General features: G+C 44.5%; 3 protein-coding genes across 3 annotated transcripts; 2 read left to right on the forward strand and 1 right to left on the reverse strand.

The window, feature by feature from the left end:
* Positions 1–71,592: 71,592 nt before the first annotated feature.
* On the forward strand, positions 71,593–152,398 carry LOC311312856 (zinc finger CCHC domain-containing protein 2-like; the record flags this gene model as incomplete). Its single annotated transcript, XM_084442863.1, has 14 exons — positions 71,593–72,339; positions 100,736–100,862; positions 101,652–101,722; positions 104,556–104,627; positions 105,890–105,990; positions 134,788–134,891; positions 138,248–138,310; positions 140,645–140,705; positions 140,939–141,080; positions 143,849–143,901; positions 144,379–144,458; positions 148,581–148,670; positions 151,768–152,329; positions 152,380–152,398. 14 exons carry the CDS (start codon positions 71,593–71,595, stop codon positions 152,396–152,398), a joined length of 2,292 nt encoding a protein of 763 aa, XP_084298989.1.
* Positions 152,393–153,620, forward strand: LOC311313227 (zinc finger CCHC domain-containing protein 2-like). The gene is made up of 2 exons (XM_084443322.1): positions 152,393–153,156; positions 153,445–153,620. The coding sequence occupies exons 1-2, from the start codon at positions 152,403–152,405 to the stop codon at positions 153,504–153,506; spliced, it is 816 nt and encodes a 271-aa protein (XP_084299448.1). The 5' UTR covers positions 152,393–152,402; the 3' UTR covers positions 153,507–153,620.
* Positions 153,621–161,994: 8,374 nt separating this feature from the next.
* Positions 161,995–196,104, reverse strand: LOC311313226 (ribosomal protein S6 kinase alpha-3; the record flags this gene model as incomplete). Its single annotated transcript, XM_084443321.1, has 19 exons — positions 195,994–196,104; positions 195,207–195,287; positions 194,709–194,788; positions 194,276–194,382; positions 193,848–193,885; positions 193,573–193,715; positions 192,863–192,933; positions 171,616–171,704; positions 171,440–171,504; positions 171,194–171,296; positions 170,825–170,937; positions 170,564–170,689; positions 169,852–169,941; positions 164,834–164,992; positions 164,556–164,717; positions 164,224–164,300; positions 163,986–164,103; positions 163,760–163,900; positions 161,995–162,117 (listed from the first exon to the last, which is right to left on the reverse strand). Exons 1-19 carry the CDS (start codon positions 196,022–196,024, stop codon positions 161,995–161,997), a joined length of 1,917 nt encoding a protein of 638 aa, XP_084299447.1. The 5' UTR covers positions 196,025–196,104.
* Between the last annotated feature and the right edge of the window lie 92,254 nt (positions 196,105–288,358).

Genomic DNA, 288,358 nt, shown 5'->3' on the forward strand with positions numbered 1-288,358 from the left:
ACACTCTTTACCACTCTACCATCCAGTTTGTCACACATGACACATACAATACACAACACTGCACTCCTTACTGTTTGGACAACTAATCTTCCCATCAAACCTGTCATAACATTCCCTAGTTTATTCTCATTTGCACCCTTCTCCAACTATCACCTCTCTACCTATGTCACATGTTACACTAAATGCCTCTCTCACACAGACTCCCACAAAAGCCAGTTCATTTATAATGGCTCTACACAATATCCAGTATTAAAGCACACTTTAAAGATGTACACACACATCAATTCTTTATGAACGCTGATAGCATTTGTGTAACAGAAACATGGCTAGCATCTACCATAGCCACATTTGAGCTATGCATGTGACTGTCTTTGTCGCCTGACTAGGTACATCAGGATAAATTCATGCAACATCATCATCATACAACCACAATCACAGTTAATTCAGCTGATGATGTCAAGTGAGTGTCAGGTCCTTTTAAGCATCTTAGTACATTTCTTCTATTTTGGGACATATTTCTAGGACCTATTTCTCTGCATGTCTACATCCCACATGGTCATTCTCCCGGCCTTCCATCTGCCTGGGAGACCCACCTTAACAATCAAGTATTACTGCAGGGATAGCTTGACAATTCAGTAATCTGTGAAGAACAATCACAATTCTTGTTTCTCTCTTAACCTCACAGTTTTCAGAAGAATGCCCCTCTCCTACCCATACATTTGGTGTAAGTAGGCTATGTAATTTAAGGTCTACATTTCCATCCAATTGACCTGAATGACTACTGTCAAACTAAAGTGGAGTCCATATGCATTCAATTGTAGTGATCTTGATTATTTCAGTTAAACAAGCACATTCTTCATATAAGAAGAGACGACAAATTGGTTTAATTCTAGCAATGAAAATACAATGAAAGTGCAATGGTGGTCCCTTTGCACAACAATGCTTATATAAACATCAAAATGTAATCTGACAGTGTTATGCCCAATTAGTAAGTTGAAGAGCATGTCATCAGCTACCCATACAAGCATTATGAACCCCATTTAGCCACGGGGGGCGCTACAGCAATCAATTAAGAATTTTGGTTGGTTATAGCGCCACCCTTTGGCCTAACTGCTTCATATTTCTTCAGTTACCTCAAGATATGCTCTGGTACTACTATATCTGTTTTCGGAAATACCATCCAAGCGGTTAGGCCTAAACAGGAAATGAGCTCTATAGCGCCCCCATACAGTTTATTCTGGCCAGTAACGGAGGCTTTGCCTTGGGCTGACATTGTTGATATGAACAAAAGGTTTTGTGGTGTTCCATGCATTCTTTCAGAAGTTATATGCCTTTTTGTGAAAAGCCACACCCTCTGCAATATTCAATTGCTCACAGTGGCTATTTTCATCAAGTTTTCTTAATTATGCCGAGATGGAACTTTAGATATTCATTGCTAGATTATATATACTGTGCTTCATGTAGATTGACAAAACTTCCTATGAGGAGATAGATTTTAAGTGTTTTTCAAAATTGCAAGATTGTTGCAAATTAACATAATCCGAAGTTATGGCTCCTTGAGGCAAATTTGTTTACCCTGATGAGACATATATGCCTCCAAAGCGTCCTGACTCTAGCTCCAACAAGGCATGACATATGACCATTCAAAGTTTGCATTGTATCCCCTTTTATGTATTTTGGCTTGTAATAGCGCCACCCTGTGGCCAATCAGGTTCTTCTTTCTCCAGTGACCATTAGATATACCCTGGTACCACTGTACCATGGTTCGGAAAGCTCTGCATGGCGGTTAGGCCTAAACTGAAAATGAGCTCTCTAGCGCCCCCATTTGGTTTGATTGGGCCAATAATGCAGTGGCCGCCTCAGGTTATATCTGCACAGATGTCTTATAAGTGGCGTGGTGTTCTGCACAACCCTTAAGAAAGTATACCACTTTATGTGAAAAGCCACGCCCTATGCCATTTTCATTGGCTCATAGTTGCTGTTAAATTTAACTTTTTAAACTTTTGCTGAGATGGAATTTTAGATAATGGTCCCTAGATTGTGTGTATCAAGTATCATGCAGATTGGTCAAAGTCTCTAGGAGGAGATAGATTTTTAGCGTTTTTCAAAAAATTCAAAATGGCGGAAAATCTATATAACCGGAAGTTATGGGTCCTTGAGGCAAATTTGTTCATCATGAGGAGAGACATATGTGTGCAAAGTGTCATGTCTGTAGGTCAAACGGGGCCTGAGATATGCCTGTTCAAAGTTCGCAACTTCAGTCGGCTGCTATAGCGCCCCCTTTTGGCCAATCAATGTGAGACTTGCTGGACGGCTTCGGGCCATAAGCCTCTACCATCTTGCAAATTTTCGTAAAAAGTTACCAATCGGCTATAGGGCCTGCCATAGTCTCCCATGGCGGAAAAAGAATAATAATAACACTACCAATAACAATAGGGTCTTCGCCCCTTCGGGGCTTGGCCCCTAAATATAGCTGCAAGCAGCAATAACGGGGCCAAGCGCAACTAACGCATCAAAGCCAATGAGGAACACACGCCATAGCTACATTGGAGCTATGCATGTGAGCATCTATGTCGCCTGACCAGGTGAATCAGGTCAAATTCATGCAACAGTATCATCATTACCATGATCATCATCATCATCATCATTATACAACTGCATTCACATTCAATTCATCTGACAGCGTCAAGTGAGAGTCAGGTCCTTTTTAGAATCTCATTACATTCATTCTATTTTGGTACATATGTTTTAGAACCTATTTCTCTGCATGTCTACATGCCACATGATCATTCTCCCGGCCTTCCATCTACCTGGAAGGCGGACCTTTACCATCAAGTCTCAGTGCGGGGATTTCTTGATAATTCAGCTACCTATGAAGAACACTCACAACTTTTGTTTATCTCTACACCTCACAGTTTCCAGAAGAATGCCCCCCCTACACTTGGTGTAAGTAGGCTATGTAGTCTGTGGGCTACTGCGCTCTCCCAGGATGAAGTGTTTAGACTAAAGGCTACAACCCTCTCCCTGGTTGAAGTGTGTAAGCTATAGAATGCAAAAGGTACACTTTCCAAACGTGACACTCTTTACCACTCTACCATACAGTTTGTCACACATGACACATACAATACACACCACTGCACTCGTTACTGTTTGGACAACTAACCTTCCCATCAAACCTGTCATAACATTCCCTAGTTTATTCTCATTTGCACCCTTCTCCAACTATCACCTCTCTGCCTATGTCACATGTTATACTAAATGCCTCTCTCACACAGACTCCCACAAAAGTCAGTTCATTTATAATGGCTCTACACAATATCCAGAGTCTTAAAGCACACTTTAAAGATGTACACACACATCCATTCTGTATGAACGCTGATAGCATTTGTGTGACAGAAACATGGCTAGCATCTGCCATAGCCACATTTGAGCTATGCATGTGACTGTCTTTGTCACCTGACTAGGTACATCAGGTTAAATTCATGCAACAGCATCATCATACAACCACAATCACAGTTAATTCATCTGATGATGTCAAGTGAGTGTCAGGTCCTTTTAAGCATCTCAACACATTTCTTCTATTTTGGGACATATTTTTAGGACCTATTTCTCTGCATGTCGACATCCCACCTGGTCATTGTCCAGGCCTTCCATCTGCCTGGGAGACCCACCTTTACCATCAAGTATCACTGCAGGGATAGCTTGACATTTCAGCAATCTGTGAACAACACTCACAATTCTTGTTTCTCTACCTCTACCTCACAGTTTTCAGAAGAATGCCCCTCTCCTACCCATACATTTGGTGTAAGTAGGCTATGTAATTTAAGGTCTACATTTCCATCCAATTGACCTGAATGACTACTGTCAAACTAAAGTGGAGTCCATATGCATTCAATTGTAGTGATCTTGATTATTTCAGTTAAACAAGCACATTCTTCATATAAGAAGAGACGACACATTGGTTTAATTCTAGCAATGAAAATACAATGAAAGTGCAATGGGGGTCCCTTTGCACAACAATGCTTATATAAACATCAAAATGTAATCTGACAGTGTTGTGCCCAATTAGTTAGTTGTAGAGCATGCCATCAGCTACCCATACAAGCATTATGAACCCCATTTAGCCACGGGGGGCGCTACAGCAATCAATTGCGTTTAAGCCACTTTTAAGAATTTTGGCTCGTTAAAGCGCCACCCTTTGGCCTAACTGCTTCATATTTCTTCAGTTACCTCAAGATATGCTCTGGTACTACTATATCTGATTTCGGAAATACCATCCAAGCGGTTAGGCCTGAACAGGAAATGAGCTCTCTAGCGCCCCCATTCAGTTTATTCTGGCCAGTCATGGAGGCTGTGCCTCGGGCTGACATTGTTGATATGAACACAACGTTTTGTGGTGTTCCATGCATTCCTTCAGAAGTTATATGCCTTTTTGTGAAAAGCCACACCCTCTGCAATATTGAATTGCTCACAGTGGCTATTTTCATCAAGTTTTCTAAATTATGGCGAGATGGAACTTTAGATATTCATTGCGAGATTCTATATACTGTGCTTCATGTAGATTGACAAAACTTCCTAGGAGGAGATAGATTTCAAGTGTTTTTCAAAAAATACAAAATTGTTGCAAATTAACATAATCTGAAGTTATGGCTCCTTGAGGCAAATTTGTTCAACCTGATGAGACATATATGCCTCCAAAGCTTCCAAGAATCTAGCTCCAACGGGGCATGAGATATGACCGTTCAAAGTTTGCATTTTAGCCCCTTTTATGTATTTTGGCTTATTATAGCACCACCATGAGGCCAATCAGGCTCTTCTTTCTCCAGTCACCATTAGACATACCGTGGTACCACTGTACTGTTTTTCGGAAAACTCTGCATGGCGGTTAGGCCTAAAATGAAAATGAGCTCTCTAGCGCCCCCATTTGGTTTTATTGGGCCAATAATGCAGTGGCCGCCTCAGGTTATATCTGCAGAGATGTCTACAAAGTGGCATGGTGTTCTGCACAACCCTTAAGAAATGATACCCCTTTATGTGAAAAGCCACGCCCTCTGCACATTTCATTGGCTCATAGTTGCTGTTATATTTAACTTTTTCAACTTTTGCCGAGATGGAATTTTAGATATTGTTCCCTAGATTGTGTCTACCGGATGTCATGCAGATTGGTCAAAGTCTCTAGGAGAAGATAGATTTTAAGCGTTTTTCTAAAAATTCAAAATGGCGGAAAATCTATATAACCGGAAGTTATAAGTCCTTGAGGCAAATTTGTTCATCATGAGGAGAGACATATGTGTGCAAAGTGTCATGTCTGTAGGTCAAACGGGGCCTGAGATATGCCTGTTCAAAGTTCGCAACTTCAGTCGGCTGCTATAGCGCCCCCTTTTGGCCAATCGATGTGAGACTTGCTCCATGGCTTCGGGCTATAAGCCTCTACCATCGTGCAAAGTTTCGTAAAAAGTTACCAATCGGCTATAGGGCTTCCCATAGACTTCCATTGCAGAATAATAATAGGAAAACTACCAATAACAATAGGGTCTTTGCCCCTTCGGGGCTTGGCCCCTAAATATAGCTGCAAGCAGCAATAACGGGGCCAAGCACAATGAACGCATCAAAGCCAACGAGCAAAACACGCCATAGCTACATTGGAGCTATGCATGTGAGCATCTTTGTCACCTGACCAGGTGAATCAGGTCAAATTCATGCAACAGTATCATCATCACCATGATCATCATCACCATCATTATACAACTGCATTCACATTCAATTCATCTGAAGGCGTCAAGTGAGAGTCAGGTCCTTTTTAGAATCTCATTATATTCATTCTATTTTGGTACATATGTTTTAGAACCTATTTCTCTGCATGTCTACATGCCACATGATCATTCTCCAGGCCTTCCATCTGCCTGGAAGGCCCACCTTTACCATCAAGTCTCAGTGCGGGGATTTCTTGATAATTCAGCTACCTATGAAGAACACTCACAACTTTTGTTTCTCTCTACACCTCACAGTTTCCAGAAGAATGCCCCCCCCTACACTTGGTGTAAGTAGGCTATGTAGTCTGTGGGCTACTGTCCTCTCCCAGGATGAAGTGTTTAGATTAAAGGCTAAAACCCTCTCCCTGGTTGAAGTGTGCAAGCTATATACTGCAAAAGGTACACTATCCAAACTTGATACTATTTACCACTCTACCATCCAGTTTGTCACCCATGCCACATACAATACACACCACTGCACTCGTTACTCTTTGGACAACTAACCTTCCCATCAAACCTGTCATAACATTCCCTAGTTTAATCTCATTTGCACCCTTCTCCAACTATCACCTCTCTACCTATGTCACATTTTACACTAAATGCCTCTCACACACTGACTCCTACAAAAGCCAGTTCATTTACAATGGCTCTACACAATATCCAGTCTTAAAGCAGACTTTAAAGATGTACACACACATCAATTCTTTATGAACGCTGATTGCATTTGTCTAACAGAAACATGGCTAACATCTGCCATAGCCACATTTGAGCTATGCATGTGACTATTTCTCTGCATGTCAACATCCCACCTGGTCATTGTCCAGGCCTTCCATCTGCCTGGGAGACCCACCTTAACCATCAAGTATCACTGCAAGGATAGCTTGACAATTCAGCAATCTGTGAACAACACTCACAATTCTAGTTTCTCTCTTAACCTCACAGTTTTCAGAAGAATGCCCCTCTCCTACCCATACATTAGGTGTAAGTAGGCTATGTAATTTAAGGTCTACATTTCCATCCAATTGACCTGAATGACTACTGTCAAACTAAAGTGGAGTCCATATGCATTCAATTGTAGTGATCTTGATTACGTCAGTTAAACAAGCACATTCTTCATATAAGAAGAGATGACACATTGGTTTAATTCTAGCAATGAAAATACAATGAAAGTGCAATGGGGGTCCTTTTGCACAACAATGCTTATATAAACCTCAAAATGTCACCTGACAGTGTTGTGCCCAATTAGTAAATTGTAGAGCATGCCATCAGCTACCCATACAGGCATTATGAACCCCATTTAGCCACGGGGGGCGCTACAGCAATCAATTGCGTTTAAACCACTTTTAAGAATTTTGGCTCGTTATAGCGCCACCCTTTGGCCTAACTGCTTCATATTTCTTCAGTTACCTCAAGATATGCTCTGGTACTACTATATCTGTTTTCGGAAATAACATCCAAGCGGTTAGGCCTGAACAGGAAATTAGCTCTCTAGCGCCCCCATTCAGTTTAATCTTGCCAGTAATGGAGGCTTTGCCTCGGGCTGACATTGTTGATATGAACACAACGTTTTGTGGTGTTCCATGCATTCCTTCAGAAGTTATCTGCCTTTTTGTGAAAAGCCACACCCTCTGCAATATTCAATTGCTCACAGTGGCTATTTTCATCAAGTTTTTGAAATTATGCCGAGATGAAACTTTAGATATTCATTGCTAGATTCTATATACTGTGCTTCATGTAGATTGACAAAACTTCCTAGTAGGAGATAGATTTCAAGTGTTTTTAAAAAAATGCAAAATTGTTGCAAATTAACATAATCCGAAGTTATGGCTCCTTGAGGCAAATTTGTTTACCCCGATGAGACATATATGCCTCCACAGCGTCCTGACTCTAGCTCCAACGGGGCATGACATATGACCATTCAAAGTTTGCATTTTATCCTCTTTTATGTATTTTGGCTTGTAATAGCGCCACCCTGTGGTCAATCAGGCTCTTCTTTCTCCAGTGACCATTAGACATACCCTGGTACCACTGTACCGTGGTTCGGAAAGCTCTGTATGGCGGTTAGGCCTAAACTGAAAATGAGCTCTCTAGCGCCCCCATTTAATTTGATTCGGCCAATAATGCAGTGGCCGCCTCAGGTTATATCTCCAAAGATGTCTACCAAGTGGCGTGGTGTTCTGCACAACCCTTAAGAAAGTATACCACTTTATGTGAAAAGCCACGCCCCATGCCATTTTCATTGGCTCATAGTTGCTGTTAACTTTAACTTTTTCAACTTTTGCCGAGATGGAATTTTAGATATCGTTCCCTAGATTGTGTGTAACGGATTTCATGCAGATTGGTCAAAGTCTCTAGGAGGAGATAGATTTTAAGCATTTTTCAAAAAATTCAAAATGGCGGAAAATCTATATAACCGGAAGTTATGGGTCCTTGAGGCAAATTTGTTCATCATGAGGAGAGACATATGTGTGCAAAGTGTCATGTCTGTAGGTCAAACGGGGCCTGAGATATGCCTGTTCAAAGTTCGCAACTTCAGTCGGCTGCTATAGCGCCCCCTTTTGGCCAATCAATGTGAGACTTGCTCCACTGCTACGGGGCCTAAGCCTCTATGACTCTGCCTATTTTTCGTAAAAAGCGACCAGTCGGTTATAGGGCCTTGCATAGACTCCCATGGCGGAATAATAATAATAATAATAATAATAACACTAACAATAACAATAGGGTCTTCGCCCCTTAGGGGCTTGGCCCCTAAATATAGCTGCAAGCAGCAATAACGGGGCCAAGCACAATGAACGCATCAAAGCCAACGAGCAAAACACGCCATAGCTACATTGGAGCTATGCATGTGAGCATCTATGTCGCCTGACCAGGCGAATCAGGTCAAATTCATGCAACAGTATCATCATCACCATGATCATCATCATCATCATCATCATCATCATTATACAACTGCATTCACATTCAATTCATCTGACAGCGTCAAGTGAGAGTCAGGTCATTTTTAGAATCTCATTACATTCATTCTATTTTGGTACATATGTTTTAGAACCTATTTCTCTGCATGTCTACATGCCACATGATCGTTCTCCAGGCCTTCCAGCTGCCTGGAAGGCCCACCTTTACCATCAAGTCTCAGTGCGGGGATTTCTTGATAATTCAGCTACCTATGAAGAACACTCACAACTTTTGTTTCTCTCTACACCTCACAGTTTCCAGAAGAATGGCCCCCCTACACTTGGTGTAAGTAGGCTATGTAGTCTGTGGGCTACTGTCCTCTCCCAGGATGAAGTCTTTAGATTGAAGGCTAAAACCCTCTCCCTGGTTGAAGTGTGTAAGCTATATACTGCAAAAGGTACACTATCCAAACTTCATACTCTTTACCACTCTACCATCCAGTTTGTCACCCATGCCACATACAATACACACCACTGCACTCGTTACTCTTTGGACAACTAACCTTCCCATCAAACCTGTCATAACATTCCCTAGTTTAATCTCATTTGGACCCTTCTCCAACTATCACCTCTCTACCTATGTCACATGTTACACTAAATGCCTCTCACACACTGACTCCTACAAAAGCCAGTTCATTTACAATGGCTCTACACAATATCCAGTCTTAAAGCAGACTTTAAAGATGTACACACACATCAATTCTTTATGAACGCTGATTGCATTTGTGTAACAGAAACATGGCTAACATCTGCCATAGCCACATTTGAGCTATGCATGTGACTATTTCTCTGCATGTCAACATCCCACCTGGTCATTGTCCAGGCCTTACATCTGCCTGGGAGTCCCACCTTTACCATCAAGTATCACTGCAAGGATAGCTTGACAATTCAGCAATCTGTGAACAACACTCACACTTCTTGTTTCTCTCTTAACCTCACAGTTTTCAGAAGAATGCCCCTCTCCTACCCATACATTTGGTGTAAGTAGGCTATGTAATTTAAGGTCTACATTTCCATCCAATTGACCTGAATGACTACTGTCAAACTAACGTGGAGTCCATATGCATTCAATTGTAGTGATCTTGATTATTTCAGTTAAACAAGCACATTCTTCATATAAGAAGAGACGACACATTGGTTTAATTCTAGCAATGAAAATACAATGAAAGTGCAATGGGGGTCCCTTTGCACAACAATGCTTATATAAACATCAAAATGTAATCTGACAGTGTTGTGCCCAATTAGTAATTTGTAGAGCATGCCATCAGCTACCGATACAAGCATTATGAACCCCATTTAGCCACGGGGGGCGCTACAGCAATCAATTGCGTTTTAGCCACTTTTAAGAATTTTGGCTCGTTATAGCGTTACCCTTTGGCCTAACTGCTTCATATTTCTTCAGTTACCTCAATATATGCTCTGGTACTACTATATCTGTTTTCGGAAATACCATCCAAGCGGTTAGGCCTCAACAGGAAATGAGCTCTCTAGCGCCCCCATTCAGTTTATTCTGGCCAGTAATCGAGGCTTTGCCTTGGGCTGACATTGTTGATATGATCACAACGTTTTGTGATGTTCCATGCATTCCTTCAGAAGTTATATTCCTTTTTGTGAAAAGCCACACCCTCTGCAATATTCAATTGCTCACAGTGGCTACTTTCATCAAGTTTTCTAAATTATGCCAAGATGGAACTTTAGATATTCATTGCTAGATTCTATAAACTGTGCTTTATGTAGATTGACAAAACTTCCTAGGAAGAGATAGATTTCAAGTGTTTTTCCAAAAATGATTATTTGTTGCAAATTAACATAATCTGAAGTCATGGCTCTTTGAGGCAAATTTGTTCAACCTGATGAGACATATATGCCTCCAAAGCTTCCAAGAATCTAGCTCCAACGGGGCATGAGATATGACCGTTCAAAGTTTGCATTTTAGCCCCTTTTATGTATTTTGGCTTGTTATAGCACCACCATGTGGCCAATCAGGCTCTTCTTTCTCCAGTCACCATTAGACATACCGTGGTACCACTGTACTGTTTTTCGGAAAACTCTGCATGGCGGTTAGGCCTAAAATGAAAATGAGCTCTCTAGCGCCCCCATTTGGTTTTATTGGGCCAATAATGCAGTGGCCGCCTCAGGTTATATCTGCAGAGATGTCTACAAAGTGGCATGGTGTTCTGCACAACCCTTAAGAAATGATACCCCTTTATGTGAAAAGCCACGCCCTCTGCAAATTTCATTGGCTCATAGTTGCTGTTATATTTAACTTTTTCAACTTTTGCCGAGATGGAATTTTAGATATTGTTCCATAGATTGTGTGTACTGGATGTCATGCAGATTGGTCAAAGTCTCTAGGAGGAGATAGATTTTAAGCGTTTTTCAAAAAATTCAAAATGGCGGAAAATCTATATAACCGGAAGTTATGGGTCCTTGAGGCAAATTTGTTCATCATGAGGAGAGACATATGTGTGAGAAGTGTCATGTCTGTAGGTCAAACGGGGCCTGAGATATGCCTCTTCAAAGTTCGCAACTTCAGTCGGCTGCTATAGCGCCCCCTTTTGGCCAATCAATGTGAGACTTGCTCCATGGCTTCAGGCCATAAGCCTCTACCATCTTGCAAAGTTTCGTAAAAAGTTACCAATCGGCTATAGGGCCTGGCATAGGCTCCCATGGCGGAAAAAGAATAATAATAATAATAATAACACTAACAGTTACAATAGGGTCTTCGCCCCTACGGGGCTTGGCCCCTAAATATAGCTGCAAGCAGCAATAACGGGGCCAAGCGCAACTAACGCATCAAAGCCAACGAGGAAAACACGCCATAGCTACATTGGAGCTATGCATGTGAGCATCTATGTCGCCTGACCAGGTGAATCAGGTTAAATTCATGCAACAGCATCATCATCACCATAATCATCATCATACAACTGCAATCACATTCAATTCATCTGAAGGCGTCAAACGAGTGTCAGGTCCTTTTAAGCATCGCATTACATTAACTCTATTTTGGGACATATCTTTTAGGACCTATTTCTCTACATGTCTACAGGCCACATGGTCATTCTCCAGGCCTTCCATCTGCCTGGAAGACCCACCTTTTCCATCAAGTCTCAGTGTGTGGATTGCTTGATAATTCAGCTATCTGTGAACAACACTCACAACTCTTGTTTCTCTCTAAACCTCACAGTTCTTAGAAGAATGCCCCCCCTGCACTTGGTGTAAGTAGGCTATGTAGTCTGTGGGCTACTGTGCTCTCCCAGGATGAAGTGTTTAGATTAAAGGCTAAAACCTTCTCCCTGGTTGAAGTGTGTAAGCTATATACTGCAAAAGGTACACTTTCCAAACTTGATACTCTTTACCACTCTACCATCCAGTTTGTCACACATGACACATACAGTACACACCTCTGCACTCGTTACTCTTTGGACAACTAACCTTCATACCCGTCATAACATTCCCTAGTTTAATCTCATTTGCACCCTTCTCCAACTATCACTTCTCTACCTATGTCACATGTGACACTAAATGCCTCTCACACACTGACTCCAACAAAAGTCAGTTCATTTACAATGCCTCTACACAATATCCAGAGTCTTAAAGCATACTTTAAAGATGTACACACACATCAATTCTTTATGAACGCTGATTGCATTTGTGTAACAGAAACATGGCTTACATCTGCCATGGCCACATTTGAGCTATGCATGTGACTGTCTGTGTTGCCTGACTAGGTACATCAGGTTAAATTCATGCAACATCATCATCATACAACCACAATCATATTTCATTCATCTGATGATGTCAAGTGATTGTCAGGTCCTTTTAAGCATCTTAATACATTTCTTCTATTTTGGGACATATATCTACGACCTATTTCTCTGCATGTCTACATCCCACATGGTCATTCTCCCGGCCTTCCATCTGCCTGGGAGACCCACCTTAACAATCAAGTATTACTGCAGGGATAGCTTGACAATTCAGTAATCTGTGAACAACACTCACAATTCTTGTTTCTCTCTTAACCTCACAGTTTTCATAAGAATGCCTCTCTCCCCCCCTTACATTTGGTGTAAGTAGGCTATGTAATCTAAGGTCTACTGCGATGTCCCTGGATGAAGCATGTATGCTATAGACCATTCCCTTTCCCTAGATGAAATGTGAATGGTATAGACTACTCCACTCTCCCTAGGCTAAAAGTTACTACCCTCTCCCTGGATGAAATGGGAAGAATGGAACTACCCTACAGCATCTAGAAGATTCAAAAACAATCAATAATCTACCCTCTCCCTGGGTATAATTCTGTAGTCTAATTGGCTACTCTCCCTTTTCCTGTGAAGTATGTTATATATAATATAGCTGATAATAGTGTTTCTGGGAGATTGGAATTGTGTCAATTACCTAAGATTTGCTCTTAACATGTTGCAGTAAACCTAGCCTACAAGGCTACTAATGACATGTCTGTAATGTTTAAGAAGTCTCACAGTTAAAGTAAGGTAATGTCCATCCAATTGACCTGAATGACTACTGTCAAACTAAAGTGGAGTCCATATGCATTCAATTGTAGTGATCTTGATTATATCAGTTAAACAAGCACATTCTTCATATAAGAAGAGACAACACATTGGTTTAATTCTAGCAATGACAATACAATGAAAGTGCAATGGGGGTCCCTTTGCACAACAATGCTTATATAAACATCAAAATGTAATCTGACAGTGTTGTGCCCAATTAGTAAATTGTAGAGCATGCCATCAGCTACCCATACAAGCATTATGAACCCCATTTAGCCACGGGGGGCGCTACAGCAATCAATTGCGTTTAAGCCACTTTTAAGAATTTTGGCTTGTTATAGCGCCACCCTTTGGCCTAACTGCTTCATATTTCTTCAGTTACCTCAAGATATGCTCTGGTACTACTATATCTGTTTTCGGAAATACCATCCAAGCGGTTAGGCCTGAACAGGAAATGAGCTCTCTAGCGCCCCCATTCAGTTTGATCTGGCCAGTAATGGAGGCTTTGCCTCAGGCTGACATTGTTGATATGAACACAAAGTTTTGTGGTGTTCCATCTATTCCATCAGAAGTAATATGCCTTTTTGTGAAAAGCCACACCCTCTGCAATATTCAATTGCTCATAGTGGCTCTTTTCATCAAGTTTTCTAAATTATGCCGAGATGGAACTTTAGATATTAATTGCTAGATTCTACCTACTGTGCTTCATGTACATTGACAAAACTTTCTAGGAGGAGATAGATTTTAAGTGTTTTTCTACAATTGCAAAATTGTTGCAAATTAACATAATCTGAAGTTATGGCTCTTTGAGGCAAATTTGTTCAACCTGATGAGACATATATGCCTCCAAAGCGTCATGACTCTAGCTCCAACGGGGCATGAGATATGACCTTTCAAAGTTAGCATTTTAGCCCCTTTTATGTATTTTGGCTTGTTATAGCGCCACCCTGTGGCCAATCAGGCTCTTCTTTCTCGAGTGACCATTAGACATACCCTGGTACCACTGGACCGTGGTTCGGAAAGCTCTGCATGGCGGTTAGGCCTAAACTGAAAATGAGCTCTCTAGCGCCCCCATTTGGTTTGATTCGGCCAATAATGCAGTGGCCGCCTCAGGTTATATCTGCACAGATGTCTACCAAGTGGCGTGGTGTTCTGCACAACCCTTAAGAAAGTATACCCCTTTATGTGAAAAGCCACGCCCCATGCCATTTTCATTGGCTCATAGTTGCTGTTAAATGTAACTTTTTCTACTTTTGCCGAGATGGAATTATAGATATCGGTCCTTAGATTGTGTGTACCCAGTATCATGCAGATTGGTCAAAGTCTCTAGGAGGAGATAGATTTTAAGCGTTTTTCAAATAATTCAAAATGGCGGAAAATCTATATAACCGGAAGTTATGGGTCCTTGAGGCAAATTTGTTCATCGTGAGGAGAGACATATGTGTGCAAAGTGTCATGTCTGTAGGTCAAACGGGGCCTGAGATATGCCTGTTCAAAGTTCGGAACTTCAGTCGGCTGCTATAGCGCCCCCTTTTGGCCAATCAATGTGAGACTTGCTCCATGGCTTCGGGCCATAAGCCTCTACCATCGTGCCAAGTTTTCGTAAAAAGTTACCAATCGGCTATAGGGCCTGGCATAGGCTCCCATGGCGGAAAAAGAATAATAATAAATATAGCTGCAAGCAGCAATAACGGGGCCAAGCACAACTAACGCATCAAAGCCAATGAGCAAAACACACCATAGCTACATTGGAGCTATGCATGTGAGCATCAATGTCGCCTGACCAGATGAATCAGGTCTAATTCATGCAACAGTATCATCATCACCATGATCATCATCACCATGATCATCATCATCATCATACAACTGCAATCACATTCTATTCATCTGAAGGCGTCAAACGAATGTCAGGTCCTTTTAAGCATCGCATTACATTAATTATATTTTGGGACATATCTTTTAGGACCTATTTCTCTACATGTCTACAGGCCACATGATCATTCTCCAGGCCTTCCATCGGCCTGAAAGACCCACCTTTTCCATCAAGTCTCAGTGTGTAGTTTGTTTGATAATTCAGCTATCTGTGAACAACACTCAAAACTCTTGTTTCTCTCTAAACCTCACAGTTCTCAGAAGAATGCCCCCCTACACTTGGTGTAAGAAGGCTATGTAGTCTGTGGGCTACTGTGCTCTCCCAGGATTAAGTGTTTAGATTAAAGGCTAAAACCCTCTCCCTGGTTTAAGTGGGTAAGCTATATACTGCAAAAGGTACACTTTCCAAACTTGACACTCTTTACCACTCTACCATCCAGTTTGTCACACATGACACATACAGTACACACCTCTGCACTCGTTACTCTTTGGACAACTAACCTTCATACCCGTCATAACATTCCCTAGTTTAATCTCATTTGCACCCTTCTCCAACTATCACTTCTCTACCTATGTCACATGTGACACTAAATGCCTCTCACACACTGACTCCCACAAAGGTCAGTTCATTTACAATGCCTCTACACAATATCCAGAGTCTTAAAGCACACTTATAGATGTACACACACATCAATTCTTTATGAACGCTGATTGCATTTGTGTAACAGAAACATGGATTACATCTGCCATAGCCACATTTGAGCTATGCATGTGACTGTCTGTGTTGCCTGACTAGGTACATCAGGTTAAATTCATGCAACATCATCATCATACAACCACAATCATATTTCATTCATCTGATGATGTCAAGTGAGTGTCAGGTCCTTTTAAGCATCTTAATACATTTCTTCTATTTTGGGACATATATCTAGGACCTATTTCTCTGCATGTCTACATCCCACATGGTCATTCTCCCGGCCTTCCATCTGCCTGGGAGACCCACCTTAACAATCAAGTATTACTGCAGGGATAGCTTGACAATTCAGTAATCTGTGAACAACACACAATTCTTGTTTCTCTCTTAACCTCACAGTTTTCATAAGAATGCCTCTCTCCCCCCCTTACATTTGGTGTAAGTAGGCTATGTAATCTAAGGTCTACTGCGATGTCCCTGGATGAAGCATGTATGCTATAGACCATTCCCTTTCCCTAGATGAAATGTGAATGGTATAGACTACTCCACTCTCCCTAGGCTAATAGTTACTACCCTCTCCCTGGATGAAATGGGAAGAATGGAACTACCCTACAGCATCTAGAAGATTCAAAAACAATCAATAATCTACCCTCTCCCTGGGTATAATTCTGTAGTCTAATTGGCTACTCTCCCTTTTCCTGTGAAGTATGTTATATATAATATAGCTGATAATAGTGTTTCTGGGAGATTGGAATTGTGTCAATTACCTAAGATTTGCTCTTAACATGTTGCAGTAAACCTAGCCTACAAGGCTACTAATGACATGTCTGTAATGTTTAAGAAGTCTCACAGTTAAAGTAAGGTAATGTCCATCCAATTGACCTGAATGACTACTGTCAAACTAAAGTGGAGTCCATATGCATTCAATTGTAGTGATCTTGATTATTTCAGTTAAACAAGCACATTCTTCATATAAGAAGAGACGACACATTGGTTTAATTCTAGCAATGAAAATACAATGAAAGTGCAATGGGGGTCCCTTTGCACAACAATGCTTATATAAACATCAAAATGTAATCTGACAGTGTTGTGCCCAATTAGTAAGTTGTAGAGCAGGGGTGTCAAACTCAAATACACAGTGGGCCAAAATTTAAAACTTGAACAAAGTCGCGGGCCAACATTGAACAAATAAAAATTTTAATATGGACCCAAACAAGTTTTGCTTTAACATTGAATATGCACTTATCACTTTCGCTTTTGGTGTGCATCAATGGTGTGCACTAACATATGTGAATACGCCCTCAGACACAAGTGTTGGTGCTCCATCTGCTCAGTAGAGAAGCTTGTAAAACCCTGACTGTCCTACAGCCAGCCAGGCAGACAGACAGACAGCCGGCATGCAGACAGACAGCCAGGCAGACAGGCAGGCAGACAGGCCGGCAAGAAGGCAGACAGGATTGAATGAACAGGAACAGAGCAAACACAGCGGCCGGCTAGGTCAACACAGGTGTCTCTATCACAGTGAGACGTTACATAACGTAAAGCTTCTGTTTTCTGCCTTTCTTTTCGCCATTTTTAAGAAGGGGTAACACGGTTACAGTTGTAGTATGAGATTGCTATGACTACTGTCACAGAAAAGAGGGCGTTTCTGGGTCCTGTCTTGATTGACGCGCCAAAACAACAGCAGAGCATTATGGGATTTGTAGTATTAGCGGTGAATGCGCTGTATAATACTGGCGGGCCAGCTCTAGTAGTCATTTGGTATTGCCTCGCGGGCCAAATATAATTACACTGCGGGCCAAATGTGGCCCGTGGGCCAGAGTTTGACACCCCTGTTGTAGAGCATGCCATCAGCTACCCATACAAGCATTATGAACCCCATTTAGCCACGGGGGGCGCTACAGCAATCAATTGCGTTTAAGCCACTTTTAAGGATTTTGCCTTGTTATAGCGCCACCCTTTGGCCTAACTGCTTCATATTTCTTCAGTTACCTCAAGATATGCTCTGGTACTACTATATCTGTTTTCGGAAATACCATCCAAGCAGTTAGGCCTGAACAGGAAATGAGCTCTCTAGCGCCCCCATTCAGTTAAATCTGGCCAGTAATGGAGGCTTTGCCTCGGCCTGACATTGTTGATATGAACACAACGTTTTGTGGTGTTTCACCCTGTGGCCAATCAGGCTCTTCTTTCTCCAGTGACCATTAGACATACCCTGGTAACACTGTACCGTGGTTCGGAAAGCTCTGCATGGCGGTTAGGCCTAAACTGAAAATGAGCTCTCTAGCGCCCCCATTTGGTTTGATTGGGCCAATAATGCAGTGGCCGCCTCAGGTTATATCTGCACAGATGTCTACCAAGTGGCGTGGTGTTCTGCACAACCCTTAAGAAAGTATACCACTTTATGTGAAAAGCCACGCCCCATGCCATTTTCATTGGCTCATAGTTGCTGTTAAATTTAACTTTTTAAACTCTTGCCGAGATGGAATTTTAGATATCGTTCCCTAGATTGTGTGTAACGGATTTCATGCAGATTGGTTAAAGTCTCTAGGAGGAGATAGATTTTAAGCATTTTTCAAAAAATTCAAAATGGCGGAAAATCTATATAACCGGAAGTTATGGGTCCTTGAGGCAAATTTGTTCATCATGAGGAGAGACATATGTGTGCAAAGTGTCATGTCTGTAGGTTAAATGGGGCCTGAGATATGCCTGTTCAAAGTTCGCAACTTCAGTCGGCTGCTATAGCGCCCCCTTTTGGCCAATCAATGTGAGACTTGCTCCATGGCTTTGGGCCATAAGCCTCTACCATCTTGCAAAGTTTCGTAAAAAGTTACCAATCGGCTATAGGGCCTGGCATAGGCTCCCATGGCGGAAAAAGAATAATAATAACACTACCAATAACAATAGGGTCTTCGCCCCTTCGGGGCTTGGCCCCTAAATATAGCTGCAAGCAGCAATAACGGGGCCAAGCACAATGGACGCAAGAAAGACAACAAGGGAAACGTGGCATTGGAACCATGCATATGAGTGTCTGTGTCACCTGACCAGGTAAATCAGGTTAAATTCATGCAACAAAAATATGATCATGCAAGTGCAATGACATTCAATTCATCTGACGGCATCAAGTGAGTGTTAGGTCCTTTTTTGCATCTCATTATATTCATTGTAATTTGGGAGCTATCTACATTTTAGGACCTTTTTCTCTGCATGTCTACATGCCACGTGATCATTCTCCAGGCCTTCCATTTGCATGTGAGTATCTATATATGTCGCCTGACCAGATGAATCAGTGCAATCACATTGAATTCATGGCATCAAGTGAGTGTGAGGTTTATTTTTTGCATGTCATTACATTGATTGTATTTTGGTACATATGTTTTAGAACCTATTTCTCTGCATGTCTACATGCCACATGTTCGTTCTCCAGGCCTTCCATCTGCCTGGAAGGCCCACCTTTACCATCAAGTCTCAGTGCGGGGATTTCTTGATAATTCAGCTACCTATGAAGAACACTCACAACTTTTGTTTCTCTCTACACCTCACAGTTTCCAGAAGAATGGCCCCCCTACACTTGGTGTAAGTAGGCTATGTAGTCTGTGGGCTACTGTCCTCTCCCAGGATGAAGTGTTTAGATTGAAGGCTAAAACCCTCTCCCTGGTTGAAGTGTGTAAGCTATATACTGCAAAAGGTACACTATCCAAACTTGATACTCTTTACCACTCTACCATCCAGTTTGTCACCCATGCCACATACAATACACACCACTGCACTCGTTACTCTTTGGACAACTAACCTTCCCATCAAACCTGTCATAACATTCCCTAGTTTAATCTCATTTGGACCCTTCTCCAACTATCACCTCTCTACCTATGTCACATGTTACACTAAATGCCTCTCACACACTGACTCCTACAAAAGCCAGTTCATTTACAATGGCTCTACACAATATCCAGTCTTAAAGCAGACTTTAAAGATGTACACACACATCAATTCTTTATGAACGCTGATTGCATTTGTGTAACAGAAACATGGCTAACATCTGCCATAGCCACATTTGAGCTATGCATGTGACTATTTCTCTGCATGTCAACCTCCCACCTGGTCATTGTCCAGGCCTTACATCTGCCTGGGAGTCCCACCTTTACCATCAAGTATCACTGCAAGGATAGCTTGACAATTCAGCAATCTGTGAACAACACTCACAATTCTTGTTTCTCTCTTAACCTCACAGTTTTCAGAAGAATGCCCCTCTCCTACCCATACATTTGGTGTAAGTAGGCTATGTAATTTAAGGTCTACATTTCCATCCAATTGACCTGAATGACTACTGTCAAACTAAAGTGGAGTCCATATGCATTCAATTGTAGTGATCTTGATTATTTCAGTTAAACAAGCACATTCTTCATATAAGAAGAGACGACACATTGGTTTAATTCTAGCAATGAAAATACAATGAAAGTGCAATGGGGGTCCCTTTGCACAACAATGCTTATATAAACATCAAAATGTAATCTGACAGTGTTGTGCCCAATTAGTAAGTTGTAGAGCATGCCATCAGCTACGCATACAAGCATTATGAACCCCATTTAGCCACGGGGGGCGCTACAGCAATCAATTGCATTTAAGCCACTTTTAAGAATTTCGGCTCGTTTTAGCGCCACTCTTTGGCCTAACTGCTTCATATTTCTTCAGTTCACTCAAGATATGCTCTGGTACTACTATATCTGTTTTGAAAAATACCATCCAAGTGGTTAGGCCTAAACAGGAAATGAGCTCTCTAGCGCCCCCATACAGTTTATTCTGGCCAGTAACGGAGGCTTTGCCTCGGGCAGACATTGTTGATATGAACACAAGGTTTTGTGGTGTTCCATGCATTCCTTCAGAAGTTGTATGCCTTTTTGTGAAAAGCCACACCCTCTGCAATATTCAATTGCTCACAGTGGCTATTTTCATCAAGTTTTCTTAATTATGCCGAGATGGAACTTTAGATATTCATTGCTAGATTATATATACTGTGCTTCATGTAGATTGACAAAACCTCCTATGAGGAGATAGATTTTAAGTGTTTTTCAAAATATGCAAGATTGTTGCAAATTAACATAATCTGAAGTTATGGCTCCTTGAGGCAAATTTGTTCAACCTGATGAGACATATATGCCTCAAAAGCGTCATGACTCTAGCTCCAACGGGGCATGAGATATGACCTTTCAAAGTTAGCATTTTAGCCCCTTTTATGTATTTTGTCTTGTTATAGCGCCACCCTGTGGCCAATCAGGCTCTTCTTTCTCCAGTGACCATGAGACATACCCTGGTACCACTGTACCGTGGTTCGGAAAGCTCTGCATGGCGGTTGGCCTAAACTAAAAATGAGCTCTCTAGCGCCCCCATTTGGTTTAATTGGGCCAATAATGCAGTGGCCGCCTCAGGTTATATCTGCACAGATGTCTACCAAGTGGCGTGGTGTTCTGCACAACCCTTAAGAAAGTATACCACTTTATGTGAAAAGCCACACCCTATGACATATTCATTGGCTCATAGTTGCTGCTAAATGTAACTTTTTAAACTTTTGCCAGGATGGAATTTTAGATATCGTTCCCTAGATTGTGTGTAAAGGATTTCATGCAGATTGGTCAAAGTCTCTAGGAGGAGATAGATTTTAAGCGTTTTTCAAAAAATTCAAGATGGCGGAAAATCTATATAACCGGAAGTTATGGGTCCTTGAGGCAAATTTGTTCATCATGAGGAGAGACATATGTGTGCAAAGTGTCATGTCTGTAGGTCAAACGGGGCCTGAGATATGCCTGTTCAAAGTTCGCCACTTCAGTCGGCTGCTATAGCGCCCCCTTTTGGCCAATCAATTTGAGACTTGCTCCATGGCTTCGGGCCATAAGCCTCTACCATCTTGCAAAGTGTCGTAAAAAGTTACCAATCGGCTATAGGGCCTGCCATAGACTCCCATGGCAGATGAATAATAATAATAATAATAAATATAGCTGCAAGCAGCAATAACGGGGCCAAGCACAACGAACGCATCAAAGCCAATGAGCAAAACACGCCATAGCTACATTGGAGCTATGCATGTGAGCATCAATGTCGCCTGACCAGATGAATCAGGTCTAATTCATGCAACAGTATCATCATCACCATGATCATCATCACCATGATCATCATCATCATCATACAACTGCAATCACATTCAATTCATCTGAAGGCGTCAAACGAATGTCAGTTCCTTTTAAGCATCGCATTACATTAATTCTATTTTGGGACATATCTTTTAGGACCTATTTCTCTACATGTCTACAGGCCACATGGTCATTCTCCAGGCCTTCCATCTGCCTGAAAGACCCACCTTTTCCATCAAGTCTCAGTGTGTAGTTTGTTTGATAATTCAGCTATCTGTGAACAACACTCACAACTCTTGTTTCTCTCTAAACCTCACAGTTCTCAGAAGAATGCCCCCCCTACACTTGGTGTAAGAAGGCTATGTAGTCTGTGGGCTACTGTGCTCTCCCAGGATTAAGTGTTTAGATTAAAGGCTAAAACCCTCTCCCTGGTTTAGGTGGGTAAGCTATATACTGCAAAAGGTACACTTTCAAAACTTGACACTCTTTACCACTCTACCATCCAGTTTGTCACACATGACACATACAGTACACACCTCTGCACTCGTTACTCTTTGGACAACTAACCTTCATACCCGTCATAACATTCCCTAGTTTAATCTCATTTGCACCCTTCTCCAACTATCACTTCTCTACCTATGTCACATGTGACACTAAATGCCTCTCACACACTGACTCCCACAAAAGTCAGTTCATTTACAATGCCTCTACACAATATCCAGAGTCTTAAAGCACACTTTAAAGATGTACACACACATCAATTCTTTATGAACGCTGAAAGCATTTGTGTAACAGAAACATGGCTGGCATCTGCCATAGCCACATTTGAGCTATGCATGTGACTGTCTTTGTCACCTGACAAGGTACATCAGGTTAAATTCATGCAACAGCATCATCATACAACCACATTTACAGTTAATTCATCTGATGATGTCAAGTGAGTGTCAAATGCCTTTTAAGCATCTCAACACATTTCTTCTATTTTGGGACATATCTTTTATGACCTATTTCTCTACATGTCTACAGGCCACATGGTCATTCTCCAGGCCTTCCATCTGCAGTGAGACCCACCTTTACCATCAAGTATCACTGCAAGGATAGCTTGACAATTCAGCAATCTGTGAACAACACTCACAATTCTTGTTTCACTCTTCTTGTTTCTCTTAACCTCACAGTTTTCAGAAGAATGCCCCTCTCCTACCCATACATTTGGTGTAAGTAGGCTATGTAATTTAAGGTCTACATTTCCATCCAATTGACCTGAATGACTACTGTCAAACTAAAGTGGAGTCCATATGCATTCAATTGTAGTGATCTTGATTATTTCAGTTAAACAAGCACATTCTTCATATGAGAAGAGACGACACATTGGTTTAATTCTAGCAATGAAAATACAATGAAAGTGCAATGGGGGTCCCTTTGCACAACAATGCTTATATAAACCTCAAAATGTAATCTGACAGTGTTGTGCCCAATTAGTAAATTGTAGAGCATGCCATCAGCTACCCATACAAGCATTATGAACCCCATTTAGCCACGGGGGGCGCTACAGCAATCAATTGCGTTTAAGCCACTTTTAAGAATTTTGGCTGGTTATAGCGCCACACTTTGGCCTAACTGCTTCATATTTCTTCAGTTACCTCAAGATATGCTCTGGTACTACTATATCTGTTTTCGGAAATACCATCCAAGCGGTTAGGCCTGAACAGGAAATGAGCTCTCTAGCGCCCCCATTCAGTTTAATCTGGCCAGTAATGGAGGCTTTGCCTCGGGCTGACATTGTTGATATGAACACAAGGTTTTGTGATGTTCCATGCATTTCTTCAGAAGTTATAGGCCTTTTTGTGAAAAGCCACACCCTCTGCAATATTCAATTGCTCACAGTGGCTATTTTCATCAAGTTTTCTAAATTATGCCGAGATGGAACTTTAGATATTCATTGCTAGATTCTATCTACTGTGCTTCATGTAGATTGACAAAACTTCCTAGGAGAAGATAGATTTCAAGTGTTTTTCAAAAAATGCAAAATTGTTGCAAATTAACATAATCTGAAGTTATGGCTCCTTGAGGCAAATTTGTTCAACCTGATGAGACATATATGCCTCCAAAGCTTCATGACTCTAGCTCCAACGGGGCATGACATATGACCATTCAAAGTTTGCATTTTATCCCCTTTTATGTATTTTGTCTTGTTATAGCGCCACCCTGTGGCCAATCAGGCTCTTCTTTCTCCAGTGACCATGAGACATACCCTGGTACCACTGTACCGTGGTTCGGAAAGCTCTGCATGGCGGTTAGGCCTAAACTAAAAATGAGCTCTCTAGCGCCCCCATTTGGTTTAATTGGGCCAATAATGCAGTGGCCGCCTCAGGTTATATCTGCACAGATGTCTACCAAGTGGCGTGGTGTTCTGCACAACCCTTAAGAAAGTATACCACTTTATGTGAAAAGCCACGCCCTATGCCATTTTCATTGGCTCATAGTTGCTGCTAAATGTAACTTTTTAAACTTTTGCCAAGATGGAATTTTAGATATCGTTCCCTAGATTGTGTGTAAAGGATTTCATGCAGATTGGTCAAAGTCTCTAGGAGGAGATAGATTTTAAGCGTTTTTCAAAAAATTCAAGATGGCGGAAAATCTATATAACCGGAAGTTATGGGTCCTTGAGGCAAATTTGTTCATCATGAGGAGAGACATATGTGTGCAAAGTGTCATGTCTGTAGGTCAAACGGGGCCTGAGATATGCCTGTTCAAAGTTCGCAACTTCAGTCGGCTGCTATAGCGCCCCCTTTTGGCCAATCAATTTGAGACTTGCTCCATGGCTTCGGGCCATAAGCCTCTACCATCTTGCAAAGTGTCGTAAAAAGTTACCAATCGGCTATAGGGCCTGGCATAGGCTCCCATGGCGGAAAAAGAATAATAATAAATATAGCTGCAAGCAGCAATAACGGGGCCAAGCGCAACTAACGCATCAAAGCCAATGAGCAAAACACACCATAGCTACATTGGAGCTATGCATGTGAGCATTTATGTCGCCTGACCAGGTGAATCAGGTCAAATTCATGCAACAGTATCATCATCACCATGATCATCATCATCATCATTATACAACTGCATTCACATTCAATTCATCTGACAGCGTCAAGTGAGAGTCGGGTCCTTTTTAGAATCTCATTACATTTATTCTATTTTGGTACATATGTTTTAGGACCTATTTCTCTGCATGTCTACATGCCACATGATCATTCTCCAGGCCTTCCATCTGCCTGGAAGGCCCACCTTTACTATCAAGTCTCAGTGCGGGGATTTCTTGATAATTCAGCTATTTATGAAGAACACTCACAACTTTTGTTTCTCTCTACACCTCACAGTTTCCAGAAGAATGCCCCCCCTACACTTGGTGTAAGTAGTCTATGTAGTCTGTGGGCTACTGCGCTCTCCCAGGATGAAGTGTTTAGACAAAAGGCTACAACCCTCTCCCTGGTTGAAGTGTGTAAGCTATAGAATGCAAAAGGTACACTTTCCAAACGTGACACTCTTTACCACTCTACCATCCAGTTTGTCACACATGACACATACAATACACACCACTGCACTCGTTACTGTTTGGACAACTAACCTTCCCATCAAACCTGTCATAACATTCCCTAGTTTATTCTCATTTGCACCCTTCTCCAACTATCACCTCTCTACCTATGTCACATGTTACACTAAATGCCTCTCTCACACAGACTCCCACAAAAGCCAGTTCATTTATAATGGCTCTACACAATATCCAGAGTCTTAAAGCACACTTTAAAGATGTACACACCTGCAATTCTTTATGAACGCTGATAGCATTTGTGTGACAGAAACATGGCTAGCATCTGCCATAGCCACATTTGAGCTATGCATGTGACTGTCTTTGTCACCTGACTAGGTACATTAGGTTAAATTCATGCAACAGCATCATCATACAACCACAATCACAGTTAATTCATCTGATGATGTCAAGTGAGTGTCAGGTCCTTTTAAGCATCTCAACACATTTCTTCTATTTTGGGACATATTTTTAGGACCTATTTCTCTGCATGTCGACATCCCACATGGCCATTCTCCAGGCCTTCCATCTGCCTGGGAGACCCACCTTTACCATCAGGTCTCACTGCAGGGATAGCTTGACATTTCAGCAATCTGTGAACAACACTCACAATTCTTGTTTCAGAAGAATGCCCCTCTCCTACCGATACATTTGGTGTAAGTAGGCTATGTAATTTAATGTCTACATTTCCATCCAATTGACCTGAATGACAACTGTCAAACTAAAGTGGAGTCCATATGCATTCAATTGTAGTGATCTTGATTATTTCAGTTAAACAAGCACATTCTTCATATAAGAAGAGACGACACATTGGTTTAATTCTAGCAATGAAAATACAATGAAAGTGCAATGGGGGTCCCTTTGCACAACAATGCTTATATAAACATCAAAATGTAATCTGACAGTGTTGTGCCCAATTAGTAAATTGTAGAGCATACCATCAGCTACCCATAGAAGCATTATGAACCCCATTTAGCCACGGGGGGCGCTACAGCAATCAATTGTGTTTAAGCCACTTTAAATAATTTTGGCTCGTTATAGCGCCACCCTTTGGCCTAACTGCTTCATATTTCTTCAGTTACCTCAAGATATGCTCTGGTACTACTATATCTGTTTTCGGAAATACCATCCAAGCGGTTAGGCCTAAACAGGAAATGAGCTCTCTAGCGCCCCCATTCAGTTTAATCTGGCCAGTAATGTGGGCTTTGCCTCGGGCTGACATTGTTGATAAGAACACAAAGTTTTGTGGTTTTCCATGCATTCCTTCAGACGTTATATGCCTTTTTGTGAAAAGCCACACCCTCTGCAATATTCAATTGCTCACAGTGGCTATTTTCATCAAGTTGTCTAAATTATGCCGAGATGGAACTTTAGATATTCATTGCTAGATTCTATATACTGTGCTTCATGTAGATTGACAAAACTTCCTAGGAGGAGATAGATTTGAAGTGTTTTTCAAAAAATGCAAAATTGTTGCAAATTAACATAATCTGAAGTTATGGCTCCTTGAGGCAAATTTGTTCAAGCTGATGAGACATATATGCCTCCAAAGCTTCATGACTCTAGCTCCAACGGGGCATGACATATGACCATTCAAAGTTTGCAATTTAGCCCCTTTTATGTATTTTGTCTTGTAGTAGCGCCACCCTGTGGCCAATCAGGCTCTTCTTTCTCCAGTGACCATTAGACATACCCTGGTAACACTGTACCGTGGTTCGGAAAGCTCTGCATGGCGGTTAGGCCTAAACTGAAAATGAGCTCTTTAGCGCCCCCATTTGGTTTGATTGGGCCAATAATGCAGTGTCCGCCTCAGGTTATATCTGCACAGATGTCTACCAAGTGGCGTGGTGTTCTGCACAACCCTTAAGAAAGTATACCACTTTATGTGAAAAGCCACGCCCCATGCCATTTTCATTGGCTCATAGTTGCTGTTAAATTTAACTTTTTAAACTTTTGCCGAGATGGAATTTTAGATATCGTTCCCTAGATTGTGTGTAACGGATTTCATGCAGATTGGTCAAAGTCTCTAGGAGAAGATAGATTTTAAGCATTTTTCAAAAAATTCAAAATGGCGGAAAATCTATATAACCGGAAGTTATGGGTCCTTGAGGCAAATTTGTTCATCATGAGGAGAGACATATGTGTGCAAAGTGTCATGTCTGTAGGTTAAATGGGGCCTGAGATATGCCTGTTCAAAGTTCGCAACTTCAGTCGGCTGCTATAGCGCCCCCTTTTGGCCAATCAATGTGAGACTTGCTCCATGGCTTTGGGCCATAAGCCTCTACCATCTTGCAAAGTTTCGTAAAAAGTTACCAATCGGCTATAGGGCCTGGCATAGGCTCCCATGGCGGGAAAAGAATAATAATAACACTACCAATAACAATAGGGTCTTCGCCCCTTCGGGGCTTGGCCCCTAATAATAATAACACTACCAATTACAATAGGGTCTTCGCCCCTACGGGGCTTGGCCCCTAATAACACTACCAATAACAATAGGGTCTTCGCCCCTTCGGGGCTTGGCCCCTAAATATAGCTGCAAGCAGCAATAACGGGGCCAAGCACAACGAACGCATCAAAGCCAATGAGCAAAACACACCATAGCTACATTGGAGCTATGCATGTGAGCATCAATGTCGCCTGACCAGATGAATCAGGTCTAATTCATGCAACAGTATCATCATCACCATGATCATCATCACCATGATCATCATCATCATCATACAACTGCAATCACATTCAATTCATCTGAAGGCGTCAAACGAATGTCAGGTCCTTTTAAGCATCGCATTACATTAATTCTATTTTGGGACATATCTTTTAGGACCTATTTCTCTACATGTCTACAGGCCACATGGTCATTCTCCAGGCCTTCCATCTGCCTGAAAGACCCACCTTTTCCATCAAGTCTCAGTGTGTAGTTTGTTTGATAATTCAGCTATCTGTGAACAACACTCACAACTCTTGTTTCTCTCTAAACCTCACAGTTCTTAGAAGAATGCCCCCCCTACACTTGGTGTAAGAAGGCTATGTAGTCCGTGGGCTACTGTGCTCTCCCAGGATTAAGTGTTTAGATTAAAGGCTAAAACCCTCTCCCTGGTTTAAGTGGGTAAGCTATATACTGCAAAAGGTACACTTTCCAAACTTGACACTCTTTACCACTCTACCATCCAGTTTGTCACACATGACACATACAGTACACACCTCTGCACTCGTTACTCTTTGGACAACTAACCTTCATACCCGTCATAACATTCCCTAGTTTAATCTCATTTGCACCCTTCTCCAACTATCACTTCTCTACCTATGTCACATGTGACACTAAATGCCTCTCACACACTGACTCCCACAAAAGTCAGTTCATTTACAATGCCTCTACACAATATCCAGAGTCTTAAAGCACACTTTAAAGATGTACACACACATCAATTCTTTATGAACGCTGAAAGCATTTGTGTAACAGAAACATGGCTAGCATCTGCCATAGCCACATTTGAGCTATGCATGTGACTGTCTTTGTCACCTGACAAGGTACATCAGGTTAAATTCATGCAACAGCATCATCATAAAACCACATTTACAGTTAATTCATCTGATGATGTCAAGTGAGTGTCAGGTCCTTTTAAGCATCTCAACACATTTCTTCTATTTTGGGACATATCTTTTATGACCTATTTCTCTACATGTCTACAGGCCACATGGTCATTATCCAGGCCTTCCATCTGCCTGGGAGACCCACCTTTACCATCAAGTATCACTGCAAGGATAGCTTGACAATTCAGCAATCTGTGAACAACACTCACAATTCTTGTTTCACTCTTAACCTCAGAGTTTTCAGAAGAATGCGCCTCTCCTACCCATACATTTGGTGTAAGTAGGCTATGTAATTTAAGGTCTACATTTCCATCCAATTGACCTGAATGACTACTGTCAAACTAAAGTGGAGTCCATATGCATTCAATTGTAGTGATCTTGATTATTTCAGTTAAACAAGCACATTCTTCATATAAGAAGAGACGACACATTGGTTTAATTCTAGCAATGAAAATACAATGAAAGTGCAATGGGGGTCCCTTTGCACAACAATGCTTATATAAACCTCAAAATGTAATCTGACAGTGTTGTGCCCAATTAGTAAATTGTAGAGCATGCCATCAGCTACCCATACAAGCATTATGAACCCCATTTAGCCACGGGGGGCGCTACAGCAATCAATTGCGTTTAAGCCACTTTTAAGAATTTTGCCTCGTTATAGCGCCACCCTTTGGCCTAACTGCTTCATATTTCTTCAGTTACCTCAAGATATGCTCTGGTACTACTATATCTGTTTTCGGAAATACCATCCAAGCGGTTAGGCCTGAACAGGAAATGAGCTCTCTAGCGCCCCCATTCAGTTTAATCTGGCCAGTAATGGAGGCTTTGCCTTTGGCTGACATTGTTGATATGAACACAACGTTTTGTGGTGTTCCATGCATTCCTTCAGAAGTTATATGCCTTTTTGTGAAAAGCCACACCCTCTGCAATATTCAATTGCTCACAGTGGCTATTTTCATTATATTTTCTAAATTATGCCGAGATGGAACTTTAGATATTTATTGCTAGATTCTATATACTGTGCTTCATGTAGATTGACAAAACTTCCTAGGAGGAGATAGATTTCAAGTGTTTTTCGTAAAATGCAAAATTGTTGCAAATTAACATAATCCGAAGTTATGGCTCCTTGAGGCAAATTTGTTTACCCTGATGAGACATATATGCCTCCTTAGCGTCCTGACTCTAGCTCCAACGGGGCATGACATATGACCATTCAAAGTTTGCATTTTATCCCCTTTTATGTATTTTGGCTTGTAATAGCGCCACCCTGTGGCCAATCAGGCTCTTCTTTCTCCAGTGACCATTAGACATACCCTGGTACCACTGTACCGTGGTTCGGAAAGCTCTGCATGGCGGTTAGGCATAAACTGAAAATGAGCTCTCTAGCGCCCCCATTTGGTTTGATTGGGCCAATAATGCAGTGGCCGCCTCAGGTTATATCTGCACAGATGTGTACTATGTGGCGTGGTTTTCTGCACAACCCTTAAGAAAGTAGACCCCTTTATGTGAAAAGTCACGCCCCATGCCATTTTCATTGGCTCATAGTTGCTGTTAAATTTAACTTTTTCAACTTTTGCCGAGATGGAATTAAAGATATCGGTCCTTAGATTGTGTGTACCCAGTATCATGCAGATTGGTTAAAGTCTCTAGGAGGAGATAGATTTTAAGCGTTTTTCAAAAAATTCAAAATGGCGGGAAATCTATATAACCGGAAGTTATGGGTCCTTGAGGCAAATTTGTTCGTCATGAGGAGAGACATATGTGTGCAAAGTGTCATGTCTGTAGGTCAAACGGGGCCTGAGATATGCCTGTTCAAAGTTCGCAACTTCAGTCGGCTGATATAGCGCCCCCTTTTGGCCAATCGATGTGCGACTTGCTCCATGGCTTCAGGCCCTAAGCCTCTACCATCGTGCAAAGTTTTTGTAAAAAGTTACCAATCGGCTATAGGGCCTGCCATAGACTTCCATGGCAGAAAAAAGAATAAATATAGCTGCAAGCAGCAATAACGGGGCCAAGCACAATGAATGCATCAAAGCCAACGGGCAAAACACGCCATAGCTACATTGGAGCTATGCATGTGAGCATCTATGTCGCCTGACCAGGTGAATCAGGTCAAATTCATGCAACAGTATCATCATCACCATGATCATCATCATCGTTATACAACTGCATTCACATTCAATTCATCTGACAGCATCAAGTGAGAGTCAGGTCCTTTTTAGAATCTCATTACATTTATTTTATTTTGGTACATATGTTTTAGGGCCTATTTCTCCACATGTCTACATGCCACATGATCATTCTCCAGGCCTTCCATCTGCCTGGAAGGCCCACCTTTACCATCAAGTCTCAGTGCGGGGATTTCTTGATAATTCAGCTATTTATGAAGAACACTCACAACTTTTGTTTCTCTCTACACCTCAAAGTTTCCAGAAGAGTGCCCCCCCTACACTTGGTGTAAGTAGGCTATGTAGTCTGTGGGCTACTGCGCTCTCCCAGGATGAAGTGTTTAGACTAAAGGCTACAACCCTCTCCCTGGTTGAAGTGTGTAAGCTATATACTGCAAAAGGTACACTTTCCAAACGTGACACTCTTTACCACTCTACCATCCAGTTTGTCACACACGACACATACAATACACACCACTGCACTCGTTACTGTTTGGACAACTAACCTTCCCATCAAACCTGTCATAACATTCCCTAGTTTATTCTCATTTGCACACTTCTCCAACTATCACCTCTCTACCTATGTCACATGTTACACTAAATGCCTCTCTCACACAGACTCCCACAAAAGCCAGTTCATTTATAATGGCTCTACACAATATCCATTGTCTTAAAGCACACTTTAAAGATGTACACACACATCAATTCTTTATGAACGCTGATTGCATTTGTGTAACAGAAACATGGCTAACATCTGCCAACGCCACATTTGAGCTAGGCTTGGAGCATCTATGTCGCCTGACCAGGTGAATCAGGTCAAATTCATGCAACAGTATCATCATCACCATGATCATCATCATCATTATACAACTTTGTCACATGTTACACTAAATGCCTCTCTCACACAGACTCCCATAAAAGCCAGTTCATTTATAATGGCTCTACACAATATCCAGAGTCTTAAAGCACACTTTAAAGATGTACACACACATCAATTCTTTATGAACGCTGATAGCATTTGTGTAACAGAAACATGGCTGGCATCTGCCATAGCCACATTTGAGCTATGCATGTGACTGTCGTTGTCACCTGACAAGGTGCATCAGGTTAAATTCATGCAACAGCATCATCATACAACCACAATCACAGTTAATTCATCTGATGATGTCAAGTGAGTGTCAGGTCCTTTTAAGCATCTCAACACATTTCTTCTATTTTGGGACATATTTTTAGGACCTATTTCTCTGCATGTCGACATCCCACCTGGTCATTGTCCAGGCCTTCCATCTGCCTGGGAGACCCACCTTTACCATCAAGTATCACTGCAGGGATAGCTTGACAATTCAGCAATCTGTGAACAACACTCACAATTCTTGTTTCTCTCTTAACCTCACAGTTTTCAAAAGAATGCCCCTCTCCTACCCATACATTTGGTGTAAGTAGGCTATGTAATTTAAGGTCTACATTTCCATCCAATTGACCTGAATAACTACTGTCAAACTAAAGTGGAGTCCATATGCATTCAATTGTAGTGATCTTGATCATTTCAGTTAAACAAGCACATTCTTCATATAAGAAGAGAGGACACATTGGTTTAATTCTAGCAATGAAAATACAATGAAAGTGCAATTGGGGTCCCTTTGCACAACAATGCTTATAAAAAAATCAAAATGTAATCTGACAGTGTTGCGCCCCATTAGTAAGTTGTAGAGCATGCCATCAGCTACGTATACAAGCATTATGAACCCCATTTAGCCACGGGGGGCGCTACAGCAATCAATTGCGTTTAAGCCACTTTTAAGAATTTTGACTCGTTATAGCGCCACCCTTTGGCCTAACTGCTTCATATTTCTTCAGTTACCTCAAGATATACTCTGGTACTACGATATCTGTTTTCAGAAATACCATCCAAGCGGTTAGGCCTGAACAGGAAATGAGCTCTCTAGCGCCCCCATACAGTTTATTCTGGCCAGTAACAGAGGCTTTGCCTCGGGCTGACATTGTTGATATGACCACAAGGTTTTGTGGTGTTCCATGCATTGCTTCAGAAGTTATATGCCTTTTAGTGAAAAGCCACACCCTCTGCAATATTCAATTGCTCACAGTGGCTATTTTCATCAAGTTTTCTTAATTATGCCGAGATGGAACTTTAGATATTCATTGCTAGATTATATATACTGTGCTTCATGTAGATTGACAAAACTTCCTATTAGGAGATAGATTTTAAGTGTTTTTCAAAAAATGCAAGATTGTTGCAAATTAACATAATCTGAAGTTATGGCTCCTTGAGGCAAATTTGTTCAAGCTGATGAGACATAAATCCCTCCAATGCTTCATGACTCTAGCTCCAACGGGGCATGACACATGACCATTCAAAGTTTGCATTTTATCCCCTTTTATGTATTTTGTCTTGTTATAGCGCCACCCTGTGGCCAATCAGGCTCTTCTTTCTCCAGTGACCATTAGACATACCCTGGTACCACTGTACCGTGGTTCGGAAAGCTCTGCATGGCGGTTAGGCCTAAACTGAAAATTAGCTCTCTAGCGCCCCCATTTAGTTTGATTGGGCCAATAATCCAGTGGCCGCCTCAGGTTATATCTCCACAGATGTCTACTAAGTGGCGTGGTGTTCTGCACAACCCTTAAGAAAGTATACCACTTTATGTGAAAAGCCACGCCCCATGCCATTTTCATTGGCTCATAGTTGCTGTTAAATTTAACTTTTTCAACTTTTGCCGAGATGGAATTAAAGATATCGGTCCTTAGATTGTGTTTACCCAGTATCATGCAGATTGGTTAAAGTCTCTAGGAGGAGATAGATTTTAAGCGTTTTTCAAATAATTCAAAATGGCGGGTAATCTATATAACCGGAAGTTATGGGTCCTTGAGGCAAATTTGTTCGTCATGAGGAGAAACATATGTGTGCAAAGTGTCATGTCTGTAGGTCAAACGGGGCCTGAGATATGCCTGTTCAAAGTTCGCAACTTCAGTCGGCTGCTATAGCGCCCCCTTTTGGCCAATCGATGTGCGACTTGCTCCATGGCTTCAGGCCCTAAGCCTCTACCATCGTGCAAAGTATCGTGAAAAGTTACCAATCGGCTATAGGGCCTGCCATAGACTTCCATGGCAGAAAAAAGAATAAATATAGCTGCAAGCAGCAATGAACGGGGCCAAGCCATTAAGCATCAAAGCCAACAAGCGAAACAAACCATAGCCACATTGAGCTACCATTGAGCTACCACTAGCCATTGATATCTATGAAAATACGATAAAAGCGCAATGGGGGTGTTGTTGTACAAAAAAGCTTATATTGACATCAAAATTTAATCTGACAATTTCGCATCCAATGAGGGAGTTGTAGAGCAGGACATGGTCTACCCATACAAGCAGGATGAACTCCATCTGACAACAGGGGGCGCTACAGCAATATATTGCGTTTTAGCAACTGTTAATAATTTTGGCTTGTAATAGCGCCACCCTGTGGCCGATTTGCTTCATCTTTCTCCAGTGGCCATTAGGAGTGCTCTGCTGCCACTGGACCTGGTTTCGGAAAAATCAGCATAGTGGTCATGCCTTAACCGGAAATGAGCTCTCTAGCGCCCCCCTTTGAATTGATCGGGCCAATAATGCAAAGCAAACCTCTGGATGTATATAGGGACATGTCTATACGTTTTTGTGTTATTCTTTACAAGCCTTCAATAATGATAACCCTTTATTTGAAAAGCCACACCCTCTGCAATGTTCATTGGCTCATAGTTTCTGTTTTATTCAACTTTTCCAAAATGTGCCGAGATGGCACTTTAGATATTGGTCCCTAGATTCTTTGTACCGAGTGCCATCTGAATCGGTGAAACTTTCTAGGAGGAGATAGATTTTAAGCGCTTTTCAAAAAATGCTACATAGCCAAAAATCTACATAACCGGAAGTAATGCAACCCCGGGGTGCATTTGTTCATTGTGAGGAGAGGAATATGTGTGCAAAGTGTCACCACTGTAGGTCAAACGGGGCATGAGATATGCCTGTTCAAAGTTTTCAAATTCGATCGATTGCTATGGCACCCCCCTTTGGCCGATCCATGTATATTCCGGTCCAGGGCATCTTGGCATGACCCTCTACTACTATGCAAATTTTCGTAAAAAGCGACCAGTCGGTTTAGGTTTTAAAGTCATTTCAAATTATTAGCTTTTCAAATACAAGCTTTAATATAGCTGCAAGCAGCAATAACGGGGCCAAGCACAACTAACGCATCAAAGCCAATGAGCAAAACACACCATAGCTACATTGGAGCTATGCATGTGAGGATCAATGTCGCCTGACCAGATGAATCAGGTCTAATTCATGCAACAGTATCATCATCACCATGATCATCATCACCATGATCATCATCATCATCATACAACTGCAATCACATTCAATTCATCTGAAGGCGTCAAACGAATGTCAGGTCCTTTTAAGCATCGCATTACATTAATTATATTTTGGGACATATCTTGTAGGACCTATTTCTCTACATGTCTACAGGCCACATGGTCATTCTCCAGGCCTTCCATCTGCCTGAAAGACCCACCTTTTCCATCAAGTCTCAGTGTGTAGTTTGTTTGATAATTCAGCTATCTGTGAAGAACACTCACAACTTTTGTTTCTCTCTACACCTCACAGTTTCCAGAAGAATTCCCCCCCTACACTTTGTGTAAGTAGGCTATGTAGTCTGTGGGCTACTGCGCTCTCCAAGGATGAAGTGTTTAGGCTAAAGGCTACAACCCTCTCCCTGGTTGAAGTGTGTAAGCTATAGAGTGCAAAAGGTACACTTTCCAAACGTGACACTCTTTACCACTCTACCATCCAGTTTGTCACACATGACACATACAATACACAACACTGCACTCCTATCTGTTTGGACAACTAACCTTCCCATCAAACCTTTCATAACATTCCCTAGTTTATTCTCATTTACACCCTTCTCCAACTATCACCTCTCTAACTATGTCACATGTTACACTAAATGCCTCTCTCACACAGACTCCCACAAAAGCCAGTTCATTTATAATGGCTCTAAACAATATCCAGAGTCTTAAAGCACACTTTAAAGATGTACACACATCAATTCTTTACGAACGCTGATAGCATTTGTGTAACAGAAACATGGCTAACATCTGCCATAGCCACATTTGAGCTATGCATGTGACTGTCTTTGTCGCCTGACTAGGTACATCAGGTTAAATTCATGCAACAGCATCATCATACAACCACACTCACAGTTAATTCATCTGATGATGTGAAGTGAGTGTCAGGTCCTTTTAAGCATCTCAACACATTTATTCTATTTGGGGACATATTTTTAGGACCTATTTCTCTGCATGTCTACATCCCACCTGGTCATTCTCCAGGCCTTCCATCTGCCTGGAAGACCCACCTTTACCATCAAGTATCACTGCAGGGATAGCTTGACAATTCAGCAATCTGTGATCAACACTCACAATTCTTGTTTCTCTCTTAACCACAGTTTTCAGAAGAATGCCCCTCTCCTACCCATACATTTGGTGTAAGTAGGCTATGTAATTTAAGGTCTACATTTCCATCCAATTGACCTGAATGACTACTGTCAAACTAAAGTGGAGTCCATATGCATTCAATTGTAGTGATCTTGATTATTTCAGTTAAACAAGCACATTCTTCATATAAGAAGAGACGACACATTGGTTTAATTCTAGCAATGAAAATACAATGAAAGTGCAATGGGGGTCCCTTTGCACAACAATGCTTATATAAACCTCAAAATGTAATTTGACAGTGTTGTGCCCAATTAGTAAGTTGTAGAGCATGCCATCAGCTACGCATACAAGCATTATGAACCCCATTTAGCCACGGGGGGCGCTACAGCAATCAATTGCGTTTAAGCCACTTTTAAGAATTTCGGCTCGTTATAGCGCCACCCTTTGGCCTAACTGCTTCATATTTCTTCAGTTACCTCAAGATATGGTCTGGTACTACTATATCTGTTTTCGGAAATACCATCCAAGCGGTTAGGCCTGAACAGGAAATTTGCTCTCTAGCGCCCCCATTCAGTTTAATCTGCCCAGTATTGGAGGCTTTGCCTCTGGCTGACATTGTTGATATGAACACAACATTTTGTGTTGTTCCATGCATTCCTTCAGAAGTGATATGCCTTTTTGTGAAAAGCCACACCCTCTGCAATATTCAATTGCTCACAGTGGCTATTTTCATTATGTTTTCTAAATTATGCCGAGATGGAACTTTAGATATTCATTGTTAGATTCTATATACTGTGCTTCATGTAGATTGACAAAACTTCCTAGGAGGAGATAGATTTCAAGTGTTTTTCAAAAAATGCAAAATTGTTGCAAATTAACATAATCCGAAGTTATAACTCCTTGAGGCAAATTTGTTTACCCTGATGAGACATATATGCCTCCAAAGCGTCCTGACTCTAGCTCCAACGGGGCATGACATATGACCATTCAAAGTTTGCATTTTATCCCCTTTTATGTATTTTGGCTTGTAATAGCGCCACCCTGTGGCCAATCAGGCTCTTCTTTCTCGAGTGACCATTAGACATACCCTGGTACCATCGTACCGTGGTTCGGAAAGCTCTGCATGGCGGTTAGGCCTAAACTGAAAATGAGCTCTCTAGCGCCCCCATTTGGTTTGATTCGGCCAATAATGCAGTGGCCGCCTCAGGTTATATCTGCACAGATGTGTACCAAGTGGCGTGGTGTTCTGCACAACCCTTAAGAAAGTATACCCCTTTATGTGAAAAGCCACGCCCCATGCCATTTTCATTGGCTCATAGTTGCTGTTAAATTTAACTTTTTCAACTTTTGCCGAGATGGAATTATAGATATCGGTCCTTAGACTGTGTGTACCCAGTATCATGCAGATTGGTCAAAGTCTCTAGGAGGAGATAGATTTTAAGCGTTTTTCAAAAAATTCAAAATGGCGGAAAATCTATATAACCGGAAGTTATGGGTCCTTGAGGCAAATTTGTTCATCATGAGGAGAGACATATGTGTGAGAAGTGTCATGTCTGTAGGTCAAACGGGGCCTGAGATATGCCTGTTCAAAGTTCGCAACTTCAGTCGGCTGCTATAGCGCCCCCTTTTGGCCAATCCATGTGAGACTTGCTTCACTGCTGCGGGGCCTAAGCCTCTATGACTCTGCCGAGTTTCGTAAAAAGCGACCAGTCGGTTATAGGGCCTGCCATAGACTTCCATGGCAGATAAATAATAATAATAATAATAATAATAATAATAATAATACCATCAATTACAATAGGGGCTTCGCCCCCTTCGGGGCTTGGCCCCTAAATATAGCTGCAAGCAGCAATAACGGGGCCAAGCGCAACGAACGCATCAAAGCCAACGAGGAAAATACGCCATAGCTACATTGGAGCTATGCATGTGAGCATCTATGTCGCCTGACCAGGTGAATCAGGTCAAATTCATGCAACAGTATCATCATCACCATGATCATCATTATCATCATCATCATTATACAACTGCATTCACATTCAATTCATCTGACAGCATCAAGTGAGAGTCAGGTCCTTTTTATAATCTCATTACATTTATTCTATTTTGGTACATATGTTTTAGGACCTATGTCTCTGCATGTCTACATGCCACATGATCATTCTCCAGGCCTTCCATCTGCCTGGAAGGCCCACCTTTACCATCAAGTCTCAGTGCGGGGATTTCTTGATAATTCAGCTACCTATGAAGAACACTCACAACTTTTGTTTCTCTCTACACCTCACAGTTCCCAGAAGAATGCCCCCCCTACACTTGGTGTAAGTAGGCTATGTAGTCTGTGGGCTACTGTCCTCTCCCAGGATGAAGTGTTTAGATTAAAGGCTAAAACCCTCTCCCTGGTTGAAGTGTGTAAGCTATATACTGCAAAAAGTAGACTTTCCAAACTTGATACTCTTTACCACTCTACCATCCAGTTTGTCACCCATGCCACATACAATACACATACTGCACTCGTTACTCTTTGGACAACTAACCTTCCCATCAAACCTGTCATAACATTCCCTAGTTTAATCTCATTTGCACCCTTCTCCAACTATCACCTCTCTACCTATGTCACATTTTACACTAAATGCCTCTCACACACTGACTCCTACAAAAGCCAGTTAATTTACAATGGCTCTATACAATATCCAGTCTTAAAGCAGACTTCAAAGATGTACACACACATCAATTCTTTATGAACGCTGATTGCATTTGTGTAACAGAAACATGGCTAACATCTGCCATAGCCACATTTGAGCTATGCATGTGACTATTTCTCTGCATGTCAACATCCCACCTGGTCATTGTCCAGGCCTTCCATCTGCCTGGGAGACCCACCTTTACCATCAAGTATCACTGCAAGGATAGCTTGACAATTCAGCAATCTGTGAACAACACTCACAATTCTTGTTTCTCTCTTAACCTCACAGTTTTCAGAAGAATGCTCCTCTCCTACCCATACATTTGGTTTAAGTAGGCTATGTAATTTAAGGTCTACATTTCCATCCAATTGACCTGAATGACAACTGTCAAACTAACGTGGAGTCCATATACATTCAATTGTAGTGATCTTGATTATTTCAGTTAAACAAGCACATTCTTCATATAAGAAGAGACGGCACATTGGTTTAATTCTAGCAATGAAAATACAATGAAAGTGCAATGGGGGTCCCTTTGCACAACAATGCTTATATAAACATCAAAATGTAATCTGACAGTGTTGTGCCCAATTAGTAAGTTGTAGAGCATGCCATCCGCTACCCATACAAGCATTATGAACCCCATTTAGCCACGGGGGGCGCTACAGCAATCAATTGCGTTTAAGCAACTTTTAAGAATTTTGACTCGTTATAGCGCCACCCTTTGGCCTAACTGCTTCATATTTCTTCAGTTACCTCAAGATATACTCTGGTACTACGACATCTGTTTTCAGAAATACCATCCAAGTGGTTAGGCCTGAACAGGAAATGAGCTCTCTAGCGCCCCCATACAGTTTATTCTGGCCAGTAACGGAGGCTTTGCCTCGGGCTGACATTGTTGATATGATCACAAGGTTTTGTGGTGTTCCATGCATTCCTTCAGAAGTTATATGCCTTTTAGTGAAAAGCCACACCCTCTGCAATATTCAATTGCTCACAGTGGCTTTTTTCATCAAGTTTTCTAAATTATGCCGAGATGGAACTTTAGATATTCATTGCTAGATTCTATATACTGTGCTTCATGTAGATTGACAAAACTTCCTAGGAGGAGATAGATTTTAAGTGTTTTTCAAAAAATGCAAAATTGTTGCAAATTTACATAATTTGAAGTTATGGCTCCTTGAGGTAAATTTGTTCAAACTGATGAGACATATATGCCTGCAAAGCCTCATGACTCTAGCTCCAACGGGGCATGAGATATGACCTTTCAAAGTTTGCATTTTAGCCCCTTTTATGTATTTTGGCTTGTTATAGCGCCACCCTGTGGCCAATCAGGCTCTTCTTTCTCGAGTGACCATTAGACATACCCTGGTACCACTGTACCGTGGTTCGGAAAGCTCTGCATGGCGGTTAGGCCTAAACTGAAAATGAGCTCTCTAGCGCCCCCATTTGGTTTGATTGGGCCAATAATGCAGTGGCCGCCTCAGGTTATATTTGCACAGATGTCTACTAAGTGGCGTGGTGTTCTGCACAACCCTTAAGAAAGTATACCACTTTATGTGAAAAGCCACGCCCCATGCCATTTTCATTGGCTCATAGTTGCTGTTAAGTTTAACTTTTTAAACTTTTGCCGAGATGGAATTTTAGATATCGTTCCCTAGATTGTGTGTACCTGATTTCATGCAGATTGGTCAAAGTCTCTAGGAGGAGATAGATTTTAAGCATTTTTCAAAGAATTCAAAATGGCGGAAAATCTATATAACCGGAAGTTATGGGTCCTTGAGGCAAATTTGTTCATCATGAGGAGAGACATATGTGTGCAAAGTGTCATGTCTGTAGGTCAAACGGGGCCTGAGATATGCCTGTTCAAAGTTCGCAACTTCAGTCGGCTGCTATAGCGCCCCCTTTTGGCCAATCAATGTGAGACTTGCTCCACTGCTGCGGGGCCTAAGCCTCTATGACTCTGCCTATTTTTCGTAAAAAGCGACCAGTCGGTTATAGGGCCTTGCATAGACTCCCATGGCGGAATAATAATAATAATAATAATAATAACACTAACAATAACAATAGGGTCTTCGCCCCTTAGGGGCTTGGCCCCTAAATATAGCTGCAAGCAGCAATAACGGGGCCAAGCACAATGAACGCATCAAAGCCAACGGGCAAAACACGCCATAGCTACATTGGAGCTATGCATGTGAGCATCTATGTCGCCTGACCAGGTGAATCAGGTCAAATTCATGCAACAGTATCATCATCACCATGATCATCATCATCATCATCATTATACAACTGCATTCACATTCAATTCATCTGACAGCGTCAAGTGAGAGTCAGGTCCTTTTTAGAATCTCATTACATTCATTATATTTTGGTACATATGTTTTAGGAACTATTTCTCTGCATGTCTACATGCCACATGATCATTCTCCAGGCCTTCCATCTGCCTGGAAGGCCCACCTTCACCATCAAGTCTCAATGCGGGGACTTCTTGATAATTCAGCTATCTATGAAGAACACTCACAACTTTTGTTTCTCTCTACACCTCACAGTTTCCAGAAGAATGGCCCCCCTACACTTGGTGTAAGTAGGCTATGTAGTCTGTGGGCTACTGTGCTCTCCAAGGATGAAGTGTTTAGATTAAAGGCTACAACCCTCTCCCTGGTTGAAGTGTGTAAGCTATAGAGTGCAAAAGGTACACTTTCCAAACGTGACACTCTTTACCACTCTACCATCCAGTTTGTCACACATGACACATACAATACACAACACTGCACTCCTATCTGTTTGGACAACTAACCTTCCCATCAAACCTGTCATAACGTTCCCTAGTTTATTCTCATTTGCACCCTTCTCCCACTATCACCTCTCTAACTATGTCACGTTACACTAAATGCCTCTCTCACACAGACTCCCACAAAAGCCAGTTCATTTATAATGGCTCTACACAATATCCAGAGTCTTAAAGCACACTTTAAAGATGTACACACATCAATTCTTTATGAACGCTGATAGCATTTGTGTAACAGAAACATGGCTAACATCTGCCATAGCCACATTTGAGCTATGCATGTGACTGTCTTTGTCGCCTGACTAGGTACATCAGGTTAAATTCATGCAACAGCATCATCATACAACCACACTCACAGTTAATTCATCTGATGATGTCAAGTGAGTGTCAGGTCCTTTTAAGCATCTCAACACATTTATTCTATTTTGGGACATATTTTTAGGACCTATTTCTCTACATGTCTACAACCCACCTGGTCATTCTCCAGGCCTTCCATCTGCCTGGAAGACCCACCTTTACCATCAAGTATCACTGCAGGGATAGCTTGACAATTCAGCAATCTGTGAACAACACTCACAATTCTTGTTTCTCTCTTAACCACAGTTTTCAGAAGAATGCCCCTCTCCTACCCATACATTTGGTGTAAGTAGGCTATGTAATTTAAGGTCTACATTTCCATCCAATTGACCTGAATGACTACTGTCAAACTAAAGTGGAGTCCATATGCATTCAATTGTAGTGATCTTGATTATTTCAGTTAAACAAGCACATTCTTCATATAAGAAGAGACGACACATTGGTTTAATTCTAGCAATGGAAATACAATGAAAGTGCAATGGGGGTCCCTTTGCACAACAATGCTTATATAAACCTCAAAATGTAATCTGACAGTGTTGTGCCCAATTAGTAAGTTGTAGAGCATGCCATCAGCTACGCATACAAGCATTATGAACCCCATTTAGCCACGGGGGGCGCTACAGCAATCAATTGCATTTAAGCCACTTTTAAGAATTTCGGCTCGTTATAGCGCCACCCTTTGGCCTAACTGCTTCATATTTCTTCAGTTACCTCAAGATATGGTCTGGTACTACTATATCTGTTTTCGGAAATACCATCCAAGCGGTTAGGCCTGAACAGGAAATTTGCTCTCTAGCGCCCCCATTCAGTTTAATCTGCCCAGTAATGGAGGCTTTGCCTCTGGCTGACATTGTTGATATGAACACAACGTTTTGTGGTGTTCCATGCATTCCTTCAGAAGTTAAATGCCTTTTTGTGAAAAGCCACACCCTCTGCAATATTCAATTGCTCACAGTGGCTATTTTCATTATGTTTTCTAAATTATGCCGAGATGGAACTTTAGATATTCATTGCTAGATTCTATATACTGTGCTTCATGTAGATTAACAAAACTTCCTAGGAGGAGATAGATTTCAAGTGTTTTTCAAAAAATGCAAAATTGTTGCAAATTAACATAATCCGAAGTTATGGCTCCTTGAGGCAAATTTGTTTACCCTGATGAGACATATATGCCTCCAAAGCGTCCTGACTCTAGCTCCAACAAGGCATGACATATGACCATTCAAAGTTTGCATTTTATCCCCTTTTATATATTTTGGCTTGTAATAGCGCCACCCTGTGGCCAATCAGGCTCTTCTTTCTCCAGTGACCATTAGACATACCCTGGTACCACTGTACCATGGTTCGGAAAGCTCTGCATGGCGGTTAGGCCTTAACTGAAAATGAGCTCTCTAGCGCCCCCATTTGGTTTGATTGGGCCAATAATGCAGTGGCCGCCTCAGGTTATATCTGCACAGATGTCTTATAAGTGGCGTGGTGTTCTGCACAACCCTTAAGAAAGTATACCACTTTATGTGAAAAGCCACGCCCTATGCCATTTTCATTGGCTCATAGTTGCTGTTAAATTTAACTTTTTAAACTTTTGCTGAGATGGAATTTTAGATAATGGTCCCTAGATTGTGTGTATCAGGTATCATGCAGATTGGTCAAAGTCTCTAGGAGGAGATAGATTTTTAGCGTTTTTCAAAAAATTCAAAATGGCGGAAAATCTATATAACCGGAAGTTATGGGTCCTTGAGGCACATTTGTTCATCATGAGGAGAGACATATGTGTGCAAAGTGTCATGTCTGTAGGTCAAACGGGGCCTGAGATATACCTGTTCAAAGTTCGCTACTTCAGTCGGCTGCTATAGCGCCCCCTTTTGGCCAATCAATGTGAGACTTGCTGGACGGCTTCGGGCCATAAGCCTCTACCATCTTGCAAATTTTCTTAAAAAGTTACCAATCGGCTATAGGGCCTGCCATAGTCTCCCATGGCGGAAAAAAGAATAATAAATATAGCTGCAAGCAGCAATAACGGGGCCAAGCACAATGAACGCATCAAAGCCAACGAGCAAAACACGCCATAGCTACATTGGAGCTATGCATGTGAGCATCTATGTCGCCTGACCAGGTGAATCAGGTCAAATTCATGCAACAGTATCATCATCACCATGATCATCATCATCATCATTATACAACTGCATTCACATTCAATTCATCTGAAGGCGTCAAGTGAGAGTCAGGTCCTTTTTAGAATCTCATTACATTCATTCTATTTTGGTACATATGTTTTAGAACCTATTTCTCTGCATGTCTACATGCCACATGATCATTCTCCAGGCCTTCCATCTGCCTGGAAGGCCCACCTCTACCATCAAGTCTCAGTGCGGGGATTTCTTGATAATTCAGCTACCTATGAAGAACACTCACAACTTTTGTTTCTCTCTACACCTCACAGTTTCCAGAAGAATGCCCCCCCTACACTTGGTGTAAGTAGGCTATGTAGTCTGTGGGCTACTTTCCTCTCCCAGGATGAAGTGTTTAGATTAAAGGCTAAAACCCTCTCCCTGGTTGAAGTGTGTAAGCTATATACTGCAAAAGGTACACTATCCAAACTTGATACTCTTTACCACTCTACCATCCAGTTTGTCACCCATGCCACATACAATACACACCACTGCACTCGTTACTCTTTGGACAACTAACCTTCCCATCAAACCTGTCATAACATTCCCTAGTTTAATCTCATTTGCACACTTCTCCAACTATCACCTCTCTACCTATGTCACATTTTACACTAAATGCCTCTCACACACTGACTCCTACAAAAGCCAGTTCATTTACAATGGCTCTACACAATATCCAGTCTTAAAGCAGACTTTAAAGATGTACACACACATCAATTCTTTATGAACGCTGATAGCATTTGTGTAACAGAAACATCGCTAGCATCTGCCATAGCCACATTTGAGCTATGCATGTGACTGTCTTTGTCGCCTGACTAGGTACATCAGGTTAAATTCATGCAACAGCATCATCATACAACCACTATCACAGTTTATTCATCTGATGATGTCAAGTGAGTGTCAGGTCCTTTTAAGCATCTCAACACATTTCTTCTTTTTTGGGACATATTTCTAGGACCTATTTCTCTGCATGTCTACATCCCACATGGTCATTCTCCCGGCCTTCCATCTGCCTGGGAGACCCACCTTAACAATCAAGTATTACTGCAGGGATAGCTTGACAATTCAGTAATCTGTGAACAACAATCACAATTCTTGTTTCTCTCTTAACCTCACAGTTTTCAGAAGAATGCCCCTCTCCTACCCATACATTTGGTGTAAGTAGGCTATGTAATCTAAGGTCTACTGCGATGTCCCTGGATGAAGCATGTATGCTATAGACCATTTCCTTTCCCTAGATGAAATGTGTATGGTATAGACTACTCCACTCTCCCTAGGCTAATAGTTACTACCCTCTCCCGGGATGAAATGGGAAGAATGGAACTACCCTACAGCATCTAGAAGATTCAAAAACAATCAATAATCTACCCTCTCCCTGGGTATAATTCTGTAGTCTAATTGGCTACTCTCCCTTTTCCTGTGAAGTATGTTATATATAAAATAGCTGATAATAGTGTTTCTGGGAGATTGGAATTGTGTCAATTACCTAAGATTTGCACTTAATGTGTTGCAGTAAACCTAGCCTACAAGGCTACTAATGACATGTCTGTAATGTTTAAGAAGTCTCACAGTTAAAGTAAGGTAATGTCCATCCAATTGACCTGAATGACTACTGTCAAACTAAAGTGGAGTCCATATGCATTCAATTGTAGTGATCTTGATTATTTCAGTTAAACAAGCACATTCTTCATATAAGAAGAGACGACACATTGGTTTAATTCTAGCAATGAAAATACAATGAAAGTGCAATGGGGGTCCCTTTGCACAACAATGCTTATATAAACATCAAAATGTAATCTGACAGTGTTGTGCCCAATTAGTAAGTTGTAGAGCATGCCATCAGCTACCCATACAAGCATTATGAACCCCATTTAGCCACGGGGGGCGCTACAGCAATCAATTGCGTTTAAGCCACTTTTAAGATTTTTGCCTCGTTGTACCGCCACCCTTTGGCCTAACTGCTTCATATTTCTTCAGTTACCTCAAGATATGCTCTGGTACTACTATATCTGTTTTCGGAAATACCATCCAAGCGGTTAGGCCTGAACAGGAAATGAGCTCTCTAGCGCCCCCATTCAGTTAAATCTGGCCAGTAATGGAGGCTTTGCCTCGGGCTGACATTGTCGGTATGAACACAAAGTTTTGTGGTGTTCCATGCATTCCTTCAGAAGTTATAGGCCTTTTTGTGAAAAGACACAGCCTCTGCAATATTCAATTGCTCATAGTGGCTCTTTTCATCAAGTTTTCTAAATTATGCCGAGATGGAACTTTAGATATTCATTGCTACATTCTATCTACTGTGCTTCATGTAGATTGACAAAACTTCCTAGGAGGAGATAGATTTCAAGTGTTTTTCAAAAAATGCAAAATTGTTGCAAATTAACATAATCCGAAGTTATGGCTCCTTGAGGCAAATTTGTTCACCCTGATGAGACATATATGCCTCCAAAGCTGCATGACTCTAGCTCCAACGGGGCATGACATATGACCATTCAAAGTTTGCATTTTAGCCCCTTTTATGTATTTTGTCTTGTTATAGCGCCACCCTGTGGCCAATCAGGCTCTTCTTTCTCCAGTGACCATTAGACATACCCTGGTAACACTGTACCGTGGTTCGGAAAGCTCTGCATGGCGGTTAGGCCTAAACTGAAAATGAGCTCTTTAGCGCCCCCATTTGGTTTGATTGGGCCAATAATGCAGTGGCCGCCTCAGGTTATATCTGCACAGATGTCTACCAAGTGGCGTGGTGTTCTGCACAACCCTTAAGAAAGTATACCACTTTATGTGAAAAGCCACGCCCCATGCCATTTTCATTGGCTCATAGTTGCTGTTAAATTTAACTTTTTAAACTTTTGCCGAGATGGAATTTTAGATATCGTTCCCTAGATTGTGTGTAACGGATTTCATGCAGATTGGTCAAAGTCTCTAGGAGAAGATAGATTTTAAGCATTTTTCAAAAAATTCAAAATGGCGGAAAATCTATATAACCGGAAGTTATGGGTCCTTGAGGCAAATTTGTTCATCATGAGGAGAGACATATGTGTGCAAAGTGTCATGTCTGTAGGTTAAATGGGGCCTGAGATATGCCTGTTCAAAGTTCGCAACTTCAGTCGGCTGCTATAGCGCCCCCTTTTGGCCAATCAATGTGAGACTTGCTCCATGGCTTTGGGCCATAAGCCTCTACCATCTTGCAAAGTTTCGTAAAAAGTTACCAATCGGCTATAGGGCCTGGCATAGGCTCCCATGGCGGAAAAAGAATAATAATAACACTACCAATAACAATAGGGTCTTCGCCCCTTCGGGGCTTGGCCCCTAATAACACTACCAATAACAATAGGGTCTTCGCCCCTCCGGGGCTTGGCCCCTAATAAAACTACCAATTACAATAGGGTCTTCGCCCCTTCGGGGCTTGGCCCCTAATAAAACTACCAATTACAATAGGGTCTTCGCCCCTTCGGGGCTTGGCCCCTAAATATAGCTGCAAGCAGCAATAACGGGGCCAAGCACAATGAACGCATCAAAGCCAACGAGGAAAACACGCCATAGCTACATTGGAGCTATGCATGTGAGCATCTATGTCGCCTGACCAGGAGAATCAGGTCAAATTCATGCAACAGTATCATCATCACCATGATCACCATGATCATCATCATCATCATCATCATTATACAACTGCATTCACATTTAATTCATCTGACAGCGTCAAGTGAGAGTCAGGTCATTTTTAGAATCTCATTACATTCATTCTATTTTGGTACATATGTTTTAGAACCTATTTCTCTGCATGTCTACATGCCACATGATCGTTCTCCAGGCCTTCCATCTGCCTGGAAGGCCCACCTCTACCATCAAGTCTCAGTGCGGGGATTTCTTGATAATTCAGCTACCTATGAAGAACACTCACAACTTTTGTTTCTCTACACCTCACAGTTTCCAGAAGAATGCCCCCCCTACACTTGGTGTAAGTAGGCTATGTAGTCTGTGGGCTACTGTCCTCTCCCAGGATAAAGTGTTTAGATTAAAGGCTAAAACCCTCTCCCTGGTTGAAGTGTGAAGCTATATACTGCAAAAGGTACACTATCCAAACTTGATACTCTTTACCACTCTACCATCCAGTTTGTCACCCATGCCACATACAATACACACCACTGCACTCGTTACTCTTTGGACAACTAACCTTCCCATCAAACCTGTCATAACATTCCCTAGTTTAATCTCATTTGCACCCTTCTCCAACTATTACCTCTCTACCTATGTCACATTTTACACTAAATGCCTTGCCTTTGACTCCTACAAAAGCCAGTTCATTTACAATGGCTCTACACAATATCCAGTCTTAAAGCAGACTTTAAAGATGTACACACACATCAATTCTTTATGAACTCTGATTGCATTTGTGTAACAGAAACATGGCTAACATCTGCCATAGCCACATTTGAGCTATGCATGTGACTATTTCTCTGCATGTCAACATCCCACCTGGTCATTGTCCAGGCCTTACATCTGCCTGGGAGACCCACCTTTACCATCAAGTATCACTGCAAGGATAGCTTGACAATTCAGCAATCTGTGAACAACACTCACAATTCTTGTTTCTCTCTTAACCTCACAGTTTTCAGAAGAATGCGCCTCTCCTACCCATACATTTGGTGTAAGTAGGCTATGTAATTTAAGGTCTACATTTCCATCCAATTGACCTGAATGACTACTGTCAAACTAACGTGGAGTCCATATGCATTCAATTGTAGTGATCTTGATTATTTAAGTTAAACAAGCACATGCTTCATATAAGAAGAGACGACACATTGGTTTAATTCTAGCAATGAAAATACAATGAAAGTGCAATGGGGGTCCCTTTGCACAACAATGCTTATATAAACATCAAAATGTAATCTGACAGTGTTGTGCCCAATTAGTAAGTTGTAGAGCATGCCATCAGCTACCCATACAAGCATTATGAACCCCATTTAGCCACGGGGGGCGCTACAGCAATCAATTGCGTTTAAGCCACTTTTAAGAATTTTGGCTGGTTATAGCGCAACACTTTGGCCTAACTGCTTCATATTTCCTCAGTTACCTCAAGATATGCTCTGGTACTACTTTATCTGTTTTCCGAAATACCATCCAAGCGGTTAGGCCTGAACAGGAAATGAGCTCTCTAGCGCCCCCATTCAGTTTAATCTGGCCAGTAATGGAGGCTTTGCCTCGGGCTGACATTGTTGATATGAACACAACGTGTTGTGGTGTTCCATGCATTCCTTCAGAAGTTATATGCCTTTTTGTGAAAAGCCACACCCTCTGCGATATTCAATTGCTCACAGTGGCTATTTTCATCAAGTTTTTGAAATTATGCCGAGATGGAACTTTAGATATTCATTGCTAGATTCTATATATACTGTGCTTCATGTAGATTGACAAAACTTCCTAGGAGGAGATAGATTTCAAGTGTTTTTCAAAAAATGCAAAATTGTTGCAAATTAACATAATCTGAAGTTATGGCTCCTTGAGGCAAATTTGTTCAACCTGATGAGACATATATGCCTCCAAAGCTTCATGACTCTAGCTCCAACGGGGCATGACATATGACCATTCAAAGTTTGCATTTTATCCCCTTTTATGTATTTTGTCTTGTTATAGCGCCACCCTGTGGCCAATCAGGCTCTTCTTTCTCCAGTGACCATGAGACATACCCTGGTACCACTGTACCGTGGTTCGGAAAGCTCTGCATGGCGGTTAGGCCTAAACTGAAAATGAGCTCTCTAGCGCCCCCATTTGGTTTGATTCGGCCAATAATGCAGTGGCCGCCTCAGGTTATATCTGCACAGATGTCTACCAAGTGGCGTGGTGTTCTGCACAACCCTTAAGAAAGTATACCACTTTATGTGAAAAGCCACGCCCTATGCCATTTTCATTGGCTCATAGTTGCTGTTATATTTAACATTTTCAACTTTTGCCGAGATGGAATTTTTGATATTGTTCCCTAGATTGTGTGTACTGGATGTCATGCAGATTGGTCAAAGTCTCTAGGAGGAGATAGATTTTAAGCGTTTTTCAAAAAATTCAAAATGGCGGAAAATCTATATAACCGGAAGTTATGGGTCCTTGAGGCAAATTTGTTCATCATGAGGAGAGACATATGTGTGAGAAGTGTCATGTCTGTAGGTCAAACGGGGCCTGAGATATGCCTGTTCAAAGTTCGCAACTTCAGTCGGCTGCTATAGCGCCCCCTTTTGGCCAATCAATGTGAGACTTGCTCCATGGCTTCAGGCCATAAGCCTCTACCATCTTGCAAAGTTTCGTAAAAAGTTACCAATCGGCTATAGGGCCTGGCATAGGCTCCCATGGCGGAAAAAGAATAATAACACTACCAATAACACTACCAATAACAATAGGGTCTTCGCCCCTTCGGGGCTTGGCCCCTAATAATACCATCAATAACAATAGGGGCTTCGCACTTTGTGCTTGGCCCCTAACAATAACAATAGGGCTTCGCACCTTCGGTGCTTGGCCCCTAATAACACTAACAATTACAATAGGGTCTTCGCCCCTTCGGGGCTTGGCCCCTAATAATAATAACACTACCAATTACAATAGGGTCTTCGCCCCTACGGGGCTTGGCCCCTAATAATAATAATAATAATAATATAGGCAAATACAATAGGGTTCCGGCAGCTACGCTGCCTGGCCCCTAATTAGCCTACATCCTCAAATCCGATTCATGCAATTGAAATAAACATTCATGTTCTAGCCTACAGTCACAATTCAAAGGTAACTTTTTGTGGCTGTGCAATTACATATAGGCCTAGCGCATGGAATCATGACAGCCTATCACACATTTAATCATACGGATGCGAAATAAGACAATAAATGGCATATATAAGCTATACAACGGCCAATCACCGTGACAAACACCTATAATAGGCCTAATATTATATTATAATATAATGACCGGAATTTCTCCAGTTTGTCCGGAAAAGTCTAATCTTCCCGGACACATTGACCGGTACCGATTTTCTCTAATGGAAACCCTGGTTGTAATGTGTAAATGTATTAGCTTACGTTGGAATGTGTGAATGGATTAGCCAACATTAGCCTACGTTAGAATGTGTGAATGGATTAGCCCAGTGTTTCCTAAAGTGTGGGGCACGGAGGTACTGCAGGTGTGGCACGAAAAAAAAAAAGAAGAAAAAAAGTTAATTTGGAAACCAGGCCAGGTCCAGCCTGGCTTATGTGCATGGCTGGCTTGTTTCTGTTCAGGACTGGTAGGACGGAAGCTAGTCATGCCACTGAAATAGCTGTGAATTGAAGTGAGATGAAATAATGTCTGATAAATTAAGATAGGTCTTGTCGCTTTGACACATCAGTTCCAATGCTTCCAATGCTAATCCAGCACAATAAGAGCGGGATAGCCAGTTAGCTCATGGGCTCACAACAACTAGCAGCAGCTTCCATAACATTAATGGTAGCAGTCTGTGGCTAAAGCAGTTACACTGATGATTCCTGTAACGTTAGCTATTTTGCTGCAGTTGGTTCAACTGATAAAAAGATTGGAGTGAAAGGATGAACATGTGGAGGTTTGGGGTATAGTCCCATAAAGTCATCCCCACCGGGGCCTTGAACCCCCGTCTCCCGGGTGGGAGTCCTATGCTTTCACTGCTTTCATCATCCATTACTTGTGCAGTGGAGATCGGCAGGTTGATTTTGGTGTCCTTCTTTATTTTGTGCTGGGACTACTGCCTCTTGTGGTGCCAACAGAGAAATGCAGGTCAACATTGACCAGAGGGAGGGAGGGAGGGAGGGAGTGATAACCGGACAAACGCTATTCTAGGTGCGCTGGCTTACAGCCATGCACAAAAAAACACTACCTCTTGTCTAGGTGCGCTGGCTTACAGCCATGCACAAAAAAAAAACTGCCTCTTGTCTAGGTGCGCTGGCTTACAGTCATGCACAAAAAACACTGCCTCTTGTGGTAGGTGCGCTGGCTTACAGCCACACACAAAAAAACACTGCCTCTTGTGGTAGCAACATAGAACTGCAGGTCAACAAACCGACGGAGGCACGGACAAAGGGACAACCCGACATTTGCTTTCTCTGGTGCGTCGCCACGCACAAAAACGCTTGTTGTGTCTTCATAAAGAGCACATTCAGAAAGCAAGCACATACAAGTCACTGATAGGAATGTAGGGCAGGCTATGGAATAGGAACATAAAAAGGAAGAGGAAAAGTGATGCAACCTGTAGGCTAGTACAAATAGTAGTAGCCTAATTTTGATTATATTATTAGGGCCCGAGCACTGGCGGTGCGAGGCCCTATTGTATTTCGAAGGATTATTATTATTCTCCTACCTTCTTCTTCTCCCCAAACAAATGCCTTTTTGGCGGTCTAAACATCGATGAAAACGGATGAAACTTTGCAGATACGTCAGGCCCGGTGAAAAATTTGATAATTCATGGGTGACAGAAATGGGCGTGGCAAAACGGCTCAAGAGCGCCCCCTGGAAAGTTTAAAATGGCGAGCCCCACCTTTCAGTTTGATGTAGGCGAACGAAATTCGGAGGGCATATGTATTTCATCGAGACGCACTAAAATGTCTCTTGGAGCTATACCCAACATGCAACAGGACGGCTGCCATTTTGCTTTTAATGTGCCATTTTGTCCTTGTTTTGACCATTTCCATGCCTCGTACTTCGACGAACTCCTCCTACAGATTTCATCCGATCAACTTCATATCGGGTCAGCTTCATCTTAAGACCTTTGTGATCAAAAGTTATCAAAAAAATTGAGTTTTCACCAAACACCCTTGCCGTGGCGCCCCGCCAAAGTTTGACATTTCGCCATAAAACACGAAGTCCTCATAACTCCTCCATACATTATCCAATTTGTCCGATATATCTCACGCTTCATGACGGTTCTGTCCTGAACACATCTATGTGTCAGTATTGCGTCATACTTATAGCGCCACCTATTGGTGAAACAGTACGTCCTCATAACTCCTACATACATTATCCGATTTGCACCAAATTGCTGATGCTTCATGAAGGTCGAATTCTGAACACATCTATGCTTCGGTATTGAGTCACACTTACAGCGCCACCTACTGGTGAAACAGGAAGTACTCATAACTCCTACATATGTTATCCGATTTACACCAAATTGCTCATGCTTGATGAAGGTCGTGTCCTAAACACATCTGTAGGTCAGTATTAAGTCATACTTATAGCGCCGCCTACAGGTCAAGCAGAAAGTCATCATAACTCCTACATACATTATCCGATTTACTCAACATGTCTCACGCTTTATCAAGGTACCGTCCTGAACACATCTATGCTTCGGTATTGAGTCACGCCTAGAGCGCCACCTACTGGTGACAGGAAGTTTCTCTCAGCACAGGACACCGAAATAGCACACCCTTTAACGGCGCCGCACCCCGACACGCATGGGGTGCGAGGGCCCGCTTACTGCTGCTCGCAGCACTAGTTGAAATTATAATTATTTGGGTTTGAGGCCTAATTATTTCACAGTGGCCAAATTTGTCCATTTTTGAATAAATTATACAACTAAAATTGGATCTTTGTATCTTGTTATTTAAAGGAAATGCCATGTTTGTACAATAGCCTATAATTAATTCTACCAATCTAGGTGGGGCCTGTAAATATTTGCAATTACCCAAATGGGGCCTGATTCAAAAAGTTTGGGAACCACTGGATTAGCCTGTGTTGGAATGTGTGAATGTATAAGCCCATGTTGGAATGTGTGAATGTATTAGCCTATGTTGTGAATGTGTCTGTAATGTTTTGTGCTGCTTTCTTGGCCAGGTCTCTCTTGTAAAAATAGATTTTTAATCTCAATGAGACTTAAAGGAGTAGTAAAGGGAAATATCATTTGTAGCCCTGTTTTAAGGTTACTTATGATCATATACAATGGTTCAGATCAAAACGTTGACAAAACTAGCATTTTTGAGAAAGTTGATAATTGCTCTGCCACCGTTTAGGTCATACAATGGATGTGGGTGGGCACCTTGAAAAATCATTCAAAAACATGTTAAACTCTCGATTTCAAAGACAAGAAGCTCACCATGGGGGTAATTGGTGTCTGTTGGTGTTCTGACATCAAATTCGCCGCAAAGTATGAATCCTGTCGCGTTTTATTGATAATTTTAAGAAATCCATTGACTTGTTTTGAAGCGACCGTTGTAGATTTAACCAATAAACCAGGAGAGGCCGTTTGTTATAGTGATTTTATAACAGCTAGGGGGCGTTGTTAGGCACGACGTGAAGCGGAGTGCCTAAAACCCCCCTAGCTGTTATAAAATCACTATAACACACGGCCTCGAGTGGTTTATTGCTTTTATACAACGGTTACTACAGCTATTAGTGTAAAACAGACACACAGCAATGTAAAATATTAACATTTATTCAAAACGAAGCATCATTCCCTCCCTTGCCAAGCAACAACAACAACTACAATGCATTGGATCAAATGGGAGGCACATTAATACTGAAAATGGAATGATATGCGGTCCCAGGTGTGTGTTACAAAGTATTTTAACACAGCTTCCAGCCAATCAGAATGAAGAACCAGAACTAACCGTTGTATAGCCTAAGTGTAGATCAATCCGCAGAGGGGATTCAGGAAGCGGAACTACTTACGGTAGCTATTGTTATTGTTTATGTTGCCAGGCTACCTAGTTTGCGGACGTTTACACACGTATGTGCTGCGACTAAATAGTTCTATGCTAAATATTTAAAAAAGCCTTTCCAGATGAACTAGAATCTTACTTTATGGCGAATTATTTGTCAGAACGCCAACTAACACCTCGGTGAGTTTCTTGTCTTTGAAATTCAGAGTTCAACATGTTTTTTGAATAATTTTTCAAGGTGCCCACCCACATCCATTGTATGACCAAAACTGTGGTAGAGCAATTATCAGACTTTCTCAAAAGTGCTAGTTTTGTCAACTTTTTGATCTGAACCATTGTATATGATCATAAGTAACCTTAAAACAGGGCTAAACATGCATTTTCCCTTTACTACTCCTTTAACCTGGCTAAATAAAGGTTAAATAAGTCAGCCATCAGCCCAGTCCAACACAGCTTGCAACACATAGCACACAACATGGTGTTCAGTCAACCCAGTCCAACACAGCTTGCAACACATAGCACACAACATGGCGTTCAGTCAACCCAGCCCAACGCAGCTTGCAACACATACCACACAACATGGTTTTCAGTCAACCCAGCCCAACACAGCCTGCAATGCATACCACACAACATGGTGTTCATTCAACACAGCCCAACACAGCCTCCAACACATACCACATAACATGGTGTTCAGTCAACACAGCCTGCAACACATACAGTACCACATCCACATAACATGGTGTTCAGTCAACCCAGCCCAACAGTCTCCAACACATACCACATAACATGGTGTTCAGACAACCCAGCCCCACACAGCCTCCAACACAAACTGCACAAAGAAAATATACAGAGCAAGACAGGGAATACATAGTACTGTTAAAACTGTAGGCATAGAGACACGTTAGAAAAAGGGTAAAATTTTAAAATTAACAGCTCAAAAGTTAGAGTGCGGTGCCATACGTTTCAAAGGGGAGCGCAGTTGCCGAACAAATCGTCATACAGCGTAAACTGTAAGTCACACAGATTAGATACTTACATTGTATGAATCAGCACAGTTGTGTGAACATTTCGACAAAGTATGAAGAAGTAGTTAAGCGGCAAAAAACTGGGAAGAACTATAATAAAGAAAGAAATAGTGGGAATATCACAAGTTGGGCTAGCTTTTGCAAGCTAGCCCACCTAATAATAATAATAAAATCTGTAATCCTGCAAGAAGCTTGGGAAGCATTTACCACAGGACTAGTAAAATGACACAGCAGTGTACCAAAGCTAATGTTGTGTTCTAAGGGAGGCCACACAAAAGACTAACTTCTTTTAAAAACGATAGTCATATTTTGGTCCATGATTCAATAAAGGTTATTTTTTAATTCACAGAGTGCCTCAGATTCTCTTCAGACCACCAACCCACACCATGAACAGTTACTGTTGTTTTTTATTCTTAACATATTTTTGTATTACTTTTTTGTACCAATGTTTATTTGTGTTTATTCCAATGTTCTACTGTATATAGTGTTTTTACAAGCTAATAAGCTGTACTACTGTAACACTTACTGCTTAGAAAAATAGCTTTAAACATAATTTTCTTTGGTGACAGCCTAAGACTTTTGCACAGTACTGTAAATATAGAAATTAAGGAAAGAAGCACATAAATACGTATTTTTTCATTTTCATGTTTATTCATGTTTTACCTGGATTTAAAATGTCCTTACATTCCTTCCGCCCTCAGGATCACCTCCAGAGAGAGGGGGATCGAGTTGTATTTTCAGCTGTATTTTACAGTAAGATTTTCAGTAAATTATTGATGAGTATAGCAAGTATTGCAATATGTATTGTATCGTATTGTATCACAATGTATCATGATGCATATCGTATCTTGAGGCCCTTGCCAAAACCCAGCCCTAATTACCTGGGACTCACAAAACATATTTTACTTGGTTAGGGAGGATGAGAATCCATCCATGTTTATTAGTAACAGTATACTGGGATCAAACCGTGGTCTCCTGAACGTCAACACGTGTGTCAGAACAAGAGAGGTCTCGGACAGGACTCCAAACCACCTCTGCTACATTTATAGCCTGACGTAAATAGTTGGGATATTTAACACTAGCAGCGCCAAGCATTTGAAACTTACCAGCATAGCTAGGGGGTGGGTCAAATGCCCCCGCAGTCTTTAGAATGGGAGGCTGTTATTGACACACAATGGCCGCTAGATGGCGCTCGTGTGTGTGTTTGTGACACCAAATGAATGAATTCCATGTTTACTCAGGCCCGGTCGGATTTAGCCAAGCCGCTGGGGTAGGCTTGTGTTGCAGTTTTACCACATTAGTTATTATTTTGGGAATTTGAGCAGAAGGGCATTTTTCTTAACATGTATTATGATATATAGATATATATTATACTAAATAAATATATAATATTTGGGAGGGTTTTTATCGCATTGGGGGGATTTGGAGCACTCGTTGGGGCTGCAGCACCAATCTGGTAATCCGGCTTGTTTACATCCGGACGTGACGTATGTAGCAACATTCTGTGGAGGGCAGTAATAGTTGCATCGACACTGGCCGTAAGAAGAAGTGATTGAATACATTTTCCGCATGTTTGTTGTATTCTATTTGACATGTTCCTTTGCCTCATTTAGCACCAGCTGCAACAATCTCCTCCAAATCCGTTCTCTCCGTTAGCAGGGCTAACGTTGCACTCAGTAGCTTGTGCTTATAAGATAGGTTTGGTAAAAAGCTTGTGCAGTGGAGGGGTTCTTTTGGGGGAATTATTGGATTATGCCAGCTAACGTTAGTTCCCAAACTTGTTTGATAACTATTCGATGCAGTCTGCCAGGCTAGTGCCTGTCGCCGTCATGAATGAGACGGCCTAGTTTATATACGGCCCCAGCTTTTGTTTGCTTTTAACTTCAAATTAACGTTTTTGTGTTTTGGGGCCAACTCTTAAAATAATATAATACGGCATGCATAGCTAGCGAGAGATATTGCCCCCCGCATCATTTTTGCAACTTTGCAACTGCTTGCTTGCTAGCTAGCTTAGCTAGCCTAACGTTGGGTGTATGAAACTGGATTGTGAACAATTGCACAACCCTCATCCCACGATGGAGGCTATCAACTGGGCTTGGGACTTTGCCTCTCATCGCTAACTGGAAACTGTCCCGGTTGAGCTAATGGTAGGTAACGTTAGCTAGCTCAAACAGTTTTTTATTAGGCTATTATTAGCCTATCCAACCAATGTTATGTAGTTGTAGTATACTGTTGTATGGGTGGGGGTTGCAGAGGGCTACAAACAAGAGTGTGAGGCAGCTCTGTAGGTCATTGAAGGCTATATAATATTATGATATGGTTGATAATAGTGAAGAACATTTGCAAGTTGTGTGTCATAAAATGTAAAAAAAGTACACATCAGCTTATCACAGAGTTGGCTGTAATATAAGGTTGCCCCCTGTCCTTTGACATTCGCTACCCGCAGACAGACGGCATATTTGCATGTCAATGTATGCTCAAACTAATTTGAATTTCGTGGGGGTTGGGGGGGTTAGTTAGGGTGAGGAAAACGATGCGCGGTCTCTTTAGCCCTGAGACCATCAGGCAGGCAGCTCAGGAAGGCTATATATTAGTATGATATTATGTCTAATAATACATTTGTTGAAAGTAACGAGAATTACATGCCCAAAAAACAGAGATAGGACACGAACATTACAGTTGATAATAGTGAAGGACAAGTTGTGTCATAACATTTGGAATCTCTATCTTATTTTCGTTGTAGATGGAATCAAACCAAAAAATGCGAATTTTGAACCGGCTCTCCCCTACCTACACCGAGACCAATTAAATTGGGTGATAAGTGATACGATGATAGGCCTATAAAAACATACATGTTCAAATAAAATGCCAGATCAGATGCCACATAAACTAAAGTAAATATCATCTTATTGCCACCCCTGAAAAATGCCTTGCCAACCCAGTTGCCACCCTAACTGTAGGCAATTAATCTTTATTTTTTATTTTTATGTTGATTGTAAATGTTGGTGATATTTCTCCGTAGTTCATGTAAACGTTTTACTCACCAGTTTACAATTAACTTTGCCCTAAATAGAGAAAAAAATGGTTGCACCCGTGACCCGCCCACCTGACTGACCTGCAGAAACCACAACAATACTAAGCTTACGTGGTGACTGGAGCGATCCTCACTACCACAGCATATTTCCAGAGTGAGTCAGGTAAGCAAGCTATAATTTGTTTGTTGTTGCTTTATGTTTAAAATGTTCAAATGTTCTGTCAAGTTTGACAATGTGAAATATGTGATAGAGCTCAACCACATGACTATTGTTATTGTATGACATGAGTTATTCTAAACTCTTTGGCGTACATACTGAAGCGGGGGGGAATCTAGCTTCACATCAACGTTTGCTAGCTAGCACTAGTGAAATGAGACAACTGTTTCCCTCAGCGTGCGCTGTTGTCAAATGGTAGCCTGTAATGAAATGAGACCATCATGGTTTTCCTCAGCTAGGCCTATTTGCATGTCAATGTAAACCCGTGGGGGTTGGGGAGGGCTACAAGGTATGGCTTTTGGTTAGCCTACAGCCCTACCAAGAAATGTTAGTTCTGCTTCATTACCACAGCAATTTTCTATAGGGAGGCTTTAGCGGCTCTCAACCTCAAGTACAAACCCTTCTCTACATGGCCGCTCAGAAGATCTACAAGTCCAACTGGGCAGCCAGGGTCCGTGCCACAGTGGTGTGGATGAAGACGTCCCACAAGGCCAAAGTGGTCTTGAAGGAGAAGCAGCAATTGCTCAGTGAGATCACATCTCAGTACATTCTTTTGATTATAGATGCATGATTGAAAAATGAATGATATTAAAGTGTAATGCTAATTTATCGTTTTTTGAATCATGCTTTTTATTATTTTGTCATTAAAGATAACAGCAACATACAATATGTTATTCACTCAGTTAGGCTATACGAAAATTAATGCTAGTAAATTGATAGATTTTGGGTGACTAATTTTGTTTGTGTGTGATTTGTTTGTGTTTTCCTGTCAGTTGGACCCACAGCTCAGGAAGTAGGTGGAGAAGGACAGAGTCAACAGCATGGACACAGGGGACTTCAGGAAGGCAGAGGAGTTTGTGGAGCCGATGCGTGTGCTGCACACATCCACACTCTGTGTCTCCAGTGAAAGAAACCCAACCTGTGGCCAGATCATTCCAATCCTCTAAAAGTTGCAGGCCCATTACACTGTGCGCCAGGGGGACTCTGCCCAGCTAGCAGATCATGAGTGGGCAGCCAGCGGCCCGCTGACGACCAACTCGGCGGCCCTACGTCCTCCGTCAGTGCGTTGGTGGCTTGCTGCTCACACTGCACCACCCTCCCCACACACTGCATGCTAATGCACTCTATACGTTGCTATGCTAATGCATGTAATATTGCTAATAATGCATTCAATAAATGAGAACAGATGTGTGAACTTTTTTTAAATTTTATTTAAAGTAGCACATCAATATAACACAGATTAATGCAATACTCGTAAGAGGAGACAGGTACAGTAAAGAAAATGTTCAAAAGCAGCATAATGAACATACAGTACATAACATATATCAGCATACATATAGTACACTATGAACAGCATATGACATTATGGAGATGGACACTAGACATATGGTAGGCTATATAAATACTCTAGACAGATGGCATGTACAGTAACAATCAATAGTTTGGACACCTTCTCATCCAGTTGAATGCAAAGGTGTCCAATCTTTTGACTGGTACTGTAACTGTACACAACTGTGCACACAACTCAGGTGTACAGTAGTCTGATGGCTGTACAACAAAAGCAGAATAACCTGGGGGGTTGTGTGTAGTCAAGACGTCATGGCCGATCTAAAACACAGAATTCAAAATAAATTTGACTTTGTAAATGGCTGAAAGAATTGGTCTTTGATAAGTATATATAATTAAAAAAATGTGAACAGGTCAGAAAAAACAAACACCAACCATAAGAACTGGCGTCGCATGCTGTGGTTTGTGGACGATGTGGCGTGGAGTCCCATGTTCGGGCCCCAAGGTAGGTGGTCTAAAATAAGATAAAAAATAATATTAAGATAAAGTAGGTGGTCTAAAATAATATTTAAAATAATATTAAGATAAAGTCTAGACCAAGTGCCCGGCTATAGAGTACCTGGTCTGCACGTATTCATGGGTTTCAAATGTAGTCCTAGACCTGCCGGACCAACACAGGTGTTTCAAATTAATGAATTAGTTCTACTGCATAAGATAAATTGAAACACCTGTGTTGGTCCCCAATATGGCAGGTCTAGGACTACATTTGAAACCCATGAATATGCTGGTCTGTGCTAATCTTCACTGTTCTGTGCTAGTATAACAGTAACATCCTGGTTCTACTCTGGTCTCCATACCTGTTCTCTGTACTGGTCCTCATGTCTCCTCTCGCCCTTCGCCTGCATCATCACCTCAAGTTTTTCCCAGTTTCTGGCACCTTCCAGTTTGGATGTGCCAGAGCCCATAGGCCACCTGGGCTGGAGGGAGAGACAGGACAATTAACCAAGTGAAAGAGACAGAAATACTGCACACAGAAGAGACATTGATATGACTGTCCAGCCTGTGATAGACATCTGAAGTTTTGCAGAATCTAATAAGATGGCTAATTTTAGCAATAATAGCTTAGCTAGCTAGTAGTGCCAACTGCCTACCTAGCACAGCCTACTCATTGACCAAATGAACATGGGAACTTTCACAGACGTTGCCAGAGCATTTGGGACAGTTAGCTATTCTGTTCTCTCTCAAAATGATTAAAGATTGGCTTATAGCCAATCAGACGACGATTACATTGACAAAACTGTAGCTAGCTAACGTTAGCCGAGATGAATTTGCGTCAGGCAGCCTAATGGTGGCCAACGAACAAAGGCCCTCCACAACGCCTCACAAAAGTTCAAGAAACGGTCACAACTGAAATGTTTCAAAGTTGCCAACTCAACGTTACAATTACCACAAAAAGCAGAACGTATAACACTCATGGCGACAGAGTAATTTTAGCACTAGCCTAAGCACTAGCCTAGGTATGCTGCTAACGTTGGAGATGAAGTAAACATGGAGATGTTACAACGCCTGTTGCTCATAGCACTAGTGCTTATTCATGTATATTGTCCTCTTATTTCGGTTATTTCAGTTATAATATTTCAGTTATTCAGTCCCTCATCACCTTTGCGCTAGCTCGCTAGCTGGCTCGCACTCCACTGGAGAGTAAACAAACAGTGCGCCCCACAATGCACAGCGCATCTGACTACGGGTCTTTTTTTAGGTCAAACATGTTGCGTCCGTCCGAGAACGGGCGGTTTCACACAACTGGAGCTTCCTAGAAATCGGTTGTGACCGCTCCGAAAACACCTCTTCAGGAGGGTCTCGGAGCGGCTGTTTTAGTGCACACTTGTCTGCGATTGTTGTGTTCACACAGGCCCATACAGAGCGCTCTCGGGCCCAAAGCTCGTTTGGTGCGCACAAACTGTGTTCGGAATCGCTCCCTATTCACTATATTGAATAGGGCGTCAGCCATTTTGGGCTGAACGAGGGAGCGATTCCGAACACAGCTTATGTGTGAAACCACCCTAAGTTACTCCCTTTACGCACAAATATAATGAGCGGATATTTATTCTTGATAAGTTCATGAGGTAACTTACAGTAGGATTGATCATTTTGTGTGCATAAACAGTGGCTAAGCATAAAACATAAACACACAGAGCTAGCTAACATACAGTGCTAACATAAACAGTGCTAGCTAACATAAGCAGTCGGCAACATTACAGTAACGTCAACATTACGGGTAAGAATGGGCTAATGTTAGCGAAGCTAGCCAAACTTACATCATCGACGAGATCCAAATTGTTGTCACGTCTCCAAATCCCCCAAGCTCCTCTTCTGTTGAGCTGGACTCAAAGACAGCCTCTAAAACCTCAGCACATCTCCTGTTTTTGTGTTTGTTTGCTCATTTTATCTTCTCCGGTAGCCTAAATTCATTCAGGTAACGTTAGCCCACCCGGATTCAAAACATCCTCCCTAGTTGTTTGCAAACCACATGGCCCAGTTTTATCCAATGGGGGGCTCTGTTGATAGAAAGTGGTGAATAATGTGGATGGTCATTGGTTTATTATGTCTGAGACTGATAGACAGCTGAATCCATGGGGAAAGCTCCAACCAATGGATTCAGAGAAGGCGGCGTAGGATGCCTTCAGGAACCAATCATAAACGCTGTAAATCTCAAGACACGAAACAGACGTCTTATACACAAAACAACGGTGTAAAATTATGTATATGATTTCTGTGCGTGTTGATATGGCGGAAAAATCTATAAAAACGTACGACGCCACCGCGGGCGCAGACTCCAGAGGGATAAAGCACAGTTCTTTTTACTCACACCAATGCTCCTATATAATTATAATTATATTATACTCCCAGTTATATTATATATTTGCTTTGTCCAGATTGCCAGTTGAACAAAAACGATCCAAGTGCCAAGTGCAACATTGTAACATATTATTCCCTGAACCAATGCAAACGATCTAGAGGGTTGAATAGCCTGCACCCCTAGTAATTTTGCATTCATTCAATAGCCTACATAAGCATTCACATCCATAAACATAAGGCTGTGTTTTCAAGACATTCACAGCATTTCAAAATTCAACATTTGCATCATAGACTATTGAGTGCTATTCGTTTGAAGACATTTGACCTGTGTTGAGCTGATAGCATACGTTTTGAGATTAAACATAGTTTTATCTAAATGAGCCATTGTGTGAGTTTAACCTTTTGCATTCATTGTTGAAATCACATATAGTCTACCACAAAAATATTATTGCTGTGCACATTCTTATATCCATATGTAAGGATGGATTATTCATTCAACCTTGATTCCTATAAAAAAAAAAAACATATTGATGAACCTAGGCGACATCTGCTGGGAGAAAGTAGCATTGCAGCCTTCAGGTCAGGTAAAAAAAGATGGCTGACCGGCTTTTAGCCAGAATACACTAAAAAAATGACCAAACTACCTTTTCCTGGTGGGATTTCGAAGTTTCAAAAACACTGACACGTAAAACGCACATATCTAGGAAAAGTCATGAAAGCAGGGCGCTGTAACTTGAACGGTTGCAGAGAATTATTTTTTAATGTAGTTGCATGGGTCACCTTGACCCACCCTCAGCTATTCTAGTGTTAATCTCCATTTTTCATGGACACTCCGTGCAGTGTGTGAGATTTACAACAATTACAACCAAGATAGAAAATCCTGGTTCAGTCCTCTCGATTGTCAATATACACAGCCTCTCAGGAACACCAGAGATGCTTCTAAACCAGAAATTTGTCATGTGGAACAGAAGACAGACGTTTAAGGAGTTTCCCATCGTCGGGTCATGTCACACCAGACCTCAACATGTCACGTTGTCCAGAGTCATTCCTACTAAAACTACAGCTAAAACTCCCTGCAGATCAACAGACCCCGCTCACATACAGTACATCAGCTTGTGTCAGTTAGATTTCTACTGTAACACTGTCCTGTCTCCCAGGCCCAGCCTTCACACACACTGGACTGGCCTGATACTCACACAGCTAGTGAGTCGGACTTGATCCGCAAACCTTCTGCATGAGAACCCAGACATCTACAACTAGACCAGAGATATTCCCCTGGGCTCCAAGGGCTTCTGAAGTGGCAGGCATAGCTGTCTGCTGTCGCCCAGGCCACTCTGCTGTACACACATGCGTCAGAGCAGCTCTGGTCCTCCCTAAATAAGCTACATAAAAGTGACATTTATAAGCAGCATGAGTGGGGATGGGCACACCCCACGGCTTTTTAAAACACGACCCAACAACCCCTCTGTTTCTGCCCAGCCTTGTAAAGATGTTGTCGGTGGTGTCGGCGTGCGGTCTGTGTTTTTTGTGGAGTTTCTCTTTTAAGCGGCCGCGTGGTGGAGGTCCGACCACAGCCCGGAGACAAGCAGGGAATACAACAATGAGCAATTCTGAAATAAACATGACAGCAGCCTGGAGACAGAAAGACACACACACACACGTACACATACATACGCACACACACACACACATATGTACACAGGGCTGAAAATGAACACCTGCCACCGGCCAAATGCAGGTAAAATTTCCAATTGGCTATCTGAAAAAAAATATATACTTGGCCGGTAGATTTTTTTCATCTACAGTCTCCTTGGCAGGTGACTCACCGTGAGCCAAAAAGTTAATTTTCACCCCTGTATGTACACATACACACGTACACACACACACACACACCCATATGTACACTGTTGAATATGGTTGATTTTCAGAGAAATGCCTTTTAATATGATCCTGTTAGCTATTTCCTAATTATGATGATTGACCGCTGAGTATGGCTGTCGGCTTGAGTTTTCGGTAAGCAACGGTGTCCCTCTTCCATAGACTTATGAGATAACGACATTCCATGGCTGGTACACTCTGGGCCAAACACCATTGTTGTGGTTAGAGATAAAGGCCTGGGCGCCGAGGCAGCGTAGGTTAACGTGACAAAACAAGGCCACAGAAGAGACCAGAGAGACAGTCTTATCGGAGAAGAGACGAGGGAGGGGGGACACTCAAACCACATAAGAACGTTGCAACGAGACCAATGCTTTGATTTGGGTTCAGACAGCATACAGAGAGGTCAACTGTACATTAGGCATGCCATCGTCTTTTGTATGTCAAACTTTCTGGAATAAACCGCTTTTGCTGAGGCTCAAATCCCGTGTTGGAGAGATTCATTTGGAATACACCTGAAAAGGAGACACTGGACTGCGTGGTATTGTGTGAGATTGGGGGCCGTCTTTTATTGAAATTAAAACACAACGCAGAGCTGAAATAAGGACAATAATAAAAGACAACAAGATTCATCAACACACACACACACACACACACACACATATATGTACACACACACACATACATATGCATACACACACACACACACACACACATGTACACAAACACACACATATGTACAGATATGAGCTGTCACCGTTCTCCCTGCTGCAGCTGTGTGTAATCTGGGATTCAAAACAGCAACCTTCCACTTGCCCGTGGTTAACCACCCCTCAGAGGTGCTGAAGTGAGTGTGTGTGTGTGTGTGGGTGAGTGAGTGAGGTGAGTGTGCACCTGAGAGAGGAGGAGAGTGGAAGGAGGTGGAGGACAGCGGGGACAGACAGCCTCGTAACCCCCCTTCCTTCACCACTCCAGCAGTCTAGTGAATAGGTAGTAAAATGTTACAGCCAGACAGTAACTAGCTACGGAGCCTAGAGAGGTTCCGACACGACCCACACCATGGGAACCAGGCTCACTCATAAATCCACCACCTGACAGCACGGTTACGCTGCCACTAAACATGCAAACCTGTCTGTAAACATGCTAATCATCACTATAAATCACAGCACAGAGATGGAGTTGAGCAAACAGCATGTCAATGATATCTGGACTGGGCATGAATTAATAAGAGGCTATGCTGACACTCTGCAGCTTTCCAACAGCTGTCTTCTTCAACGGGTCGTTGTGATGCTTGTAAGTATTTTCCAGTTCTATGCATTACACCAGCTCATGAATGTTTATAATTACCACTCGCAATGTGGCCATCTCACTGGCTGAGACAGGTTTGCCCTGACTACCCAGGGAGCACCTGTAAATCACAAGAGGAATTCTGCTTTAATGGTGGTTCTGGGTAGAAAGGGTGGTGGTGGGGTAGAGAGGGTGGTGTGTGTGTGTGTGTGTGCGTGTGTTTGTGTGTGTTCCTCATTTGCCATCTACCAGGCTGCCTTAAGGCTGTCTGCTTTTCGACCTGTCCTGTCTCTAGCTCCTAACCTTCAACTCTTAGCTGTAACCCTGCCTGCCTCTCTCTAACTCTCTATCTCTCTAACTCTCTCTCTAACTCTTCAACTCTCTGTCTCTCTCTCGGATGGTTACAGACCATATGTGCAGATTGTCTCAGATTCCTCCTCACTAAGGAAGCCTCTGGTGCCCTCAGCTACAGGAACAACTTCCATCACAATCAATCACAGCCTCTTGTTAGCCCTCCTGGAGGGTTCAGGTTCAGAGTGCTGTTTCTGGGAAGCATCTCCCTTTGTGGGAAACCAGACATACCTGGGCTGCTTGAAAGCAATTTTCCTGCTGTAATTTCACAGTTTTACATGACTCATACATAACCCCCCCCCCCAGGTCCCCAGTACCGACCAGACATCAGAGAACATGCTCCGGTCCACCTGCTAGGTGAGCTCTGACCTGCTGCCATATGCTGCAGTGTAAACCATGGTGGGGATAAAGAGATTCATTCAATGGTGTGCACACACATACACACACAGTGTAGATACACCGTTTTTATTTTTTATTTTACATCAACACGCACTCAACTCTGTGGAGCCATGGTTAGTTTTAATAGCCTACAGTTAGAACCTCAGCCAGTGACTGCAGCTCAGTTCCCTGGTAGCTTCTGAGTAGCATTCTTCAAATACTGAGTATATAATCATTCCAACGCTGGACGCATGCGTAAGGAGACGCCAGGCCTACTCTGTTATCCCGGGCAGTGCGCAGTGTCCAGCCTTAACCACACAGACATAATCAAACGTATATATTTAGTGCGTCTCTCTGCCGCTACAGACAGACGGGCATGATTGGCATTGGTTTGATTCTGCCAACTGGACACACCAAAACGCAGTCATAGTTAGATTAGGCCTACTTTATGGTTGTATGTTAAACCATGAAAATGTCAAAAACATCACAAGGACACAAGATTTATTTTACAAAACTCTACTTCGTAAATAGCCTATTTATTTACGTAGGCCTATCTGTACAACTGATAGGCTGGATTTAGTGAGCGCCTTCTTCTATTTTGGAGCTAAATATGGTAGCCAAGTTCAAACCCGTTTTCTTCTCCCACAGAGATGTGCTCCAGGGTGCATCACCTGTTCAGTCGGTACCGACAGCCACACACCTCTCTATCGCCGAGTCACAGCTGCGGTGCGTACGGATAGAACATGCCGTGTGTAGCCTACCTACCTGACCTAGACTGTTAGACTTTTACAGTAAACGAATGTCACAATAAAGTAATTAAAGTAGGCCTAACACGTTGTTTGGTTTTACAAATTCTTCACCACAAGATTTATTAGCCTACCGTGTTCAACAGTCCGTCGGTGGCGTCTGTGAAAAGAAACGTAGGCTACCCTTCTCAATTCCAGATGGTCAGTAAAGATGCTCGCTGTCCGGTGATGTCTCTGAGATGCGAACGTTCCCGGTACCGACGCCAGGGGGAGACGGAGCCACGCGCTGGGAAAGAGCGGCACGCGCAGGTCTTTATACCCCAGAGGCTGTGACGCGGCTCGCGCTCCAGTTTCTCTGTCATGCGATTGAACGAATGAGACTGTGTTTTAATCCCAGCTATGTATGACAAAGCAACAGAGCATAAGGACAACAGACATACACGTATATGAAAGCACAAGGGCGAAAAACAGACAAGCAGACAAACTGACCCGATAGACGGACAAGCTGGTGGAATAACCAATGATGAGGGGTCCATGGTGAATATCTGTAGGCCTACTGTGTAGGCTATTTCCAGTTTAATTCACAGTGCAGTTCCAGGAACACGCTCCCATTGGCAGTTCATATTATTCAATTTGTGTACTTTGCGTCGTGGTTTCAATAGGGTATTTGTAGGTCTATTTTCCTGCCCTGCACAATTTCGACCAGGATGTCTTGCCTTCTAATCAACCAATCGTTAGTGCATGAGAGCTTGTTATGAGAAGAAAATCGGAGGGGCATGTTAGAACCCAAACATTAAGGTTGACAGTTGGGCCCAAAAACGTCTGGCGGCTTGTTAACGGTTTAATGGAGGGTGTTTCTGACCACAGTGTTGCTCTTTATGGTGTCAGAGTCACAATGTTCACAACATACATTTCATGACCAGAAAATGTAGGCTACAGTGGGCTTGAGATATTAGTTAGACCGCGTCTGAGTTAGTCTGGCTGACCCTGATACAATACTGCCCCCTGTTGGAACGGGCAGTAAGTAGCCTACACACATAAGGCACCCTATGCAGTGGTCATTTCTCAACACAAGAGGGCAATGCAGTGCTGTCCGCTCCACAGGAAGTCTTGTCAAAGGCCATCCATCCATGTTCTTGAAGTAGGGCTTATCTGAATGGATGGAGACGCCTGGTGGGATAAACGAGGAAGAGTGGGAGAACCGGGGCAGTGTGGGATGAGAGGAGAGACAGTCAGAGGTGAGGAGGGTAGTTTCAGGGGTAAGAAAGAGAAGGTGGTTATACAGTAGACATGCTATAACGTGCGATTTATTTATAGGTTACCAAGGCTGGAACTAGCTGAACTTTCTCATATGATATCTCACAATATTGTTTTTAATCCCCCCAAAGTGATGTAGTAGCAGGAAGTAGGCTATAGTGTTGCACGATATACCGGTACCAACGGTCTACCGCGGTGCCAAAACGTCACGGTGCCAACTATACTATAAGCTCTATACACCGTGGAATACGGTGCTACCGTTGAACACGGCAGGGGGACAATGTTACCTCTGTTCCCAAATTCACTGGTTTCTGGTAATGAGAAGACTGGCTCGCGACACCGTTGTGCAGCTCCCAATTTGTTGGCTCTCGCACACATCTCCCAAGTCACTGGCTCGCGACACCGTTGTGACAGCTCCCAATGTGTTGGCTCGCGCACACATGCAACTCCGCAGTCACAATATTGACGTTATCTGTATGCCTGGGCGCAAGCCAGTCTTGTTCTCAGTAGACTATCGTAATGTCAGAAGCGTTCTCTAGCTCCGAGTCCGTACTATCAAATGTAACATTATTTAAGAAACAACTCGAAAAGTTTAATATGGAACTATTTTGGTTTTAAACCATATAAACAAGGAAAAGCGATAGATGCTGGCCGTCCGTTGTGCAGGTGATGCAGAAATGCCGTACAGGCAAAAGGAGGCAACACATCAAACTTAATAAAGCATCTACAATCTCGTCATCCAGACCTTGCACTGGAATACAGACGAGCTAATGAGGTTAGTATGACTTCATTTGTTATAACTAGCAGTGTTCTTGCCATTAGCTAATATTACAAAAAATTAATGAATAAACCTCTTGGCTAAAGCGTGTGCTGCTGTTGCTAGCTAGCCAGCCAATGCTAGCCAGCTGGCTAGCTAATGAAGTAACATTAGCCTACCTGCTGTCATGTCGTCATGCACAGCTGTTGAATGAAATTTGTCATCCTCTCATTCCAACTCCAAACTCCTTAAAATAATGTGAGCTAGATTATGTAGGCTGAGACGAATCCAATGATAATCCAATGATATCCACCTCTTGACATGTGGTAATTTGATCTGGTTTTGACTTAAACAAAAGTGAAAGCTAGATAAAGCATGTTGATGTCACTGCCATCAACCAAAACCCAGTGGCTCTCCGCTGACCATTACTGGTGGTTGGTGATACTACACTTGTGTGTATACATGGCTGATTCTGTTGTTGTTAGATATGCATTTTTAATATTTAATATTAATAATATGCATAATATATTTTTACTTACCTCTAGAGTTACAATGTAATGCGTTAAATGCATGTTATTCATGCACACTCATATAAAGTGATTACACTGTACTGTAATGTACTGTACATTGCACGTTCATAAAAATCTAAGAAAAATGTAAATGCTGCGGTATCGTGATACTACTTGGTATCGTGATACTTTAGCTGGTATAGTATCACAGGTCAAATATTGGTATCGTGACAACACTAGTAGGCTACGCTAGATGGCCTGACATCTGTCCCTATGTGTAAGTTCACATAAAATAGGGAATTTGACAGATCTTAGAAAAAATACAGTATAAAAACAAGCATCAGGCATGTCATAACCTACACAAATACAGAAATATACTACACTCTTAAAGCTGCCTTATGTGGGGGTTAAAGACACTTGTATGGGGGGATATTGCGACAGAAACCTGGCAACCCTTCAGGACACACCAGAGTACCGTCTAGTGAGCAAGAAAACTACAGCCTGTCGCCGCTTGTCACTGAATATTACAAAACATTGTCGCTATACGCTTGATTTCCTTCGGCTTACAATACGTTTAGACGATCAAAAAATGTACATTAATCCATAATTGACGCCTGGAAGCCTTTCCTGCTGAGCTGATAATGCTGAAAATGAAGTTGCCGATTAGAACGGCGGAGGAAGGAGGAGACGAGACTGCCGAAGACGAGCTGGAACAGCCCGATCTCCATATCAGTTCGGTCTCTGGTAGACTCGCAGGATCCGAGCCACTACAGGCTGCACATCCGTCTCAGCTGGATAAAGAGACCGTGTTCGAGTGGTTCGGCCTGCACCTGGATCCTGCCAAGCGGGTCGAGTTCATGTGCGGGCTGCTGCATATGTGTCAGCCGCTGGAGCTCCGCTTTCTGGGCTCCTGTCTGGAGGACCTGGCGCGGAAAGACTACCACGTCCTCCGGGACTCCGAGAACCGGGCGAACACCCCCAACGACTTGGGGATCCTGTCCGACGTTATCGACCCTGTAATTCGCTCCAAACTGCTCGTCTGCCTGTCCCTCCTCGGCTCCGACAGCAGGGAGTGTGCGGGGATACTCTTTCGGATACTGAGCCATGTGGATCCCGCCTCGTTCTACAAGAACTGCGGCTACTCCTCCGTCTCTCCGTTCGGCGGAGACCCGCAGCAGCATCGCCCGGTCCACCTGTCGTGCGTCGCGGACGGGAGACCCGAGCAGACCGGACCGCTAGACCAGCTGGCGCTGATGTTCACCATGGCCTCGCTACACCCAGCCTTCCCCTTCCACCAGAGAGAGACCATACGGCTCCAGCTGGACAAGATTGAACTCGCCATGGAGGAAGACAGGCAGCAAAATCAGCATAGAACAGCCGCCGACCAGGTAATGATGCTAGATAGCGTTAATCTAGCTGATGATGAGTGTAACAAGAGATCTGCTGGTGAACTTGCGTGGTGGCCCTACCGTTTCTACCTGCTAGCCTACCTACCAACCTACCTGGCGCAGCGGCCCAGTGCTAACGTTAGCTAGCTAGGCTAACAGCTAACATTAGCCTGACGAGCTAGCCTAGCTAGCTAGCCCGCTCTAGTGCGCCGTAGCCCAACGTTAATTAACGTCACCGTTACTCGCTACTAACGTCAGAACCGCGACGCTAGACAGCTCGGTGCACGCCGGGCGTCGGTACCGTGTAGCGTTACACTGACTGTCACCGTGAGGGAATTCCGTTATGTAACCGGGATCGCCGCGCAGACTGTCAGTGTTGTCGATCTCCGGGCCCCGTCCTGAGTGAGTGACTGTGTAGGTAACGCTGGGTTACAGATGGCTACTGACTCTGAACCTCCGCCAGTCACCGGTCTGTCACCTCTCTCCTGCCCCAGAATTGAAGCCAGCTCTCCGGTCAGAATTAGAGAGGTTGGGCGTCGCCCCCTGGATGAACTGGTTTAGACATGGTTCATGGTGGGATATAAATCCACGATCTGTCGCAGAACCAAGGGCAGAAAGCCCATGTTACAAATGACTGAGGTCAGAATGATAATATATTGAAAATGAGGTTAGCCTATCCATGTTGACTCATTGCCGCCTTACTTACTTGGCAATTAGTTGTTATTATTACACACAAGGCTACAAGACTTGTCAGGAGTAGAAATAACAAGTTTAGTCCACATACATTAATGAATATGACAGATTGGTAAATCATAATTTTCTGGTAAATAATCCAACAGTATCATGAAGGAGAAAGATGGTCATAACCTGTAGTTAGGCTATCCTGCCTTTCAGATTTAACTTTGTTGCTTTACAATCTTGGATGAGTTCCAGTTGCTAAATATTATCTGGAGTAGTATGATAGGCCTACAACATGTTCCACTCTCCAAAGATCAGCCTGGCTATGTAGCTACTAGCTAGCCACCCAGCCACTGCTATCTGCTGCAGAAGTAGGGCAAGCCAGGGAAGCCACCATGTGGAGAGAGGGGGGGGGGGGGTAGAGGAATATTTACACAACTGGGAAAGATATTCCGTTCACTGACTTTGCGGACCACAATATCTCCATCTCTCTTCTGCGTTGGCTGTCTGGCCTGTCATTTTCTGCTTCACTTTAGAGCGTGGCTCCATTGTTTTCAATGGAGAGGGGGAGTCGTCGTTCAAGCTGTCACACAGTAAAAAATATACATCGGAGAGCTTAGCTTTTTTGATTTTATGAATCCCAAGAGTCGTGTGAACGTTTTGGACTCACTCCTCAAATGAAAAGTTGTCAGTTCTCGTGTCTCACACTAAAAGGCATCACTCCTCAAATTAAAAGTTGTCAGTTCTCATGTCTAACCCTAAACGGCATCACTCCTCAAACAAAAATGTATCAGTTCTCGTGACTCACACTAAACGCCATCGTTACTCAGACGATACGGCCTCAGACCAAATGGCATCATTCAAAAAAGCCTCCCACGATACGCCTCAGACTAGGCTTGGGCGGTTTTCCGGTATTACGGTTTACCGCGGTGCTATAAAATCTGAACGGTCTCGTCAGCAAAACCGTCTAAAGAATTATGCAGCAATTTCTGAATAAAATATATTATTATTTTTGTTGGTGGTGGTGGTCGTGGTGTTATTATCATCATTTAATCGTGTTAACAACACTAGAACAGTTTAGAACGCACGCACCCTCCGCAGCGGTCAGTCAGACAGTCAGAATTGTAGCCTACCATAGCAGGTAGGCCCTACACAGTATAATACACAACAATGATGACAATAATAATAATGTTAAGATAAATGTAGCCCAGACCAGAACAGCAGGATGTCTTTTTCGGAGGCTCTCCGTTTATTGCCCAACAAACCATAAAGCCTCTGTCAACGAAGCCCCTCTCGCATATGGCCTAGGCTAGCCTACAACAAATGCGCAAAGGTACTTAATCCTATAGGCTATTATTATATTGCGATTGCGATCACTTCTGAATATTCTGAAACGGGCTACAACTGCTATTTGACAAAGTAGGCTATCCTACCTTTTTTGAAACGCTTCAGAACAAGACCACAATGCAACCGCTACAACAACATTACAATCAATCAATCAATCAAAGCTTTATTTGTATAGCGCATTTCATACCCAGAGGCAACACAATGCGCTTTACAGAGAACAAGGGAGGTGGGCATACGACCCACTCTCTACATATTCCAGAGGGAAGCAAAAAAACTAATCACCCGGGGGCCAGATAAGTGAGCTGTAAAAATTCTTCCCTGACCCCTCTCAACAAGGCGATCGAGCAAGCTCCAGGAGTATGTTTGTCTACCGGCTAAGAACATTTATAAAGCAATACATTAAATTACATTTCAGAGTAAGAGAGGCTAAAAAGCATCATAGGAGAGAGGACATCCTACGGACATGCTACGACATCCACAGCAGACACGGGGGTATCTATCGGACTCCGGGAGGTCTGCTGGTGACAGTGGGGCATCCACTGGACCTGGTTAGAAGATAGGAGGGAGAGAGAGAGGCACTAGGGAGAGGGAAGGCAGAACAGGGTTAGTAGCACATAGAGCCATACAAACCACACAGATATTTAAAACAGGCAACCTGGAGCAAGCTCCTGGAATATATTTGTCTAATGGCTAAGAACATTTATAGAGCAATAAATTACATTAAATAAAATTTTCAGAGCAAGAAATGCTAAGAGGATCAGGCCTAGGCCTACTCTGCAACGTTTAACCATTTAGTTTTGTTGCTAATCTTTGGTCTGAACTGGGCATAAGCAAAACATTTAGTCAATAATAAATCTAGCCCCATTCTAACTCGGTCTATCTTTTGTCAATGTCAAAACTCTCCCATCTCCTGCATCTCAAAAACGCACTCCCTCGCTCAAAGCTTTGCCGCACATTCAGCGACTACGGCACTCGGTAGTAAAATATCAATAGCTCACTTATGATTTATCACAGAAGTCTAAAACTTTGATAAAACATAGAAAACACATGGATGGGACTGTGCGTGTGCAGCACTGACACGAGACGAGCCGTGCGCATTCTTCCGCTTAAAGACAAGTAAAGTTTCTGCAGTCACTGGGTTATTCTCTCGTCTCTATCTCGTTCCTTGTTTAAAGTGGTTGAACGTGACACATGCCAGTTATCTTCAGGTGACATAGAACAGAATATGCCCATCAATTTTGTTATTCAGTCATTTTTAAAACTATAAAACAGGCCGCGGCCCCAACTTCCACATTTGTTGTTTGTAACCAGGAAGTGTACAGGCATTTACAAAGTCCTTAATATAAGAAACATAAGATGTCACACTACCTTTTAACCCCCAAACATTATAAAGATACACGCTATGTAACAGGCCATATCCTCGAATTTGCATTATTTGGAAAAAGTACAATAAAGTTATAACGATGGTGCGTCTCCCCCGCGACACCGAGAAAAAGCACCCTGCTGCCGGCCACGCAAGCTTGGAGACTTGGGCTATTAGACTAACGTTATAGCTTTCAGCCAGCTACGAACAGTACACCTAGTTAGTCAAATAATTGCAACTGTGGGTCTTACCAGAAGACAGATCATTTGCGCTGTGAAACCAACATAAAATCTGCATTGTTCACCAGTCTAACATTATTTATTTTAGTACAGATGTGAGAACATAAGAATGTAACTTGACCCGCGGTATTCTAACAGGTGCTTTACGGCATTCCGCACCACCGCTCGCATGCCCATAGTGGGCGCAGTAATACTAGGCTCATCGACCCATTGCTGTAGCTCATCTCGCACATTAGATGAGCCTACCGTTCTCAAACTCCTTGTTCTCTGTCTGGTTGTAATTTAATTATTACAAACAAAGCCTATCTATTTATAGTTTCTATCTCTGTAACTGTCGCCGGGTCTATATCTGTTAACTCATGTGTCGGGACAAGTAGAAGTTTAATACAGTAGGCTAACTGACTGTTCTCATATGGAACATGGCATCAGGACGAGTAAGATGGGTAACGGAGCTGACCAGAGATGTGTTTGAAATGGTTCACTCACTCCCTATTCCCTATGTAGTGCTACCATGGATGTATTGAGTGCTACTCATAGTGAACTACATAGGGAATGATTTAACAGTTTTGGGACACTACATGGAATGTCATTGCGTAGGATATTCATGACACAAACAAGCAGACGCGCCGATCACTGATGGCAGCAGGTTGAAATATCAGGTAGTATTCAGGTTCCATGTTTAGTTGAATGATAAATCCCATATACATGTTTGGAATTCTAATGATATGCAAGTGTGATTTTGTCAACTTTAGTGCTGTCTGCTAATAGCAGGCTGTGAAGATGCACAATAAGACCGTGATAGCAAGTTAGCTCACGACAGCAGTTTCCATAATATTAATGGTAGCTGTCGGTGGCTAAAAAGCAGATAGCTAACTTTGCAACGATGATTCCTGTAGCTATTTTGATGCTATTTGTTCAACTTCTGTTTCTCGGGCAGGAACGGAGACGAACTCGCATTAGCAGCAAAGCAGCTACATGAATGATCTTAACATTAGCTAACTGCTTTAGCCACTGATAGCTACCGTCTTCTTCACTTCTCCTTCGGTAAAACATGACACCGTTGTATTGTGGTATTGTGGAGGGCTTAGGCAGAAGCAGGAAGAGAAACCCGTCATGGGACCTTAAATCAGAAAAAATATGGAATGGTAGTGAACGGCGTGAGAAGCTATTGTAAGCTAGACTGCAACGTAAACAACCACCATTCATGTGACACAGGGGACAGAGGTCAGCTAGCTAGCTAACTGTACCAGTTAGCTATGTGAACTCAAACTCCTTCTCTGTCTGGTTTTAATTTTAATGATTACGAACAAAGCCTATCTATCTATAGTATCTATCTCTGTAACTGTCGTTGGGTCTGTATCTGTTAACTCATATGGAACAAGGTATCGGGACAAGTAGAGGTTTAATACAGTAGGCTAACTAGCTAGCTAGCAGAGTGTTCTCATATGGAACATAGCATCCGGACGAGTAAGCTAGCTAACGGGGCTGACTAGAGATGTGTTTGAAATGGTTCACTCACTCCCTATTCCCTATGTAGTGTTACCCATAGTGAACTACATAGGGAATAATTGCTTCGGATATTCATGGAATGTACACGCCAGTTAGCTAGCAACTACGTGGACACAGGCTGATCTACTATAATTGGACCGAGGAGTGTTCTCATATGGAACTAGGCTAACACAGTTGTTTCAAGACCAGCAGTAACGTTTGTGGCTTAATTTTTGTCCTTCTCTTGGCTATTCTTGTTGGGGTGAATTGAGCTGTTTCAAATCGCCGGACGAGATGCCCGCTTCTATGACTGGATCTACACAGCAAACAAGCATAAAAGTGCATCATGAAGACCGACGACTTGCTACATTAGGCTACCTCCTGGAATACCCCAAGGTCTTTCATATTGAAATTTTCTTGATGGTCTGGGGAGTTGCGAGACGTGTTAAGGGAGTGCATCAGTCGTGAGCCTTGACAGTAGGCTACCAGCCTGCGCTGCACTCAGCACAAAGTTGGATGAATGGATGGACTTATTGGAATCCTGGAAAATGTTGATTGCGCTCTAAAATCATGAAAGCATCAATGTAAAAATGCAGCAACAGAAGTAGTCTAGATGAGATGGTGGTTTAAATGAATGGCAACACGTAGCCTAGAGCAGTGTTTTTCAACCGGTGTTCCGCGGCACACTAGTGTACCGTGAGAGATTGTCAGGTGTGCCGTGGAAAATTGTCAAATGTCATGTGAAATGTCAGTAATAATATAAAAATTATAATAATTATTATTTTTAGAATATGACTGACTTTTTTGACTGTTTTTATTTTTCCAAATGACAACTGTCTTCAAATTTCAACGGTTGTAATTTCTGTCGGCCTATCATACGTCATTTAGGCTATGCAATCAAGCAGAAATCGCTTGGCATGTTCCTTCTCACTCAGGAATGTCACAGACATGCAGCGTTGTACGAGATAATAGGGGAACATTTGGAAAGCCTCGAGGAGAAGATGTCATTTTATTTCCCCTTAGCCTCCACTGACTCATTGGACTGGGTGAGGAACCCATACAGCTCATCTGTTCTTTTCGGAAAGAACATGACTTTGCAGGAGCAAGAAGAACTAATTGAACTGAGAGATAGGACCGCGGTTTAAAACTGCGCTATGCGGATTTAACTTTCGACAGTTTTTGGCTTACTGCTGCCAAGGAGTTTCCTATCGTGGCAAATAAAGCCATTTCAACTCTGCTCCCCTTTTCCACAAAATATCTTAACGAGCTCAGCTTCTCAAGCCTAACTGCAATTAAAACAAAAAACAGAGAGAGACTGAGAGCTGTTGAACAAGAGCTGCGCATGTGCCTATCATCTATTCCTGACAGGATATCAATGTTGTGCTCGAACAAACAGATTTCACACTGAGTAAGAAGAAACGAGGCTCCGAGCCTGTGTAAGATAAGTAGTAGAATCGAATTCAGAGACTTAAGACTAAATAATGATCAAACTCAGGTTTTGTAATAATAGTAGGCTATTTATAATTATAGGGAGAATTGAACTCAGAGCCATTGTAAATAAATTAATGAAATTAAAAATGTTTATTAAAAATGTTAAATGCTCTTTGTTTATGTGTAGGCCTAAATGGTGACAAGTATTCATGCGCTCCATTTAATAAAAGTGCCTAAATCTGACCGTGTGTACCAGTTACTGTATATACATCTTTCCATGTTAATTATTCGTTTTGGGATGGTGGTGTGCCGTTTTTTATGTCAAAAATGTGCCGTAGCTCAAAAAAGGTTGAAAAACACTGGTCTAGAGGAAAGCATCAATTGAGACTGGTGATAATGCTGATAATCTACAGTAGGGCCTACCTCTGGCTGAGTTCAGGGTTACAACCATTCATCTCTTACACATGGGCCTATACAATACTTGCACAATCTACTTTGGACGTTAAATCCATCCATCTATCAATCAAACTAGCGAATTCAATCCAACACCTGTGGAATGGCCGGTCATGGCAAAAACACCCGCTAAAGCAGGCTACACCCCTCCCCACGATCCAGGGCTAGGAAACCAGTTCATCCAGTTTATTTGAATATATAAAATAATTTGGAGGGGGGGGTTACAATAGTCTAGTCCAGGTTCGCTGGCGAGTGGCGAGCTAGTCAGATGGCGCATGCATGTGTGGACATTGTAGGCCTATTCTCTAAAACCTAAAGAATAAAAGTAGGCTACGTTTAACATTCAATGGAGTGGTCCAGTTGGATAGGCTAGTCTAATCTAAATAAATTGAGGACCTGTATTTTCAGTGTTTGCTGGTTGCGAATGCCACAGACAGACAGGGAGGAAATCTATTTGTTTCATTGTTTCATTGTTTGTGCTCTGTATGCACAAGATAGTTAATGTCCGGATATAATTGGCAGTAGGGCAGGAAAAAACCCTATCAAAGGCCAAGATTAGAAGGGATTTGAAGATGTAATTGGTCATTTTAAATGGGCCTACTTTATCTTTTGATGGCTATTTGAACGGACTGCATCGATCAATGCAATGACTCTTTCCATGTTTTTCAGTTTTACCCCTTTCATCAATAAAACAATTTTTACAACCAAAAAAAATGTTTTTTCATATAGGCCTAGAAAGAATCAGAATATGTGGAAATTTAATTTTAGCCTATTTTAATACAATTCAAATTGTGCTTAGAGAGAATTATTTTCAACGGACATTATGACCTGAGCATCATGCCTAGACTAACTGATGAAGTCGTGTTCTTCAACTTTGCATGATTTGCATTTGCATTTGTTTTTAATGTTACTAAAAGCAACATATGATTTGTATGTGTCTGTAGGCCTATGACGCCTTTCTCATATTTTTTAGAATAAAGCCTAGGCCGCACTTTAACAAGAATATAGCCTACACTTCACAAAAGGAGAAGAATCGATGAAACGGCTACAAGAACAGCATTTTTGCCAAGGATCCAAATAAAACAGTAGTCTACTGTACAGATGCAGCATAGAACGTAGATACATAATACTTATCTAATTAATAATTATCTAAGTTAATATAGGCCTATGAGAACGCAACGCTTTTTACGGTAGGCTAGGCGTCTTGTCATTGTACTGTAGCCTAGGCTACAACTTAAGGCTTATTAGGCCCTATTGAATTCCTTTTATAGCCTACTAAGCTACTCATTATTATCGAATTATCTAGTTGATATATGAATAAAACAATAAGCCATTTTAATGGCTATGGGCTACTAGTTGTAGCTATACACGAGTTGATGCGCTCTGCTCTTACGCACGGTTGAGGTGACAGCTCAAATACACTTCGCATATATCCTCTGCACCTTAAGCAGTACAACTGCCACAGACAGCTATGGTGCACTTCATGCATTGGTAGACAGTTCTGTTCTTGCTGCAGCTTGTCTTCACCATGCAGGTATTTTTGGGGGGGTATTCTTCTGTGGACACTGCGAGGGGTGCCACCGGTGGCTGTTTGGACGCCAGAGCGTGCAGCTCTTCAGCCAACTGGAGGATGTCGCGTCTGGGGAGGCTCTGCGTCTCTCCACCAGTCCCCAGCGAGTCCAAGCTCCCCCAATGAATAATACTTATTTATAATAGCCTACATAGCGCGAAACTGTGCATATAATAGGCTGTAACCAGCGCGAAACTGCGCATTCCCTATAGCCGTTTATTGAACTGCTGGCAGCCGGTATAAATAAATAGAAACATACACGACATTTTGTTATTTGAATGATCTTGAATATATTTATATTCAAGATCATTCAAATAACAAAATATTGTGTATGTTTTTTTAATTCATATATTAACAATAGGGGGTGCAACAGAACACAATTTTAGGGAAAGTCATTGACAGGCGGACTTCAATGTTTTATTAAAATATAGTTATGTGCAAATGAAAACCCACAATCGTCCAATGGACGTCTTTGGCGGTTCTAGTGTTAAGACCTTACCCCAATTTTGGAAATCAGATAAAGGCGTTCACAAGACCATTTCAATAATCGCATTATTACAATTATCGGTTGATCGGCGTATAGTGTGCATGTGACTGCACTCACTGTCCAACCTGCCGCTATGTATGCACAAGATAGTTACTGTCCTGATATGATTGGCAATGAGTGATCTTTACTCATGGCGACTATGTCAATTTTGTATGGATCCACAAGTCGATAAAGCTTATTTTTTCTTTGTATCATGCTGAAGCCATATAGCCTACTGCGCTCAGACTTGGCTACATTAGCTGGTGCCCCGTCTTCAAATTTACTTCCGGGGTTTACGAGTAGCCTACCAGTTGAATGCGTTCCAGAAACAAAACGCGAAACCCCCACGTTCCCCACATCTTTGCTAACAAATATATTTACAATACTATTATTTTGTTACCTATATTACCTAACAGCCACCACGTCTTGACCCGACGTCAGTTACCGAGATAGATAGGCTACTGTAGGCCTAGATATAGGTGTTCGTCATAATTAAATTACATCCAGATGGAGTAAACATGTGTTTGAGAACAAGGTAATAATAACAATTAAATGTAGCACCTTTCATACAGATAAATTCAGCTCAAAGTGCTTTACAACAGAGCATTTAAATTAAAGAATGTGAAATTTAATGATGCTTCATTCGTAGACTATAGGAGAAAAACACTGAGCCCAGCCTGCTAAATCTACTCAAAGACGCCACCTGGCGGTGGTGCATCACTAAAACGAAATGACACCCGTCTGAAATCCCACGAGATTTCCAACAGGATTTCCCTGCCAAATACCGCGAAGCTATAATGATTTAATTGATCTGACTAATAATCAGTTATTGCAGTGGTATTCCGCTCGATTCCTTTATATCACCACAACTGACAGATCCCAGAACAGTAACGTTTCAGTGTTCAACTGGCTTTGTTGGACACCTACAGATGTGGGAAGTTAGAAATGTCACATGCTGCAGCATTTCACCTTCGCGGTGGATAGATCAATACAATTTTCCAAATGGACATACGACTATTTTTGAAGAGGAAGAGAGAGGAGAATGATAAGACCAGTCAGGTAGGCTAGGTTATTGCCGTCTAGCCATGATTCACATCGGGGGGATTAAGGAACAAAGCAAGCTACCTGTAGGCTAACAGTTTTGCCCGCTTCCCAGGGACCAGTAAACTCTGTTCGGGCAAGAGGAATGCCTCATGCAGTTGTCTAATCGGACAAGTACAAAATTAATATGATAAATTGGCCTTGTGTTGCTAACGTTACGTAACGTTATCTGAAAATACAGTTTGAGCCGAAGCGGAGCCTGCTCCATTTGAGCTACGCGCTGTTGTCTGTCCGTCAGTCAGCGCTTCAAGCGAGCGTTGTCAAGGAGACGAAGCCCCCGTCCCCACACTCCGCGTTTTCATCGCTTGGGTGTGCGTGAAGGGGAGGAGTTCAAGCTAACGAGCGTTATAATCTTGCATAGAATACTGATTTTATCAAATATATCGGTTTGAAAAATGATTTCTTTATCCAGGCATCTTAGTTTTATCAGTTTCATTATAGCGGAGCAGGTTATATTTGCTCGTATGTGGTATTTATTTTGTTCACAAGTTTGCGATCGTACAGCCAGGCTACAGAGCTCTAGGAACCCCAATGCCAATCCAAGCTTCATCAAATTGTGGCCGGCCCAGAATGTGATGCAGCTCGGCTTGGCATAGGGGTAGCCTGTCTGTACTATCGCGAACTTGTGAACAAAATGAATACCACATAACAGCAAATATAACCTGCTCCGCTATAATGAAACTGTTAAAACTAAGATGCCTGGATAAAGAAATATTTTTTCGAAATGATATATTTGACAGAATCGTGATATGATGGCAGATACTTCACAATGCTAATGCAGGGACATGCAAGCTGGGAGAGCAAAAATCCACACGAACGTGTAATACCCTCTCCTGATTGGACAATGCTCGCGTAAATTAGCATAAAATAGGATGGATGTCTATTTTATGCTAATTAGCTTGCGACTCCGCGATGCGCTGCCAGTGCGTTTTCCCCGCGTCCGGAAGATCATTCGACGCAAACGCTCTCCATTGGTTTTGAATTGGACGCGGAAATTGACGCAAGTGACAGTTGACCAGTGGGGACGGGCCCATACACCACAAGCGCGAGTAGGTTCTGCAACTTTCGTGCGAGTCAGGCGCAGCGCTGCCTGATGGATTGTGCAACCGTGTTTTTGGCTCGCTGAACTAACACTAGCTTTCGTGAATGTTCCTCCTGCCACCTAAAAAGTGCCAATCAAAATAACAGGAAAAGCAACAAATTATTTAGGCATGTTTAAAGACTAGCTTACCTTCTTTTTTTTATCTACAGCTGCTGTAATAATGGTAACCTACAATACATCTGATTAAAATACAGTATGTCTATAAACCATATTATTTATTAAGTGCCTGTGTGGGTTTACTGTTTTATCCCGTCCAGTGACATGTAATTAATTACATTTTAAGCCCTAGGACTTTACCAGCCTTACGAGATAAGTTAGGCCATCTCTATAGGCCTACTCTTCAGTTAATTGTTGTTTTTTTTAGGCAGAGGCAGGGATTTTGGTAGGAGAGGACAGGACTGTGGCACAGGCACAGAGTTGAGGCACAGGTGAGAGAGAAGACGAGAGAGGTTGTTGAGAGGAGTGCAAGAGAGGAGAGAGTAGAAGGAAGGGGACAGGAGAGAGGAACAAGGGAGGAAGAAGGGCGGTCTCCGATCCCCCGCTTTGGTTTTGAAATCGACTCGATTGACTCTTTTTTCACACACCACCACACCAAGAGATCAGTTCCACAGGAAACACTGTAGTCCATTGTGATAAAATGATGACTACATTTCGGGGTGGGTGGAGGTAAAGATGAAGTTATTTTCCTTTCGTAATTTACAGCACCAAAGAATTGTAATTCTGCAAAACATTATGAAAGTTGTGTAAGCCTAATCATCACTGCAGTGGCATCTGCTCCACATAATGTTGATCATCCCAGCACCTCCATCCGACCCAACTGCAGGAAGCATTGCACATTTTGGGATTAAACAACTCCAGTAGCGATATTCTATTATAACCAGAGGGCATTACAATAACATTCAAAACGAGATCTATTGACTGCATGACCTGTTACGTCTCCGGACTCCGGAGTAGGCTAGCCCTTGTACGCTGTGCGCTCATGGAGTCATGGTGCACGGCCCTCTGTCTCTCCAAATTCATCGATTATACTGAATCGCTGCGCTACGCGTGGAGTCTCGCACATAATTAGGGGTAGGATAAGTAGGCTACATCCTCTATCCCTTTCTGTAAAGCGCAAATTGTGTTGCCTTTGTAGGCTATATGAAACAAGCTATAATGATTTAATTGATCTGACTAATAATCAGTTATTGCAGTGGTATTCCGCTCGATTCCTTTATATCACCACAACTGACAGATCCCAGAACAGTAACGTTTCAGTGTTCAACTGGCTTTGTTGGACACCTACAGGAAGCGCGTAGCTCAAATGGAGCAGGCTCCGCTTCGGCTCAAACTGTATTTTCAGATAACGTTACGTAACGTTAGCAACACAAGGCCAATTTATCATATTAATTTTGTACTTGTCCGATTAGACAACTGCATGAGGCATTCCTCTTGCCCGAACAGAGTTTACTGGTCCCTGGGAAGCGGGCAAAACTGTTAGCCTACAGGTAGCTTGCTTTGTTCCTTAATCCCCCCGATGTGAATCATGGCTAGCCGGCAATAACCTAGCCTACCTGACTGGTCTTATCATTCTCCTCTCTCTTCCTCTTCAAAAATAGTCGTATGTCCATTTGGAAAATTGTATTGATCTATTAGGTTATAGGATCCGCTAGTTGTCATCAGGGAATTAAACCAAAGGCTTTACCAACGTGAACGTGCTTGAGATGGGCAGGAGCTGTCGGCATGTCTAACTGTAGGCCTAGCTATAACTGCACTTAGATTACTAACATAAATGTATTTTAGACAGTAGGCTAGGCATTTTGAGGAGTAGGCCTACTGTAGGTGCCAGCACCAGTGTTTGGCCCAAATCAAACACTGATTAACACTATGGTAATATTTGAGCGGCAATAGCCTACCTATCTTTCGTTGTAACATCATTCCGCTCACTGAAGAAAAAATCCCTTCACGCGCCGAGTCTTCCGATCACCTCAGAAAGGAGCAGTAGGCTATGGAGCGGCACAGAGCGCGCGGCCTACAGGCTCTTGATAGAGTCTTAGTGAAAATAAATAGTCCTAATGTGGGCGCTACAGTGGTTTTGAAAGCGCATTTAGGCAGAAATATTTAGAAAGTTTAAGATGTTTAATTTAAGACTTTTATATATATATATAGCCCAATTTGTATTGTTTTTTGTATCAAATGTTTGGTGTGGCGGCAAGGATCTTGCCGTGGTGGTGCGCCACGGCAAAACCTTACCAGCGGAAACGCTGGACTATATGCGCAGCACAACAATGCAATACAAGGCCTTAGGACAAACTATTCAGTACACAGGTGTGTTTGATCAAGTGAAGATCTCATTGTGAGAATAGGCTATGTTTTCTAGAATAAATACATGACAAAAATCCGCAGGGTAGGCTACTATAGGCATACGTTTTTTATTTTCCAAGGTAATTGTTGCGCATACAACATGACATAAAATGAAGACAGGCTACTTTCTCATAAACGGGGGTGTTGTAACATATTTATAATATCATTAGGTGACATTGGCTGCAACCTGCCCTCCAGGACCTGCACACTTTCAGAGCCCTGAAACGCGGGACCTGGACCTCCCGAGTCTCAGTATTGGAAATGTAGTTAGTGATCTGGTTACAAGAAAAGGGGACAAATTATAAAAGCGATTAGTCATTATTTTGCATATACAAAACAGCATATGTTACAACAATCGGCTATTTATCAGTAGTAGTTTGAGCAAGTGATAATCGGGAGATTCTTGGGGAGACAAACTGACTTCTAACCAACTTTGACTTCGTAATGTTCCCTATTGGCCTATACAACACAGCATACTCAACAGTTCTGGCAGGCTATCGCTTCAGAAACCTTACAGCACAGTTTGCACCTGATTAATTTAGTTTAATGCCAGGGAAGGGTACAGTATGATGCGCTGTGTTTCTGCCATTGCACAGGAGGGCTAACGTTACCAAAAGCAAATGCATTGAGAGCTAACATTAGCATGCTAGGATAACTAACACAGCTATACATTTATGTACGTATGTACAAATTAGTTCTAGTATACTACTATTACTATCACTGAATGATATGTTTCTAGCAAGCTACTGCATATAGACATGCTTTAGAAGAACTAGCTAACCACGTCAGGTTAACCTAGCCTAATTCAATTCAACATTATCCTTGTCATACGATTACTATTACCTTATAAAATGGTTACTGAAACAGTCAACGTTTTAAATTATAGTTTAGTAGTTTAGTATAGTAGATCTGCAATCTTGGTGAGATGTGGAAATCAGTCACAAGGATCTGAACTTACCGATGGATGAAGAGGTTAGGGCGCAAAATTCCAATATCACTTTTTCCTAGCGGGCGGGCATGGGGGTGGGTTCTTGAGACAGTTTGAGCTGAGGGGGAGAGCCAATTTTGTAAGTCTGACGTCAGACTTACAAGGGAGGTGAAAATTGCAGTTTAAAATTATATCATTAATTCTCTAAAACTAAAAAACACACAAATTCAACACTTCCAGAATGTTCACACAATGCCTCCAAGTACAAATACCATGCAAAACCCCAGAAAATCCGATTTTGACTGTAGCACCTCTTAGACGTTCGCGAGTTTTGGCCAAGCATGCATCGGCATTTGGCGTTTCTGTGTAGCCTACTCGAACTGGCTAGCTGGTAACATTTCAACAATAGGCTACAGAAAGGTAAGCATACAATTCTCCTTTGCACTGTTGAGTAATGTTTTTTGGATTAAGCTGCCGTTTTGACATAGGGTGACAAATAGACAATGTGCCGTTCACGGTAGCCTAGGGGAAATTTTCGGCGCGCGTGCCATTGTCCTTCCTATCCAAGGCAAATGACAGAAAATAAAAAATAAAATCATAAAAAAACAAGACAAATGAAAGTCTGATCACGGTGTGGCCTCCCTGTGCCGGGTTTAATGAATTGAAGCCACCTGGTAACAGCAGCGTGCGCTGTGATTGGTCTACTTACGAACAAGACGAACAAACAGCCTTTTTTTTATAGACGGCTCTGGCCGCTCTGCTGGCCACGCCGTAACGACGGTAATACCGACTACCGCGGTATTTTTTGGAGACTTAAAAACGGTTTCAAAATGTGGATATCGCCCAACATGATGTCAGACCAAACGGCATCAGACCAAACGGCATCACTTGAAAAAGCCTCGCACAATACGGCCTCAGACCAAATGGTAGCCCCTCTCAGTCCTGTTGTCGCATTATGCTCGCTCATGCCAGACAACAGTCCTTTCCCGCTCCATTCACTTCGCCATCAAAATAAATCGGTGTCGGCCTATTTAGGAGAGGCGCTCATAGGTGTCAGATAAACATGAAACTTCACTTACCTAAGCAAAAGGGTCTATTCAAACAAATGCTGGGTTTTGAAGCCTCGGCGCTACCATTAAATAACTTATTTAGACGCTTTCTGTCCGAGTGAAATAACTTTTCCGAGGTAGTCTTCTTCTGTGGTGGTGGCGGTGCTTTGAAGCTTCAAAGACTGTTGTCTGGCATGAGCAAGCGTAATGCGACAACAGGACTGAGAAGGGCTAACCAAACGGCATCACTCGGAAAAGCCTCGCTTGATACGGCCTCAGACCAAATGGCATCAGACCAAACGCCATCACTCGAAAAAGCCTTGCACGAAAAGGCCTCAGTTGATTTTTTTTTTGTAGCTCATTAATATTCATGAACCAAGTGCTACCTGATTAGCCGATGAAACGTAGCATGAGGTGTTCATTCATTATGTTGTCCTAGTGATTTTGATGCTAGCTGGCTGGCTGGAGTAAGATAGCTACGTTAGCTAGCATCATTTATAACCGATCATCACCCACTAAACCAATATATTATACAATATACAACCAAACAACTACTCGTCCTCTCTCTATATGAATGCTGATTGCGTGTACCGTGTTTCATACAGATCGGTCAAAATTTGTAGTTCGATTTTAAGCGTTTTTCCCCAAAAAATTGGCGGAAAATGTATACCGGCAGTTATGGGTTCTTGAGGCAAATGTGTTCCTTATGAGGAGAGGCATGTCTGTGCAAAGTTTCAAGTCTATAAGTCATACGGAGCATGAGATATACCCGTTCAAACTTTTGAAATTAGAACGGTCCTTATAGCGCCACCATCTGGCCAATCGATGCAATATTTCTTGGAGCCTAGTTTTCCCAAGTGGGTGAGATGTGTGACAAATCTGAAAACTTTTGACCAATCACACACAGTTAGCTGTCAGAATAATAGGGAATCCTACCAATAAAAATAGGGTCCTCGCCCTTTCAGGGCTTGGCCCCTAATAAAGAAAACATAAACACTGCTTGGCCCCCAATTAGCCTATTGTAAGAGTGAATAAAACTATGCATCCCAAAAACCATTGCGAATGATACTCGTCTCCTACACGCGCTGGAAAAAGCTGCTGATTGGCTCACTTCAATCTCCTGTTACTGTATCGTGTGTGTGAGTTAGTCGTCAAACCGCACGTATTTCCAGTCAGGAAGTGGTTAGTTGGGTTGACTAACTAGCCGCCTAACATTACTTACTGAATCAGGGGCGCAGAGAACATGGCTCGAGCATATGTTCTGTAATCTGTAGTGTGTCGTTTTCACCCAAAGGAAAAGTGTAGCAATTCCTTTGCTGTCGGCAGTACAACCATGAAACTTCAGAGTATTGTGTTCAATGAGAGCTACAAAGTCACCGCGACTGCATGACTGTGTTCAAGGCAAAGTCTCTGCCCCTCCAGGCTGCCCGACAGTAAAGGCACTCACACAATTACTTACAGTATCTGAAGCTACTGCTCAGAAGATGACAATACTTTTTCTAAATGCGCATGCCGTAGCTAAGAAAGCAAGGCCATACGCGGACTTTGCATGGATATGCGAGTAAGTTGTTTTTATAGCGTTAAACATTGCCCATCAAGGAGCATATTCATGTGTTTTGTTAGCTACAAGTTGGCTAATATTTCTGTAGCTAGACTTAGCTACTTGTTGGTAGCCTGGCTATGGTTAGCTACAAGTTAGTTAGCACTAGCTCTCAGTCTGAAGACTAGCTCTCAGTCTGACGTTAGACTGAGACCTATCTAACTTTTAGCTAAATCTAGCTAGGCCACCACTTCATAGCAGGAAGGGGGGGGGTCGCTTTGATCTTGAATGTGACTCTTTGAACATGACTCCTTTTTGCTCAAGCCATATTCTCTGCACCCCTGATTCAGTGTAACACCATTTCTCACATATTTCGGTGGTGGGTGAGGCGCAGAGGGGAAACTCCCGCTATAAATCTCCACATAAATGCACAACACTGGTGACAAGTAACGTTACTCGACTGGAAATTCGCTCGGTATGACGACTGACGCAATTACGTGTTAAGCACAACACACACACACACTGCATAAGTAACAGGAGATTGAAGTGAGCCAGTCAGCAGCTTTCTCCAGTGCATGTAGGATGTTTTATTAGGGCCCGAGCACTGGCGGTGCGAGGCCCTATTGAAACTCGAAGGATTATTAGGGCCCGAGCACTGGTGGTGCGAGGCCCATATTGAAATTTGAAGGATTATTAGGGCCCGAGCACTGGCGGTGCGAGGCCCTATTGAAACTCGAAGGATTATTATTCTCCTTCTCCTTCTTCTCCCCAAACAAATGCCTTTTTGGCGGCCTAAACATCGATAAAAACGGATGAAACTTTGCAGATACATCAGTCCCGGTGAAAATCGGATATTTCATTGGTGACGGAAATGGGCGTGGCAAAACGGCTCAAGAGCGCCCCCTGGAAAGTTTAACATGGCGAGCCCCACCTTTCAGTTTGATGTAGGCGAACGAAATTCGGTGGGCATATGTATTTCATCGAGCCACACTTAAATGTCTCTTGGAGCTATACCCAACATGCAACAGGAAGTCCGCCATTTTGTCCTTGTTTTGACCATTTCCATGCCTCGTACTTCGACGAACTCCTCCTACAGATTTCATCCGATCAACTTCATATCGGGTCAGCTTCATCTTAAGACCTTTGTGATCAAAAGTTATCAAAATTGAGTTTTCACCAAACACCCTTGCCGTGGCGCCCCGCCAAAGTTTGACATTTCGCCATAAAACACGAAGTCCTCATAACTCCTCCATACATTATCCAATTTGTCGGATATATCTCACGCTTCATGACGGTTCTGTCCTGAACACATCGATGTGTCAGTATTGCGTCATACTTATAGCGCCACCTATTGGTGAAACAGGAAGTCCTCATAACTCCTCTATACATTATCCAATTTGTCCGATATATCTCACGCTTCATGACGGTTCTGTCCTGAACACATCTTTGTGTCAGTATTGCATCATACTTATAGCGCCACCTATTGGTGAAACAGGAAGTCCTCATAACTCCTACATACATTATCCAATTCGTCCGATATATCTCACGCTTCATGAAGGTTCTGTCCTGAACACATCTATGTGTCAGTATTGCGTCATACTTATAGCGCCACCTATTGGTAAAACAGGAAGTCCTCATAACTCCTACATACATTATCCAATTTGTCCGATATATCTCACACTTCATGACGGTTCTGTCCTAAACACATCTATGTGTCAGTATTGCGTCATACTTATAGCGCCACCTATTGGTGAAACAGGAAGTCCTCATAACTCCTACATACATTATCCAATTCGTCCGATATATCTCACGCTTCATGACGGTTCTGTCCTGAACACATCTATGTGTCAGTATTGCATCATACTTATAGCGCCACCTATTGGTGAAACAGGAAGTCCTCATAACTACTACATACATTATCCAATTTGTCCGATATATCTCACGCTTCATGACAGTTCTGTCCTGAACACATTTATGTGTCAGTATTGCATCATACTTATAGCGCCACCTATTGGTGAAACAGGAAGTCCCCATAACTCCTCCATACATTATCGGATTTGTCCGATATATCTCACGCTTCATGACGGTTCTGTCCTGAACACATCTATGTGTCAGTATTGCGTCATACTTATAGCGCCACCTATTGGTGAAATAGGAAGTCCTCATAACTCCTCCATACATTATCCAATTTGTCCGATATATCTCACGCTTCATGGCGGTTCGGTCCTGAACAGATCTATGTGTCCGTATTGTGTCATACTTATAGCGCCACCTATTGGTGAAACAGGGAGTCCTCATAACTCCTGCATACATCATCCGATTTGCACCAAATTGCTGACGCTTCGTGAAGGTCACCTTCTGAACACATCTATGCGTCGGTATTGAGTCACCCTTACAGCGCCACCTACTGGTGAAACAGGAAGTACTCATAACTCCTACATATGTTATCTGATTTACTCCAAATTGCTCATGCTTGATGAAGGTTGCATCTTGAACACTTCTGTAAGTCAGTATTGCGTCATACCTACAGCGCCACCTACTGGTGAAACAGGAAGTCCTCATAACTCCTACATACGTTATCCAATTTACTCAACATTTCTCACGCTTCATCGAGGTACCGTCCTGAACACATCTATGCTTCGGTATTGAGTCACGCTTAGAGCGCCACCTACTGGTGACAGAAGGTTTCTCTCAGTACTGCACACCAAAATAGCACACCCTTTAACGGCGCCACACCCCGACACGCATGGGGTGCGAGGGCCCGCTCACTGCTGCTCGCAGCCCTAGTTTTTATTAGGGCCCAAGCACTGGTGGTGCGAGGCCCTATTGAAACTCGAATGATTATTATTAGGGCCCGAGCACTGGCGGTGCGAGGCCCTATTGTATTTCGAAGGATTATTAGGGCCCGAGCACTGGCGGTGCGAGGCCCTATTGAAACTCAAAGGATTATTATTAGGGCCCGAGCACTGGCGGTGCGAGGCCCTATTGAAACTCGAAGGATTATTAGGGCCCGAGCACTGGCGGTGCGAGGCCCTATTGAAATTCTAAGGATTATTAGGGCCCGAGCACTGATGGTGCGAGGCCCTATTGAAACTCGAAGAATTATTAGGGCCCGAGCACTGGCGGTGCGAGGCCCTAATGTATTTCGAAGGATTATTAGGGCCCGAGCGCCACCTATTGGTGAAACAGGAAGTCCTCATAACTCCTACATACATTTTCCAATTTGTCCGATATATCTCACGCTTCATGACGGTTCTGTCCTGAACACATCTTTGTGTCACTATTGCATCATACTTATAGCGCCACCTATTGGTGAAACAGGAAGTCCTCATAACTCCTACATACATTATCCAATTTGTCCGATATATCTCACGCTTCATGACGGTTCTGTCCTGAACACATCTTTGTGTCAGTATTGCATCATACTTATAGCGCCACCTATTGGTGAAACAGGAAGTCCTCATAACTCCTACATACATTATCCAATTTGTCCGATATATCTCACGCTTCATGACGGTTCTGTCCTGAACACATCTTTGTGTCGGTATTGCATCATACTTATAGCGCCACCTGTTGGTGAAACAGGAAGTCCTCATAACTCCTACATACATTATCCAATTTGTCCGATATATCTCACGCTTCATGACGGTTCTGTCCTGAACACATCTTTGTGTCAGTATTGCGTCATACTTATAGCGCCACCTATTGGTGAAACAGGAAGACCTTATAACTCCTGCATACATCATCCGATTTGTCCAATATCTCACGCTTCATGACGGTTCTGTCCTGAACACATCTTTGTGTCAGTATTGCATCATACTTATAGCGCCACCTATTGGTGAAACAGGAAGTCCTCATAACTCCTACATACATTATCCGATTTACTCCAAATCGCTCACGCTTGATGAAGGTCGCGTCGTGAACACATCTGTAGATCAGTATTGAGTCATACTTATAGCGCCGCCTACAGGTCAAGCAGGAAGTCATCATAACTCCTACATACATTATCTGATTTACTCAACATTTCTCACGCTTCATCAAGGTACCGTCCTGAACACATCTATGCATCGGTATTGAGTCACTCTTAGAGCGCCACCTACTGGTGACAGGAAGTTTCTCTCAGTACTGGACACCGAAATAGCACAGCCTTTAACGGCGCCGCACCCCGACACGCGTGGGGTGCGAGGGCCCGCTCACTGCTGCTCGCGGCCCTAGTTAGGGCCCGAGCACTGGCGGTGCGAGGCCCTATTGAATTTCGAAGGATTATTAGGGCCCGAGCACTGGCGGTGCGAGGCCCTATTGAAACTCGAAGGATTATTATTCTCCTCCTTCTTCTCCTTCTTCTCCCCAAACAAATGCCTTTTTGGCGGCCTAAACATCGATGAAAACGGATGAAACTTTCCAGATACGTCAGTCCCGGTGAAAAATTTGATAATTCATGGGTGACGGAAATGGGCGTGGCAAAACCGCTCAAGAGCGCCCCCTGGAAAATTTAAAATGGCGAGCCCCACCTTTCAGTTTGATGTAGGCGAACGAAATTCGGAGGGCATATGTATTTCATCGAGACACTAAAATGTCTCTTGGAGCTATACCCAACATGCAACAGGAAGTCCGCCATTTTGCTCTTAATGTGCCATTTTCCCCTTGTTTTTACCATTTCCATGCCTCGTACTTCAACGAACTCCTCCTACAGATTTCATGCGATCAACTTTATATTCGGTCAGCTTCATCTTAAGACCTTTGTGATCAAAAGTTAAGTTCTCACGCTTCATCAAGGTACCGTCCTGAACACATCTATGCTTTGGTATTGAGTCACGCTTAGAGCGCCACCTACTGGTGACAGAAGGTTTCTCTCAGTACTGCACACCAAAATAGCACACCCTTTAACGGCGCCACACCCCGACACGCATGGGGTGCGAGGGCCCGCTCACTGCTGCTCGTAGCCCTAGTTTTTATTAGGGCCCGAGCACTGGCGGTGCGAGGCCCTATTGAAACTCGAAGGATTATTATTAGGGCCCGAGCACTGGCGGTGCGAGGCCCTATTGTATTTCGAAGGATTATTATGGCCCGAGCACTGGCGGTGCGAGGCCCTATTGAAACTCAAAGGATTATTATTAGGGCCCGAGCACTGGCGGTGCGAGGCCCTATTGAAATTCGACGGAAATGGGCGTGGCAAAACCGCTCAAGAGCGCCCCCTGGAAAATTTAAAATGGCGAGCCCCACCTTTCAGTTTGATGTAGGCGAACGAAATTCGGAGGGCATATGTATTTCATCGAGACACACTAAAATGTCTCTTGGAGCTATACCCAACATGCAACAGGAAGTCCGCCATTTTGCTCTTAATGTGCCATTTTCCCCTTGTTTTTACCATTTCCATGCCTCGTACTTCAACGAACTCCTCCTACAGATTTCATGCGATCAACTTCATATTCGGTCAGCTTCATCTTAAGACCTTTGTGATCAAAAGTTATCAAAAAAATTGAGTTATCAAAAAAATTGAGTTTTCACCAAACAACCTTGGCGTGGCGCCCCGCCAAAGTTTGACATTTCGCCATAAAACACGAAGTCCTCATAACTCCTCCATACATTATCCAAATTGTCCGATATATCTCACGCTTCATGACGGTTCTGTCCTGAACACATCTATGTGTCAGTATTGCGTCATACTTATAGCGCCACCTATTGGTGAAACAGTACGTCCTCATAACTCCTCCATACATTATCCGATTTGTCTGATATGTCTCACGCTTCAAGACAGTTCTGTCCTGAACACATCTATGTGTCAGTATTGCGTCATACTTATAGCGCCACCTATTGGTGAAACAGTACGTCCTCATAACTCCTCCATACATTATCCGATTTGTCCGATATGTCTCACGCTTCATGACGGTTCTGTCCTGAACACATCTATGTGTCAGTATTGCATCATACTTATAGCGCCACCTATTGGTGAAACAGTACGTCCTCATAACTCCTCCATACATCATCCGATTTGCACCAAATTGCTGACGCTTCATGAAGGTCACCTTCTGAACACATCTATGCGTCGGTATTGAGTCACACTTACAGCGCCACCTACTGGTGAAACAGGAAGTCCTCATAACTCCTACATACGTTATCCGATTTACTCCAAATTGCTCAGGGTTCATGAAGGTCTCATCCTGAACACATCTGTGCGTCAGCATTGAGTCATAATTATAGCGCCACCTACTGCTTACAGGAAGTCCTCATAACTCCTACATACTTTGTCCGATTTACACAACATTTCTCACGCTTCATCAAGGTACCGTCCTGTACACATCTATGTGTTGTTATTGAGTCACGCTTAGAGCGCCACCTACTGGTGACAGGAAGTTTCTCTCAGTACTGGACACCGAAATAGCACACCCTTTAATGGCGCCGCACCCTGACACGCGTGGGGTGCGAGGGCCCGCTCATTGCTGCTCGCAGCCCTAGTTTTTTTTTTTTTTTTTACCAGATAGAATGGCGAGTGGTCTTCATTTACTCGCCAAGGACTAAATTTACTCACTTTTGGCGAGTAAATAGGCTTAATTTTTATCCCTGGCAGTCAGTCTGCTCAGATGTACAGGTCAGCTGGAGATCACAATAGAACAGTTGGTAGCATCTCTTCAAGCTACTCTCACACAGAGAGTCAGCAATGACTGTCAATTTCAACTGTCTCTTATGGCAGACATTTTGGCTAGGTCTTTAGCTTGGTAGATGGTTAGGCTTGTGTTGTAACAACAAACACACTAGTCTTATAAGCCTTATAAGCTCAACAGACCACTCAGGTCAAAGCGAATGTGTGTGTGTGTGTGTGTGTGCGTGCCTGCGTGTGCCTGTGTTCCTGTCTATATTGTGCATAGTATCATGCAGTGCACAGCATGAGTTACTATGTTTGTTCCAGAAATCCCCCTGTGATGACCTCATCATGGTGAGTCACTGTGGTAGATGTCTACTTAACACCAAATGAAATCACTGGATCCATATATAGGCCACCACGCTGGTCTGGACTGTGTCAGCTGAGGAGAGAGAGGGATGGAGAGAGAAAGCGGGGGATGGAGGGAGGGATGGAGGGAGGGATGGAGGTCAGTGTGGTCACTGCTAGGCCCGTGGGTTCCTGTTCCTGGCAGAGCAGCTGAACAGCATGACCTCCTCCACCATTGAATGTCCTTGTTCCTTAGTTCCGTTTAATAACCTAAAGTACATGAATCATACTGACCTTCAATGTGTTGGTGCAGCTGTGAGGGGAAATTATCAACAGATCCAGTATCAGTTAACATCCCCCCAACCCTGACCATCAGCACTTGGAGGAGAATGGCACAACTGACCTGGGACCAGCCTTGTAACAGTCGGTCAGCGCTGCTGCATTCCCATGTAGAGTTAGACGATTTTAGCCCCGATTTAGCTGACACCGTCCAGTTTTTGCGATCGGAGACAAAATCCTCCAGTCGTTGCAAACTCAGGGGTGCGTGTCGTCACCAACCCACATTTAATGTGAGAGGTTCAGCGATGTTACAACTTTGAAAGTCGTCTAGTGTATAGCCGGCATTAGCTAGTGAATTGTTTAGTATTGTTGTCCTCGGTGTGTGTGTGTGTGTGTGTCTTAGCCTTGTCCTGCCCTATACTGCTCTGCAACGTTCTGTTCTAGTCTGTTCTGCTCTGGGCCGCGTTTCCCAGAGCCATCGTAGCGCTACATTCATGGTAAGATACGTCGTTAACTCTCCCTCTAGGTGGCGCATCGTTTCCCAGAGCCTTCTTAGGCTAAGGTATACCTTGGCTAACAGCTCTTCCCAAGGTACATCGTAAATCGAGTTTAAGATTAACCTTCTGAAGGTACATCGTAAGCTCTTCCTTGAGCTGAAGCGCTGTTTCCCAGAGCCTCCTTAGCCAAGGTGTACCTTACCCACGGGATACTTTCTTAAGGGCAGTCTGAACCCATCGTAAGCTGTCCTTTAGCGATGCGCTCCGTTCATCCTGTTAAAGTTTTAGTCTGATTAGAGCAAAATTATACTTTTAAAAAGGAGACTTGCAATATAGCGCACATCTATCTACCCTACCTGCACGAATTACATCATTAGTGTACAATAAACTTCATGAAAATGTATTTAAATTACATTACATTACAGTCATTTAGCAGACGCTTTTATCCAAAGCGACTAACAAAAATTGCATTTAACGTAGGAAAAGCCAATGTACTACTACTTGCCAACACTTATAAGTGCATCTTCCCTCTAAAACAAGTAACTAAGAGCATAATCTAGTGCTGAAGGCAAAGTGCAAGAATAGCAATCTAAAATACAGTGCAATACAATACAATAAAATACAATAAGTGCTTAGGAGGGAGGATTGTTGTAGTACTTCTTGAACCTGCGACGAAAGATGGGCAGTGACTCTGCTGTCCTGACATCAGTGAGCAGTTCATTCCACCACTGCGGGGCCAGGACAGAGAAGAGCTGTGACCGTGTCGATCGACTTCGATGATTTTTAATGATGAAAACAATGTTTTTGTAGCCTATATAACACATTACGGGAATGTTGTATTTTAAAATTGTATTGAGCAAAATAAAATATAGGGACTATCCAAAGCTTATATAATCCAATCTGTGAACAACAACAATATTTTCTTATGGCATAGCTTTTCTGGGCCTTCTAGACCCATAGTAGGGTAGACACAGGTCATTAATTAAGGTCCCCTTCTATTAAGTGTGTCACAGCAAACTCGTGCTTCATGTATACATCATGGCTGCTTTACAACAATATTGTGTTTAATTCATGGGTAGCGTATCCTGTCATGTAGGAAATTTTGAAATGCTTCCTATCAACATTTCCTACCTGACAGGATGCGCTACCCATGAATTGAACATAACATAATGGGTGGTAGGTCATCCTGAGGAGGTAGGCTATATGACAACTTTTCAGAACACCGGCTGAACAAAATCAGCCACCCATTTAGCTATCATCATCATCATTCACTATCATCATTATAATTTTTTCCTGGGCTTTCAAAAAGTCCCAGACTAGGCTCATGTCCCAATAAATGCTCTTTATTTATATTTTGTAGACTATAATGTATGGAAATGGAACTATCATGAGGTCTCGCTTTGACTCTTAAATAGATTAGCAGAGGAGCTATAGTAGGCATTAGGGCTGGGATTAAAAAATCGATTCTGAATCCCAAAATCGATCTTTTATTTAATGAATGAATGAATAAATGAAGGAATGAATAGTTAATTCATTCATTCAATGATTCATTCATTCATTAATTTTTGGAAATCAGTATCGATACCCAGCCCTAGTATTAATGTGTTGCATAACTTGGCAGTCATGTAATTAAGGTTACAGCTAAAAAAAAAAAGATTTTAGTAACACTAACCGAATCGATATTGAATCGAATCGTGATAATCAATTCTGAACCTGGTGAATCGGAATCGAATTGATTTTTGAAATTCGACTCGATACCCAAACCTAGTAGGCATAGCTTTCTTTTTGTTATTATTAGATTGGGGTAAAATCAAAATGATTATGAGAACGCTTGACAACGTCATCAACAAGGGACAGCTCCACTAACGATGTACCTTATGATGTATCTTAAGACGCCCACTAAGGGATAGTCTGGGAAACACTCAGAGGAAAAGCAGCCCCTTCGCTAAGGTATACCTTAAGAAGCGTTGTAGATCGCCATGGTACATCGTAACTGGGAAACGCGGCCCTGTTCTGTTCTGTTCTGTTCTGTTCTGTTCTGTTCTGTTCTGCTCTGCTCTGCTCTGCTCAGCTCTGTTCTGTTCAGCTCTGTTCAGCTCTGCTCTGTTCAACTCTGCTCTGTTAATCTCTGCTCTGTTAATCTCTGTTCTGTTCTGTTCTGCTCTGCTCTGCTCTGCTCTGCTCTGCTCTGCTCTGCTCTGCTCTGTTCAGCTCTGCTCTGCTCTGCTCTGTTCAGCTCTGCTCTGCTCTGCTCTGCTCTGCTCTGCTCTGTTCTATTCTGTTCTGCTCTGTTCTTTTCTGCTTTGCTCTGTTCTACTCTGCTCTGACTGAGACCCTGACTGAGACCAGAGACGTGCGTGCGTGCGTGCGTGCGTGCGTGCGTGTGTGTGCATGTGTGTGTGCATGTGTGTGCGCATGTGTGTGCGCATGTGTGAGCACATGTGTGAGCGTGAGAGTGTGTGTCCATGTGTGTGTGAGAGCGTATGTGCACGCGTGTGTGCGCGTGCGTGTGTGTGCATGCGTGTGTGTGTGTGTGTGAGACTGAGTGAGAGACAGACAGAGAGGGTCTCCCTCAGAGCTGATCTCTGTATGAAGGATGAAGCAGCGCCCAGCACCAGGTATAGTAGATCCTAGTTAACGGCAGGGTACACAGCAGACACACTCACACATACACACATACAGACACACACATCCAAACACACTACACACACCTGAGGCTGCGTTCACACGGCAGATTTTGCAAGTTGCTAAAAACGTGAGGCGCACCGCATTGTCCCTGGCCGACGCTATTCGTTGTCAAGCGACAGAACACAACAATCATAGGTTGCTTCCTCCACGCTCCGTGGAAAAGTTATACTATTTTCAACTTTTCTGCGCTAATAAAACGCCAGACACTTTGCTTCAGCAGAGCAGCGCGCCGATAGGCTCCGAGCGCACTGCTCCATAGATAACAATGAAGAGAAACGCGAAAACACTTTGTCAAAACCTGCCGTGTGAATGCACCCTGACACACACACACTACACACACCCACCTAACACAATACACCCCCACACACACACACCTAACACAATACACCCACACACACTCACCTGACACAGTGTACACACACATACACACAGTACCCACACCTGACAGATACTGTGGCTCATCTGGGTTGGCAGTGTTCTCTTGTGTAGGAGGCAGGGAGGATGAGGCCTTGATGTGTGGGTGTAGCTGTGCTGCTGAACGCCTGTACCTGTCTGTCTGTCTGTCTGTCTGTCTGTCTGTCTGTGTCTGTCAGTCCATTAGTCAGTCTGTCTGCCTGTATGTCTGCCTGTCTACTTGTTTGTTTTCTGTCTGCCTGTCTGTCTGTCTGTCTGCTTGTGTGTCTGTCTGTCAGTCAGTCTGCCTCTTTGTCTGCCTGTATGTCTGCCTGTCTGTCTCCTTGTTTGGTTGTCTGTCTGTCTATTCTACTGTATTATTGTTGTGTATCTGGTTGAAGGCTGACTAGGGCCTGCACTAATGAGCTATGTTTGTTCTGAATGTCCCGGCAGCTCCAGAAGAGCCAGCAGTCGGAGTACCTGTCCCCAGGAGTGGTGGAGGGCAGCCTGGGAGGGCGGGGCCAGGGCCTCGGCCGACACTCCAACCAGACCCCGCCCAGCAGGAGGGCCCAGAGAGAGGGTGAGACCAACACACACTCACACTAGAATTACCTTTCTACCTGTTACCATTATGAATGCACAGATTTCAAAAACAAAAAAACATCAACAAAAATATATTCTTTTAATCACCATTTTCCCATACCATGTTAACATTTTCCCTGGTTAGCAATGTTAGTTCTAATGCACTAGCATACCGTTTACAGAGTCATGTAAACAATCCTCCAAGGAGTCCAAATAACTCCAGTGCTTCGTGTCCACCAGTGAATAGTCTTAGCGTTATGTAGCTGTCAATCCATTTGGCTTTTGTGCATCAGTTGTAACTACAGCTGTTAATCCAAGTGCATCAGTTTTAACTGTCAATGTTAATTGATTGCTGTATGTTTTGTTGCTTACAGCCTCCTTTCTCAAGTGAACAGACTTGGGAAGTGTTTGGATGAGTCTATATGACCTTGATCAAGTAGAAAAACACGTAATGTGTTGCATATCTCTTTTAGTAGTAAGTAATGAGGTAGAAGTAAACGTCCCCCCCGAGGATCAATAAAATACTACTAGATTAAAGGTTCCCCCTGGGGATCAATACAATACTAATAGATTCAGATTCACATATGCTACTGTTAAAACCAAGTGACTCAATACATTTTCTATTATGAAGTGTCATTATTTTGTTTTTGGATTATTCTATGTAGCATGTATGTACTGGTTGTTTGTAATATGTACTGGTTGTATGGTGCCATGTAATATGTACTGGTATTTAATATGGACTGGTAGTATGTAATATGTACTGGTTGTCTGCTGTCTGTGTCTCCAGCAGTGCACATAGAGAGGATCATCCTGAAGAGCGTCTCCAGGACCAGGTTCGACAGGGAATACAACTTTGAGGTACGCTTCTTCCAGCCTCTGGCCCGGTGTCTGGGCTTCTTCCAGCATCTGGCCCGGTGTCTGGGCTTCTTCCAGCCTCTGGTCGGGTGTCTGAATTTGGACGCTTCGGTCAACAAGTGGAGCCCAGTTAAGGCAGTTTTGCTGTAAGAGACTTAAGCTCACAGAGCTCAGACTGTCTCTGTTGGGTCAGTTTCCTGCGAGCGTTTCCTTTGGGCTGATGTGGATATTTGGCAGAGAGCAGAGGATCATGGGCCCGAACACAACAGACTAGAGTTCACTGTTCCAGGAAGTTGGGGTGGGGGGCAGGGAGAGAGGAGACATGGAGGAAAGAAAGGGGGAGGTGCCACAGCAGAAAATGTAAACTCTACATTCTTACACAGCCTCTTGAAATATTTTCAGACATGCCTAATTTCTACATAGGACGTTTGTAGCCTCCCTCTCTAAACTGGGGTAGATGGCCGGTGATCCGAGACGAATCGTCCAATCAAACAAGCATGTGTGGAATGAGCAGGACAAACAGGAAGAGTGCGTCGCTACATGGACATGAGATCAGGACTGACTCCCTCTGACTAGCTAGCTATGAGAGACGCTGGAAGACTCTCTGACTAGCTAGCCATGAGAGACACTAGGAGGAGGTCATTGGCTGGTGACTCATGCACAGGAAGCTATCTTGTGTGATAATCTCTTGCACATACACACTCACACACGCTCTCTCTCTCTCTCTCTCTCTCTCTCTCTCTCTCTCTCACTCACTCACTCACACAGCTGTAGGGTTAGAGCTGAGCTGTTCTGGCTCTGGGGCTTCCTGGCCGTCACACTCCTAGAGCATCTCCTAGTGCTCTCTTTCTCTCTCTTTTCCTCTTATCTTTCTCTCTTTTCTTCTCTCTCTCTCTCTCTCTCTCCCTCTCTCTCTCTGTACAGTCTTTAACCTAATGATTTAATCATTCAGGCCATGAAAGAGGTGCTTGTTTCTGCCCCTCCCTCCCCCCATGCTCCTGAAATCCTGGACTCCAGCACATTACAGGACCCACAGGGAAGCCCCCCTAGCCCACCCACAACCAACACACATCAACCCCAACCCCCCCACAACCAACACACACACCAACCCCAAACCCCCACAACCAACACACACACAAACTAGTTAGTTAGTTAGTTAGTTAGTTGTTAGAGGTCGTTGTTACTGGGGTAGTTGTTAGAGGTAGTTGGTACTGGGGTTGTTGTTAGGGGTGGTTGTTACTGGGGTAGTTGTTAGTTGTAGTTGTTACTGGGGTGGCTGTTGGGGGTAGTTGTTACTGGGTTTGTTGTTAGGGGTGGTTGTTACTGGGGTAGTTGTTAGGGGTTGTTGTTACTGGGGTAGTTGTTAGGAGTAGTTGTTACTGGGGTGGCTGTTGGGGGTAGTTGTTACTGGGGTAGTTGTTGTTACTGGGGTTGTTAGGGGTGGTTGTTACTGGGGTAGTTGTTGGGGGTAGTTGTTACTGGGGTAGTTGTTAGGGGTAGTTGTTTCTGGGGTAGTTGTTAGGGGTAGTTGCTTGAAAAGTTTAATGATCACTCGCTCCTCCTGTGTGAGATCCACTTCCTGTGTGACTTCCTGTCCAGAGGTCTCCCTCCTCTCTGTCCCTGCTCTCTCCCTCCCTCTCCCCCTCATCCTCCTCTCTCTCTCTGCCTCTTTCACTGATTCTCCCTCCCTCTCTCCCTTCTCTCTCTCCCACCTCCTCCTCTCTCTCTGCCTCTTTCCCTGGTTCTCCCTCCTCCTCCCTCCCTGTCTTTCTTCCTCTGTTTATTTGTGTTCTCTCTCTCCCTTCCTCTGAGTGTGTGGCCTACAGTGTTAGCTGCCCACCAGCAGTCACACACACACACGTGTGTGTGTTTTTGTGTTTGTATGTGTGTGTTGCTTGCAGTGCATGATCAACCCTATTTTGGGAGTATTTTTATAGGAAACTATGGCCGTGAGTTCATGCCATGTTCAGTAGGTTTCAGAGATGCTAGCTGGACTGTGTTCGGGAGGGTTGAGAGGCGCTAGCTGGACTGTGTTCGGGAGGGTTGAGAGGCGCTAGCTGGACTGTGTTCGGGACGGTTGAGAGGCACTAGCTGGACTGTGTTCAGTAGCCAGACTAGCATGGTGATTCACTCCTATTGATGCTGTCATTGAACACAACATGGCCTCCGTCACCCTGCCTGCTTAAATAAAGATCACAAGTGTGAGATTCTCAATTTCTCTCACACTGGCCCCTCTCCTCCGAGTCTACTCTCCTCCTATCACCTTTTCTCGCAATCTCCTTCTCTCAATGACGAGTGGAAAGGAGGAGAGAGTATTGAGATGCACCCTTGAACCCAGACCAAGAACAGCAGTGTCAGGCCTGGTCTCTAGTATGAAGGTTCTGATCAGACTAGCCAAACATGGCTTTCACAACAGAGCAGAGGAAAGCCACGTCCTAGCGTCAAGACGCTGCGTCCTGCTGGTGTTATTTATTTGTTGTCTTGTTGCTTCATGTTTATTTATTATGGTGTTGCTTCATGTTTAATATGTTAAATGTGGCCCTAGTACCCTCTGTGGTTGAGGGCTGTCTTAGCCTGCAGACGGAGAGGGCAGGGCTGTGTAGAGTGTAGCTGAGCGTTGGATCTGAGAGATCTGTTCTCTGTCCATCTGTGTGGTGTGCAGTAGTCTGACCTGTTCTCTGTGTGGTGTGCAGTAGTCTGACCTGTTCTCTGTGTGGTGTGCAGTAGTCTGACCTGTTCTCTGTGTTGTGTGCAGTAGTCTGACCTGCTCTCTGTGTGTTGTAGTCTCTGTCTGGGCCATCGTGTCTAAGGGTTAACATCTCATCCTGTCTCGTAGGTGATGTGGTCAGACTCCTCCTCCAGCAAGGTGACCAAGACCCACCTGGAGCTCGAGAACTTCCTATTGAAGGTATCATCATGGCAACCATGTCATCTCTCACATTGGCTGGGTTCTGAATTCCACTTCTACTTTTTACTACCAATATGTACAACAGCTGCCCCTAGAAAGTACGCGTGGAGTATGCATCCAATTGCGACATCCTACCTTGTCATTGCGCCTTGAAATTTGACCACTTCTGTCACTGTCCATGAAGCGACGTCCGTCCACAGCTGGGATTCATCAAAATGCCTCCGGCGAGACTCGCACATGTGACATAATTTCCGCTGAGCACAGGATTGTGGGTCAGAATAGCCAGAAAAGTGTGCTGGCTTGCATACTGCAAAATACGACCAGATATAGGAGGGCATCCTGGTATTTTTGCCATACTGCATGTGGCATATTATGTATTGGGACATACTACATACATTTTTTGGCATACTATATAGTATGGGAGTACGTGATTTGGAACACAGCCAGTGTCAATTCATTTGTGTCCATTATAGACCCAGTCTAAGGGCGTATTCACAGTTAGTGCGCACCATTGATGCGCACCAAAAGCGAAAGTGATACATTGTTTTCATTTCTCAGCTACTGCGGTTCGCTTTCACACAGCACTTTCTTTACTCTGGTCCAAATGCAACACCAAAGGTCACATGAAATGGCTCAGTGCTGTCATTGGTCAATATCTTTCTGGGGGCGGGTGCAAGAGCGTCATGAAAAACCCCCGGGAAGAACAAATTTATAATGGTTTATATGGTAGTTGCGTTGGTCCGAGGTCGCGCGCTTTCACACCATAACTGGTGCGCACAAGAATTCGGTTGAAGCCGCTACGAGACCACCCCTTCTGGAGGGTCTCGGTGCGGCTGTTTTGGTGCGCACCTGAGTGCGATTGCTGTGTTCACACAGGCCTAGACGAAGCGCTCTTGGGCGCAAAGCTCGTTTGGTTCGCACTAACTAGTGTCTGTGTGAATACACCCTAAATCAACCCCCCTGATTGGTCAACCCCAGTTCTCCTGATTGGTTTAACCCAGCCCCCCTGATTGATCTAAGCCAGCGCCTAACTCCTGATTGGTCTAACCCAGGCTTCCTGATTAGCCAATGTCTAAAATGTTGAGTGAACACCTGTGTGACACCTTTGTTCTCCAGTGTGACGTGTGGATATAGAGTGAGTTTATATGCCCATTTATCAATCTATATGTAGCGTGAGGTAGTATTGATTGATTGACTGTTTGATTGATTGATTGATTGATTGATTGATTGGTTGGTTGGTTGGTTGATTGATTGCGGTGTAGCTTCCTAAAGACCAGAGCACCGAGTCGTTTGAGAAGAGCATCCTCAGACTGCTGAACCGTGCAGACAAGCATGAGGGCCGAGAGGTGGAGAGAACGCTCAGGTAGGCTCTCTCTCACACACACACACACTAGGGCATTAACGACTTCAGATTTTTTCAGGTCGACTTATCTATCAATAAAGTCGAAGTCGAGTTGACAAGTCGTGCGATGACGTCATCACACTTACACAGTGGAGGAATAGCTTAGCCTACATAGATACAGCAACAACAACAATACAACACCATAACATAATGGCCTGGGGGGTATTCCACAAAGCTGGCTAACTGAGAAAGCCTGACTTTTGCAATGAGTAAAACCTGGAAACTCTTCAAATCTGGAACATGAAAAAAATAGCTTTCCAGGTTTTACTTTGTGCAGAAGTCAGGCTTACTTAGTTAACCAGCTTTGTGGAATACCCCCCTGAAGTAAGTCAGCAATGTGTGCATTGGTCACGGCATTCGCGTAGTTCACGTTAGCTCACGTAAGGAGGAGTAATTATGGCCCCTGTGGATTTACTAACTGAGAAGACAAACCTGACGAACGTCGCTGTCGCTTTCACATGTGCAATATGAATTTGCGAACTGAGCAGACAATCGTCGCTACTTGTCCACCTGTGGTATTGCGAACGTAGCTAACTAAGCAAACACTCGTGAGGAACGTCCCCGCTGTCATCATCAGAAGGTAATTTAAGATGCTAGTTGTCTTGTTAGCTCCGATATGGCTAGCCAGCATAGTCTCTCCCTGTCAGTTAAATCTCCACGCTGACATTAACAAGTCGACTTTTCTGTTAATGCCCTAACACACACACACACACACACACACACTCATATATACACACACGCATACGCATACACACACACAGACACACACACACACACACACACACACACACACACACACACACACACACACACACTCTCTCACACACACACACACACACACACACACACACACACACACACACACACACACACACACAACAGATATTTGGCAGCACTGTGACAGATTCCTCCAGTAGTGAGATTCATTCCTCTAACTAGTGGAGTATGTGAATTCTCCAAGGAGAACAGCTCATCGTGTAGGCCTACTCCTCTTAAATGTTGGACTGAGGAATTGCAGACACAGTGAGTCACACGCGCACACACACGCACACAGGATAGACTGATTGAACACACTCTGCTTTTATGTAATAGCATCACGTTCGCTGTACCAGTCATCTCTGAAGAATGCAAGATGAGTGCTTTGCTCCAGTCTGATGTTCAGAACACTCCAAGCACCAACCAGTCATTTAATATCCATTAGCCATGTAACTATGTGTGTGTGATAGAGAAAGAGAGAGAGTGAGAGTGAGAGAGAGTGAGAGTGAGTCAGAGACAACTGTGACAACCGTGAGGCGGGGTCCCTAGTTGTCATGACAATGCCTTCTGCTAGCTCCTCCCTCTGGACCAGACGTTCTGTCGGTTTCGTTTTCTGTGAAGAGAGAGTGTGGAAGATGCACACACACACACACACACACACACACTCACTCACTCACACACACTCTTTCAGACACACTGGCAGATAACGTTTTCTGTGAAGAGAGTGTGGAAGATAATAGTGTTGCACGATATACCGGTACCAACGGTCTACCACGGTGCCAAAACGTCACGGTGCCAACTATACTATAAGCTCTATACAACGGTACTACCGTGGAATACGGTACTACCGTTGAACACGGCAGGGGGACAATGTTACCTCTGTTCCCAAATTCACTGGTTTCTGCTAATGAGAAGACTGGCTCGCGACACCGTTGTGCAGCTCCCAATGTGTTGGCTCGCGCATACATGCAACTCCGCAGTCACAATACATAGGCTATTGACGTTATCTGTATGCCTGGGCGCGAGCCAGTTTTGTTCTCAGTAACCTATCGTAATGTCAGAAGCGTTCTCTAGCTCCAATCCGTACCATCAAATGTAACATTATTGAAGAAATATAACTCTAAAAGTTTAATATGGAAGTATTTTGGTTTTAAACCATATAAACAAGGAAACGCCATAGATGATGGCCGTCCGTTGTGCAGGCGATGCAGCAATGCCGTACAGGCAAAATGAGGCAACACATCAAACTTAAAGTCCAGGTTAACCCAGTTCAAATTTTTGTTATGAGCTTCACACAACACAGGAAAACATGTCATTAACCACCCAGCCAAATCTGAGTGATTAAAAATGTCGCTAAGTATATAAAATAAGGCTTCAAAATCGGTTAAAAATCAGCAGCATTCTCTGGTCTGAGACTGTGGGGGCGTGTCTGCTGAAGGCACCGAAGCCACACCCAATTGCATGGGGAGGGGGTGTGGAGGGAAGAACCTGTCAAATAGTACCGTTCTCTGGTCTGCATATTGTCACACTGGCACGCCGTCTCTTTTGTGGTAGGAAGGCACAGCTTTGTGAAAACAGAGAGGAGTTGAAATTACACTTGTCTAATGAGTCAAACGCACAGATGCTTCCTCCTAACCTACCTCCTGACAAACAACACAGGTAAAACTGTAGCTACTCTATACCAACGCGCCAGTGTTACTGCCCTTAGATGCAAAATACAAAAACAGGCAACGAGGAATGTATGAGTCTGTCCCTATTTTCTCCCTGCCACCTCCGGACCCATTCCTATCCCTAACAGGCGATCCTGTCGTCCCTTGGGATCAATGGAAAAAGTTGTTTAAAATGTACCTTTTAGTCACTGGCTTGAACAGCGCTGATAGCGCGAAGAAGCGTACACTACCGGAGTTGATAATCGGGACAGACTCATCCACTCTCGTTGGCAATGTTATGTGTGAGAATAACGAGCACTCGGCTTCAACTTTCCCGCAACATATCCAACAGAACTGGAATGTTCAGCCAGTAGCCGCCGAGCACCGCTTCACTGGGAGAGGGTGCGTCTCCAGCTGCAGCTGGTCTACCTAACCATCCCCCTCGCTCCCGCCTCCCGGTCTCCCGCTGGAGAAATATATTGTTACCATTACCGGTGAACCCATACGCATATCAGGTGCCACAAATATGGCAGGCAGTTTCTGTATAGTTAACGCTTATAGTCATAATATATCATCCGTAACGTTATTTGGTGGGTGGTCGCCTGGTCGGTGCTGCTAGCTATGTTAGCTAGACTAAGGTTATATACACACTCCCATTTGCAACAAGCTACATAGCTAATGTTAGCTATAATTCCTCCTAAGATTACATATAATTAATCATAGCTGACATTACCACATAAATGTCAAGACACATTTTGTAGATTAACGTAGCAGTGTATTTTCCTATTGCTTACGTTACCTAGCTAACGTTATAACGTTAATTAGCTATAAGCACACAAGGCAGCGGTGTCGGCACCAAAGGTTGATGCGACAGGAGGAGAATGGAGGCCGGGGAGGGAGATGGTTGGCTCCGCCGAATTCACCAGGACCAGTCGTGAGTCCGTGAAACCCAAAAGCCTCATATTATAATTGCAGAAGCTTTCGGGAGTGAAATGTTTGCTGCAGAGGCGGGCGCTAGCGGTGACAGACTCTGTAACACCATGGCTCTTCAAAAATGCTAACCATTTGCTTCTCATTTCAGCTTTACTCGGGAGTGAAAGAAGGAGACCTTATCATCCCATTCCTGCTGGCATCCAGGAAGGATGCATTTTCGTTTAGTTTTATGCATAGGCATTGCTAACTAAGAAAAACTAGCTAATTCTAGACTGTTGGTTAAAACTAGCTAATTCTAGACTCAAGATTGAGCAGAACCGAAGATTCAAATCCGTTCTAGCTTTATATAGTGTTAGGGCGGGGATATGCTAAGAACGCCGCTCTACGTCATCCGGTACTGTTTTAAGCCCGCCCAGAAAATCCAGAAATCAAAACTGGTCAAAAACGCAAAACTGGTCTAACTTCACAATTCAGTACTACACATGGTTCATCCCATTTTTACATGTTATCAGCAATGCATCACTAACACATAGAATGTGTTTTCAAGCAAATCTCTGATTTTGGTTAACTGGGACTTTAATAAAGCATCTACAATCTCGTCATCCAGACCTTGCACTGGAATACAAGCGAGCTAATGAGGTTAGTATGACTTTATTTGTTATAACTAGCAGTGTTCTTGCCATTAGCTAATATTACAAAAATGTATGAATAAACCTCTTGGCTAAAGCGTGTGCGGCTGTTGCTAGCTAGCCAGCCAATGCTAGCCAGCTGGCTAGCTAATGAGCTAATGAAGTAACGTTAGCCTACCTGCTGTCATGTCGTCATGCACAGCTGTTGAATGAAATTTGTCGTTCTCTCATTCCAACTCCAAACTCCTTAAAATAATGTGAGCTAGATTATGTAGGCTGAGACGAATCCAATGATAATCCAATGATATCCACCTCTTGACATTTGGTCGTTTGATCTGGTTTTGACTTAAACGAAAGTGAAAGCTAGATAAAGCATGTAGATGTCACTGCCATCAAAACCCAGTGGCCCTCTGCTGACCTTTACTGGTGGTTGGTGATACTACACTGTGTATACATGGCTGATTCTGTCGTTGTTGTTAGATATGCTTTTTAAATATTGAATATTAATAATTAATAATATGCATAATATCTTTTTACTTACCTGTAGAGTTACAATGTAATGCGTTAAATGCATGTTATTCATGCACCACTCGTATAAAGTGATTACACTGTACTGTAATGTACTGCAAATACATTGCACGTTCATAAAAATAAAAGAAAAATGTAAATGCTGCGGTATCGTGATACTACTTGGTATCGTGATACTTTGGCTGGTATAGTATCGCAGGTCAAATATTGGTATCGTGACAACACTAGAAGATAACGACAAGCTGTGTGCGTGTGTGCGTGCGTGCGTGTGTGAGAGAGTGTGGAATATAAAGAGACAGCACCTTTGGAAGATCAATCAAGTAGTAAAACAGAAAACAACAAATTGGGGGGTAACACATTGGTGAGACTGAAATTTCATTAACACCCGATATTATCTGCTAGTTAACTTGATATAATCTGCTAGTTATCCTGTTATAATCTCATAGTTAACCTGATATAATATGATAGTTAACCTGACATTATCTGATAGTTAAAGGCACCAGAGGCGATGTTGAATCTGGCTGAATCTGGGCTATACAAACAACTGATAAGTTCCTCCCTTCACTGCTGACCTCACTCCAAACCACCCCCCCAAACACAGGCACGCGCAGTGCCAGCTGTAGTCTGCGTTGTGTTTACAGGAGATATAATCTGATGTAATCTGATAGTTATCCCGCTATAATCTGATAGTTTGTTTGTTTGTTTATTTAGGATCCACCATTCGCTGCAGCATAGCTATGGCTATTCTTCCTGGGGTCCTTATAACAATCTTTACATGGTGCCAGTGCAATTATTTATTTTACAATACACATAACAATACAAATACAATACAGATACAATACAATACAAATACAAAACATACAAATACAGTATAAATATAAAATAAAACATAATAAACAAGACAAACAAGACAGCTCCAACAGATCAGTAAAACCTTATATGTAATATTTACATATAAATATATTTCAACAAAAAGTCTACATAATATCATATGTGACAGCGGCTGGTGATTTGGTCCGCAACTCGGCAAACCCCGAAATGCGCTAGGGGGCAAAATAAATAAAAAAACGTTTTTTTTTTTTTTTTTTGTATTACGAAAGTTGAAGTTGTGAAGAACCCACTTACTATAACAGACAACAGTTTTAGGTTCACGAAATACGTATAATTAGTCTGCAAACTAAGCTCGTTTTGAGCTGATTTCAAGTCGGGTTTGGGGGCGGGCAGATCGATTAGCATGATTTGGTTTCATTGGCTTTTGCTTCTGGGTTCTCCGCCCTCCACCCTTCCCCAACACGCCGGCTTTGTTTACATTCAGTCCCAAGTTTAACCATGGATGCTACAGCTTTTGCTAAAGAGAAGACGGGGAGGGCATCCAGGACATGGAAAGAGTTTTAAGAGCAGCAAAAACTCCAGCAGAGCAGGACTCGTTCGTACACTGAGTTTTATTCTTGATGACTGTATCAACAAAGCAAGTCGAACGACGTACCAGATTCACACCACTGTTGTCTGCCGCCAAGCATTCTGCTTTGCTTTGGGGTAAGCTATCTTTATACTATCTGTGCTGTTTACATTAACGTTAGTCGTTTAGCAGTAGCTCCTTTCTAAACAAGTGACTAAGTCTAGCTAGCATAACAAAGGCACTAGCACTAACTAACAAAGGCTAGCTAGCTAACGTTAGCTTACATGCTAGTTAGCTGAGCTGTCCCTTCGTTCCTAAACTAGCTAGCTGCCTAGCACAGGGACATGGCTATAGCTAGTGAGCTATCCCTTTGTTCCTAAACTAGCCAGCAAGGCAGCTAATATTTAGCCAGCTACCTAGCACAGGGACATGGCTCCATACCAGCCAGCAAGAAGATCACTATGCCCTACAGCTTTGATTTTGCACAACAGGTGAGAATACGTTCATCCTATGATGAGTGTGTTGTGATGTGGTAGGATTAGGGTTACAGGTGTGTTTTTGATTTTCAATGAATCTCATCTTTTTCTTTTCTTCTTATTTTTTCCTTTGTCCAAGGTCCACTTCCTTTCTGACCCTCTTCAGCCAGGACCCATGTACTTTTTGACTCCGCGCACGTGTGGCATTTTTGGTGTCTGCTGTGAGGGGATGCCGAAGCAGCAATGCAGTCATCAACTACGTGCATCATTTCTTCAACAACTATGGAGTTGGAGAAACACACGTGGACCTACATTGTGACAACTGCCGTGGACAAAACAAGAACAATTTTGTGCTGTGGTACTGTGCTTGGCGGACCATGCACAAGCTTCACCTGAAACCCTACTTCCGGGCACTCCCACAGATTACGAGTTACCAGCACTTCAGGTAATTATCATGCTAGTCTATTTAATCAACACATTCTGGTACTATTTTATCTATATGGAGTGCCAGTACTGTGGGCAATAGTTTAATGTACTTTCTTCCTTCTATTCTATTGTAGTTTTGATGCTGAGAGACCTGGCATGGTTGTGGCCAGAGAACACCGTGATGCACCGGCAGTCAAGTTTCAGCTGCTGCGCAAGCCTGATGTCCTGCCCCCCAGAGAAGGTCTTTTTGTGCAAGCCCCACCCGGACTGGACATGGCCAGACAGACGTATCTCTTTGACAAGATCAGAGAGTTCTGTTCTGATGAGGGACGAGACGTCACATGTCCCCCGCCAAACTCCACAGCAGCTCAGAACAAGACTGTCCGCTTGTAGATTCACTGCAGATCATCAGGACGGACAGCACTGCAGGAGAAAGGCCACAGCCTTTTCCTGTTTGTATACTGAAGCGTTGCTTGTTCTCTTGCACAGACTTGCCCACACTTTCACAGACTGCATTGTCAGAATATTGAATACTGAGCTGAGTACTGTTGTTATTACCTTGAGTATTGAGCTGGGGACTGTTATTACTTTGTTGTACACTTGATCACAATGAACACTGCACCTTGTCTATACAACAGACATCTGACTGTACACTTTAACACTTAGACTGTTGCCTTTTTTTGTACACTTTACAGTGCTTGTACTTTATATCATGTATGTGACAATAAAGAACGTTAAATTTGAACTTCATCTTATATTGTGTTGTGAATGCAGTTGAGAACAAGATTAATACTGACTCAAAGAGTGTGGGGTCATCAGTGAGAGAGGACCCCACTTGGCAGCCACTCTCAGTTAATACCCCAATACAGATAATGACAGATCGTCCATTGGGGGTGTGGCTGGGGGTGCGGTTACCAGGCTATTGTTCACGCCCATTACCTGGCAGTCAGAGGTGTGAATATGTTGGAGAACTTTGGAGGAGGATTTCTCAGCTAAGTTGATTTGGCAGTACTAGCATTCAAATAAGCATATCTTCTTCAACTATGTTCAGATTTCAATGTATGAGACCTCATTTGAAAGCTTACAATCTGCACTTTCATAATCTGTAAAAAAATGAAAAATGACCTTTGCCTAGTTGAGGACCAAATTACCAGCGGCGGTCACATATGTATACCAATGCATCTTTAGTCAATAGATGTTTAATTAACTTCTTGAATCTCATTTTACTGTTTTCTTGTGTGATGTGTCCTGGGAGGTTATTCCATTCTTGCATAGCTCTATATAAAACCGTCCGTCTAATTACATTTGTTCTTGATATGGGTAAAGTTTCCTCTTGTAGCATGCCTAGTTGCATAGTTATGCCTATTTGAACTAATAGATACATTCTTATGCAAAATTCATGGCTTCTGCATTACAATGATATTTCTAAAAAATACTAATAATGAATATAATAATCTATTCTTAACAGATAACCAACCTAAATAATTATCCATTACAGCTATACTTGTTCTGTAGCCACACTTCAGTGCTATACGCGCTGCTCTATTTTGCGCTATCTGCAACTTTCTTATGTTTTCCAGTGTCGCATTAGACCATACAGCTGAACAGTAATCTAATGCTGACAATACTAACGATTGAATCACTACTTTAGTTGAGCTGTTTGACATGAATACTGCATATCTTTTTACTGAAATACTGCTTCCCATCTTGGCCACCATCCCATTGATCTGTTTTGTCCATGATAATTTACTATCTAAAATAACACCGAGCAGTTTAGTTTCTTGGACTTGTTTCACAGGTACATAGCATATAGAAAGTTTCAACTCTGGTAGATTATGTAAAGTGTGAGTCGAGCCAAAAACTATGCTGTTTGTCTTTGAAATATTAAGAACTAAATTGTTTTTTTATCCATTCAATCACTAGTTCTAATTCCTGGTCCAGGGATGTGCTTAACTCAAAAGATGTTGGTGCTGATAAATAAACGGTAGAATAATTTGCATACATGGATATGGTGGCCTTATTTAGAATCAGTGGTAGATCATTTGTGAAGATTGTATATAATAAAGGCCCCAAACAGCTACCTTGTGGTACTCCACAGCTGACCTCTCTAGCCTCAGAGTAACTACCATTGAAATAAACAAGTTGTTTCCTGTTTGTTAAATAGCTTTTTAATCATAGTATTGCTGACTGAGAGAAACCATAACATCCTATTTTTTTAAATAATAATTCATAGTCAATAATATCAAAAGCTGCTGTGAAGTCAAGCAAGACAGCTCCTACTAGTTTCTTCTGTTCGATTTCTCTCAGCCAATCATCAGTCATCTGAGTCAGAGCGGTTGCTGTGGAGTGCCCTTCTCTGTATGCATGTTGATAATCTGTTAAGTTGTTCAAAGAAAAATAGGATCGAATCTGCTTACATACCACACTCCATAATTTTACTCAACACTGGCAATAAACTTATTGGGCGACTGTTTGACCCCAAAAACGATTGTCTTGGATTCTTGGAGTCGAGGTGTGTTTCTGACACAGCTAACATATGTAAATGATCAATCAATGATATTTCGGTTAGTTTGTTTCTAATGCTACAGATATTTATATGGGCTATCTTCAATCCCTTCTTTGGTAGTTTAGGGTGTCTTAACATTGCTTTAATAATAAAAGTTGATTTCCTGCATATTTAACCACCAACCTGCTTTGGAGCTACTTGGACATTTGCTGACACACAAAACCATAGAATGAATACATATAAAACATCTAACACTCAACCGCATTAAAATAAATACATAATCACTTGCACTGACACTCAGATTGTCCATGTTTGCAAACTTAAGCTGACCTCCACATATACAGATGTGGGAAGTTAGAAATGTCACATGCTGCAGCATTTCACCTTCGCGGTATTTGGCAGGGAAATCCCGTTGGAAATCTCGTGGGATTTCAGACGGGTGTTATTTCGTTTTAGTGATGCACCACCGCCAGGTACCGTCTTTGAGTAGATTTAGCAGGCTGGGCTCAGTGTTTTTCTCCTATAGTCTACGAATGAAGCATCATTAAATTTCACACATTTCTTTAATTTAAATGCTCTGTTGTAAGGCACTTTGAGCTGAATTTATCTGTATGAAAGGTGCTATACAAATAATGTTTAATTAGTGTGAATGCTGCAAGCATTCACACTATTGTTATCCAGTTCTTTATTATTCCACTTCCGTACGTTTTTTGGCTCTCTGTAGCTCCTTCATACTTTGAGCTACAGAAACCATTCAACTATCAAAATGTTCAGCTTGTTAAGGACACGATGGGAACTCTTTCAGATTTTTAATACTTTTTATACTTTTTAAAATATTCAACTTTTTCAACAATTTTTTTGAATGGAAGTCTATGGGGAAGTTTTGAAACCTTCTTCAGCCTTCAACTCCTTCATACTTTGAGCTACAGAAACCATTCAACTATCAAAATGTTCAGCTTGTTAAGGTCTTTATGGGATATCTTTCAGATTTTTAATAACTTTCATACTTTTTAAAATATTCAGCTTTTTTCAAAAAAAAATTACAATGGAAGTCTATGGCAGACCTTGAAACCCCTTGTCAGCTTTGAAACCTATCTCCTCCTTCATTTTTTGTGCTAGAAACCTCCTTCAAAGTTTAAAATTTTCAGGACCTTTAGCACATTTAACGCATTCAACAGATTTTTAAAATTCCTTATAGTTTTTATGTAATTTAAGTTTGTTTGGGACCTTTTTTAACATTGAAGTGGATGTGTGGAATGTTCAGTTTCTAGAGTGTGGTAGCCTGTTTTTTTAAAAACATCTACACGTTTTGTAAACTGCTGTCGCTCCTACAGTTTTAACAGCTCTTACACATATTATACATTAAAATGTTCACACAACTGTGCTGATTCGTACAATGTAAGTCTCTAAGCCATGTGACTTATAGTTTTGGCTGTATGACGATTTGTTCGGCAACTGCGCTCTCCATTGAAACGTATGGGCCCACCCTCTAACTTTTGAGCTGCTAATTTTGCATTTTTACACTTTTTCTAACTCGTCGCCATGCCTACAGTTTTTAAGCTACACGGACATATCATAGCCTAAAATGTTCAGCATTTTCTCAGGATTCCTAGGGTGTCAATATCCAGGCTGTGACCTTCATACTTTTTGAGGGAGAGCTGTCTGAAGCCGGCATACCTTTCCATTGAAGTGAATGAGAGGATGCTCACAGTGTCAGTTGAGATTTGAATTTGGGGACACGCGCAGGTTCTCTGTACAGGCACCCTTTTATGACTACTGTGGTAGCATTCATATTCCTTTCTTCCATCCTTCCATCCTTCCTTCCTTCCATCCTTCCTTCCTTCCTTTCATCCATCCTTCTTTCCTTCCTTCCTTCCTTCCTTATATTCAAAGAAATATTCAGAATGACACTTTTTCAGGCTGTAAACTCATATTAATATATTTTCTCCTCTTTCAGCTATTGAACTCAATAAAACTATGGTTATGATGAGTGGTCTAATCTATTTTTGAGTGTAGTACTAGCAGTACTTATAACAAACACGTACTGTATTTCACTGCTACTGCTTCTAACCTCAACTTCCATACAACACCTCCACAGTTACTGCTCGGCCCCGGGGTGGGCTATAGACACACGGTCTCAAATGAGGGGTGCATGGGGATGGCCTGGCAATCACTGACCTGCCCCCCACAACCTCTGACCTGAGGGGGCGGAGTCTCGCCACCACGCCACTATCCACGCCACCGTCCCAACATCTCAGACCCTGAGTTGGCTAAAGACACAGTTTTCACGGTTGGGTGCATGCGGGTGGCCCGGGGAGCAGTACACTGTCCTCGACCGGCTCTGACCCGAGGGGGCGGAGTCTCGTCACCACGCCACTATCCACGCCACTGTCCCCACATCTCAGCCCCTGAGTGAGCTACAGACACGGCTTCACTGTTGGGTGCATGGCAATTTTCCGGATGTCAGTGCATTACCCCCGACCTGCTCTGACCATCACGCCACTATCCACGCCACGGACCTCACAACACAGCCTCTGAGGTGGATAGAGACACACGGTCCTCACTGGTGAAGGCAGGTGGGTAGCCCGGCACGGCCTACACTGTCCACGACCAGCTCTGACCCAAGGGGGCGGAGTCTCGCCACCACGCCACTATCCACGCCACGCACCCCACAACTCAGACCCTGAGTGGGCTAAGGACACAGGGTCATCGCCGGTGGGGGCAGGTGGGAGGCCCAGAGCAGCGTACACTGTCCAAGACCGGCTCGGACCCAAGGGGGCGGAGTCTCGCCATCATGCCACTACCACGCCTCGGACCTCACAACACAGCCTCTGAGGTGGCTAGAGACACACGGTCTTCACTGGTGAAGGCAGGTGGGTAACCCGGAGCGGTCTACACTGTCCACAACCGGCTCTGACCCGAGGGGGCGGAGTCTCGCCACCACGCCACTACCACGCCTCGGACCTCACAACACAGCCTCTGAGGTGGCTAGAGACACACGGTCTTTACTGGTGAAGGCAGGTGGGTAGTCCGGTGCGGCCTACACTGTCCACAACCGGCTCTGACCCGAGGGGGCGGAGTCTCGCCACCACGCCACTACCACGCCTCGGACCTCACAACACAGCCTCTGAGGTGGCTAGAGACACACGGTCATCACTGGTGAAGGCAGGTGGGTAGTCGGGTGCGGCCTACACTGTCCACAACCGGCTCTGACCCGAGGGGGCGGAGTCTCGCAATCACGCCACTATCCACGCCACGGACCTCACAACACAGCCTCTGAGGTGGCTAGAGACACACGGTCTTCACTGGTGAAGGCAGGTGGGTAGCCCAGCACGGCCTACACTGTTCACGATTGGCTCTGACCCAAGGGGGCGGAGTTTCGCCACCGCACCACTATCACGCCACGGACCTCACAACACAGCCTCTGAGGCGGCTAGAGACACATGGTCTTCGCTGGAGGGTGCATGGAATTTGCCAAGAGGTCACTGTACTGTCCCCGACGGGTTGTGACCCAAGGAGTCTTGCCACCTCGCCACTATCCACGCCACAGACCCCACAACTCAGTCCCTGAGTGAGCTAGAGACACGTTCTTCAATATCTGGTGCATAGAGATTGCCCAGAGATCACTGTACTGTCCCCGACAGGCTTCCAATCGTTTAAGCTATACATTCCATAATTTATTCCATCTTTCAGCTTTGACAGTATTACTCTATTGCTCATCTTTCAAGTTAAAGGCTCAGTTCAAGGCTTAAACTACTCAGGTTGAAAAGTTTAAAAGTATTTAAGTTCTTAGCTTCTACAGGTAATGCAGTTCCAATTCTGCCAGTTTCACATTTCAGCTGAGCTTCCAGGTTTTCCAGCCTACAAGCTTTTTAGCAATATATTCCATCATTTATTCCATGTTCCAGCTTTGACAGTATTACAGTTTATCTTCCAGCTTTTGTAGCAATGTATTTAAGTTTTTAGCTTTTTTAGGCAATGCAATTCAGCCTCCAATTCTGCCAGTTTCACATTTCAGCTTCCAGCTTTTTCAGCTTCAAATCTTTTTAGCAATACATTCCATCATTACAGTGTAACAGTTTATCTTCCAGCTTTTGTAGCAATGTATTTAAGTTTTTAGCTTCTTTAGGCAATGCAATTCAGCTTCCAATTCTGCCAGTTTCACAGTTCAGCTAAGCTTCAAGGTTTTTCAGCTTCCAGGCTTTTCAGCTTCCAGGATTTTCAGCTGTTCAGGTGTGATGCATTTGACATTTTTCACATTCATGCATTTTCAGCAATGCTTTTGCTATTAAGTTCAGCTGCTCAGCATTCACACGCATTTTCTGCAGGAAATGCAATTTTCTAGTTATTATTACCTTGTTCTCAAACACATGTTTACTCCATCTGGATGTAATTTAATTATTACGAACACCTATATCTAGGCCTACAGTAGCCTATCTATCTCGGTAACTGACGTCGGGTCAAGACGTGGTGGCTGTTAAGTCAAATGCGCAAAATAACAGTATTGTAAATATATTTGTTAGTAAAGATGTGGTGAACGTGAGGGTTTTGCGTTTTGTTTCTGGAACGCATTACTTGTAAACCCCGGAAGTAAATTTGAAGACGGGGCACCAGCTTAAGTAGCCAAGTCTGAGCGCAGTAGGCTATATGGCTTCAGCATGATACAAAGAAAAAATAAGCTTGATCGGAGGTGTGGATCCATACGAAATTGACATAGTTGCCATGAGTAAAGATCACTCATTGCCAATCATATCCGGACATTAACTATCTTGTGCATACATAGTGGCAGGTTTGACAGTGAGTGCGTTCACATGCACACTATACGCCGATCAACCGCTAATTGTAATAATGCGATTATTGAAATGGTCTTGTGAACGCCTTTATCTGATTTCCAAAATCGGGGTAAGGTCTTAAAACTAGAACCGCCAAAGACGTCCATTGGACGATTGTGGGTTTTCATTTGCACATAACTATATTTTAATAAAACTTTGAAGTCCGCCTGTCAATGACTTTCCCTAAAATTGAGTTCTGTTGCACCCCCTATTGTTAAATTATAAATTAAAAAAACATACACAATATTTTGTTATTTGAATGATCTTGAATATATATATATTCAAGATCATTCAAATAACAAAATGTCGTGTATGTTTCAATTTATTTATACCGGCTGCCAGCCGTTCAATAAACGGCTATAGGGAATGCGCAGTTTCGCGCTGGCTACAGCCTATTATATGCACAGTTTCGCTCTATGTAGGCTATTATAAATACGTATTATTCATTGGGGGAGCTTGGACTCGCTGGGGACTGGTGGAGAGACGCATAGCCTCCCCAGATGCGACATCCTCCAGTTGGCTGAAGAGCTGCGCGCTCTGGCGTCCAAACAGCCACCGGCGGCGCCCCTCGCAGTGTCCACAGAAGAATATGTCGTGTAAAAATAATTTACTATGTCTTAGGTCAAAATTCAAGAAATAAATCTAAATCCAGATTGGTTTCAAAGTTTCAAAATAACTCCAGAGTCCGAGAGGAAAAAACAACTTGAGGCACCAAGAGTCCACATGCGATTTGACTTTATTGCTCTTCAGAAACAAACAGCAGAAAAGTCGGTGCTTCCCGGGAGAGAACACCTCGTCCTTTGTGTTATTGGCTTATATAGTCTTATCACCCCCCCCCCTTCTTGACCACATCCCACTTTCCATACATCACTTGCTTTGCCACCAATCAAATGGTGTCTAATTTGCTGGCTCAGCAATAACCTATGTCCAAATATGTCCACATCGTACCCCTATTATTTCCCGTCAGGGGAAATCCCCTTTGGTACATGGGCAATTGTAGACTGCTTTCGTACACAAGACTGCAGTGCCAGCATTAATTCAATCTTTTGGTAACTCTGGGAAGAGAAGAGGGGAAGACTGGGAATCTAACAGGAAGACATTGGGATATTTTAATGCTCAGGCCGGGCACACACTATTCTTCCCGCCTTAGTATTGCTAGCCTCAGCACTCTTTAAAACTGCTGACCTAAGTAGGGGATCTCCATTTTCTACAGATCCGTTCCCTGTGGCTACACCTGGTGGTGACTTTTTATACTACTGTTGGGCACTTTATTGTTGGTCTCATCTAATATCACTCATGAGCAGATTAGCATTTAAAGTTCTGGTTATGTAGAACAATTTATACCATAGGATGATTATGATCACAATATTATGACATGATTAAACTTCAGGGGAGCTAAATCAAATTAAATCACTTCATTATTCCTCCCTTTGTGACTTAAGTTATAGTCACATTCAGACCCAAATTTCCAATAGTACTGATTAAATATTTCATCATAAACAACAACTCATAGATATGAAAGTACGGTTATAGACCACACGTATACGCAGCTCTCTATGGCTGGACGACCTGAACAACATTCAACTCCCTTGCTCACACAAACCAGTCGTGAATAAAGAGGCAGTGCATCCTTTATGAGGCTATCATAAGACTGAACAGGGATACCTCCCACACCCCTTGGCGGGACGCCTGACAGGTTGTGTACATTGTAGGACCCAACGGATCGAGATGGAACTAGTTCACACATGCACTATCAGCCTCCTGACCATAGAGATACAGCTCAATTCGGCAAAGTTTGTTCTACATATCTTCAGCTATATTACAAGACCTTATGTAGGTGTATGGTTTACATAGCACACAGTTAGAGTAAAAACAATGATAATGTATCACAGTACAAGCCACATCACCATTAACTGAACACGGCAAATTGGCTAATTACTTTACCTATAGCAATCACCTTCTACCAGTTGTCCTTAAGTAAATTAACACAAGGGGATGTTCCGCGGGTTTGAGTTCCGAAAAACCCCACCATTGCCCAACATAATAACGCCCTTGTGTATTAAAATAACTCTGTCTGCGAGAAACTTTATAAACCACTAAGCCCTTGTAACTGAGGTTCTAATACTTATATCTGGATAAACACCACTTCATCTCTTTGTTTATCTTATTTGGAAATAGTTACGGCCGAACAGCACTTTTAGTGCAGATACAGTAGTACAAAAAGACAGTCTCAAAACATCAATAAAAAATAGAAACTAATCCTAAAACATCAGTTACAGTATGTTCTTGATGGTTACAATGTTAGATTATATAGTGACCAAGTCTACTTACTACAGTGGTATACATTACTTCAGATCACTTACAAAGTACTATTGTGGGGTACGCTTGATTATATATGTATATTAGTCCCACATGAACCCTTATGCAGGGGTCTCTTTTCAGTCGTCATATGGGATATTCCTCAGCAGCTCACACAGCTCGTCAAGCCTAAGAGCAGAGCGCATCAACTCGTGTATAGCTACAACTAGTAGCCCATAGCCATTAAAACGGCTTATTGTTTTATTCATATATCAACTAGATAATTCGATAATAATGAGTAGCCTAGTGGGCTATAAAAGGAATTCAATAGGGCCTTATAAGCCTTAAGTTGTAGCCTAGGCTACAGTACAATGACAAGACGCCTAGCCTACCGTAAAAAGCGTTGCATTCTCATAGGCCTATATTAACTTAGATAATTATTAATTAGATAAGTATTATGTATCTACGTTCTATTCTGCATCTGTACAGTAGACTACTGTTTTATTTGGATCCTTGGCCAAAATGCTGTTCTTGTAGCCGTTTCATCGATTCTTCTCCTTTTGTGAAGTGTAGGCTATATTCTTGTTAAAGTGCGGCCTAGGCTTTATTCTAAAAAATATGAGAAAGGCGTCATAGGCCTACAGACACATACAAATCATATGTTGCTTTTAAAAACAAATGCAAATCATGCAAAGTTGAAGGCCACGACTTCATCAGTTAGTCTAGGCATGATGCTCAGGTCATAATGTCCGTTGAAAATAATTCCCTCTATGCACAATTTGAATTGTATTAAAATAGGCTAAAATTAAATTTCCACATTCTGATTCCTTCGAGGCCTATATAAAAAAACATTTTTTTTGGTTGTAAAAATTATGTTTTATTGATGAAAGGGGTAAAACTGAAAAACATGGAAAGAGTCATTGCATTGATCGATGCAGTCCGTTCAAATAGCCATCAAAAGATAAAGTAGGCCCATTTAAAATGACCAATTACATCTTCAAATCCCTTCTAATCTTGGCCTTTGATAGGGTTTTTTCCCGCCCTACTGCCAATTATATCCGGACATTAACTATCTTGTGCATACAGAGCACAAACAATGAAACAATGAAACGAATAGATTTCCTCCCTGTCTGTCTGTGGCATTCGCTACCAGCAAACACTGAAAATACAGGTCCTCAATTTATTTAGATTAGACTAGCCTATCCAACTGGACCACTCCAATGAATGTTGAATGTAGCCTACTTTTATTCTTTAGGTTTTACAGAATAGGCCTACAATGTCCACACATGCATGCGCCATCTGACTAGCTCTCCACTCGCCAGCGAACCTGGACTAGACAAACCCCCCCCCCCCCCCCCCCCCCCCCAAATTCGTTTATATTCAAATAAACTGGATGGACCGGTTTTCTAGCCCTGGATCGTGGGGAGGGGGGTAGCCTACGTTAGCAGGTGCTTTGCCATGACCGGCAATATGAAAGATTCAATATGAAAGACCTTTAAGTGGGGTATTCCAGGAGGTAGCCTAATGTAGCAATTCGTCGGTCTTCATGACCCACTGTTATGCTTGTTTGCTGTGTAGATCCAGTCATAGAAGCGGGCATCTCGTCCAGCGATTTGAAACAGCTGGTCAATTCACCCCAACAAGAATAGCCAAGAGAAGGACAAAAATTAAACCACAAACGTTACTGCTGGGCTTGAAACAACTGTGTTAGCCTAGTTCCATATGAGAACACTCCTCGGTCCAATTCGTATAGTAGATCAGCCTGTGTCCACGTAGTTGCTAGCTAACTGGTGTGTACATTCCATGAATATCCGAAGCAATTATTCCCTATGTAGTTCACTATGGGTAACACTACATAGGGAATAGGGAGTGAGTGAACCATTTCAAACACATCTCTAGTCAGCCCCGTTCACTAGCTTACTCGTCCTGATGCCATGTTCCATATGAGAACACTCTGCTAGCTAGCTAGTTAGCCTACTGTATTAAACCTCTTGTCCCGATACCTTGTTCCATATGAGTTAACAGATACAGACCCGACGACAGTTACAGAGACAGATACTATAGATAGATAGGCTTTGTTCGTAATAATTAAAATTACAACCAGACACGTGTCACGTGAATGGTGGTTGTTTACGTTGCAGTCTAGCTTACAATAGCTTCTCACGCCGTTCACTGCCATTCCATATTTTTTCTGATTTAAGGTCCCATGACGGGTTTCTCTTCCTGCTTCTGCCTAAGCACTCCACAATACCACAATACAACGGTGTCATGTTTTACCGAAGAAGTGAAGACGGTAGCTATCAGTGGCTAAAGCAGTTAGCTAATGTTAAGATAATTCCTGTAGCTTCTTTGCTGCTAATCCGAGTTCGTCTCCGTTCCTGCCTGAGAAACAGAAGTTGAACTAATAGCATAAAAATCAAAATAGCTACAGGAGTCATCGTAATATAGCAAGTTAGCTATCTGCTTTTTAGCCACCGACAGCTACCGTTGATATTATGGAAGCTGCTGTCGTGAGCTAACTTGCTATCACACTTGCACATCATTAGAATTCCAAACATTTATATGGGATTTATCATTCAACTAAACATGGAACCTGAATACTACCTGATATTTCAACCTGCTGCCATCAGTGATCGGCGCATCTGTTTGTTTGCGTCATGAATATCCTACGCAATGACATTCCATGTAGTGTCCCAAAACTGTTAAATCATTCCCTATGTAGTTCACTATGAGTAGCACTCAATACATCCATGGTAGCACTACATAGGGAATAGTGAGTGAGTGAACCATTTCAAACACATCTCTGGTCAGCTCTGTTAGCCATTTTACTCGTCCTGATGCCATGTTCCATATGAGAACACTCAGTTAGCCTACTGTATTAAACTTCTACTTGTCCCGACACATGAGTTAACAGATATAGTCCCGGCGACAGTTACAGAGATAGAAACTATAAATAGATAGGCTTTGTTCATAATAATTAAATTACAACCAGACAGAGAACAAGGAGTTTGAGAACGGTAGGCTCATCTAATGTGCGAGATGAGCTACAGCAATGGGTCAATGAGTAGCCTAGTATTACTGCACCCACTATGGGCATGCGAGCGGTGGTGCGGAATGCCGTAAAGCGCCTGTTAGAATACCGCGGGTCAAGTTACATTCTTATGTTCTCACATCTGTAGACCTACTATTATTCCAAATTACTTTCCTTTTGATCAGTGATTTCATTAACATTCTGCTGGTTATTTCCATGATTTAGGCTATCGACCAATAAATGTTTCCAATTCATAAAGTTCTTTCAATTTTAATTTCAAAATTAGCCTGATGAATACTATTAGACAGAAATTGTACATAATGTTTTTTCTTTTTCTATTTCCTTTTCCTGAAATACAACATAATCATTAGCTAAGTCTGAAAACAACTCATTATCTTTTATACAGCATAACTAAACCCCTGTTGGGTATTAAACAATGATTAGCCCATGTCAGCTTTTTAACTAGAAATGACATAATATTTGCCTATTCAACCAACAAGATTACCAGTCATTAAATCATAATATCAATATATCAGCTTTTGAAACTTAAATTGTAGGCTCTAATTATCATTGAAGTCAGTAAAACTTATCACTTTACCAAAACGGGTTTAGTGTCCTTGGCAGGCTGATCATCCTCTTCTTTACCTACAGTCCAACATGTCCATCTTCTCCATGGACTTACACCCCGCTGCAAAATCAGCAAGGAAAGTCCTTGGGTGTTTAATAATAATCCAGGGTGTGTGTGTGTGTGTGTGTGTGTGTGTGTGTGTGTGTGTGTGTGTGTGTGTGTGTGTGTGTGTGTGTGTGTGTGTGTGTGTGTGTGTGTGTATGTATGTATGCATGTATGCATGTATGCGTGTATGCGTGTATGCGTGTATGCGTGTATGCGTGTGTGCGTGTGTGCGTGTGTGCGTGTGTGCGTGTGTGCGTGTGTGTGTGTGTGGATGTGTGTGTGCATGTGTAAGTGTGTGTGTGCATGTGAAGGGGAGGGGCAGGGGGAGGTCCCTGGAAGATGTTATGAGGATCCAGGGTGGATTGGGCAGGGGTGGATGGGGTTGGGAGGGGGGTCCCTGGAAGATGTTGGATCCAGGGTGGGTTGGGTAGGGCGGTGACGGGAGTCCCATAGGTTGGGTGGGGGTTTGGTGGGGAGGGGGGCAGGCAGGTAGGCGGGTGCTGGGGTCTCTGGAAGATGTTTTCAGGAACAGACTGGAGAGTAGATGTATATGTCAGGGTTAGGTCAGTCGGGGTTTTATCACCGTGTTGAAATACTTCTCAGCGGCCTTAGAGTCCTTGAAGTATTTCCTCTCGCCGTTAAAGGTGACAATGAGAGTAGCTGGATGAATAATCCCATGTCTGATGCCATGATCACACAGTTTAGCTCATACATCCTTGAACTGGGCTCTTTTTTTGGGCCATTTCAGTTGTCAGATCCAGGAAAATTCTCACTCTCATTTCTTGAAAGTTGATCACTCCCTCATTCTTTCAGGATCGCTTCTTTGGCCGCGTATCTCTGCATCCTAACTATTATCACCCTGGCACCTGAAGACGTAGCTGGTCCAACTCTGTGGGCAATTTCCACAACAGGCTCCACTGGAAGTTTTTTCGCTTTGAAAACCTCCTTGAAAAAGTTTGTCATATACTCGGTGGGATTGCCTTTTTCAACATCCCGGTCCAGTCCATAAATGCGCAGATTAAATTTACGGCTGTGCGCTTCCAACCTTTCGGCCCATTCTTCCAACCTTTCGGCCCATTCTTCCAACCTTTCGGCTCATTCTTCCAACCCTCGGCCCGTTCTTCCAACGCTTTGTTGTCATTTTCAAGTGTCTCATTTGATTTCTCCAGTTTGGACACGCGATCATCCATACCAAAGAGAGACTTCTCTACCTCTGTTAGTTTCATGCTGCATTTCTTCAATTCTTCTTTCACTGAATCAAGTTGAGGCTGGAGTTTGCCTATTTTCTTTATTATTATAGAGCGCATTGACGTTAACATATCGCTCTCTTTCTCATCTGCGCTATTTAATTCTGCCATTGTACCAGTAGTAGGACTCTGGTTTAAATCAGGTTTGCCACCTGGTAAATCAAAGTGATCTATTTGACTTTTGTTGACCAGGCCTACTCTTCTCTTTTTTTGGCCCCATAAAGCACAGAAATAGCCTTCTTTTCGTTTTGCTTTTCAGTCTTACATCATAATTGAAACAGATGATTAGATCAAAAGTTTGTCAAAATGTTTGTGGAGCTCCGCGTACGTGCGCTCACCTGTTGTAAGCAGACATGACAGGGATTGTATCAGTTAACCTGATACAATCTGCTAGTTAACCTGACATAATCCTGCTAGTTAACCTGCTATAATCTGCTAGTTACCCTGCTATAATTTACTAGTTAACCTGATATAATCTGACAGTTATCCTGATATAATCTGCTAGTTAACCTGATATAATCTGCTAGTTAACCTGATATAATCTGCTAATTAACCTGGTATAATCTGCTAGTTAACATGATATAACCTGCTAGTTAACCTGATTTACCTGATAAAGGTTTGCTAGTTAACACTTGTTGCATGATTCTTTTATTCCATATCCCCTTATCTAAACCTAACCCCAAAACCTGATTAAGGACCCCAAATATGGCATGTCGTCCCCAATCAACTGGTTTCTTCATGTCCAACATTTGTCCCCAAATGTGGCCTAAGTCAGGAACACACACACTTTTGCCTTGCTTGCCAGTTGTCCATCGTAAATGGTAATGGTAAATGGACTGCACTTGTATAGCGCTTTTATCCAAAGCTCTTTACAATTCCCATTCACACACACGTTCACACACCAATAGCTGCAGCTGCCATGCAAGGTCGCTAGCCTGCTCATTGGGAGCAATTTTGGGCTCAGTGTCTTGGACAGGAGGAGGTGGGATTCGAACCGTCGACCCTGCAATCATTGGACGACCCGCTCTACCTCCTGAGCTACAGCCGCCCCATCCGATGATGACCATATTCTCCTATTTATAAGTGGCCAAGTCCAATCCTGGATCCACAGTTGCGGCTGCAGACCGGGCATGTGAAAGTGGTGCTGGGTGGAGCAGGGCTCTTTGCAGGCTCTGCTGTGCGTTGTTGTGTACGCTGCTGTTCCAGATTTTCCACTCTTTGCGAGGAGCGAGAGCGCCAGAGGCTGCGGCAGGAAGCAAGTTCCTCCAAGGAAGAGGGGTTGATCTGACATCTCTTCAGGGTGGTCTTTATTTGGTCCTTATATCGCTTCTTCTGCCCACCAGCAGTGCATTGGCAAAGACGCAATTGCCCATAGAGAATTTGCACAGGAGTCTGTGGCTGGTTGGTTCAGGGTAGACTCCACGCTGCAGTTGCCTGCCTGTTCAAGCACCTCTGTGTGTGGCACTCTGTGGTTCCATGTGATGCCGAGGATCTTCTTGAGACATCTAACATGGTAGGTCTCCAGACTTCTGCGGAGGTGGCGATAGATGGTCCATGTCTCACATCCATAATCCAGTCTGCACTCCAAACGGTTCAGAGCTGTGCCTGCCCACTACCACCCGAGCCATCATTCCGGAATGGAATTGACCAAGGATGGAGAGGAATTTGGGTGAACACCCAAATTTCTTCTAGCTTACAATAGCTTCTCACGCCGTTCACTGCCATTCCATATTTTTTCTGATTTAAGGTCCCATGACGGGTTTCTCTTCCTGCTTCTGCCTAAGCACTCCACAATACCACAATACAACGGTGTCATGTTTTACCGAAGAAGTGAAGACGGTAGCTATCAGTGGCTAAAGCAGTTAGCTAATGTTAAGATAATTCCTGTAGCTTCTTTGCTGCTAATCCGAGTTCGTCTCCGTTCCTGCCTGAGAAACAGAAGTTGAACTAATAGCATCAAAATCAAAATAGCTACAGGAGTCATCGTTGTAAAGTTAGCTATCTGCTTTTTAGCCACCGACGGCTACCGTTAATATTATGGAAGCTGCTGTCGTGAGCTAACTTGCTATCACACTTGCACATCATTAGAATTCCAAACATTTATATGGGATTTATCATTCAACTAAACATGGAACCTGAATACTACCTGATATTTCAACCTGCTGCCATCAGTGATCGGCGCATCTGTTTGTTTGCGTCATGAATATCCTACGCAATGACATTCCATGTAGTGTCCCAAAACTGTTAAATCATTCCCTATGTAGTTCACTATGAGTAGCACTCAATACATCCATGGTAGCACTACATAGGGAATAGTGAGTGAGTGAACCATTTCAAACACATCTCTGGTCAGCTCTGTTAGCCATCTTACTCGTCCTGATGCCATGTTCCATATGAGAACACTCAGTTAGCCTACTGTATTAAACTTCTACTTGTCCCGACACATGAGTTAACAGATATAGACCCGGCGACAGTTATAGAGATAGAAACTATAAATAGATAGGCTTTGTTCATAATAATTAAATTACAACCAGACAGAGAACAAGGAGTTTGAGAACGGTAGGCTCATCTAATGTGCGAGATGAGCTACAGCAATGGGTCAATGAGTAGCCTAGTATTACTGCGCCCACTATGGGCATGCGAGCGGTGGTGCGGAATGCCGTAAAGCGCCTGTTAGAATACCGCGGGTCAAGTTACATTCTTATGTTCTCACATCTGTAGACCTACTATTATTCCAAATTACGTTCCTTTTGATCAGTGATTTCATTAACATTCTGCTGGTTATTTCCATGATTTAGGCTATCGACCAATAAATGTTTCCAATTCATAAAGTTCTTTCAATTTTAATTTCAAAATTAGCCTGATGAATACTATAAGACAGAAATTGTACATAATGTTTTTTCTTTTTCTATTTCCTTTTCCTGAAATACAACATAATCATTAGCTAAGTCTGAAAACAACTCATTATCTTTTATACAGCATAACTAAACCCCTGTTGGGTATTAAACAATGATTAGCCCATGTCAGCTTTTTAACTAGAAATGACATAATATTTGCCTATTCAACCAACAAGATTACCAGTCATTAAATCATAATATCAATATATCAGCTTTTGAAACTTAAATTGTAGGCTCTAATTATCATTGAAGTCAGTAAAACTTATCACTTTACCAAAACGGGTTTAGTGTCCTTGGCAGGCTGATCATCCTCTTCTTTACCTACAGTCCAACATGTCAATATTCTCCATGGACTTACACCCCGCTGCAAAATCAGCAAGGAAAGACCTTGGGTGTTTAATAATAATCCAGGGTGTGTGTGTGTGTGTGTGTGTGTGTGTGTGTGTGTGTGTGTGTGTGTGTGTGTGTGTATGTGTGTGTGTGTGTGTGGATGTGTGTGTGCATGTGTAAGTGTGTGTGTGCATGTGAAGGGGAGGGGCAGGGGGAGGTCCCTGGAAGATGTTATGAGGATCCAGGGTGGATTGGGCAGGGGTGGATGGGGTTGGGAGGGGGGTCCCTGGAAGATGTTGGATCCAGGGTGGGTTGGGTAGGGCGGTGACGGGAGTCCCATAGGTTGGGTGGGGGTTTGGTGGGGAGGGGGGCAGGCAGGTAGGCGGGTGCTGGGGTCTCTGGAAGATGTTTTCAGGAACAGACTGGAGAGTAGATGTATATGTCAGGCTTAGGTCAGTCGGGGTTTTATCACCGTGTTGAAATACTTCTCAGCGGCCTTAGAGTCCTTGAAGTATTTCCTCTCGCCGTTAAAGGTGACAATGAGAGTAGCTGGATGAATAATCCCATGTCTGATGCCATGATCACACATTTTAGCTCATACATCCTTGAACTGGGCTCTTTTTTGGGCCATTTCAGTTGTCAGATCCAGGAAAATTCTCACTCTCAGTTCTTGAAAGTTGATCACTCCCTCATTCTTTCAGGATCGCTTCTTTGGCCGCGTATCTCTGCATCCTAACTATTATCACCCTGGCACCTGAAGATGTAGCTGGTCCAACTCTGTGGGCAATTTCCACAACAGGCTCCACTGGAAGTTTTTTCGCTTTGAAAACCTCCTTGAAAAAGTTTGTCATATACTCGGTGGGATTGCCTTTTTCAACATCCCGGTCCAGTCCATAAATGCGCAGATTAAATTTACGGCTGTGCGCTTCCAACCTTTCGGCCCATTCTTCCAACCTTTCGGCCCATTCTTCCAACCTTTCGGCTCATTCTTCCAACCCTCGGCCCGTTCTTCCAACGCTTTGTTGTCATTTTCAAGTGTCTCATTTGATTTCTCCAGTTTGGACACGCGATCATCCATACCAAAGAGAGACTTCTCTACCTCTGTTAGTTTCATGCTGCATTTCTTCAATTCTTCTTTCACTGAATCAAGTTGAGGCTGGAGTTTGCCTATTTTCTTTATTATTATAGAGCGCATTGACGTTAACATATCGCTCTCTTTCTCATCTGCGCTATTTAATTCTGCCATTGTACCAGTAGTAGGACTCTGGTTTAAATCAGGTTTGCCACCTGGTAAATCAAAGTGATCTATTTGACTTTTGTTGACTAGGCCTACTCTTCTCTTTTTTTGGCCCCATAAATCCTGATATAATCTGCTAGTTAACCTGATATAATCTGCTAGTTAACCTGATATAATCTGCTAGTTAACCTGGTATAATCTGCTAGTTAACATGATATAACCTGCTAGTTAACCTGATTTACCTGATAAAGGTTTGCTAGTTAACACTTGTTGCATGATTCTTTTATTCCATATCCCCTTATCTAAACCTAACCCCAAAACCTGATTAAGGACCCCAAATATGGCATGTCGTCCCCAATCAACTGGTTTCTTCATGTCCAACATTTGTCCCCAAATGTGGCCTAAGTCAGGAACACACACACTTTTGCCTTGCTTGCCAGTTGTCCATCGTAAATGGTAATGGTAAATGGACTGCACTTGTATAGCGCTTTTATCCAAAGCTCTTTACAATTCCCATTCACACACATGTTCACACACCAATAGCTGCAGCTGTCATGCAAGGTCGCTAGCCTGCTCATTGGGAGCAATTTTGGGCTCAGTGTCTTGGACAGGAGGAGGTGGGATTCGAACCGTCGACCCTGCAATCATTGGACGACCCGCTCTACCTCCTGAGCTACAGCCGCCCCATCCGATGATGACCATATTCTCCTATTTATAAGTGGCCAAGTCCAATCCTGGATCCACAGTTGCGGCTGCAGACCGGGCATGTGAAAGTGGTGCTGGGTGGAGCAGGGCTCTTTGCAGGCTCTGCTGTGCGTTGTTGTGTACGCTGCTGTTCCAGATTTTCCACTCTTTGCGAGGAGCGAGAGCGCCAGAGGCTGCGGCAGGAAGCAAGTTCCTCCAAGGAAGAGGGGTTGATCTGACATCTCTTCAGGGTGGTCTTTATTTGGTCCTTATATCGCTTCTTCTGCCCACCAGCAGTGCATTGGCAAAGACGCAATTGCCCATAGAGAATTTGCACAGGAGTCTGTGGCTGGTTGGTTCAGGGTAGACTCCACGCTGCAGTTGCCTGCCTGTTCAAGCACCTCTGTGTGTGGCACTCTGTGGTTCCATGTGATGCCGAGGATCTTCTTGAGACATCTAACATGGTAGGTCTCCAGACTTCTGCGGAGGTGGCGATAGATGGTCCATGTCTCACATCCATAATCCAGTCTGCACTCCAAACGGTTCAGAGCTGTGCCTGCCCACTACCACCCGGGCCATCATTCCGGAATGGAATTGACCAAGGATGGAGAGGAATTTGGGTGTACACCCAAATTTCTTCAGGACTTGCCACAACAGATCCCTGTTCACTGTGTCAAATGCCTTTGACAGGTCTATGAAGGCGATGAACTAAGTCCTTGTGCTGTTCCCTGCATTTCTCCTGAAGTTGACGTGACAAATATCATGTCGACTGTCCATCTATCCTTTCTGAAACCGAATTGCGACTGGTGTGATCTGTTCGGCTATTGTGGATGTGAGTCTGAAGCATAGCCTTTGCTAGGACCTTTCCAGTAATGGCCAACAAGGAGATACCCCTATTGTTGGAGCAGATGGATTTGTCTCCTTATTTCCACTGTTGGGGAACACACTCTTGTCTCCACACCTCTAGGATGTAGAGGTGCAGAGTCCGTGTGCAGATGTAGCCTCCTTCCTTAAGGATTTCAGTGGGAATGCTGTCGGGTCCAGGGGTTTAATTGTTTTTCAGGGTTCTGACTGCATGCAGGATTTCTTTGAAGGTTGGTGAGAGGTTTAGATCTGACAAGGTGGGCTAGTCAGGAAGCTCTGTGAGTACAGATGGGTCCATTGGGGCGGCCTGGTTGAGCAAGGGGTTGAAGTGCACAGGCCATTGAAGTACTCAATCACATTCCTCGGGATGTGATTGAGTATATTATCAAGTGCCTTATAGAAATGATCCTTCTCTTCATCCCGAGATGGTAAAGTGGGTGTGTAGGCACTTACCACGGTGAGATGTCAATATTGAGCCTTTAACTAATGCCCACTGGTGTTTCGGTAAGCCTGGGTAAGAGGCTGCTCTTAATTACAAAACTCACCCTATGAACACACACGCACAGGTGTGTTTGGTCGTTAATGTTTCACTGAGCGAAAGGGCAGGTCCTCTGTTGTTCCTGCTGGTCCATGCAGGTGGTCATACCACCCTGGCTAGGAAACCTCGCTAGCCAGTTTACACTGTAACCAGAAAACCTGATGTAGAAGAACCCTGAGATTCACCATTGAGTGTCTATAGCTCATTTGTTTAGGCTCTATTCAAATACATTGTCGTTGAAAAGCATAGCTGCAGTGAGTGTCTGCTCACTCCCTAGTCTAAACTAACTGCTGTTGGAGTCTGACTGCCCTTCCGGCTTCTGCAGTCAGAAATGAGACTATTTTCCATTGGACATGTCAGCCCGCTTCGCTGCACTACGACAGCAGTGCAGTTTATCTGTCTATCTGCTACCGGAGCAGATCAAATATTGGCCGTTTACAAGTTGTGTGGCAACAAGCTATAAGTTGCAAACTCAGGAGTGGACTGGCGTTCCAGAGAGAGGCAGAGCTCTGAACGTGAGGCCTGCTCCAGATGTAGGTCAGCTGAACTCTGACCTCCAGTCCTACTCCAGATGTAGGTCAGCTCTCTTAACGTCTGACTGGGACTGGAACATGCCGTGTATCAGGGCTTGTGTTTGTTTGTTCTCTCCTCTTTCTCACTCTCTTGTTCAGTTTAACGCATACAGATGGGTTTGAGCAGGTCTTTGCGATCTGAAAAGATCTTTGTATGGTGAAATAACGATCTCTCTCTTCTCTCTCTCCCTCTCTACCTCTGCCTCTCTCTATATATATCTGTCTCTTGCTCTCTCCTTCTGCCCCCTCCCAGGGAGAAGCTCCTCTCTGCTCCACAGGCCTTCAGGCAGACCAGGGAGATCTGCAGCTTCTTTCGCTGTGACTCCTCCTACTCTTCCAGCCCACTGTGCAGCAGATGTAAGTCCTCTGTGTGTGTGTGTGTGTGTGTGTGTGTGTGTGTGTGTGTGTGTGCTTGCGTGTGTGCGTGTTTGGGCATGTGTGTGTAGTAAGATTGGTGCCTTGAAAGACCCAACAACAACAGGGCTGCTGGTTGAGGCTAGTGACAAAGGGGCGTGGCTAGGGGTCCACAATCTCTCATGAGGAAGGCCATATAGAGAAATCTGATTGGTACACCAGAAAGCTGATTGGACAGATGGTGACTGAGCAAACCTGTAGGTGTGGCCAGCGAGGGTAGGGGGGAGGTCAGTGGGATTCAAACTGTCCAGGTGGTTTCTCAGACTGATGTACTGCAGCAGTTGGATATGTCGGTACAATATCTAAAACAGCCTTCACCATATAAACAGGCTTCACCATCCACATTGTGAGGAATGATATTCAGCTGCTTTTGATCAGAGCCGACTGTAGAGAATAAGAACGGGGTCCTTCACACATTCTGTCTTTCCTGCTAGGCCTCCTCTCACACCCACCCCCAGACCTGCTGTCTACCTGTCTGTTAATATCACCCTCTGTTAATACCCTCCTCCGTTAATACTTCCCTCTGTTAATACCCCCCTCTGGTAATATCCCCCAGCCCTGCTGGCTACTCCTCTACTCCCTGACCCCTCTGTTAATACCCCCCTCTGTTAATACCTCCCTCTGTTAATACCCTCCTCTGTTAATACCTCCCTCTGTTAAAGGACAATGCTCGTTTTTGACAACCTGGACCTAATTTAGGACATATTATAAGACGTTTGACTCACCGAGATCACTTTGGTGTAGTTCGGAGGCCTGTAGAAGAAATGTAAAATCCAACGCGAGCCAGTATATCCATGTAATGGCGGTGATCGGGGCAACGAGAATGCAGCTTCTAAAAATCTATTTTCTGCCGCGAAACTGTTGTTTTCATCAATCTGTCTGTATGAATCGCTAGTTGTGCTTACATAGAGAGCATAGGCCTGTTGTGGTATTTCCCATGCCTCTGTAATATGATCTTTAGAAACGTCGTTAGACACGAAATAGCTTCCTCACTTGCTCCAGCACGCATGCGCACAGTGTGCTGGAGCAACGATTGCGCGCTGTGCGCATTAGTGCTGGAGAAAGTGAGGAAGCTATTTCGTTTCGAAAGACGTTTCTAAAGATCATGGCATGTGAAAACCACAACAGTTATGCTCTATGTAAGCACAACTAGCGATTCATACAGACAGATTGATGAAAACAACCGTTTCGCGGCAGAAAATAGATTTTTAGAAGCTGCATTCTCGTTGCCCCGATCACCGCCATTACATGGATATACTGGCTCGCGCTGGATTTTACATTTCTTCTACAGGCCTCCGAACTACACCAAAGTGATCTCGGTGAGTCAAACGTCTTATAATATGTCGTAAATAAGGTCCAGGTTGTCAAAAACGAGCATTGTCCTTTAATACCTCCCTCTGTTAATACCTCCCTCTGTTAATAGCCCCCTCATGTTAATACCCCCCTCTGTTAATACCCCCCTCCATTAAAACCCCCTCCGTTAAAGCTCCATCTGTTAATACCTCCCTCTGTTAATACCCCCCTCTGTTAATACCCCCCCCCCCTTAATACCCCTCTCCGTTAATACCCCCGCTGTTAATACCACCCTCTGTTAATACCACCCTCTGTTAATACCACCCTCTGTTAATACCCCCCTCTGTTAATACCCCCCTCCGTTAATACCCCCCTCCGTAAATCTCCCCCCCCCCACTGTTAATACCCCCTCCATTAATACCCCCCTCTTTTTATACCTCCCAGCCTGGCTGGCTACCCTCTACTCCCTGACCCCTCTGTTAAAAGCCTGGTATTGCTGAGTGTGTATGTTGGAATGCTCCTGAGCTCCCCAGTCTTTTACTGCGCTTTAAAATCGTTTTAAAAGTAAATGTTCCAGGAGCAAAATGAAATTTCCTTCCCTCTGATGGTGGTGGAGAGGAGATGGAGGAGAGGAGGAGGAGGAGAGGGGATCTGGTCTGTGGTCATCATGCGCCGGAGAGGCTGTCAAAGGTTTTATTAGAGGGGAAGAGCAGACGGTTTGACTATTTGACTATCCCTGGAGAACCACTGGTGGACAGATGGAGAGAGAGGGAGAAAGAGTTTCTTTCCAACTGCAACTGCCCTCACCAACAAGGCACAAGACCCCTGACATTGTTTAGTTTGTACGTGTTTGTAGATTATATTGTATATTGTATTGTACATTGTATTGTAGATTATATTTTTTTACTTTGTTATTGTATTTTGCACTGTCCTGTCTTGTTCTCACCCTGTTTATTATTATTGTTTATTGTCATGCACCAAAAGAGCAAGGCTAATTCCTCGTAGGTGAAAGCCTACTTGGCTAAAATAAAGATCAGAATCTGAGAAAATGACATGGTGAAGGAGTGAGTGGAAGAGAGAGAGAGTCATAGTGAAGGAGTGAGGAGAGACACCAGGGGGGTGTCAGCTCTGAGGGGAGGAGAGACGTCAGGCTGTGTTGTATTCCAGAAGACAGCCTTACAGCAGACCTGCCCACAGCCCTCACCTCAGACCTCTCTCTGTAACCTCAGCTGACCTGAGAGAAAGGTGATGGGTGAAGGGATATGGTGTGTGTGCATATGCGTGTGTGTGCGTGCATGTGTACACTATACAGAGTTCAGAGAGCCAGATGACACTGGGACTGACGGGTATCACACACACACATACACACACACACACACACACACACACACACACACACGAGGAGAGCAGGTACGGTAATAGAGCATGTAGGGGAGACTGAGAGCCTGAGGGTGACTGGTAACCAGAGGGGTGTCCTTGTCTTTCTGAGAGTCGTTGTGTCTGCCTGAAAACAAAGTCCTTCGAGATGTAGAGGTGCTGCTGAGGTGTTGATGTTGAGGTGCTGCTGAGGTGTTTGTGTTGAGGGGCTGCTGAGATGTTGCGGTGTTGATGTTGAGGTGCTCTTGAGATGTTGAGGTGCTGCTGAGGTGTTGCTGAAATGTTGAGGTGTTGATGTTGGGGTGCTGCTGAAGTGTTAAGGTGCTGCTGAGGTGTTGCGGTGCTGTCAAGGTGTTGAGGTGCTGCTGATGTGTTGATGTTGAGGTGCTGCTGAGATGTTGAGGTGCTGCTAAGGTGTTGGTGTTGAGGTGCTGCTGAGGTGTTGAGGTCAGGTGCTGTTGAGGTGCTGCTGAGATGTTGAAGTGTTGATGTTGAGATGCTCCTGAGGTGTTGATGTTGAGGTGCTGCTGGAGTATTGAGGTTCTGCTGAGGTGCTGCTGAGGTGTTGAGGTGCCATTGAGGTGCTGCTGAGGTGTTGAGGTGACTCATTTCTGAGTGTGTGTCTCCAGGTAGCCATGTCCCGCTGGGGTCCTACAAGGAGGACTGCTCAGAGGCTTCCAGCCAGGAGGAAGGTGTGTATGACCCCGCGCCTGCCGCTACACACACACACACACAGGGTGGCTGTGGCTCAGGAGGTAGAACGGGTCATCCAATGATCGTAGAGTTGCCATTCGATTTCTAGCTCCTCCTGTCCACATGTCGAAGTGTCCTTCGGTGAGACACTGAACTTGAAATTGCTCCCAATGAGCAGGCTAGCACCTTGCATGGCAGCTGCCACCATTGGTGTGTGAATGTGTATTTGAATGGGTGAATAAAAGGCCATTGTAAAGCGCTTTGGCACAGTCCACACACACACACACACAGAGCCAGCCAACTTCCTCTAACCCTTAATCTCTTTAGCCCAAACAACAATCCAAAACACACCAACTATCCCTAACCCTAATTCTAACTCCAAATGTATCGATACCCTAACCCAGTTCGCAGTTGTCAAACCCCTACAATCTCTTCACAGAAGCACTGTTTTGCTTTGCAGTAGAGGCCGACCGATTATCGGTCACCGATATATCGGTACCCGATATGGCCTCATTTGGCCATTTCGGGTCATATCGGTATCGGTAAAATGTCTTCCGATACACGCCGATAGGAAAAATAAAATATATGCAAAAAGTACGTCTTGGGTCTGTTAAACCCTAGTGTAATGCTTTATTTTACACTACTTACAGTACTATTTAGCTGCTAGCCTGCTACAATATTTATTTTATTTTTGTTTATATGCCAAACTGTGATGCCAATGGTGCTGGTATTATTGTTGTCTGTGTCACTCCACTTCCACTACTACTTTTCTTAAGTTTTGAATAAACTTAAAGTCATTGGTTTAAGAAAGCAGCTGTCTGTGTACTACTGTCACTGGGACTGTACCTTTGCATAATCATATCGGTGCAAAATCTTTGCACAATCCACACAGAAAAAGGCCAGTTTTGATTCCAGCTCAAAAATTCACTATATCGGCTGCATATCGGTTATCCACGCTCTATAATCGGTTATCGGTATCGATCACAAAAATCCCTATCGGTCGGGCTCTACTTTGCAGTTGTAATCCAGTAAGGCTGTTGTTGTACCTGTTAGCTACTGTATATCAGTAACCTCCTGAGTGGAAGCAGGAATCCCTCTGTCAGAGAACTATGCAGAGGTTTCAGCTCACCCACATGTGGCATCTGACACTGGGCCCTGTCCCCCTGTCACCGGCACTGGGTATTGATTCATGTGTTTTCCACATGAGGGAGGGATATGTGTGACTTCCTCTGGTTGGCTTCCACAGGGAATATGGAAATCCTCCTAGAGGCTGGCTCACTAACACGCTACATAGCTGGCTCACTAACATGCTAGCTAGCTGGCTCACTAACACGCTACCTAGCTGGTTCACTAACATGGTCACTAGCTGACTCACTAACACACTAGCTAGCCGGCTCACTAACACACTAGCTAGCCGGCTCACGGACACAATAGCTAGCTGGCTCACTAACACACTAGCTAGCTGGCTCACTAACACGCTAGCTAGCTGGCTCACTGACACAGTAGCTAGCTGGCCTACTCTTCCTGTTTGCTTTGGGAGGAAGTTTGAAAAGCCTTATCTCTCTCTGCCTTTCTCTCTCTCTCTCTCTCTGCCTTTCTTTCCCCGTCCCTCTTTTTTTTTGCTTCCCACCCTTCCATTTCAGGACTGTATTTGCCAGTCTGTCCGTGCTGCGGGTCGAGGGCTAATCATCATCATAGGCCTAGCTTTTGCTAATGCTAGCTTTAGCCGTGCTAATGCTAGCCTCTATCACAGTCCGGCCATCTCAAAGCCTGCACTACCCAGACATTGCGATGCTAAATTGCATTTTTTCTCAAAGCTTCCAATCATAATACTAAACAGTAAACTAACAAGTGTCTATCTCGTCATCAGCCTGGTGTATCATCCAGCTGGCAGAGCAGACTTATGTAGGAGTAGAGAGAGAGAGAAGGGGGAGAGAGAGAGAAACTGTCTCCTTCAGACTGTCTAGCTCTCTTTCTCAAGGACACTACCAGAGCTTCAGCATGCTTGGTGTTGGCCTAGTTTCTGGAGGCTGCCAACAAAACATGCATTGTGCTATAGGCTGGTCTGTCTGGGTGTGCACTGTTGACACAACTCTGTAAGCTTAGTTTAAACCAATTATTTTCATATTAGTGTGCTGCAGGTAGCTAGAGTCATGTGGTCAGGTTATGTAATTCACTTTGGAAGAATGTAGTTTGAGAACACCAATGAACTGAATTACTGTTGTCTCTCTCTCTCTCTCTCTCTCTCTCTCTCTCTCTTTCTCTCTCTGCTTTTCTCTCCCCGTCCCTTTTTTTCTTCATTTGCTTCCCTCCTTCCCTCCCTCTCTCCTCAGATGGCGAACCCTATGTTCAAGGACACAGGAAGAAGCATGGGAGTCGGAGCCCCAGTCTAGGGTGTGTATGATTCTCCTCTCTGGTCCCTAAATCCCTCAGTCCTCTGCACTACACTGTACACTCCTGGACAGGAGTAAGCAATATGGCCGCTATTCACTCCCTGCTTATCCAGACCTTTACTAGTCAGTTAAGTGAAGGACACAAGGGGAGGTGGCCCCTAAACACTACTGGATTACACCCCATCACTGACCCCAAGCCATGTGCACCCATCTAATTCTTCCCCACTCCAACAGTGTCTCGAGTGCCAAAGGTTCCCAGGGGGAGAGTTGGAGGGCGGGCCACGGGGCGGAGCTGAACGGCCAGGCGGAGTGGAGGAAGAGGAACTGCTCTCTGAAGACGCCCCAGGAAGCAGGGCTGCTGCAAGGCCCGGAGCAGGTGAGTCTGACCTCTGACCCTGACCTGACCTCTCTACATTGTATGACCTCTGACCCTGACCTCTCTACACAGTGTGACCTCTGACCCCTGTCCTGCCCTCTCTGCACAGTCTGACCTCTGTCCTGACCCCTGTCCTGACCTCTCTACACAATCTGCTTCCAGTCATTCCACTTCTATTCATTCTAATTCGATGAAGTCCTATGAGTACCGGCCACTAGCTGCATGTTGTCAGTCAGAGTGATGTCTAATTATCGACGTGTGGGAACTAGGGAACTAGGGTTGTATATGAACTATGTAGGTTTGAGTGTAAGGACTTGAATATGAGGACACTACTAGGGTTGTGTATGAACTAGAGTAGTGTATGGACTAGGATTGTGTATGATAGGGATGCAGATAGTCCGATTATATGGCACAGCTTCTGCTAATCGTGTACGAAATACTAGTCAGCTAAACTAAATAGAATATGATTTGATAAAAAAATAAAATAAAAAGATAAAATAAAAAAGATTTAAATAATTAGTCACCTCACTCACAGTAGCCTACTCCAGTCCTGAACAGAAACAAGCCAGCAACGCACATAAGCCAGGCTGGACCTGGCCTGGTTTTAGGGCCGTGTTCCAACTTGAAATAAATATGTTTAGAGACATGTATGAACTAGGGTTGTGTATGAACTAGGGTTGTGTATGAACTAGGGTTGTGTATGAACTAGGGTATTGTATGAACTAGGGTTGTGTATGAACTAGGATAGTGTATGAACTAGGGTTGTTTATGAACGAGGGTTGTGTATGAACTAGGCTAGTGTATGATAGTCTGGGGCCTTTCTCGTTCGGTGTTGTTTCGCCGGTCTAGAGCGGAAGCGCGATGACGCATCACATAATCATCCGGTCTGGACCGGAAGAACAGTTATTGTAATGTTTTTACTGTAGGCTGCACATGGTGAAGTTTCGAGTAGATAACATTCGCAATGGCATCACCAGGCATAACACCGCCGAAAATTGTAAAAGAAGATGCGAGGAGAACTACCGGTTAAGGAAAAATAAAGCAAGCGGATGTTGGAGGCGGGCTCTACAGGCTCGAGCCGGATGATGGGGCGGGCTTAAGGCAGTGAAGTAAATAGATACCAGGCTCTTCTCCCCGAGGAGAGACTGGTGACGCGAGGCTAGTGTATGAACGAGAGTTGTGTATGAACGAGGGTTGTGTATGAACTAGGGTTGTGTATGAACTAGGGTTGTGTATGAACGTGGGTTGTGTTTGAACTAGGCTAGTGTATGAACTAGGGTTGTGTATGAACTAGGGTTGTGTATGAACTGGAATAGTGTATGAACAAGGGTAGTGTATGAACTAGGGTAGTGTATGAACTAGGGTTGTGTATGAACTAGGCTAGTGTATGAACTACGCTAGTGTATGAGGACTGGGTGTGTGCGCGTATCAGTCACACACGGAGTGGTGCAGGGTATTTCTCCCCTGGCTTTAGTGACATCAGTCAGAGAGTGTGTGTGAGTGTGTGAGAGTGTGTGAGAGAGAGAGACAGAGAGAGAGAGAGAAGGGTGAGTGTGTCTCCCCTGGCTTTAGTGACATCAGTCAGAGCATGTGTGTACTCTGCTGACAAAGCACATTCTTTCAGCAGCGCCCCTTGATGTGGCCTCATGCGGACGCTCTCTTAACGGGTCAACACTACACAGTACAGTTAGACATGTATACACAGTACAGCTAGACATGTATACACAGTACAGTTAGACATGTATACACAGTACAGCTAGACATCTATACACAGTACAGTTAGACATGTTTACACAGTACAGTTAGACATGTATACACAGTACAGCTAGACATGTATACTCTAACAGCTAGACATATATATTTATATACCACATATAAAGATGTATTAATGTATAAATAACCCTCATGTCATATTCATAGAGAAAGTGTGTCTGGCCATAGTAGTGATGGGATGTAATGGTAGTTTCAGATACCGTATGTGTGTGTGGAATGTGAGGGTCTCCTGCATGCTGAGTCTGAACACAGGGTTGTATGTGTGTGTGTTTGTTTGTGTGTTTGTGTGCGGGTGACATAGACATGCATATGTGTGAAATATGCCTCTAAAGTGACACACATAGGCCTGTTGAGCTCAGCAGGTGTAGCCTGCATGACTGGCTGCTATCAGAGAAGGTGAAACTGAGCTACCTTTGACCCCCTCCCTAGCTGGAGGTCAGGGTGAGAGTCCAGCCCTGCCTGGTCATGTGACTGTATAGTAAACTAGACATATTATGTAACAATGCTCTGAATGACATTCCGCCCAGCTGATTAACAGCATGAGATATAAACAAACAAACAAACACCCAGCTGTATGGGGAGCTGAAACTGAAACCTACTGGTATGATGTTCACTAGTATTTTAGACTTGCTGGTTCACATTCACATCTGTTCTCCCCTGTGCCAGAATGGTCTGGAATGTAAAATGTGTGACACCTGTCAGAACTCCTGGTTGGTGGTGTGACATTCTGTTACCTGAACAATTTGTTTTAAATTGTACCCATTGTCATGGCATATCTCCTTGCCTGATGATCATACAGGTCTCTCCTTTGTCTCTCCTGGCCTGGTCATACATATCTCTCCTGGTCTGTCTCTCCTGGTCTGGTCATATGTCTCTCCTGGTCTGATCGTATGTCTCTCCTGGTCTGGTCATATGTCTTTCCTGGTCTGGTCATATATCTCCTGGTCTTGTCGTATGTCTATCCTGGTCTGATCATACTTGTCTCTCTTTGTCAGCAGGAGGAGAAGAGGAGGAGCAAGAACAAGTCCCGTCCACTGGGACCAGACAGGTCAGCAGCAACAGGAATTGATGACGTCACAAAGCTGCTTATGTCAGTGCATCATCCCGGCCCCTGGTGGGCAGAGTCTGCAGCATGGAGGGCTGAGACACCAACGCACCTGGCGTGCCTCAGACAGCTCCTCCTAGAATGACCAAAAAGCTAATGTCAAAGGCAAACAAAGAAATCTACTGGAAAAAGACCAGCCACATCCGAAGAAGGAAGTGTCAGATGAGTTACACATGAGAACTGTCTCAGCACTTCCTGTTTGCTCTGACACTTCCTTATTAATACAGGGAGTCATCCACACTGCTCCGTGTGTATGATCTGGTGTCATGGTGCTACTGAGGGAGGAAAGTTGATCACACACTTCCCTCACACACACACACACACACACACACACACACACACACACACACACACAAACGTCCCCAGGCAGAATGAAGTTGCTGGGCTCTCAGGTGCCGTGTGTGGTGTGTGTGTATATAGACAGGCTGTGTTCCTTGGCAGCACAGCCAGGCCTCCAGCAGACTCTGGCCTGACAGGAAGCTGCTGTGTGAGTGCCTGCTGTCAGCCTGCCCTGCATATTGCACTATGCTAACGTGTTACCAGTAGAAGTTAGCTTAGCATTAGCATTGTCTTCCCGGTACCACTCAAATGATTATAAAGGGCACAATGTTATGCTAACATGTTAGCAATGGTTAGCATGCTACTCCCTGTCATCTATTGGACAGTCTGTCAGCCCTTAGTTGCCCCTTCCTATGTCCTCTGTAATGCTGTCATCTTCCTCTCTCTTCCATCCCTCCTTCTCTCTCTCTCTCTCTCTCTCAGGGAGAAGGGGAAGAAGGCAGAAGGGAGAGCTTCCTATCTGGCCAATGGGAGCATAGCGCCACCTTTGTCACGTGGAGGGAGACAGCCAGACAGGAAAGGTGGGTTTGGACACACAGACACACAGGTCCACCACAGGGTTGCTTGTGGTCTTGAAGATATTGAGTCTTATCACATTCATCCTGTGGTTCATTGAACCACAAGGGAGCAGTGTAGAGTTTTAGAAGACAGCAGCTCCTCACTCTGAACTACTCAGCTCGCTGAGGTATGAGAACTTTTAGAAGTACTTCACCTTCTAGGGCTTTGACACTCAAACAAGATCGTTAGCAGGTCTTTCTTTTGCTCTCTATCCATTTAGTGGTTTGTCTCTGTGCATGGTGTAGTGTAGTAATGTGTGGTGTAGTAATGTGTGTGATGTAGTAATGTGTGGTGTAGTAATGCGTGTGGCGTAGTAATGCGTGGTTTAGTTATATGTGGTGTAGTAATGTGTGGTGTAGTAATGTGTGGTGTAGTAATGCGTAGTGTAGTAACGTGTGGTGTAGTAATGTGTGTTTTAGTAATGTTTGTGGTGTAGTAATGTGTGGTCTAGTAATATGGATGGTGTGGTGTAGTAATGTGTGTGGTCTGGTGTAGTAATGTGTGTGGTACAGTAATGTGGATGGGGTGGTGTAGTCATTGGCGATTTTATAGGGGGGGCAAGTGCCCCCCCCGATTGGACAGCCCAACTCTGCTCAGATTCTTAAAAAAAAAAAAAAAAAAAACTTTTTTTTTTTTTTTTACTAATTAACACAATTATTAAATACATAATTGTGGTTTGTACCAGTTTGTGTTAGATCATCATTAATTTTAAAAGTGTATTTATTACTTAAACTAGGCTACCTTTAAAAATATATATATATTCATAATCCACTAATGGCACAACTCGTCCGTCGAAAAAAATGAGATCTGACTGTACTGCTCAGTGCTCAACAAGCTACAACTAGCCAACCTGCTCATAATGGCAAAAAGAGCTATAAAAACAATTTACCACTTCTTCATAAAATAAAATAAAATCTGGCAATGCTAATGAAGAAGCTACCACTCGAAATGACAGCGCAGCAGGTGCAATCGAATGCAGAAGTGCTCCAGAGGCTATCGGAGCTAGCACTAGCACTAGCAACATCACTTCACAACTGGTATTCTTTGTAAATAGATGGGACGAGACGGCAGAACAGTTTTTTTTTTTTTTTCTCACGTCAAAATGTTGCCCCCCCTACTCTCAGAGGGTAAAATCGCCTATGGGTGTAGTAATGTGGTGTAGTAATGTGTGTGGTGTAGTAACGTGTGGAGTAGTAGTGTGTGGTGGAGTAATGGGTGTAGTAATGTGTGGTGTAGTAATGTGTGGTGTTGTAATGTGTGGTGTGGTGTAGTAATGTGTGGTGCAGCAACATGTAGTGTAGTAGTGTGTGGTTTAGTAGTGTGTGGTCTAGTAGTGTGTGGTGTAGTAGTGTTTGGTGTAGTAGTGTGTGGTGTAGTAGTGTGTGATGTAGTAATGTGTGTGGTGTAGTAATGAGTGGTGTACTAACGTGGGGTGTAGTAACGCGTGGTATAGTGTGTGGTGTAGTAATGTGCAGTTTAGTAATGTGTGGTGTAGTAATGTGTGGTGTAGTATCGTGTGGTGTAGTAATGTGTGGTGTAGTAACGTGGTGTAGTAATCAGGGCTTAAAAACGAAATTATTCAATCGGTTCGCTCCGAGCAGAACCAGCATATTTAACGTTTCCGTTCTCGTGTCCCGCCACCAACATAGCGTTCCTGAACCGGTTAAGAACGAAAAATAACGTTCCGTTCACCGTTCCGGGGGAGTTAGCCTATTAAGACTCTATAGGCCTACAGTATTTCTTGTAAGGTAGGCTATAACCTAATCAACAAGTCTAGGGTTGTGGTGGCCTTATTGCCAACAATATTAGCCTTGGTGATGTGTGCTGTAGTGTAGCCTTGTTGATTATTTTACAAGAAATACGCAACATTGGTCCTATTCCCGTATGCTCTTAATCCACACCGTAAACTATGCGCAGGTCTATCTTAAGTCATCATCATAGCTCATCATCCTTTAAAAAATATTTTCTTGTACTGTTGCTGCAAGCTATTTTATTCTGCGCCTCTAGGCCTATTGTTTGTTTTTATTTTGTTTTATGTTTTATGTTATTTATAAATAATTAGTCACCTCATTCATTCATCTGCGCAATCCCTATTGTTTATGCTGCGTTCCTTTTGAGCTCCGGATTTCGCGCCTATATGCCTAATACGTAGCCTATCGTCTGACATCCGCGGTCTTTAATATTATAGTAATTTAACTTATGCTATTCAATGATCAGGGGTGCACGGCACATTGTCACTAAAGTGTGCTCATATTAATTAATGTAGCCTAATCATTTGGTTTGTGAAAGTCAAGACGTGACGGAAATCTGTGCAACAATAGGCTATGACTAGATTCCAAGAGGCGCGTTCTCTTTCACAGCCTAATTGCCGAGTAGGACTCTGAAGGAGGCAGACCATTACATTTGCAAAACATAGGTTTATGCATACTAGTATACATCCAAGTAACTGTCACAAAGTATTCCGTGTTTTAGCCAAACCAGACTTGGAGCGAGATGCTCAACGAGTGAAAATTGGCTTCCGCTGAATGTTGGTTATAAAGATAGAGGAACTTTATTGCAGACACGCAGGTCCATATAAAACATTATATTTGCACAGTAGGCAGGTCCATATAAAACATTATATTTGCACAGTAGGCTATTAGTTCTTTAACTTTATTATTTCCATCGTTCTTTGTGGACCAATATTGGAATAAATTTGCCTTCGAACGTTATTGCCCTCCCTGACATCCGCGGTCTTTATGTGAAATCTAGTTTTAGCCTACTGAAACATTACAGGCTATAGGCTAGCCTACTCTTCTTCAATTAAACAAAATAAATCACATTGATATCTTTGCTAAGTAAAAAGCTGTAAGGACAGGCTGAACTACTGTTTTGCACTGGCAAACAAAGGAGAGTGTGACAGCCCTGCGCAACGCGTGCAAATTGGCTGCCGCTGAGTGGTTGGGAAACATCAAGAATAGTCATGCATCTTAACTTGCAGAGTTTGAGAAACATCCTCAATTTTTCTAAATAGCACTTGTAGAAAATTGGGAATCCTGTTTTTAGACTAGTCATGTAATCGGTTACAAAACCACCGTCTAGTCGTCAGTGAAAATAGTCGCTGCGCACATCCCTAGTCTGAACTAGGCTATGGTGTGTTGTTGTAATATCTAAATCTCTTCATTTCGCTAAGCAAGCATTTAAGATCCTGACTGAAATAACAGATTTAGGGGCCTAGGCTACATTACAAAAACAGGACAAGATGTAGGCTACAAATTTAATACATTTAATTTAGCCTATTCGGCCATAAAAGGCTCAGCTTTCTTCTTTTTTAAAATAATTTTTAAGTTATATAGGCCTACTACAAAGAACGAAAAAATAACGTTATTAACCGGTTTTAAAGATTTCAGTTCTGGAACAATTAAAGACCATTTCGTTTTCGTTCCAGTTTTTGTTCCTCGTAAAATACCGTTCGTTTTCGGTTTTCGTTTCCGTTCCTTGAACCGGTTCGGAGCCTTGGTAGTAATGTGTGGTGTACTAACGTGTGGTGTAGTAACGTGGTGTAGTAATGTGTGGTGTACTAACGTGTGGTGTAGTAATGTGTGGTGTGTCTCTGGATGGGGTACTGTAGCAATAGAGATTTGAATATGATCGTTCCATTGATCTAGTGGTGTGTGTGTGTGTGTGTGTGTGTGTGTGTGTGTGTGTGTGTGTGTGTGTGTGCGCGTGCGTGCGTGCGTGCGCAGATGGAGAAACGTCGTCTGAGAGCTACAGCTCCCCCTCCAGCCCCCAGCACCACCGAGAGAGTTTGGACAGTGAGGATGAGAAGAACCAAGGTAGGGGACAACACACACACACAAATACTTGATTTGATTCCACAAATTAAATTACAGCTATCAGGGAATCAAATATAATAGGGCAAGACAGTTCCAGAACACTCAAGGATACACATAGCACCTTCTTTTCCACACAGCAAGGCTGCCTATTGAAGAATCTAGGGAGAAATGTCTCTAATATCTACATAGTCTTACTGCTATTAGTGTTGTCACGATACCAATATTTGACCTGTGATACTATACCAGCCAAAGTATCACGATACCAAGTAGTATCACGATACCGCAGCATTTACATTTTTCTTTTATTTTTATGAACGTGCAATGTACAGTACATTACAATACAGTGTAATCACTTTATATGAGTGGTGCATGAATAACATGCATTTAACGCATTACATTGTAACTCTACAGGTAAGTAAAAATATATTATGCATATTATTAATATTAAATATTTAAAATGCATATCTAACAACAACAGAATCAGCCATGTATACACACAAGTGTAGTATCACCAACCACCAGTAAAGGTCAGCGGAGAGCCACTGGGTTTTGGTTGATGGCAGTGACATCAACATGCTTTATCTAGCTTTCACTTTCGTTTAAAGGACAATGCTCGTTTTTGACAACCTGGTCCTTATTTACGACATATTATGTAAGACGTTTGTAAGACTCACCGAGATCACTTTGGTGTTGTTCGGAGGCATGTAGAAGAAATTTAAAATCCAGCGCGAGCCAGTATATCCATGTAATGGCGGTGGTCGGGGCACTTAGCAGTTTCTAAAAATCTATTTTCTGCCGCGAAACGGTTGTTTTCATCAATCTGTCTTGATGAATCGCTAGTTGTGCTTACATAGAGTATAGGCCTGTTGTGGTTTTCACATGCCATGATCTTTAGAAACGTCTTTCGAAACGAAATAGCTTCCTCACTTGCTCCAGCACGCATTCGCACAGCGCGCAATCGTTGCTCCAGCACGCTGTGCGCATGCGTGCTGGAGCAAGTGAGGAAGCTATTTCGTGTCTAAAGACGTTTCTAAAGATCATATTACAGAGGCATGTGAAAAACAACACAACAGGCCTATGCTCTATGCTCTATAATATGTCGTAAATAAGGTCCAGGTTGTCAAAAACGAGCATTGTCCTTTAAGTCAAAACCAGATCAAATGACCACATGTCAAGAGGTGGATATCATTGGATTATCATTGGATTCGTCTCAGCCTACATAATCTAGCTCACATTATTTTAAGGAGTTTGGAGTTGGAATGAGAGGATGACAAATTTCATTCAACAGCTGTGCATGACGACATGACAGCAGGTAGGCTAATGTTACTTCATTAGCTAGCCAGCTGGCTAGCATTGGCTGGCTAGCTAGCAACAGCAGCACACGCTTTAGCCAAGAGGTTTATTCATAAATTTTTGTAATATTAGCTAATGGCAAGAACACTGCTAGTTATAACAAATGAAGTCATACTAACCTCATTAGCTCGTCTGTATTCCAGTGCAAGGTCTGGATGACGAGATTGTAGATGCTTTATTAAGTTTGATGTGTTGCCTCCTTTTGCCTGTACGGCATTGCTGCATCACCTGCACAACGGACGGCCATCATCTATCGCTTTTCATTGTTTATATGGTTTAAAACCAAAATAGTTCCATATTAAACTTTTCGAGTTGTTTCTTAAATAATGTTACATTTGATGGTATGGACTCGGAGCTAGGGAACGCTTCTGACAGTACGATAGCCTACTGAGAACAAGACTGGCTTGCGCCCAGGCATACAGATAACGTCAATATTGTGACTGCGGAGTTGCATGTGTGCGCGAGCCAACACATTGGGAGCTGTCACAACGGTGTCGCGAGCCAGTGACTTGGGAGATGTGTGCGAGAGCCAACAAATTGGGAGCTGCACAACGGTGTCGCGAGCCAGTCTTCTCATTTCCAGAAACCAGTGAATTTGGGAACAGAGGTAACATTGTCCCCCTGCCGTGTTCAACGGTAGTACCGTATTCCACGGTAGTACCGTTGTATAGAGCTTATAGTATAGTTGGTACCGTGACGTTTTGGCACCGCGGTAGACCGTTGGTACCGGTATATCGTGCAACACTAACTGCTTTGTATTTGATTTAATGTGTTTGTTTGTTTTCACGTGGACACAGTGTAGTCGATAGTGAGGGAGACAGCTGATGCTGCTGCTGCTGTGGCCGTTTGGGGTAGTGGGTGTCAAGAGGTCACACTTAGGCCACAGGGGGGGCCTCTCCTCTGGGGTATTAATGACACATCTCTATGGGACACTATAAACCACACAACCCAGACTGACTGAATGGTGATTAAGACATCATGTTAGGGTGACAGCCGACACATCTGTATGGTCAATCCTCCACCAATCTAGCTTCACTAGGCCCGTTCAACGGGCAGGCCTAGGCGTGGGGGGTGGGCCGAGAGAGCACTATTTAACGTCTCAACCAAACCGTGAGACTTAGATTTGGAAACGGTAGGCAACTCAGCCGGACAGATTGGCTGCTCCCAGCAGGCAGATACTCTGATAACACCATGCGGGGGAGGGAAGTCAAAGGCCACGACTTCGCGCAACAGCCGCAGCCAGCAGAGAAGCAGGGAGAGAGAGAGACTAGGGAAACATCCCAGTGTTCCATGTGATTGTATCTTTGTACAATAAATCTATCATCTGTCGCCGCTTCCAATCCCGTGTTGGGTGATTTCATCAATAACTATCACAACAAGAAGGCTATTAACATCGTGGTTCATATTTAGATGGTGCTGCAACTCTTATCAAGGCTTACAAAAAAATACACAATGCAGAGCAACAGAAGAACGGCAAAAGCCAACACTATAACAGCTGAAACAGAAATATTTAACAAATTGTTTAGCTTAGATTTTTCCCATGCCAGCAATGTTCAGACCACTCCCGGCATACTTGTGTACATGACCTAGGCTTCCAAATATAAGTACACACAATCTGCATCTGAACCCAAAGCTGGTAATAGTTTCAAGAAAGATATTTATCTTGGAAAGCCTGGTCCATGTACAGATCAAAAAACACACACACACACCGCTCTAACCTCTCTCCTCCACCTCTCTCCTCCAGACACCGACAGCCACTCTGATGATTCCAGTCAGGGTGGCTCCTTCTTCCCCCAGCCAGGGACCTCCAGACCCCCCCTGGCCTCCAGCTCTACCAAGCCCAGCGCCAAACCCCCCGGCCCGGATACCAGCCCCCACTTTCCCCCTCTCTCCTTCATGCATCCCTACATGATGCCCAACGGGGCCGAGCCCTCCGAGGCGCCCCTGCCTGTACCCCCTCCTCCCTACACCAGCACCCCAGATGCCAAGTCCCTCGCTGGGGTGCCTGTGATGCCGCCGGGGCCCCTGGTGCCTTCCGCAGTGCCACCTCCAGGGGAGGGCCCCCCCGGCAGCCCCGCTCTGCAGCCTCTGGTCCAGAGGTTCAAGACGGCACTCCCCCTGCTCCAGCCCGGCTCGGAGGGGGGGTCAGGGACGGCCCCCCACGCCCACCAGCCTCCGGTGGGAGCCATCAGTGTGATCGCGCCCGGCCAGGCCTACGCCTACCCTGGCCCCGATGCCACTGGCCCCGGGCCCCTGGGTCCGGCCCTGACAGACCCAGGCCACGCCAAACACCCGGGCCTGGCACTGCCCTCCGGCCTGCCCGCCCACTACGCCCTGCCCCACCTCCCCACCATAGCGGTGGCGCCCTCCCCTGACCAGATGCAAACGGTGCAGGCGGTGGTTCCCCCGGCCGTCCCCACCCACACCCCAGGCCCCGCTCCAAGCCCGAGCCCCGTCCTCACCCACAGCATGGCGCAGAGCGACCCAGCCTCCTACATCAACAGCACCACCTGTGGTGGCGGGGTCGCCGGGGGCAACACCAACAACCCCGCTGTATCCCAGCAACAACAAGCGCCGCAGCAACAACAACAGGCCACGCCCCCCCAGCCTATGGGCTGCGGGGCTTGCGGTTGCCGCGGCAACTGCGGCAGCGGAGGAGGAAGTGGCGGCAGCAGCGCCTCGGGAGGCCACGCCCCATTCTTCTTCCCGGCCCAGATAGCGGCGCGCCAGATGTTCGGAGTCCCGCCCCTCTTCCAGCTGACGTCACTGTGCAGCAGCAGCTACCTGACTCCGCCGGCCCAGACCAATGCCCAGCAGCTGCCCTTCTTCCCCTCCGCCCCGGCCCCGCCCCCCTACGGTACCACCGCCACCGCCCTGCTGCACACGCATGGCCACACTCACACAGACCACGTGCAGGCCGCTGCCGCCGGGTACAGCCTCCAGCAGATGGCGCCAGCGTTCAGCCAGAGGTTCTACCAGCACGTCTACCCAGCCTCTGCGCTGGGCCTTGTGGCTGGGCTGGGTGGAGCCAGCGTCAACAAGAAGAACGGCAACGTGTCCTGCTACAACTGTGGGGTCAGCGGGCACTACGCCCAGGACTGCAAGCAGCCCTGCCTCGACTCCCCCCAGCAAGGTAAAGCTCCCGCCGGGGGCAGCAGGTTAGACAGAGCAGCAGGTCTTATCATCAGTCTGAATAATATAAGAACAACAACAACAATATAATATATTAATATAATAAATACATACATACATACATACATACATACACACACATATATATATATATATATATATATAAATAACAATAATAATAATATACACCACTGATGCCACAGATGCCGTTTCCTCTCTCTCTCCGTCTCTCGCTCCTCCATCTCTCTCTCTGCCCTTGTCTCTTCCTTCATCTCTCTCTGTTTCTCAGGAGGTTTTCGTCTGAAGTATGCTGCCTCCCACTCTTCTGAGGTTTTAGACAACGCAGACTGATGAAGATGGCCTCAGACTGATGAAGATGACCTGTTCTGGTTTTCTCCATGTTCTCGTCTTTGCTCCGGGTTGACAGCGGTGGTCCAGACGAGACATTGTGCTTCAGGACAGGCTCAGGAGGAAGTCGTGTTCTAAGAAACATCTCCAGTCCCAGAGTTTTTTTTTTTTTTTACTCTTTTTTTTTTTTTTTTATTACAGTGAGCTACCTGGAGCTAGCCGGCGAGCGTCTACCGGCTGTCCACAGTACCTGTGCCTAATTCATCACTGACCACCCAAATAGAGCCAATCCAACCGCTCTCATTTCCATAGAGATGACCTTTAACCCCACCGCTCCTTACTGGTGGCGCTTGGTATTTTTGCACTGAAGACTGGACTCAGACAGGCTGGTGTTGACTAGCATAGCTCTGACTGGACCCAGACAGGCTGGTGTTGACTAGCATAGCTCTGACTGGACCCAGACAGACTGGTGTTGACTAGCATAGCTCTGACTGGACCCAGACAGGCTGGTGTTGACTAGCATAGCTCTGACTGGACCCAAACAGGCTGGTGTTGACTAGCATAGCTCTGACTGGACCCAGACAGACTGGTGTTGACTAGCATAGCTCTGACTGGACCCAGACATGCTGGTGTTGACTAGCATAGCTCTGACTGGACCCAGACAGGCTGGTGTTGACTAGCATAGCTCTGACTGGACCCAAACAGGCTGGTGTTGACTAGCATAGCTCTGACTGGACCCAGACAGACTGGTGTTGACTAGCATAGCTCTGACTGGACCCAGACAGGCTGGTGTTGACTAGTGTAGTTCTGATGAGGAACACCAGCTCTTCACCAGGACGGAGGCTGAGCAGGACGAGAGCGTTGTATTCTCAGATTATCCAGAGATCCATCTGTGGTCTCAGTTTTAGAGTTTTCTATCTGTTGTTTTTTACAGCGGTATATTTATGCCTCCTTACGGTTGGCTAGGGTTGTTATTGTTTAAGCCGAACAGCAGCTAAGAAAGATTTAAAATGCAAAACAAAAAAAAATTAATGGAACAAAAAAAGACCTGGGTAGTTTCCTCTGTCAGTGTTTTTGAATGTAAAACATGTTTTTATTTCTTATTGTCAAGGAATCTGGCGGTATCAAAAAAACATTTATTGATGAGCATCTGCCACTTGATCTAATGTGAAAAGCATGGTGAGAGGTGCTACTCTGGAGCATCATGTCTGTCGTTGACGTTAAATGCTGCTGTGTTTTATTTGATCTTTTATTTTGCTCTTGTTTTGGCAACATGCACTATAGCTACCAGGAACTCTGATGTCTCAAGTGCACTGAAACGGTCCCAGGTAGCTTAGCGCTAGGCTCCCAGAGTGGCCGTGGCGTCTCTGAAACGCTACGATCCTACGGTCAGACCAGGTGCAGACACAGAAACACCCGTCTGCTAGGCAGGTGGTCGAAGGGCGCGGGGGTGTCCTGCTAGGCAGGTGGTCGAGGGCGCGGGGGTGTCCTGCTAGGCAGGTGGTCGAGGGCGCGGGGGTGTCCTGCTTATTCACTGGGAAGACTATCACTGCTGACCTGTGCTTTACAGTGGTGCTCCGCTCTCTACCCAGCTCTCTACCTGCAGAGGTGAATGAGCACTACACAGCTTTGGACCCCAGATGGCGCCATATCAATAATCCAGACCTGGCTACTCCCTTGGTTTATTCGCCTTATTCACCTCAGCTGCCATATTGGTCAGTCTGACGTAATTAGGGGTGCGGATGCGGAAGTGCCCGTTGCCTTCTATGTTAAAAGTTCACTGTAAAAACACCACTTCAAGAACCAAAATAGTCAAAATAACAGGCTGAATACACTATCGGGGTTACAAACTCATCATTACCAGACTCTGATTTTCACTGCCGTTGTTTTCGCGTTTGGAAATACAGTAGGAGTGAATGCAGCTGACTGCTAACTATGGCTCATTCACCTCCATGTATTTCCAAACGCAAAAACAACGGCAGTGAAAAACAATCAGAGTCTGGTAATGATGAGTTTGTAACCCCGATAGTGTATTCAGCCTGTTATTTGGACTATTTCGGTTCTTGAAGTGGTGTTTTTACAGTGAACTTTTAACATTTAAGTCAACGGGCACTTCCGTATCCGCACCCCAGACTGACCAATATGGCTGCCAGGTGAATAAGGCGAATTACCTTGCTAATATTTCATTGTGCCAGCCAAGTTTAATTAACCACACCAAGTATTTGAAAGGTTTTTAAATACTTTGATCTAGGTGTGTGCGGTAGTCCAGAGGGCTGTTGATGCTGTAATGGGTTTCTGCTCTGGTGGTTTCTAGAGGGCTGTAGTAGAGTTATGGACGAGGCCTTACCTAGCCTAACACAATATTAATTAACCTGAATTGCAAAAGGTTTTTATCTACAGTATGTAGATATATCAGACCTTACTGCATACGCTATCTGTGCATTAGTAAATGTAGTGAAATCTATGCACACACTCACACACACCACAAATGTTTTCTTTTTAATGTTGACATGTATATGAAAATGACTGTCTGAACACTTAGTTGTCTCTGAGTTGGGTAGGTATCAGGAATGTTTAAGTGTGGCCCTTACACACATAGATATCCCTGGAGAGCATCAGCACACGTATAGATATCCCTGAATAGTATCAGCACACGCGTAGATATCCCTGGAGAGTATCAGCACACACATAGATATCCCTAGAGATATCGGATGATTTACAACCGTTTCATCTGTTTAGGATACATGGTAAATAAATACACACACACGTTGATATGACAAAGTTGTTTCAGATTTCATGAGTAGTTACATTTTTATTTAGTACTGTTTGTTAAGGCTTTCTTCCCCTTGTCAGTCTCTGAAGATCTCCAAACTGCTTCTGCTTGATTTTGAACAAAAAACAACAGATCTGTTGGCTCTGACTTTTCAGATGTCAACTGTTACTCTGAACTTTGTGAGCAATGGAACATGTGGACCACTTGTCTGGTTGGAGGACGGTTGTACATACGGGCCTAGCAGTCGTACTTGTTGAACTTTAAAATGGTTTAAAATGCTGTACTGTATATAGATGTCAGACATGCTGCCCTCAGTTGTATGTTTACTGTATTCTTTGATATCTAAATGTAATCTACTGGAAAGGTCAATTATATTTCTAGAATGAATTTGAATTTTATGCAAATTGTTGATCTGTTTTCCTGGAATTAACAGCAATAAATACAAAATGCCACAAAGTTGTTGCTGTTCTGTTATTGTGTTTCATTAGTTTTTGAACAAAGGGACCCAGATACCACAGAAAAAAACAACTTCTACATGAAAACATATGTGTATGGACGGAAGGGCATCAATTGACTGATATTGTTGTGGGAATGTCATTTTTCAGACTGCCAGTTGGTGTGTGTGCAGTCAGCTGACCAGGCCCAGGGGTTAGGAGTCCAGGTTAGGCCCTGATCATGGAGGTTATACTATTCCAGATAAGTGGAGAACTTGTAGCATGGTTTGCCTTGTTTTGTGAAGAGAGGAGCATGTTGTTTGGCTGGAGTCCCTCGACCTGGACCCAGGAGAGACTTCCTCATTCCCCCCGTTCAACGTTGTGGGGATAAGACAGATGTGTTTCAAATGTAAAGTGCATGCAAAAATGTATTATTATTGTTATTATAGCACATACTACTATCTCTGCAGTTATCCCTCCGCGCCTGCACAGGGCGCCAACAATTTTAGAGCGTCTCGTCTGTCGCAAAGCAGCAGACGCAAACCGAGCCGAACACAATACGGGAAGGGAAGGCTGGTTTGGTTTTAAACAAGAATTTGTTTAATTCGAGTAAATTACAAATAAAAGGACGCGTAAGAGATCGGTGACTAGTTAGGCCAAAGTGAAGTCCCTGGCTGTGCACAATCAGAAAGGAACGATTTGCAAGACAGCGCGCAGTTTCACCGTTTTCGGAGAGGTGCAGAAGGTGGTTAAAAATAAAGCCATTGAAAACCATAAATTCAGTCTAAATATATCTATCTCAAAACGGACACAGGTAGCGTTCAGCAGGCACGTCAAAAGGCGAATCCTACTGAAACGTAGCGCCGTTCCTCCAGTATCTCCAGAGAATGCGCCGGACGGGGGCAGGGCCAGGTCGCTCGACCCGAGCAGGGAACCAGGGGGAGCCGAACTATGCAGAAGGAATCAACGAGATCCAGGTGGTGGAGGTCTCGGACTGGCACACCGAGCCGGGGGGTGGAGAGGAGAGGAAGACGGGACGGGCTGTCCAAGAGGACACCGACGCCCTGGATGAAGAACAGTTTATAATAGAGTACAACAATGCAGAAGAAGAGGAGGTAGGAGAGTTTATCATCGAGTACAACAACGCAGAGGAGGACGGCGAAGGCTTCGTGATCCAGTATAACAACGCAGACTTCCAGCAGGGCGGCCTCGTGGTGGGGGACCCGCGGCCGGCCGCGGAGGACTGGCTGTGGGAAGAGGAGAGCTCACCGAGGGGGGCGAAGGGGAAGGGAAGCAGGGATGCGTCGTTCCACGGCCCGCCGTCTGCTGCAGCCTTCCATAAAGAGCACAAGGTGGATAAACACCCTGATTCCTTAGAGAGTGACGTAAAAGAGACGTTTGTGTGCGACCGTTGCCCCAGTAAACCACGATATAGGTCACAAAAGCGCCTATATTCACATCTACGCAGAGACCACCACGATGACTTGCCTGGAAAGACACTTCAAGCGAAAGTCCATCCCAAGGACTCGTCTGCCAGAAAGCAGTCTGGACTAGGAGAAGTGAAGCCGAAGCGCTGGCAGAGGAAGTCCCAGCGGAGGAAGACCTTCTTCTGCCAGGTGTGCCAGAGCACCTGCCGCAGTCAGAACGACTTGGACGCCCACAGCCGGCGCCACGCCAAGAAGACCGCCACGTTCCCGTGTGTCCTCTGTCCCCAGGTGTTCGCCAAGGTCGGAGGTCAGACTCTTCTACTGAAGCACTACCAGGAAGAGCACCCGGGGATAGTCCCGACGTGTCCGCTCTGTGAAAAGACTTTTAAGAGCCTCGGGGCGTTTCTGTGTCACCATGCCAGACACACCGTTGTCACGCCCTTCTACTGCAGCCAGTGTAAGACCTACCAGAAGACGGAGCGAGGCCTGGTGGTTCACCTGAGGATAGACGCTCTGAGGAACATGAAGAATGCAAGCAATGACGCCTCGCAGTGATCTGGCCACCGATAGCTGACAAGGCCCCGTACTGATAGGCCCCGATCTGATAGGCCGTGGCCTAACAACACCACCGCTCTTGAATGAAGTAGACGGATACAGCTTGTGTATCTCTTCATTTTCTTCAGTTGTCTCGGCAACGCTGAAGGGGAGGACTCTAGATCAACCCCTGTACCTACGTACCAGAGCCCACCACCAGGGGGAGACCTCCACAGTTCGTGTTTCCCATTGCCAAGTACATTTTGCTTTGTACATAAAAAAAAGAAGTGATTTGTGTCTCAGTAAAAGTAAAGTCTATTCTAGTCTACCTTCTACATCAGAGTTCAGAGCCTGAAGTGTTTAGTAGCTCTTTTGGTGCTTATTCTTAGACCCTGTAGTATGTAGAAAGAATTGAGCAGGTCCCCTATGGTGCAGTAGCACTATATGGACAGCAGAGGGAGGCATAAACCACATTCTACAACTGTAGATTTTCATACCATCTTATTGTATGGTCTGTTTTCAATGGTTTTTTTTAAGCATTGTTGCATTTTGTCTTACAGAAAGTTACAATCGCTTGAGGTTCTTTTTCTATTTACTATTTTAATTCACCACTGACATCCAAATAAATGTTTTTATTTTAGACCAAACAAAATATGATAGGCCTATATGCCGGCTCTATATATAAATCTAAACTAGAAAAGCCCACTCCACCTGCACACTCAACAACTGTACGTGCTGACATGTACGTGCTGCATCTTGGGGGGAAGAGAGCTTCACTATGCACTTGTTTTGGCTATGTTTGACAGTCGGTTATTCAAGGCATCAAAAAGCATTGTTCATCATTGAAGCTGATGTAAATACATTTCATTATTATCTCTGAAGTCATTTTCTACTTTTACATCCACAATAAACAATGAAAAGTAAATGAAACAATAGTTTGTTCCTTGTGTCAGCCAATGAAAACCACCCAGTCCTTTAGTAAAGGTTTATTTATTTCAGCGAACTCCTCTCACCCTACTGCAGATGCAAACCCAGAGAGGAGCTAGCAGCAGGACTGGGTAGGCTAGGAGCAGGGCTAGGAGGGCTAACAGCTTGAGGGCTAGGAGGGCTAGTCTGGGAGCTGGACTGGGAGGCCTGACAGGACGTCTCCTTGTGGGAGAGCAGGAAGAGAGGGAGGATGGAGGACGCAAGCAGAGCCTCTAATACACCCCTCCAAGCTCTGATCAGAAGCTGTGTTGGAGCATAATCAGTTTTTCTCTTGAGTAAAAAAGTTCCATCCCTCTTGTTGAAACGTTCAGGAGATCTGAGAGGAGAGTTGGTGGGGAGGCGTGGCCTCCTAACCCGACTGTACAGCCTTGCATGAACCCTGAAGGATTTGGAGTCGGCAGATCTGATTGGTGTTCAGCAGATCTTACCTTGTAGAGGGTCCCATGGACAGCACAGAAGGGGGCGGGGCATGTGCTCTTACCCATTGTTATCTGAGCTGCTTTAGGGAACAGGTCACATGACGCGTCAGCAGACAGCCTCCCAGCATGCCTCAGGGCAGGCGGCAGATCCTGAGTCAGCTCACATTCTCCTGACCCCAGATAGACCAAGGTTAGTCTGACAGGCTGCCCCACCCAGCTCAGCTGGTACAGTGGCCTATGTTGGGTTAGGGTGATCGACACCAACTAGGCCAGATGGAATATACCGAGCCATCAGCAAGCAACCTGGTGATTGGGAATGTAAAATATTTATGGAATGAATTCATTAAAATTAAGCCAAGCACTGCTACAAACCACTGATTGCTACAAACCACATCACTGTTATATTCAATGAATAGGCATATGATTTCAGCCTTAAGGACTTGATAGAGAAGCTTTGTTCAGATTCCTAATGACCTGCTGGTCCCTGCAGACTCCTTGTAGAAGAGCTGGCGTTAGGCAGACACCACGGTTGTGATAGGACAGGACAGATGAAGCAAAAAGTTTTCTAGTCAGTCAGAGGGGAGCACAGAACTAACGGCCATCTTGCTCAAATCTATGCAATCCTTCCAAGGTGTGGGTTTGTCTGGTCACTGTCACTTCAGTGTACTGTATCTATGTCCATTATGTCAACAACCCACATGTGCTTGTATGCATTACTCTCCTTTGGGACACAGAAAAAATGCATTGTTTTTTATTTATTTCATATAAACCCGAGTTACTCTATTGTCTGCATGTGTACAGGTCATCATGTCAGAAGCAGCCGAGTCTGACACACTGACCCCGGAGCAGGTGTCCATGGTGTCTCCTGTGGTGGGGGTGCAGGGCTGGACAGGACGAGCTGCTCCCAGATCTGTGCTTATAGGAGCAGGGAGAGGTCAAGAGGTCACACTTCCTGGTCCCTGCTCTGCAGCCCGTTCAGGGTCTGTCACCACAGCAACACTACCAGGTAACCACGGCAACAATACCACGCTGCCAGGTAACCATGGCAATACTCTCATGCTGCCAGGTAACCAGGACAAATCACCTGTACTTAATGACAAATCATGTTATCGAGTTCAGTCCACATATAAGACGACCACACAGGCAGTTGTGAGGGAATCCACATGGTCCGCTGTCGGACGCTGGCTTGACCACAGATATCTAAAAAACGTTCTCATCTCAATGGGGTTGACCAGCTCCTTCCTCCAGATCTTTCGGCACTAGAACGGGACTGGGGGTGTGACAGGGTGCCAGCCCGCCTGAGCCATGATTGGAAATCCCTCGTCACTCCGGGCTCTGTAGAATCTAATTGGCTGTTCTATCTGAGTGCGCCCTCTTCCTGGGGGAGTATACCGGGCTTGTCTCCCCATGATGACCTCACCACTTTAGTCCCCGAATGATGACATCATCACCTCAGAGGCTATATGTACGGTCATACAGATTAACAGCTATACAGTACATAACCATAAGAACACAGGTGTTAATGCAAACATTAGATTATCATAACTATCTCTCATGGTCCCAAGCTTAGGGAACGCAACACATTGGCTCCCTGTCCGAGCGTCCAGAGCAGAGGGTCTGTAGAGACTAAATATGACAGTGGTGTTGCGTCAGCGAGAGCTTCGTCTCCAGGCTGGTCCTGGGGCCCCCAGCACTGACGCCATGCTGGATGAGGTGTGTTAAAGCTGGGCTGAGGGCTGGAGGACCCCTGGGGGGGGTCTCTGTGTTCCTATTTGGCTTCGGTGGGCACAGGTGCGCCAGGGTCCTATCCCGGGTCACCAGTGGGACCAGGTGGGTGGACGGCACCCCGGGGGGGATGGAGAGAGCGCAGGGGGTCGGAGGTCAGAGTAGGCAGGGCGGGGGTCAAGGTGGACAAGGTCACAGAGCGGTGGAGGTGAGCTTCTTCACACCTCTGCGCTGGGCCAGAGTAGAACAGCCCACGGGCTCCAGGACGGGTGGGACACTCCTGTTGAGGGCAGAGTACGTGGCTGCCATGGCGCCCTGCGAGAGAGGGGGAAGGGAGGGTCAGCCACTGATGTTACTACTATACTCTATAACTACTGCTATTACACTAACTAGAACTGTTCTGAAGATTATATGGGACAGGCTGTTTAGGGGCCCAATTGCTAGGTGGCGTTGCTCCACTGAGTAGAGGCCTACAAAAGACTGCGATGCAGTTGTCTGCCGTGCAACTGTGCAAGTTCATGACTTTACGTGTTGTTTTCTAAAGTTAATTCATACTTCAAATTTCTGTGTTTGCATCCAGAGATATGTAAGTGGATATATTTACTTACTAGATACTTGATCTGTTAGAATTTGTGATTCAATATAGACGACTTATTAGTAGGCTACTGTTTGGGAATGCTTCGCTGCTACTAGCACCCAATTCGCCTTATTCACTTCAGCTGCCATATTGGTCAGTCTGACGTAATTGGTGGTGCGGATGCGGAAGTGCCCGTTGCCTTCAATGTTAAAAGTTCACTGTAAAAACAAGAACCGAAATAGTCAAAATAACAGGCTGAGTACACTATCAGGGTTACAAACTCATCATTACCAGACTCTGATTGTTTTTCACTGCCGTTGTTTTCGCGTTTGGAAATACATGGAGGTGAATGAGCCGTCATTCACTCCCATGTTTTTCCAAACGCGAAAACAATGGCAGTGAAAAACATTCAGAGTCTGGTAATGATGAGTTTGTAACCCCGATAGTGTATTCAGCCTAGTTTGTAACCCCAATAGTGTATTCAGCCTGTTATTTTGACTATTTTGGTTCTTGAAGTGGTGTTTTTACAGTAAACTTTTAACATTGAAGGCAACGGGCACTTCCGCATCCGCACCACCAATTACGTCAGACTGACCAATATGGCAGCTGAAGTGAATAAGGCGAATGGTCCCTTTATATTGTTGGCTACGTTACGTCTGACAGTCCTTAGCTACTGTCCGTCGCTAGCTATGTATAATGTCATGTGACACAAGCATAGTTATTCTTTGAGATTATTGTTTGCTATTATTGTACCTGTGGGTTGGATTCTACTGATTTGCATTGTTCTGAGTGAGCTGTTACTCATGGCTATCTGTATTGTTTATTTCAGAACCACACACCCATTTGCATTAAATGCACCAACTTAATCAGCCGTCTCAAGTTACTCTTTAAACCCAAGTCTTAGGGGAATACAGGACTACATTGACAGCATTCTGACCGATGTACACTCCGCGATTATACCCGAGTGTAGCTAGCCCGTAATTATTGAGACTCCGTAACAATAACATTAATATACAATACTGGTACCCCAACCCTGCCTCACCAAGACAGTAAAGAGAGGTATACAGTAGACTTTAGACAGAGACACTGGGAGAGTGTGTGTGTGCGTGTGTGTGTAATGGTAAATGGACTACACTTTTATAGTGCTTTTATCCAAAGTGCTTTACAATGAAGGCCTCTCATTCACACACACATACACACACACCAATGGCGGCAGCTGCCATGCAAGGTGCTAGCCTGCTCATTGGGAGCAATTCAGGCTTCAGTGTCTCGCCTAAGGACACTTCGACTTGTGGACAAGAAGAGCCAGGATACGAACCGCCGATCATTGGATGATCCGCTCTACCTCCTAAGCTACAGACGTGTGTGTGCGTGTGGTACCTTGACCAGGTGTGGTGCGTCCTGTCTGTAGAGTGTGTATTTGGGCAGCTGGTCTCGGTGTGTGACCCAGGGGTGTCGGAGCACCTGTCCGGCGGTCAGACGCTGGTGAGGGTCGACGTGCAGCATCTTAGACACCAGCTCCTACCGGTCAGAGGTCAAACACATGTATATCAGGTACATATATTGCACTGTGTGTGTGCGTGTGTATGTGTGTGTGCGTGAGTACCTTAGCCTCGTCTGAGACTGAGTTCCAGTACCCTCCACTCAAAGAGAACTTGCCGCTGCCAATCCGAGCCAGGATGTTCTCTGGGTTATCTTCCGGTCCGTTAGCAAAGGGAGTGAACCTGGAGGGAGGGAGAGAGGGAGGGACAGAGGGAGGGAGCAAGGGTGGAAGGAACAGCTTGTTAACATGGTATCGAGCAAGAAATGTTACATACAGTATATAGATACACACACACACCTACCCTGTTAACATGGTATAGAGCAGGACACCAAGACTCCAGATGTCACAGGCTGCATCATAACCCTGCTTCTTCAGTACCTGCACAACACACACACGCACACATTATGGAGCTACGCTGTACTCACTGAGAGACCGACAGAGTAGGGGAGTTCAGTCATAAAGCTAGGCGGATAGACAGAGAGAGACCGACAGAGTAGGGGAGTTCCGTCATAAAGCTAGGCGGATAGACAGAGAAAGGGAGAGAAAGGAATGGATAGAGTGAAAGGGAGAGAGAGGAGGAGAGTCAGCGGAGGCAGAGAGTCAGAGTCAAAAAGTCAGCAGAGGCGGGTGTACCTCTGGAGCTACGAAGTTGGCGGTGTAGCAGGGTGTCATGAGCAGACCGTTCTCCGCCCGCAGCTGCTTGGCGAAGCCAAAGTCACAGATCCTGATGGACTCAGCGTTGCCGCTCTCGTCCACGTACAGGATGTTGCTGGGCTTCAGGTCCCGGTGCACCACCTGCAGAAAGCCAAGGTTACACTGGGGACACTGGGGAAAAGGCAAACTATCCCTATAAGCTGGTGTTGATGAACACATGAGCAAACACACACACATACACACACACACACACTTACCCCCTGTATGTGGAGGTACTCGACAGTCTTGGTGATGGTGTAGAGCACGGCGCTCGCCTCTCTCTCGGAGAAGAACTTCTGTCTCAGGATCTTATCCAGCAGCTCTCCGCCTTTCAGGAGCTCTGTCACCAGGTACACCGACCTGCCGTCATCATACACCTATCACAAGAGACCTGCCGTTATCATACACCTATCACAAGAGACCTGCCATCATCATACACCTATCACAAGAGACCTGCCGTCATCCTACACCTATCACAAGAGACCTGCCGTCATCATACACCTATCACAAGAGACCTGCCGTCATCATACACCTATCACAGAGAGGACAGTTACTGGATATAATCATTTTGATTTAATAATCCCTTTTCTTATATTTGTTCATCATTTTCCTTTTCAGACTCATCCAATACTGTCAGTTCTTATGTCAGTTCTCCTAATACTACTACTGGTACTAGCAGTTCTTTTTCCTTTAGAAAAATCATGCCTGTGGAAGTTCTGCATGCTATTAGTGATTTGAAGGAGGGCAGTGGCACTGTCCTGATAGATTGGAGGCCAAGTTCGTTAAGTTTGCCTCTCATATTAATGTATCCTCTTGCTGACTTATTTAACCTATCTCTGTCAACTTGTATGCCTCCTTCCATCTGGAAATGCGCAAACATAACTCCCCTCCATAAAGGTGGTGACAGTCTTGATCTCAATAACTACAGACCCATTTCCATTATTAGTGCAGTTGCCAAATTCATTTTTAATCAGTAATCTCAGTACATGAATGACTTTGACATCTTACCCCAAACCCAATCTGGCTTCAGATGAAATTTCTCAACCACACTCTGCTCTCCTTAAATTTACTAATGACGTGTCATCATCCTTTGATGAGGGTCAGCTTACTGGTTCAAGTTTTGTCACTCTGACCAAGGCTTTTGACTTGGTTGATCATTACCTACTTCTGGATACACTTCCCTCAATTGGTCTATTGGTACAGGCTTTATTCTGGTTCCGTTAATATCTACATAACAGACATCATTGTGTTGTTTATCATGGTAGGCAGTCTGAATATCTAGTTATGGACAAAGGTTGTTCTTTTGGTCCTCTCCTTTTCTCCATATGCTCTGATTGCAATGTTCATTTATATGCTGATGACACTTATTTATAAATCCAGCTCTGATATTTCACAAATACAAAGCTCACTTAAATCTGATTTTAATGCTGTTCGTTTTATAACACAAACGTATATTGAACAAAAATAAATCTTGCATGCTATTTGGTAGTAGATACAAACGTTGTACATGTACCAACATGAGTATTAACTTCTGTGATGGGTAACCACTTGAAGGTTGAAGGTTGATGTATTTAAATATCTGTGTGTATATGTATGGCTGGACACTGAACTCTTCTTTAAGCCTCATATTGATTGTCATAGAAAAATAAAGTGCAGTCTGAGCACATTATACTGCTCAATAAATTGTTTCTCTCTTCAGGTAAGAAAAATAATAATTTCTCAATTAGTACTACCCATTCTCGATTCAGCCAATATTGTTTATAAGAACACATCTGAACACATCTTTATTTTCTAAATGTAGTATACAAGTCTGTGCAGATTTGTTTCTGAGTTCTCCGTATCGTACCCATCATTATGTATAAATCACTTAAAGGTGTCCTATTATGCTCATTTTGAATTATTTACAAAAAATGTACAAGTCTTTGAGGTCCCCAAAACATGTCGTTGAGTATTGTTGCTGAAAATACCACTCAGAATAAGCATTCTAGCATGCCTCTATACCAGGGGTGGCCAACCCGCGGGCTCTTTGCCCGTCAATGTGCGGCTCCTCCATCCATTGATTAAAAAAAAAGTTGGCTTGCGGCTCTTCCATCCTTTCATTAAAAAAAATTATTCATTCATTCCATAAGAACGTCTCTCTGTCTCTCTCTCTCTCTCTCTCTCTCTCTCTCTCTCCAGTTTCGCTGTGCATTTCTTCCTGCCCATTTTAGTTTATTGCAGATTTGTCATAAAATCATATGATTCGTTACGCTAGGTCGCGAGGAAGTCGCGTGAGAACCACTTCAAACCAATCATATAGGTAGCAAATCACCTTGGTAACAAAATAATTGTAAACAAAATAATTTGCTTTGCGTGGGTCATTCTCTTTTACGACAAAAGCTAACGTAGCCTAGGCTACTGTACACAACCAAAGAATGGCTGGAAAGAAATGCGCAGCGAAAAGCAAATATGAAGACGAACACGGACATTTTTTACCCGAGTGTGAGAGTTATTTTTTCTTCATAGAACGTAATGGTAAGCCATTCTGTCTGATATGCCAGACATCATTGGGACATTTCAAAGCCTCAAATCTCCAGCCCAACCCAGCCCAGCCCAATCCAGTCATGCCTAACCCAGCCCAGTCCAGCCTAACCCAGCCCAGTCCAGTCCAGCCTAACCCAGCCCAGCCTAACCCAGTCCAGTCCAGCCTAACCCAGCCCATCCTAGTCCAGTCCAGCCTAACCCAGCCCATCCCAGTCCAGTCCAGCCTAACCCAGCCCAGCCCAGCCCAGCCCAGCCCAGTCCAGTCCAGCCCAGCCCAGCCTAACCCAGCCCAGCCCAGCCCAGCCCAGTCCAGTCCAGTCCAGTCCAGCCTAACCCAGCCTAGTCCAGCCCAGCGTAACCCAACCCAGTCCAAAATATATTATGTCAGAAAATATCTTGTTGTATGTATTAATTTTAAATAAATTAACTTTAAATGTATATTTAATGGACAATAATGTTTTTCTTCTTATTTTAGACTGGGGTGCCTTGGGATTTTAAGTACTTATGAAGGGTGCAGTGACTGAAAAAAAGGTTGAGATACGCTGGTATATATGTTGAGGCTCTGGGTGGTACCACAGTAATTTTTGTGTCTCTTAGTCTCTGACTGGTTGGCCACCCCTGCTCTATACCCCTTTGTTGACTACGAGATCAGATTGAGCGTGTTTTTTGATATGCAAATGCTCTCAGCTAAGAGCAAGTTGGCATGCTAGAGAACAAGGGCTGTTGACGGCGCTATGCTACCTCAAATATACAGACCTGCAAACTCCCGAGAGAGAAAAAGGTGACAAGGTCCGAAACCAAGTTATGGTAGGGGGTCCGGGGGCCTCCTCCCCCATAAGAATTTTTTTAGTGATTTTAATATGCAAATTACATTTTTTAGAGCGTTTTGAAACTAGAATTTCTATGAGCGAGTAGATACATGGCTCTTGCGAGGCGCATAATATATCCATCCCAATTACAACCCCAAATACAATTATGTAGATATCCAGATTCACAGTTGAAACATTTTAATAAGAATTTCAATGTTTCTTTTTCCCTAAAAAGAGAGAACAAGTATCTCATAAAAAGTTGGTTATTTACTTAAACAACCAAACAATTACTTTTTTACACTTTATTCTCCCTGTTGCCTCTCAAAAAAAGACAACCAACCTCCATTGCATGAAATGCAGGAAAGAATGAGACAGGGAGACATGATAGCTTTTAGGGATGCCCCGTCGGAATTATTTGGGCCGATACCGATCACCAATTATTTTCCTCAGGATCGGCAGATACCGATACCGATTTATAAAAAAACACACAAAAAACGACTTCTCCTCTTAGAATGGTCTTACCCATATTATTGTATCGATATAATGACACTGTCTTTGCTTGCATAGATTTAGATTAAGGTTGCCCATTATTATCACTTATTAACTGATAAATAGGCCCTCCAAATATTATTCGGTATATATCAGATTCAGTAGACTTCATACTTCAGTATACAATATACCATTTGGACCCATGCCAAGTGAGTAAAAAAAAAAGTAGTGTTTTTTGTTGTGTAATTGTTTTCCGTGACTTTTATTTTGGAATTCCTTGAAAGAAAGCTGTTTGAGGGCCAACTAGTAGTGTCCTCTATACTAATTTTAAACCGCAATCATTTTGTATGACCACTCAAACTAGAAGTCTAACAATTTCATTCCACTAACGTTACTCTAACATGATGAGACAAGCATCCGGTATGAGGCAAAAGGGGACTTTGTTCGTGTTAGCTAGCTAGCGTTAGTACTATTTTCAAACAAACAGCATAATTACTTGCAGGTTCTGCATAATTTTCATGAACAATTTGTATTGCTTGATCATTCAGAAAGAGTTTATCTGAAAATCCTGCATATGTTGACCCAGGTTGGAAAAGCAATCAGGCAAAAAATGGCTAGCACACACTGCCAGTGTTTTGCCAATTTCAGCGGGAACATTGCCATCAAAAATAAAATGTATCCACTCGGCTCTGCTGTCCTTTGAGCTTGGGAGACTATCTGTGCTGCTTAGTACATCCAAGAACAGAGCATTTTCTGTGCAAATACATTATGCTAGCGAGCGGGGTCCTTGAACGTGACATAGAATGGGGTGGGAGATTTGAACGGCTTGCAGGGACTGACTTTTTTTCTAATGTTTTCATTTCGGCTGACCACAACAAAATTACTGGGTTGTTTCACGTCATACTTTGTGTGTTAGTAGGCCCATCAGAGACTCAAATGTACATGCAAAAACAATGAAAAAGTTAGTTTTCCAAACGTATGTGGACCCCTTTAACTGGCTATCTCTACATGCCAGAAAGCATTTTCATTGGGTTTACATGTATTTTTCTTATCCATCCTTCTAATCTAAAGCAATACCTAGTCCCATGCAGATCCCCATATTCACTTAGACATACTCAGTACCCCTCTTTCTTTGTTCCCAATATCACTAAAGAATAACCTGCCTGACTTGCTCTGATTCATCTCACTGTACATTTTTAGAACATCACTATTTGCTCACTTGAAAACAACCTGTTCTTGCTTGTGATCGTGTTTAATTCTTTGTAAAGGGTGCCAGTAATGTGCTGGTGGGTTGGGGAATTGTAAGTGCATGGGTGCCATACTTGTATGTTTCTGTGTGTTTCTGTATTTTTCTTTTGAATTGTACTGCTGTTGTATTTGTGTTTCAAGGATCCATGATGATTCATCTGACTCACGTCCTTCAGTGTGATGATGTTGGGGTGTTGTCCGTATCTCAGCAGGATCTCCACCTCCTCTGTGGGGTCCTTCTTGGCCTTGCTGATAATCTGGAACCAGGAGCAGATTCACTACAAGTCTCAGCTAAACGCAAACTAGCCTAGCTGTGACTGAACATGTCTACCTAGCTATGACTGAACACATCTACCTAGCTAAATTCTACCTAGCCTAGCTGTGACTGAACAGGTCCATCTAGCTAAACACTAACTAGCCTAGCTGTGACAGAATGTGTCCATCCAGATAAACGCTACCTAGCCACGCTGAGACTGAACGTATGCATCCAGCTACTACCTAGCCTAATTGTGACTGAACATGCACCTAGGTAAACAATAATTAACCTAGCTGTGAACATGTCTACCTAGCTAAATGCTAATTACCCTAGCTGTGAAATGTCTACCTAGCTAAACGCTAACCTAGCTGTGAACATGTGTACCTAGCTAAACGGTACCTAGCCTAGCTCTGACTGAACATGTCTACCTAGTTAAACGCTACAGTACCTAGCCTAGCTCTGACTGAACATGTCTTCCTAGCTAAAGGCTACCTGTCCTAGCTGTGAATAAACATGTCCATCCAGCTAAACACTACCTAGCCTAGCTGTGACTGAATGTGTCCATCTTATCAGTTCCTTTCACAGTGAGTTCTGGAGTGTTGACAGTGCTGTTTGTGCTATACCTTCACAGCGTACTCCATGCCAGTGCTCTTGTGAACACAGCGTTTGCAGACGGAATAGGAGCCCACGCCTATGTCCTCCTTTATGTCGTACACGTCAGAGAACTGGGCCGTACTTCTGTGCAGCTGCTACACACACACACACACACACACACACACACACACACACATACACACAGGGTAGACACACAGGTCGGTCACTGCAAACATGTCTGCATTTCTGCAGGTGTATGTGTGTGTGTGAGAGAGTGTGAGTGTGTGTACCTGTACAATAGTGTTGGGTAGTGGTTGTGTCTCCTCTTCTGACGTTATGGCCACAAAGCTGAATCCTCGGAACAGCTGGTGGGCGTTGGCACTGGGAGGTACCCCTGGAGAGTCTGCACACACACACACACACACACACACACACACACACACACACACACACACACACACACACACACACACACACACACACAGACAGACGGACAGACACACACACATATTAGATTAGATTAGGTACTGTAATGGACCAAAGCAGCAGAGATTTAGAGTGAATGTGTGTGTAGATGCGCGCATGTGTGTGTATATATGTGTGTGTGTGTGTGTATGTGTGTGTGTGTGTGTGTGTGTGTGCAGACTCTCCAGGGGTACCTTTGGGTGTTTTGGCTGTGAACTCTGGGTCGAAGTAGAAGGTGTCGTCTGGTCGGCCGGTGGCTGGTTTGAATGGAGGCTGCAGCTCTCTGCGGAACAGTTTCTACACACACACAGACACTTCACACACCTTCCCTTGAAGACACCTATGAAGACACTCACACGCCCACGCCCACACACACACACACACACACACACACACACACACACACACACACACACACACACACACACACACACACTCACGTTCCAGTCTATGGTGCTATAGAAGTGGTGTCTCTTGATCTCCTCCACACCATCCGGCCCCGCTCCTGCAGAGACAGACAGTCAGAACCAGGTCTAGAACACCGCGCAGCCCACAGGCCGGGGGGGGGGGGGCGGGGGGGGGGACTTAGGTGGGGTAGAGGTGTGGGGGGGTGTACCTAGCCTGTTTGATGGGTTGCGTTTGAAAAGGTTCCTCAGGAGACTCTGTGCTTCTGAACTCAGGAACTGTGGCATCCCCAATTTAGCCCTGGAGGGTAGGAGGAGAGAGAGAGAGAGAGGGAGAGAGGGAGATGGAAGGTGAGAGAAAGAGAGAGAGAGAGAGGACAATAAAAAGAAAAGGTAGCAGGGAGGATAAAAGGAGGAAGGATACTATTAGAGCAGGTTATCACAGGTTATTGCTGCAGTCATCTGTATTCAGGCACCATCCGGAGTCACTGTAAGACTAGTTGTGCATCAGTGTATACAGTAACACACACTCAGGAACTAACACAGCACTCAGGAGAAACTGCCTCAGCAATCCCCAGAGAGAAAGGGAGAGGGAGAGAGAGTGATAGACAGAGGGAGAGAGAGTGATAGACAGGGGAGGGAGAGTGATAGAGAGAGAGGGAGAGAGTGATAGACAGAGAAATCCTTTTTTCTCCAAACTCATACTGTAGTCTGCTGCCAAACACATAAATGATAAGCACTAGACTAGCTTGAGTTGAGTGGAAGCGCCTGGTCTAGCAGGCCTACATCAAAAGATCCTAAAACAATAATAATAATAATAATAATAATAATAATGGTAGTAGTAGTAGTAGTCGTAGTAATAACAATAATTCAAATAATAATAATAACTAGTGCTGCGAGCAGCAGTGAGCGGGCCCTCGCACCCCACGTGTGTCGGGGTGCTGCGCCGTTAAAGGCTGTGCTATTTCGGTGTGCAGTACTGAGAGAAACTTCCTGTCACCAGTAGGTGGCGCTCTAGGCGTGACTCAATACCGAAGCATAGATGTGTTCAGGACGGTACCTTGATGAAGCGTGAGAAATGTTGAGTAAATCGGATAACGTATGTAGGAGTTATGAGGACTTCCTGTTTCACCAGTAGGTGGCGCTGTAAGTGTGACTCAATACCGACACATAGATGGGTTCAGAAGGCCACCTTCATGAAGCGTCAGCAATTTGGTGCAAATCAGATGATTTATGCAGGAGTTATGAGGACTTCCTGTTTCACCAATAGGTGGCGCTGTAAGTATGATGCAATACTGACACATAGATGTGTTCAGGACAGAACCGTCATGAAGCGTGAGATATATCGGACAAATCCGATAATGTATGGAGGAGTTATGGGGACTTCCTGTTTCACCAATAGGTGGCGCTATAAGTATGATGCAATACTGACACATAGATGTGTTCAGGACAGAACCGTCATGAAGCGTGAGATATATCGGACAAATCCGATAATGTATGGAGGAGTTATGGGGACTTCCTGTTTCACCAATAGGTGGCGCTATAAGTATGACGCAATACTGACACATAGATGTGTTCAGGACAGAACCCTCATGAAGCATGAGATATATCGGACAAATCGGATAATGTATGGAGGAGTTATGTGGACTTCCTGTTTCACCAATAGGTGGCGCTATAAGTATGACGCAATACTGACACATAGATGTGTTCAGGACAGAACCGTCATGAAGCGTGAGATATATCAGACAAATTGGATAATGTATGTAGTAGTTATGAGGACTTCCTGTTTCACCAATAGGTGGCGCTATAAGTATGACGCAATACTGACACATAGATGTGTTCAGGACAGAACCGTCATGAAGCGTGAGCTATATCGGACAAATTGTATAATGTATGGAGGAGTTATGAGGACTTCCTGTTTCACCAATAGGTGGCGCTATAAGTATGATGCAATACTGACACATAGATGTGTTCAGGACAGAACCGTCATGAAGCGTGAGATATATCGGACAAATCCGATAATGTATGGAGGAGTTATGGGGACTTCCTGTTTCACCAATAGGTGGCGCTATAAGTATGACGCAATACTGACACATAAATGTGTTCAGGACAGAACCCTCATGAAGCATGAGATATATCGGACAAATCGGATAATGTATGGAGGAGTTATGTGGACTTCCTGTTTCACCAATAGGTGGCGCTATAAGTATGACGCAATACTGACACATAGATGTGTTCAGGACAGAACCGTCATGAAGCGTGAGATATATCAGACAAATTGGATAATGTATGTAGTAGCTATGAGGACTTCCTGTTTCACCAATAGGTGGCGCTATAAGTATGACGCAATACTGACACATAGATGTGTTCAGGACAGAACCGTCATGAAGCGTGAGCTATATCGGACAAATTGGATAATGTATGGAGGAGTTATGAGGACTTCCTGTTTCACCAATAGGTGGCGCTATAAGTATGATGCAATACTGACACATAGATGTGTTCAGGACAGAACCGTCATGAAGCGTGAGATATATGGGACAAATTGGATTATGTATGTAGGAGTTATGAGGACTTCCTGTTTCACCAATAGGTGGCGCAATAAGTATGATGCAATACTGACACAAAGATGTGTTCAGGACAGAACCGTCATGAAGCGTGAGATATATCGAACAAATTGGATAATGTATGGAGGAGTTATGAGGACTTCCTGTTTCACCAATAGGTGGCGCTATAAGTATAATGCAATACTGACACATAGATGTGTTCAGGACAGAACCGTCATGAAGCGTGAGATATATCGGACAAATTAGATAATGTATGGAGGAGTTATGAGGACTTCGTGTTTTATGGCGAAATGTCAAACTTGTCATAACATTCCAGTGTTATGAGTGGTGCTGTGTGTGTCAATGCCTAGTGATGTCCAGTATTGTGAATGGTGCTGTGTGTGTCCATGTCCAGTGTTGTCCATTGTTGTGAATGGTGCTGTGTGTCCATGCCCAGTGTTGTGAATGGTGATGTGTCCATGTCCAGTGTTGTGAATGGTGCTGTGTGTCCATGTGCAGTGTTGTCCAGTGTTGTGAATGGTGATGTGTGTCCATGTCCAGTGTTGTGAATGGTGCTGTGTCCCCATGTCCAGTGTTGTCCAGTGTTGTGAATGGTGTTGTGTGTGTCCATGTCCAGTGTTAATCAGTGTTGTGAATGGTGCTGTGTGTCCATGTCCAGTGTTGTCCAGTGTTGTGAATGGTGGTGTGTGTCCATGTCCAGTGTTGTGAATGGTGCTATGTGTCCATGCCCAGTGTTGTCCAGTGTTGTGAATGGCTCTGTGTGTCCATGACCAGTGTTGTGAATGGTGCTGTGTTTGTCCATGCCCAGTGTTGTGAATGGTGCTGTGTGTCCATGTCGAGTGTTGTGAATGGTGCTGTGTGTGTCCATGTCCAGTGTTGTCCAGTGTTGTGAATGTTGCTGTGTCCATGCCCAGTGTTGTGAATGGTGCTGGTGCTGTGTGTGTCCATGTCAAGTGTTGTGAATGGTCCTGTGTCCATGTCCAGTGTTGTCAAGGGTTGTGAATGGTGCTGTGTGTGTCCATGCCTAGTGATGTCCAGTGTTGTTAATGATGCTGTGTGTGTCCATGCCCAGTGTTGTGAATGGTGCTGTGTGTGTCCATGTCCAGTGTTGCCCAGTGTTGTGAATTGTTCTGTGTGTGGCCATGCCTAGTGATGTCCAGTGTTGTGAATGGTACTGTGTGTGTCCATGTCCAGTGTCGGCCAGTATTGTGAATGGTGCTGTGTATCCATGCCCACTGTTGTGAATGGTGCTGTTTATGTCCCTGTCCAGTGTTGTGAATGTTGTTGTGTGTCCATGTCCAGTGTTTTCCAGTGTTGTGAATGGTGCTGTGTGTGTCCATGCCCAGTGTTATGAATGGTGCTGTGTGTATCTATGTCCAGTGTTGTCCAGTGTTGTGAATGGTGCTGTGTTCATTTCCAGTGTTGTCCAGTGTTGTGAATGGCTCTGTGTGTGTCCATGCCTAGTGATGTCCAGTGTTGTGAATGGTGCTGTGTGTGTCCATGCCTAATGATGTCCAGTGTTGTGAATGGTGCTGTGTGTGTCCATGTCCAGTGTTGTGAATGGTGCTGTGTGTCCATGTCCAGTGTTGTCCAGTGTTGTGAGTGGTGCTGTGTGTGTCCATGCCTAGTGATGTCCAGTATTGTGAATGGTGCTGTGTGTGTCCATGTCCAGTGTTGTCCATTGTTGTGAATGGTGCTGTGTGTGTCCATGCCCAGTGTTGTGAATGGTGCTGTGTCCATGTCCAGTGTTGTGAATGGTGCTGTGTGTGTCCATGCCCAGTGTTGTGAATGGTGCTGTGTCCATGTCCAGTGTTGTGCATGGTGCTGTGTGTCCATGTGCAGTGTTGTCCAGTGTTGTAAATGGTGCTGTGTGTCCATGTCCAGTGTTGTCCAATGTTGTGAATGGTACTGTGTGTGTCCATGTCCAGTGTTGCCCAGTATTGTGAATGGTGCTGTCCATGTCCAGTGTTGTGAATGCTGCTGTGTATCCATGCCCACTGTTGTGAATGGTGCTATTTGTGTCCATGTCCAGTGTAGTGAATGTTGTTGTGTGTCCATGTCCAGTGTTTTCCAGTGTTGTGAATGGTGCTGTGTGTGTCCATGCCCAGTGTTGTGAATGGTGCTGTGTGTCCATGTCCAGTGCTGTGAATAGTGCTGTGTGTCCATGTCCAGTGTTTTCCAGTGTTGTGAATGGTGCTGTGTGTCCATGTCGAGTGTTGTGAATGGTGCTGTGTGTGTCCATGTCCAGTGTTGTCCAGTGTTGTAAATGGTGCTGTGTGTCCATGCCCAGTGTTGTGAATGGTGCTGGTGCTGTGTCTGTCCATGTCAAGTGTTGTGAATGGTCCTGTGTCCATGTCCAGTGTTGTCCAGTGTTGTGAATGGTGCTGTGTGTGTCCATGTCCAGTGTTGTGAATGGCGCTGTGTGTCCATGTCCAGTGTTGTCCAGTGTTGTGAGTGGTGCTGTGTGTGTCCATGCCTAGTGATGTCCAGTATTGTGAATGGTGCTGTGTATGTGTCCATGTCCAGTGTTGTCCATTGTTGTGAATGGTGCAGTGTGTGTCCATGCCCAGTGTTGTGAATGGTGCTGTGTGTCCATGTCCAGTGTTGTGAATGGTGCTGTGTGTCCATGTGCAGTGTTGTCCAGTGTTGTGAATGGTACTGTGTGTCCATGTCCAGTGTTGCCCAGTATTGTGATGGTGCTGTCCATGTCCAGTGTTGTGAATGGTGCTGTGTATCCATGCCCACTGTTGTGAATGGTGCTGTTTGTGTCCATGTCCAGTGTTGTGAATGTTGTTGTGTGTCCATGTCCAGTGTTTTCCAGTGTTGTGAATGGTGCTGTGTGTGTCCATGCCCAGTGTTGTGAATGGTGCTGAGTGTCCATGTCCAGTGTTGTGAATGGTGCTGTGTGTCCATGTCCAGTGTTGTCCAGTGTTGTGAATGGTGCTGTGTGTCCATGTCCAGTGTTGTCCAGTGTTGTGAATGGTGGTGTGTGTCCATGTCCAGTGTTGTCCAGTGTTTCGAGTGGTGCTGTGTGTGTCCATGCCCAGTGTTCTGAATGGTGCTGTGTGTCCATGTCCAGTGTTGTGAATGGTGCTGTGTGTGTCCATGTCCAGTGTTGTTAATGGTGCTGTGTGTGTCCATGTCCAGTGTTGTGAATGGTGCTGTGTGTCCATGTCCAGTGTTGTTCAGTATTGTGAATGGTGTTGTGTGTCCATGTCCAGTGTTAATCAGTGTTGTGAATGGTGCTGTGTGTCAATGTCCAGTGTTGTCCAGTGTTGTGAATGGTGGTGTGTGTCCATGTCCAGTGTTGTCCAGTGTTGTGAATGGTGCTATGTGTCCATGCCCAGTGTTGTCCAGTGTTGTGAATGGCTCTGTGTGTCCATGCCCAGTGTTGTGAATGGTGCTGGTGCTGTGTGTGTCCATGTCAAGTGTTGTGAATGGTCCTGTGTCCATGTCCAGTGTTGTCCAGTGTTGTGAATGGTGCTGTGTGTGTCTATGCCTAGTGATGTCCAGTGTTGTTAATGATGCTGTGTGTGTCCATGCCCAGTGTTATGAATGGTGCTGTGTTCACTTCCAGTGTTGTCCAGTGTTGTGAATGGCTCTGTGTGTGTTCATGCCTAGTGATGTCCAGTGTTGTGAATGGTGCTGTGTGTGTCCATGCCTAATGATGTCCAGTGTTGTGAATGGTGCTGTGTGTGTCCATGTCCAGTGTTGTGAATGGTGCTGTGTGTCCATGTCCAGTGTTGTCCATTGTTGTGAATGGTGCTGTGTGTGTCCATGCCCAGTGTTGTGAATGGTGCTGTGTGTCCATGTCCAGTGTTGTGAATGGTGCTGTGTGTCCATGTGCAGTGTTGTCCAGTGTTGTGAATGGTGCTGTGTGTCCATGTCCAGTGTTGTCCAGTGTTGTGAATGATACTGTGTGTGTCCATGCCCAGTGTTGTGAATGGTGCTGTGTGTCCATGTCCAGTGTTGTGAATGGTGCTGTGTGTCCATGTGCAGTGTTGTCCAGTGTTGTGAATGGTGCTGTGTGTCCATGTCCAGTGTTGTCCAGTGTTGTGAATGATACTGTGTGTGTCCATGCCCAGTGTTGTGAATGGTGCTGTGTGTCCATGTCCAGTGTTGTGAATGGTGCTGTGTGTCCATGTCCAGTGTTGTGAATGGTGCTGTGTGTCCATGTGCAGTGTTGTCCAATGTTGTGAATGGTACTTGTCCAGTGTTGTGAATGGTGCTGTGTGTCCATGTCCAGTCTTGTCCAGTGTTGTGAATGGTACTGTTTGTGTCCATGTCCAGTGTTGCCCAGTATTGTGAATGGTGCTGTCCATGTCCAGTGTTGTGAATGGTGCTGTGTACCCATGCCCACTGTTGTGAATGGTGCTGTTTGTGTCCATGTCCAGTGTTGTGAATGTTGTTGTGTGTCCATGTCCAGTTTTTTCCAGTGTTGTGAATGGTGCTGTGTGTGTCCATGCCCAGTGTTGTGAATGGTGCTGTGTCCATGTCCAGTGTTGTGAATGGTGCTGTGTGTCCATGTCCAGTGTTGTCCAGTGTTGTGAATGGTGCTGTGTGTCCATGTCCAGTGTTGTCCAGTGTTGTGAATGGTACTGTTTGTGTCCATGTCCAGTGTTGCCCAGTATTGTGAATGGTGCTGTCCATGTCCAGTGTTGTGAATGGTGCTGTGTACCCATGCCCACTGTTGTGAATGGTGCTGTTTGTGTCCAAGTCCAGTGTTGTGAATGTTGTTGTGTGTCCATGTCCAGTGTTTTCCAGTGTTGTGAATGGTGTTGTGTGTGTCCATGTCCAGTGTCCACAACAATCAACAATCAACAGTCCACAACAATCAGTGTTGTGAATGGTGCTGTGTGTCCATGTCCAGTGTTGTCCAGTGTTGTGAATGGTGGTGTGTGTCCATGTCCAGTGTTGTCCAGTGTTGTGAATGGTGCTATGTGTCCATGCCCAGTGTTGTCCAGTGTTGTGAATGGCTCTGTGTGTCCATGACCAGTGTTGTGAATGGTGCTGTGTGTCTCCATGCCCAGTGTTGTGAATGGTGCTGTGTGTCCATGTCGAATGTTGTGAATGGTGCTGTGTGTGTCCATATCCAGTGTTGTCCAGTGTTGTGAATGGTGCTGTGTCCATGCCCAGTGTTGTGAATGGTGCTGGTGCTGTGTGTGTCCATGTCAAGTGTTGTGAATGGTCCTGTGTCCATGTCCAGTGTTGTCCAGTGTTGTGAATGGTGCTGTGTGTGTCCATGCCTAGTGATGTCCAGTGTTGTTAATGATGCTGTGTGTGTCCATGCCCAGTGTTGTGAATGGTGCTATGTGTGTCCATGTCCAGTGTTGCCCAGTGTTGTGAATTGTTCTGTGTGTATCCATGCCTAGTGATGTCCAGTGTTGTGAATGGTACTGTGTGTGTCCATGTCCAGTGTTGGCCAGTATTGTGAATGGTGCTGTGTATCCATGCCCACTGTTGTGAATGGTGCTGTTTATGTCCATGTCCAGTGTTGTGAATGTTGTTGTGTGTCCATGTCCAGTGTTTTCCAGTGTTGTGAATGGTGCTGTTTGTGTCCATGCCCAGTGTTATGAATGATGCTGTGTGTCTATGTCCAGTGTTGTCCAGTGTTGTGAATGGTGCTGTGTTCATTTCCAGTGTTGTCCAGTGTTGTGAATGGCTCTGTGTGTGTCCATGCCTAGTGATGTCCAGTGTTGTGAATGGTGCTGTGTGTGTCCATGCCTAATGATGTCCAGTGTTGTGAATGGTGCTGTGTGTGTCCATGTCCAGTGTTGTGAATGGTGCTGTGTGTCCATGTCCAGTGTTGTCCAGTGTTATGAGTGGTGCTGTGTGTGTCCATGCCTAGTGATGTCCAGTATTGTGAATGGTGCTGTGTGTGTCCATGTCCAGTGTTGTCCATTGTTGTGAATGGTGCTGTGTGTGTCCATGCCCAGTGTTGTGAATGGTGCTGTGTCCATGTCCAGTGTTGTGAATGGTGCTGTGTGTCCATGTGCAGTGTTGTCCAGTGTTGTGAATGGTGCTGTGTGTCCATGTCCAGTGTTGTGAATGGTGCTGTGTCCCCATGTCCAGTGTTGTCCAGTGTTGTGAATGGTGTTGTGTGTGTCCATGTCCAGTGTTAATCAGTGTTGTGAATGGTGCTGTGTGTCCATGTCCAGTGTTGTCCAGTGTTGTGAATGGTGGTGTGTGTCCATGTCCAGTGTTGTGAATGGTGCTATGTGTCCATGCCCAGTGTTGTCCAGTGTTGTGAATGGTGCTGTGTTTGTCCATGCCCAGTGTTGTGAATGGTGCTGTGTGTCCATGTCGAGTGTTGTGAATGGTGCTGTGTGTGTCCATGTCCAGTGTTGTCCAGTGTTGTGAATGGTGCTGTGTCCATGCCCAGTGTTGTGAATGGTGCTGGTGCTGTGTGTGTCCATGTCAAGTGTTGTGAATGGTCCTGTGTCCATGTCCAGTGTTGTCCAGTGTTGTGAATGGTGCTGTGTGTGTCCATGCCTAGTGATGTCCAGTGTTGTTAATGATGCTGTGTGTGTCCATGCCCAGTGTTGTGAATGGTGCTGTGTGTGTCCATGTCCAGTGTTGCCCAGTGTTGTGAATTGTTCTGTGTGTGGCCATGCCTAGTGATGTCCAGTGTTGTGAATGGTACTGTGTTTGTCCATGTCCAGTGTCGGCCAGTATTGTGAATGGTGCTGTGTATCCATGCCCACTGTTGTGAATGGTGCTGTTTATGTCCATGTCCAGTGTTGTGAATGTTGTTGTGTGTCCATGTCCAGTGTTTTCCAGTGTTGTGAATGGTGCTGTGTGTGTCCATGCCCAGTGTTATGAATGGTGCTGTGTGTATCTATGTCCAGTGTTGTCCAGTGTTGTGAATGGTGCTGTGTTCATTTCCAGTGTTGTCCAGTGTTGTGAATGGCTCTGTGTGTGTCCATGCCTAGTGATGTCCAGTGTTGTGAATGGTGCTGTGTGTGTCCATGCCTAATGATGTCCAGTGTTGTGAATGGTGCTGTGTGTGTCCATGTCCAGTGTTGTGAATGGTGCTATGTGTCCATGTCCAGTGTTGTCCAGTGTTGTGAGTGGTGCTGTGTGTGTCCATGCCTAGTGATGTCCAGTATTGTGAATGGTGCTGTGTGTGTCCATGTCCAGTGTTGTCCATTGTTGTGAATGGTGCTGTGTGTGTCCATGCCCAGTGTTGTGAATGGTGCTGTGTCCATGTCCAGTGTTGTGAATGGTGCTGTGTGTGTCCATGCCCAGTGTTGTGAATGGTGCTGTGTCCATGTCCAGTGTTGTGAATGGTGCTGTGTGTCCATGTGCAGTGTTGTCCAGTGTTGTAAATGGTGCTGTGTGTCCATGTCCAGTGTTGTCCAATGTTGTGAATGGTACTGTGTGTGTCCATGTCCAGTGTTGCCCAGTATTGTGAATGGTGCTGTCCATGTCCAGTGTTGTGAATGCTGCTGTGTATCCATGCCCACTGTTGTGAATGGTGCTATTTGTGTCCATGTCCAGTGTAGTGAATGTTGTTGTGTGTCCATGTCCAGTGTTTTCCAGTGTTGTGAATGGTGCTGTGTGTGTCCATGCCCAGTGTTGTGAATGGTGCTGTGTGTCCATGTCCAGTGTTGTGAATAGTGCTGTGTGTCCATGTCCAGTGTTTTCCAGTGTTGTGAATGGTGCTGTGTGTCCATGTCCAGTGTTGTGAATGGTGCTGTGTGTGTCCATGTCCAGTGTTGTCCAGTGTTGTGAATGGTGCTGTGTGTCCATGCCCAGTGTTGTGAATGGTGCTGGTGCTGTGTCTGTCCATGTCAAGTGTTGTGAATGGTCCTGTGTCCATGTCCAGTGTTGTCCAGTGTTGTGAATGGTGCTGTGTGTTTCCATGTCCAGTGTTGTGAATGGCGCTGTGTGTCCATGTCCAGTGTTGTCCAGTGTTGTGAGTGGTGCTGTGTGTGTCCATGCCTAGTGATGTCCAGTATTGTGAATGGTGCTGTGTATGTGTCCATGTCCAGTGTTGTCCATTGTTGTGAATGGTGCAGTGTGTGTCCATGCCCAGTGTTGTGAATGGTGCTGTGTATGTGTCCATGTCCAGTGTTGTGAATGGTGCTGTGTGTCCATGTCCAGTGTTTTCCAGTGTTGTGAATGGTGCTGTTTGTGTCCATGCCCAGTGTTATGAATGATGCTGTGTGTCTATGTCCAGTGTTGCCCAGTATTGTGATGGTGCTGTCCATGTCCAGTGTTGTGAATGGTGCTGTGTATCCATGCCCACTGTTGTGAATGGTGCAGTGTGTGTCCATGTCCAGTGTTGTGAATGTTGTTGTGTCCATGTCCAGTGTTTTCCAGTGTTGTGAATGGTGCTGTGTGTGTCCATGCCCAGTGTTGTGAATGGTGCTGTGTGTCCATGTCCAGTGTTGTGAATGGTGCTGTGTGTCCATGTCCAGTGTTGTCCAGTCTTGTGAATGGTGCTGTGTGTCCATGTCCAGTGTTGTCCAGTGTTGTGAATGGTGGTGTGTGTCCATGTCCAGTGTTGTCCAGTGTTTCGAGTGGTGCTGTGTGTGTCCATGCCCAGTGTTCTGAATGGTGCTGTGTGTCCATGTCCAGTGTTGTGAATGGTGCTGTGTGTGTCCATGTCCAGTGTTGTGAATGGTGCTGTGTGTGTCCATGTCCAGTGTTGTGAATGGTGCTGTGTGTCCATGTCCAGTGTTGTTCAGTATTGTGAATGGTGTTGTGTGTCCATGTCCAGTGTTAATCAGTGTTGTGAATGGTGCTGTGTGTCCATGTCCAGTGTTGTCCAGTGTTGTGAATGGTGGTGTGTGTCCATGTCCAGTGTTGTCCAGTGTTGTGAATGGTGCTATGTGTCCATGCCCAGTGTTGTCCAGTGTTGTGAATGGCTCTGTGTGTCCATGCCCAGTGTTGTGAATGGTGCTGGTGCTGTGTGTGTCCATGTCAAGTGTTGTGAATGGTCCTGTGTCCATGTCCAGTGTTGTCCAGTGTTGTGAATGGTGCTGTGTGTGTCTATGCCTAGTGATGTCCAGTGTTGTTAATGATGCTGTGTGTGTCCATTAGGGTGCATCAAATTGCAATGTTAAAATTAAATCTCAACATATCATTCTGCCTGGGGTGGCATTTTGTTATGACACACATACAAATGATTTGTGCAAAGTTTTGGGAAAATTACTTGAGATTTAGAGGTCCAACGGTTTTTGGGTGTTTTCCTGAATAACATCGATGCAATCTCAAAAACGACAAGAAATAGATTTTTAGAACATTTATTTTGAATAGAACAACATAAAATCTAATACTCAAGTAAAGTACAACTCCTCAGTGTCTGTACTTAAGTACAGTATTCAAGTAAATCAAGTTACTGTCCTCGAACATGTCTCAATATAGTGTCCTACTCCTGGTCCAGCTTGCGCTTGCTGCGGCGAAGATTTGGATTTTGTGTGCGGTCATGCTCAACTGCCTGCAGCACATTTTGCAGGTGCTCCTCGCTCCTGGCTGCTGCCACGAAGTCTGACGTCAGTTTGACGCCACGCTCGGCACAGTCATTCACCACATTGATGGCACGTACATTCACTGCACCCGTTTGAAATGCTGCACTGGAAGTCCAATCCTCTACATCCAGTGAAAGAAAAGTTGGATCAATGTGCAGCAGGTGCATGCCGAACCAGCAGTCTGGGTTGGCGAGGTCAGCCAAGCTGGTGGTCGGCGAGAGGGTTGGAAACTTCGGCTTGCCAAAGCCAGTGCCAAAGCGGAGCTGTGGGGCTCGCATGGGTAGATCAGCCGGCTTGTGCTCCAAGATGGCATCTGCAAGTGCGCGCCGCTCACCAACTGGCACCTTGGTGCTGAAGAGTGCCAGGGGCAGCATCTCGCATGTCAGGTACCATAGGTGCCTCTCCAGAGCCTTAATTGCTGATGCAGCGATGCCCTCGTCAACAGCCTTGTATTCACACAGGTGGCAGTAGAGTGTGAGGTCATTCCATCCAGCATCTACGGCCGTGTCACAGGCCATCCACCATGTTGCGTAGATGTGCGTAATGAACTTGGCAAACGCCCGAATCTTCAACACCTGCTGTTGTGTTGTGATGGTCCCCTGAGGAAGCAACGCAATGTGCTGCTCCATCAAGGCCAGCTTGAGGGTGTAGAGCAGCTTGGCCATCCACCGTGCCTTGTGCAGTGCTCCCGGTCGTTGCAAGGTTACTGGAGTTTGATCTGCAATGTCTGCACTCAGATACACTAGACATAGCTGCACAAACTCACGATAGTCACCCCTCTTGTAGTTGAGCAGTCCTGCAGCGCAAACATTGAGTTCAGCACGCAACTTGCCAAGAAATGGTGGTTCAGCATCCCCAGGAATGTAGCAGGACAATGTGCCGCCCTTGAGTGGCAACAGGTTCCAGTTGTCCCGCAGACGTGTAAACAATGTCACCTCTGGCGATCGTGACACCTCCACCTTGAGGTGAGTGAAAATGTGGCTGAGGAGCACCTCTCCGATGTGGTGCCGGCAACCGGACCAGAGTAGTGGTCGACCCAGTGAGTTCTGGATGGCAATGCAGGCTGCTGTGAGATGGCCGGTGTTTGAGGCCGTGGTGTCAAATGCCATGTTGACAACCTGATCGGTACAGCACCAGTCCTGCAGCAGCTTGCATGTCAGCCGGGCGATGATCGTTCCACATGCCTCGTTAGTCCCCTTCATGTATGCTGGCACGCCGAGTAGTTTTAGCCGCTCCGCATCTCCGACCACCACCGTCAGACGCTCCTCCAACTGACGCACATTGTTGAGCATTGGTGTCAACTTGCTGTCCCAGTGCAGGGTGCACATGGGAGGGGGTGTCCACTGCTCGTGCTGTTCCTCACTGATGGTCTTCAGCACTTGACGGCGTGATCGGTCTGCTGTCGCGTAGGATGTGGAGACCATTTCTGAATTTCCACCTGACTCCTCGATCAGGCCGCGTGTGAAAGCAGCCTGCTGCGTTGGTGTCATCTTCAATCGTGTAGCCAGTGACACAAGGCTTGGCCGGCTGAGAATGTCAGATGGAATGAATGCTGTGGTGCCTGTCTTCTTGCGTTCACGGATGGGTGTGTTCTCAGCCAGTGGAGCAACTGCTTCATCTGCATTGCCATCCTCATCACTTTCGCTTTCTAATACCACCATGCTGGTAGACATCGCCGTCATCTCCTGCTCCTTGGTGAGGTAGGCCTGCTGCGCTTCTTCACGCTCCTGTCGCCGCTTCACCTTAATAATGATAATAATAATAATAAACTTTATTTGTATAGCACCTTCCATGACATGCAATGCAGCTCAAAGTGCTTTACAGATCAAGCACAAAACATTAAAATAAGAAAATAGAAGCAGAAACATAAAATTACATAAAAATAAAAGCAAACCTTGGATTGCAGCTTGACATCGAATGCTCCAAATGTGGCCACTCTGTCGCCCTTCATGCTGGCTAGAAAAGCAAGGTCCTCTGCATCACGGATCAGCTCCTCTGCGTTTGGAGTCCACAGCGGGAACGTGGCATCCAGCTTGTGCTCCATTGCGTCCACCAGTCGAGCAGTAGCCTCACTGGAGCGCCTTTCCTTTGGTATGCGCCGCAGCTTGTTGTTGGCATCGAGGAGGGCTATCATCTTCTCACATGCTCGCTGATCACTCCCCATTGGGATGTTGGCCTTTCCATAAAATGGACGCACCTGCTCCAAAACAATCTTAGCCGCCTGGAACCGTGACATGGCTCCAGTCAAACCTGGTCGCTTTGCATGCAGTTGTGTGTCGCAGTTATACAGCAAGCACCGCAAGATCTGGTGACCACTTGGCAGCTTGGCGCCAGTGATAATGGCATCTGCATCGGTGATAGTGGCGCCCAGACCAAAAACCAGGGTGCGGCTCCTCTGGCAGGGGCCTAAGGCCATCTTGTGAGAGCTGGATCCTGTGGTGTGTGATGGTGGCGTTGAGGGAATTGACTCAGCAACTGAGCTACACAGGCAGAGCTTTTTATAGGCAAAGCCCCCCCCCCCCATTTTTATGCAGGTGCGTGAAAATAGAATAGTTCCCGCAAAACAGAGGGTAAAATGTGCGGGAATATTGGAACAAACAGGTCTCCGGGCTTGAAATGTAACAATATTGCAACAACACACACACTGTTGTTGAATAACACACACACACACAGAGGTGCGGGAATATAGGAGCAGACAGGTCTCCGTGCTTGAAATATAACAATGTTGCAACCTTGTGCGTGAATAACTCACATTCACACACACACACACACACACACACACACACACACACACACACACACACACACACCAGCAGGCCATGTGCGAGCAGGGCAGAGTGAAGGGACACAGTTCCTGTTACCCCCTTATGCCATAAAATCAGACGTACCGTTGCACCTCTAAATCACCTCGTATCGCTTTAATATTTTGTATCTATTGTTTTTGCATGGATGGTAACACTTTTAGCACCCATGCAAATCAATATTCCGGAAATGTGTATTTTGATGATGTCCAGTGTTGGGAATGGTGCTGTGTGTGTCCATGTCCAGTGTTGTGAATGGTGCTGTGTGTCCATGTCCAGTGTTGTCCATTGTTGTGAATGGTGCTGTGTGTGTCCATGCCCAGTGTTGTGAATGGTGCTGTGTGTCCATGTCCAGTGTTGTGAATGGTGCTGTTTGTCCATGTGCAGTGTTGTCCAGTGTTGTGAATGGTGCTGTGTGTCCATGTCCAGTGTTGTCCAGTGTTGTGAATGATACTGTGTGTGTCCATGCCCAGTGTTGTGAATGGTGCTGTGTGTCCATGTCCAGTGTTGTGAATGGTGCTGTGTGTCCATGTGCAGTGTTGTCCAGTGTTGTGAATGGTGCTGTGTGTCCATGTCCAGTGTTGTCCAGTGTTGTGAATGATACTGTGTGTCCATGCCCAGTGTTGTGAATGGTGCTGTGTGTCCATGTCCAGTGTTGTGAATGGTGCTGTGTGTCCATGTGCAGTGTTGTCCAGTCTTGTGAATGGTGCTGTGTGTCCATGTCCAGTGTTGTCCAGTGTTGTGAATGGTGGTGTGTGTCCATGTCCAGTGTTGTCCAGTGTTTCGAGTGGTGCTGTGTGTGTCCATGCCCAGTGTTCTGAATGGTGCTGTGTGTCCATGTCCAGTGTTGTGAATGGTGCTGTGTGTGTCCATGTCCAGTGTTGTGAATGGTGCTGTGTGTGTCCATGTCCAGTGTTGTGAATGGTGCTGTGTGTCCATGTCCAGTGTTGTTCAGTATTGTGAATGGTGTTGTGTGTCCATGTCCAGTGTTAATCAGTGTTGTGAATGGTGCTGTGTGTCCATGTCCAGTGTTGTCCAGTGTTGTGAATGGTGGTGTGTGTCCATGTCCAGTGTTGTCCAGTGTTGTGAATGGTGCTATGTGTCCATGCCCAGTGTTGTCCAGTGTTGTGAATGGCTCTGTGTGTCCATGCCCAGTGTTGTGAATGGTGCTGGTGCTGTGTGTGTCCATGTCAAGTGTTGTGAATGGTCCTGTGTCCATGTCCAGTGTTGTCCAGTGTTGTGAATGGTGCTGTGTGTGTCTATGCCTAGTGATGTCCAGTGTTGTTAATGATGCTGTGTGTGTCCATGCCCAGTGTTATGAATGGTGCTGTGTTCACTTCCAGTGTTGTCCAGTGTTGTGAATGGCTCTGTGTGTGTTCATGCCTAGTGATGTCCAGTGTTGTGAATGGTGCTGTGTGTGTCCATGCCTAATGATGTCCAGTGTTGGGAATGGTGCTGTGTGTGTCCATGTCCAGTGTTGTGAATGGTGCTGTGTGTCCATGTCCAGTGTTGTCCATTGTTGTGAATGGTGCTGTGTGTGTCCATGCCCAGTGTTGTGAATGGTGCTGTGTGTCCATGTCCAGTGTTGTGAATGGTGCTGTGTGTCCATGTGCAGTGTTGTCCAGTGTTGTGAATGGTGCTATGTGTCCATGTCCAGTGTTGTCCAGTGTTGTGAATGATACTGTGTGTGTCCATGCCCAGTGTTGTGAATGGTGCTGTGTGTCCATGTCCAGTGTTGTGAATGGTGCTGTGTGTCCATGTGCAGTGTTGTCCAGTGTTGTGAATGGTGCTGTGTCCATGTCCAGTGTTGTCCAGTGTTGTGAATGATACTGTGTGTCCATGCCCAGTGTTGTGAATGGTGCTGTGTGTCCATGTCCAGTGTTGTGAATGGTGCTGTGTGTCCATGTGCAGTGTTGTCCAGTGTTGTGAATGGTGCTGTGTCCATGTCCAGTCTTGTCCAGTGTTGTGAATGGTACTGTTTGTGTCCATGTCCAGTGTTGCCCAGTATTGTGAATGGTGCTGTCCATGTCCAGTGTTGTGAATGGTGCTGTGTACCCATGCCCACTGTTGTGAATGGTGCTGTTTGTGTCCATGTCCAGTGTTGTGAATGTTGTTGTGTGTCCATGTCCAGTTTTTTCCAGTGTTGTGAATGGTGCTGTGTGTGTCCATGCCCAGTGTTGTGAATGGTGCTGTGTCCATGTCCAGTGTTGTGAATGGTGCTGTGTGTCCATGTCCAGTGTTGTCCAGTGTTGTGAATGGTGCTGTGTGTCCATGTCCAGTGTTGTCCAGTGTTGTGAATGGTACTGTTTGTGTCCATGTCCAGTGTTGCCCAGTATTGTGAATGGTGCTGTCCATGTCCAGTGTTGTGAATGGTGCTGTGTACCCATGCCCACTGTTGTGAATGGTGCTGTTTGTGTCCAAGTCCAGTGTTGTGAATGTTGTTGTGTGTCCATGTCCAGTGTTTTCCAGTGTTGTGAATGGTGCTGTGTGTGTCCATGCCCAGTGTTGTGAATGGTGCTGTGTCCATGTCCAGTGTTGTGAATGGTGCTGTGTGTCCATGTCCAGTGTTGTCCAGTGTTGTGAATGGTGCTGTGTGTGTCCATGCCCAATGTTGTGAATGGTGCTGTGTGTGTCCATGTCCAGTGTTGTGAATGGTGCTGTGTGTGTCCATGCCCAGTGTTGTGAATGGTGCTGTGTGTCCATGTCCAGTGTTGTGAATGGTGCTGTGTGTCCATGTGCAGTGTTGTCCAGTGTTGTGAATGGTGCTGTGTGTCCATGCCCAGTGTTGTGAATGGTGCTGTGTGTGTCCATGTCCAGTGTTGTGAATGGTGCTGTGTGTGTCCATGCCCAGTGTTGTGAATGGTGCTGTGTGTCCATGTCCAGTGTTGTGAATGGTGCTGTGTGTCCATGTGCAGTGTTGTCCAGTGTTGTGAATGGTGCTGTGTGTCCATGCCCAGTGTTGTGAATGGTGCTGTGTGTGTCCATGTCCAGTGTTGTGAATGGTGCTGTGTGTGTCCATGCCCAGTGTTGTGAATGGTGCTGTGTGTCCATGTCCAGTGTTGTGAATGGTGCTGTGTGTGTCCATGCCCAGTGTTGTCCAGTGTTGTGAGTGGTAGTGTCCATGCCTCGTGATGTCCAGTGTTGTGAATGGTGCTGTGTGTGTCCATGTCCAGTGTTGTCCAGTGTTGTGAATGGTGCTGTGTGTGTCCATGCCAACTGATGTCCAGTGTTGTGAATGGTGCTGTGTGTCCATGTCCAGTGTTGTCCAGTGTTGTGAATGATACTGTGTGTGTCCATGCCCAGTGTTGTGAATGGTGCTGTGTGTCCATGTCCAGTGTTGTGAATGGTGCTGTGTGTCCATGTCCAGTGTTGTCCAGTGTTGTGAATGGTGCTGTGTGTCCATGTCCAGTGTTGTCCAGTGTTGTGAATGGTGGTGTGTGTCCATGTCCAGTGTTGTCCAGTGTTTCGAGTGGTGCTGTGTGTGTCCATGCCCAGTGTTCTGAATGGTGCTGTGTGTCCATGTCCAGTGTTGTGAATGGTGCTGTGTGTGTCCATGTCCAGTGTTGTGAATGGTGCTGTGTGTGTCCATGTCCAGTGTTGTGAATGGTGCTGTGTGTCCATGTCCAGTGTTGTTCAGTATTGTGAATGGTGTTGTGTGTCCATGTCCAGTGTTAATCAGTGTTGTGAATGGTGCTGTGTGTCCATGTCCAGTGTTGTCCAGTGTTGTGAATGGTGGTGTGTGTCCATGTCCAGTGTTGTCCAGTGTTGTGAATGGTGCTATGTGTCCATGCCCAGTGTTGTCCAGTGTTGTGAATGGCTCTGTGTGTCCATGCCCAGTGTTGTGAATGGTGCTGGTGCTGTGTGTGTCCATGTCAAGTGTTGTGAATGGTCCTGTGTCCATGTCCAGTGTTGTCCAGTGTTGTGAATGGTGCTGTGTGTGTCCATGCCCAATGTTGTGAATGGTGCTGTGTGTGTCCATGTCCAGTGTTGTGAATGGTGCTGTGTGTCCATGTGCAGTGTTGTCCAGTGTTGTGAATGGTGCTGTGTGACCATGTCCAGTCTTGTCCAGTGTTGTGAATGGTACTGTTTGTGTCCATGTCCAGTGTTGCCCAGTATTGTGAATGGTGCTGTCCATGTCCAGTGTTGTGAATGCTGCTGTGTATCCATGCCCACTGTTGTGAATGGTGCTATTTGTGTCCATGTCCAGTGTAGTGAATGTTGTTGTGTGTTTTCCAGTGTTGTGAATGGTGCTGTGTGTGTCCATGCCCAGTGTTGTGAATGGTGCTGTGTGTCCATGTCCAGTGTTGTGAATAGTGCTGTGTGTCCATGTCCAGTGTTTTCCAGTGTTGTGAATGGTGCTGTGTGTCCATGTCGAGTGTTGTGAATGGTGCTGTGTGTGTCCATGTCCAGTGTTGTCCAGTGTTGTGAATGGTGCTGTGTGTCCATGCCCAGTGTTGTGAATGGTGCTGGTGCTGTGTCTGTCCATGTCAAGTGTTGTGAATGGTCCTGTGTCCATGTCCAGTGTTGTCCAGTGTTGTGAATGGTGCTGTGTGTCCATGTCCAGTGTTGTCCAGTGTTGTGAGTGGTGCTGTGTGTGTCCATGCCCAATGTTGTGAATGGTGCTGTGTGTGTCCATGTCCAGTGTTGTGAATGATACTGTGTGTGTCCATGCCCAGTGTTGTGAATGGTGCTGTGTGTCCATGTCCAGTGTTGTGAATGGTGCTGTGTGTCCATGTGCAGTGTTGTCCAGTGTTGTGAATGGTGCTGTGTGTCCATGTCCAGTCTTGTCCAGTGTTGTGAATGGTACTGTTTGTGTCCATGTCCAGTGTTGCCCAGTATTGTGAATGGTGCTGTCCATGTCCAGTGTTGTGAATGCTGCTGTGTATCCATGCCCACTGTTGTGAATGGTGCTATTTGTGTCCATGTCCAGTGTAGTGAATGTTGTTGTGTGTTTTCCAGTGTTGTGAATGGTGCTGTGTGTGTCCATGCCCAGTGTTGTGAATGGTGCTGTGTGTCCATGTCCAGTGTTGTGAATAGTGCTGTGTGTCCATGTCCAGTGTTTTCCAGTGTTGTGAATGGTGCTGTGTGTCCATGTCGAGTGTTGTGAATGGTGCTGTGTGTGTCCATGTCCAGTGTTGTCCAGTGTTGTGAATGGTGATGTGTGTCCATGCCCAGTGTTGTGAATGGTGCTGGTGCTGTGTCTGTCCATGTCAAGTGTTGTGAATGGTCCTGTGTCCATGTCCAGTGTTGTCCAGTGTTGTGAATGGTGCTGTGTGTGTCCATGTCCAGTGTTGTGAATGGCGCTGTGTGTCCATGTCCAGTGTTGTCCAGTGTTGTGAGTGGTGCTGTGTGTGTCCATGCCTAGTGATGTCCAGTATTGTGAATGGTGCTGTGTATGTGTCCATGTCCAGTGTTGTCCATTGTTGTGAATGGTGCAGTGTGTGTCCATGCCCAGTGTTGTGAATGGTGCTGTGTGTCCATGTCCAGTGTTGTGAATGGTGCTGTGTGTCCATGTGCAGTGTTGTCCAGTGTTGTGAATGGTACTGTGTGTCCATGTCCAGTGTTGCCCAGTATTGTGATGGTGCTGTCCATGTCCAGTGTTGTGAATGGTGCTGTGTATCCATGCCCACTGTTGTGAATGGTGCTGTTTGTGTCCATGTCCAGTGTTGTGAATGTTGTTGTGTGTCCATGTCCAGTGTTTTCCAGTGTTGTGAATGGTGCTGTGTGTGTCCATGCCCAGTGTTGTGAATGGTGCTGTGTGTCCATGTCCAGTGTTGTGAATGGTGCTATGTGTCCATGTCCAGTGTTGTCCAGTGTTGTGAATGGTGCTGTGTGTCCATGTCCAGTGTTGTCCAGTGTTGTGAATGACTCTGTGTGTGTCCATATCCAGTGTTGTCCAGTGTTGTGATTGGTGCTGTGTGTGTCCATGCCCAGTGTTGTGAATAGTGCTGTGTGTGTCCATGTCGAGTCTTGTGAATGGCACTGTGTCCATGTCCAGTGTTGTGAATGGTGCTGTGTTTCCATTCCCAGTGTTGTGAATGGTTCTGTGTGTGTCCATGTGTGTCCATTCCCAGTGTTGTGAATGGTTCTGTGTGTGTCCATGTCCAGTGTTGTGAATGGTGCTGTGTGTCCATGTCCAGTGTTGTCCAGTATTGTGAATGGTGCTGTGTGTGTCCATGCCTAGTGATGTCCAGTGTTGTGAATGGTGCTGTGTGTCCATGCCTAGTGATGTCTAGTGTTGTGAATGATGCTGTGTGTGTCCATGCCCAGTGTTGTGAATGGTTCTGTGTGTGTCCATGCCCAGTGTTGTCCAGTGTTGTGAATGGTTCTGTGTGTGTCCATGCCTAGTGATGTCCAGTGTTGTGAATGGTGCTGTGTGTGTCCATGTCCAGTGTTGCCCAGTGTTGTGAATGGTGCTGTGTGTCCATGTCCAGTGTTGTGAATAGTGCTCAGTGATAACCGTGTCCATGTGAACTCAGTAACTTCTGGCGACACTGATAAAGCGGTTATGTAACCTGGATGTCATTTCTGTTTGGTTTCGTTCTTGTCTGGAGGTCGTGTAGCCCAGGCCCCAGAGGTACAGTACAGACCCTGACCAGAGTGTTTCTGGTGACTCACTTGAGGATCATGGTCATGGTCTCTTTGCGGTCCTTCCCCTGGAATGGCAGGGTTCCAGTCAGCATCTCGAACTGGGGGAGGAAGAGCAGCTTGGTCAGACCACTAAGGCCTTCAGTACCTTTCCACACAGAGGGCTAGGGTTAGGGTTAGGACATATGAATGGCTGTCTGAGGTAGGAAAACAATTATGAAAAAGTGGCGCACGCACATCCACAGACCTTCAAGGCAGGTGCTGGAAACAAGAATGACAAGAATGACAGAAAAGTACAAGAATGACAGAAAAGTACAGAGTCTGACATTGCAGCTACCTGAGCAGGGTCTGACATTGCAGCTACCTGAGCAGGGTCTGACATTGCAGCTACCTTCTGCTTATTTGCTGATTATTACTTCTGCTTATTTGTGTCCGATGGGTTAGGGTTATGTCTGATATCAGTGTGAGCTACAGCCTGCAGAATCTATTCTTTTCTCTGAGGTGGGAAAGCAAGTACCATGTGACTGAATTACATCAAAGGCCTGAACAAACTAAACAACCGTCACCATGGTGACTCATACAAACAGAAGTACCCAGCATAGCAACAAGCCCCACCCGGCATAGCAACATGCCCTTTCCCACTGCTGCACACAAAACCCACTGTACCTTTTCCACTGCTGAAACCCAACATTTCCCCCATGGGGATTATTAAAGTATATCTTATCTTATGCCCCCCTCACCATGAGAACGCCGTACGACCACCAGTCAGCGCTGTGGGTATGTCCTCTGCGGTTCACCACCTCTGGCGCCATATACTCCACCGTCCCACAGAACGAGTACGCCTTGTTTTCATGGTCGATAGACTCCTTACTGAGGCCGAAGTCTGCAGCGCACACACACACACGCACACACAGACACTAGTAAGCCTTTTTCCACACATGCAAATGTACACACACACACACACACACACACGCACACACACACACCTCCAAACAAAGGGTCTAAAATGACCCACCTGTAAGTTTTATATGGCCCTCCTCATCTAGTAGAATGCTGAAACAACAAAAATGCCTTTAGAGAGAGATACGACATTCATACACACTATAACACACCTGCTGTGTGTGTGTGTGTGTGTGTGTGTGTGTGTGTGTGTGTGTGTGTGTGTGTGTGTGTGTGTGTGTGTGTGTGTCTATGGTACTTCTCAGGTTTCAGGTCTCTGTAGATGATGAGGTGTGTGTGTGTGTGTGTGTGTGTGTGTGTGTGTGTGTGTGTGTGTGTGTGTGTGTGTGTGAGAGAGAGAGAGAGAGAGAGAGAGAGAGAGTACTTCTCAGGTTTCAGGTCTCTATAGATGATGTGTGTATGTATAGATCTTACTTCTCACGTTTCAGTTCTCTGTACATGATGATGATGATGTGTATGGTGTGTATGTGTGTGTATATGTACTTCTCAGGTTTCAGGTCTCTATAGATGATCCCCAGGCTGTGGAGGTGGTCTAGGGCCAGAGCCAGCTCTGCCAGGTAGAACTTCACATCCTCCTCCGTGAACATCACCTGGAGGGAGACCAGTTATATAGAGAGACCAGTTATAGCATAACATCACCTGCAGAGATACCAGTTATAGTATAACATCACCTTCAGAGAGACCAGTTATAGTATAACATCACCTGCAGAGAGATGTTTGTGTGTGTGACTACTATAATTGGTCTCTCTGCAGGTGATGTTCGTGTGTGTGTGTGACTACTGTATAACTGGTCTCTCTGCAGGTGATGTTGTACTATAACTGGTCTCTCTGCAGGTGATACTAGGTTATACTATAACACAACACACGTGCGCGCACACACACACACACACACACACACACACACACACACTCCTACCTCTTTAGAGAGCCGTGTGAAGAGGTCTCCCCCTCTGAGGAAGTCCAGGATTAGGTAGAGCTTCCCTTCTGTCTGGAATGCTGAGGAGAGAGACAAGAAAGAGATCAGAGACACCAGAAAGAGATCAGAGAGAGACCAAAGAGATTCGAGAGAGACCAAAGAGATCAGAGAGATATCAGAGAGGAGGGGTGAGATCAGTGAGATCAGAGAGAGATCATACAAGGAGTAGAGGAGAGAGAGTGGCCTTTTTATTTTAGGCCTTACCGAAAGGAATCGGTGAGTGAGCAGTGAAGAGGCTGATATGACACCATAGTGAGCTGTGATAGGTTGATAGGGAGTGATATGGCCACAGTGAGCTGTAATAGGTTAATAGTGAATGATATCACACCATAGTGAGCTGTGATAGGTTGATAGGGAGTGATATCACAACATAGTGCGCTGTGATAAGTTGATAGGGAGTGATATCACACCATAGTGAGCTGTGATAGGTTGACTCACCATAGTGCAGTTTGACAATGAAGGGATGGTTGACCTCCACCAGAATATCCCGCTCCATCTTGGTCCTGACACGGTCACGCACTGCACGCACACGCACGCACGCACGCACGTACGCACACACACCAAATAAAAACGATTATAGATACTGTGCACACATAAAGCAAAACTAACAACTGTTCCATTATCCTGTCCCCCTCAATCTCTTTTGTTTTTCAGTCTCTCCCTCACACACACACACTCTCTCTCTCTCCATCTCTCCCTCTCTCCCTCACTCACTCTCTCTCTCTCCCTCCCTCCCTCCCAGAGTGGGTGAGTAGTTGAATAAAGGAGTGAAAGAACAACCAGAGTAGGAGAGAAGGAGGAGTAGCTATTACTACAGAGAAAGGGAGAGAGAAAGAGGGAACACAGGAGAGAAAGAACACCTCCTCAGATGTGTGTGGATGCCTGATGTGTATTCTCTACTGCCACCAGGGAGTGTATGTCCTCTGCGTTCTGCTGCTTCAAGTAAGAGTTTTCTCAAGAACAGATATGGGATTCTAGATTCTAGGATTAGCCTCCTCAAATCCTAGTCTCACCCACTGAACTCCTAATCTCAATCCTAAATTAGAGGTGGGAGTCCTAATCTCAATCCTGAGTCAGAGGTGGGACTCCTAATCTCAATCCTGAGTCAGAGGTGGGACTCATAATCTCAATCCTGAGTCAGAGGTGGGATTCCTAATCTCAATCCTGAGTCAGAATCAGAGTTTAACTGACCCCTCCTCTCCTTCATGTGTGTTGTTGTTGTTACCTTTCAGTGTGGCTTTCTTCAGCACCTTCATGGCGTAGAGCTGGCCAGCGTCAGGCCCTGTGGTCTTCTTCACCAGAAACACCTGAGTCAAGTACACACACACCTGAGTCAAGTACACAAACACCTGAGTCAAGTACACACACACCTGGGTCAAGTACAAAAACACCTGAGTCAAGTACATACACACCTGGGTCAAGAACACACACCTGGGTCAAATTTTATTGTCGTTATTGTCGCCTTGATAGCTGGAGGTTTTTTTGTTTTTGTTTTTCTCCCCCGAGTCGCACATGCGCAGTAGCGTTTAGAGTTCAAAGGTCACTTAGTGGGATAAAATGTCCGTCTAGTTCTGGAGTTCCGTCTGGAGTTTGGCTCCAACACGCAGCAAAACATCAAAGGTTTGGGTTCGGTAGGTTCGGTTTACTTGAGCGGGGAATATATGCTCTCAGAAAAGAGCAAGCCTGAGCCCAAACCATGTGGAGATGTTGACGTTCCTCAATATCAACAACTCAACTGCTAATGTGCAATGGACAAAGATTTATTTATAGTTTATACACACTTTTTTTTAATAGTTTTATACTTGTACTATCAGCAGAAGGGTAATAATTAAGAGACATTTTTGAATTAAGTTTGTTCTTTCTTGTCTTGCTAGATTTAAAAGCTGATGGCTAAATATACCATAAAAGCCATTTTATATTCATGCAATATTTGGACCTTTACAAACATGTCTGGTGCTAATTCTCCAATTAGATTTACTAAAAGTAAGCTGAATCGTCCAAACAGTCTACTCAGAAAGATAATATATTGACATTATTACCTTTTAAAACTCGCGCCCCCGGGACTCAGCATTCAGTCGAAGTGCGCATGCGCAATGTTGTGCTTAAACAACACAGTAGTAGCTATTATTCCGGCGTCAATGGATATCATGTTTTTTTTTTTAGCTCAATGATATCATGGCGGAGGTGAGAAAACCGAAGCGAAACATCATAGAGGAAGCCAGAAAAGGAAAACTTCCTTCCTTCGTACTTCCCGTTTCACCAGTAGGTGGCGCTGTAAGTGTGACTCAATACCGATGCATAGATGTGTTCAGAATGCGACCTTCATGAAGCGTCAGCAATTTGGTGCAAATCGGAAAATTTATGTAGGAGTTTTGAGGACTTCCTGTTTCACCAATAGGTGGCGCTATAAGTATGACGCAATACTGACACATAGATGTGTTCAGGACAGAACCTTCATGAAGCGTGAGAAATATCGGTCAAATTGGATAATGTATGGAGGAGTTATGAGGACTTCCTGTTTTATGGCGAAATGCCTTTTTGGCTGCCTAAACATCCATGAAAATGCTTGAAACTTGGCAGATATGTCAGTCCCGGTAAAAGTCCCTCTGGAAAGTTTAAAATGGCGAGCCCCACCTTCCAGTTTTTCGTTGGCAAACGAACGTTAATAGACATAGCTAATTTATCCACACACAAAAAAAGTCTCTTGGAGCCATACCCTAAATCCAACAATTTGCTAGTTTTTCCATCCCTTGTACTTTAACAAACTCCTCCGACAGATTTAATCCGATCGACTTCACGCTCGGTCTGCTTCATCTGAAGATCTTTCTGATTAAAAGTTACAAATGTTATGTTTACTAAACACCCTTGCCGTGCACCGTGACAAATTTTGACGTTTCGCCATAAAACAGGAAGTCCTCATAACTCCTCCATACATTATCCAATTTGTCCGATATTTCTCCCGCTTCATGAAGGTTCTGTCCTGAAAACATCTATGCATCGGTATTGAGTCATGCTTAGAGAGCCACCTACTGGTGACAGGAAGTTTCTCTCAGTACAGGACACCAGTAGGGTGGTGCGAGGGCCCGCTCACTGCTGCTCGCAGCCCTAGTTATATACTGTATTTCCATACTGTAAAAACTCCATCTTTGCACAAACTAAACATTATCAAATAATGGCTAACATAGTCACGTTCAACATTTTTAGCTGTGACTAGCAGCTCTATAGTTCGTTCTGTCGGTTGGTTAGTTGGTCGGTCGGTCGGTTAGTTGGTCGGTTGGGTCTGGCTGCACATGAGCGTATGTGGTCGCAGCTAATGTGAATATGCGCTTGTGTTCATGTTTGATGGGGCAGCACAGGCATGTCTTCACCTGCTGATGTTTACCAGGTGGCAGACCGACGGTGTCATAGAGGTGTGACTGTGAGTGTGTTTTCACTTGATGTAAAGATGGAAAGAAAGAAAATACCACACAGACACACGCACGCGCGCACGCACACACACGCACAGGGTTAGGGTCAGGTGATTGATCACACCCTACAGAAGTGTGAAGGGCCCTTACCCTGTGGTTTCTATAGCAACTGTTTGTCAAACACTGTCACAGGAATACATGATGGGAACTGGAGTGGAGACTATTAAACACACACACACACACACACACACACACACACACACACACACACACACACACACACACACACACACACACACACACACACACACACAACCTTGCCGAAGGAGCCTTGTCCCAGAACCTTGCGGAGTTCGAACTGTCGAGGGTCGCCCTTCTCAGAGCCTTCCTTCACGTGGTGGGTGATACTGATCTCCTTCAACACCACTTCCTCCTGAAACACACACACACAATCACACACACAAACACACACACTAAGAAAAATCTTACAAGGAAACAATTGCAACCAAATATAAAGTAGAATATAATTGGGCAAAGTGGCAGTTGATTGTGTTAAACAGCTCTTATTCTCAGGGTTCCCAGCAATGAGCGACCTCTGCCTGCATCTCTTACTAAGCTGATTAACCGCTCTTCAGGGAAGTCATGGACAGACCACAGAGCTGCAACAGCACTCTGTTACTCTAATCAGACACAAGACTCTAAGCAGCAGCACAAAGAGCTCTCAACTGGTCTCCTCTGCGCTGTACTCAACACAGTCTGACAGCCCATAGCTACAGATGTGGGAACATAAGAATGTAACTTGACCCGCGGTATTCTAACAGGCGCTTTACGGCATTCCGCACCACCGCTCGCCTGCCCATAGGGGCGCAGTAATACCACTCATTGACCCATTGCTGTAGCTCATCTCGCACATTAGATGAGCCTACCGTTCTCAAACTCCTTGTTCTCTGTCTGGTTGTAATTTAATTATTACGAACAAAGCCTATCTATTTATAGTTTCTATCTCTGTAACTGTCGCCGGGTCTATATCTGTTAACTCATGTGTCGGGACAAGTAGAAGTTTAATACAGTAGGCTAACTGAGTGTTCTCATATGGAACATGGCATCAGGACGAGTAAGATGGCTAACAGAGCTGACCAGAGATGTGTTTGAAATGGTTCACTCACTCACTATTCCCTATTACCATGGATGTATTGAGTGCGACTCATAGTGAACTACATGGGGAATGATTTAACAGTTTTGGGACACTACATGGAATATAACTGCGTAAGATATTCATGACTCAAACAAGCAGACGCTCCGATCACTGATGGCAGCAGGTTGAAATATCAGGTAGTATTCAGGTTCCATGTTTAGTTGAACGATAAATCCCATATAAATGGTTGGAATTCTAATGATGTGCAAGTGTGATTTTGTCAACTTTAGTGCTGTCTGCTAATAGCAGCCTGTGAAGCTGCACGATAAGACCGTGATAGCAAGTTAGCTCACGACAGCAGCTTCCATAATATTAACGGTAGCTGTCGGTGGCTAAAAAGCAGATAGCTAACTTTACAACGTTGATTCCTGTAGCTATTTTGATTTTGATGCTATTAGTTCAACTTCTGTTTCTCGGGCAGGAACGGAGACGAACTCGCATTAGCAGCAAAGCAGCTAGAGGAATGATCTTAACATTATAACTGCTTTAGCTACTGCTAGCTACCGTCTTCTTCAACTTCTCCTTCGGTAAAACATGACACCGTTGTGTTGTGGTATCGTGGAGGGCTTAGGCAGAAGCAGGAAGAGAAACCACTTTTGCCCCATATAAGTAAAATAATGGTCTCATAAGCATTTTCGATTGTAAAATTGTGTTCACTTGTTTTAGTTTGCAAACATATGCAATTTTCTTAGCATTCCCAGCTTTGTATGTAGTTTCATATTGAAATTCTCTTGATGGTCTGGGGATGCGAGACGTGTTAAGGGAGTGCATCAGTCGTGAGCCTTGACAGTAGGCTACCAGCCTGCGCTGCGCTCAGAACAAAGTTGGATGAATGGATGGACTTTTTGGAATCCTGGAAAATGTTTATTGCGCTCTAAAATCATGAAAGCATAAATGTAAAAATGCAGCAACAGAAGTAGTCTAGATGAGATGGTGGTTTAAATTAATGGCAACACATAAATTGAGACATAAATTGAGAATGGTGATAATGCTGATAATCTACAGTAGGGCCTACCTCTGGCTGAGTTCATGGTTACAGCCATTCATCTCTTACACATGGGCCTATACAATACTTGCACAATCTACTTTGGACGTTAATCCATCCATCTATCAATCAAACTAGCGAATTCAATGGCCGGTCATGGCAAAGCACCCGCTAACGCAGGCTACCCCCCTCCCACGATCCAGGGCTAGGAAACCGGTTCATCCAGTTTATTTGAATATAAAAGAATTTGGGGGGAGGGGGGGTTACAATAGTCTAGTCCAGGTTCGCTGGAGGACCTGTATTTTCAGTGTTTGCTGGTAGCGGACTGCATCGATCAATGCAATGACTCTCCATGTTTTTCCGTTTTACCCTTTTCATCAATAAAACATCATTTTTACAACCATGTCTCATTGATTGGGAAGGCATTTAGAGCTGCCGGTCTATTAGCCTACATTCGGACTCAGAGGATGACATAACTGTTTATTGAGAAACAATTGGCTATATAAAGAAATACCACAATGCATGTAGTCTAGATATATTACATTATGGTTATACACTTTATGGTAGACTGCCCTCTCGCTCGCTAAGCAGGCTACATTGTGGCTGTTTTGTTCATCGCCTACAGGCTACACATTAGAAAAATGTTTTTTTTTATATAGACCTAGAAGGAATCAGAATATGTGGAAATTTAATTTTAGCCTATTTTAATACAATTCAAATTCTGCTTAGAGGGAATTATTTTCAACGGACATTATGACCTGAGCATAATTAATAATTATCTAAGTTAATATAGGCCTATGAGAACGCAACGCTTTTTACGATAGGCTAGGCCTATGCGTCTTGTGATTGTACTGTAGCCTAGGCTACAACTTAAGGCTTGCACTATTGAATTCATTTTATAGCCTACTAGGCTACTCATTATTATCGAATTATCTAGTTGATATATGAATAAAACAATAAGCCGTTTTAATGGCTATGGGCTACTAGTTGTAGCTATATGATGCGCTCTGCTCTTATACGCACGGTTGAGGCAGCAGCTCAAATACACTTCGCACATATCCTCTGCTATAGCCTCTCACAGACAGCTAGGTGCACTTCATGCATTGGTAGACAGTTCTGTTCTTGCTGCAGCTTGTCTTCACCATGCAAATATTTTTTGGGGGGTATTCTTCTGTGGACACTGCGAGGGGCGCCGCAGGTGGTGTTTGGACGCCAGAGCGCGCAGCTCTTCAGCCAACTGGAGGATGTCGCGTCTGGGGAGGCTCTGTGTCTCTCCACCAGTCCCAGCGAGTCCAAGCTCCCTCAATGAATAATACTTATTTATAATAGCCTACATAGCGCGAAACTGTGCATATAATAGGCTGTAGCCAGCGCGAAACTGCGCATTCCCTATAGCCGTTCATTGAACAGCTGGCGGCCGGTATAAATAAATAAAAACATACACGATATTTTGTTATTTGAATGATCTTGAATATATATATATATTCAAGATCATTCAAATAACAAAATATTGTGTATGTGTTTTTCATTTATAATTTAACAATAGGGGGTGCAACAGAACACAATTTTAGGGAAAGTCATTGACAGGCGGACTTCAATGTTTTATTAAAATATAGTTATGTGCAAATGAAAACCCACAATCGTCCTATGGACCTTACCCCGATTTTGGAAATCAGATAAAGGCGTTCACAAGACCATTTCAATAATCGCATTATTACAATTATCGGTTGATGTCTCACTGTCAAACCTGCCGCTATGCACAAGATAGTTAATGTCCGGATATGATTGGCAACTGTACAGTACTGAACCCTGCCTCCCTGGGACTGACAACCCTAACACTAACCCCACCCCTGACCCTAACCCCACACCTGACAGTCTCCTGTCTTACGTGCACGCTCCCACGTCTGACTCAGCCCTCTAAACAGGGACACAGTCAGTAGCTCAAATACAACCAGGTTGTGAGTCATTGCTCAGAAGAACTCCAGTTCCAACCTACATACTGTAGTTGGCCAGGACCAGGCAGTAACCCACAGTAAACCACACGGTTGTCATGACGCCTCCTCCAGTCCTCCTGCTGTCTGCCAGTGACTAAGGACACCAAGCTGAGAGCTCTCTCTCTTTCTCATCCCTCCTTCACCTGGGAGTATTTATCTTCCTCATCCCTCCTTCACCTGGGAATAACTCATCTCTCCTTCACCTGGGAGTATCTCTCTCATCCCTCCTTCACCTGGGAGTATCTCTCTCATCCCTCCTTCACCCCTCCTTCACCTGGGAGTAACTCTCATCCTTCCTTCACCTGGGAGTATCTCTCTCATCCCTCCTTCACCTGGGAGTATCTCTCTCATCCCTCCTCCACCTGGGAGTAACTCTCTCTTCCTCATCCCTCCTTCAACTGGGAGTAACTCTCTCATCCCTCCTTCACCTGGGAGCATCTCTTTCATCCCTCCTTCACCAGGGAGTAACTCTCTCTCTTCCTCATCCCTCCTTCACCTGGGAGTAACTCTCTCTCTCTTCCTCATCCCTCACAAGGCGAGGCAGATACCTTTTAGTGGTGCCCCCCTGTCAGTAGCTGCGATTAACCACCGTAAGCAAAGCAAAGTCTGCCAACTGAGGGCCACCACCCGGGCTGGTGTTCGGCTGCCACAGGTGGGGAGGGCAGCTGGCAGAGCTTGCTCTTCCGGCTCCCAACCCAGAATTCTGCAGCTGAACACCGAAAGTCTCACCCACAGTAAGATCGACGTCATTGAGCATCTGGCCTGCACCACCAAGGCCCTCGTCATCCTCCTCCAGGAGACCCACTGTGTAACAGCAGATAAGCTAGTTCTCCCAACTTTCGCTCTAGCTGGGTCTATCGTAAGCAGGAAGCATGGCCTTGCTATCCATCAAAGGTTGAACTGGACTCTTGTTGACCAATCCCCGACTGGCTCGGAGATTGAGTGGTTGTGCGTGGACGTTGCCGGCTTCAAAATTGTCAACGTCTACAAGCCTCCGCCCTCGCGAATCACACCAGCGTATCTCCCAGTCTTCCCCCACCCCTGCCTCTATGCTGGTGACTTCAATTGCCAGCACGAGGATTGAGGGTACAGCACCAATACATCCGACGGAGAAAACGTGGCTGCCTGGGCAGCTAACAACAGCCTGGCCCTGTTGTATGATCCCAAGGGCGCAGCCAGCTTAGGTCGCTGGAAAACTGGGAAGAATGCTGACTTGGCATTCGCAAGCATCTGCGTTGATAACCGGCTCCCTGATAGACGCGTGCTAGGAAAGTTCCTGTGGTCCCAACATCGACCATCGCTGATAACCATGCCTAAACTTGTGGACCTTGTCCCAAGCGAGCCGGTGAAGCAATGGAACTTCTGAAAGGCCAACTGGAAATGCTACCGCCTCCTTACCCATAGATCCACAAGGTGCCTCCCACCACCTAACACCAACAACGTGGACGAGGCGTACCAGAAAGTCTGCGGCATACTGGTGAAAGCGGGCAAAAAATCAATCCCACACAGACTACAAACCGTGCTGGGATGAGGAGTGCGACAGTCTCTACTGTGTCTTCCTCCGCTCCCCCCCAGGAGCTGAGTCAGACAGACTTGCTTCAGCCCTGCTGTTTGGACTCAGCCGAAGGAGACAAGAGTGCTGGGAGGAGGCCATAAACTCCATCGACTTCTCACACTCCAGCCACAAGGCATGGAGCATCCTTAACAACCTCACTGGTAGGTCTAGACACTCCCTGCTCACTGCCCCATCTCTGCAAACAAAATCGCATCACAATTTGTGAAAAGTGGGACATACGAGGGCAAAAGCCAGGGAAAGCTCCGGGGCCTGATTCTATCTGCCCGGAGCTTAGACTCCATGCCGCACCTGCCTTGAAGTCCTGGTTAGGAGCGTTCCTCTCTTCCTGCTTGTGCCAACTCAAGATCCCAAAAATCTGGAGAAGAGCCTTAGTTGTCGTGATCCCTAAGCCGAACAAGCCTGAAGGGGACCCCAAGAGTTACCGCCCCATCTCTCTGTTATGTATCCCCCTCAAGATCTTCGAGCCTCTCATCTACGCCCGCGTCGAACCAATCATCAACCCGCTGCTCCCACAGGAGCAGGCCGGGTTCCGACGTGGGAGATCGACCGTAGATCAAGTCACTTTGATGGCTCAAGACATCTAGGACAGCTTTTCGGCTAAAAAGAAGGCCGGAGCCGTCTTTATAGACCTGACGGCTGCCTACGACACGGTGGCTCAGTGGTTAGCACTGTCGCCTCACAGCAAGAAGGTCCTGGGTTCGAATCCCGGTCGTTCCAGGTCCTTTCTGTGTGAGTTTGCATGTTCTCCCCGTGCCTGCGTTGGTTCCCTCCTGGTACTCCGGCTTCCCCCACCATCATAAAGACATGCAACGTATGAATGTGAATGAATGTTGGTGTTGGTCGGAGGGGCCGTAGGCGCTGATTGGCAGCCACGCTTCTGTCAGTCTGCCCCAGGGCAGGGTAAGCTACAGATGTAGCTTACCACCACCGGTATGACTGTGTCTGAATGAATACTGGACTCTGTAAAGCGCTCTGGGTATCATGAAGGGCGCTATATATATATCCAACTTGATTGATTGATTGATTGACACCGTATGGCACCACGGCCTCACCTGCAAGCTGCTCCGATGGTAAGCATGATCATAGAGCTTGTCTGAAACCGCAGCTTCACCCTCACCACCGGTAGCAGTCAGCGAAGCAGGTTGGAACACCTTAAGAACGGCGTCCCCCAGGGATCTGTCCTGGCCCCCCTCCTTTATAACATCTACACCTACGACCTGTCAATCACAGTCTCCAGGAAGTATGCCTACGCAGACGACCTTGCGCTGGTGTACTCCGCTAGAGACTGGCAGGCTGTGGAGGAGACCTTGAGCCAGGACATGCAGACACTAGCGGCATACCTCCGGAAATGGAGATTGAAGCTTAGTGAGGCAAAGACAGTGTCGGCGGCCTTCCACCTTAACAACAAGGAAGCCAAACGTGAGCTCCCAGTGCACATCGATGGAACACTCCTGCCAGGCTGCACCAAACCAATCCATCTCGGCGTGATACTGGACAGGTTGCTCACGTTCTGCCGACACCTCGAGTCACTGCGCAAGAATTTAACAGCTTGTATGGCATTGATGAGGCGACTAGTCTGATCAGGCTTGGGCGCCGGCGCAAAAACACTGCATATGGCAGCCCTAGCCCTGGTCTACTTGACCAATGAATATTGTGCACCGGTGTGGTGTCGCAGCGCTCACACTCGCCTGATCAATCCGCCTATCAACTAAGCCTTGTACATCGTGACAGGATGCCTGCGTCCCACTCCTGTGGACAACCTTCCCATCCTTGCAGGCATCCAGCCCGCTGGCCTCCCGCACAGGAACCACAGCACATCTCGCCTGCCGGGCCATGGAGCCTAGCCACCTGCTCCACAACAGGCTCACTGCAACAGTGGAGCCTCCTCTGCATCTCAAGTCGAGACACCCTTTTCTGCCTGCCGCACGGGATATCCTGCAGCAATGCAGAGATCTTAACATCAGCGAGGCAGGATGGGCGGACCACACCTGGCATGCGGAGTGGGAGGCAAACACCGCAGACCACGTCATCCAGGACTGTCCGATATATCAGGCACCCAACGGAATACGTGGCCTGATGGTTGTGGATGACGATGCGGTGACATGGCTCCTGGAGGTGTGCCCGGATATATAGGATATATATTGGGGTGGTAAAAGGATAGCCCCTCGGCCCCAAGCCTGGGGGGGAGAGGAGAAACAACTGACCCAAACGATGAAGAATCCCTCCTTCACCTGGGAGTATCTTTCTCATCCCTCCTTCACCTAGGAGTATCTCTTCCTCATCACTCCTTCACCTGGGAGTAACTCTCATCCCTCCTTAACCTGAGATTAACTCTCTCATCCCTCCTTCACCTGGGAGTATCTCTCTGGCCCAATCCCAGTCTCCATCCATTCATTTAAAAAAAAGTTGGCTTGCGGCTCTTCCATCCTTTCATTAAAAAAATAAATTCATTCATTCCATAAGAACGTTTCTCTCTCTCTCTCTCGCTGTGCATTTCTTCCCGCCCACTTTAGATTATTGCAGATTTGTCATAAAATCTCTATATATGATTAGTTTCGCTAGGTCGTGAGGAAGTCGGGTGAGAACCACTCCAAACCAATCATATAGGTAGCAAATCACCTTGGTAACAAAATAAGTGTAAACAAAATAATTTGCTTTGCGTGGGTCTTTTACGACAAAAGCTAACGTAGCCTATGCCACTGTACACAACCAAAGAATGGCTGGAAAGAAATTTGCCGCGAAAATAAAATATGAAGACGTCACAGGACATTTTTTACCCGAGTGAGAGTCATTTTTTCTTCATAAAACGTAATGGTAAGCCATTCTGTCTGATATGCCAGACATCATTGGGGCATTTCAAAGCATCAAATCTCCAGCCCAACCCAGCCCAACCCAGCCCAGTCCAGTCTAACCATACCCAGTCCAACCTAACCCAGCCCAGTCCAGCCCAGCCTAACCCAGCCCAGTCCAGCCTAACCCAGCACAGTCCAGCCTAACCCAGCCCAGTCCAGCCTAACCCAGCCCAGCCTAACCCAGCCCAGTCCAGCCTAACCAAGCCCAGTCCAGTCCAGCCTAACCCAGCCCAGCCTAACCCAGCCCAGCCCAGCATAACCCAGCCCAGCCCAGTCCAGCCTAACCCAGACCAGTCCAGCCTAACCCAGCCTAGTCCAGTCAAGCCTAACCCAGCCCAGTCCAGCCTAACCCAGCCCAGTCCAGTCCAGCCTAAACCAGCCCAGCCCAGCCCAGCCCAGCCTAACCCAGCCCAGCCCAGCCCAGCCCAGTCCAGTCCAGTCCAGCCCAGCCTAACCCATCCCAGTCCAGTCCAGTCCAGTCCAGTCCAGTCCAGTCCAGTCCAGCCTAACCCAGGCCAGTCCAGCCCAGCCCAGCCTAACCCAACCCAGTCCAAAATATATTATGTCAGAAAATATGTTGTTGTATGTATTCATTTTAAATAAATTAACTTTAAATGTATATTTAATGGACAATAACGTTTTTCTTCTTATTTTAGACTGGGGTGCCTTGGGATTTTAAGTACTTATGAAGGGTGCGGTGACTGAAAAAAAGGTTGAGAAACACTGGTATATATGGTGTGGCTCTGGGTGGTACCACAGTAATGTTTGTGGCTCTTAGTCTCTGACTGGTTGGCCACCCCTGCTCTAAATCATATGATTTCCCAGTTAAAAGCAGTATGACATTAATCACCCATTTCGGTGCAGTGTTCTTTGAATTGAGATTTCTAACATGAATATGGAAAGAGTTGTGAGGTGCAGGAATGTGTATACATTATATATTATCATTCTTAAGTAAATACTTTTGGATCACAAACAAGAATCACAGGCAGTAATGTAGTTCGCATATCACCACAAAATGAAATGATTTCAACAAGTTGAACAGACATGTTTTGAGGGTAACACAGAGTTCGGATAATGTAAAGGGGATTTGACTCAGCCCAAAATTAATTTACATGAAGGCCTACAAGAAAAACATGTAAAATTGAAAATTTTATAAAAAGCCCCACACCCACAATAGTAAGAAATGTGTTTTCACGTCAATGTAATGTGATGTCGCAAGTGCTGTCCCATTCCTTTTTATACCAATTCAAGCCCTTGCAGCCTCTCGCACTCAACCACTTTACCAGGTGACGTCAATAAGTCTGTGAGGGCTCAGGGCTTGAGGGTTTAGGGAGGACATTGGGACTGGGCCTCTCTCTCTTGCTCGTCCCTCCTTCACCTGGGAGTAAGTCTCTCATCCCTCCTTCACCTGGGAGTAACTCTCTCATCCCTCCTTCACCTGGGAATAATAATAATAATAATAATAATAACTTTCATTTATATAGCGCCTTTCATAAAACCCAAGGTCGCTTTACATAGGGGCAGAACAGACAAGAGACAAACATGGTAGACAGAGACACACCATTAAGAAACGGAAGCTAGAGGTCAAAGGCCATGTTAAAGAGGGGAGTTTTAAGAAGTTTCTTGAAGCTGTCCAGAGTTGGGGCATTGCGGAGTTCTACAGGGAGGGAGTTCCAGAGGGTGGGAGCTGCCAAGCTGAAAGCTCTGTCCCCAAAGGTCCGCAGTCTGGTTCGGGGGATGGAGAGCTGACCGGCGTCTGAGGATCGCAGGGACCGTGACTGAGTGTAGGGGTAGAGGAGGTCGGTGAGGTACTGAGGTGCGAGAGCATGGAGGGACTTGTAAGTGATGAGGAGGGTTTTGTAGGTGATGCGTGATTTGATGGGGAGCCAGTGAAGGTGGATGAGGGTGGGGGTGATGTGCTGCCAGCGTTTGGTGTGGGTGAGAACCCTGGCAGCTAAGTTTTGCACGTACTGGAGCCTGTCCAGGGTTTTGCTTGGAACCCTGGACAGGACTGTCCAGGAATTTACATCCAAACACCTTAAGCCTTTGTCTTTGTAATTTATCACCTCCCCCCAAGTCCCCCGCAAACCCCAGTTTTCAGTCTAATGTAAAACACCAACTCTCCCCCCTTTTGTAATTGTAAACACACTCTGCATAGCTCTGCCTCGCTCTTTTGTCCAAGTCAGAAAGGCCACACCTTGTCCTTCCTACCCTGACTCAGACCTTTGTCTCTATTCAAAGCCATATTCAAAGTGAGTTTCATCCCACATTCCTTCCTTTCACTGTGTGATATCCGTCCCCTCACGATGACGCATAGACAACTCAGCCAATGAAATCCTAGAAAGACTTACCTGTGTTCTGACTGAATATAAGCCAGGCCAGAAGTGACTGACTTCACTTCTCTGACTGAACCACCTTTGCTGCGTTTGTCAGGAAGTCCTTGCGCTCGTAATGTGTTTCACAATAAATCAGACTTAACCTTTTGAACGAATCTTGGTAAATCCTTTAAAATCCACTACAGTTTGGCGACGCGGATGATCTGGGAGGACTACCTGCGTGTTGCCGGGATTCCAGTGGATGAACTGATCGACAGACGTGTCGGTCCATATGGGCTTGGAAAATCAATTTTCTCTCTTGCGCCAGAGCGCTAGCCGAGATTATTTCCTCAGTTCTGCCACTGGATTCCTGAGGCTCACAGGTACGTTTAAACGAACCCTCTTGTGGTTCTGAGTTGTATTTGCCTTGATTTGGTTCAGTTGTGTTGGTCTGGATTGGTTGAAAACAGGAAACCCCAGCGTGGGTATTAAGTAAGTAACTATCCAAGGAGATGTGAACAGCAATATACATATTTATATCGTATTGTCGTTTTGACTTCGTCCTTGTTTAGGCTACCGGGGGTTCTCTTCAGAAGAGGTGTAATTTTGGGTTTGGGACTCGCTCCCTTACAGTTGATGTAGACTACAGTTTAGATTGTTTGTCGGCTCGGCTGTAGTTAAGAAGTGAGAGTGCACTTCTAGGATAACGTTTTGGGTTGCTTTAGTTCGATGTTCCAGAATTAGCACAGAAGGGAACCTGTTGAAGTTCGCAGATAGTGCGATTTCCACAGGGTTGAAGTTCGCAGTGAGTGCGATTTCCACAGGGTTGAAGTTCGCAGTGAGTGCGATTTCCACAGGGTTGAAGTTCGCTGATAGTGCGATTTCCACAGGGTTGAAGTTCGCAGTGAGTGCGATTTCCAAATGGGTTGAAGTTCGCAGTGAGTGCGATTACCAGCTAATCTCCGGAGTGTCTGTTTTTTGTCCCCGAACGGGGTTGTGTTGTCTTTATGTTTGTCTAAGCGCTATTTTTCGCCGGCTCAGTGGGATTTTTGATTGCATTTTTGAGCCTCGGCTCTTGATTGTATGTTTGTTACGCGCGCCATGGATCCAGGTAAAGTATTTTAAAGTATTTTTTGTACACTGTTAAATCGTAACTGCTAGATTTCCAGTAGGCTAGCTGGTTGTCTGGGAGACAAAGGAAACAACAACTACTACTCCGCTCTCCTGGTGATCCCGCCCGAGCCAGAGGGACAACAAAGGACCAGTTGCTGGGTGAGTTAATTAGAATTTTAATGTGTCTTTGTTTCTTTCGAAATTGTATTCTTTCCCGCCGTGAGTTAACCATAAGGTTTCCTTTCATTGCTGTTTTGGGGTTTTGGGCTGCGTCGTGGTTATTTAGGGATTTGTTTCTTTAAGTTTCCCCGCGCTGCCAAAGACAACTTCCGGGTCATACATGCAACATTTTGGGATCACCACTAGGTGTCCCTGTAACCCCGGCTACTAAAATATGCTAGAGGAGGTCACAGAATTCTACTGCTAAACGTGTCTAGCCTGAGGAGATTGTTGCGCTCAAGCATTATTCTGCGAGCGTTTGTTGGCAGTTTTTCGTTATGTGCTAAAGCATTTTCGATTTCTTACATCCATATCTGACATTTAGTGTTAAATTTTTAGCTAAGATTCGGGCTCAGCTAGAGGTGGTTGAGATGTCTAGGTTAAGGGAAAAGCCTGTTAATTCTGTAGACTGGTCTGTTTTCAAGATTTGGGAGAGAGTAGCACGAGAGCGGGTTTTTAGGTCAGGAAGGAAAGATAAGGAGATTCAGCAAACAGTCTCTCCGCCATTTTCCCCAGCAGAATAACTCTGATTTAGAATTAGATTCCCCCCCCCCCCTCGACTCGTTGCTCCGTGCTCACACCCAACCAGGCTGTTCTTTCCCCTTTTCATGCTCCCGCCATTAGCCACGCCCCTTCTCTCATTTCGCCCCTTTCTACGAGGTATAAGGAAGATTTGGCTAGAGCTATATCTGAGGCTAAGGTTAATTTGGAACAACTGCAAATGGCTAGAGATAGTCTGGAGGGACCGCAAATACACGCGCCTCTGATACGCTGCCCAAACCCTGTTCCTCGCCCTTCACAAATAAATTATGCAGCTGGTTATGCGGCCTGGACCCCAGAGATTACGGTTTATAGACCCTGGCGCTCTGATGAACTACGTGAAATAGCTAAAACCTTGCCCGATCCAACCAAAGACATTGACGAGTTTGAAAATCTTTTTAACAGTTTAGTTCGTATGTATGAGCCTCACGCAGAGGAAATCGCCATGATCATGAGACAGTGCCTTGGGCTAAAATGGGTGGATGTGAAACATCCGTTTGACATTACATTGCCTTTTAATCATGCCGATTTTTCTGACCAAAACACTGCGCTGTTGAACAGAATCAAAACTCGATTCCCTAAAAAGATGGATTGGGACCGTATAACATATTGCAAACAAAATTCCGATCAACAGTTCGAGAAATTTTGGGAACGACTAGAATCAGTTTTCGCCGCACACAGTGGCATGGACAAAGCGAACGCCGATTATAAAAAGATTTTGAAACAACAATTGATGAATAACTCTCTCTCCTCTTTGTCCGACCAAGTTAGGTTGATGTGCCACACCTGGGAATCGACTTCTCTCGAAGAAGTTGTTGATCATTTCCGCTATGCGGAGCGTCTTCATGATCACATTGAAAAAAGGGAGTTGAAAGAAATGAAGCTAGGTGCAGCCAGATTACAAGCTGCTCAGTTACAACAGCTGGACAATCAAACTGCTGGTGCGAGGTGGAACCAACAACGACCACAGTGGCGACAGAGAAACGATATGAAGCGTTCTGGTAGGGTTAGGCGAGGAAAAAGGTATAATCGAAGTGAAGATAGAGATGATTCATGCTTCCATTGTGGTCAGTATGGCCACTGGATTGAACGGTGTCACAGTTACCGCAAGCTGAATGAAAAGGAAGAGCCTCAAATTTGGGGTCGAGCGCCACCTGCTGGAGTTCCCTTGAACAACCCATAAGGGAGATTTTAACTAGCCAAGATTGAGAGATTTTTTTTTTTTTTAAGATAATGGTGGCAGGATGAAATAGATGTAGAGCTTTTGAGTCTTAAGTTGCTGTTAATGTTTCTGAGCAGATCTTTTAGGTAATAGTGGAGAACTCAAAAGTCTGACAGGGTTTTGAATGTGTGTTTGATTCAGGAGTTGTTTCAATAGTCAATGAATGGCCATAAGCTGTTCGTGTTATGCATTCTACTGTATGAATTTTCATTCATATAATGATAATGTGTTTTGAGGAGTTGGCTCTAGGCCTTCTCCTCTGCTATTGAACCCAGTCTGTGTTTTGAGTCTTAATTTTCAGGTGCTATGGACCCTGGGCGGCAGGTCTTTGAGGAGCCTGGATCATGCCTTCCTGGGGACATTGGAACCTGCTGTTGACAACTGTCGTTCCGGGAGTGATGGGTGAATGCCGAACCAGGAGACGGGCACGTACACCGGAGGTTACTGGCCTGTTTCCCTACAGATGGGCGATCTGGGGTTCGTGAGATGCAGACCAACGCCATGTCACCAACTCACTGTGAGCGACAGATAAGTATGAAACAGGAGCAGTGCCCAAATACTCTGTCCTCAAATGCAGAAGAGGGAGGGTTTAGATATACAAATTTTAGCTATACAAATGAAGCGTTGATGGAGTTTTTTGATTAGTTAATTGTAAATGAAGCCAGTTCATTTTAGTGTCATTTTCTTTGCCCCATCTCTATTTTTATCCTGACTTCAGGAAATTTTTGCTTTCGCCCTTAGGGGGTGTTGTTTTGTTGAGACGAGAATATGGTTATTTTATTTTCATAAAATCGTGAGAGAAATGCTAGAGCCAAACCCAATTTGCCTTGATCATGACTGGGGACTGGGCGTGTTGAAGTCATTCTAACGCTGCCCCTGATGTCACTGTAGGCTACTGCAGACTGGCTCTAAAATGACACTTGAACAGACACCCTGTTTAAGTTTCCTGACTGAATAACAACATTTTTCCCCAAAGCAGGAGCTTGCGCTTAACCATATTTCTGAGAATCTCCAACAGATTTTGAATAACCGTTCCTGACCAAAGAGGGGAACAGGGAGACCAGACCAGAGGACTCTCTTTTTGCTCTTCTGTTTTGTCTCTGTTTGTCTCTCTCATCTGTGAATCCACAGATGGAGCACTTCATCAGCCTGTACTGGGGGAGCGCCGAGGTGAGCCCTCCGGCAGCACGACCCGGGCCGGCCCTACGTGGAGCAGTACAGGGATGGACCGGGTTCAGTTCAAGAGCCTACATTTCTGACCTACAAGCATCTGCTCCACCTGCGGAGAAAAGAAATGAAGGACTAAGTGCACATTTCCACCACCAAACTAACCTGTATCTAGGGCCTAATGACAAACCTGTACTACCTCGTTCATGTTTTCATTATGCTTTCAAACTAGCCCACGGGCCAGATCATGTTTCAAAAACAGGGGTGGCGGAGGATGTTAACAGAAGTCTCCAACAGAGTGAGGACCGCCATTTCCTGAGGCTAAGGAGGGGTTCCTGCATCACATCTCTCCTGGGGATTGGGTCCTGGTCCACGACCACAGACGAAGGAGCTGGAACTCGCCGAGGTGGCTCGGGCCGTACCAGGTTCTACTCATCACGCAGACAGCGATCTGAGAGGACTTCGTGGACCCGTGCAAGCCATTGCCGACGGGTCCAAGCAGCAGAGGACGGTCCACCAGGGGATCGCAAACACCAGGAGATCAGAATGCAGCTGAACCAGAGGGCTCAAAGGCCAAAACCATGGGCCATCACACTGTCCTCTCCTCTGACGAGGAATCGGAGGAAAAATGACCTTGCTGGTCACCTCCTCACAAGATGCACCACACACGCACACACACCTGCACACACTAACATTGAACACAACTGATTTCAAGCAACGCAACATTGAAGTTGCGATCTAGAAGAGAAGACGCCTTGCATTCCCCAGATGACATTCTCCTCTGATGAGCAATCGGACTGCACCTCTGATCGCACACACTGGAACCTACATTAAACATTCAGAGACGCACACATGGAATCAATGTTCCATAGGACATCACATGCAATTATTCACAAGAGTGAATGAACTTTGAAATAATCTGAAAAATATCATATTTGTTTACAAGAATTGCAATGGTTGAAACATGAGTTGATAAATAAGTTTGGGTTTTTTTCCTCTAAATTGACCAAGAGGTTTTTTGCCCCTCTTACACTGGTAACCATTTTATCTTTTTTTTGCCTTGTTAAATCAAGTTTGTTTTTTGGTGAATGGTTGTCCGCTCTTAGACTATAAATAGTATATAATCATGTCATTTTTTTATCTTGTTTCCTGTCAAATTTCTGAAGCAAGGGGTTTTGGTGTGTGATTTTGCACGTTGAGAGGAAATAATTAAAGTTTCCACCTAGTGGAGAGATTATTTCCTTTCCACATGTATAGCATAGCTGACTGTTTACACTGTGTTTGGATTTTATTTTTGTGTGCCTGTTCAGGCACAAATGAGGGATTGTCCAGGAATTTACATCCAAACACCTTAAGCCTTTGTCTTTGTAATTTATCACCTCCCCCCAAGTCCCCCGCAAACCCCAGTTTTCAGTCTAATGTAAAACACCAACTCTCCCCCCTTTTGTAATTGTAAACACACTCTGCATAGCTCTGCCTCGCTCTTTTGTCCAAGTCAGAAAGGCCACACCTTGTCCTTCCTACCCTGACTCAGACCTTTGTCTCTATTCAAAGCCATATTCAAAGTGAGTTTCATCCCACATTCCTTCCTTTCACTGTGTGATATCCGTCCCCTCACGATGACGCATAGACAACTCAGCCAATGAAATCCTAGAAAGACTTACCTGTGTTCTGACTGAATATAAGCCAGGCCAGAAGTGACTGACTTCACTTCTCTGACTGAACCACCTTTGCTGCGTTTGTCAGGAAGTCCTTGCGCTCGTAATGTGTTTCACAATAAATCAGACTTAACCTTTTGAACGAATCTTGGTAAATCCTTTAAAATCCACTACAGGACCGCATTACAGTAATCCAGACGGGAGTTGACGAAGGCATGGAGGAGGGTCTCTGCTGTGGGAGAGTGATGGTCGGAGTCTGGAGATATTTCTGAGGTGATAGAAGGCGGATTTGGTGACAGAACTGACGTGGGCTTGGTAGGAAAGGGTGGAGTCCAGGATGACACCCAGGTTGCGGACCTTTGGGGAAGGGCAGATGGAGCAGCCGTCAATGTCCAGAGTGAGATCTCCAACCTTCTGGAGCAGGGCCTTGGGTGCCACAACCATGAGCTCAGTTTTATTGCAGTTTAGTTTGAGGAGGTTAGATGACATCCAGGTTTTTATGTCGCGGAGGCAGTTGACAAGGGAGCATGGGGGGAGCTGGGTGGATGTTTTGGTGGAGAGGTAAAGTTGTGTGTCGTCGGCGTAGGAGTGGAAACTGAGGCCGTGGCGGCGGATGATCTGACCGAGGTGGAGCATGTAAATGGTGAATAGGATTGGGCCAAGTACAGAACCTTGGGGAACACCTTGGTTGACTGGGGCCGGGGTGGAACTGGAATCACCAATGGTGATGAATAACTCTCTCTTCCTCATCCCTCCACCTGGGAGTAACTCTCTCTCTTCCTCATCCTTCCTTCACCTGGGAGCAACTCTATCTTCCTCATCCCTCCACCTCTCTCTCTCTCTTCCGTGTCTTTGAAGCTGGTTGGTTATATGACAGTTTCCCATGTCTTTACACATTCCTTTGCATTTTTATTGAACACTGCGAGGTCCTTTGAGCTGCACTGGTTGGGTAGTAGAGGGCAGACGAGGCAGTGCTGCATTGTCTGCTCCTCTTGTCCACATTCACAGATGGTTTGGCCAGTTTCATAGCCCCATCTGGCCATGGCAGCTTTGGATCGCCCTGTTCCTGTTCTCAGGCGGTTTAGCGTCTTCCACTGGACCCTCCACCTGGGAGTAATTATCTCTCTTCCTCATCCCTCCTTCATCTGGGAGTAACTCTCTCTCATCCCTCCTTCACCTGGGAGTAAGTCTCTCATCCCTCCTTCACCTGGGAGTATCTCTCTCATCCCTCCTTCACCTGGGAATAACTCTCTCTTCCTCATCCCTCCACCTGGGAGTAACTCTCTCTCTTCCTCATCCCTCCTTCATCTGGAAGTAACTCTCTCTCATCCCTCCTTCACCTGGGAGTAGCTCTCTCTCATCCCTCCTTCACCTGGGAGTAACTTTCATCCATCCTTCACCTGGGAGTAACTCTCTCTCATCCCTCCTTCACCTGGGGTCAGAGTAGTCCCAGTACTCCCCCTTGGCCCTACCCCTACATTTTGCGTGTTCCTGCATAGGGTAGTGTGTCCCATTCCTTTTAGCTTCTAGGGCTAGGGGGCATATTGAGGGCTAGTGGATGTTCAAACAGCCCTCCAAATTGAGGGTTTTCAGATGCTGACTTGAAACCGAGGGGTACTGTAGATGAAAACTCACACATTGCTTTGCTAACTTTGTGAACTAAGGCAGTCAGTGATATGAAACATGGCTGCCGGTGTGGTGAAATAACATGGAAAAAAGCCCTGAATCTCCTCAAATAATCATTTAAAATTGTAAAATCTGTTGAATAACTTAAATTAGATGCAAAGGATCATGTCACTGGATCATTATGACACACATTTCAGGAAAAACGCTATTCATGATGTCAACTATATTTTCGAGTAACCGCATTTTGTCGTCCCAGACTACTGTGCATGTTGAATCTAATCTAGTCAATAGAACTTTGTGCAAACAACGCTTCGTGGGTGAAACTGCAGTTGATTCCATGTCCTGTGTATGAAGTCAGAAAAATAATCCAGTAGCAATTTTTCTGCCCTTCCCCGCTCATCTGATGTCAGTGCATTTCTATGGGCAGGATTAACATTAATAGCAGATATGTAAACATGCTTCCTGGCTGTTCTATATATCAGATTGTCCAAATACAGATATGTTATTTGGAAAAGCACAGATACTGCCTTGGAAACAGATTCTTTCTATCCCAAGTTACTCGTTATTATTTGGGGGGGGGGCAGGCGTGTCATCCGCATTAGCATATTGTTGGTGAGTGAATCACAGGAGACCCATGCTAATCCGATAAGAGACCACTGGCAATGGCTACAGCGAGGCGGTTAGAGAAGGACACATTTTTACTCAGCCATTGTCAGATAAAGTTGAAAGGTCAAGCAGCAAGTTTCTTAATTCAGCTAATATTAGCTGGTCATTCTGTTTTGGTAGGTATGGATTTGAAAGCGCGTTCAACCATCACACTTTATATCCATTGCAGTGACATTATGGGGAAAAAACTTGAATAGAGCCATAACGTAACATTATTGTCAACTAGACAATAACTTCAAAAAATAGGCTACACACAGTCTGAGACGAAATGTGGCTTGTGGATGTTTACTACGTATATGGTACTGCTGCCTGACCATCAACCAGCTGACAGGCAGAAAAACAACACTCCCCAGGTGCCTGGTTACAGCAGACACCATCGCATCCCAGCTCCTGAAGAACGGACGCTTCCTGGGTGCAGATAGGAACTTTACATGCCTGACATTGTGTGAGGTACAGTATCTTCTCTGTCCAGGGTGGCTAGCGCCGATGCCAATCTATCGGGAGACAATAGCTGAACTCAATGCAGCCATCAGAAAGTTTAAGCAAGGCAAGTCTCCTGGCCATGACTAGGGCTGTAGGATTGTATCGATACAACGATGCATCGCGGTACGTAGTCTCGCGATACTGTATCGATCTTTCAGCCCGGAGTATCGATACAGCCGGGCGCTGTAAAATTGAAAAAAAAAAAATGTATTTTTTATTTTTTTGATTTACATTTTTAAATCCAGTTTAAAAAGCATATTCTACAATATTAAGTTAAAAAAGCATACATATAAATAATTTTGAAAAACCATAAATACTACAATGTTGACAGTTTAAAAAGCATGGATATCAAATGTAAAATATTTTTTAGCTAGCTCTCTGTCCAGTCATTGAGTTTGAGTTATCTATATAGTGCATTTGAGCCATTCAGTTTTCAGTCTTGAACACTTAAAATCTTTCAGTAAATGATGTGTGTATCGCAATACGTATCGTATCGTATTGTATCGTGACCTCTGTATCGTGATACGTATCGAATCGTGACCTGTGTATCGTGATGCGTATCGGATCGCGAAATCCAAGATGATATACAGCCCTAGCCATGACAACATCCAGCTGGAGTTCATAACCCACCAGAGCAACGAGGGCGTGGCTACACAGCACTGAGTTGGACATCTGAATGCGATACACGAGAGAAGACTGCTGCCTGCATTGTCGAAGCAGCCAACTGCATTGCACATTTTGCAGCGTACTTCATTCATGTCCATTCATGCTCGCTCCATGTTGTTATCGGACTTGGACTGTGAGACCATGGATCTGTCCCAATTCAAGGGTTGCATCGGTCTACGTAGGTCGCATCCATCAGGCCAGGTAGGCCGGATATAAAAGTTTTGTGAAATGGGACGGTCTAGCCTACGGAGGATTCCCAACTCGTTATTTTGTTGCCTAGGCAGCCCCAAGCGCGTGCCAAGCGCGCCCCATGCCGGTAGCGCGACCTGTCCTGAGGTAACTTAGCGCGACCTGTCCTGTTGTTATGGAAACACCACAGAAAATGCCTATCTAAATCGTCTATCTAAACTCGTAGATACAGACGTAATTTGGATGAAGTTTCCACATATTGGGATTCTATGGTGGTACTATCAGGCATGAAATTTTATTAAAACGTAATAATATTAACATCAAAGCGGTTTAAAAACATTTTAAAATCCGAGCAATGGCGGCTGGTACAGGAATTCATCCAGACCGAAACTAATTCTGGGAGGGAGGCCGCGAAGGCAGACCGCGAAGGATCCATCATTTGTATCCTTCAAATTCGTCAAAAGTACTTGTGGGCTGCATTCGGAGGACTCTTCGTAGGCTGAATGAATTGGGACAGCACTTGTCGCCCCGCTGTGACGTAGCAGCCTTCAAATCCGGCCTAGGTAGGATGCAACCCTTGAATTGGGACAGACCCCATGTTGCTAGTCATGTGACAGCTGGTATCTGAAATGGTAGCACAGCGCCCTCTACTGTTGGATTTGAGAGTTGTTTTCCCCCACATTCCAGTTGAGTGAGCCTGATATCAGACAGAATTGTCAACTTGTTACACTCTATTGAGAACTTCAATTTAGAATCAACAAACTTTTAGTGGGCGGATTTGAACGTCTGGACCTGGGCTACAGTTGATGGGCTATGCACGTAAATTTAAAAATTGACTAAAGCGATAACTTGGAACTTTGGCAGCCCCTCTGGTCGTGATAAAATCGACTCTGCGTTTTAAGAACCACACTTCCCACAATCCCCCACTCTCTCACAGTAATGATGGGGAAAAAAATGCTAACAAACGTTCATGGCGCAGACTGGATTGGAAGATTGTAGCTACTTTCTGGAAGGATGGCTTCAATGCAGGTAAATACCGGTCTTCTTTCTTTTATGTGCATGTAGATTTTGTTTCGCGGGGCAAAGTGTTTGTTGTCTTCCTGATATTGTGACACGCAAAACGTGTCACTTCCGTTTCCACCACAAGATTTCCTGCCAGTGTACTATTCAGTACACCGAAATTCTAAAATAATACATTCACAGGGTCTCATGCAGTTTCATGTCACGAAAATGCCAAGGCCAAACTAATAGCAAGTAAAGGTGAATATTGAACCATAAAAAGTTATCTCATTGAGCTTTAATGGGTTAGAATGATTATCTGGTAATTGTAGGGCTGCACAATTAATCGTGAATTAATCAAAATCGCGATTATGACCTCTGCGATTAACTAATTGCAAAAGGCCGCAATTAATGTGATTAATAATTTTGCTTTGAATTGAGTGTGCTAGGACTACACGGACGAATCACAGGCGCTTATGCTGTCTGACCAATCACATGCGTTCCCGCTGAGTGCGCTGTGCGCAGTAATTTCACTGAGAAGACAGATAGCAGTAGGTCAAGACAAGTGTCACAAGAGTACCCGCAGCCGTGAGAAGTGAAAAAATGAGAGAAAACGAGGTCAGTGAGTTAGTAGCAAGAAAGGGATCAACGTCCGTGATTTGGGAGCATTTTGGTTATGAAAAAGATGATGTCCCTCAAGCCCAGCAGGTCATATGCAAACTTAACGTTATCGGTTAAATTGTTAACTGTTAACATCCCTACAGGACTGCAGAATCAATATTTAGAGAGGGGAGATGAGAGAGGGAGAGAGACAGAACGACAGACAGGTGAGAACTCATGTCTCGTCTCTGGAGTCACAGTTAGAATCTCTAGTTATTAATTACAGTTTGTATTTCCAATGCAAAACATGTTTTATTAATAGGTTTATTTATAGGGTTCAGACAGTTCATGAAATGTGTTTAATTAAAAATTAAGTATGGGAATGTAGAAATATATTTCAGGACTAATTATATGCCAATATTAAATCAATTTGATGCTTTGAAGGCTCAAAAATTGCATTGCCAATGTTATAAAATATGAATTAACACAACTTCCGGTATAAACCATGCATACTTCCGGTTTCTATCTGAATACAGATAGAGATACAAATAATTTTCTTGGTTGAACATAATGACGTCTCAGTGCATCCTTGGTAGTTTATGATGGCAGTAACAGGCTTTAATACTATACTGTTACAATGATACTACAACATCCCAGGGACTCCACAGCAAATCAGGCAACTAACAACATTCAGAGCAGAAAAGGTGCGACGTAGCGAGTGGTGTCCCATTTCCTAGGTAAAGATTTCAAACCCGAGCCCCTGTGGCTCCATTCTGAAGGGTTTAGGGTTAGGGTTGAGAGACTGATAGTCGAGCGCACTCCAACACTAGTGGTAGGCCGAAGGGAAGGGAATTAGGATTGGGTCTACATCTCTCTCTAATCCTCACATCACTTTCATAGTCATGTGGAAACAATGCAACATACCCAACACAAATGAATGAATTAATGAATGAATGGCTCTCCCTCTCTTCTCCCCTACTCTACTCCCCTCTCCCCTCCTCCACCACAGCTGTAGGTGCCAGATGACGTTCATGCCTGTGCTGTGGCAATGTGCCCCAGTGCATTGTGGCTCCTGTAGTTTATCTGCGTGGTGCCAGCATGCATGTCCAACAGTTTCTGAGCCTCGCCCTCCCAACACAAACTCTCACAGATATATCTCTCTGTCCCCCCAACCCTCCCCCACTTGCCCCCTCCTCTCTCTAACCTCCCCTTCCCTGCCCCTCTCTCTTTCTCTCCCTCCCTTCCTGTCATCTTTATTCATCTTTCTCACCTCTCTCTCTAACTCTTGCTCTCTTTCTCACATCTCTATTTTTCTGATAGGCAAAAAAAGACACAGAACCCTAACACACACAGAACCCTAATCCTCACACACAGAACCCAAACCTTCACACACAGAATCCGAATCCTCACCCACAGAAGAGTGTGAAACAGATGCAGCATCATTCTGGAGTTTTTGAGTGCAAAAACCCTGCTCCTCTCTCAGCTCCCTCTCTCTCCGCTGCTCTCTCTCTCCTCTCTCTCTCTCTCTCTCTGTTCCTCTCTCTCCCTGCGGCCCCTCTCTCTTGCTGCATGTTATCAATACCCAGTGTGGAGTTTCACACCTTTAAATCCAAATGCTTTCCTTAACAGAGTGGGGCCCTTAATAAGGAGCTTCATAATACGACCCTAACCCTTAATAAGTAGCTTATAATACTATCCTAACCCCTCATATGTAGCTTAATAATACTACCATAACCCTTAATACGTAGCTTCATAATACTCATATGAATGTATTTTAGCCATGGACAGGATGTTTCAGCCTACCTAACCTCAACCCTCTCCCTCCTAAGGGAGGGCCCTAACCCTCATCCTAACCCTCATCCTAATCCTAACCATGCCTGGTAGATTTATTTACACTTTAAACACAACAGAATAGAGTCTGCTGAAGTATCGGGTGTGTTTGTGTTTCAAATTTGGAGACTGTGTGTGTGTGCATTGGCGATTTTATAGGGGGGGCAGGGGGGGCAAGTGCCCCCCCTGATTGGACAGCCCAATTCTGCTCAGATTCTTAAAAAAAAAAAAAAAAACTTTTTTTTTTTTTTTTTAATAATTAACACAATTATTAAATACATAATTGTGGTCTGTACCAGTTTGCGTTAGATCATCATTCAATTTAAAAGTGTATTTATTACTTAAACTAGGCTACCTTTAAAAATATATATATATTCATAATCCACTAATGGCACAACTCGTCCGTCGAAAAAAATGAGATCTGACTGTACTGCTCAGTGCTCAACAAGCTAGAACTAGCCAACCTGCTCACAATGGCAAAAAGAGCTATAAAAACAATTTACCACTTCTTCATAAAATAAAATAAAATCAAGCAATGCTAATGAAGAAGCTACCACTCGAAATGACAGCGCAGCAGGTGCAATCGAATGCAGAAGTGCTACAGAGGCTATCGGAGCTTGCACTAGCACTAGCAACATCACCATCGGCGAGGAAGCTAGCACCAGCAGGCAGTTGCAGTTTGATGTTGTGATGTTGGGTATGGCCTAGTGCTCGGTCATAAAGTCATATTGACATGCTCGTGGTGTCTAGATGAAGTTTGATGTGTTGTACATATTGAATTGTCATACGGATTTCTTATTAGCATACTGTTCACAACTGGAGACGAGACGGCAGAACTGTTGTTTTTTTTTCTCACGTCAAAATGTTGCCCCCCCTACTCTCAGAGGGTAAAATCGCCTATGTGTGTGTGTGTGTGTGTGTGTGTGTGTATGTGTGTGTGTGTGTGTGTGTGTGTGTGTGTGTGTCTGAGTCAGAGCACAGATGGAGGATCAGAGAGAGTTGACAGGATGCTCATATAGCACCTCTTAATCACAGGATTAAAACTGCAGAGCTCAACACCTGCCCGCCCTCCAGATAGATATACACTACACACACACACACACACATTATATATATATACACACACGTGTTGTCTGCCTATTCTGCTCCCTCACTTTAAATTAGGCCTACAGCCCAAACTATTTTATATAGCCAACCTATCAAATTGCAAGAACAACTCAAATATTGGCGAGAGATGACATCTTCAAGTCATTGGTTTCTTGTGCGTTTTGTCTGCTTATTCTGCCATTAAATTACAGCCCAAAATATTTTATGTAGCCACCCTATCGAGACTGCAAGAACAACCTAAATATTGGCGAGAGATGAGGTTTACGAGTCATCGGTTTCTTGCACGTCTGCCTTTTATCCCATCTACAAATGTGCAGGAACAAGCTCTGCCAGACTGCGTCTGCACTGGTCAGTAGCCTGCACAGCCTGCGAGGCGTCAGAACGTCTCCCTTCGTTTTCAGGTAACTTCCCCGAGCTAGAGTAAGACCACGAATCAATTGGCAGCCTAATAGAGATAAAAGATGTTGCTTTCCAGAGACCTGTTTTTACAGTGTTTGAAGACAAGATTCAAGGTGATAGATTGTAGTCCCCCTTCAGGTAGCCTAAACCTTCAGGCAGCTTACAGCTCCAGGTGTGCTGCAACATCAACCATCAATCAGTATGCAGTCACTTCACTGTGACAGATTACATTAAAATAGGCTACACAATTGCTGGCTGCTCCTAAAGGATGTTTTTGTACAAATGAACTAATCGCGACCTGGATCACAGAGCATATCATTAGTAGGCACACACACACACACACACACACACACATATATATGTATATATATATATATAGATATATATATACATATATATACATATATATGTGTGTGTGTGTGTGTGTGTGTGCGTGTACGCCTACTGATGATGTGCTCTGTAAACAGGGGTGAAAATTAACTTTTTGGCTCACGGTGATTCACCTGCCAAGGGGACTGTAGATTAAAAAATCTACCGGCCAAGTATATTTTTCAGATAGCCTTCAGAAATCGAGTGGCCAATTGGAAATTTGACCTGCATTTAGCCGGTGGCAGGTGTTAATTTTCAGCCCTGTCTGTGATCCAGGTCTCGATTAGTTCATTTGTACGGTAACCTATATATACAACAATTCAGTGACGGACTTTCAATATCAGGAGTGTGCCTCATCAGACTGATGAGGTGCAACATCTTGTTGAGTGGAAGGCGAGACTTCTTTCTTTTACCTGGGAGCACCCCTATAAAAGTTATAAAAGTTGTATTGTAGCTTTCTAGATCTCGCTCTCAAAGTGCACCAGATTGACGCCTTTAAATTAACACTGTTCAAAATTTTCTTCCAGGGGCGCATACCCCCGGACCCCCCTAGACGTTGTATGCCCCCTTGCAATTCATGACTGCCCCCTCAGTTGTTTCATCCTGGGGCCAGGCCTGACACACACACACACATATACGCACGCACACATGCACGTACGCACGCACACACACACACACAGGATCAATACCAGACTACACAGAGCACACACCTGTACCTGTCTGTCTCTCTCTCTCGCACAAAACTCAAACATACAGACCCTAGTAAAATTCATACAGATAGTCTCTCTCTCCCTCTCTCTATCTCTCTTTCTCCTTCTCTCTCTCCTCTCTCTGTCTATCTGTCTGTCTCAGGAGAGAGCGAAAGCCAGTCCTCCCAGCTTTCTGTAATTCAATAATTCCTCTTCAACAGCATGGGCTATTATAATAATATAATTAAAGTATTAAGGCTTCGCTATCTAATCAAACCTAACTAATCACACACACATTCCACAAATGAGATCAGGACACCTCTTTCCACTCAGCCTCACATCTCTGACAGAGCCAATTCCAGCAGAGAGTACTGAAGCATGACTGGCCTATCACAGCAGAGACACTGAAGCATGACTGGCCTATCACAGCAGAGATTGCTGAAGCATGACTGGCCAATCACAGCAGAGATACTGAAGCATGACTGGACTATCACAGCAGAGAGTACAGTAGCATGACTGGCCTTTCACAGCAGAGCTACTGAAGCATGACTGGCCTATCACAACAGAGAGTACTGAAGCATGTCTGGCCAATCACAGCAGAGATACTGAAGCATGACTGGCCAATCACAGCAGAGATACTGAAGCTGGACTGGCCAGTCACAGCAGAGATACTGAAACATGACTGGCCAATCACAGCAGAGAGTACTGACGCATGACTGGCCAATCACAGAAGAGATAATGAAGCATGACTGGCCTATCACAGCAGAAAGTACTGAAGCATGACTGGCCTATCTCTAGACAACCACTGGAGCAAAAAGTCACCTATGTGCTCCAGGGCTCCCTATGGCTCAAAATAGCCATAAACTCTATCTGACAAACTCCAATAAAAATGCTGTTTTCTTCTTATCACACAAACACACACACACACACACACACACACAGGGCCATGGCCAGTCTTAGTCCAGTCACCGTTGGGCTCTTCCAGTCAGTAGTTGCAACCCACAGCAGTACTCACAGCCCTGCAGGGGTACGGCTGGGACCGGCAGACCCTCCCAGTACACGACTCCGACTCTCGGTTATGCCGGCTCCCGATAACAGTCCCGGTAAAGAGACGTCGGAGGGCCTTCAGGTTGGCCCTCAGCCCCCGAACCAGACATCCCAGAAACAGAGACGTCGCCTTGAGCTCTGACATCTCAACCAGCCGAAGAAACACACTATGCGTGTGTGTGAGTGTGTGTGTGCGTGCGTGTGTGTGTGTGAGAGAGAGAGAGAGGTAGAGATGAAGAGGGTAGGCAAAGCTAATGTGTGTAGTGAAGCGAGCTCGCTAGACTGATGAAGAATGAGTATGAGAATGTGAGAGTGTCCAGTATGAGGGTGTGTGTGTGTGTGTGTGTGTGTGTGTGTGTGTGTGTGTGTGTCACCGTGGGGGAAGCCTGGAGGCGGGGTTGAGTGTCCCGAACTGGGATTCCCCTTAAGTCCCCACTCTAACCTCCCACCTCTATTTCCATCATGAGACCTGGAGACCCCCCCCACACACACGCTCACACACACATACGCAGACACACACAGGCCAATTCTTGACCACCATATACATGAAGCACACACACACACACACACACTACACGTGGCAGCAGGGTATGTGAGCGTAGATAGGATTACAGACACCTGTTGTGAAAGGCCTATCACCTTCCCTATGTGCGCAACACCACTAGATGTCCCTGTGAAACAAGAACAAGGTGTCTGGAGGTTCCAATAGTGCAGCACCTTGATGCACCCTGAGAGTAAGAGCTGTGTGACTCAGTAAACACTAGTAAACCAGGTGTGCTGCTATGGCTTCCTGGTGCCAGGATAGTGTAGGGTTAAGGTTAGAGGATTAGGGAAGGGGTAAGCTAGAGGGGGGTAGGGTTAGGGTAGGGGGGGGGAGGTTAGGGTAGTATAGATGTGACCACAGGGAGAGGTGCAGACTGTTCTTAGCAATCTTGTTAAATGTCACCCTGATAAGAATGGTAGTGCATTAATAGCACTGTAGTAATGCCCTGTCTGTCTTATACCTCTCTCTATGTCAGTGAATGTGTATGTGTGTGTGTGTGTGTGTGTGTGTGTGTGGGAGAGAGAGAGAGAGAGAGAGAGAGAGAGAGAGAGAGAGAGAGAGAGAAAGAGAGAGAGAGAGAGAGAGAGAGAGAGAGTAGGGGGGGGTGTTAAGCCTGTGTGTCAGGAGCCACCATGGGCGGAAAGTGGAATTCCAGGCAATCTGCACCCCTAAGCCGCTTACGCAACACAATTATCAGGCCTGCCAGCCACACACACACACACACACACACACACACACAGCGCTGAGGGGCTTTACTAGGTTAGATGCACTAAGACACATCCGCTACACCTGTGGACACTGGATAAAGTATCTCACACACACCCGTGCACGCACGCACGCACGCACACGCACACACACACACGCACGGATGGATAGGCAGAGACAGACAGATCGAGAGGCAAAGAAAGAAAAGAGAAGGGAAAGACAGAAGGCAACAACACAACTAGATCAAACCAAATTATTGGTGCTGGAAATGGTGGTATTGGAAATGGTGCTCGGGGAGCACAGACCTCCGCCCATGTATGCATTTTGTAGCTCTGTGCACATGCATGTTTGGTATTGCTGCACTCGTTAGGTCGATACGGTGGCCGACGCGTGCAAATCACAACGGCAAATCCGGAACACAACGGCAAGTTCAAAAAACACAACCGCAAAGTTCAAACACAACAACAAAGTTAAAAAACACAACAGCAAGTCAGAAAACACAACTGCAAGTCGGAAACACAAATGCAATACAGAATACACAACAGCAAGAGAGAAAACACAATCGCAAATTGGAAACCACGATTGCAACTCCCAAAAACACAACAACAATAACCAGAAATCACATTAGAAATGTGTCAACCGGAAAGGGATTTACTACTTGTTGAATCTGATTGGGCAGCTATAGTGTCAATAACAGTGGGACATGTGCGGGAACCGAATACTCGAATTAATTTGAAATGATAAGTTTAATGACTGGGTTTAAGAATGGAACTATTTTTCTCCCACATGCAGGAGCCTATCTTGCCTCCTGCCAGGCTGTTATCTTTCCTCCTGCCAGGCTGTTGTTATAAATAAGACGTTCTTAACTACTTGCCTGGATAAATAAAGGTTATTGATTGCTGATGAGGTAGCTAGCTAGCTCATTGATGTCATATCAAATATTGGACATTTTTATCTATAGCTAGTGACCTGCTTTAGGAGGCTAGTGGCCTCTAAGTAGTTTGCACAAAACAGCTGATCAGACGTTGCGATATAGCCAGGCTCTTGGCTAGTCTATGTGACACCTAGATGGCAATAATAGCGAAAATAATGAAGATATGTTTTGAGTATATCTGTGGTGGTGATAGGATAACATTCATATACAGAGAGAGGACGAGTAGTTGTTTTGTTATATATTATTTCAATATACAACAGAGATCATCTACAAAATAGATTACATCCTAATTCGTAGCATCATCCATGTCTAAATCCCGAGCAGCCTCCCAACACTTGGCCAACTCAACATCTGTCCTCTGTAAGGAAATCAGGTTACTGCGTGTCATAGGTACCAAAAAGGCATTTGTTTGGGGAGAAGAAGGAGAAGAAGGAGAATAATAATCCTTCGAGTTTCAATAGGGCCTCGCACCGCCAGTGCTCGGGCCCTAACTAGGGCTGCGAGCAGCAGTGAGCGGGCCCTCGCACCCCATGCGTGTCGGGGTGTGGCACCGTTAAAGGGTGCGCTATTTCGGTGTGCAGTACTGAGAGAAAGTTTCTGTCGCCAGTAGGTGGCGCTCTAAGCGTGACTCAATACCGAAGCATAGATGTGTTCAGGACGGTACCTTGATGAAGCGTGAGAAATGTTGAGTAAATTGGATAACGTATGTAAGAGTTATGAGGACTTCCTGTTTCACCAGTAGGTGGCGCTGTAAGTGTGACTCAATACCGACACATAGATGGGTTCAGAAGGCGACCTTCATGGTGCGTCAGCAATTTGGTGCAAATCGGATGATGTATGCAGGAGTTATGAGGACTTCCTGTTTCACCAATAGGTGGCGCTATACGTATGACGCAATACTGACACATAGATGTGTTCAGGACAGAACCGTCATGAAGCGTGAGATATATCGGACAAATTGGATAATGTATGTAGGAGTTATGATGACTTCCTGCTTGACCTGTAGGCGGCGCTATAAGTATGACTCACTGCTGACGCACAGATGTGTTAAGGATGCGACCTTCATCAAGCTTGAGCAATTTGGAGTAAATCGGATAACGTATGTAGGATTTATGAGGACGTACTGTTTCACCAATAGGTGGCGCTATAAGTATGACGCAATACTGACACATAGATGTGTTCAGGACAGAACCGTCATGAAGCGTGGGATATATCGGACAAATTGGATAATGTATGGAGGAGTTATGAGGACGTACTGTTTCACCAATAGGTGGCGCTATAAGTATGACGCAATACTGACACATAGATGTGTTCAGGACAGAACTGTCATGAAGCGTGAGACATATCGGACAAATCGGATAATGTATGGAGGAGTTATGAGGACGTACTGTTTCACCAATAGGTGGCGCTATAAGTATGACGCAATACTGACACAAAGATGTGTTCAGGACAGAACCGTCATGAAGCGTGACATATATCGGACAAATCGGATAATGTATGGAGGAGTTATGAGGACTTCGTGTTTTATGGCGAAATGTCAAACTTTGGCGGGGCGCCACGGCAAGGGTGTTTGGTGAAAACTCAATTTTTTTGATAACTTTTGATCACAAAGGTCTTAAGATGAAGCTGACCCGATATGAAGTTGATCGGATGAAATCTGTAGGAGGAGTTCGTCGAAGTACGAGGCATGGAAATGGTCAAAACAAGGACAAAATGGCACATTAAGAGCAAAATGGCGGACTTCCTGTTGCATGTTGGGTATAGCTCAAAGATACATTTTAGTGTGTCTCGATGAACTACATATGCCCACCGAATTTGGTTCGCCTACATCAAACTGGAAGGTGGGGCTCGCCATTTTAAATTTTCCAGGGGGCGCTCTTGAGCCGTTTTGCCACGCCCATTTCCGTCACCCATGAATTATCAAATTTTTCACCGGGACTGACGTATCTGCAAAGTTTCATCCGTTTTCATCGATGTTTAGGCCGCCAAAAAGGCATTTGTTTTGGAAGAAGGAGAAGGAGAAGGTAGAATAATAACTAGTGCTGCGAGCAGCAGTGAGCGGGCCCTCGCACCCCACGCGGGTCGGGGTGTGGCGCCGTTAAAGGGTGTGCTATTTCGGTGTCCAGTACTGACAGAAACTTCCTGTCACCAGTAGGTGGCGCTCTAAGCGTGACTCAATACCGACGCATAGATGTGTTCAGGACAGTACCTTGATGAAGTGTGAGAAATGTTGTGTAAATCGGACAAAGTATGTAGGAGTTATGAGGACTTCCTGTAAGCAGTAGGTGGCGCTGTAAGTATGACGCAATACTGACCTACAGATGTGTTCAAGATGCGACCTTCATCAAGCATGAGCAATTTGGAGTAAATCGGATAATGTATGTAGGAGTTATGAGTACTTCCTGTTTCACCAGTAGGTGGCGCTGTAAGTGTTACTCAATACCGACGCATAGATGTGTTCAGAAGGTGACCTTCATGAAGCGTCAGCAATTTGGTGCAAATCGGATGATGTATGCAGGAGTTATGAGGACTTCCTGTTTCACCAATAGGTGGCGCTATAAGTATGACGCAATACTGACACAGAGATGTGTTCAGGACAGAACCGTCATGAAGCGTGAGATAAATCGGACAAATCGGATAATGTATGGAGGAGTTATGAGGACTTCCTGTTTCACCAATAGGTGGCGCTATAAGTATGATGCAATACTGACACATAGATGTGTTCAGGACAGAACCGTCATGAAGCGTGAGATATATCGGACAAATCCGATAATGTATGGAGGAGTTATGGGGACTTCCTGTTTCACCAATAGGTGGCGCTATACGTATGACGCAATACTGACACATAGATGTGTTCAGGACAGAACCGTCATGAAGCGTGAGCTATATCGGACAAATTGGATAATGTATGGAGGAGTTATGAGGACTTCCTGTTTCACCAATAGGTGGCGCTATAAGTATGACGCAATACTGACACATAGATGTGTTCAGGACAGAACCGTCATGAAGCGTGAGATATATCGGACAAATCGGATAAGGTATGGAGAAGTTATGAGGACATCGTGTTTTATGGCGAAATGTCAAACTTTGGCGGGGCGCCACGGCAAGGGTGTTTGGTGAAAACTCAATTTTCTTGATAACTTTTGATCACAAAGGGCTTAAGATGAAGCTGACCGAGTATGAAGTTGATCGGATGAAATCTGTAGGAGGAGTTCGTTGAAGTACGAGGCATGGAAATGGTCAAAACAAGGACAAAATGGCACATTAAAAGCAAGATGGCGGACTTCCTGTTGCATGTTGGGTATAGCTCCAAGAGACATTTTAGTGTGTCTCGATGAACTACATATGCCCACCGAATTTCGTTCGACTACATCAAACTGAAAGGTGGGGCTCGCCATTTTAAATTTTCCAGGGGGCGCACTTGAGCCGTTTTGCCACGCCCATTTCCGTCACCCATGAATTATCAAATTTTTTACCGGGACTGACGTATGTGCAAAGTTTCATCCGTTTTCATCGATGTTAAGGCCGCCAAAAAGGCATTTGTTTGGGGAGAAGAAGAAGGAGAAGGAGAAGAATAATAATAACTAGTGCTGCGAGCAGCAGTGAGCGGGCCCTCGCACCCCACGCGGGTCGGGGTGTGGCGCCGTTAAAGGGTGTGCTATTTCGGTGTCCAGTACTGACAGAAACTTCCTGTCACCAGTAGGTGGCGCTCTAAGCGTGACTCAATACCGACACATAGATGTGTTCAGGACAGTACCTTGATGAAGCGTGAGAAATGTTGTGTAAATCGGACAAAGTATGTAGGAGTTATGAGGACTTCCTGTAAGCAGTAGGTGGCGCTGTAGGTATAACGCAATACTGACCTACAGATGTGTTCAAGATGCGACCTTCATCAAGCATGAGCAATTTGGAGTAAATCGGATAATGTATGTAGGAGTTATGAGTACTTCCTGTTTCACCAGTAGGTGGCGCTGTAAGTGTAACTCAATACCGACGCATAGATGTGTTCAGAAGGTGACCTTCATGAAGCGTCAGCAATTTGGTGCAAATCGGATGATGAATGCAGGAGTTATGAGGACTTCCTGTTTCACCAATAGGTGGCGCTATAAGTATGACGCAATACTGACACATAGATGTGTTCAGGACAGAACCGTCATGAAGCGTGAGATATATCGGACAAATTGGATAATGTATGGAGGAGTTATGAGGACTTCCTGTTTCACCAATAGGTGGCGCTATAAGTATAACGCAATACTGACACATAGATGTGTTCAGGACAGAACCGTCATGAAGCGTGAGATATATCGGACAAATCCGATAATGTATGTAGGAGTTATGGGGACTTCCTGTTTCCCCAATAGGTGGCGCTATAAGTATGATGCAATACTGACACAAAGATGTGTTCAGGACAGAACCGTCATGAAGCGTGAGATATATCGGACAAATTGGATAATGTATGTAGGAGTTATGAGGACTTCATGTTTCACCAATAGGTGGCGCTATAAGTATGACGCAATACTGACACATAGATGTGTTCAGGACAGAACCGTCATGAAGCGTGAGATATATCGGACAAATCGGATAATATATGGAGGAGTTATGAGGACATCGTGTTTTATGGCGAAATGTCAAACTTTGGCGGGGCGCCACGGCAAGCGTGTTTGGTGAAAACTCAATTTTTTTGATAACTTTTGATCACAAAGGTCTTAAGATGAAGCTGACCGGATATGAAGTTGATCGGATGAAATCTCTAGGAGGAGTTCGTTGAAGTACGAGGCATGGAAATGGTCAAAACAAGGACAAAATGGCACATTAAAAGCAAAATGGCGGACTTCCTGTTGCATGTTGGGTATAGCTCCAAGAGACATTTTAGTTTGTCTCGATGAACTACATAAGCCCACCGAATTTCGTTCGCCTACATCAAACTGAAAGGTGGGGCTCGCCATTTGAAACTTTCCAGGGGGCGCTCTTGAGCCGTTTTGCCACGCCCATTTCCGTCACCAATGAAATATCCGATTTTCACCGGGACTGATGTATCTGCAAAGTTTCATCCGTTTTCATCGATGTTTAGGCCGCCAAAAAGGCATTTGTTTGGGGAGAAGAAGAAGGTAGGAGAATAATAATCCTTCGAAATACAATAGGGCCTCGCACCGCCAGTGCTCGGGCCCTAACTAGTGCTGCGAGCAGCAGTGAGCGGGCCCTCGCACCCCATGCGGGTCGGGGTGTGGCGCCATCAAAGGGTGTGCTTTTTCGGTGTCCAGTACTGAGAGAAACTTCCTGTCACCAGTAGGTGGCGCTCTAAGCGTGACTCAATACCGAAGCATAGATGTGTTCAGGATGGTACCTTGATGAAGCGTGAGAAATGTTGAGCAAATTGGATCACGTATGTAGGAGTTATGAGGACTTCCTGTTTCACCAATAGGTGGCGCTATAAGTATGACGCAATACTGACACAAAGATGTGTTCAGGACAGAACCGTCATGAAGCGTGAGATATATCGGACAAATTGGATAATGTATGTAGGAGTTATGAGGACTTCCTGTTTCACCAATAGGTGGCGCTATAAGTATGACGCAATACTGACACATAGATGTGTTCAGGACAGAACCTTCATGAAGCGTGAGATATATCGGACAAATCGGATAATGTATGGAGGAGTTATGAGGACTTCCTGTTTCACCAATAGGTGGCGCTATAAGTATGACGCAATACTGACACATAGATGTGTTCAGGACAGAACCGTCATGAAGCGTGAGATATATCAGACAAATTGGATAATGTATGTAGTAGTTATGAGGACTTCCTGTTTCACCAATAGGTGGCACTATAAGTATGATGCAATACTGACACATAGATGTGTTCAGGACAGAACCGTCATGAAGCGTGAGATAAATCGGACAAATTGGATAATGTATGGAGGAGTTATGAGGACTTCCTGTTTCACCAATAGGTGGCGCTATAAGTATGACGCAATACTGACACATAGATGTGTTCAGGACAGAACCTTCATGAAGCGTGAGATATATCGGACGAATTTGATAATGTATGTAGGAGTTATGAGGACTTCCTGTTTCACCAATAGGTGGCGCTATAAGTATGATGCAATACTGAAACATAGATGTGTACAGGACAGAACCGTCATGAAGCGTGAGATATATCGGACAAATTGGATAATGTATGGAGGAGTTATGAGGACTTTGTGTTTTATGGCGAAATGTCAAACTTTGGCGGGGCGCCACGGCAAGGGTGTTTGGTGAAAACTCAATTTTTTTGATAACTTTTGATCACAAAGGTCTTAAGATGAAGCTGACCCGATATGAAGTTGATCGGATGAAATCTGTAGGAGGAGTTCGTCGAAGTACGAGGCATGGAAATGGTCAAAACAAGGACAAAATGGCACATTAAGAGCAAAATGGCGGACTTCCTGTTGCATGTTGGGTATAGCTCCAAGAGACATTTTAGTGTGTCTCGATGAAATACATGTGCCCTCCGAATTTCGTTCCCCTACATCAAACTGAAAGGTGGGGCTCGCCATTTTAAATTTTCCAGGGGGCGCTCTTGAGCCGTTTTGCCACGCCCATTTCCGTCACCCATGAATTATCAAATTTTTCACCGGGACTGACGTATCTGCAAAGTTTCATCCGTTTTCATCGATGTTTAGGCCGCCAAAAATGCATTTGTTTTGGAAGAAGGAGAAGGAGAAGAATAATAATAATCCTTCGAAATTCAATAGGGCCTCGCACCGCCAGTGCTCGGGCCCTAATAATCCTTCGAGTTTCAATAGGGCCTCGCACCGCCAGTGCTCGGGCCCTAACTAGGGCTGCGAGCAGCAGTGAGCGGGCCCTCGCACCCCATGCGTGTCGGGGTGCTGCGCCGTTAAAGGCTGTGCTATATCGGTGTGCAGTACTGAGAGAAACTTCCTGTCACCAGTAGGTGGCGCTCTAGGCGTGACTCAATACCGAAGCATAGATGTGTTCAGGACGGTACCTTGATGAAGCGTGAGAAATGTTGAGTAAATCGGATAACGTATGTAGGAGTTATGAGGACTTCCTGTTTCACCAGTAGGTGGCGCTGTAAGTGTGACTCAATACCGACACATAGATGGGTTCAGAAGGCCACCTTCATGAAGCGTCAGCAATTTGGTGCAAATCGGATGATGTATGCAGGAGTTATGAGGACTTCCTGTTTCACCAATAGGTGGCGCTATAAGTATAACGCAATACTGACACATAGATGTGTTCAGGACAGAACCGTCATGAAGCGTGAGATATATCGGACAAATTGGATAATGTATGGAGGAGTTATGAGGACTTCCTGTTTCACCAATAGGTGGCGCTATAAGTATGACGCAATACTGACACATAGATGTGTTCAGGACAGAACCGTCATGAAGCGTGAGATATATCGGACAAATCGGATAATGTATGGAGGAGTTATGAGGACTTCCTGTTTTACCAATAGGTGGCGCTATAAGTATGACGCAATACTGACACATAGATGTGTTCAGGACAGAACCTTCATGAAGCGTGAGATATATCGGACGAATTGGATAATGTATGGAGGAGTTATGAGGACTTCCTGTTTCACCAATAGGTGGCGCTATAAGTATGATGCAATACTGACACATAGATGTGTTCAGGACAGAACCGTCATGAAGCGTGAGATATATCGGACAAATTGGATAATGTATGGAGGAGTTATGAGGACTTCGTGTTTTATGGCGAAATGTCAAACTTTGGCGGGGCGCCACGGCAAGGGTGTTTAGTGAAAACTCAATTTTTTTGATAACTTTTGATCACAAAGGTCTTAAGATGAAGCTGACCCGATATGAAGTTGATCGGATGAAATCTGTAAGAGGAGTTCGTCGAAGTACGAGGCATGGAAATGGTCAAAACAAGGACAAAATGGCACATTAAAATCAAGATGGCGGCCTTCCTGTTGCATGTTGGGTATAGCTCCAAGAGACATTTTAGTGCGTCTCGATGAACTACATATGCCCTCCGAATTTCGTTCGCCTACATCAAACTGAAAGGTGGGGCTCGCCATTTGAAACTTTCCAGGGGGCGCTCTTGAGCCGTTTTGCCACGCCCATTTCCGTCACCCATGAATTATCAAATTTTTCACCGGGACTGACGTATCTGCAAAGTTTCATCCGTTTTCATCGATGTTTAGGCCGCCAAAAAGGCATTTGTTTGGGGAGAAGAACAAGAAGAATAATAATCCTTCGAGTTTCAATAGGGCCTCGCACCGCCAGTGCTCGGGCCCTAATTAATGCTATATGGGGATATAGCAGCAAGCATTATGATACAAACCAATATAAGACTGAACACCATTAACAGTTTAGAACATTTTATTACACAAAGTACATTACAAACTAGTGCTGCGAGCAGCAGTGAGCGGGCCCTCGCACCCCACGCGGGTCGGGGTGTGGCGCCGTTAAAGGGTGTGCTATTTCGGTGTCCAGTACTGACAGAAACTTCCTGTCACCAGTAGGTGGCGCTCTAAGCGTGACTCAATACCGACGCATAGATGTGTTCAGGACAGTACCTTGATGAAGCGTGGGAAATGTTGTGTAAATCGGACAAAGTATGTAGGAGTTATGAGGACTTCCTGTTTCACCAGTAGGTGGCGCTGTAAGTGTGACTCAATACCGACACATAGATGGGTTCAGAAGGCCACCTTCATGAAGCATCAGCAATTTGGTGCAAATCGGATGATGTATGCAGGAGTTATGAGGACTTCCTGTTTCACCAGTAGGTGGCGCTGTAAGTGTGACTCAATACCGACACATAGATGGGTTCAGAAGGCCACCTTCATGAAGCATCAGCAATTTGGTGCAAATCGGATGATGTATGCAGGAGTTATGAGGACTTCCTGTTTCACCAATAGGTGGCGCTATACGTATGACGCAATACTGACACATAGATGTGTTCAGGACAGAACCGTCATGAAGCGTGAGCTATATCGGACAAATTGGATAATGTATGGAGGAGTTATGAGGACTTCCTGTTTCACCAATAGGTGGCGCTATAAGTATGATGCAATACTGACACATAGATGTGTTCAGGACAGAACCGTCATGAAGCGTGAGATATATCGGACAAATTGGATAATGTATGTAGGAGTTATGAGGACTTCGTGTTTTATGGCGAAATGTCAAACTTTGGCGGGGCGCCACGGCAAGGGTGTTTGGTGAAAACTCAATTTTTTTGATAACTTTTGATCACAAAGGTCTTAAGATGAAGCTGACCCGATATGAAGTTGATCGGATGAAATCTGTAGGAGGAGTTCATCGAAGTACGAGGCATGGAAATGGTCAAAACAAGGACAAAATGGCACATTAAGAGCAAAATGGCGGACTTCCTGTTGCATGTTGGGTATAGCTCCAAGAGACATTTAAGTGTGGCTCGATGAAATACATATGCCCACCGAATTTCGTTCGCCTACATCAAACTGAAAGGTGGGGCTCGCCATTTTAAACTTTCCAGGGGGCGCTCTTGAGCCGTTTTGCCACACCCATTTCCGTCACCCATGAATTATCGAATTTTTCACCGGGACTGACGTATCTGCAAAGTTTCATCCGTTTTCATCGATGTTCAGGCCGCCTAAAAGGCATTTGTTTGGAGTAAAGAAGGAGAAGGAGAAGGAGAAGGAGAAGGAGAAGGAGAAGAATAATAATAATCCTTCGAGTTTCAATAGGGCCTCGCACAGCCAGTGCTCGGGCCCTAATAATCCTTCGAATTTCAATAGGGCCTCGCACCGCCAGTGCTCGGGCCCTAATAATAATCCTTCGAAATTCAATAGGGCCTCGCACCGCCAGTGCTCGGGCCCTAATAATAATAATAATAACTAGTGCTGCGAGCAGCAGTGAGCGGGCCCTCGCACCCCACGCGGGTCGGGGTGTGGCGCCGTTAAAGGGTGTGCTATTTCGGTGTCCAGTACTGACAGAAACTTCCTGTCACCAGTAGGTGGCGCTCTAAGCGTGACTCAATACCGACGCATAGATGTGTTCAGGACAGTACTTAGATGAAGCGTGAGAAATGTTGTGTAAATCGGACAAAGTATGTAGGAGTTATGAGGACTTCCTGTAAGCAGTAGGTGGCGCTGTAGGTATGACGCAATACTGACCAACAGATGTGTTCAAGATGCGACCTTCATCAAGCATGAGCAATTTGGAGTAAATCGGATAATGTATGTAGGAGTTATGAGTACTTCCTGTTTCACCAGTAGGTGGCGCTGTAAGTGTAACTCAATACCGATGCATAGATGTGTTCAGAAGGTGACCTTCATGAAGCGTCAGCAATTTGGTGCAAATCGGATGATGTATGCAGGAGTTATGAGGACTTCCTGTTTCACCAATAGGTGGCGCTATAAGTATGACGCAATACTGACACATAGATGTGTTCAGGACAGAACCGTCATGAAGCGTGAGATAAATCGGACAAATCGGATAATGTATGGAGGAGTTATGAGGACTTCCTGTTTCACCAATAGGTGGCGCTATAAGTATGACGCAATACTGACACATAGATGTGTTCAGGACAGAACCGTCATGAAGCGTGAGATATATCGGACAAATCGGATAATGTATGGAGGAGTTATGAGGACTTCCTGTTTGACCAATAGGTGGCGCTATAAGTATGACGCAATACTGACACATAGATGTCTTCAGGACAGAACCGTCATGAAGCGTGAGACATATCGGACAAATCGGATAATGTATGGAGGAGTTATGAGGACGTACTGTTTCACCAATAGGTGGCGCTATAAGTATGACGCAATACTGACACATAGATGTGTTCATGACAGAACCGTCATGAAGCGTGAGATATATGGGACAAATCGGATAATGTATGGAGGAGTTATGAAGACTTCGTGTTTTATGGCGAAATGTCAAACTTTGGCGGGGCGCCACGGCAAGGGTGTTTGGTAAAAACTCAATTTTTTTGATAACTTTTGATCACAAAAGTCTTAAGATGAAGCTGACCGGATATGAAGTTGATCGGATGAAATCTCTAGGAGGAGTTCGTTGAAGTACGAGGCATGGAAATGGTCAAAACAAGGACAAAATGGCACATAAAAAGCAAAATGGCGGACTTCCTGTTGCATGTTGGGTATAGTTTCAAGAGACATTTTAGTGTGGCTCGATGAAATACATATGCCCACCGAATTTCGTTCGCCTACATCCAACTGAAAGGTGGGGCTCGCCATTTTAAACTTTCCAGGGGGCGCTCTTGAGCCGTTTTGCCACGCCCATTTCCGTCACCAATGAAATATCCGATTTTCACCAGGACTGATGTATCTGCAAAGTTTCATCCGTTTTCATCGATGTTTAGGCCGCCAAAAAGGCATTTGTTTGGGGAGAAGAAGAAGGTAGGAGAATAATAATAATAATCCTTCGAGTTTCAATAGGGCCTCGCACCGCCAGTGCTCGGGCCCTAATAATCCTTCGAAATTCAATAGGGCCTCGCACCGCCAGTGCTCGGGCCCTAACTAGTGCTGCGAGCAGCAGTGAGCGGGCCCTCGCACCCCATGCGGGTCGGGGTGTGGCGCCGTTAAAGGGTGTGCTATTTCGGTGTCCAGTACTGACAGAAACTTCCTGTCACCAGTAGGTGGCGCTCTAAGCGTGACTCAATACCGACGCATAGATGTGTTCAGGACAGTACCTTGATGAAGCGTGAGAAATGTTGTGTAAATCGGACAAAGTATGTAGGAGTTATGAGGACTTCCTGTAAGCAGTAGGTGGCGCTGTAGGTATGACGCAATACTGACCTACAGATGTGTTCAAGATGCGACCTTCATCAAGCATGAGCAATTTGGAGTAAATCGGATAATGTATGTAGGAGTTATGAGTACTTCCTGTTTCACCAGTAGGTGGCGCTGTAAGTGTAACTCAATACCGACGCATAGATGTGTTCAGAAGGTGACCTTCATGAAGCGTCAGCAATTTGGTGCAAATCGGATGATGTATGCAGGAGTTATGAGGACTTCCTGTTTCACCAATAGGTGGCGCTATAAGTATGACGCAATACTGACACATAGATGTGTTCAGGACAGAACCGTCATGAAGCGTGAGATAAATCGGACGAATTGGATAATGTATGTAGGAGTTATGAGGACTTCCTGTTTCACCAATAGGTGGCGCTATAAGTATGACGCAATACTGACACATAGTTGTGTTCAGGACAGAACCGTCATGTAGCGTGAGATATATCGGACAAATTGGATAATGTATGGAGGAGTTATGAGGACTTCGTGTTTTTTGGCGAAATGTCAAACTTTGGCGGGGCGCCACGGCAAGGGTGTGTGGTGAAAACTCAATTTTTTTGATAACTTTTGATCACAAAGGTCTTAAGATGAAGCTGACCCGATATGAAGTTGATCAGATGAAATCTGTAGGAGGAGTTCGTCGAAGTAAGAGGCATGGAAATGGTCAAAACAAGGACAAAATGGCACATTAAGAGCAAAATGGCGTACTTCCTGTTGCATGTTGGGTATAGCTCCAAGAGACATTTTAGTGTGGCTCGATGAAATACATATGCCCACCGAATTTCGTTCGCCTACATCAAACTGAAAGGTGGGGCTCGCCATTTTAAACTTTCCAGGGGGCGCTCTTGAGCCGTTTTGCCACGCCCATTTCCGTCACCAATGAATTATCAAATTTTTCACCGGGACTGATGTATCTGCAAAGTTTCATCCGTTTTCATCGATGTTTAGGCCGCCAAAAAGGCATTTGTTTGGGGAGAAGAAGAAGGTAGGAGAATAATAATCCTTCGAAATACAATAGGGCCTCGCACCGCCAGTGCTCGGGCCCTAATAATAATCCTTCGAAATTCAATAGGGCCTCGCACCGCCAGTGCTCGGGCCCTAACTAGTGCTGCGAGCAGCAGTGAGCGGGCCCTCGCACCCCACGCGTGTCGGGGTGCTGCGCCGTTAAAGGCTGTGCTATTTCGGTGTGCAGTACTGAGAGAAACTTCCTGTCACCAGTAGGTGGCGCTCTAGGCGTGAATCAATACCGAAGCATAGATGTGTTCAGGACGGTACCTTGATGAAGCGTGAGAAATGTTGAGTTAATCGGATAACGTATGTAGGAGTTATGAGGACTTCCTGTTTCACCAGTAGGTGGCGCTGTAAGTGTGACTCAATACCGACACATAGATGGGTTCAGAAGACCACCTTCATGAAGCGTCAGCAATTTGTTGCAAGTCGGATGATGTATGCAGGAGTTATGAGGACTTCCTGTTTCACCAATAGGTGGCGCTATACGTATGACGCAATACTGACACATAGATGTGTTCAGGACAGAACCGTCATGAAGCGTGAGCTATATCGGACAAATTGGATAATGTATGGAGGAGTTATGAGGACTTCCTGTTTCACCAATAGGTGGCGCTATAAGTATGACGCAATACTGAAACATAGATGTGTTCAGGACAGAACCGTCATGAAGCGTGAGATATATCGGACAAATTGGATAATGTATGGAGGAGTAATGAGGACTTCCTGTTTCACCAATAGGTGGCGCTATAAGTATGACGCAATACTGACACATAGATGTGTTCAGGACAGAACCGTCATGAAGCGTGAGATATATCGGACAAATTGGATAATGTATGGAGGAGTTATGAGGACTTCCTGTTTCACCAATAGGTGGCGCTATAAGTATGACGCAATACTGACACATAGATGTGTTCAGGACAGAACCGTCATGAAGCGTGAGATATATCGGACAAATTGGATAATGTATGGAGGAGTTATGAGGACTTCCTGTTTCACCAATAGGTGGCGCTATAAGTATGACGCAATACTGACACATAGATGTGTTCAGGACAGAACCGTCATGAAGCGTGAGATATATCGGACGAATTGGATAATGTATGGAGGAGTTATGAGGACTTCCTGTTTCACCAATAGGTGGCGCTATAAGTATGACGCAATACTGACACATAGATGTGTTCAGGACAGAACCGTCATGAAGCGTGAGATATATCGGACAAATTGGATAATGTATGGAGGAGTTATGAGGACTTCCTGTTTCACCAATAGGTGGCGCTATAAGTATGACGCAATACTGACACATAGATGTGTTCAGGACAGAACCGTCATGAAGCGTGAGACATATCGGACAAATCGGATAATGTATGGATGAGTTATGAGGACGTACTGTTTCACCAATAGGTGGCGCTATAAGTATGATGCAATACTGACACATAGATGTGTTCAGGACAGAACCGTCATGAAGCGTGACATATATCAGACAAATTGAATAATGTATGGAGGAGTTATGAGGACTTCGTGTTTTATGGCGAAATGTCAAACTTTGGCGGGGCGCCACGGCAAGGGTGTTTGGTGAAAACTCAATTTTTTTGATAACTTTTGATCACAAAGGTCTTAAGATGAAGCTGACCCGATATGAAGTTGATCGGATGAAATCTGTAGGAGGAGTTCGTCGAAGTACGAGGCATGGAAATGGTCAAAACAAGGACAAAATGGCACATTAAGAGCAAAATGGCGGACTTCCTGTTGCATGTTGGGTATAGCTCCAAGAGACATTTAAGTGTGGCTTGATGAAATACATATGCCCTCCGAATTTCGTTCGCCTACATCAAACTGAAAGGTGGGGCTCGCCATTTGAAACTTTCCAGGGGGCGCTCTTGAGCCGTTTTGCCACGCCCATTTCCGTCACCCATGAATTATCAAATTTTTCACCGGGACTGACGTATCTGCAAAGTTTCATCCGTTTTCATCGATGTTCAGGCCGCCTAAAAGGCATTTGTTTGGAGTAAAGGAGAAGAAGGAGAAGAAGGAGAAGAAGGAGAAAAAGAATAATAATCCTTCGAGTTTCAATAGGGCCTCGCACCGCCAGTGCTCGGGCCCTAATAATAACTAGTGCTGCGAGCAGCAGTGAGCGGGCCCTCGCACCCCACGCGGGTCGGGGTGTGGCGCCGTTAAAGGGTGTGCTATTTCGGTGTCCAGTACTGACAGAAACTTCCTGTCACCAGTAGGTGGCGCTCTAAGCGTGACTCAATACCGACGCATAGATGTGTTCAGGACAGTACCTTGATGAAGCGTGAGAAATGTTGTGTAAATCGGACAAAGTATGTAGGAGTTATGAGGACTTCCTGTAAGCAGTAGGTGGCGCTGTAGGTATGACGCAATACTGACCTACAGATGTGTTCAAGATGCGACCTTCATCAAGCATGAGCAATTTGGAGTAAATCGGATAATGTATGTAGGAGTTATGAGTACTTCCTGTTTCACCAGTAGGTGGCGCTGTAAGTGTAACTCAATACCGACGCATAGATGTGTTCAGAAGGTGACCTTCATGAAGCGTCAGCAATTTGGTGCAAATCGTATGATGTATGCAGGAGTTATGAGGACTTCCTGTTTCACCAATAGGTGGCGCTATAAGTATGACGCAATACTGACACATAGATGTGTTCAGGACAGAACCATCATGAAGCGTGAGATAAATCAGACAAATCGGATAATGTATGGAGGAGTTATGAGGACTTCCTGTTTCACCAATAGGTGGCGCTATAAGTATGACGCAATACTGACACATAGATGTGTTCAGGACAGAACTGTCATGAAGCGTGAGACATATCGGACAAATCGGATAATGTATGGAGGAGTTATGAGGACGTACTGTTTCACCAAAAGGTGGCGCTATAAGTATGACGCAATACTGACACATAGATGTGTTCAGGACAGAACAGTCATGAAGCGTGAGACATATCGGACAAATCGGATAATGTATGGAGGAGTTATGAGGACGTACTGTTTCACCAATAGGTGGCGCTAAAAGTATGATGCAATACTGACACATAGATGTGTTCAGGACAGAACCGTCATGAAGCGTGAGACATATCGGACAAATCGGATAATGTATGGAGGAGTTATGAGGACTTCCTGTTTCACCAATAGGTGGCGCTATAAGTATGACGCAATACTGACACATAGATGTGTTCAGGACAGAACCGTCATGAAGCGTGAGATATATCGGACAAATTGGATAATGTATGGAGGAGTTATGAGGACTTCCTGTTTCACCAATAGGTGGCGCTATAAGTATGACGCAATACTGACACATAGATGTGTTCAGGACAGAACCGTCATGAAGCGTGAGATATATCGGACAAATTGGATAATGTATGGAGGAGTTATGAGGACTTCCTGTTTCACCAATAGGTGGCGCTATAAGTATGACGCAATACTGACACATAGATGTGTTCAGGATAGAACCGTCATGAAGCGTGAGATATATTGGACAAATTGGATAATGTATGGAGGAGTTATGAGTACTTCCTGTTTCACCAATAGGTGGCGCTATAAGTATGACGCAATACTGACACATAGATGTGTTCAGGACAGAACCCTCATGAAGCGTGAGATATATCGGACAAATTGGATAATGTATGGAGGAGTTATGAGGACTTCCTGTTTCACCAATAGGTGGCGCTATAAGTATGACGCAATACTGACACATAGATGTGTTCAGGACAGAACCGTCATGAAGCGTGAGATATATCGGACAAATTGGATAATGTATGGAGGAGTTATGAGGACTTCCTGTTTCACCAATAGGTGGCGCTATAAGTATGACGCAATACTGACACATAGATGTGTTCAGGACAGAACCGTCATGAAGCGTGAGATATATCGGACAAATTGGATAATGTATGGAGGAGTTATGAGGACGTCGTGTTTTATGGCGAAATGTCAAACTTTGGCAGGGCGCCACGGCAAGGGTGTTTGGTGAAAACTCAATTTTTTTGATAACTTTTGATCACAAAGGTCTTAAGATGAAGCTGACTCGATATGAAGTTGATCGGATGAAATCTGTAGGAGGAGTTCGTCGAAGTACGAGGCATGGAAATGGTCAAAACAAGGACAAAATGGCACATTAAGAGCAAAATGGCGGACTTCCTGTTGCATGTTGGGTATAGCTCCAAGAGACATTTAAGTGTGGCTCGATGAAATACATATGCCCACCGAATTTCGTTCGCCTACATCAAACTGAAAGGTGGGGCTCGCCATTTGAAACTTTCCAGGGGGCGCTCTTGAGCCGTTTTGCCACGCCCATTTCCGTCACCCATGAATTATCAAATTTTTCACCGGGACTGACGTATCTGCAAAGTTTCATCTGTTTTCATCGATGTTCAGGCCGCCTAAAAGGCATTTGTTTGGAGTAAAGGAGAAGGAGAAGGAGAAGGAGAAGGAGAAGAATAATAATCCTTCGAGTTTCAATAGGGCCTCGCACCGCCAGTGCTCGGGCCCTAATAATCCTTCGAAATACAATAGGGCCTCGCACCGCCAGTGCTCGGGCCCTAATAATCCTTCGAAATACAATAGGGCCTCGCACCGCCAGTGCTCGGGCCCTAACTAGTGCTGCGAGCAGCAGTGAGCGGGCCCTCGCACCCCACGCGGGTCGGGGTGTGGCGCCGTTAAAGGGTGTGCTATTTCGGTGTCCAGTACTGACAGAAACTTCCTGTCACCAGTAGGTGGCGCTCTAAGCGTGACTCAATACCGACGCATAGATGTGTTCAGGACAGTACCTTGATGAAGTGTGAGAAATGTTGTGTAAATCGGACAAAGTATGTAGGAGTTATGAGGACTTCCTGTAAGCAGTAGGTGGCGCTGTAAGTATGACGCAATACTGACCTACAGATGTGTTCAAGATGCGACCTTCATCAAGCATGAGCAATTTGGAGTAAATCGGATAATGTATGTAGGAGTTATGAGTACTTCCTGTTTCACCAGTAGGTGGTGCTGTAAGTGTTACTCAATACCGACGCATAGATGTGTTCAGAAGGTGACCTTCATGAAGCGTCAGCAATTTGGTGCAAATCGGATGATGTATGCAGGAGTTATGAGGACTTCCTGTTTCACCAATAGGTGGCGCTATAAGTATGACGCAATACTGACACATAGATGTGTTCAGGACAGAACCGTCATGAAGCGTGAGATAAATCGGACAAATCGGATAATGTATGGAGGAGTTATGAGGACTTCCTGTTTCACCAATAGGTGGCGCTATAAGTATGATGCAATACTGACACATAGATGTGTTCAGGACAGAACCGTCATGAAGCGTGAGATATATCGGACAAATCCGATAATGTATGGAGGAGTTATGGGGACTTCCTGTTTCACCAATAGGTGGCGCTATACGTATGACGCAATACTGACACATAGATGTGTTCAGGACAGAACCGTCATGAAGCGTGAGCTATATCGGACAAATTGGATAATGTATGGAGGAGTTATGAGGACTTCCTGTTTCACCAATAGGTGGCGCTATAAGTATGACGCAATACTGACACATAGATGTGTTCAGGACAGAACCGTCATGAAGCGTGAGATATATCGGACAAATCGGATAATGTATGGAGAAGTTATGAGGACATCGTGTTTTATGGCGAAATGTCAAACTTTGGCGGGGCGCCACGGCAAGGGTGTTTAGTGAAAACTCAATTTTCTTGATAACTTTTGATCACAAAGGGCTTAAGATGAAGCTGACCGAGTATGAAGTTGATCGGATGAAATCTGTAGGAGGAGTTCGTTGAAATACGAGGCATGGAAATGGTCAAAACAAGGACAAAATGGCACATTAAAAGCAAAATGGCGGCCTTCCTGTTGCATGTTGGGTACAGCTCTAAGAGACATTTTAGTGTGGCTCGATGAAATACATATGCCCTCCGAATTTCGTTCGCCTACATCAAACTGAAAGGTGGGGCTCGCCATTTGAAACTTTCCAGGGGGCGCTCTTGAGCCGTTTTGCCACGCCCATTTCCGTCACCCATGAATTATCAAATTTTTCACCGGGACTGACGTATCTGCAAAGTTTCATACGTTTTCATCGATGTTTAGGCCGCCAAAAAGGCATTTGTTTTGGAAGAAGAAGGAGAAGGAGAAGGAGAAGGAGGAGAATAATCCTTCGAAATACAATAGGGCCTCGCACCGCCAGTGTGCTCGGGCCCTAATAATCCTTCGAAATACAATAGGGCCTCGCACCGCCAGTGCTCGGGCCCTAATAATCCTTCGAGTTTCAATAGGGCCTCGCACCGCCAGTGCTCGGGCCCTAATAATCCTTCGAAATTCAATAGGGCCTCGCACCGCCAGTGCTCGGGCCCTAATAATCCTTCGAGTTTCAATAGGGACTCGCACCGCCAGTGCTCGGGCCCTAATAATCCTTCGAAATACAATAGGGCCTCGCACCGCCAGTGCTCGGGCCCTAATAATAATCCTTCGAGTTTCAATAGGGCCTCGCACCGCCAGTGCTCGGGCCCTAATAATCCTTCGAAATACAATAGGGCCTCGCACCGCCAGTGCTCGGGCCCTAACTAGGGCTGCGAGCAGCAGTGAGCGGGCCCTCGCACCCCACGCGTGTCGGGGTGCGCGCCGTTAAAGGGTGTGCTATTTCGGTGTCCAGTACTGAGAGAAACTTCCTGTCACCAGTAGGTGGCGCTCTAAGCGTGACTCAATACCGACACATAGATGTGTTCAGGACGGTACCTTGATGAAGCGTGAGAAATGTTGTGTAAATCGGACAATGTATGTAGGACTTATGATGACTTCCTGCTTGACCTGTAGGCGGCGCTATAAGCATGACTCAATACTGACCTACAGATGAGTTCAGGACGCAACCTTCATCAAGCGTGAGCAATGTGGTGTAAATCGGATAACGTTTGTAGGAGTTATGAGGACTTCCTGTTTCACCAGTAGGTGGCGCTGTAGGTATGACGCAATACTGACTTACAGATGTGTTCAAGATGCGACCTTCATCAAGCATGAGCAATTTGGAATAAATCGGATGACGTATGTAGGAGTTATGAGTACTTCCTGTTTCACCAGTAGGTGGCGCTGTAAGTGTGACAATACCGACGCATAGATGCGTTCAGAAGGTGACCTTCATGAAGCGTCAGCAATTTGGTGCAAATCGGATGATGTATGCTGGAGCTATGAGGACTTCCTGTTTCACCAATAGGTGGCGCTATAAGTGTGACACAATACTGACACATAGATGTGTTCAGGACAGAACCCTCATGAAGCGTGAGATATATCGGACAAATCGGATAATGTATGGAGGAGTTATGAGGACATTGTGTTTTATGGCGAAATGTCAAACTTTGGCGGGGCGCCACGGCAAGGGTGTTTGGTGAAAACTCAATTTTTTTGATAACTTTTGATCACAAAGGTCTTAAGATGAAGCTGACCCAATATGAAGTTGATCGGATGAAAACTGTAGGAGGAGTTTGTCGAAGTACGAGGCATGGAAATGGTCAAAACAAGGACAAAATGGCACATTAAAAGCAAAATGGCGGCCTTCCTGTTGCATGTTGGGTATAGCTCCAAGAGACATTTTAGTGTGTCTCGATGAAATACATATGCCCTCTGAATTTCGTTCGCCTACATCAAACTGAAAGGTGGGGCTCGCCGTTTTCAACTTTCCAGGGGGCGCTCTTGAGCCGTTTTGCCACGCCCATTTCCGTCACCCATGAATTATCAAATTTTTCACCGGGACTGACGTATCTGCAAAGTTTCATCCGTTTTCATTGATGTTTAGGCCGCCAAAAAGGCATTTGTTTGGGGAGAAGAAGAAGGTAGGAGAATAACTAGTGCTGCGAGCAGCAGTGAGCGGGCCCTCGCACCCCACGCGGGTCGGGGTGTGGCGCCATCAAAGGGTGTGCTATTTCAGTGTCCAGTACTGAGAGAAACTTCCTGTCACCAGTAGGTGGCGCTCTAAGCGTGACTCAATACCAACACATAGATGTGTTCAGGACAGTACCTTGATGAAGCGTGAGAAATGTTGTGTAAATCAGACAATGTATGTAGGAGTTATGATGACTTCCTGTAAGCAGTAGGTGGCGCTATTAGTATGACCCAATGCTCACGCACAGATGTGTTCAGGATGCGACCTTCAACAACCCTGAGCAATTTGGAGTAAATGGGATAACGTATGTAGAAGTTATGAGGACTTCCTGCTTGACCTGTAGGCGGCGCTATAAGTATGACTCAATACTGACCTACAGATGTGTTCAGGATGTGACCTTCATCAACCCTGAGCAATTAGGAGTAAATGGGATAACATATGTAGGAGTTATGAGGACTTCCTGTTTCACCAATAGGTGGCGCTATAAGTATGACGCAATACTGACACATAGATGTGTTCAGGACAAAACCGTCATGAAGCGTGAGATATATGGGACAAATTGGATAACGTATGGAGGAGTTATGAGGACTTCCTGTTTCACCAATAGGTGGCGCCATAAGTATGACGCAATACTGACACATAGATGTGTTCAGGACAGAACCGTCATGAAGCGTGAGATAAATCGGACAAATCGGATAATGTATGGAGGAGTTATGAGGACTTCCTGTTTCACCAATAGGTGGCGCTATAAGTATGACGCAATACTGACACATAGATGTGTTCACGACAGAACCGTCATGAAGCGTGAGATATATCGGACAAATCGGATAATGTATGGAGGAGTTATGAGGACTTCCTGTTTTACCAATAGGTGGCGCTATACGTATGACGCAATACTGACACATAGATGTGTTCAGGACAGAACCGTCATGAAGCGTGAGATATATCGGACAAATCCGATAATGTATGGAGGAGTTATGGGGACTTCCTGTTTCACCAATAGGTGGCGCTATAAGTATGATGCAATACTGACACATAGATGTGTTCAGGACAGAACCTTCATGAAGCGTGAGATATATCGGACGAATTGGATAATGTATGGAGGAGTTATGAGGACTTCCTGTTTCACCAATAGGTGGCGCTATAAGTATGATGCAATACTGACCCATAGATGTGTTCAGGACAGAACCGTCATGAAGCGTGAGATATATCGGACAAATCGGATAATGTATGGAGGAGTTTTGAAGACATCGTGTTTTATGGCGAAATGTCAAATTTTGGCGGGGCGCCACGGCAAGGGTGTTTGGTGAAAACTCAATTTTTTTGATAACTTTTGATCACAAAGGCCTTAAGATGAAGCTGACCCGATATGAAGTTGATCGGATGAAATCTGTAGGAGGAGTTCGTTGAAGTACGAGGCATGGAAATGGTAAAAACAAGGGAAAATGGCACATTAAAAGCAAAATGGCGGACTTCCTGTTGCATGTTGGGTATAGTTCCAAGAGGCATTTTAGTGTGGCTCGATAAAATACATATGCCCACCGAATTTTGTTCGCCTACATCAAACTGAAAGGTGGGGCTCGCCATTTTAAACTTTCCAGGGGGCGCTCTTGAGCCGTTTTGCCACGCCCATTTCCGTCACCCATGAATTATCAAATTTTTCGCCGGGACTGACATATGTGCAAAGTTTCATCCGTTTTCATCGATGTTTAGGCCGCCAAAAAGGCATTTGTTTGGGGAGAAGAAGAAGAAGAACAAGAAGGTAGAATAACTAGGGCTGCGAGCAGCAGTGAGCGGGCCCTCGCACCCCACGCGTGTCGGGGTGCGCGCCGTAAAAGGGTGTGCTATTTCGATGTCCAGTACTGAGAGAAACTTCCTGTCACCAGTAGGTGGCGCTCTAAGCGTGACTCAATACCGACACAGATGTGTTCAGGACGGTACCTTGATGAAGCGTGAGAAATGTTGTGTAAATCGGACAATGTATGTAGGACTTATGATGACTTCCTGCTTGACCTGTAGGCGGCGCTATAAGCATGACTCAATACTGACCTACAGATGAGTTCAGGACGCGACCTTCATCAAGCGTGAGCAATGTGGTGTAAATCGGATAACGTATGTAGGAGTTATGAGGACTTCCTGTAAGCAGTAGGTGGCGCTATAATTATGACTCAATGCTGACGCACAGATGTGTTCAGGATGCAACCTTCATCAACCCTGAGCAATTTGGAGTAAATCGGATAACGTATGTAGGAGTTATGAGGACTTCCTGTTTCACCAGTAGGTGGCGCTGTAAGTGTGACAATACCGACGCATAGATGTGTTCAGAAGGTGACCTTCATGAAGCGTCAGCAATTTGGTGCAAATCGGATGATGTATGCTGGAGTTATGAGGACTTCCTGTTTCACCAATAGGTGGCGCTATAAGTATGACGCAATACTGACACATAGATGTGTTCAGGACAGAACCCTCATGAAGCGTGAGATATATCGGACAAATCGGATAAGGTATGGAGGAGTTATGAGGACATCGTGTTTTATGGCGAAATGTCAAACTTTGGCGGGGCGCCACAGCAAGGGTGTTTGGTGAAAACTCAATTTTTTTGATAACTTTTGATCACAAAGGTCTTAAGGTGAAGCTGACCCGATATGAAGTTGATCGGATGAAATCTGTAGGAGGAGTTCGTCGAAGTACGAGGCATGGAAATGGTCAAAACAAGGACAAAATGGCACATTAAAAGCAAAATGGCGGCCTTCCTGTTGCATGTTGGGTATAGCTCCAAGAGACATTTAAGTGTGGCTCGATGAAATACATATGCCCACCGAATTTCGTTCGCCTACATCAAACTGAACGGTGGGGCTCGCCATTTTAGATTTTCCAGGGGGCGCTCTTGAGCCGTTTTGCCACGCCCATTTCCGTCACCCATGAATTATCAAATTTTTCACCGGGACTGACGTATCTGCAAAGTTTCATCCGTTTTCATCGATGTTCAGGCCACCTGAAAGGCATTTGTTTGGAGTAAAGGAGAAGGAGAAGGAGAAGGAGAAGGAGAAGAATAATAATAATAATCCTTCGAGTTTCAATAGGGCCTCGCACCGCCAGTGCTCGGGCCCTAATAATCCTTCGAAATACAATAGGGCCTCGCACCGCCAGTGCTCGGGCCCTAATAATCCTTCGAAATACAATAGGGCCTCGCACCGCCAGTGCTCGGGCCCTAATAATAATCCTTCGAGTTTCAATAGGGCCTCGCACCGCCAGTGCTCGGGCCCTAATAAGGAGAATAAGGAGAATAATAATCCTTCGAAATTCAATAGGGCCTCGCACCGCCAGTGCTCGGGCCCTAATAATCCTTCGAGTTTCAATAGGGCCTCGCACCGCCAGTGCTCGGGCCCTAATGATGTTGCATTTGATGTCAATGTGAGGATGGTCCTCTTAGCGCACGAGTTAGGGTTGGGGTATGCAGCTGTCCAAAAGATTAGTAAAGTGTTGGATCCCAGGGCTTCATCTGAAAACGTATCAGAAACATGACAAGAGGGTGACAGGTAGGCTATTGAAACGTGTTCCCTCTCTCTCTCTCTCTCTCTCTCTCTCTCTCTCTCTCTCTCTCTAGCCTATATCAGAAGCCTATACATATGCACAGTAGTCTCCCTCACTCTACCTGTGGCATTTCTACATGCATCCATAAACTGACCAAATAAACAGTTTTAATTTCAGTTGCTGAAATAGAGAGAGGTCTGGAGTCCTTGCACAGAAGCAGAGAGCAGATTAGGCAGGCATATGCAGATGTGGACCCAGAGGTAGGTAAGCTGACTGCCAATAAATGCAAAATGTTACAAAATTATTACAGTTATTGAGAATTATTACAATAATTCTCAATAACCAGCGTTCAGTGGACAACATGAAGGCGGCAATATGGGGTAGTCTGCTTCACTGATGACAACCCGATGCGCACCAGGAACATATTGTTGTTTTAGGACAGTTTTGTGGACTGCAGCTGAGTGGGTTCTACAGACCAGCTGCTTAGAACAGTTTTGTGAACTGCAGCTGAGTGGGTTCTACAAACCAGCTGCCTAGAACAGTTATGTGGATAGCTAGTGTGGTGCCATCTGAGGAGTGACTCTGTAGACCTATGACGGCGTAGCTTGATGTCTCCTATGGTGTTGCTTTTGACGATGGTTATATCACTTGTTTGTTTGGCAATCTATATTTAGCTTCTATTGGTGTTTACCCTGCATTGTTTACCACATCTTGTCCTGTGTATTTATGAATCAGCTTACTCTTCATGTTCATTCATTCATTCATTCATTCATTCATTCATGTTTTCTCCATGTAAAACGCTTAAAAAAAACACAAAAAGTTAGAAAATCTGTTTTCTCATGCATGTCCTCGTCAAATGTGTCTATCTTTGTCCATGATCTGTTTAACAAAATAATACAAGCTTTCTAAAAGGGAATGTTCTCTTCCCTACTAACATTGTCTCGTCTCTAGTCTCGTCTTACTAACGTGGGCTGTACCTTGACGTGGTGAGTGGGCTTCCAACTAAACAGGTCTTGCTTCTCTATACAAAATGTCTACTCCTGGACTATTTTGAATCCACAACATGCTGTGTTATTCAGTTTTCAGTTTCTATGTGTTTTCAGATGTTGTGTAATGTTGTTACTAATGATGTGATTGGATATTGTGTTTGTAAATATTGGTTTACAATGCAAATGTATGGTTTTTTACAATACAAATTTTCAAAGCCCGTTTTCTCAAAATGAGTTATTTCTCATCTTAGGGACATCAAAACCACCACTTGAGTAGCACCTACATACACCTAACTTTCCAGTTTTGTTCCAATCCATATTCTGAAGGGTTTGGCCAAGGGGGATTTTTTAAATTTAATTCATAGCCTGATTTATATAACAGTTTATCCCTAAAACATGGCGAAAATTGGTCTTTTTATGACTGTTTTATGATTTCTGAAGTGAAGAAAAGAGATATCAAAAATCCCCCTGGCCAAAGTTTTGAATAGGGATATGTGAACAAAATGAAACAAGAATTTTGAATCTGGCTTGAACCAATTTAAAAAATGTATGTCCCGAAATTATGCAAATTAGCGCATATTTAAATGGTAAATGGTAAATGGACTGCACTTATATAGCGCTTTTCCACCTTAGCGGCACTCAAAGCGCTTTACAATGGCCTCTCATTCACCCATTCACACACACATTCACACACCAATGGCGGTAGCTGCCATGCAAGGTGCTAACCTGCTCATTGGGAGCAATTTGGGGTTAGGCGTCTTGCTCAAGGACACTTCGACATGTGGACAGTCGGAGCGGGGATTCGAACCACTGACCCTTCGATCACTGAACGACCCGCTCTACCAACTGAGCTACAGCCGCCCTGTATTTAGCGCATATAATGCCTAATTTGCATATTAATCCATAAGATTTCAGAAAACTTGTAATATAAAAAAGATGCTCCTTAATATACCTAACAAACTGGGGGAGTTTGATGGTGATACCTATTAAAGCTTTTTTTTTTTCCTATTCACCTGGGGTGTCTCCCCTTAAGGAAGAGGCCACAGTAAAATTTCAAATAAATTAGTTTAATTCGATGCCTAGCAATACATTGCAATTCATAGAAATTCAATTATTCATTTCCATTCACTTCCACAGTGTAGAATTATCCATAACTACCTAACCCTACAACAAATATGAGATATACATGATCCAAGCCTTAACCTCATGGTCTTTATGTGTTTATGAACAAAATATATATACTGTAGGCTAAGATATTCACAGCCTGTCATCATGTAAAGTTAAACCTGAGCTGGATGACCAGTGAAGTCAGTCAAGGAGGAACCAGTACCGTCTTCAGAGCTTATAAGCTACATGACAAGCGATCAAAGACATCCCTTCTGAGAAACAGTGGCTTGGTATGCTATGGAAGCCCAGAGACAGGATGGTACACATCTACTGTAGGTGTCGACTGTAGTAGCGCGCGTCCTCTGAGGTAGGCCCAAATGGGAACGATTTTCTGTGCGCGAGTAACCTCACGTCACCAGTCTCTCCTAGTGCGCGAGGCTCCGCAACAGTCATGTGACTGAAAACTTTGTTTGGTGCAGCGGGGGAGCTATTTAAGTGCAACAAACAGAACGCATGGATGTGGCGACATACATCCATGCATCGCACGCATAATTTATTACATGACTCTATTGGTACAAACATTTACCTGCCAGCGTGGCGGATAGCCTCCGAAATGTTGTCGCCAAATGGAAATTTTACCCGCCATTTGCGGGTGGCGGGTGTTAATTTTCAGCCCTGAGCATATACCCAAAGGAAAATTCAAGATGAGATCTCCTTTATATACATTTAGATTGCCGAAACAAAAATGAGCACTAGTCAAGACCAAAGAGATTTTGTGCATTTTCTCATTGATGTTTCATAACATAGGCTACATATAAAAACATGAACAAGATATCAATGTTTAGTCAAATGCATAAATCAAAACTGGAAAGCACAGTGACGGGATGTGTGTGTGTACTCACGTGACGGGATGTGCGTGTGTGTGTGTGTGTGTGTGTGTGTACTCACGGGGATATGTGTGTGTGTACTCATATATACTGTATGCTACTGGCAATGTGCTACATACTTTCCTGTACACATACTGTCCTATATACGTGTCAAGAAGCTAGATGCTCTCTGCTTCACTCTGCTCTCCACACACCTCCACTACCTCTGCCTGTCTAGTCTGATATGGTTACATTTAAGAATGAGTAACGTTAGATTATTGATCAAGCAACCAGTAAGAGCATAAAATATTGTAGTAATGTTAGCCATCAACATCAAGCAACATATTTTACAACGAGATGGTATTTATATCTCTAGCTAAATCCTCAGCTGTTACCTATCTTCCTCATCCACCTTTCTCTTCTTTGAGAAATATCTCAACAAACTCATCTGAAAAGGCAACCAGGGATATTTTAATAGCTTCTAAACATCGTTGGCAATTATTCTACCGATGTTTATTGAAGTAACGTCTGTATGATTCACTTAGTTCGCTAACGTTAGCTAGCTAGCTTACCAAGCTAATTTGGCTAACGGGTGACGTTTGCTAGTTGGAACATTAGCTACTGATAACATAGCTAATGACAATTAATTGCCATTGCACATCAATTCGCCTTATTCACCTCAGCTACCATATTGGTCAGTCTGACGTAATGAGGGGTGCGGATGCGGAAGTGCCCGTTGCCTTCAATGTTAAAAGTTTGCTGTAAAAAAACCACTTCAAGAACCAAAATAGTCAAAATAACAAGCTGAATACACTATCGGGGTTACAAACTCATCATTACCAGACTCCAATTGTTTTTCACTGCCGTTGTTTTCGCGTTTGGAAATACATGACGCGAAAACAACGGCAGTTGCACGAGTCTGGTAATGATGAGTTTGTAACCCTGATAATGTATTCAGCCTGTTATTTTGACTATTTCGGTTCTTGAAGTGGTGTTTTTACAGCGAACTTTTAACATTGAAGGCAACGGGCACTTCTGCATCCGCACCCCAGACTGACCAATATGTAATGAATAAGGTGAATAGAGAATATGATGCTAATTTAAACGGTAACGTTAGCTACAATATATCTAACTTCACGTTTGTATATACCTTTGTATTTGCTCTGCCTGCCGCTCTGTAGCTAACGCTGGAGTCGGGCTCTGAGGAGAAAATGCTCTCAGTGCTTGTTTATTTTGTTGTCATGACTTCACGAGTGATTGACATCCTGTCAGTGTTCCATTTGCTCGTCCTCCTCAAAGTGGAGAGAGAGAGCGGAGCGACGACCATTCGTTCCGTGGAGCTTACAACCGTATCTACCGCTGCACTGTAAAAAAAATTTTTTTTTTAAGTAAAAAAAAGAACCATTCTGAAGTAGCGGCGCCAGTAATTTATCGCTGAATGTATATAGCGGAAACCCTGGGGACAAACATCTAATTGAGACCCTGCAAGCAGAATTCTGTAAAAACATACTAAGAGTCCAATGCAAAACCCCAAACAATGCCTGCAGAGCAATTCAATTCTACCAACACCTATGCAAAAGTGATGAAAATACCATCCACCACAAAGCCCTACTATGCCAAGAGACAAGACTGATCAGTCCTGTCATCCAGCTAGTCCTGAGGCTCTGCTCATCAAACCCCACAGATCAGAGTCCTGTCATTACCTATTAGATGAAATGCCAAAATGTTTATTAATTGCTGCTTAATTAGTGTAGGTGCTAGGGATGTCACGATACCATAAACTTAGTAGTCCATACCAACCAATATTTTAATAATATTGACATGGAAATGTAATTAAAACAGTTTAAAATCTGAACAATATGAGTATGTGAAGACTGTAAATTATTTTATTTTATTTTTATAATAGTTGACATTTCAATATCGCCAAATAAACCTGCACATACAGTATTGAACCATGTCTTGGGTCATGCTAGTGTGTTTACCGCATTGTTAACAATGAGGTCTCATCAGATCCCTCTGGTGGCCAAAACTGTTGTAGGTTGAGGGGTTAGAAATTACGAAACTTGGGAAATGTTTAAATGGTCATGTTTCTTACAGTACTAAAAATGGTGCTCAGACCTCTGCCCATGAATTAATTTTGTGGTTCTTTTTTGAGCGCTTGAGAGCATCATTCTGAACCCTTAGTTCCTGTGACCTTCCCATCTCAAGATATGCCGGTATGGCCATGGGACGTGCCGTCATCGGGGCGGAGGTAAAAATTAATATTAAAGATGTGAGGACAGCCGCCCCCCAAAAAAAATGTCAGAGTCTCACTCCAAGCTTTTCTGAAAAGTTGGCAACCCTGCAAATAGCAGGTTGGTCTGCAGCTTGTGTGACAATTGGTAAACTAGCTACCATGGACAATACAGGATGCATTCAAAAATGTTTATTGCAAACCTGGCAAAGAATGCTGGCATCTAAGAAGCTGACTGGATAGAACAAGAGGGAGCGTGTCTATGTTTCCAAAGCCCTATGTTCCCACATTTCTAAGATTTTTTGGGGGGCTGTGTGCGTGTCTGGAAGCAGAATTACACAAAAACTACTGTCATATCAAAAACTACTGCTCCGATTTGCACCAAATTTGGTGGAGGCGAGAACCGTGCACAGATGGCTGCTCTTCATGGAAGCTTGATCCCTGGAAACCATGGAGGAAAGCTTTAAGTGCTTCAGAACTTCTGTTTCCACCAGCATGAAACGAGGGGCGAAAAGATTGGCGTTGCTGGCATAAGCACTGCCGAGCAAAGGTGCATACAAACATGCTGAATGATGAGGATGAGGATGTTACATACACTATTTGTTAAGTATGAAAACACAGCTTTACAATACATTATACACATTAGCCTATTTATGAAGAACATAACCTTTATAAATGTGTTTATTAATTGCCTACTAATGATTATGATTGTATGAATAATGCTTTTTAAATGATGAATTACTTAATAAATGCTTCATAGGCGAGAGTTATAAAGTGCTACCACAAAATTAGGTTGTGGGAACATAGGGCTGTGGGAACATTGGGTCTTTTTTTAAGTCTTAGAAATATGGGAACATAGGGCTGTGGGAACATAGAGCTGTGGGAACATAGGGATGACCCTGAACAGGATAGCTAGCTAACGTTAGCTAGCAACTGACCTCAACAAGATGTGGTGGTTATGGCTAGCGATAGCCAAGCAGTCTTTCCTTTTGAATGAGAGAAAAATAATTTGTGTTGTTTTGTGTCTCCTCAATCCAAGAACTAACATTAGCTAACATCTATGCTAGTGGTACACTAGTAGGAGTAATATTCACCCGTCAGGTCTGGAAGAATTGCATCCAAGGTACCAATGGTACTATAGAAAAAATGATTCAATGTGGCGAGAACCGTGCACAGATGGCTGCTCTTCATGGAAGCTTGATCCCTGGAAACCATGGAGGAAAGCTTTAAGTGGTTCAGAACTTCTGTTTCCACCAGCATGAAACGAGGGGCGAAAAGATTGGCGTTGCTGGCATAAGAACTGCCGAGCAAAGGTGCATACAAACCTGCTGAATGATGAGGATGAGGATGTTACATACACTATTTGTTAAGTATGAAAACACAGCTTTACAATACATTATACACATTAGCCTATTAATGAAGAATATAACCTTTATAAATGTGTTTATTAATTGCCTACTAATGATTATGATTGTATGAATAATGCTTTTTAAATGATGAATTACTTAATAAATGCTTCATAGGCGAGAGTTATAAAGTGCTACCACAAAATTAGGTTGATGGAACATAGGGCTGTGGGAACATTGGGTCTTTTTTTAAGTCTTAGAAATATGGGAACATAGGGCTGTGGGAACATAGAGCTGTGGGAACATAGGGATGACCCTGAACAGGATAGCTAGCTAACGTTAGCTAGCAACTGACCTCAACAAGATGTGGTGGTTATGGCTAGCGATAGCCAAGCAGTCTTTCCTTTTGAATGAGAGAAAAATCATTTGTGTTGTTTTGTGTCTCCTCAATCCAAGAACTAACATTAGCTAACATCTATGCTAGTGGTACACTAGTAGGAGTAATATTCACCCGTCAGGTCTGGAAGAATTGCATCCAAGGTACCAATGGTACTATAGAAAAAATGAGTACCGTCACATTTTCAGAATTTTGTCATCGAAGAAGAAGTATCAATTCTCGTGATATCCCCAATAGGTGCAAACTGCATATCTGTGTAATGTAGTTGGACGTGTGTATATGTTTACATGGATTACCTGTATGTGTAAATAGAATTACTTCAGTAACTCCACTGCTGCTTTGGCAATATGAACTTCTATCATGCTAATAAATCCCATTGCATTGAAAGAGAGAGAGGTGGGGAGAGGAGGGGGAGCGGGGGGAGAGGACGAGAGGGGGGGTGGGCTCCAGGGAGATCAGATGACCCATACTGGATCATGAACTACACACACACACACTGAGCAGATGGGGGAGCGGCCTGCAGACAGCAGATGTTACATCATCCCTGAGAGACATCAGACCTCATAACACACACACACACACACACACTGTTGAGCTGGGCAGATCAGTCAGGTGCTCTCTTTAACTCTGTAGTGAAATCTCCGTCATGTAGACCCTGACCAGCAGACCAGACCGGTGTGTTTGTGTGTGTTTGAATGAAAAAGAGGGTGCATGTGTGTGAGAATGAGAGTGTGTGTGTGTGCCTGTGTGTGTTTGAAAAAGAGTGTATGTGTATGTGTGTGTGTGTGTGTGTGTGTGTGTGTGTGAGAGAGAGAGAGAGAGGGAGAGAGAGAGAGTGTGTGTGTGTGCGTGTGTGTGTGTGTGTGTGTGTGTGTGAGAGAGAGAGAGAAAGAGAGAGAGAGAGAGGAACAAAGGTAGACTGTAGGGATGTAGGTAATGACTGCTCAGCTCTTCTCAGACAGCAGATCTATAAGCCATCTCCTCTACTCTCCTCTACATTTAAAAATCAATACCTCCAGCTGCTCCACAGAGCCACTCTAACACACACACACGCGCACACACAAAATGAGCACATCTCACTGGGGAACAGAGCAGGTGTAAAGTAACAGGTGTACAGTAGCTGAGCGCATGCTTACCCTAGCAAGGCCGCTACTGAACCCAGCTGGTTGCCAGATCCTCTACCTCTCTCAGGATTGCCAGTTTGGAGAGTCTCTGACTCAGAAGTATGTTTATGAGTACCCACTGGTACGGACACACAGCAACACAATACACAAGCTCCAACGGGAACAGGGATGTTTACGCTGAAGATCAGATCATCAAGCAGGATTTAAGAAATCAAAACACAAAGCAAGAGATAGAAAGAGAGAGGACTGAGAGAAAGAGAGAGAGAGAGAGGGAGGGAGAGAGAGTAAGAGAGAGAAAATGAGACTGAAAAAGTGAGAAAGGGAGAGTGAGTCAGAGAGAGAAAGAGAAAGGGAAGGAGAGGGAGTAAGAGATGACAAGAGAGACAGAAAGATAGAAAATGAGACAAGAAGTAAGAGAGAATGAGAGAGAGAGCGAGACAGAGGTGTAGACTTACACAGGACAGGGAGTCATCCTCCCCAACAGAATCCTCCAGGACATGAAGATGGGAATCCTGCACAGGAGGCAGAACAAAACATGTCAATACTCTCTCTCTCTTACACACACACACACACACACACACACACACACACACACACACACACACACACACACGCACACACAAACAGGCGCACACGCACACACACGCACACACACGCTCACAGCCAGGGTATTCATGTGGCCATCAGGGTCACCCTGGGCGTAGCAGTAGGCCATCTCTCTGCCCTCCCCTGGGACTCCTCCCCCGTCTCCCCCTCTTTGCCCTCCCCCGGGATCCTCCTCCTCTCTGCCCTCCCCTGGGACTCCTACCCCGTCTCCCCCTCTCTGCCCTCCCCTGGGACTCCTCCCCCGTCTCCCTGTGGCAGGAGAACCGTCTGGTTACTCTAGAGGTTGGTACCTGAGGTGGCTCTTTCAACCCTGACTCTACACAACACAGAGAAAACCGCCATGATAGGACCAGTACATAAATAAATGCACAACAGAACCAAATCCTGTTTCGTCCATGGTTGAGCCTGTGGTCACACTATTGATAATAGCTGCTAGTAGAGCATTCTGGCAGAGGTTATCGTTACATAGGGCAGGACTAAGCCTGGACATCGTGTTCCTGGATGATTGAGTGCTGAGCTGTGGAGGGGACAGAGAGACCAGGCCAGAGAGAGAGAAAGAGAGAGGAATGGTTGACAGAGAGAGAGAAAGAAAGAGAGGGATGGTTGACAGAGAGAGAGAGAGAAAGAGAGGGGGATGGTTGACAGAGAGAGAGAGAAAGAAAGACAGAGGACAGAAGGAGATGGATATAAAAATCAGATGAAGAGTTGTGCTGGTGACTGCGAGCACACACACCAGCATGCTTTCTCTCTCTCACACACACATTCACACACACACACGCACACACACCAGCATGTTCACACACACACACACATACACACACACACACACACATACACACAACCATGCTCACACACACACACAAACAAATACACAAATAAACACACACACACACCAGCACGCTCACAGACACACACACTTCTGTCAGTTTAATGTTTAGTTGTACTACTAACAGTTTACCAATGTACCACTAAGTGAGTGCTGTGCATGTGGGTTTGTGTTTGCTTACAATGTTAGCTGGCTTGATTTAGCTAATGTATATCTAGCTGGGTAGCATTAGCTAACTGGATAGCTTGCCAGCGATACCTGGCAGATTAAAATTTCTGTTGTTAGAGAAAACACTTAAAGGAGTAGTAAAGGGAAAAATCATGTTTATCCCTCTTTTAAGGCTACTTATGATCTTATACCATGGCCTGGGTTAATACTCTTTTCTGATTGGCCAGCAGACATGCGTTAAAACCGTGTATACGCGCACGTAGTTCGGCTGAAGTTTAATTACCGATCTAAATTAATACGCCGGCTTTGACAGCAACCCAAATGAGCTAATCCCATAGCCTGCTGTGCCATTGCTAGCTAGCCATGAACAAGTGTTGGATACTGCATATTTGCTGTGCAACGCATCCATTGTCCAGTTGTCAAATCTATTTGCCAACAAACTCTTTATGATAGCCAGACACCTCACTGTCCCTAAATCAAAAACTGTTTTTTCACTTCGTGTTATAACGTGGTGGTGCACGTTAGTGGTGTAGTAGCCAGATATGATTTTGTAACGTCAGTCTAAGAGTTGCAGTAAAAGAAGCCAGACGTATGGAAAAAGGCCTCCGCCTCGTTTATTCATTTACAGTATATACGGCATCCAAATATATCAGTGTGAAGAGGCAATTGCTGGATTCTAATACCCTGTTGCTTCACATAATGATATGACACAGCCCGTCCTCACAAATCAACTCGCAATGAACGTAAGATACGACTGACAGTGATATACCACAACATGAAAACAATACTTTTGGAGTTGAGGACAATCTGGCTATCATACATAGTTTGTTGGCAACTAGGTTTGAAAGCTGGATGATTTATATGGTGCACAGCAAATATGCAGTAGCCTACACTTCGCTCATTGCTATCTAGCAATATCAGGTAGCTAGTCATAGATATATGGGTACAGTAGGCTATGGAATTAGCTAGTTTGGGTTGCTAGGCTCATTGTTTGGTTGCTAGGTCGTATCCAGGGTTGAGAGACATTGCTGAAAGAAAAGGTAACAGACACTTTCCATTTCACTTTCACGGTTCCAAACCCATGTTATTGGATGTCATCGCTGTTCCTCCAAGTAATATGATATTCAATTTGTAATTCCATAGCAACGTGATTTAGCAGTGAGGGACTATAATGACACTCAGCAATAAGCAACACATAAATAACATTTCTTTATATTTTAATGTAGAAAATGTGAGTAAATGGCACATATTTATTTGTGGAGGCAACCACCCTCTGCTGCGTCGGGTGGTTCTTTGCCTTCACGCCGTGCATTAAAACCGTTTAACGCACACCTACTCGTTGATTATCCCTTGTCTTTGAAATTGAGAGTTTAACATGCTTTTGAATGATTTTTCAAGGTGCCCACCCACATCCATTGTATGACCTAAACGGTGGTAGAGCAATTATCAACTTTCTCAAAAGTGCTAGTTTTGTCAACGTTTTGATCTGAACCATTATATATGATCATAAGTAACCTTAAAACAGGGCTTAACATGATTTCCTCCTTTACTACTACTTTACTTATTTAACTAAAATGAATTGTGATTTATTTTAATGGTGAACGTGAGATGGCTGTATTCTTTTAACAATAAAGACAGAAAAAATGTAATAATAAATTAAATGTTGATGATAGATGTGCCAGCGTTGAGCTCCGGCTGATGACCTATGGGAACCTACCAATTTAACCACTGGTCATCGGTATGACAGCTTCTCTCACAGCAGATAAATTGTTCTGAGCACACACACATACACACACACACACATACACACACACACACCAAAGCAGGTGTGATGGTTGCAGAGTGTAGGTGATCTGTTCTCTTTATAGTCTGTTTTGTTCACAGAAAAATTAGAGAGAAAGAAAGAAAGAAAGAAAGAAAGAAAGAAAGAAAGAAAGAAAGAAAGAAAGAAAGAAAGAAAGAAAGAAAGAAAGAAAGAAAGAGAGAGGTGCAGTTGGTGGGTTACTATGAATCAAGTGTGATTCAGAGCATGCATTCAGACTTTCACACAGTCGACTGTCACTTCTCTGTTCACAGCTGAAACCGCATCAGGAAGCACGCGCACCCCAGCCTCGTCCTGTGGTCGTCAGTCAGCAGGCCCCGCCCCTCGCCCCGCCTATTTTGACTCTTCGCTACGGATTTGTTTATCTGTTTACACCTGGTCTTAGGTGCGCAGATAGCCTAGCAGGCTTTCGTTCCCAAATGCTGTTTGTTTGCCTATTTGAAAAGACAAATCATCGCTTGAATCAAGTGACTCAAAGCGCAACACAAAAATATAACAATATGCACCACGACCGAAAGCAATTCCCTGAAAAACTGCATGGCAATAAAAACGAATTCTGATTCGGAACTCACACTATAACCCCCGAGTAGGCTAGGTCTAGGCTAGGGGGTCGTTATTATCATTTGTCAACATTGTTGCCCCACTTACAGTAGCCTGTATCTATCGGTGTTTGAACAGCGACAAAGTGACAGTTATGCAGCTGGTGTAGCTACAGGCAAGACCTCTCCATCTCTCTCTCACACACACACGCGCGCGCGCACACACACACATACACACACACACACACACACACCTACCTCGCTCGCCCTCCCCAGTGCCATCTTCTGCCAGGGATCTGCCAGCTGTGCCAGGGGCATCTTCGCAGCAGAGTCGATCCTGTTTCACTCCGGTTCTAGGCTCGTATTTCAGACACCGCGGAAGCAGCAGCAGAGTTCTGCTCAGAGACCGCCCCTTCCTTCTCTGCCGAGATCAACATGAAACCGCGTAGACGGAACGAACGCCTTTTTCAGAAATTCTCCACTTTGTGTGTGACTATCCTGACCGGGTCGTCCCTCCTCTCTCGTCGTGCGACTCTCGGCTCGCTCTCTCTCGACCAGCCTCACTCCTCCCTCACTTCCGTTACTTCCCAATATGGCGCCGGCGGGTGTCGGGTCGGATCGGATTACCTGTCAGACCGGAGAGTCACGCCTGCGTAGAGACATAATCTTTGGCAGAATTCTACTCTCCAAAATGGAAAGCCTCTCTCGTTTTATATATCCCGCTTACTCTCTTGCCATTCCTCCCAAGACTGGGCTACTAATGTCGTAGACCAACTAAATGTCAACTTTATTTGGAGAAATAAGATGCATTACATAAGAAAGAGTGATGTCTTGAAAGGTGGGCTTAATGTGATTGATTTTGACTATGAATGATGGCCTACTTTGAAGCTGAAATGGTATTTGTCTACATACATTTATTTCTTGTGGAGATTCATTTTGGTTTAGAATTCCTTTTGCTATTTTCAAATGTTTTGGAGGTAGCCTATTGACTTTATTTTGAGATGTGACTTTGAATTGTCTATGCTATCAGTTAAAGGAGTAGTAAAGGGAAAATGCATGTTTAGCCCTGTTTTAAGGTTACTTATGATCATATACAATGGTTCAGATCAAAACGTTGACAAAACTAGCACTTTTGAGAAAGTCTGATAATTGCTCTACCACCGTTTTGGTCACACAATGGATGTGGGTGGGCACCGTGAAAAATCATTCAAAAAACATGGTAACTCTCAATTTCAAAGACAACAAGACACTCACCGATGTGTTAGTTGGCGTTCTGACTTATAATTCGTCATTAAGTAAGATTCTAGTTCACCTGGAAAGGCTTTTTAAAATATTTAGCATATAACTATTTAGTCGCAGCACATACAGTACGTGTGTAAACTTCCGCAAGATAGGTAGCCTAGCAACATAAACAATAACAATAGCTACCATAAGTAGTTCTGCTTCCTGAATCCCCTCTGCGGATTGATCTACAAATCTACAACGATCGCATCAATACAATGGATTTCATAAAATGATCAATAAAACCCTACAGGATTCATACTTTGCGGCAAATTTGATGTCAGAACACCAACGGACACCAATTACCCCCTCGGTGAGCTTCTTGTCTTTGAAATCGAGAGTTTAACATGTTTTTGAATTATTTTTCAAGATGTCCATCCACATCCATTGTATGACCAAAACGGTGGTAGAGTAATTATCAGACTTTCTCAAAAGTGCTAGTTTTGTCAACGTTTTGATCTGAACCATTGTTCTGAACCACAACAAGTACTCCTTTACTGGAGATTACTATACAAACACAACTTTCCACCACATGGTGCGCCTATCTTGAATAACAGGTGCATTTTATTTAGACGTAAATCTATATTCTTAGAGGACTGGTTGGCTAAGGGTATTTGGTCTGTTGCCAACCTTATGGATGACAACGGGAATATTTTGAATCATGATCTCCTTTGCCAAAAATTCAACTTGGTTTGCTCAGTAAAAGAATATAATATGGTTATAAAGGCAATTCCTGTTCTGCTTATAAAGGGATCTATTGTGTATTCTAAGATGGTACCCAAGCTACTGTACATCCATTTATAATTGATGATTTTGAGTTTAAAGAAGGAAAGAAATGTAACAATAAATGGTCACTCTTGAAAAAAGGCTCATTAAAGTCGCACAGAAATGAAAAAAGTATTCTATCCCATTTTGGTTCACATAATTGGTCATAGTGTTCACCTATTCAACGATGTATGCCCCCCAAAATTACAAAATTCTACTTTTGTTGTAATCTTATGTAGCCAAGTGGAAAATAGATGTGAACCAAAGCCACTAGATGGCGCTGTGCTTTTCTGGGCCTCCCCAGCGGGAGACATGCACTAGCAGAAGCAGCACATGGGGTATCTGGAAGAGAGTCGTCTGTTTAACCAGGTCGCATGTGCTCTCGTGGAGAGATTGCCGCAGGTTTCGTGGAGTCTGGATAAAAGTGGTAAATATTCTATAGTGAAACTTTATATATTGTAAAATAATCTAAAGACGAATACTAGTAAACTTGTATAGAGTATTAAATTACATGTTTACTTAAGTTGGTGACGTAAGTAGGTCTGATGTTTGCAGATTGTATATACATGCAGTTCTTGCGGGAAATTGAGAACTGCATGCACTGCAGCTTGTGAAGACCCTGTGAGTGCATCATCCATATTAATGTATGCAAGTTCATGTACTGTATTTCTGTTATCAGTGAATGTTAGGTACAGATTTGTAATTGTAGAATAGAAGAACGACCCTACAGTTATTTATGCATCTTACATTACCTTAGTGTGATTTATGCATCTTACATTACCTTAGTGTTATTTATGCATCTTACATTACCTTAGTGTTATTTATGCATCTTACATTACCTTAGTGTTATTTATGCATCTTACATTACCTTAGTGTTAGTTATGCACTGTGGGAATCTTAGGTAATTTTGTTTATTGCAGTCAGCTCAGATCTAGGGAGTTTATAATTAGCCTTATCACTTTGGGAAGACCACACTTTAATTTAATGCCATTTTGTTTCTTTTTCAAAGTGGTCGAGAATAAAGAACCCATATTTTTTAGTTGTGTCCTGTGGTATTCAATTCACCAGGTTACACTTATATCAAAGTATATCATTTCTTACTTCCTGGAAAACGGTAGGTCATGTGCAATTACGACAACAGGTAGCCTACCTTAGATTTTAGGCAATAATCTCATGACATCCACCCGTCAACGCTATCCTTCTATCAAATCTGTGTAAAGTTCTTAAAACCCGTCCACTTGTCAATGTTCCAATCAAATTCCTCTAAACATTATGTCCCACCCTCATAGCTTGTTTGCGTCGGAAATATGTAAAACTACGGAAGTTAGATGATCTCAAACATCCGTTTCTGTGCGACTTTAAGGAGAGGGCACATTTTACATGATTATTCAAAGAATGATGCCTGTAAAATTCGAACTAGATGGATGTGGGTGATGGATGACATGTATTTGTGGGCATGGGATTCTGAATGCTTTATTGAAATAAAGTTGAAAGTTGAACTAAAAACAACAGACAGTAGGTGTATAATTTTGTTAACATGTTACATTTATGGAAGCTCCCCACTCAACTGAATGGACCATAACTACAGAGTCATGCAACATGGCACATACTAACATGTAGGGTAAATACAGACAAGAAATACAGATAAACCACATATGTGTTTGTACTACTAGTACTATATTATTACACTATGTAAATGTGGGCCAGTCAGAGGGGAGAGTGTGATTTCAGTAGTACCCCTACACAGGACAATGAAGCACTGGTTTCTGCCATTCCTATGACAACATAAGTATGTGTGTTTGTGTGTGTGTTTCGACTGAAAATTGATAAGATCATTCAGCTCAGTGTACAGGTCTCTCCAAAACATTATTTACATGTTATAAAAATCCAGTAGAAATTTGAGAATTTCCCTGGACAATGTCAACTATGACTGAATGTCAACCTAACTACCTGGGGTTACAGGTAAAATCCCCTGATGACAGAACAACCAAAAGGAGGAGAGACCCGGCCCGGGGCCCTCGTCTGGAGCCAGGCCCAGACAGAGGGCCCGCCTGCGAGCGCCTGGTTGCCGGGCTTACCATGGAGCCCGGCCGGGCCCAGCCCGAACAAGCAACGTGGAAGCACCATCTCCTCCTCCATCGTCCCGTGGACCCACCACCCGCGGGAGGAATTGTCGGGGTCGGGTGCGCTGCCAACTAGGTGGCGGTGAAGGCGGGGGGCACCGACGGACCGGACCCGGGCAGCAAAGGCTGGCTCTGGGGACATGGAACGTGACCTTGCTGGGGGGGAAGGAGCCGGAGCTTGTGAGGGAGGTGGAGCGATACCAATTACACCTGGTGGGGCTAACCTCCACGCACAGCATCGGCCCCGGAACCAAACTCCTGGATAGGGGTTGAACCCTGTTCTTCTCCGGAGTTGCTCACGGTATGAGGCGTAAGGCAGATGTGGCTATACTAGCTAGCCCCCAGCTGAGCGCCTCTGTGCTGGAGTTCACTCCAGTGGACGAGAGGGTCGCCTCCCTGCGCCTTAGGACTGTGGGGGGGAGACTCTGACTGTGGTTTGTGCTTATGCACAATAGGACTCCCTGAGTGGAGTCCTATTGGGGGCTCCTGCAGGGGGACTCCACTGTCCTACTGGGGGACTTCAATGCACACGTAGGCAATGATGGAGAAACTTGGAGGGGCGTGATTGGGAGGCATGGCCACCACGATCTGAACCCAAGTGGTGTTTTGTTGTTGGACTTCTGTGCTAGTCACGGTTTGTCCATAACAAACACCATGTTCGAACACAAGGATGCCCACAAGTACACCTGGCATCAGAACACCTTAGGCCGAAGGTCGATGATCGATTTCGTTATCGTATCATCTGATCTGAGGCCATGTGTTTTGGACACTCGGGTAAAGAGAGGGGCAGAGCTGTCCACTGATCACCATCTGGTGGTGAGCTGGTTTCGATGGCGGGGGAAGCTTCTGGACAGACCTGGAAAACCCAAGCGTGTAGTGAGGGTGAACTGGGAACGTCTGGAGGAAGAGCCTGTCCGGAGAGATTTCAATTGCCACCTCCGGCGGAGCTTCTCAGGCATCCCTGTGGAGGTTGGGGACATCGAGCATGAGTGGTTGGTGTTCAAAGCCTCCATTGCTGAAGCTGCGGCTGGGAGCTGTGGCCTGAGGGCCATAGGTACCTCAAGGGGCGGAAACCCTCGGACACCGTGGTGGACAGCGGTGGTCAGGGAAGCCGTCCGACTGAAGAAGGAGGCCTTCCGGGATATGTTAGCCCGGGAGACCCCAGAAGCAGTTGCAAGGTATCGACTGGGGCGTCTTCAGCCGTGACCAAGGCAAAGCAGCGGGTGTGGGAGGAGTTCGGAGAAACCATGGAGAAGGACTTTCGGTCGGCACCAAAGTGTTTCTGGAAGACCATCAGACACCTCAGGAAGGGAAAGCGGGGGACCATCTTAGCTGTATACAGCAAGGAGGGGACACTGCTGACCTCAACTGAGGAGGTTGTTGAGCGTTGGAAGGAGCACTTTGAGGAACTCCTGAACCCGACTAATCCACCCTCTACGATCGAGGCAGAGCCGGAAGATGATGGTGATTGTCAATTTCCTTGGAGGAGGTCACTGAGGTAGTCAAACAACTCCACAGTGGCAGAGCCCCAGTGACTGATGAGATCCATCCAGAAATGCTGAAGGCACTGGGTGTAGAGGGGCTGTCTTGGTTGACACGCCTCTTTAACATTGCGTGGAAGTCTGGGTCAGTGCCAAAGGAGTGGCAGACTGGGGTGGTGGTCCCAATATTCAAAAAAGGGGACCAGAGGGTGTGTGCGAATTATACAGATGTGGGAAGTTAGAAATGTCACATGCTGCAGCATTTCACCTCGCGGTATTTGGCAGGGAAATCCCGTTGGAAATCTCGTGGGATTTCAGACGGTGTTATTTCGTTTTAGTGATGCACCACCGCCAGGTGGCGTCTTTGAGTAGATTTAGCAGGCTGGGCTCAGTGTTTTTCTCCTATAGTCTACGAATGAAGCATCATTAAGTTTCACATTCTTTAATTTAAATGCTCTGTTGTAAAGCACTTTGAGCTGAATTTATCTGTATGAAAGGTGCTATACCTTGTTCTCAAACACATGTTTTCTCCATCTGGATGTAATTTAATTATTACGAACACCTATATCTAGGCCTACAGTAGCCTATCTATCTCGGTAACTGACGTCGGGTCAAGACGTGGTGGCTGTTTGGTCAAATGCGCAAAATAACAGTATTGTAAATATATTTGTTAGTAAAGATATGGTGAACGTGGGGGTTTTGCGTTTTGTTTCTGGAACGCATTCAACTGGTAGGCTACTCGTAAACCCCGGAAGTAAATTTGAAGACGGGGCATAATGTAGCCAAGTAGTGCAGTAGGCTATATGGCTTCAGCACGATACAAAGAAAAAATAAGCTTGATCGACTTGTGGATCCATACAAAATTGACATAGTCGCCATGAGTAAAGATCACTCATTGCCAATCATATCCGGACATTAACTATCTTGTTCATAGATAGCGGCAGGTTTGACAGTGAGTGCGTTCACATGCACAATATTCACAATATTTTGTTCTTTGAATGATCTTGAATATATATATATTCAAGATCATTCAAATAAGAAAATATTGTGTATGTTTTTATTTATTTATACCGGCCGCCAGCCGTTCCATGAACGGCTATAGGGAATGCGCAGTTTCGCGCTGGCTACAGCCTATTATATGCACAGTTTCGCGCTACGTAGGCTATTATAAATAAGTATTATTCATTGGGGGAGCTTGGACTCGCTGGGGACTGGTGGAGAGACGCAGAGCCTCCCCAGACGCGACATCTCCAGTTGGCTGAAGAGCTGCGCGCTCTGGCGTCAGCACTCCGCTGCAGCAAGAACAGAACTGTCTACCAATGCATGAAGTGCACCTAGCTGTCTGTGAGAGGCTATAGCAGAGGATATGTGTGACGTGTATTTGAGCTGCCGCCTCAACCGTGCGTAAGAGCAGAGCGCATCAACTCGTGTATAGCTACAACTAGTAGCCCATAGCCATTAAAACGGCTTATTGTTTTATTCATATATCAACTAGATAATTCGATAATAATGAGTAGCCTAGTAGGCTTAAATGAATTCAATAGGGCCAAATAAGCCTTAAGTTGTAGCCTAGGCTACAGTACAATCACAAGACGCATAGGCCTAGCCTATCGTAAAAAGCGTTGCGTTCTCATAGGCCTATATTAACTTAGATAATTATTAATTATGCTCAGGTCATAATGTCCGTTGAAAATAATTCCATCTAAGCAGAATTTGAATTGTATTAAAATAGGCTAAAATTAAATTTCCACATATTCTGATTCCTTCTAGGTCTATATAAAAAAAAACATTTTTTTAATGTGTAGCCTAGGCTATAGGCTTCTGCGATGAACAAAACAGCCACAATGTAGCCTGCTTAGCGAGCGAGAGGGCAGTCTACCATAAAGTGTAGGCTATAGCCTAAACATAATGTAATATATCTAGACTACATGCATTGTGGTATTTCTTTATATAGCCTAGCCTTCAATTGTTTCTCAATAAACAGTTATGTCATCCTCTGAGTCCGAATGTAGGCTAATAGACCGGCAGCTCTAAATGCCTTCCCAATCAATGAGACATGGTTGAGACAAAGGGCTGCGCTTTGTCAGCAATCCTGTTTGTGATTTTCATGGACAGTATATCGAGGCGTAGCCGTGGGGAGGTTTGCAGTTTGGTGAGCTGGGGATCAGCTGGTGCGGTTCTGCAGTCGCTTTACCACACTGTTGTGACGAAAAGAGAGCTGAGCCAAAAGGCAAAGCTCTCGATCTACCGGTCTATCTTCGTCCCCAACCTCACCTAACCTCACAGATGTGGGAACATAAGAATGTAACTTGACCCACGGTATTCTAACAGGCGCTTTACAGCATTCCGCACCACCGCTCGCCTGCCCATAGGGGCGCAGTACTACCACTCATTGACCCATTGCTGTAGCTCATCTCGCACATTAGATGAGCCTACCGTTCTCAAACTCCTTGTTCTCTGTCTGGTTGTAATTTAATTATTACGAACAAAGCCTAACTATTTATAGTTTCTATCTCTGTAACTGTCGCCGGGTCTATATCTATTAACTGTCGGGACAAGTAGAAGTTTAATACATTAGGCTGAGTGTTCTCATATGGAACATGGCATCAGGACGAGTAAGATGGCTAACGGAGATGACCAGAGATGTGTTTGAAATGGTTCACTCACTCCCTATTCCCTATTACCATGGATGTATTGAGTGCGACTCATAGTGAACTACATGGGGAATGATTTAACAGTTTTGGGACACTACATGGAATGTAACTGCGTAAGATATTCATGACTCAAACAAGCAGACGCACCGATCACTGATGGCAGCAGGTTGAAATATCAGGTAGTATTCAGGTTCCATGTTTAGTTGAATGATAAATCCCATATAAATGGTTGGAATTCTAATGATGTGCAAGTGTGATTTTGTCAACTTTAGTGCTGTCTGCTAATAGCAGGCTGTGAAGCTGCACGATAAGACCGTGATAGCAAGTTAGCTCACGACAGCAGCTTCTATAATATTAACGGTAGCTGTCGGTGGCTAAAAAGCAGATAGCTAACTTTACAACGATGATTCCTGTAGCTATTTTGATTTTGATGCTATTAGTTCAACTTCTGTTTCTCGGGCAGGAACGGAGACGAACTCGCATTAGCAGCAAAGCAGCTAGAGGAATGATCTTAACATTAGCTAACTGCTTTAGCTACTGCTAGCTACCGTCTTCTTCACTTCTCCTTCGGTAAAACATGACACCGTTGTGTTGTGATATTGTGGAGGGCTTAGGCAGAAGCAGGAAGAGAAACCACTTTTGCCCCATATAACTAAAATAATGGTCTCATAAGCATTTTTCGATTGTAAAATTGTGTTCACTTGTTTTAGTTTGCAAACATATGCAATTTTCTTAGCATATCTACTGGCTACATGATAACATAGGTTTCAAGTTTCGTGCGAGCAAGTCGTGCCTGCAAGCCAGGGAGAAATGACAGGAGACCGTGGCGGGGCTTAGAACCAGAGGGGTGCGCGAGTGACATTTGGGCAGAATGAACAGGTGAAATGAAAGCTCTCGAAGAGATCTTTCTAATGCTATTGGTCAGCTTTGTATGTAGTTTTAATGTGAAAGATACATCTTGAATGCAGTCAAGACAAATTATTTTGCCTCTTAACTTTTGTCAAACCCCCTGGTTCCAGTCAATTGGATTATAGGCTATAGGCTACTTTCGTTTACAATGACGTTACCTTATGAACACAAATAGCTTAACCTATAGGCCTACATAAAAACAATAGCCTAAAACCATGTTTATTTACAATGTATTTTCTTTCATTGATAGCATCCCAATAGTTAGGGTGAGGAAAACGACGCGCGGTCTCTTTAGCCCTGAGACCATCAGGCAGGCAGCTCAGGAGGTCGTTGAAGGCTATATATATTATTATGATATTATGTCTAATAATACATTCGTTGAAAGTACACAGGCTGATCTACTATACGGAATTGGACCGAGGAGTGTTTTCATATGGAACTAGGCTGCACACGCCCGCCCGCGACAAGAGCTGAATTGTAGTCAGCTTTCCCCGCTGCGCGCAGGACGCGTGCGTCCCCCGCTGATCCGAGCGAGAACGCAGGCGGAATGTTGCTCCCCGTCTGAAATGGCCGTGACTCCTGGAATCCCAAGGTCTTTCATATTGAAATTCTCTTGATGGTCTGGGGAGTTGCGAGACGTGTTAAGGGAGTGCATCAGTCGTGATCCTTGACAGTAGGCTACCAGCCTGCGCTGCGCTCAGCACAAAGTTGGATAAATGGATGGACTTATTGGAATCCTGGAAAATGTTTATTGCGCTCTTAAATCATGAAAGCATAAATGTAAAAATGCAGCAACAGAAGTAGTCTAGATGAGATGGTGGTTTAAATGAATGGCAACACGTAGCCTAGAGGAAAACATAAATTGAGACTGGTGATAATGCTGATAATCTACAGTAGGGCCTACCTCTGGCTGAGTTCATGGTAACAACCATTCATCTCTTACACATGGGCCTATACAATACTTGCACAATCTACTTTGGACGTTAAATCCATCCATCAATCAAACTAGCGAATAGGCTAAGTAGGCTACGTTCAACATTCATTGGAGTGGTCCAGTTGGATAGGCTAGTCTAATCTAAATAAATTGAGGACCTGTATTTTCAGTGTTTGCTGGTAGCGAATGCCACAGACAGACAGGGAGGACATCTATTCGTTTCATTGTTTCATTGTTTGTGCTCTGTATGCACAAGATAGTTAATGTTCGGATATAAATGGCAGTATAGCGGGAAAAAACCCTATCAAAGGCCAAGATTAGAAGGGATTTGAAGATGTAATTGGTCATTTTAAATGGGCCTACTTTATCTTTTGATGCCTATGTGAACGGACTGCATCCATCAATGCAATGACTCTCCATGTTTTTCAGTTTTACCCTTTTCATCAATAAAACATCATTTTTACAACCATGTCTCATTGATTGGGCCGGTGGCTGTTTGGACGCCAGAGCGCGCAGCTCTTCAGCCAACTGGAGATGTCGCGTCTGGGGAGGCTCTGCGTCTCTCCACCAGTCCCCAGCGAGTCCAAGCTCCCCCAATGAATAATACTTATTTATAATAGCCTACATAGCGCGAAACTGTGCATATAATAGGCTGTAGCCAGCGCGAAACTGCGCATTCCCTATAGCCGTTCATGGAACGGCTGGTGGCCGGTATAAATAAATAAAAACATACACGATATTTTCTTATTTGAATGATCTTGAATATATATATATTCAAGATCATTCAAATAACAAAATATTGTGTATATTGTGCATGTGAACGCACTCACTGTCCAACCTGCCACTATCTATGCACAAGATAGTTAATGTCCGGATATGATTGGCAATGAGTGACCTTTACTCATGGCGACTATGTCAATTTTGTATGGATCCACAAGTCGATCAAGCTTATTTTTTCTTTGTATTGTGCTAAAGCCATATAGCCTACTGCGCTCAGACTTGGCTACATTAGCTGGTGCCCCGTCTTCAAATCTATTTCCGGGGTTTACGAGTAGCCTACCAGTTGAATGCGTTCCAGAAACAAAACGCAAAACCCCCATGTTCACCATATCTTTACTAACAAATATATTTACAATACTGTTATTTTGCGCATTTGACCAAACAGCCACCACGTCTTGACCCGACGTCAGTTACCGAGATAGATAGGCTACTGTAGGCCTAGATATAGGTGTTCGTAATAATTAAATTACATCCAGATGGAGAAAACATGTGTTTGAGAACAAGGTAATAATAACAATTAAACGTTATTTGTATAGCACCTTTCATACAGATAAATTCAGCTCAAAGTGCTTTACAACAGAGCATTTAAATTAAAGAATGTGAAACTTAATGATGCTTCATTCGTAGACTATAGGAGAAAAACACTGAGCCCAGCCTGCTAAATCTACTCAAAGACGCCACCTAGCGGTGGTGCATCACTATAACGAAATAACACCCGTCTGAAATCCCACGAGATTTCCAACGGGATTTCCCTGCCAAATACCGCGACGGTGAAATGCTGCAGCATGTGACATTTCTAACTTCCCACATCTGTATGCACATGTCCTCAATCTTGTGCTGGCTGACACCACTCAGATAGTCATTGGTCTCCTCAGTGACACAGCAGTGTTCATAAGGGACTTTTATCAGAGAGTGAACCTGTGGGAGAAGGAGAGCCAGGACAAGAGGCACAGGCGCATCGCTCCAATTGGAGAGACACGCTGGTGGGCCAAGCATGATGCCCTCAAGAAAATGTTTGGATCATTTGGAAATCCTCAAGATGGTCTGTACATTGAGGTGCTGTCCACGCTTACAGCCATACAGGAGCAGAAGACGGTGAAAGGCAGTGTACGCACCAAAGCCAGAGGATACAAGGAGGGCCTCCTCAGGTATGAGACAATCCTGACAGCACAAATATTCCTCCGGATATTTGAGCAGACATCACCACTCTCGAAGTACCTGCAGACGGGAGGGATGGACATCCTCTCTGCCCATAGGATGGTCATGTCAAGGGAAGATGCCCTCAAAGAGATGGCGAGGGATTTCCAGGCTGTGAAGGATGCTGCTGACTGCTTCGTGAAATGGGCAAATGAAAGATTCGAGGAGCAGGATGAGGAGCCAGACATGGAAGTGGAGGCTGCACTGCCACAGAAAAGAACCAGGAAAAAGAAAGCCATGCCGGGAGAGATGGCTCAGGATGAGACGATGGAGGATGCAGACAGAGCCTACGAGGTCAAGGTCCACAACCAGATTGTTGATACTGCTATTGAGGCCATCCACCGAAGATTCCTGACCCATGGCAATCTTTATGCAGATTTGTCATTTCTGGATCCCAAAAACTTCCACCTGATCCGAACCAGTGCTCTCCCTAAATCTGCGCTTGAAGACCTCAGCAAATGCCTGGTTAAATTTGAGAGCATGGCAACGGTTGACAACCTGCAGTCAGAGCTGAAAAGCTTAGCAGGCCAGTGGGACAAGCTGAAGGCATCACCACTGGATGAATATGTGACCAGGACAGTGGAGGATGGACCCCATGGAAAGGAAGAGGACATGGAAATCATCAACAAAAGCTGTGCCTCCTGCAAAGAGTGCCCACTGTGCTGCTATCAAATTCTCCAGAGATTCAACATGCTCACAGATGCATATCACCTGCTTGGACTTGCGTACAAGTTCTTGCTAACACTGTCAATAACCCAGGTGGCCTGTGAGCGATCATTCTCAACACTGAAATATATCAAAAGCAGACTGAGGAGCAGCCTGTCTGCCAGCAAATTGGAAGCCTTCATGTTGATGGCCACTGAAAAAGACGTCCTTGTTGCTTTGGACACAGACACTGTCATTGACAAAGTGTCAGAGAAGAGTGAGCTACTGAGGAAACTTATAGTAAGTTGATATGAAATTGTTGTTATTATTATAAAATTATTCATAATAATGTAGCAGCTTTTTAGACTGAAGATAGTGTGATCATGTGACTCATTATTACCCCCCCTCCCCTGTCTCTCAAAGGATGCCCGGCCCTAACTTGTGTGGTTCATTGTCCATTGTTGATGAGGGTATTCAGAGGGCCATGCAGCCTTTTCCACTAAGTAAGTATACAATACATGCAACTATGTTTTTATATTTTCTAGAATCTGTCATTTAATCATTTATAATTTAAAAATGATCATTGATCATGTCTCATCTCTCTCTCACTCCCCCCCCCTCTCTCTCTGTCAGGATATTATTGTTGAGGGTATCCAGAGGGTCATGCAGCCTTTTCCAGTAAAGATAAAGGTATTATGATCATGTAATTACCAGTACTGTGATCAACTCAATCAATAATAATGTCTCAGTCTCACCTTTCTCTCCGTCTCCCCTTTTCTCCCTCTCTCTCTATCAAAGGTTGCCCTCATTTGTTTGAAAAGAAGCACTTTGCTTTTAACTGGAGTGGACTTCACAGGCATCCTTTTTTATGTAAGTAGTGAGTTTACAATCTATGCAACTGCTTACATTTTCTAGAAGATATTGTTACTATCTGAATCTATAATTTATCTCACTTATCGTGTCTCATCTCTCTTCCTCCCTCTTTCTCACTCAGGATGCCATTGTTGATGAGGGTATTCAGAGGTCCATGCAGCCTTTTTCCAGTAAGTAAGTATACAATTCATGCAACTCTGATCATCTGAATCTGTCATTTAATCATGTATGACTTATCATTGATCATGTCTCATCTCTCCCTCTCTCTCTCTCCCCCCCCCCCTCTCTCTCTATCTCTCTCTTTCTCTCTCTCTCTCTCTCTCTCAGGAGATGCCATTATTGTTGAGGGTATCCAGAGGGCCATGCAGCCTTTATTACTAAGTAAGTATCAAATACATGCAACTATCTCTCTACATTGTTCTCAATTGAAGATACTGGACCAGTACTGTGATCATTTAACTCCATCAATTATCATTCTCACCTTTCTCTCTTTGTCTCTCCCTCTCTCTTTTAAAGGTTGCCTTGTTTGAGGAGGAGATCTTTTCAGCCCAGTGGAGTTCACAGGCAACATTTTGAGTTACTTGTATACTTTGTACATATATTTCTATACTTACATTTGAATAATAATAATAATAATAATTTAATAAATAATTTGAAATTATACTTTGACAATTTCTTGTACTTCTACTGTAACTGTTACTTGAGTATGGAGATTGTGTACTCCACGACCACGTCTGACCACCAGGGAGTCAAGAGTGAGTGAGTACACTCGTCCATTTGCACTGGTACACTTGTCCACGGAACTTACTCATCTTTGTAGTGGTTTGGGGAAATAGTACGGTGGTATTGCATATTTAAAGGGGCCGCAAGGATTTCGTACTGGTGGGTGGTGTCCGACCGATTGTGGTGGGCCGGTCTGGGCCAAAAATGCCAGGGCCGATTTTTTGTCCCAGTCCAGCCCTGGATGGATTTAACGTCCAAAGTAGATTGTGCAAGTATTGTATAGGCCCATGTGTAAGAGATGAATGGTTGTAACCATGAACTCAGCCAGAAGTAGCCCTAGCTACTGTAGATTATCAGCATTATCACCAGTCTCAATTTATGTTTTCCTCTAGGCTACGTGTTGCCATTCATTTAAACCACCATCTCATCTAGACTACTTCTGTTGCTGCATTTTTACATTTATGTTTTAATGATTTTAGAGCGCAATAAACATTTTCCAGGATTCCAATAAGTCCATCAATTCATCCAACTTTGTGCTGAGCGCAGCGCAGGCTGGTAGCCTACTGTCAAGGATCACGACTGATGCACTCCCTTAACACGTCTCGCAACTCCCCAGACCTTCAAGAGAATTTCAATATGAAAGACCTTAAGTGGGGTATTCCAGGAGGTAGCCTAAAGGCCGTTTCAGACGGGGAGTGATATTCCGCCTGCGTTCTCGCTCGGATCAGCGGGGGACGTTCGTAATAATTAAATTACAACCAGACAGAGAACAAGGAGTTTGAGTTCACATAGTTGTTAGCTAACTGGTACAGTTGTTTACGTTGCAGTCTAGCTTACAATAGCTTCTCACGCCATTCACTACCATTCCATATTTTTTCTGATTTAAAGACGGGTTTCTCTTCCTGCTTCTGCCTAAGCACTCCACAATACCACAATACAACGGTGTCATGTTTTACCGAAGGAGAAGTGAAGAAGACGGTAGCTATCAGTGGCTAAAGCAGTTAGCTAATTTAAGATTCCTGTAGCTGCTTTGCTGCTAATGCGAGTTCGTCTCCGTTCCTGCCCGAGAAACAGAAGTTGAACTAATAGCATCAAAATCAAAATAGCTACAGGAATCATCGTTGTAAAGTTAGCTATCTGCTTTTTAGCCACCGACAGCTACCGTTAATATTATGGAAGCTGCTGTCGTGAGCTAACTTGCTATCACGGTCTTATCGTGCAGCTTCACAGCCTGCTATTAGCAGACAGCACTAAAGTTGACAAAATCACACTTGCACATCATTAGAATTCCAACCATTTATATGGGATTTATCATTCAACTAAACATGGAACCTGAATACTACCTGATATTTCAACCTGCTGCCATCAGTGATCGGCGCATCTGCTTGTTTGAGTCATGAATATCTTACGCAGTGACATTCCATGTAGTGTCCCAAAACTGTTAAATCATTCCCCATGTAGTTCACTATGAGTCACACTCAATACATCCATGGTAGCACTACATAGGGAATAGGGAGTGAGTGAACCATTTCAAACACATCTCTGGTCAGCTCCGTTAGCCATCTTACTCGTCCTGATGCCATGTTCCATATGAGAACACTCAGTTAGCCTACTGTATTAAACTTCTTCTTGTCCCGACACATGAGTTACCAGATATAGACCCGGCGACAGTTACAGAGATAGAAACTATAAATAGATAGGCTTTGTTCGTAATAATTAAATTACAACCAGACAGAGAACAAGGAGTTTGAGAACGGTAGGCTCATCTAATGTGCGAGATGAGCTACAGCAATGGGTCAATGAGTGGTATTACTGCGCCCCTATGGGCAGGCGAGCGGTGGTGCGGAATGCCGTAAAGCGCCTGTTAGAATACCGCGGGTCAAGTTACATTCTTATGTTCCCACATCTGTATAGCCAGTGGTCAGGGTTTTGTAAGTAAGTGACCATATCTGCACCGTGCAAAAAAGACGTGCAGACCAAGTCATATAAATACCTGTAGATCTAGTCTCAGCCAAGTCAGTCTACGACGGTACTTGCTGCTCACGTGTAGATCAAGTCTCAGCCAAGTACGTTTGTTACGGAAGTTCCTGCCCACGTGATCACACGTGATTTAGCACGCGGCCGCGACTTATGAACGACGTGACGTTCTTACGTAGCTGCTACTAATCGGCAGATCTTGCGTTTCCGTAAATGGCCGCGTAATTTCCGCACGTGGCGCAGATGAATCGTCACCTATAGCGGCCGTATGTAGAATGTTTGCGCAACCTGCGTGTGTTAGTAGGGACAATAATTCCATTTAATGTAGATACTGTAGTAAACGTACTACTACTCGTACTACTGGAGGAGGAGATGGGTGGGGGGAGAGAGAGAGAAATAAACTAAGTTAGATTCAAATGCAACTTTGTGATGTTGAATAAATGTAGTAATTCTGTTATAAGTGCGCCCATCTGTGTTATGATGAATGATATGGTCAGATTAGGCTGCTCCTGCAGCTGTTGGCTGTCATGACTGAACAATGAATTCATACATTTTCAACGATGATCACATGAATGAGAAATGGGTAATTGTCAATAGTATACAGTAGGGTGCTCATAGCACTGGTCTCCAAACGGTCTTCATCAAAACTATGTTTTGGTTGGGTTCGCGGCTATTCAATGGAGCAGTAGCCGTTTCGTCAGCACTTTGAGGTTGTGTCTCAAAGTAGGCTACTTTATGAATAGAATAACAGGACCCGGGGCGGCCACACGACACCGCTCTCTCTCATCGGATCATGGGCTGTGCACTCGGGGTACTGCAGCGCGCCTGTCGTGGGGTCCTTTAAATCCTACTACTAATACGAGTAGTCTTCAAAATAACAAAACGCCCTTGAATATTAATGATTCATAGAGAACGATTACCCTTGTTTCATATCGCCAATAATGCCTATCCATCTCTATCGAAATCGTGGACAATTAATGACTGCAGCGCTGAGTGACATATAAGGACACTATGCTATCGGTTGTTATCCGAACAGCCTTTTAAGCGCTCCTATTTAATTCTGAATGTGGGAGTGTATAAGGGGTATCGTTGGGTCTTAAGCAAAAAGAAAATCGCTTAAATCTATTTAAATCTAGCCATACATTTATTTCAATTAGTTGGCCGCCTGGACTAGCCGTCAAGTCACAGTGTCCTATCCGGTCTGTGACATCACGGCTTAACATGTACACGTCACAGCGGCAAGGTACATCCTGCTGTAACAAGTGGACAAGCGTCAGTGCGGTGTTTGCGATGAGAAGAACATGTTGCTAAAGATGTGACTTTGCCAATATTTTCGATAGTGGAATAAATCATATTTGTAGAACCCAAGAGAGGGTGCCAATTTCAAGTAGACATGTATACCAAGGTCCTGAGGTGACGCTCTTTCAGTTCCTGGATCTTTATGTGACACTCCTCTGCACGGGAATTTTGATTGCTCTCTCTGTGATCCTGATTGTGTTTCGGCTATTAGATCAAAGGAGAAATCGCCAACGAATCATTAAGGTTGGTAATCAAAGTTTCATTGTACTTTAATCATACAATTCAAACAAATACAGAAGCTGCTCTGTCTTTGTGAAGCCTTAATGACCTCAACATCCATCTGGTATTTCCTTTATAAATTAGGATGAAAACCTTGAAGACATTGATTGGTAAGTTCATAATGTTTTTTTCAGTGTATCCAACCATGTGTGTGTGTGTGTATGTGTGTCTATGTGTGTTTGTTTGTGAATGCGCTTGTGCATGCATGTGTGAGATGTGTGTTTATGTGTAAAATGTGTGGTATGATGCATTTTGATTGTACAAGTGTACTGAAATCATCAAAAGTCATTTTAGTTTATTTTATTGTATCTCAAAAGGGCCCAGCTGGACAGTGTGACAGTCCAGGGTGACAACTTCCCTGCCCTTTTGGAAGCGCTAATAGACGATTCAGGTTCTGACTCCTATGATCCGGGGGGCTGTGGACAAGACCCGGTGTCTGAGATGAGTAGAGGCTCCGCCCCCGTGCCACCTGGCGTCGTCGCCGAGCCCTTCCCGACACACAAGGGCAAAAGTTCAAAGGGCAAATCTGAGCTGAACGTTCCTCTCTCAGCCAAGGCCGACTGGAAGCGTCTGGTGCTGCCTCGCTGTCAGAGGCTCTGTTGCAAGAGCTCAGGCTCTCTGGTGAACAGGGCAGCTGTCACAGCTCCATCTGACACAGTTCCGTCTGTCACCGGTCCATTTGACACAGCCCTGTCTGTCACCGGTCCATTTGACACAGCCCCGTCTGTCACAGCTCCATCTGACACAGCCCCGTCTGTCACAGCTCCATCTGACACAGCCCTTCTGTCACCGGTTCATTTGACACAGCCCCGTCTGTCACCTGTCCATTTGACACAGTCCCGTCTGTCACAGCTCCATCTGTGCACTGGGCACTGTCTGTCACCGGTCCATTTGACACAGTTCCGTCTGTCAGCGGTCCATCGGTCAGACCTCCATTCTCCATGACCAGGACCAGTAGAGGAGACAGCCCGGCTAGCGCCTTATCCACCCCCATGGTGTCTAGTGGTGTCCTGGCAAAGGGACAATCTGAGCCGGACACTCCACGATCGCCCGAGGCTCACTGGAGACGAGATCTGGAGCTCTCTCGGCATCGGAGGCTCTTTCGCAAGAAGTGGGAGGGAGTCTATCAAGGGGCAACCACTTCCACTTCAGACTCTCTTATGAAGAGGACACCTGACACAGCCCCGTCTGTCACAGGTCCATCTGACCCAGTCCCTTCTATCACAGCTCCATCTGTCAGACCACCATTCGCGATCACCAGGACCATAAGAGGAGACAGCCCCGCTAGCACCTTATCCGCCCCCATGGTGTCTAGTGGTGTGCTGGCTAAGGGACAATCTGAGCCGGACACTCCACGATCGCCCAAGGTCCACTGGAGACGAGGTCCTGAGCTCTCTCTGCAACATAAGCTCTTTTGCGAAAAGTTGGAAGGAGCCTATCAAAGAGCGCCTACTTCCACCTCCGACTCTCTACTGAAGAGGGCACCTGACAAAGCCCCGTCTGTCACAGGTCCATCTGACCCAGTCCCTTCTATCACAGCTCCATCTGTCACCACACCACCATTCGCGATCACCAGGACCAGTAGAGGAGACAGCCCCGCTAGCGCCTTATCCACCCCCATGGTCTCTAGTGGGGTGGCGCTAAAGGGACAATCTGAGCCGGACGTTCCTCCATCTGTCAAACCACCACAGTCACCTAAAGCCGGCTGGGAGCAGGTTCTCCGTCGGAGGAAATTTTGCAATCACTGCGAAGGAGTGTTTGTAGGAACGGCCACTTCCTCTGTCACGGCTCCACCGCGCCTACCTCGCCGGTCCGTTTCCCCCGACTCTGTCTCTGAACCTGCCTATGGACCAGTGTCTGCCTCTGACCCTGCCCCTGCATGTGAGCCTGACCTTGGCGCAGAAGATGAGACCCCTACCACCTCCCGGAGGGCGCAGAGGGAACTGCGTGCCCATCAGCAACAGTGCACCCCCGACCAGCACCTGCAGTTCATCCCAGTGATTGCGCCTCTTCCGAATCTGCCACCGAGCGGTCCCACACCTGCAGCTAATCAGCCAATCAGCACAAGTTTAAGAAGCCGCTCCACACAGCAGTCTGCGCCAGATCGTTGACCAACCCAGTGGGTAACACGACTCCAGCTAAATCTCCACTCCTTACTCGAGCCTGTCTCACCGTTCTTTGTTTTCATTTATCCTAGTTAACCTGCCTGACCCACGCCTGTCTGACTACCATGCTCCTGCCTGACCCACGCCTGTCTGAGGACCACGTCCCTGCCTGACCCACGCCTGTCTGACTACCACGCTCCTGCCTGACCCACGCCTGTCTGACTACCACGTCCCTGCCTGACCCACGCCTGTCTGACTACCACGTCCCTGCTTGACCCACGCCTGTCTGACTACCACGTCCTTGCCTGACCCCCGCTTGCCTCTCCGACCTGATCCTGCCTGGCCCGGGCTTCACCTCCAAGCCTTTTGAGTCTGCTTTTGGGTCCTCCTCCGCTAGCCCTAACATCCTCACACAGCTCCATCTGACAAACCACCACTCTCCATGACCTTCTTCATCATATCCACGTATGTTGTCTTCAGAGCACCACGTGTGGCTTTACCATGCTTGGGTTCCCAGAGGACAAGGTTTGAAGTGATGAGGTCAGGGCGATCGATATGGTCAGCTATCCTTAGTCTCCACCGATGTATCTTTGTGTTCATCAGCGGTAGACCAATGTAGAGGTCAACAATGTTCATGTGTTAGATCCACAAGATGTCCTCGGCCGTACGGAGTTAGGTGTAGACTAGGTTAGGAAGGTAGGTAATAGTTGGGTAGGTAGCTACAGGTAGGTAGGTAGATGGGTAGGTGAGTAGCTAGGTGGGTGGGTAGGTAGGTAGGTGGGTAGGTAGGTATGTACAGATGTGAGAACATAAGAATGTAACTTGACCCGCGGTATTCTAACAGGCGCTTTACGGCATTCCGCACCACCGCTCGCCTGCCCATAGGGGTGCAGTAATACCACTCATTGACCCATTGCTGTAGCTCATCTCGCACATTAGACGAGCCTACCGTTCTCAAACTCCTTGTTCTCTGTCTGGTGGTAATTTAATTATTACGAACAAAGCCTATCTATTTATAGTTTCTATCTCTGTAACTGTCGCCGGGTCTATATCTGTTAACTGTCGGGACAAGTAGAAGTTTAATACATTAGGCTGAGTGTTCTCATATGGAACATGGCATCAGGACGAGTAAGATGGCTAACGGAGATGACCAGAGATGTGTTTGAAATGGTTCACTCACTCCCTCCCTATTACCATGGATGTATTGAGTGCGACTCATAGTGAACTTCATGGGGAATAGTGAACTTCATGGGGAATGATTTAACAGTTTTGGGACACTACATGGAATGTAACTGCGTAAGATATTCATGACTCAAACAAGCAGACGCGCCGATCACTGATGGCAGCAGGTTGAAATATCAGGTAGTATTCAGGTTCCATGTTTAGTTGAATGATAAATCCCATATAAATGGTTGGAATTCTAATGATGTGCAAGTGTGATTTTGTCAACTTTAGTGCTGTCTCTAATAGCAGCCTGTGAAGCTGCACGATAAGACCGTGATAGCAGCACAAATGCTCTGTACGCACAAGATAGTTAATGTTCGGATATAAATGGCAGTATAGCGGGAAAAAACCCTATCAAAGGCCAAGATTAGAAGGGATTTGAAGATGTAATTGGTCATTTTAAATGGGCCTACTTTATCTTTTGATGCCTATTTGAACGGACTGCATCGATCAATGCAATGACTCTCCATGTTTTTCAGTTTTACCCTTTTCATCAATAAAACATCATTTTTACAACCATGTCTCATTGATTGGGAAGGCATTTAGAGCTGCCGGTCTATTAGCCTACTCGGACTCAGAGGATGACATAACTGTTTATTGAGAAACAATTGCAGGCTGGGCTATATAAAGAAATACCACAATGCATGTAGTCTAGATATATTACATTATGGTTAGGCTATAGCCTACACTTTATGGTAGACTGCCCTCTCGCTCGCTAAGCAGGCTACATTGTGGCTGTTTTGTTCATCGCAGAAGCCTATAGCCTAGGCTACACATTAAAAAAATGTTTTTTTTTATATAGACCTAGAAGGAATCAGAATATGGGGAAATTGAATTTTAGCCTATTTTAATACAATTCAAATTCTGCTTAGAGGGAATTATTTTCAACGGACATTATGACCTGAGCATAATTAATAATTATCTAAGTTAATATAGGCCTATGAGAACGCAACTTTTTTTACGATAGGCTAGGCCTATGCGTCTTGTGATTGTACTGTAGCCTAGGCTACAACTTAAGGCTTATTTGGCCCTATTTAATTCATTTAAGCCTACTAGGCTTCTCATTATTATCGAATTATCTAGTTGATATATGAATAAAACAATAAGCCGTTTTAATGGCTATGGGCTACTAGTTGTAGCTATACACGAGTTGATGCGCTCTGCTCTTACGCACGGTTGAGGCGGCAGCTCAAATACACTTCGCACATATCCTCTGCTATAGCCTCTCACAGACAGCTAGGTGCACTTCATGCATTGGTAGACAGTTCTGTTCTTGCTGCAGCTTGTCTTCACCATGCAGGTATTTTGGTGGGGGTATTCTTCTGTGGACACTGCGAGGGGCGCCGCCGGAGCACGCAGCTCTTCAGCCAACTGGAGATGTCGCGTCTGGGGAGGCTCTGCGTCTCTCCACCAGTCCCCAGCGAGTCCAAGCTCCCCCAATGAATAATACTTATTTATAATAGCCTACGTAGCGCGAAACTGTGCATATAATAGGCTGTAGCCAGCGCGAAACTGCGCATTCCCTATAGCCGTTCATGGAACGGCTGGCGGCCGGTATAAATAAATAAAAACATACACGATATTTTCTTATTTGAATGATCTTGAATATATATATATTCAAGATCATTCAAATAACAAAATATTGTGTATATTGTGCATGTGAACGCACTCACTGTCAAACCTGCTGCTATCTATGCACAAGATAGTTAATGTCCGGATATGATTGGCAATGAGTGATCTTTACTCATGGCGACTATGTCAATTTTGTATGGATCCACAAGTCGATCAAGCTTATTTTTTCTTTGTATCGTGCTGAAGCCATATAGCCTACTGCGCTCAGACTTGGCTACATTAGCTGGTGCCCCGTCTTCAAATTTACTTCCGGGGTTTAGGAGTAGCCTACCAGTTGAATGCGTTCCAGAAACAAAACGCACAACCCCCACGTTCACCACATCTTTACTAACAAATATATTTACAATACTGTTATTTTGCGCATTTGACCAAACAGCCACCACGTCTTGACCCGACGTCAGTTACCGAGATAGATAGGCTACTGTAGGCCTAGAGACAGAGCATTTAAATTAAAGAATGTGAAACTTAATGATGCTTCATTCGTAGACTATAGGTGAAAAACACTGAGCCCAGCGTGCTAAATCTACTCAAAGACGCCACCTGGCGGTGGTGCATCACTAAAACGAAATAACACCCGTCTAAAATCCCACGAGATTTCCAACGGGATTTCCCTGCCAAATACCGCGAGGTGAAATGCTGCAGCATGTGACATTTCTAACTTCCCACATCTGTAGGTGGGTAGGTAGGTAGGGGGGTGGGTAAGTGGGTAGGGTCTATGCCTACCTCTTCAGGTCAAGGACGTCTGGTGGATGCAACACATGAACAAAGTTGACCTCTACATTGATCTACCTCTCCTGACCACAAAGATACGTCAGCGGAGACTGAGGATAGCCAGGCATAGGAAACGCCCTCATCACTTCAAACCTTGTCCTCTGGGAACCCAAGCATGGTGAAGACACACGTGGTGCTCGAAAGACAACATACGTGGACATGCTGAGGAAGGACCCTGGCTACAGTGCTGATGAACTAAACTCTGGTATGCTGGACCAGGGTGTGTGGAGAAGTGTCATCTAGACCATCACCATCTACCCCATTGGCCTCAACATTTGGTTTGTTCAGTTTGGGGTTACTTGTTATGTCTTGTGCTTGTACTGATTTCATTCATGAATAAAGTCTCTGAACATTCTCTGCCTGTGTTTGGGTCATATCTCCACTGTATCCTGATGCGCGCTAATCAGTGCCCATCCCACGACTGTGCTCAGTGAGCTGCCTGGACTGCCTGTCACACACACATACACACAGACATACACCAGCCCACTTCCGGCTTTAGGCCTGGGCCATTGCAAACACATACCAGTATTTGCCATGTCTCTCCTATGTTTTTAGCTTCTCTTACTCTGAAAATGTAATTTATTGCTTTATAAATGTTCTTAGCTGGTAGACAAACATACTCCAGGAGC

The sequence above is a fragment of the Borostomias antarcticus genome (genome assembly GCF_949987555.1).
Source record: "Borostomias antarcticus genome assembly, chromosome: 9".
Classification (NCBI taxonomy): Eukaryota; Metazoa; Chordata; class Actinopteri; order Stomiiformes; family Stomiidae; genus Borostomias; species Borostomias antarcticus.

Bases quoted from the DNA above. Each gene is read 5' to 3' on its own strand.
- LOC311313227 (XM_084443322.1), top strand. From the start codon at position 152,403: ATGCAAACGGTGCAGGCGGTGGTTCCCCCGGCCGTCCCCACCCACACC. The intron at 153,157-153,444 runs GTAAAGCTCCCG...TCTGTTTCTCAG, and splicing joins CCTCGACTCCCCCCAGCAAG to GAGGTTTTCGTCTGAAGTAT.